General features: G+C 42.5%; 1 protein-coding gene across 3 annotated transcripts; it reads left to right on the forward strand.

Annotated features, from left to right (window-relative positions):
- Positions 1 to 577: 577 nt before the first annotated feature.
- On the forward strand, positions 578 to 239092 carry LOC124803325. 3 transcript variants are annotated; one of them, XM_047264520.1, is made up of 10 exons: positions 578 to 637; positions 117310 to 117355; positions 195813 to 195880; positions 202261 to 202393; positions 206402 to 206532; positions 207855 to 207964; positions 209929 to 210077; positions 221279 to 221480; positions 227786 to 227902; positions 238575 to 239092. In XM_047264520.1, the coding sequence occupies exons 3-10, from the start codon at positions 195821 to 195823 to the stop codon at positions 238690 to 238692; spliced, it is 1020 nt and encodes a 339-aa protein (XP_047120476.1). In that variant the 5' UTR covers positions 578 to 637; positions 117310 to 117355; positions 195813 to 195820; the 3' UTR covers positions 238693 to 239092. The 3 variants fall into 3 exon arrangements, with proteins under 3 accessions (XP_047120476.1, XP_047120482.1, XP_047120468.1); XM_047264526.1 differs by lacking the exon at positions 117310 to 117355 and having other exon boundaries at positions 619 to 637; XM_047264512.1 differs by lacking the exons at positions 578 to 637; positions 117310 to 117355 and adding an exon at positions 117361 to 117472.
- The last annotated feature ends 49266 nt before the right edge of the window (positions 239093 to 288358 follow it).

Consider the following 288358-nt stretch of genomic DNA (forward strand, 5'->3'; position numbering starts at 1 on the left):
TACATTTACAGTTTTTGATCAACTCGAGGACTATTGAAGACGTATGTATCTTTAAAGACATGCGTTTTTATTTTGAATAGAAAAGGGGAGCCGGCCGCGGTGGTCTAGCGGTTCTAGGCGCTCAGTCCGGAACCGCGCGACTGCTACGGTCGCAGGTTCGAATCCTGCCTCGGGCAGGGATGTGTGTGATGTCCTTAGGTTCGTTAGGTTTAAGTAGTTCTAAGTTCTAGGGGACTAATGACCACATGTGTTAAGTCCCATAGTGCTCAGAGCCATTTGAACCATTTGAAGAAAAGGGGAATCCCCTGTGAATAGTTAGTATTACCGTAGTGCTGTTTACGAACGTTGGAGATCTTAAGACGGTTGTAACAGCTTTTTCATTGACGACCACGATAATTGTGTACTCATGGCGAATCAGGTCCTGTCCCGACACAGCACTGGAGTCACCAGTGGGTTGTCCCGGGCGGGCGCGAACCACAGGTCGGTGGCGGGGGCAGGGTGTGGCCAGCGGCGTACGCCTGGCCAGCGCGTCTGGGCGCAGACATTAAGTGGCTGTTCCGGCCGCGGAGAGGAGCACCCGACACCGACAGCGACAGGTCCAGACGCCACTCAGTGACATCCGCCGGCTGAGCACCAGGTAAGGCAGCCACCACCCACCTCTCAGCGGTATGAGTATCCCTGCCTCACGCCTTCCATCAGTTTCGAATTACCTTGTCTCGGGTATGCAAACATAGTAAATTGATGAAAAACCTTTAAAATTCAATAATTATTTATACCAATTTTTTTGATACGACATGGAGTTCAATCCAGTGCATGTGCGTTCTGTCTAAAGCAACTACAGTTGCAAGGTTGGCTAATTTATATAACAGTGTCTAATTACTATTTTCTCTTCATGTGATTAATGTACAAGATATTACACATGTAACACATGTCTACTTTTCATGAGCATCATCGTAATGAAAATATACGTTCTGGATACAGCCCCTATCTGTGGATCAGTTATATCCGTGGTATCCTCTTATTCGAGGATCTAGTCGGACGAAGTACGAAAGAAAGCTACTACAGAGTTCGGAAGGCTGGATAAATGTATTAGGGGAGGGATAATTGGTGTGTGGATAGTGCAGATGCAAAAAAGTATTGCCAGTGAAAGACAAGTGTCTGGGATTGAGTGCCGGTCTTCAACATACGTTTAATATATCATGGACTTTTAAACACATTTCTTAGCGTATTTGTACGTATTATTACATAGTTTTCCATTATTACGAGTGTATTACGTAAAGTGAATCTGTAGCAAACAGGTGGGGCTGTAAGTTATTGTCACCGGAAATGGGTTGTGCCGTTCTTTGTTACATGGATGGATGAGTCTAATGGTCGCTCATTTAGGTAAATCATCATTCCGCTATCATTATGGCACGTCTACCATTATGAAATCTTCACATACAGACTGAATGAAAAGTGTTATTTTCTGCATGCAACCATACAAGATCAATACATTACAGCAGCCCACAATGTTAAACTTTATGGCATGCAAACACACCTGTGACATAATTAACGTTCTAGATCAACGCTGGCCTGTTGTTGCTTATCATCTCAAAAAGCGTTTTATAGACCGCGACATGTAAATACCATAACGACAGACCGTTTTTACAGTTAAAACTTTACTGCAGGGTAGACTTAGACTAAAACTGCATATTTTAAACTGTTAAATGATTTTGCGATAGTGGGTTTCGTTAATATGAAGTGCGATGGATATGAACAGTGCTTTCATATTTCTTATCACGACGTCTCCACACTTATCTTACACAGCGTGTCACAAAAAGGTGTAAAATTGTGCAAAATTCAAGAGCTGTAATTATTTTCTTCTGTCAGCGAGGTCTGATGTCAGCCACTACATTTATGGTTTTGATATATTTGGGAAAGTCGATACAGAAAGATGTATAAACTTATAATTAGTTGCAAAAAGTATTTTACTATAGTTTAAAAATGTTTAAAAAGTATTTTGCGACTGAAACTGCAATTGAGCGCTGTAAATTCTCCAAACACCTGTAATTTCTATTGTTTATATTACGTGCTCTCTCCCTCACTCTCTGCGTGCCTGTGGATAAGTGTGTGTCAGTCACATTCACTAAAATGCACTGGTTGCGGAAAACTATTCGTGTTGTGTCTGCATTCAAGAAAACTTTCTTCTAATTGTAACACATTGCTACTTCCGAGTAGAAAGTTGTGTTACAAACGCGTTTAGAATACCATTTGCATGACATACTGCCACTGTGTTGCAGAAAACGCTTGTCTCTCTGTTATTCTATTTGTGATTGGCAGCTAAATAACTTAAACATCATACAGAACCTTCTTAAGTCACTATGAAAGACCATAAGAACATCAGTGCAGGGTTACTAGCATTTTTACGATTAATACCGAAGAGCAACAGCTCTTGAGTTGGATGCATTCATTGCATAGCAGTACAACTAAAATATAAATTCTATTTTTATGAAGCTGGGCACTACTGATTGTTGGTTAACGTCTCTATGTTGGTGCGGAAGGTCTCCATAGTTCGACTGTGCGAACTTTCGCATTGTGGCGGTAACTTTCGCGTCGTAAGGTTGTTCCGAATGTATAACTTGTCAGTAGTCAATAACGGAATTTTAATCAAGATCGCTTGCAGGAGTGTGATCGAAATGCGTTTGATCATATTCGATACAATGTGTCTGGAAAGTAATCATTCAGAGGAACGACGAGGATCAACTCTTGTTTACTAGCTTAACAGAGTTAACAAACAGTGGCGTTGAAAGGCAATAGAGGTGCACAATAATCTGCAGCATTTGATCCGCCTCAGACTCACAGAACATGTAATTTTGGTAGTTGTGACATTTTTCAAAGCTCATTTTATCAGTAGGCACAGACAGTTTTAAGCATACTTTTATAGGTAACGCTGTCTATGACATGTTGAATGTTTCTAGAGGCACACAGTCGTCAGTTACGCTTCGTGGGTGCACTTAATGAGGCATTAATACGTTTTATGTAAACTACTCTAACTCCCATGTGTTTAAAAAATTCTACAATTTTTCTTGCGTTTTTGATTCACGAATTATTCTCTTAAAAAATAAGAAGGTGAACTTAAAAGTAGAATTTTAAGTTTATTTAGGGTTTGTTGAAGCATATTTCCAGACATAATTTCGTGGAAAAAGCAGTCACTAAGCGAACGAACCTACGAATCACATCTTAAGTAACTTCAGTAAAATCCATATGAAAGAATTCGACTCGGTTGCATGTGCTATATTCTTAATACTCTTTACAATTCGTTAACAACTGAGCAATCAAATAAATACGAAAGCAGGAGATACTAGGAATAATGGAGAACTACGTGAAAAACGTGGGTGATTGGTAAGTGAGACAGCTAGTTCGTATACTATTCAGAAACATGTACTGGGAGGAGGAAAAGCTAAAGAGAAAACATGTAGAGTCTGATAAATGAGCCAACTAAAATACGGAGGATGTTGGAACTGGTGGATGCGTAATGAAGAAAATATTACAAAAGTACAGGAAACAATGGAGGACGGCAGAAAACCAATAGAAAGAGAGACAAAGAGCGCTCAGACTACTTGCATGTCGCCACGGGGTATCCAAAAACTAATGATTTTAAAACATGTTCAAAAAACGTGTACTGAGACATGGCAGAAATCACTTTGAACCACCTAATCTGCGACACTAGACGTGCAACAAAATACCACATTAATGGGAAAAAAATAAAGTTATAAGTGACTACCACCGACAATTTTAACCTCTGTGCTGTAAAGTAACTATTTTTACCTCCTGAAGCAACAGATAAACTAAAATGAAAGAACGCCTGTATTTATCGAGAGGCATGTAGCTAGTGCAAGGTTAAAATTTCTCTGCTTCGCAAAAGGCAGATTGATCACAATTTGGGAATCTGTTGTTAATATATAGACATATATTACTCTGTAACGTAATCGAATTGTCATGTAGAGAGTATGAACAAACAGCAGAAAACATTGCCATCAGGATCATTCACTACTGTTAACAGCAAGTAGTCGTGTTGCCTTTATTACGTTCAAACGAGAAAACTGGAATCCCGTCCTGAACGTAAAGTTTTTGTTTCGCGACGACGTAATCACACCACATGTTAGTAAAGATTTAGATTCAGCTAACGCAACAGTTAATAAAGGGGACACTGAGTTCAATCTACAACATATTTATCTTGAAAATGACCGAAAGTTCCTATCCTCCAATATCAAGCGTATGAGAAAAGTAGTACAACATATTTTTCAACAGGAATTAGTTACGACAAATTTTGTTTCGGGATAAGTGCCACTTCTTTTTAAATCTAGCTTACGGAAAATATAAAATCGAATCTTCAGCGATGAACTGACCTTTTTAAACCGATTTCCAAAAGTTCTGTGAGCCGATTTGTTGGTGTGTAACATACTCGTAGACAGTAGCTACACTTTAGTACGATAGAGGATTTCCAGAATCAACATCAGGCCTTTAGCTACACTTTGTAGAAAGATTGGAAGTGTACATAGACCTGTAATGTGTTCACGACGAAAACAAAGTGCATTTTGAAAACTTAAAGAACAGGAGCCAATCAGTAACCTACCCTTAAAAGTGTGGCTGAAACATATATTTCGTTGCTATTTTCGTGTGGTGAACAGAGGTGCACGACGTCATGTGTTCCTGCACCTGAAGCTTGGCCTCGGTGCCGGCGAATCCCGCCACGATATGCTCGTAAAGTAATCGCACGTCGAGCATAGCAGACGGCGCGATGTGCGTGACCCTCGCACGCGGCCGGCGGTGAACCCTGGCGTGTAGCCGCGCACAGTGTTTTCGATGCTGCCGCTGCCGCTGCTGTTGCGGCAGGGTCGTTAGGAGGCGTCGGCCGACGGCCGATGGCCTGGCCTTGAGATCGCAACGGTCGTCATTAGCAGAGGAGGCACAGCCGCAGACGATTAACAAAACATTTAACGTATAACGAAACAGGTAGCCGAGAACCTGCTGGTTTTCCAATTAAATGTTTGTATATTCGATTCGAAACTGGAACTATATTTGAATGAATACCTGGACAAGCTAATGTACTTCCTACTTCTTACTGAAACTGGTTCGGCTGGAAAGCAAAGTAGGGAAAGAAGAGCAGCTCTTAACGTCGTGTCTACGACTAAACCCGAATTGTAGAAGGATTTGAAAGAAAATCTCCCGTGCCCTTACCAACGAACCATCGAGATATTTCCCGTAATCGATGTAAGGAAATGCAGATATTGAAGCAGAGAGCAGTGATAGAGGTACAAGTACTCACGAATTACTGACTTGCTCCATACTAACTTGTTACATCATTCATTTGACAACTGAATTTAATAATGTTCATAACTGAGATTGAATACGTATCTCATACTTCAGGAAGTGAGTATTCTGTCATGTACCATCGTAGCATTATCCGTAATATTCTCCGACTAATCAGCATCTCTACATCAGCCTTCGTAAGTCCGTTGTTCCAGTAGATGAGGCACCATATATTTCAGCATCTTGTTATTCATTTATGTAACAAAAGTAACGTTATCAGACATGCTATTTGAAACTTTCGTTATCAATTCCGTCTTGTAGGACAAATAGTAACGAACTGGTCACACTATGTTTATATCGATAACATTTTTATATCTTAAGCCGTCGAAGCTGTTTGGAGATTTCAAAAATACACACATCAAAAGAAGTTTTGCATCACCTTGGTTCCCAGAACTCCTGAAGATAGACGTTGACTGTTCAGAGATTTCGCTAAACCCGCCCACAGATATAAACAACCATGCTTGAGCAGCGCCTATTAGACGGAGGGGGTCCGACAGCCAATCAGTTACAGTCATTCCACCAGGAAGTAGGCACACAGCTCCTGTTGACTGTAGTTCAACCATACCTAGAAGGTCAATACCGTGGTTCGATCGCATCCACATTGTCACTTTGTGCCAGAAAGGGCTCTCATAAAGGGAAGAGCCCAGGCGTCTCGGAGTGAACCACAGCGATGTTGTTCGGACATGGAGGAGATATAGAGAGACAGGGACTGTCGATGACATGCCTCGCTCAGGCCGCCCAAGGTCTGCGACTGCAGTGGATGACCGCTACCGACTGATTATGGCTCAGAGGAACCCTGACAGCAACGTCACCATGTTGAATAATGCTTTTCGTGCAGCCACAGGACATCGTGTTAGACTCAAACTGTGCGCGGCAGGCTGCATGATGCGCAACATCACTCCTGACGTCCATCGAGGTCCATCTTTGCAACCATGACACCATGCAGCGCTGTGCAGATGGGCTCAATAACATGCCGAATGGACCGTTCAGGATTGGCATCACATTCTCTTAACCAATGAGTGTCGCATATGCTTTCAACCAGACAATCATCGGAGACATGTTTGGAGGCAGCCCGGCCAGGCTGAACGTCTTAGACACACTGTCCAGCGAGTGCAGCAAGGTGGAGGTTCTCTGTCCCTTGGGGGGGGGGGGGGGGGCATTATGTGCGGCCGGCGTATGCCGCTGGTGGTCATGGAAGTCGCCGTAACAGCTCTTCGATGCGTGAATGCCATCCTCCGACCAATAGTGCAACCATATTGGTAGTTACTTCGCTCGAATAGAGTGGCCAGCATGTTCTCCAGACGTGAACCCTGTCGAACATGCCTGAAATAGATTGAAAAGAGCTGTTTATGGACGACGTGACCCATCAACTGCTCTGAGGGATCTACGGCGAATCGATCGCCGTTGAGGAGTGGGACAATCTTGTCCAACAGTGCCTCGATAAACTTGTGGGCGGTATGCCACGACGAATACAGGCATGCATCTATGCAAGAGGACGCGCTACTGGGTATTAAAGATATCGGTGTGTACAGCAATATGGAGCACCACCTCTGCAAGTCTCGCTGTATGGTGGTACAACATGCAATGGGTGGTTTTCACGAGCAATAAAATGGCAAAAATGATATTTATGTTAACCTCTATTCAAATTTTCTGTACAGATTCCGGAACTCTCGCAACAGAGGTGATGCAAAACTTTGCTTGATGTGTGTATATAGATGGCGTGCATCAGGTCACTGTGGAGGAGGGGACGGAAGGAGAGCTTCCATTTTTAGATCTTTTCGTAGAGCGTAAACCAGATAGTAACTCGATCGACACCACGCTGACAGAAATATAGAAACATATGAGGCAGAAAACATTACCAAGTCTAATACGGTGTAGGAAAACTGTTGTCATTCAAAGCAGCTCCCAATCGTCTCGCAGTGGGTAAATACAGGTCCTGTGGTTTTCAACTGTAAATAGTACTGAGATATGGTGACTGTGGCTAGGGGTGGGGACGCTTCATCCTCGTGCTCACAAAATCTGTCCTGGACCATGCGAGCTGAGTGAATAAGGGCGCTTTGATCTTGGAACAGAGCATCACCTTACGTGTGAAGTGTCACCAGCATTCGGGAGGACAACTCTTCAAATCTGCTTCCAGCCATCCAGATCTACGTTTCTGTGATTTCCCTAAATCGCTCCAGGCAAATACCGGGATGACTCCTTTGAAAGGGCACAACCGATTTCCTTCCCCAACCTTCAAACTTTCCGCGCTTGTGCCGCGTCTACAACGACGCAATGTCGACGAAACCTTGAAGCCTAATCTTCCTTCCGGTCTACAGCGCCACCACTGGGGAACAGCCAAAATGGTCACATAATCCTTGACAGTAAAACGATCATCCAATGTAATAATAGGGCTCATGAAATACCGCTTTGTCGCTGTCAAAAATGGTTCAAATGGCTCTGAGCACTATGAGACTTAACTTCTGAGGTCATCAGTCCCCTAGAACTTAGAACTACTTAAACCTAACTAGCCTAAGGACGGCACACACATCCATGCTCGAGGCAGGATTCGAACCTGCGACCGTGGCGGTCCGTGGTTCCAGACTGTAGCGCCTAGAACCGCTCGGCCACTCTGGCCGGTTTTGTCGCTGTCCAAAACATCAGTGAACCCCAACCATGTTTCAGTATTCGGACGTAAACTCGACCGCAGGCTGGAAACAGAAACAAGATTCGTCGGACCAAATGAATTTCTGCCATTGCTCCGTAGTCGAGGTTTTATAGTTTCGGCACCAGGTTTTCCCGTTACAGGCATTTGCGTCACAGATGAGTGACTTCGCAATTCCAACTCACCCAGCAATTCCTTGCTTATGGAGACCCCTTAGTGTTGTTTTGGCGCTGACAGTATTCGCAAGTATTACAGTCAGATCTGCTATGACTTTTGCAGCTGTCTTCGTCTAATTTTTCGCCGCAGTTCTCTTCAGTGACAGTCTGTCATGACGACTCTGCCAACTCCTTCGCCCCGTTGTGACTTAGCGGATGTTTTTCCGCTTTCCCTGTTGCGGTATAAATCATTGACGCGGTGCCTCTAGACGTACCAAACACTTCGGCTACTTTGATTACGGAAGCACCCTTCATAAGGGCACCAACAATTTGTTCACGTTCTAACGCACTTATCTCTAACGTAATGCACTCACAATCACAAAACACACTGTTCTGACCACGACTGACATTGTCGCCGTATTAAGTACGTTGCACACGTGCTATTCGTCGTCAAATACAACAGCACAACTGACAAGCTTCGCTTGCGTCTTCATTTGGTGTTAAACATGCATTTATTTAGGTGTTTCCATATGTTTATCCAGCCCCTGTAGCTCAGAGCGCAGACCTTGCACCACCCTAATATTCCTTCCTTCCTTCGACACAGAAGCAACATTGTGAGTTAATCCGTGCAGCTTCAGAATGCTACGAAGCTCACCAATGGGGCATTAAAATATAATCATCTTACTGTTGAAACAATTTATGTTGCTGAACACCTCAGGAGTAAACATAAAATTATCATTGATGATTAAAAATGTCCCATTTATCATTACACAGCGGTTCTCTCATCCTAGGGGTACAGAAATCAGAATGTACAACAATAACTTTAAGCAGGAAAGTGACTGTAGTGTTAGCGTTGAATGGAAGCAGGCTCTCGACGTTGATAGCTTGCAGAAAAATTTGCCAGATTCTTTAATTTGTAACACGAGCCACTAGCATCGCAGAAATCAACACGATCCTTGGTGAGATGGCGTCATGATGCCACTGCCTTATCAATTACTTCCATGATAGTAGCAGTCACTATATTCAGTTGTTCGTTACGTGGAGGCCATCACCTAAAATACGAGACTTTTTTTTAACTTCAGGCAGCAAGAACGTATAAAAACTTTTACACACTAATGTTGATCCGAGAAACGTTGTTCTCAGTATACATTAAGATTCGTGAAAATCGCAATACTCACGGTCGGAGGATGTCTGGAACATGTAAGTGTTTCCGACTACAGGAGGGACGATGCGGACAGTCCCCTTTGTTGTATGAGTAAAAAGATCAATGCTATGTGAGGTTCATCATATGAAGAACCAATACTCCTCGTTGCTGACATTGGACACAACACCAGCATTTCACGCAGCTTAAAACGTAGTTGCCTGGTCTGACGAGTCTCGTTTCCAATTGTATCGAGCGGAGGGACGTGTACAGGTATGAGGACAACCTCACGAATCTATTAGCCCTACATGTCAGCAGGGGGCTACTCAGTCTGGTCGAGGCTCTATAGTGGTGTGGGGCGTGTGCCGTTGGAGTGATGTGGGACCCCTTCATACGTCTAGATACGACTCTGACAAGTAACACGAATGTAAGCGTCCTGTCTGATCACCTGAATCCATTAATGTCAATTTTGCTTCCGACGGACTTGTGCAATTCCAGCAATACAATGCGACACCCGACACGTCCAGTGTTGCTACAGAGTGGCTACAGTAACACGCTACTTCCGCCGGCTACTAAAATCCCCAGACATGAACATTATTGAGCATATTTGGGATGTCTTGCAACGTGTTATTCAGAAGAGATCTCCACCGTCTCGTACTCTAACGGATTAAGTGCAGCCCAGCAGGATCTATGGTGTCAGTTCCTCCAGCACTACTTCAGACATTAGTCGAGTTTATGCCACTTTGGTTTTGTGGCACTTCTGCGTCCTCGCGGGGGCCCTACACGATATTAGCCAGGTGTACCAGGTTTTTTTTTTGTTTTTTTTTTCTCTTCGGTGTAGTTAGCAGGACATGATCAGACTCAGCGATCACGCAGAGTTAGTGACATATATGACAATGTGACATATAGTTTAGTACACCTGCTAATACATGTTCTTTTATGTTTTATTTTATTCCAGTCACAAACATCTTTCTTAGTGTTGTCATCGGCTAGTTCTAAATTTAACCTGATTCGCATAGGGCATTGCGTGATATTTCTTCCGCCAAAACAGTGCTTGGAAGCAGCAACAAAAACATGCGTCCACATGTACCATTCTGGCCAATGTATTCGCTGTGGAATGTAAAAATTATCATAAAAAGGAAAACAAACTTACTTACCTATGCGCAGAAATTAGTTCTGTTGCAGGAACACCGTCTTTGGGTACAGGGCCCCTGAACACCGTCACGTTAATTGTTGCTACCTGTGGACGGCGACGTAATGAGGCTGTCCAAATAAGAGTACTTCTGTTTTAAAGAATCTGATATCATGATTAGTTTTGACGTGACGTCTTTCCTCAGTAGGGTGTCACTGATGGAGTCTCTTGAACTTCTAAGCAAAACGCTTGCTTCCAGAATCCTGGTGCTGTTCAAACATATCCTGAATTCAGTACTTGGCAGTTTAGATGATTTATGTTTGAGCACAACCGCACAAATTAGGTACGAGTAACACCAGCTACATTCTGTAAGTAAGGGAAGATTACGCAGCAGATTTCTCATTCAGATATCTCAAATGAATGTTGGTGCTTGTGAGGAGATAATAGTATGCCTTATGTAAGGAAGAGAAAAGTTTGTCAGCACATGTCTGAATTCGACAGCGGCAGGATCGCTGCCTGTCGAGAATTCAGTTCATCGGTTCACGGTATTCCTGCTCTGTTCAGGAACTCGCGACTGTCATGCGAGTATGGAAACGAGGACAGACATACTTCACGATATGCGGGATCTCAACGGTCGCACGGGAGTAGCACCAAAGAGGAGAGACATGTGCTTTTTTTTTGGGGGGGGGGGGGGGGTCACGCAATGCCCTACATCTACAGCAAACTTGAATCAGGAACTCGGCTCCCATAGTGAGATAGATATCTACACATTAAGTGTGATGAGTCTGAAGCACCACGGGTGCACTACAGCGATTTTTGCTGCGACGTCTCTTGATGCGGCAGCAAAGAAAGGCATAGCAACAATGGTGCGCCAAATGTGGTATCATGTAGGTCCTGCAAATGATTATCGGTTGTGCGAACAGAATAATGATGGATATATCCGTATGTGGAGGCTCAATAGAGAGCCTCGTCAGATTGCATTCGACAATGTCATAGAGGTCCAACACATTGCGCGGTGTGACACTGGGTAAACAACACGGTCTCCTCTACCTCACATAGCCAGTAATTTGATCAGCAAATGTCACAATTTTGACGTGTCAAGACTGATGGCTGTCATATTTTCGAGTTCTCTGTGATGTTATCTTTCAACAAAATAACGCAATACCACCGCATATTGCCTATACTATCTTGAACTACCTTCAGTGTTCGACTTTTACGCTGACCAGCAACTCCGTCAGACATGTCACCGATTGAAAACATCTTATGTTGAGTTGATGACTGATTGTCACACCACTACACGCCAGCTCCTACGACAGCTAAAATATGGGACAGAGTTGAAGTAGCATGGAATGACGTACCCCTGTCAGTTATCGAAGATCAGTTAGACTCGATATCGATAGAGCAATCGTTGCTGCGAAGACTGGCAGCTCTGTGTACTAAATTTCACTCCCTGTATATACCAGAAATATGTATAAATTTAATGAGATATTGTTCCTCCTCCACTGCATTCGCACAGTAGGTATAATTTCGTATTGACTATCCTTCTTTACGTTGCAGTTGTTACGACCAGCAGTGTATTTTGCCGCTAACACCTGGCTACTTGCCCGAGAACTCACTTCTTAACTACAACCGAGGCAATCATGATTATTTAAACCTGTGATCTGACGGGGTTTCTCTTATGGGGATTATTACGGAGGAAGTAGTGGTGGTATCTTACAAATGCTCTTTACGATAATACGTTTCTTTGTTTCGTCTAGAGCTTTCTGGTGCAGTCATGTATGGTTTCAGAATGGGCGAGTGGGTAGTTAACTGAAGAAACACAACTTAGTCTCTGCACAAATCTGTCAGCTGAGAACAATCATTGATTAGAAAGTTTATCCAATGTACTGAAATTATATAGCATCTCTTAAAAATATTTCAGAAGTGTACATAGTAACCCAGTGTGAGAGTTTCTGGAGGGATTTCTTACAAGAATGTTCCTAAATATAGAGGTAGCACCGCGTTTTTCGTTAACGTCACTGTAACTGTATTTCTGATATTTAAACAACCATTGGTTATTAATTTGGAACACTATGTTTCTCATCTGGATATCAATTTCTTTCACTACAGATGCAACTGAATTCTGTCCACAGTCATCTTTGTATAACGAACGGGATACTTTGTTTTTCGTAGTACTCTCAAACGGTATCGCGTAAATAAACCCAGCGGGAGGACAAGCAGTGTTAATGTAGAGAATGCTTTCAAGACCTTGACCTTCGTCCGATGGACCGAGCTGTTTTGCATGCAAAGTCGTAGGCTCTTTACTCACGGCTTATTTATTATTCGCTGGGTGGACGTCAGATAGACTATCGGCGCAGCGGTGCAGAACTGTGAAAGGAAACGTGACTGGGTGGTCGCCCGCCTTGCACGCTGCTGCGGCTAGCAGGTGTGTAACGCGTTTTGTAAAGCCTGTCTTCCGACAAAGCGTGGTTCTCGATCACGGGCAGGTATTTTGAGCCTCCGAATGTTACTGATATGGCAGATGGTGAGCTGATAATGTGACAGTATCACAAAGTCATGTAAGTAATGTCACACATTTATTTAAGCCGGATTAGATATTTCACATTAACACGGGTTGGGACAGTAAACATAGGATAGGAGTGCTACATACTTGTAGCAAAATTTACGGAGGAAGCAGAAAGGGATTAAATGCGTGTGCTTAATCCTTCAGTACGATGGAAATGGGAAGTTTTACACGATGAAAACCGTGACTGAATGCTTTCGAACTAATGTTCATGCTTTTACATTACTGTAGTATATGTCGACTAAAATTTCATCCTCATGCGAGTTGATTTTCAGTTTTTTCAATACAAAGCTACAATTTAAGACAAAAATGAGTGGATTGTGGTTATTGGATGTGTCAAAAGTTACTGTAACTTTTGAGGTGTAGGTTACATCACAGAATGTCTACAGCACGCAGACATACGGCTTATCTCTGTCTTTCGAACTTTGAAACAGGTCGAATCATTGGCACGAGGGACATCGGAGTATCACGCCGACAGATCGCAGAGGTATTTGGCTGTAGTGCAGTGACTACAGAGTGTGGTGGCGAAATGGACGCAAGACAACACCGTGGCAAGAAAAGTAGGCACGGATCCGTTCATGAGACCTTTTCATCTGCACTATGGAAGTTATTCTCTGATGTCTTAAGCCATGTCCTGCCATCCTGTTCATTCTTCTTGTCAGTGTTTCCCATACGTTCCTTTCCTCACCGATCCTATCGAGAACCTCCTCATTCCTTTTCTTACAAGTCGCCTAATTTTCAGCGTTTCTCTGTAGCACTACGTCTCAGAGACTTCAATTCTCTTTTGTTCCCAGTTTCCCACAGTCCATGTTTCACTAACATACAATGCTGTGCCACAAACATCCATTCTTAGAAATTTACTCCTAGAATTAAGACCTAAGTTTGATACTAGCAGCCTTCTGACCACCAGGAATGCCCCCTTTGTTAGTGCTAGTCTGCTCTTGGTACCCTCCTTGCTCTGTCTGGCCTTATTTGATCTACAGTCGTCGAAACCCCTTCTAAATTCTGGTTCTAGTACTGAATCCCCTATCTCTTCACTGTGGGCTCTTCTACCACTCGATTAGTAAAGTTTTCCCCTATCATAGAGGCCGTCAGTATACCTTTTCCATCTATATGATCTCTCCTCTGCATTTAACAGTGGAACTACCATTGCACTCTTATTATCACCGCCCTTAATTTTAATTCCACCGAAGAATGTTTTGATTTTTCTACATTCTGAGCCAGTCCATCCGACAATCATTCCGTTTTCCATTTCTTCATATTTTCCACACAGCCATTTTGGCTTGGCTTACCTTCACTTTCTGTTTATATCATTCCTACGTAACTTGTATCTCCATATTCCTGAATTTTCCTGAATATTCTTATACTTCCTTGTACACCACGGGAAAACCGTGGATTTTTTCGACTGGCGAGCGCAGAGTATCGCCTGGAAACGACGGGAACAGATTACTGGGAGCTCGGTTGAGATCTGAAACTGCTATGCGCCCCTTACCGGCTACACTACAGTACAGACAAGAGATACTTGTATGATGCAGAGACAGAATCACCTCAGATAGCCAGTGGTTTTGCATGGTGTTCAGCTGTGAATTTCACTTCGTTTGTGGCTGTCCCATAGACGTCAACGTCTCCGTAGACGACCTGGACACAGCCCACTTGAAGCAGCCATTCTCGAAACCCACACCGTCCCATTTCTTTAATCATCACAAGGGGAGCCACTTGATTGATTTGATGATTGGTGAAAAAATGGTGAATGCTCGGCAGTTTGTGGCAAAAATAGTAAACCCAGTTGCTACATTTCTCATGACCAGTTACCATATTGCATGTGTAACTGCATATGCAAGACCCACACTGCAGTTCACGTCACAGACGCCTTGATGCATGTACGAATCCTTGTCTGATCAGTCTCGCCTTCTAACTTTTCATCCATAGAGCGTGTCTGGGAAGCTACGGGGAGAGTTCACTTTCAATCAGGCACCAGGCAGCAATTTTGATCATGAACTGACCCAGCATGTCTTTCAGGCTTAGCAAGCAATACCTCGAAATGATATGTAGAAACAGTTTGCTTCGATTCCACAAAGTATACCACTGTCTATTTATCCCTATGTAGATCACATATATAGGTGTCACTTTGGATCAGAAGAGATTCCCTCTAGTTTCGGGTGGTTAGCTGACTTCCAAACTCGCTTGCGATATGATGGCAAAGGGCACCATCTGTAGCACCGTCGACTGAATCAAATGAAGCTCAGATGGTTCTGAGACCGGGCAGGTTGCCGACTCCTCGAACTGCGCCATAGGATGGCGGGTTTTTGAGTTCCGCTAAATAGGTAGGAGTGAAGTACACGCAGGAAGCGGCTACACGGCTAGCGGGGTATCTGTGAAGAGGACTGGACGGTTTCTGCGGTTAGAAGGTCTCGAGAAAGTGCAGGAAAACTGTCGTAGCTGTGTTGTAAAAGAAATAGACCTCCAAGCAGGAATAGTAAGTACTGAATCTCAAATCATTATAGTTATGGAAATCTGGCTAGAGCCGGAAGTAAGTTCAGCCTTAACATTTACAAAGGACCTAAAGGTGTTCATAAAGGACAAATTACATACTGTTGGTCACCCCCAACTGCTGTCAGAAGTAGTTTACCTTGTATTGAGATTGAAGTAGATAGTTAATTTGATTTAGTATAGCTGGGGGATTATACCTGACAACCGTTATAAATTAATAACTGGTTCGTTTTACCGACCCCCTGACTGATATAACACAGTTGCTGAATAGTTCAAAGATAACTTCAGTATAATTTCAAGTAGATACCCCACTCATACAATTACAGTTGGTGAAGACTTCACTCTACCCTCGATGTGTTGGCGAAAATACACTTTTAAAGTCAATGGTAGGCATAAAACGTTGCCCGATATCTTACTGAACGATTTCTCAGAAAATTATTTTGAAAAGCTAGTTAAGGAGCCCACTATAAGTACGAACGGTTGCGAAAATATACTTGACCTCTTATCAACAAATAATCACGACCAAATAAGCAGATTAGTGACCACAAAGTTGTTGTATCTAGACTGAATATCGTAACATCCAAACCCTCCAAAAACAAACGCAAAATGTATCAGTTTAAAAATGTAGATAAAAAATTCGCTTCACACCTTCCTAACAGTCGCCAGTCCTTCCAATCTGACTGTGAAAGTGTAGATGTGGGTTAGATTCAAAGAGATAGTATCAATGGCTATTGAGAGATTTATACTATATTAATAGGTCCGCTTGGTACACAAAACAGGTCAGAACACTATAGTAGACGCAACGAAAAAGGTATGCCAAATTTAAAAGAGCGCAAAATCCTCAAGATAGACGAAGTCTTACAGAAGCTCGAAATTTCGTGCTAACTTCAATGAGAGATGCTTTTGATAGTTTCCACAACGAAACACTGTCTCGAATTCTGTCAGAAAACCAAAAGAGATTCTGGTCGTATGGGAAATACACCAGTTGCAAGAGGCAATAAATACCTTCACTGCGCGATAAAAATGATGATGATGACAGTGCCAGTAAAGCAGAGTTACCAAACACGGTTTTCTGAAATTCCATCACAAAAGATGACGACGTAAATACTCTAGAATTAGAATCAAAAACAACTGCCAACAAGAGTAGCTTAGAAATAGATATCATCAGTGTATCGAAGCAGCTTAAAACATTTAAGGAGGCAAGGCTTTCGGTCCAGATTGTACACGAGTCAGATTATTTACAAAATATGCTAATACAGTAGCTCCATACTTAGCAATCAAATACAACCGCTCGCTCGTAGGAAGATTCGTACCCAAAGACTGGGGAAGAGCACAAGTCACACCAATTTCCAAAAGAGGAAATAGGAATAATCCGCTGAATTACAGACCCAATCACAATCGATTTGCAGCAGGATTTTTGGAACGGGTACTGTGCTCGAACATTATGAATCACCTCAAAGAAAACGATTTATCGACATCCAGCCAACACGGATTCAGAAAGTGAAACACAACTACCACTTTAATCCCATAAAGTGATGAGTTCTTTCGCCAAGGGACGTCAAACTGATTCCATATTTTTAGATTTCCAGAAAGGTTTTGACACCGTTCCCCACAAGCGACTTCTAATTAAATTGTATGGCTATCGAGTATCCTCTCAGTTATGTGATTGGATTCGTGATTCCCTATCAAAAAGGACACTGTCCACAATAACTGACGGAAAATCATCGGGTAAAACAGAAGTAAAATCTGGCTTTCCTCAAGAAATTTTATAGACCCTCTGTTGTTCCCGATCTACAGGGATGATTTTGGTGACAATCTGAGCAGTCCTCTAAGACTGTTTGCAAATACTGCTGCATTTACCATCGTGTAAAGTCAACAGATGATGAAAACGAGTTGCAAAATCATCTAGATAAGGTATCAGTGTGATGTGAAGAGTGGCAATTGACTCTAAATCATGAAAAGTGTAAAGTCATCCACATGGCAAGTAAAAAGGATCGGATAAATTTTAGTTACGCGACAAATCACGCAAGTCTGCAACGGATTACAATAACGAACAACTTAAATTGGAACGGTCACAGCGATAATGTTGTGGGAAACGAAACCCAAGATTCCAATTTATTGGCAGAACACTTACAAAATGTAACAGCTCTAGTGAAGAGATTGCTTACACTATGCTTGTCCGCTCTCTTCTCCGGGTATCGCTGTGCGGTGTGGGATCCAGTTCAGATAGGACTGACGGAGGACATCGAAAAAGTTCAAAGAAGGGCAGGTAGTTTTGCATTATAGGCAGAGTATATCGGATATGATACATGAATTTGGCTGGCAGTCATTAAAACAAACTCGTTTTTCGCTGAAACAAGACGTTCTCATGAAATTCTCATCACCAACTTTTTCCTCAGGGTGTGAAAATATTTTGTTGACACCCACCTACGTAGGGACAAATGGTCATCATTATGAAATAAGAGAAAGCAGCGCTCGCATGGAAAGATTTAAGTGTTCGTTTTTCTCTCGCGCTGTTCGAGATTAGGACGGTTGATATGTAACTTGAAGGTGGTTGGATGAACCCTCTGCCAGGGACTTAATTGTGAATTGCAGAGTAACCATGTAGATATAGATGTAGGTGTAGATGATGATGATGATGATGATCATAATAGTGATGGACATCAGAGCCGAATGCAATATCTTTCCGTGCACCTGGTACCCAAAGACCATACATAACAAAGTGTGAAACTCCCCTTCTTGGTTCGTTCCTTTTGGACGTGAGGGTTACAAAACGTGTGATCTTACAGCTGTTAAGGTAGTATGTCAAATACTGAAGGCCCTGTCAGTCACAATAGACGATTGCGTCTTTGTTGGCTATACAATGAGGTCACAAATGTCACTGGATACCTCCTAATAGCGTGTCGGACATCCTTTTGCCCGGCGTAGTGCAAAAACTCGACTTGGCGTGGAGTTAACAAGTTGTTGGGAATCCCCTGCAAAACTATTGAGCCATGTTGCCTCTATAGCCGTCCATAATTGTGAAAGTGTAAATGGTGCAGGATTTTGTGCACAAACTGACCTCTCCGTTATGTTCCGTAATCGAAGGGATTTGTGTCGGGTGGCCCAGTAACATGGCCCATTTTCATGGTAACATGAAGTCCATGAATGGTTGAAAATGGTCTGCAAGCAGTCGAAAATAACCATTTACAGTCAATGACCGGTTTAGTTGGACCAGAGCACGCAGTCCATTCTACGTAAACACAACCCATACCATTACGAAGCTACCACCAGTTTGCACAGTGCCTTTCCGACAACTTAATAGGTCAATGGCTTCGTGGCGTCTGCGGCATATCAGCTTTTACCAACTAAAATCGGGACTTGTATGATCAGGACGAGGTTTTTCAGCCGTCTAGGGTCAAACCGATATGGTCACGGAACCAGGACAGGCGCTGCAGGGGGTATCGTGCTGTTAGCAAACGCATTCGTGTCGGCCGTATGCTGTCATCGCCTATTAACGCCAAATTTATCCGTCCTGTCCTAACGGCTTCGTTCGCCGTACGTTCCACATTTCACGCCGTTTTGCTTGTCCGTTAGCACTGACAACTCGAAGCAAACTCCGCTGATATCGGTGGTTAACTAAAGGCCGTCGGTCAATGCGTTGATCGTGGCAAGAAGTAATGTCTGAAATTTCGTATTCTCGGCACACTCTTGAAACAGTGGCTCTCGCTATACGGATTCCCTACCGATTTTCAAAATGGAATGTCCTGTACGTCTAGTTTCAACAATGATTCTGCGTTCAAAGTATGTTAATTTCCGTCGCGTGGCTAAAATCACTTCGGAAACCTTTTCACATGAATCACTTGATTACAAATGACAGCTCCGCCTATACGCTTCCCTTTTGTACCTTGTGTACGCGATACTACCGTCTTCTGGTTGTGTGCCTATAGCTATCCCATGACTTTTTTCACCTCAGTGTAATGCCGTTATCAGTTCATTGGAAAATGGAAATTAAAATATTTTTGAGAGCACTATATCCTGACGGCTATTAACAGCGACTATTGTGGAGTTAGACATGCAGCATAACCTACGTATTACACAGAATCGTTGTTCCTTTTACACAATGCTAATGCACAAATTATCGTAACTACTAACCTGGTCTTTGTTTTGGTCAACAATTGAGCATTCAGACCTGTCACTACTATTTCTTGAAGATAGAATCTGCTGTTTGTGAATGTGGTCTCACCGTCAGACACCACACTTGCTAGGTGGTAGCCTTTAAATCGGCAGCGGTCCGTTAGTATACGTCGAACCCGCCTGTCGCCACTATCAGTGATTACAGACCGAGCGCCGCCACACGGCAGGTCTAGTCTAGTCGAGACTCACTAGCACTCGCCCCAGTTGTGCAGCCGACTTTGCTAGCAATGGTTCACTGACTACATACGCTTTCATTTGCAGAGACGATAGTTTAGCATAGCCTTCAGCTACGTCATTTGCTACGACCTAGCAAGGCGGCATATTCAGTAATTAGAATGAATTCTGAACAGACTATATTGTGAATCATGTACCGTCAAGAGCGACGTTCATCATTAATGGATTAAAGCTAAGTATCAAACTAGCTACGTCCGCTTTCTGAATTCTAATTCCTTGTCATGTTCCAGACCTCACGTCAGTATAGTCCTTTCCTCCTCACGCCAGCCTGCGTGAGCTAAAACGCGTGCATTTCGGCCTCCTCTAGTAACACGGCCAACACAACTGTGAATGTAGTAGCTTGTTCGTAATGCAGCATATTGGTCGATTTTTTTTATCAGGGTATGGACAGTAAGTTTCAGCCAGTCAGTGGTCCATTGGCACAGAGAAACGTTACGCTCTCATATCAAACGTAGCTCAAACTGATTTTGATATGCTTCAGTAGAGCGAGTTCTGGCTGTCCCTAGGCAGTTGCAACGTGCCAGGAGTGCAGTTCGGACCTGCCAGTCGGGGAGTTGGAACGCGGCACTAGTTCAGTCAGGTTGGAGCAGCAGTGAGGATCACATGTCCATGGCTCGCCTGACCTTGAGCCTAGGCAGTTGCAACATGCCAGGAGTGCAATTCGGACCTGCCAGTCGGGAGTTGGAACGCGGCACTAGTTCAGTCAGGTTGGAGCAGCAGTGAGGATCACATGTCCATGGCTCGCCTGACCTTGAGCCTAGGCAGTTGCAACATGCCAGGAGTGCAGTTCGGACCTGCCAGTCGGGGAGTTGGAATGCGGCACTAGTTCAGTCGGGTTGGAGCAGCAGTGAGGATCACATGTCCATGGCTCGCCCGACCTTGAGCCTAAGCAGTTGCAACGTGCCAGGAGTGCAGTTCGGACCTGCCAGTCGGGGAGTTGGAACGCGGCACTAGTTCAGTCGGGTTGAAGCAGCAGTGAGGATCACATGTCCATGGCTCGCCCGACCTTGAGCCCGGGACAGTCATCATGGATCGTCGGTCGGTCGTCCTACTGGACGACGTGAATTGGCTCGTCGATCGCTAATGGGTTGGCTGTGTGTGTGTGTGTGTGTGTGTGTGTGTGTGTGTGAATCGAGTCCCGATTTGTCTTCGTGATTGCACAGCCACTGCTTAGTGTCGTTCAAGTCTTCATGCAGTCTTTGTCAAACGGTGTTTGTAGTTGGTGTCATTTCACTTGTTTTAAATGTTGATGGCGTACTGGCAATGAGTCGGTCGGTAGGTGCGGACCAGGAAGGATATCTCTGTGTGGTGCAGTCGTCTGGGTCCGCTGGCGGTTCCCGCTCAGTGTCCGAGAGTGCGCGGAGCTATCCGATCACTACGAGCTTCGTCGCTCACCGACCCAGGACGCCAAAGTTGAGTGGTGTCTTACGTACCCAAGCCACATCCGTTCATGTGTCGTTCGTTTCGGTGGTTCGCAGTTGGGGAGCTTTTTCTGTGAACAACACTGAGAGTTTTTAGTGGTGAAATCGAGCCGCCGTGTGGTGGAATTAACTATATTGGTTCACTACAAGTCAAGTGCTCCAGCGGAATTTTCTGCCTTGTGGCCGTTAGTGTTACAGTTACCTGTCCTGGCCACTAATGTAATTTCAGGCAGTGTCCTTTCCTCACCTGTTGTCGCTGTCCAACATGTGTAGTTTTGACAGCTTAATACATATTTCATTGTGTATAATCACGTCCGTAACAGCTTTGTCTTTGAGTTTTTATGTACTGATTGGTGGCTAGAAAGTCGTTTGGTCGGTCCATCTGTGATTATCTCTTGGCTGCGTTACCGACAGATCAAGTGTAGTTGGGCCCACCACCTGTCTCACCTTCTCACCTAAGTGAACGTTAATGTTTCAGGGGCAGCCCCCCATCCCCCCCCCCCCTTCCTGGAGTGCCATTGTCTATACTGTCCTTTTCACGGGTGTTTAATGCTCTGGTGTAATCTGTTATAGACAATGCTTTAAAAGAAAAAAAATATGTTTTATGTAAATCAATTTATGTAAATCAATTGTGGTCATTCAGCTGTTTAAAACCTTATTCTTAAATTTAGTTATTGTCTTTGCTTTGCTTTTTCATTTAGTGTGCGTTCGGCCATAGAAAACTTAAAGGTTAAGGTATTTTTGAATTTTTGGAAAATCAACTTTGGGCTTCAGCCGTTTGTATTGCACCTTGTATATGTTTGTTCTATCCACTTTTGCCTTGAGGCTTTCTGCCTAGTTGTGATACACACACACACACACACACACATGTTTATATATATATATATATATATATATATATATATATATATATAATTATTTTAATTGCATGTCTTCTGTCACTTGAAATTTATGTTGTTGCTTTTTAAGATTTCTTGTTTGGAGGCCTTCAGCCGTGAGAGAATTGGGTTTTGAAACTTGTAGTTGCAAAGGTTCGGCTATGTGCCCCTTTGGTTTAAAGGTGTTATTAAATTACAATTTTAAGGTGAAACTGACGGACACCTTATTTGTCCCAGTACGCACTATTTTGAGGATCGTTACAGTATCGAAGTACATGCAGTAGTGACTACTCTTCCCTCAATATAGTTGTTTCTATTTCTCTGAGCCTACCAAATTATGAGTAACTGCTGGCTGCCAACTTTTATTATATCCTGATGTATTCTAGCGAAGCAAATAACTTATCTATTACCGGGTCTTTGTTGACTTTGTTAAGTAATTACAGTACTAATGCAAATCAGTAACTGTGTTACCACTGGCCTATCGAACGAATACAGCAGTTCTTGACTGATGTCAGGGTCAGCCCATGGCGATCACTGGGATGCGCTCCGTGTTTTCACTGCTTTCAGCTCTTGTCATCAAATTTGTTCACGACCATATGTCTGTTAAGTGACGCCAACAACTCAAAATGCAACCAAGGAAGTGAACCCGACTCGGTTCGAATCTGGGCTCCATATCAGCACCTGTTGGCTTGGTTCATCGCCCAGGATAACTGTCTATGTAGACAGTTTACAATACTGTTCCACACAAATTCGCGGATGTTTCTTCATTTATGTCTTAAAAATACAACACACAGTTAGCGGACAGTATCGAAATCATGCTATAAAGAAGATATAGTTACTGGGGTAGAAATGTAAATTGAATCGACCTTCTCGTTCAAGAAACTTCATTCACTAGAGGAGTTTGAGTCCGAAGATTGTTGCCGGTACATTAAAGTCGCAAAGAGGCTTTACCTCCGACCGTGAAGACCTATCATTGAACACTGAAGTTATGACACTGAGGAAAACTTGGATCATTGGTGTATTATTATAAGAAATCTGAATATATCCACGCGTCTGTCCGGCTTTGCATTTAAAAGTGACATATCTATGGACGCATGCTAGGTGTTCTGTGGATTGGAAGATGTATTGAACATAATCGTCGTAATAAGTTACATTATTTACTAGTTAATGAATGTAACGCAGGAACATTTCTCTTCACACTGGTGTCATCTGGGCCGTTGAAGAGATATTTCGAAACAAATAATCTTGAATCAGCGCTGGTGAACATTCCTGAAAAGTGGTACTTACTGGAATTAAGGAAAAGTCGGAAGGGAGGACCCACCAATATAACTTTCTTTACACACCTCCTTTTTATTTAATAATATATAACCACAATTTTTTTTTACCAGATGAACAAACCTTAAGATGAATAAGCTTTTGCAAAAGAAATCAAAACAGCAAACAATATGACAATGATTACAAGACTGCCGGACCCGCAGCCTGCCCGTTATCGGGTGAAACAGCGGTGTTTACTATCGCGCTGGACACAGTCTCTCTTGTTAAATGCCATTCTGCAACATATGAAAACTATATAAGCACTATTGATGACAAGAGTGATTCAGTTACTCAAAACAGATGACGCAACATTTAATTTGAAAACTGTATGTGGAAAGGTTCGTGGTTAAGATGCGCAGATTAGGAAACAATATGAGAATGATAAGGCTTACTTCAGAGCAGCCAACATCTTAATTTCAGTCGGCAACCGAAGTGCGACTGGATCCCAACCCGTCGCTTCTGACAATTTTGTTTTGGCTAAAGCCCTGGTCACAGTTGGCTGTTAATATTTTCTAGGTTCAACTGATTGTCAATTATTAAGGCCGCTCTGAAGGAACGTCTTAAAACATATCTTGTGAACACTTTTTACAAGAGAACTCACTCGGTGGAACCACAAGATCAAGCTAAAATACACAGCAACGCACAACTTAGTACAACAGGTTGTTGAGATTATATATGACTGAGAAATGCAATTACAATCAAAGAATTGAACCGGTTAAAGTCTAAATCTAAACACAAGGTCCCTGTTTTGTTTAACGGCAACCTGTGCCTTCGGACAGCTGTTCCGGCTGTATTTGCGAGCAGGAGCTGATTAATTAGAACATCAATGAACGGATACAAACCAAGAAGGATAGGAAATATAATAGCGGGAGAAATTTTCAAACTACAACTAGTTCTTAGTACAATACTACGGCCTATATTTACGACCAAAGAGCCGACCGAGTAAAACTCTGGGAGTCGGGTACAAACCATAAAATAATAAGGAAAGGCAATATAATAGCGGAACAAATTTTCAGACGACAACTATTGTCTTAGTACAGTACTACGGCGTACATTTGAGACCAAAGAGCCGACAGAGTAAAACTCTGAAGTTCAGGCTCAAACCAGAAAATAATGAGGGCAGGTAGACAGGTAGACAATGACACGAATCAACACGAGGATTACAGAATGTTACTCTCCTTTATCAGCAAGCAGCCCCATGGGTCCAAGGTGCGTTGTAGCGGTTACTGACAAGGGAACCTCCCCATCCCACCCCCCTCAGATTTAGTTATGAGTTGGCACAGTGGATAGGCCTTGAAAAACTGAACACAGATCAATCGAGAAAACAGGAAGAAGTTGTGTGGAACTATGAAAAAAATAAGCAAAATATACAAACTGAGTAGTCCATATGTAAGATAGGCAATATCAAGGATAGTGTGAGCTCAGGAGTGCCGTCGTTCCGTGGTTAGCGTGAGCAGCTGCGGAAGGAGAGGTCCGTGGTTCAAGTCTTCCCTCGAGTGAAAAGTTTACATCCTTTATTTTCGCAAAGTTATGATCTGTCCGTTCGTTCCTTGACGTCTCTGTTCACTATAATAAGTTTAGTGTCTGTGTTTTGCGACCGCACAGCAAAACCGTGCGATTAGTAGACGAAAGGACGTGCCTCTCCAATGGGAACCGAAAACATTTGATCGCAAGGTCATAGATCAAGCGATTCCTCCACAGGAAAACACGTCTGATATATTCTATACGACACTGGTCACGGTTTGTGCGTCACATGACAGGAGTATGTTGTCGACACACCTAACTTGTACGCTTGGCGAATGGGTAAAAAGATTCTTCTACCTTGCCCGATTTAGGTCTTCTTGTGGATGTGATAATCACACCCAAAAAAGTGATGAAAAAATAAGAGTTTGTCACATAAACTGCAACAAATGAATGCAACAGTTTCATAGTCGTACAGTTTTCCCTGTGCTCTGTCAAAACATATGTTTTTAACGTTTTCAAATTTTTCCGTGTGTAGACCGTCAAATCCTGCATATGTCCAAGCAAATCTGAACATGTCCTGGAATTTTGGAGAGCGAAGTTGATTATGTGTGAGTGCCAGAAATTTGATAACTGTCTGAAAATAAAAAAAAATTAAACTTTTCACTGAAGGGAGAACTTGAACCAACGACCTCTTCTTCCGCAGCTGCTCATGCTAACCACGGGACCACGGCGCTCCTGAGCTCACACTATCCTTGATGTTGCATATCTTGCACATGGACTACTCAGTTTGTATATTTTCCTTATTTTTTCATAGTTCCACATTACTTCTTCCTGTTTTCTCGATTAATCTGTGTTCAGTTTTTCAAAGCCTATCCACTGTGCCAACTTACAACTAAAACTGAGGGGGGTGCGATGGGGAGGTTCCCTTGTGAGTGGTGCCGATGAAAGCCACGTAGAAGAGGGCAGCCAGGCCACGAGCGGTCGACCGACACCAATGTTGCCAACCAACTGACGGGATGTCGGCCTGCTGCTTGTAGTCGACGCTGACCACGGTGAAGTACTCCGGTGTCTTTGTTCTGGGCAGGCCCTCCATGTATAGCTCGTGGCTCGGACCTTGTGACCATCTCTTGTCACGACGCTACAAAAATCCCCAAACTTCTCTCGGGCCAGCGAACCCCGTATGCATATCAGCAAGTGAAGACCTTCCAAGGACACAACCCACAGATACAAACTTTTCCCCATAGATATTGGCAATGGGGCCGCAAGAGAAATAGTCGATACTACCCTTGAGCCAGTGGCGCCAGACAGAAAAGTGTTACTAACTCAATGGCGCCACGGCTCAATTCGCTTAGTCAGAGAGTAGTTGCTTTTGTCGATGAGATGCTGGATTTTGAAGGAAGGTATTTCATATTCTCTTTTGTATGAGAATACAATGGCTGGGAAACAGCTGCCGAATGCGAGAGATATTAGATATTTGCCAACACTAGAGCCGACGGAAAGAAACTTACACGTTTTTCAGGCGTTCTATGCCAGCAGTTCCAGTATCTTTCTTATCAGAATGGGTTAACGCTGTCCAGCCTGTCATTAGCGCAGACTGGGTACTTTGCACTGTGCCATCAATACGGACATTGTGGCCAACTCTGATCTCTCCACCAGATGCCTCACATGTATTACACAACTACCAGTAACGACGTGCAGTCGACCGTGGGAAGCGCGGTCGGAAAAAAAAAAAAAGAGGAGAGAGGAGGAGACAGCCAGTCCGTAAAGCGGCGTTGTACTCGTATGTTTGGTTCTGGTTTTTGCGTGTGTCCCGCTGCTTGCCTTGCACGTCAGTCTCGGAACACGATTAACATACAACCTATCGGTCCTGCAATTTGCTGCGTCCTCACTGAATTGCGAAACGTAATGAGCATGATGAATATTTAACTGCAACGCGCTTGTTGAATATTCACTGTCACCTCGTTCTCATGCCTTCGTTGACCAGCGGCAACAAACGATGCGGAACGACAACTCGGCAGCGTGCGTGGAGGCAGTAGTTGGCTGCGTGTCTTATTCCGTCATATACGTGAGAGAACTTTTACATTTCGGTGTAAAAAAATTAGTACTTTTCGGCTACCGATGATTGAAAAAATTAAATACAAAAGTGTAATTTTTATCGTTAGAATATGTTAGCGAAGTTGTAAACGCTTTATAATCGTTCACCAGTTAGTTACGTTAGTCGGAAATTCCTAAGATATGCAATTTATAAGGAGAATTGCGCAGTCTTTCGCGAATGTAGATAGAATTTTTTTTCGTTTCTTTTGGGTCTGAGCATAGACGCCACTTTTCTTTTGGATCAGAGCATAGACGCCGCTACCACGTATCTACACTCCTGGAAATGGAAAAAAGAACACATTGACACCGGTGTGTCAGACCCACCATACTTGCTCCGGACACTGCGAGAGGGCTGTACAAGCAATGACCACACGCACGGCACAGCGGACACACCAGGAACCGCGGTGTTGGCCGTCGAATGGCGCTAGCTGCGCAGCATTTGTGCACCGCCGCCGTCAGTGTCAGCCAGTTTGCCGTGGCATACGGAGCTCCATCGCAGTCTTTAACACTGGTAGCATGCCGCGACAGCGTGGACGTGAACCGTATGTGCAGTTGACGGACTTTGAGCGAGGGCGTATAGTGGGCATGCGGGAGGCCGGGTGGACGTACCGCCGGATTGCTCAACACGTGGGGCGTGAGTCTCCACAGTACATCGATGTTGTCGCCAGTAGTCGGCGGAAGGTGCACGTGCCCGTCGACCTGGGACCGGACCGCAGCGACGCACGGATGCACGCCAAGACCGTAGGATCCTACGCAGTGCCGTAGGGGACCGCACCGCCACTTCCCAGCAAATTAGGGACACTGTTGCTCCTGGGGTATCGGCGAGGACCATTCGCAACCGTCTCCATGAAGCTGGGCTACGGTCCCGCACACCGTTAGGCCGTCTTCCGCTCACGCCCCAACATCGTGCAGCCCGCCTCCAGTGGTGTCGCGACAGGCGTGAATGGAGGGACGAATGGAGACGTGTCGTCTTCAGCGATGAGAGTCGCTTCTGCCTTGGTGCCAATGATGGTCGTATGCGTGTTTGGCGCCGTGCAGGTGAGCGCCACAATCAGGACTGCATACGACCGAGGCACACAGGGCCAACACCCGGCATCATGGTGTGGGGAGCGATCTCCTACACTGGCCGTACACCACTGGTGATCGTCGAGGGGACACTGAATAGTGCACGGTACATCCAAACCGTCATCGAACCCATCGTTCAACCATTCCTAGACCGGCAAGGGAACTTGCCGTTTCAACAGGACAATGCACGTCCGCATGTATCCCGTGCCACCCAACGTGCTCTAGCAGGTGTAAGTCAACTACCCTGGCCAGCAAGATCTCCGGATCTGTCCCCCATTGAGCATGTTTGGGACTGGATGAAGCGTCGTCTCACGTGGTCTGCACGTCCAGCACGAACGCTGGTCCAACTGAGGCGCCAGGTGGAAATGGCATGGCAAGCCGTTCCACAGGACTACATCCAGCATCTCTACGATCGTCTCCATGGGAGAATAGCAGCCTGCATTGCTGCGAAAGGTGGATATACACTGTACTAGTGCCGACATTGTGCATGCTCTGTTGCCTGTGTCTATGTGCCTGTGGTTCTGTCAGTGTGATCATGTGATGTATCTGACCCCAGGAATGTGTCAATAAAGTTTCCCCTTCCTGGGACAATGAATTCACGGTGTTATTATTTCAGTTTCCAGGAGTGTATTAGACTAAAATTCACGAGATATTGTATATTCATTTTAAGATGCAATTAGCTGAATATCCAAGGAGTCGCCCGTGTATGTATTCATTCCAGTGTTCTATTTCTCCATCTCCTCCTTCCCCCTCTCTTTATCCACCTACTCCATCTCCCCTCTCTGTCTGTCTCCTCTACCCCCTCTCTCCGTCAACTCCATCCATCTCCTCCTCCCTCTCCCCACTCCTCCGTATCCATCTTCTTCTAGGCAACTAAATCCGATCAGATCGAAGCAGCATGATTTCACCTTTGCAACCACTCAGCAACAAGAGAGATCAATGTTATCTTTGAAGGGAAACGTCTTAACCATAACAACTACCACAAATATCTAGGAGTTATATCGGACACGATGTTCTCTTACAAGGAGTACCTGACAAAGACTACAGGCAAAATGAGGACAAGAAACATCATCATCCATAAATTTTGCGAGACTATTTGGGGCTTCACAACAGATACATTCCGGACATCAGCAACTGTAATCTTCTACTCAGGGGCAGAATACTGCGCTCCAGTGTGGATTAAATGCCTGCACACAAACAGATGTGATATTAAAAACACTATGCGCATCATCAGCGGCACAGTCAAATCCATCTCTATCGTATGGCTGCCAACCCTGAGTCATATACCACCCCCAGAGATATGGTGGAAAAATGCTCTCCTCATAGAATACAACATGGTAACTAATAACTCTCAGCTGCCCGTGCATAACGATACAGCTAACCTGGAGCGCAGGAGACTTAAATCGAGAAGACCACCACTACTCACTACTAAAGAGATGACGAACTCCAACTTCGAAATCCACAATCTGTGGAAACAACGGTGGTGAGAACACTGCCCACCAAAATGTCAAAGCTTCATCATAAATCAGGAGCCGACCAGCTTCAGTCAGTCTTGCAAAGTGTGGACAGCTTCAAACCGCATACGCACTAGCCACGAAGGAAGTGCTGACGCCCTCTACAAAGGGGAAAGATACCAACTCTTAAGTCGGCTGCGGTGCTGAAAACCAAACAACCCAGCACATAGCAGAAGAATGCCCAGTTCGAGATTACAAGGGAACCTTCATCGATTTCCTAATTCCAACAGAGAACGCCATCGATTCAACGTCCGGATGCCAGTTTGTAATTAAATAGTATATAAAGTGTATAAGAATAGCAAAATATGCCATACGATAAATATAAAGAAATGTACCCTCACTTTGTCCATATCCTCCTCTCTTTACAAGTTAACTAAATTTACTGGAAATCGTTGCAGGAGTTTAGGATGAGCATCTTACTCGTGGCTTTGCCTGCGTACGCTCATTTAAAATATATTTCACACTTATTTTAATACATTTCGCGCGTATTTGTACACAGATATAATCATCATCTCTAGCGAATTTTTATGCAGTTCAAGGCTTCTGACATTTCTTCTGACCTACGAATCGCACAATATAATGATACAGGTATGTTGTTGTTGTTGTGGTCTTCAGTCCTGAGACTGGTTTGATGCAGCTCTCCATGCTACTCTATCCTGTGCAAGCTTCTTCATCTCCCAGTACTTACTGCAACCTACATCCTTCTGAATCTGCTTAGTGTATTGATCTCTTGGTCTCCCTCTACGATTTTTACCCTCCACGCTGCCCTCCAATGCTAAATTTGTTATCCCTTGATGCCTCAAAACATGTCCTACCAACTGATCCCTTCTTCTAGTCAAGTTGTGCCACAAACTTCTCTTCTCCCGAATCCTATTCAATACCTCCTCATTAGTTACGTGATCTACCCCCCCTATCTTCAGCATTCTTCTGTAGCACCACATTTCGAAAGCTTCTATTCTCTTCTTGTCCAAACTGGTTATCGTCCATGTTTCACTTCCATACATGGCTACACTCCATACAAATACTTTCAGAAACGACTTCCTGACAGTTAAATCTATACTCGATGTTAACAAATTTCTCTTCTTCAGAAACGATTTCCTTGCCATTGCCAGTCTACATTTTATATCCTCTCTACATCGACCATCATCAGTTATTTTACTCCCTAAATAGCAAAACTCCTTTACTACTTTAAGTGTCTCATTACCTAATCTAATCCCCTCAGCATCACCCGATTTAATTTGACTACATTCCATTATCCTCGTTTTGCTTTTGTTGATGTTCATCTTATATCATCCTTTCAAGACACTGTCCATTCCGTTCAACTGCTCTTCCAAGTCCTTTGCTGTCTCTGATAGAATTACAATGTCATCGGCGAACCTCAAAGTTTTTACTTCTTCTCCATGAATTTTAATACCCACTCCGAATTTTTCTTTTGTTTCCTTTACTGTTTGCTCAATATACAGATTGAATAACATCGGGGAGAGGCTACAACCCTGTCTCACTCCTTTCCCAACCACTGCTTCCCTTTCATGCCCCTCGACTCTTATAACTGCCATCTGGTTTCTGTACAAATTGTAAATAGCCTTTCGCTCCCTGTATTTTACCCCTGCCACCTTCAGAATTTGAAAGAGAGTATTCCAGTTAACGTTGTAAAAAGCTTTCTCTAAGTCTACAAATGCTAGAAACGTAGGTTTGCCTTTTCTTAATCTTTCTTCTAAGATAAGTCGTAAGGTTAGTATTGCCTCACGTGTTCCAACATTTCTACGGAATCCAAACTGATCTTCCCCGAGGTCTGCTTCTACTAGTTTTTCCATTCGTCTGTAAAGAATTCGCGTTAGTATTTTGTAGCTATGACTTATTAAACTGATAGTTCTGTAATTTTCACATCTGTCAACACCTGCTTTCTTTGGGATTGGAATTATTATATTCTTCTTGAAGTCTGTGGGTATTTCGCCTGTCTCATACATCTTGCTCACCAGATGGTAGAGTTTTGTCATGACTGGCTCTCCCAAGGCCATCAGTAGTTCTAATGGAATGTTGTCTACTCCCGGGGCCTTGTTTCGACTCAGGTCTTTCAGTGCTCTGTCAAATTCTTCACGCAGTATCTTATCTCCCATTTCATCTTCATCTACATCCTCTTCCATTTCCATAATATTGTCCTCAAGTACATCGCCCTTGTATAAACCCTCTATATACTCCTTCCACCTTTCTGCCTTCCCTTCTTTGCTTAGAACTGGGTTGCCATCTGAGCTCTTGATATTCATACAAGTGGTTCTCTTCTCTCCAAAGGTCTCTTTAATTTTCCTGTAGGCAGTATCTATCTTACCTCTAGTGAGACAAGCCTCTACATCCTTACATTTGTCCTCTAGCCATCCCTGCTTAGCCATTTTGCACTTCCTGTCGATCTCATTTTTGAGACGTTTGTATTCCTTTTTGCCTGTTTCATTTACTGCATTTTTATATTTTCTCCTTTCATCAATTAAATTCAATATTTCTTCTGTTACCCAAGGATTTCTATTAGCCCTCGTCTTTTTACCTACTTGATCCTCTGCTGCCTTCACTACTTCATCCCTCAGACCTACCCATTCTTCTTCTACTGTGTTTCTTTCCCCCATTCCTGTCAATTGTTCCCTTATGCTCTCCCTGAAACTCTCTACAACCTCTGGTTCTTTCAGTTTATCCAGGTCCCATCTCCTTAAATTCCCACCTTTTTGCAGTTTCTTCAGTTTCAATCTGCAGTTCATAACCAATATATTGTGGTCAGAAGCCACATCTGCCCCTGGAAATGTCTTACAGTTTAAAACCTGGTTCCTAAATCTCTGTCTTACCATTATATAATCTATCTGATACCTTTTACTATCTCCAGGATTCTTCCAGGTGTACAACCTTCTTTTATGATTCTTGAACCAAGTGTTAGCTATGACTAAGTTATGCTCTGTGCAAAATTCTACAAGGCGGCTTCCTCTTTCATTTCTTCTCCCCAATCCATATTCACCTACTATGTTTCCTTCTCTCCCTTTTCCTACTGACGAATTCCAGTCACCCATGACTATTAAATTTTCGTCTCCCTTCACTACCTGAATAATTTCTTTTATCTTGTCATACATTTCATCAATTTCTTCATCATCTGCAGAGCTAGTTGGCATATAAACTTGTACTACTGTAGTAGGCATGGGCTTTGATCTGTCTTGGCCACAATAATGCGTTCACTATGCTGTTTGTAGTAGCTAACTCGCACTCCTATTTTTTTATTCATTATTAAACCTACTCCTGCATTACCCCTATTTGATTTTGTATTTATAACCCTGTAATCACCTGACCAAAAGTCTTGTTCCTCCTGCCACCGAACTTCACTAATTCCCACTATATCTAACTTTAACCTACCCATTTCCCTTTTTAAATTTTCTAACCTACCTGCCCGATTAAGGGATCTGACATTCCACGCTCCGATCCGTAGAACGCCAGTTTTCTTTCTCCTGATAACGACGTCCTCTTGAGTAGTCCCCGCCCGGAGACCCGAATGGGGGACTATTTTACCTCCGAAATATTTTACCCAAGAGGACGCCATCATCATTTAATCATACAGTAAAGCTACATGTCCTCGGGAAAAATTACGGCTGTAGTTTCCCCTTGCTTTCAGCCGTTCACAGTACCAGCACAGCAAGGCCGTTTTGGTTAATGTTACAATGCCAGATCAGTCAATCATCCAGACTGTTGCCCCTGCAACTACTGAAAAGGCTGCTGCCCCTCTTCGGGAACCACATGTTTGTCTGACCTCTCAACAGATACCCCTCCGTTGTGGTTGCACCTACGGTACGGCCATCTGTATCGCTGAGGCACGCAAGCCTCCACACCAACGGCAAGGTCCATGGTTCATGGGGGGGGATACAGGTATATCCAGTGGTATATGCGGCTACTGTCTGCAAAATGTGTTGTAACTAGATATTCATCATTTGGATTTGCAGCTCCTTGTGTTGACCGTGTTTGCAGTTAAAATTGTAAGATGTGATGGCACAGTGATGCTGAAACATATTTGGGTACGGAGAGAAAACGGTGTTTTGCAAACTAGCGGTCCTCACATCCTACAATGTTGTGACTAGGATTAATTGTGAAGAAGCAATAAATTAAAACGTCTTGCTCAATGAGACAGTTTTTTATGTACGTCAGTATTTATGATGTCAGACTACTGAACTATTTGGTGTACAATGATATAATTTTGCTGGTACATTCAGGGGTATATGTAAATACTAACTCCAAAATACGCTTGTATGTCGCGAATGTTGTTGGCAGTAAAGAAGTAATATATTAAAACATCGGTCTTGATGCGCAGTCTTACGGCATGAACAGCAAAAATATTGTGAACGATAAACTTTTATCCTTTGATTATTTTGTGGGGGCTGTATACGGCAAAAAGTTTCATAAAGGTTTGAAGTCACTAAGTGCTCTCCAAGGCCCACTTATCAGAGCCATTACTTTTTAACTCTGTTTCATTGCACATAGTTTATCACAGCATATCTGAGTTCGAAGGAGAGGATCTGCATATGGAGAAGGTTCACCTCAAACGAATCAGAGGCACTCTTGATGTTTAGCCGTAGCCCAGTGGCGCCTTGCAGCTACTATTATACAGGCACGTTCGTTTGGTGAGGAGGTCTAACACTGGGGAAACCTCTGTCCACTTCATTCCGCCCGCAGACAGGAAGTTGCAATAGAAGCTAAACATTCACTTTCACCCACAAAATGGACAAGCTAGTTTGGCGTGACCGCTTACCGAAGAAAAACGAAGAACGCTTAGAGAAATGATCACTTCTTTATTTACAAAACACGATCATGACCAATGATCGCATTAAAATACTATTTATCTACGTGAACGTTCATCAAATCTCAAACACCACTGTGGAGACACGTGAGTGAAAGTAATTTTATATCACAGTTTAAAGACCTTGTAGTCAACAAATGTTTAGGAATAAAGATCAAGTTATGATTTTTGACATGACAAACTTACAAGGTGTGCATAAGGTCCAGCTATCATTTAAAAAACGTAAACTTATTGGAGACAGAGAATCGTCCTTTGCATTGAAACTTTTGGTAACTCTCAAAGATTGTTTTCCTTTGACCTTCGTTACAGATTGGACTTAGAGATCGACGGACCAGGTATGTGCAATGTGTCATTTGTTGTGCAAATCCAAATCTGTGATAACGGTACAGCGGAATTGTCGACGCCAGTATGCGAGGGCACCACCGCCAAAAACAAGCATAATGAGACGGTTCGAAAACTGTAAACGGAATGGCAGCGTCTAGGACCTTCACTGAAGTGACGTCCCCTTGAATCTCAAGCACGAGTTGACAGAGTGCAAGCTACATTTCAACACAGCTACCAGGAGTCAATTCATCGTACGTTACGCGAACTGCAGGAAGCAATGTCAATTATACATAACGTTCCACATAAGCGGTCATGCATTTTTAAGTAAGAAGCGCAAATGGTACAAGCATTGCAGCGAAACGTTCGTCCTCTGTGGTGTGGATTCGCGTATTCTATGCTGGCCTCCGTAGATTCTGACAATGACTACCTGAAAAAGTGTGTTTTCAGACTGAGCAATGTTCCACATTTATGGAGATGTTAATCGCCATAATATTAGGGTCTGCAGCTCCAAAAACCCATATAACACACATGAACAGGTCCGCGACAACTCGAAGCTTTATGTTTGGTACGGCCTAATGCACGGTAGTACGACAGGATTATAGGATTTTTCTTTGCAGAGGAAACCATAAAGGGAAATGTTCCATTGGAATGATCGAACAGTCCCCGATACTACAAGTTGAAGAGCTGCAGTCGTCCATCCCCTTCCAGACTGATGGTGCATCCCCACATTGGTGTTTGAACGTGTGGGGTATGCTGAATGACAGGTTTCCTGAGAGGCGGATGGCTCGTGACGGTCCCACCACATTGCCGTAAAGTTCCCCCCATGTCAAGCCATCAGACTTATTTTTGTGGCGTTATGTCGAGGGTCGCTTGTATTTCCACTGCTGCGTTGAGCTGCGAGACGATCAGACGAAGACGTGTACACCTGGCACAGAACCAGGAATATGAATGAACACCATCCCAACTCAGGGAGCTCCACTTCATTGACAGTTGGCCCCGAGCTTCATTCCTGTGCGACCATGGTTTTCAATTTAAGAGTAGTGATGATGATGAAGCCCCATACTCCGTGACAGAGCGTAGGAGAACGATGCGGGAGACCCGCACAACCGTACTAGGCAAAGTCCTAGTGGAGGTGGTTTGCCATTGCCTTCCGCCATGCTTAAGAGTAGTACCAGTCCTTGAGATCATTACAGACGACTCTATTCATATATACACTCCTGGAAATGGAAAAAAGAACACATTGACAGCGGTGTGTCAGACCCACCATACTTGCTCCGGACACTGCGAGAGGGCTGTACAAGCAATGATCACACGCACGGCACAGCGGACACACCAGGAACCGCGGTGTTGGCCGTCGAATGGCGCTAGCTGCGCAGCATTTGTGCACCGCCGCCGTCAGTGTCAGCCAGTTTGCCGTGGCATACGGAGCTCCATCGCAGTCTTTAACACTGGTAGCACGCCGCGACAGCGTGGACGTGAACCGTATGTGCAGTTGACGGACTTTGAGCGAGGGCGTATAGTGGGCATGCGGGAGGCCGGGTGGACGTACAGCCGAATTGCTCAACACGTGGGGCGCTAGGTCTCCACAGTACATCGATGTTGTCGCCAGTGGTCGGCGGAAGGTCCACGTGCCCGTCGACCTGAGACCGGACCGCAGCGACGCACGGATGCACGCCAAGACCGTAGGATCCTACGCAGTGCCGTAGGGGACCGCACCGCCACTTCCCAGCAAATTAGAGACACTGTTGCTCCTGGGGTATCGGCGAGGACCATTCGCAACCGTCTCCATGAAGCTGGGCTACGGTCCCGCACACCGTTAGGCCGTCTTCCGCTCACGCCCCAACATCGTGCAGCCCGCCTCCAGTGGTGTCGCGACAGGCGTGAATGGAGGGACGAATGGAGACGTGTCGTCTTCAGCGATGAGAGTCGCTTCTGCCTTGGTGCCAATGATGGTCGTATGCGTGTTTGGCGCCGTGCAGGTGAGCGCCACAATCAGGACTGCATACGACCGAGGCACACAGGGCCAACACCCGGCATCATGGTGTGGGGAGCGATCTCCTACACTGGCCCGTCATCGAACCCATCGTTCTACCATTCCTAGACCGGCAAGGGAACTTGCTGTTCCAACAGGACAATGCACGTCCGCATGTATCCCGTGCCACCCAACGTGCTCTAGAAGGTGTAAGTCAACTACCCTGGCCAGCAAGATCTCCGGATCTGTCCCCCATTGAGCATGTTTGGGACTGGATGAAGCGTCGTCTCACGCGGTCTGCACGTCCAGCACGAACGCTGGTCCAACTGAGGCGCCAGGTGGAAATGGCATGGCAAGCCGTTCCACAGGACTACATCCAGCATCTCTACGATCGTCTCCATGGGAGAATAGCAGCCTGCATTGCTGCGAAAGGTGGATATACACTGTACTAGTGCCGACATTGTGCATGCTCTGTTGCCTGTGTCTATGTGCCTGTGGTTCTGTCAGTTTGATCATGTGATGTATCTGACCCCAGGAATGTGTCAATAAAATTTCCCCTTCCTGGGACAATGAATTCACGGTGTTCTTATTTCAATTTCCAGGAGTGTATTTGTAGCCAACCTGATTTAATTCTCGACGTTTTGCTGTATCACTGCTAAAAATTTCGCGATAATTTTGACGACAAATTCATGATCGTTCTGCTCTCCTTTTTCCCTCCCATTCTCCATATACACTAGTTTACTCCATGTAGTGACCTTGCCGGCCGGAGTGGCCGAGCAGTTCTGGGCGCTAAAGCGTGGAACAGCGCGACCGCTACGGCCGCAGGTTCGAATCCTGCTTCGGGCATGGGTGTGTGTGTGATGTCCTAAGGTTAGTTAGGTTTAAGTCGTTCTAAGTTCTAGGGGCTTGATAACCTCAGAAGTACCGGTGAATGCAGCAATCTGGACCACCACCTGTGAAGGTCTCGCTGTATGGTGGTACAACAAGCAATGTGTGGTTTTCATGAGCAATAAAAAGGTCGGTAATGGTGTTTATGTTGATCTCTATTCAAATTTTCTGTACAGGTTCTCGAACAGCACAGAGGTGAAGCATTACTTTTTTTGATGTGTGTATTATTCAGCTATTTTATTCCTAGAACGGAATTAAAGAAAACTGCAATTTCTAGGAGAAAGTGACATGCATAATTCTAAAGTGGAAGGTGTACAGAGCAAGTAATTTACGGAAGATGGCGCTCACATAGTGAAAAAAAGAAAGCAATTGCCAGGGTATGTCAAAAACGTCGGAGGGTGTAATATTAACATCAGCTCAAATAGGACCGAATGATCAGTGGAATGGGCTTTTCATATTTTGAAAATAAGTGGATTGAAAGCCAACGACCTTGCACCTTTGAAAATACCGGCACCTGCCCGATAAGCGAAGTTTTGTGATTTTATGGGAGACCGTCAAATACGCAGGGTACCGTTGGCTCAGGGACATACAAGTCGTCAAGATGGTGTCCAATTGAAAGATTTACACCAAGACATTGGGTCATTAATATAATTAGTGGATTGAAGATTATCGTATGCAGTCACTTGCTTGTCCCAGAACAGTAATATAGGCAAAGTTGGGGGCTATCGACGCCTTGTCAGCTGGGTTGATGCAGAAGGACTGCGACGGTTTTAACCCTGTCTCTATAGGTGAATTATCGCCATCTGTGCAAGCTGATTGACAACATGTGTCCAATTGCTTCGTTTTACAATGCGCAAAAACCATAAACACCTCGAACATCAAAGGTCACATGACCTTAGGTACTGGGAACCTAAGTGAAAACACAATGTTTCTAGCGATATACACCACATCCTGTCCTGCAGTGATGGCCGCATGAATGTTGACGGTACCGTGCCGAGCGTAACTTGATAGGCACCACCGTTCAACGTTGAGTGGTGTAGTGGAAAAACGTATAAAGTAATACTTACAGGCCCAATTGGACGCATTTGTCAATGTTTTTGGAGACCAAAATACGAGGGGTATTCAGTAAGTAACGCAACACTTTTTTATGAAAGCAGGTGGTTTAATCAGGATTACAATAGACCTTATTATTCCCTGTATTTTGGTTACAATACCTTTTTCATCATAATCTCAGTTCAATGCGACGGCCTGCACCATCTTACTGAGAGGGCCTTTATGCGCGGGTGGTACCACTCTACTGGCCGACGTCGGAGCCAACGTTTTGCTGAGTCAATAACCTCTCCATTATCCACGTTCTGGTTCCTGCGGAGTGCATCCTTTATTGGGAGGAACATATCGAAATCGGAAGAAGTGAAATTTAGGCTGCAGAGTGGATGAGGAAGAACAGCTCAAACGGTTCAAATGGCTCTAATCACTATGGGACTTAAGATCTGAGGTCATCATTCCCATAGACTTAGAACTACGTAAACCAATTAACCTAAGGACAACACACACATCCATGCCCGAGGCAGGATTCGAACCTGCGACCGTAGCAGCCGCGCTGTTCCGGACTGAAGCGCCTAGAACCGCCCGACCGCATCGGCCGGCCAGGAAGAACAGCCCAACCAGGTTTTGTGAGCTCCTCTCGTGTATGCAGACTTGTGTGAGGCCTTGCGTTGTAATGCAGAAAGAGCACTTCGTTTCCGTGTTTGTGGCGACGAACACATAGCAGGTGTCACAGCGATGTGCGGCCTGACATCATACGGGAGATCCGACATGGTTGCGCGACTTTCCGATGATGACAGACGGCTCGCACAACGACTCGCCGTGCTTTTGTTCACTGCCAGGTCTCAGTAGACGTTCTGCAAGCGGCTACAGATGAGTGCGATGTTCTGATTTCCTGCCAAAAGAAACTCAATGACAGTTCTTTGTTTGGAACACACCTCCGTCAAATACGCCATTTTGAAGACTACGTGTATCAGCGAGACCAGTCAGAACTTCATGAATCTATAGGGACTGAAGTGAGAATACTCCAAGATGTCCCAAAATGAATTCCGGACTTTTTCAACCAAACTCAAGAAAACAAATGCGTTGCATTACTTACTAAACGCCCCTCGTAATGCCCCTACTTCAACATGCCATATTGAAACGTCCCCTTAGAAAAATTACACATGACTGTGCTTAAACTGACACACAATATTTTTAGCGCAACGCAATCTGACTTTCAAAAATCCCTACAAAAGAATGGCCCTGACTAACATTAACCTGTACCTTTCACAAATCACTTACCTCACAAAAATCTTCGTTACTCGAACTACAGCAATACAGCGAGCGCCACTACTGCCAGCTAAATAAAAGATTCAAACTACGGAAGGCACTAACTACTGATAGGAATAGTTAGCAAATGAAAGATTTTGATAGAGAACAAACAATGTATTTACCTTAATAGTCATCAAAGGTCATAATATATATAGGAGTTCATAACATCCATTCTTACAAATATCAAAACTCCGCCATTTTTCTCCCCACATCCACCACTGCTGGCGGCTCACCTCCAACTGCGCAACGCTACGCGCTGTTCACATCCAGCTGCCGCTGCACAACACTACAATGGCAGACAACAATGCAAACTAGCCACAGACTGCACACAGCACACCCAGTGATTTTCATACAGAGCGCTATGTAACGTTACCAATAAAATTTTCATACAGAGCGCTATGTAACGTTGCCAATAAGAAAACATAAACAGCCTACTTACATAGCCGCCATGCTCCCCACAAAAAATTTTACAAATTGTTTTGGGCAGTGGCCAATAATGATTTGATAAAATTTTTCATAATTAAAATAACAAAGAAATCAAAGGCACACATTTATTGATACAATGTTGGTCAAAAGCTAAAATTTTCTCACAGTCCATAAAGACAGTCCTGATCATTCATCTCAGTAACATTGCAGTGTTTTTCTCAAAGTCTGAGCAGTAAAAGAAAATGCACACGGAAGTAGTGGATTTCCATGCAGTCTTGAAGAAGTAGTGTTGTCCTTCCAATGGAAAGACAGTGCTGATTCTTGACATGCTGACAGATAATGGGCCACAACAGAGCAAACCCACAGCAGAGTCATTCGACGTTTTGAAGAATATTGGTAGGTAGGTCATCACAGAGTAGACCCACTGTAGTCCTGGTAGAGAATATGGTATTGGTGGGCCATCAAAGATGCAGACCCACTGTAGTCCTTGTAGAGATGGCTAGCAGCCATCCGTTGCGACTGTGCAGGTGCACAATCACCATCGAAGATTCTTGCGGAGAATATAGCAAGCCCATAAACCACCACTTGTGCACGCGCAGAAAAATTTTTTTGAAGTGTCCTTAGAACCAGCAATGCTGTTATCTAGTCCCTTGCTGAATTATTAACACACGTGCAAACACTATCAGTCCCTACTTCTCACATATTGTCCATATACTATGACCAACAGAAACGTGTGCAGTGAAACGTAACTTAATTTGAAGAAATGGTGTCTATACAATTAAAAATTTACAACATGAAAATACAATTACAAAGGTACAAAATACATCATTTAAGAACATAATAGTACAGATAACATTTGTAGTAATATGGGCTTTACAAAAGAATCGAAATAACATATACATCAGTGTTAATGGAATTATGACATAAGTACATACATAAAAGGTCTGAATAACTTTCGAAACATCAACTTCACACGTGAGCATTAAAACAAAACAGAATAAATACTGTCTAAACATCTTTACAAAGTAAATAACATATTATTAGAAAAATTCTACAACATAACTCTTATTAGCTAAACACATAAAGACAGGAAAAACAGAAATATACAGATTACACAAACACATAGGGGGATAACACAATGGAAAGGACAGGGTTCGTTTTCAGTGTAACATTTGGTACTGCAGTCCAACCCAAAACTTCATTCCATATCTTTCGTCTTATTTCAACATTTGTTTTCACCAAAACATCCTATCCAAGCATGCTTTCTGTATTTATATGTTCACATATTTCTTACCTCATTATTTATTTTCCATTATCTTACATCATTTATTTCCAAGAAAATCCTACCTAAACTTGTTGTCTCTAAACCCTACTTTTTTGTTCATCTCCTCTTTCAAAATACTTTTTTTTGGCCAAACCATATTCTTATAGCTTCTCAATGCATTTCTTCCAATTCATCACAACTCATTCTCTTATATAGTCTACCCCCTCTTAAGCTAACTCAAATCTACTGAGCTCAGATGCTAAACTAAGGGACGAGGCAATGCAGCAGCACAAAACAATTAATACAAATAGCAATGACAAAAAAATACAAATGGGCAAAGTAAGCAACAATATTACAACTAATATAAGGCAATCAGCAGCAAACAAGAAAAATAAATTGGTAGTAAACTGGCTTAGCAGAGTAACACAAAGTCAAATTCAGTTACACTATGCCTGGCGAACAGCTGCAGCAAGTGCTATAACTTATACCTAAACATGAGAAAGCTCAAGCAGAAAAAAATAGTACACTAAAGACAACAATGCAGATAAGGGAAATGTCTATTCACATCTTAATATCTATGAAATTAAAGTGGTGCACCACAACTTATTCTACAAAAATAAATTACCAAGTACTTGAAAAGAAAATTATGAATGCAGTTCCTGTGAAGGTAAATGTCTTTTTGTGCTCCCTCATTTTTTTTAAAAAAAATTATTGTTTACTCGATCTGTAGACAGAAAATATTTATATTAGTACATCTACAAAATTTTATTTTAACCAATGCTGCAGTGCAGCTAGAAACTAGATATTAAACGAAATGAGCAAATATATACATAATGCAAGCCATATGGCATTTCTCTCAGCTAGCAAGACAATAGATGTAAAAATGTTCCTCGTCATTTCATTAGGCAATTTCGTAAATATCATAAATTAAGAGCTCCACAGTGTAATCATATGTTATCAAGTTCGACCGTGTCGTTTTTCCGATGCTTTCTACAAAGGAACGTCAATAGTGAGGATCATGGCCTCCCTTTTTTTTTTCACCTGTGCCTCTGGAAGGCACACGCTAATGGCTTTTTTCAATGCGACTGTCGCCCAGCTGGGTGCCCACGACGCATTAGGTGCAGGTGGTCACTTAACTTCCTTACCGAAATATTTACGACACCAGTTTCCGCTACAGTGACTGTCTCATATGAAAATTTCACAGGTCGAAAATTTACGTTACAAATGTGTAGAAACAAAATCCTGTAAACAGTGTCCAAAAAATTTTCGTCGGCATTGTGGTACATTCAAGCATTTACACACATTTCATAATTCTTAAAGTACGATTCTTGGTTTCCAACATCCTGTTCCACAAATCTGAGTCCCTAACCACTACTCATTATTCCTTACCTCATTATACATATACATATTCATCGACACTTCTTCAATATTTCATCATGAGAAATACGTAGCATAATAAACATTCCTCAACAACATAATACACCTCGTCGTCATACTAATATCATAACACCTCAGTCAAATCTCAAAAACGTCGTAGCTTTCTGCAATAATTTCAAACCCTAAAAAATATTCTCTGCTCATTTCAATAGTGTCATCTACCTCAAACGCACTTTAAAAATCATGATCTCATACCAAATACATCATTCAAAGCTCTCGTAGTATCACAATGGTTCCGAAAAAATATGAACAGTTCACAAAGTACGGACAAAATACAATTTCGTAAGTGTGAAGTTACCCAACTGTGTAATTACGTAAACATCTGTCACTGACGTAGTAAAAAAAAATGTTTGTCTCTCTCAGTTAAATGATCAGATAGCTGTGTAATTCTGTCTTGGAGAAATATGGTACCGATGTGTAAAGTTGTATAAGCAAATACCATATTAGCTAGGGCTCCTTGTGCTTGCCAAACACATGGTACACAAAGTAAGCGTGTACCCCCCTGAGGATTAATGTAATTATACCCTCAGGTGTTACAGATTACAGCAATGGAATGAAATGTATCACGGAAAACCTTTGTATCATTGTACTTCAAATATCTTTAAAAATAAATGATTTAAGTACAAAATTAATCACTCAAATATGTGTCCTGTAGCGCTAAATGTGCGTCTTGCTGTAAGATAATCTCTGTGGAAGTGTCGTAGTTATCGTCCTCCGAAAGCTAAGTTCTGCAGAAGCCAATGTACTTACCTCATGATACACCAAATTTCAAGTAAACCAAAATGTTGCATTAAAATCTCATTAGCAGTACTGGTAAATGTTCTAAGTATGTGATCCTTATAGTCGTTACGTAATCGTGCAACTAACAAGCAAGAATGTACAAATAACAACATTGTGTCATCTGTTCACCATAACAATGCATTCATAATTTCTGTTGAAATAAGTTCTCTTGGTTCTTGACTGGATATTAAACTTCAAACATTGTTGCGTATTAACAGATTCTAAGTCTGACAAAGCCTACTAGCAATGTAAAGTGAAAAGTTATATGGCAAAGACAAAGTTAAAAAGCAGATTATCTTTCAATAAACGGTATTACATGTGAAGTGTGGTGTAAACCTTTACTCTTCCTAGTATGCAGCGTTTCAACTTCAACGCAATTATCATGTGGTATACGTCGGATTCTGTAAGGTCCATTGTAAACTAGAAAGAATTTGTGACTCAAGTGTTTCTTCTTATGTGACAATGAATGAGCTTTAATGAGAATTTTCTGACCAATATATAATTTCTTTGCATTTGCTTTACTGTGTAGTTTTCTCCTTTTGTCTGCTGCAGATTTTATATTTTTAATAGCCAAATCAATTATGTCTTTGTGTCGAAGTTTACGTGTATTCGGGAAAGGTACAAGCTCTCTGATTCTGTTCGGTGGTTCTTCATTCTTTAGTACATGAGTAGGTGGTAAAGCAGTGGAGTCATGAGGCATTTCATTCAGCACGTTTTGAAATAAGTGTAAATATCTGTCCCAATGCTGATGCTTTCTGTGACAATAAAGTCTGCAAAGCTTATTGATTTCTTTCATAATCTGTTCGGAGGGGTTACAATGTGGTGAGTACAATGAAATAAAAACAGGTTTGATTTTATGAATCCGAAGCATGCGTGACCAAACAGCAGATCTGAATTGCGGTCCGTTATCTGAAATGACTTTACTAACGTGTCCAACTTCATGTAAGAAATTTTTAACAAAGGCGTTGGATACAGACCGTCCAGTGGCTTTACGTAACGGTGTGAAAGAAACAAATTTTGAAGTAAGTTCAACAGCGACTAGAACGTACGAAAATCCATTAGATGTTCTGACAAGCGGTCCCAAGAGATCAACAGCAGCAAATTCTTTTAATTTAGAAGGAATGATAGGAAACAGCGGAGCACGATGGGAGATAGTAGATGGTTTCGCCTTTTGACAAAGTTTACAAATAGACAAGACTCTTCGAATTCTCTTTTCCATATTGTTAAAATAACAAGTCGTTCGAAGAATATGATAACATTTTCGTGGGCCAAAATGTGCATAGCTGAAATGAATGTACCAAATGAGCTTATTAACAAAATCGTCAGGAATGCAAAGTACCCATAGCTTGTCATCAACAGTGCAGCGTTTGAACAGTATGTTGTTTCTAACCAGATAATAATGCCGAATCTGTGTGTGTGTGTGTCTTTTCATGCCATTTGCTCTTGATGTCTTTCCAAATCGGATCTTTATCTTGTTCATGAGCAATGTCCTTTAAAGATGTGGTGATGAAGTTTTCAAAGGCGACTTTCTGAATGTAAAGAATACTGAAATTTTTCTCGAGGTTGCATTATGTGTTATTTTTCTCAAGCTCAGCCGGTGCGCGTGACAGTGCGTCCGCAACAATGTTCTCCTTGCCGGGAATGTAGACTATTGTGAAGTGGAATTCTTGCAGAAACAATGCCCAACGTTTTAACCTGTCATGATTTAATTTTGAAGACATAAGAAATTGTAATGCACGATGATCACTGTATACTTTTACGTGCTTACCAGAAAGAAAGAAACGGAATTTGTTAAATGCCCAAACGATAGCTAAAGCTTCTAATTCAGTAACGGAATAATTTTTTTCAGATTTTGTTAGCACTCGGCTAGCAAAAGCAATGGTTTTCTGAATGGTAGTGTCATTTTCTATGGCTTCTTGAAATAAATGGGCACCAAGACCGACTTTAGAAGAATCCATGCTAAGGCAGAAATCTTGTGACAGATCTGGATGAGCTAGTATTGGCGCGTTAAGTAGCGATTCCTTCAAAGAATTGAATTCCAACTGTGCTTGTTCGTCCCAGTTCCAAATAGTATTTTTTCCAGTGAGAGAACAAAGTTTTGGTGTAACTAGAATTTGCATATTCAGAAAACGACGGTAAAAATTTACGAGACCTAGAAAAGTGCGGACTTTTCTTTTTGTGGATGGAACTGGAATGGCTCTGATTGCTTCTAACTTTTCAGGATCCGGCTGAATGCCTTCAGAAGAAATAATATGTCCCAAAAACCTCACCTTTGACCTACCGAATTCAGACTTTTCCAAGTTAACTGTAATTCCAGATTCTGCAAAAATACGTAACAAACTGTTGAGGATGCGATTATGTTGTTCCCATGAAGCTTCTGCTATTAGAATATCGTCCACATATAAGGTGATGTGACGTGTTAAGAACTCAGGTAATATGGAATTTAGCCCGCGAATGAATGCTGCCGAAGAAATGTTCAAACCAAAAGGAAGTTTCCGAAACTGATAACAAACGCCGAAACAAAGGAAAGCTGTGTATTTTCTACATTCTGGATGAAGTTCGATCTGATAAAAGCTGGATCTGAGATCAATGGAAGACAACACTTTTATACCATTAAAATTTTGAAGAAGTTCTTCCAATGTTTGCGGCCTGTCTGTTTCAGGAATAATGATAGTATTGATTTGTCTCGAATCTAAGACAAGCCCGATCGATCCATTTTTCTTCTCAACAACATGTAATGGATTGTTGTATGAGCTTACTGCAGGCTCAATAATGCCCTCGTCAAGCATAGATTGTATTTCTGTTCTAACACGGTCCCTATAATGTGCTGGAATTACGTATGGCCTAACACAAAATTTAGTATGCTCACGAACACGAAATTGGTATTGAAATCCCTTGATTGTTCCTGTATTGTGAGTAAAAACTGTGGAATGTGCTTGTAAAATCTGAAAAAGATCCTGCCTATCAGTGTCATTACAATTCTCAATTGTTTGAATTTTATTCTGAATTAACTCATTAATTTCAAATGCGCCGTCGATACCATCCCTGTCAGTACTTGCAGAGTGATTGTTAGTGTCAAGTTCCGTCGAAAATTCCGAACTGTTGTCTAACAGAAGGTAAAGCCGATTAATTTCCTCGTCATGGTTTGAGAGCCAATCTTCAAATTTCAAAGCTACTGACTTACCTTCTTTTTCTAAACTTATTTCAGCATCGTGAAAGCTTAAGATTGCTTTGTATTCATTCAAAAAGTCTACTCCCAGTATAATTTCCGTCGACAATAATGCAACAATAAGAAAGTTCATAGAGAAGCTGTGGCTTTGGCAAAAGAATTCTAAATTGGTTTGTTGGCGTACATCTACACTTTTTCCAAAGATTGCACCTTGTAATTTAATCTTACGTAACGGAAGTGTGGGGCAATCGTTCGATATGTTGCATTTTCTAAAAGCTGTTTCACTAATTACTGAAATGGGACTGCCAGAGTCAAGTACTGCCGTAAATTTTACGTCATTTACAGTAATGTGAATCACAGGATATGCAATGTTGTTATTTTTTACGTCGTGTTCCTGGAGTAAGATGTCCCTAATGTCTTCCTTTTTACGTAGTTACTAGCTATGGCAGCTGCGTCGTCAGTTTCATAAGTACGTTTTGTGGCTGCCAGCGGTATGAGTCACTGCCTATTGTGTCTTTGTTGACGCGCGTCGTTATTGGGATTTGGAGACCTAACTTCTACAAACTCACCTTGTCGAGAGGGCTCTGCTCTGTTTGAATCCCGCCAGTTCTGATGAATTCAAGTCTGTCGTTACGATTATATCGTCTGTCGGCATGTCGGTAGATTCCATAGTTTCTTTCTTGTCGGTCACGTGGTGGAGAATTTCTCCCTGAATCGTAACTGCGCACTGGACCGTTGCATCTGAAGTTATTCTGTCTCCCTTGATAATAATTACTTTGGTTCCCATACTGCCTGCTTCTCTGATTGTCTCTGTGATAGTCATTACCACGGAGAGGTGATCTTTCCCTGTAATTATTACTACTCTGCTAACGGTTGTCATACGGGTGGTGTCTGTTTCGGTCACGATTTACGTTGAAAGAATAGCACTGTCGTATATTATTTCTGTCATCGCGGAATTGTGACGGATGTGATCTGTAATTGTTGTGCTCCTGTTTTCGCGTTCCCCGATTGTCAGTGTCAATTTCCACTTCTTGTAACAGTCCCTGAAAAGCTTCAATGTCTTCTTTGCAACGTCCTGCTAAAATAATATGTCGTAAATGTTCAGGCAGTTTGATTAAGCAAATGCGGATGAGTTCTGAGGGGCTGTATGGGTTTGACAGGTACTGATTCTTGTGCAACATGTCTTCAAAATATTTCACAAGACTGGAAAATTCAGATTGTCCGAAATGTTTCATCATTATGATGCTATGTTTTACTCGGTCTTGTGTAGCTTGAGACCAATATGCTGAGAGGAAGGCATGATAAAAATCTCCTTCACTGTGACAATCGTGAATGACCGATCGCATTCTTACAGCTGGTTCATTCTCCAAGTAGCCACACATAAATTCTAACCTGTGCTCCAATGACCAGTTGGGAGGAAAACAATGAGAAAATTGATGGAGCCACGCTTGTGGATGAATGTCGTTGGCAGAATTCTTAAACGTTTTGAATTTACGTGTAGTAATGAACAGCTTATAGTCAAAATCATCGTGTCGGTGAGTAGCATATCGGTCATTGTTATGTTGTGTCGGCGTTTCCATCTCAAAATTCGGTGCACCTTGCCAATTTCCGAAATGCCCTGTGTTATTATTTTGTGGCTTTTCTGTATTTCTAAGTTCCTCTTCCCGTGTTGGAGCGTGAGTGTCCTCTGAAATACGAAATTTTTGTATTCCTTGTGCCAACTGATCTTGTACTTCCCAGATTTCTCTTTTGTATTGCGTATTAATTTGATTCTGATTTTGTTTGAATTTCTTAATTTGTTCATACTCTTCTGTGTCAGTGATGGCTACAGGTTTTGTGTCATTCAGATCATCATCTACCTTTGCAGATAAGTTAGTGAAATGATACGAAAGTTCGGCTAGTTTCTCCGATAGTGTACTTATTTCCTCAGTGTGTTTTTCTGAACCAAGTTTCAGAGTGTCCATTTGTGTTGAAATCGTATCTACTCTGTCCTTTAAGTTTTCTTGAGTTTTTGCAAGTTGCGTAACCGAATTGGTAGATGCAACTGAGTCAATTTTAGCTTGCAAGGTGTCGTGATTTTCATGAACAATAGTTTGCAGTTCTTTTATGGCTGCTTCATGATTCTGTAATGCATTTTCATGACGCGAAAAAATAGGTTGGAAATGCTCACAAATTTGTGTTTTTACGTCATTACAGACTTTTTGACATTTCGATTCGACGTTATGTAACTCAGTAGTTAAATCTTCACATGTTTGTTCAAGCGTGGTGTCTAACTCTTGAAGATTTTGTTCCATTGTGTCTAACTTTTTAAGATTTTGTTCCACTGTGTCTAACTTGTGAAGATTTTATTCCATTGTGTCTAACTGTTGCTGTGTTTGTCTCTGGTGTTGTTCCATTGTGTCTAACTTTTGAAGCCTTTGTCCCATTTGTCTCTGATTTTGTTCCATTTGTTGCATTAATTGCAATAATAATGTATTAGTGTCTGGAATCTGTTTCTCTAAGCTTTTTGGCAGTGCATTTTCACCGGCAACATTCACATTTTGACAAGCAGAAAATGTGTCTTGACTCATTTGAGAAAACGGTGAGGACCCAAAACCTAAGTCTACAGTATTTGCAATATTGTGTTCTGTCATTTCGGATTCCTGAGGCGAGCTGTTGCCGACCGATCGATCGATAATGCTTCCTTGTTCACTACCTGTTACACTGTCTACACCATTATCTGCCGCCCACTCCATTTCCCTATGCACAATTACCAAATTACTACTTCAAATGTCTGTTAATTCACTACACAGTGGTGCTGATAAGCTACGCTCGTTGTCACTATTATTTCTCAGTTTACTTTGAAACCTAGTGTTACGTTTTTCACACACCATTATTGTCACAATATTTCACACGATAACACAGAAAAGCACAATTTGAAGAGCAAAAATAAGAGAACACATTAACATAGCACTGAAAATAATATGTAGTTAATTGCAAGCGCAGCTGCGAAATACTAGGTGCAAATCTACACTCCTGGAAATGGAAAAAAGAACACATTGACAGCGGTGTGTCAGACCCACCATACTTGCTCCGGACACTGCGAGAGGGCTGTACAAGCAATGATCACACGCACGGCACAGCGGACACACCAGGACCCGCGGTGTTGGCCGTCGAATGGCACTAGCTGCGCAGCATTTGTGCACCGCCGCCGTCAGTGTCAGCCGGTTTGCCGTGGCATACGGAACTCCATCGCAGTCTTTAACACTGGTAGCATGCCGCGACAGCGTGGACGTGAACCGTATGTGCAGTTGACGGACTTTGAGCGAGGGCGTATAGTGGGCATGCGGGACGCCGGGTGGACGTACCGCCGAATTGCTCAACACGTGGGGCGTGAGGTCTCCACATTACATCAATGTTGTCGCCAGTAGTCGGCGGAAGGTGCACGTGCCCGTCGACCTGGGACCGGACCGCAGCGATGCACGAATGCACGCCAAGACCGTAGGATCCTACGCAGTGCCGTAGGGGACCGCACCGCCACTTCCCAGCAAATTAGGGACACTGTTGCTCCTGGGGTATCGGCGAGGACCATTCGCAACCGTCTCCATGAAGCTGGGCTACGGTCCCGCACACCGTAAGGCCGTCTTCCGCTCACGCCCCAACATCGTGCAGCCCGCCTCCAGTGGTGTCGCGACAGGCGTGAATGGAGGGACGAATGGAGACGTGTCGTCTTCAGCGATGAGAGTCGCTTCTGCCTTGGTGCCAATGATGGTCGTATGCGTGTTTGGCGCCGTGCAGGTGAGCGCCACAATCAGGACTGCATACGACCGAGGCACACAGGGCCAACACCCGGCATCATGGTGTGGGGAGCGATCTCCTACACTGGCCGTACACCACTGGTGATCGTCGAGGGGACACTGAATAGTGCACGGTACATCCAAACCGTCATCGAACCCGTCGTTCTACCATTCCTAGACTGGCAAGGGAACTTGCTGATCCAACATGACAATGCACGTCCGCATGTATCCCATGCCACCCAACGTGCTCTAGAAGGTGTAAGTCAACTACCCTGGCCAGCAAGATCTCCGGATCTGTCCCCCATTGAGCATGTTTGGGACTGGATGAAGCGTCGTCTCACGCGGTCTGCACGTCCAGCACGAACGCTGGTCCAACTGAGGCGCCAGGTGGAAATGGCATGGCAAGCCGTTCCACAGGACTACATCCAGCATCTCTATGATCGTCTCCATGGGAGAATAGCAGCCTGCATTGCTGCGAAAGGTGGATATACACTGTACTTGTGCCGACATTGTGCATGCTCTGTTGCCTGTGTCTATGTGCCTGTGGTTCTGTCAGTGTGATCATGTGATGTATCTGACCCCAGGAATGTGTCAATAAAGTTTCCCCTTCCTGGGACAATGAATTCATGGTGTTCTTATTTCAATTTCCAGGAGTGTATATGCATGCCACAACTGTGTACAACAATGAAAAACTACAACTACAAAGGAAATTCTCTCTATAATTACGCTCTAGCAATAAACAAAAGCTACACTATTTGCACAAACTACAAGAAGAAATCTGAAGATTCCAGTGAGGTATCCTGGCAGGGTCGCCATATGAAACGTCCCCTTAAAAAAATTATACATGACTGTGCTTAAACTGACACACAATATTTTTAGCGCAACGCAATCTGACTTTCAAAAATCCCTACAAAAGAATGGCCCTGACTAACATTAACCTATACCTTTCACAAATCACTTACCTCACAAAAATCTTCATTACTCGAACTACAGCAATACAGCAAGCGCCACTACTGCCAGCTAAATAAAAGATTCAAACTACGGAAGGCACTAACTTCTGATAGGCATAGTTAGCAAATGAAAGATTTTGATAGAGAACAAACAATGTATTTACCTTAATAGTCATCAAAGGTCATAATATATATAGGAGTTCATAACATCCATTCTTACAAATATCAAAACTCCGCCATTTCTCTTCCCACATCCACCACTGCTGGCGGCTCACCTCCAACTGCGCAACGCTATGCGCTGTTCACATCCAGCTGCCGCTGCCCAACACTACAATGGCAGACAACAATGCAAACTAGCCACAGACTGCACACAGCACACCCAGTGATTTTCATACAGAGCGCTATGTAACGTTGCCAATAAGAAAACATAAACAGCCTACTTACAATATTTTAGTAGGGGGTTGGCAGTCATGTGAAGGAAATGTATGTTGCGGAGGACGACAGTTACCACTGCTTGACTGGCCTCCAAATTAGTTGACATTTCATCGATTGAACATGACAGGAATATAGTTGATGATTAGTCCGCAACTTGTAAGTCATGATTCTACAGAAATCGCTTTAGATGTATTTGCATCCATGACAGACCAAGTGGAGAAAGATTTGCATTTCTCCGGGGACATACTAAGGCCTTGTCACACCATACAGGGTGTCCACGAAGTCCCATTTCGATCATCTTTTCGAAACATCGCGACCTGGAAACTAGTTAAGATAGAGAAAAGCAGTTGTTGTTAAAAGTTAGCAGCTTTCACACTTTCTTTATTTTATGCCACAATTTAAATGTGTGTTCCACTCGTTATTTGTACGATATCAAGGAGATATTAGATTTCTGGTCATGTATGACTCTACCTGCTCCATTGATTCGTGATCGAAGAGTATCGATATCATTGAGTGGTGTTGCGCATACACGATCCTCGACATAACGCCACAAAAAGAAGTCTGATGCCGCGATATCGAGAGAATGCGGTGGCCACGGGGTGGGGCCTCGCAGGAAATCTGTCATTCAGCATATCCCGCACTTACAAACTTCAATGTAGGAATGCACCATTATTCTGGGAGACGGTAGATGATAGCAGCTCTTCAATCTGTTATAGCAGATATTGTTCGATCGTGTCCACGTAAACATTTCCCGATATGGTTTCCTGTGCGGAGAAAAAAGTCCTATCATCCTGTCATCCTATCGGGCATTAGACCATACCAAACTTAAAGCTTCGGTTCATCAAGGATTTGTTCATGTATGTTGTCTGGGTTTTCGGTGTCGCAATTTCTAATCTAACGGTGATTTATGTCTCCATAAATACGGAACGTTGCTCAGTCTGAGAACTGACATTGTCACACACTACGCAGGCCAGCAGGGAACATGGAATCTATACCGCAGAGGACGATCGTTTAGCTGCAATGCTTACACCATTCGCGCTTATTACGCCAGAAGGCGTGACCGCTTATGTAGAACTTGATGGACAGTTGACCTTGCTTCGTGCAATTTGTGTGATGCAAGAAGAATTGACTTCTGGAAGCTGCGGTGAAATGTAGATTGCACTCTGTCAACAAATGCTTGAGATAGAAGGGGCGTCCATTTCGTGGAGGGTCTTAGGCACTGCCAGTCAGTCTACAGCTTTTGAAGAACCTCTTTATGCTTGTTTTTGGTGGTGGTGCTCTCCCATATTGAGAGCTACTAAAAGCTTCGCGTCAAAACACATTTCTCTGTCTCTAATAAAGATACGACTGCGGAGTTCAAACCAGATATTTTACACTGCACCATTGGTAGTTATTGGGGATAGCATGTCCGCCAGTTGCTTGTCCAGATTCCGTGAAAAAGTCTCTCACCAGAGCAGCACTCAGCCCATACTGGTGTTTTAGCGGCCATCGTCTTCAGGAGGGTGCACCAAATGGTTTGGGGCGGACCAGCCCCAGAGCTTATCGTTTGGCATACCAGAACAGCACTCGCCCCGTACTAGTGTGCGAGCGGTGGGCATCCTCGGGAGAGCGCACCATATGGTTTGGAGTGGACCGGCCCCTGACCTTCTGGCACGGCATAGAGATGTCCAGGTCAGCGCTACGTCAGGACCCTGGGTCCCACCAGATAATAACAGAAACCATTTGGCTGCAATTGCTTCACAGAGGCTAAGGAAATAAACCAGCGATATACCACATGCAATGCTAATACACAAATTAATGGGAAATATTTTAATAGAGAGAAGTTGTAACCTCTGTAATTATCATGTCTGTTTCATATGAATATTAGATTCCGCATTTTGTGAGGAAGAGAAGAGGAAAAAAATCTGGTTACCACGTGACTGAGTAGCTAGTATACATAATTAAAAGGTAACCGTTGGGCTGGTTCCAGCCTGACGCATTTCGTAACGAACATTCCATTCAAAGTCAATCTGCCAGCATTTGCCCCAAGCGATGTACGTAAATAACAGAAAATCTAAATCTAGGTTGCCATACAGGGACCGGAACCACCATCCTCTCGAATGCTAGCCGAGTGTCATAACACTGAGTCACTTCGTTCAGTCCGTTAAACAATGTACAGAGTTGACAACAATTATAGATCTCAATTCAATAAACGTAACCAACAGCCGTATACTTTAGTTATTTTATTTTATTTCGAAAGCAACCAGTTTCGGCAATTCATTATGCCGTCTTCAGGCCCCATAAGGTTTTTTCCGAGTCAACGAGCTTATTGTATAGCGCGATAAAACTGGATACCGTGAATCCCAATCTTTGTTCAACTGATTCATACGAAAGGGTGACACCAACGATACTTTTCGTATGAATCAGTTGCACAACGATTGGGATTCACGGTATCCAGTTTTATGGCGCTATACAATAAGCTCGTTGATTCGAAAAAAGCGTATGGGGCCTGCAGATGGCAAAATGAATTGCCGAAACTGGTTGCGTTCGAAAAAAAGAAAAACCTCAAGTATACGGCTGTTGGTAAAGTTTATTGAATTGAGAAGTACGTACTAGCCGATGTCCCCCGGCCAAAATGGCCCGACAGAGACAATTATAAATTTAAGTAAGGTAATAAGAAAAATAAAATTATCGAGCCAAGTCCGAAGGAAATGAGAGCTGAATGATATTTTAAAAAAGTATTCTACGCCAGTTATTTTCAAGTCAGAGACGGAATCTTATTTGAGCACACAGATCATCGAGTGGAGTTCAATGGTTCAAATGGCTCTGAGCACTATGGGACTTCACTACTGAGGTCATCAGTCCCCTAGAACTTAGAACTACTTAAACTTAACTAACCTAAGGGCATCACACACAGCCATGCCCGAGGCAGGATTCGAACCTGCGACCGTAGCGGTCGCGCGGTTCCAGACTGCAGCGCCTAGAAACGGTCGGCCACCCTGGCCGGCATCGAGTGAAGTAATTATTCACTCAAGCTGTATTTGCCACTGCTGAGATCATTCTTGTACATTATCAATATAGATTCAGAAAGACGCATTCACAGGCTTTTTCCTTAGCCTGTGACAGTTGAAAGCTTTCACGTGGTAAGTCATCGAAAAATGAATGTATCGTTTTGATATTTCAATCTGTAATTGTAGTATAAAGAATTATATAGTAAAAGCTCAATTTTTTTTTAATTGCATCCCATCACTCCCTTTGCTGGATAAGGATTTTCATTTATCACAATTCCACAATTCAGTATTTAACGTTCATGGAGTGAATGGAAATAGCAAAACATCTTTCTGAGTCACTGCATTTTCAATGTAATCATTTAATTCCATCTATATGAATCGGAAGTAGGAAGTTAGAAACTCTCACAATCATTTTTGCAGTATAATGCTGTACTGACGTCAACGTGAAAAACGCAATATGGGAGATTAGAATAATTTAATGCAAACAGGTTCGTAGCACGATTGCCAGAAATGTCATCCTGTGTGTTGTTTTTGATGATATATGTAGATCGCTGCAAGCAATACGACACTCGCGGCTGGGAAAGAGTTTAAAGGCATATGTCGAATGTCACGTATCAAAGCTATTATTCTCCACAGTAATAGAAGCAAAGATGTAATAGGTAACACTACAGGTACAACACTTTCGCAGATTGCAAATAGGATTGTACCACGGGTATACGACTTGATAGTAACACATGAAACTTAATGCCAGACGAGGACTCGAAGCCGGATTTCGTGTTTTACGCGAGCAATCGCCGTAACCGCTTCGGCCACCCGAGCACCATCCCAAACTTCCATACGTCCTAGGGTCTACATCCCATAGTGCTCGCATACAAATTGTATGATTCCCGCGTGGGGAGAGACTTTATTTTCCTTGTCACATTCCCTTGCTTTGGCATGAAATACAGTAGGGCAGCTTGTGTATTTTACAGTGTCTGTGTAGTTCGATGTAATGTCCGTTGCCTTTCGGAAGGAACATTGCATCGAACTACATAGTCACTGTAAATTACACACGTTGCCCTACTGACTTTAGTAAGACTACTTCACAAAAGTAGATACTAAGCAAGGAATTCAGTACTAAGATACTTATTCCTTTCCTTAATGAACGGTCAAAATAACAAATAACTGCAGCGAAAAGCCATATTACTTTCTTAAATACAGAAACTGATTCCCTGCCTCCCCCCCCCTCCCCCTCCTACCAACAGACTGTTACAGACTCGAGGTGTTACATCATTTGTAACAACCTCAATGTCAGGAAAACGTTAAATACAAAAAATAAAAATAAAGGTATGATTTTCACACTATCAGAAATTAAGCTATTAATACTGCAGGTGAAAAAATTTACTGATTAATATCAACCTCTTCATAATCCAAAACAAACTGAAACTGAAATACTTCCACTCTGGAAAATTTTTAGTCGATATTCATAGGACGTGGAATTTAAGAAACATGTCAACTGAAATGTAGCACCCCATTTCTGTGTGAGTTTGCGACGTGAATTCAAAGCCAGTTGGCGGCCTTAGGGATTACGAGAATAAACAGGTACCGAATTCTGGTTGTTAAATAGGGTGCGTGAAGGCGGTTAGGCAAGTAAACCAGCCGACATGTGTTTTCTATGTTCACACCGTCATTCTCACTAAATATGGGAGCTATTATGTGGAGCATACGGGGTAGAAGTCTCCAATGGAGTGCTACAGCTCTGCTGAATTACGCTGATTACAGTATCATTACCTGTGAGGACGGGAGCCTATAAACCAAGCTTCTCATTTCGTTGCACGCACAAGTTCTCATTAGGAGGATAACTGCTGAGGCCTTAATTGTATTCCACTTACTAACAACCTCGTACCTTGTATGTGTGGTCACTCACCACTCCATATAACCTATTTGAGAACTTCGAGAGTAGACTGGTGTTGCCCTCTGCGCAGTCGCTCCTCTCTTATGATGAGTGAATATTATTGAGAAATGATGACTTATCCACTGAATAACGGAAATATAGGTTGTTATTTATTATTGTCTTCTAATCAATTGATTAGTTATACGCTGAACTGTAGACCAACTCTCCCTCATGATCGAAGTCTTCGTCCACGAACTTTGTTATTCAAGCGTTCTTGAATGGGGCAGTTGACACAGATGAGATACTGAGTTTATACCTTTGATTTAGTGCTGTGTGACGAGACCAGAAGCTTCATGGATCTGTTTCTTACGTGACTGGCACCAAACACAGAGGGGTCCAGAAAAATGTACACTTTTTGTTAGTTAATTAATACCTTTGGAACAAAATGACGTATTGTTGCAATTATGCGCGGTATCGTAGTCCGTTGTTTTGTCAACAGAACTTGTCGCGCGTTTTCCATCAGATGACAGTGCAGCGATGAATGAAGGAAGATTGTCATTTGAGCAACGCAAGGCCGTACGGTACAGGAAGCACGAAAACTTGATGGAGATCTAACGGCAATGGCGTAATGTGTACGAAAGTCAGCCACCATCACATACAACAATTTGTCGTATTCGGGATAAATTTGAAGCCTACGGTATTGTTCAGGATGTGCATAAGGAAAAGTTTGGCCGATAAAAAACATCAGCATGTCCAGCTTACGATGAATTACGAAGGCTACAAATTGGGAAGTGTACATTCCAAGATCGCTGCACACTTTGAACGAGAACGAACCGGATCGAAGGATGGAGTACCGCGAGTAGTTTGATGCCTTGCTTTGTGAGGATGAACGGTTTGCAGGGGTGGTTGTCTGGTCTGACGAGGCGCAGATGAGACTAAATGGCACTGTAATCCGCTACAACTGCGTGTACAGGGCTCCTGAAGATCCTTACCTTCACATGGACAAACAAGTTAATCTAGCGGGTGTTAATGTGTGGTACGGTCTGTCATCGGGCGGTTTGATAGGCCCGTTCTTCTTTGAAGGTACCGTAGCTGGCGAGGTGTATTATCCCCATATGTTGCAAACATCGATTTTACCTGCCATCAGAAAGGTTTTTGGAAATGAAAGCTATAACCTACAACAAAATGGCGATCCGCCTCGTTATCACAGGGAGGTGAGAACCAACTTCGATGAAAATCTGCCTGGACGTAGGATAGGCCCAGGAGGAGCTGTTGAGCACCCATCATGATCTCCAGAACTTACATCTCTTCACGTCTATCTATGGGGCGGGGGGGGGGGGGGGGGCGGGCTTGAAATACGAAGTTTATCAATAGAAGGCCGCTACACTTAACGAGCTATGAGAAAGCATCGAGGCATCCTGGACGGCTATCAGACCGGCAACACTGACAGCTGTAGTTCAGTCAACATTTTAGCGGCATTTACTTTGTTTGGCTGCAAGTGGGGTCACACAATATAACTTTCACGCGTGCAAGAATTGTAACTGTATGTCATTATCTTTCATTAATATTGACTATCAAAGAGCGTCTACATCTTTCTGGATCCGCCTGCGTCGGCCGCTGTGGCCGAGCGGTACTAGGTACTTCAGTCCGGAACCGCGCTGCTGCTGTGGTCGCAGGTTCGGATCCTGCCTCGGGCATGGATGTGTGTGATGTCCTTAGGTTAGTTAGGTTTAAGTAGTTCTAAGTCTAAGGGGCCGATGACCTCAGATGTTAAGTCCCATAGTGCTTAGAGCCATTTTTTTTATCCCTCTGCATTTCATTGTCACCTGACCACCTTATCACAGTGTCACATGCAGGAATGCGTAATGTGTAGGACAGCTTCAGTGACTTTCACCGATTCGAACCGCCGCTGCCATTAAGGTGTGTGTCTTAATTAACGCTGTTGACGACTTCAAAGCCCTGAGCAGCAGGCAGAGGTAGCGGGCAGAGTGATGTTGCAACAACGACGCAACCACGTGCCGACCTTGCTTACTAGAAGCGAGTAACGGTGGCAGCGAGTCACCACTGCTGCCCCTCCAGAGAGAGCTTCGCTGTTACGGTAACTGTCCTATGAATGGTCGGCCTCGCTCAAGGGCACCAGCAAGGCCGCTCACTTGAGAGGCAGATGTCTGCCTGTCACAGGGTCGATAGCAAACCTCTGTGGGAAGTTGGGAGTTCAAACAGGGCGTACAATCAAATTCTACAGAGTGGCCGAGCGAACTCTGTATAGCAATGACGGCAGCTTTGTAGAATACTGTGCATGGAGGCGCGAATGTTTAACCATTTATATATACGGAACAAATAAAAACTTTACCGCCAATTATAAGCTCTAAACCCCAACATTCTTGAACGTTTTGGGAGACGAAATGCAACGTGTAACACAACTCAACTAGTTCCAAAATTTAACATTTTTCTTTCAAGTGCACGTTTCATTTTAACATTTTATAAATTGTCTGCAGTCTATTCAGACGTCGTCCATTTTCCACTTGGAGACCAAATGCTAATGAACATTAGTTTCAACATTTTGTGAGTAAAGTCAGCGTACAATAAACAAGTTTTCCAACAAACACCTCAATATGACACCATAGTCTGTGTATATATATATATATATATATATATATATATATATATATGTGTGTGTGTGTGTGTGTGTGTGTGTGTGTGTGTGTGTGTGTCAGCTGATGGTTGGAGCGCTGACACATTATCTGCGTATCTAGTAATGCTGGCTACTGATGGATTATGTATGGAGATCATATCAGCCTGTACCGCATAAAAAAGAGCCTGAAGATGACGCAATGAAGCGTTGAAACTGGTAGCGACAAAATAAAATAAAATCAAAAGGACGGCTGTAGGTGTTTTTATTTGTCACGATAGTAAACGGCCGTCGTCCCAGAGACCTCCTGCTAAAAGGATGGACATACAGAAGCTGGCTGCCTATGTAGTGTAGTGTAGTGTTATGTTTGCACTGTATGTAATGAGACAAGGAAGAGGGTGAAAGCTACTATCGACGTGTAGCCTACTCCTCTCGAATAGTACCAAGCGACCGCAGATTTCGAAGTCCCCATCCGACGGAGCCCGGGGACTGGGTGTTTGTGTCGTTCTCATCATTTCATCATCCTCATTTGTGTCAGTGGCTAGAGTGGACTGTGAAAAAATGACTGTGTAACAATTGGGACTTTGTACGGGCGCTGCTCACCGCGCAGTTGAGCACCCCACAAACCAAACATCATCATCATCAACATCATCACCATCCGACAGACGGATTACCATCAGCAATGTCACATTGCCCTCGCTTCATGAGACACTGCGCAGAGGTCTGGAATTTAATAAAGGGCATTGGCTGAAAGCTGGTGACCAGAACTTTCGGCCACAACCCCTCCTCCCCTTGCCGGACAACTACTGGCAGTTAAAATGTCTTCCACGTCCACTACCAAGTCCACTTCCACGTCCACGACTGGTTTGCTTCCGAGTCGAGTGCCAACGACCTCGGCTGCGGCGGCTGATCATGTGTGCACTAATACCTAGTCCTCTTAATGTCTCGTTGGGCATACCCTGGTGTTGCCGCACACTGCTTCGGTACTTTGTTACTCCCAAGTCCACTTCCGTCATGGGATATCTTCTTCCAAAATTTCGTTGTAGAGGAAAACCAATGGCATATCATTCAGCAACATATATGCTGACAAGAATAACACACAGAAGAATGTAAAAGAAAACTGAGGATATGTTAGAAGACCACCAGTTTGGCTATAGGAAAAGTAAAGGCACCACAGAGGGAATTATGACGTTGCGGTTGATAATGGAAGCAAGACTAAAGAAAAATCAAAACATGCTCGTAGGATTTGTGGACTTGAAAAAAGCGTTCGACAATGTAAAATGGTGCCGTTCTGTGAAAAATAGGGGTAAGCTATAGGGAGAGACTGATAATATACAATACGTACAAGAGCAAAAAGGGAATAATAAGAGTAGACGACCAAGAACGAAATGCTCGGATTAAAAAGGGTGTGAGACAGGGACGTAAAGTTTCGCCCCTACTGTTCAATCTGTACATCGAAGAAACAATGCTGGAAATAAAAGAGTGGTTCAGGAGTGGAATTAAAATTCGAGGTGAAGGGATATCAGTGATGCGCTTCGCTGATGACATCGTTATCCTGAGTGAAAATGAAGAAGAATTACATGATCTGCTGAATGGATGGAAGAGTGTAATGAGTACTGAGAGTAAATTGAAGAAAGACGAAAGTAATCAGTAGTAGTAGAAATGAGAACAGCGAGAAACTTAACATCAGGATTGATGGTCACGAAGTAGATGAAGTTAAGGAATTCTCCTACGTAACCAGCAAATAACCGACGACGGACGGAGCAAGGAGGACATCAAAAGCAGAGTAGCACTGGCAAAGAGGTCATTCCTGGCCAGGAGAAGTCTAGTCGTATAAAACACAGGCCTCAGTTAGAGCACAGTATTGTATGGTAGTGAAAAACGGACTGTGGGAAAACCGGAACAGAAGAGAATCGAAGCATTTGAGATGTGCTGCTACAGTCAAATGTTCAAAATTAAGTCGAGTGGTAGAGTAAGGAATGAGGAGGTTGTACGCAGAATCGGAGAGAAAAAGAATGTGTGAAAAACACTGACAAGGAGAAGGGACACGATGAAGGACACCTGTTAAGACATGAGCGAACGACTTCCATGGTACTACAGGAGATGTAGAGGGCAAAAACTGTATAGGAAGACAGAGATGGGAATACATCCAGCAAATAGTTGAGGATGTAGGTTGCAAGTGCTACTCTGAGATGAAGAGGTTGTCACAAGAGAGGAATTCATAAAAAAAAGCAAATGTCTCATTTTTGCTTCGTTAAGCGCAACTAGTAGAATGACTGGACTTAATCAGAAGATTTACAATTTATTTGTTTTACACACAGTGATTAACGATTATGCTTACAAATCTATTTCCTCATAACATCTTCCTGTGGTCGATATTTCCTTGCCTCTCAATTGTTACAGAGTGTGGAAGGTTGACGAATCATTGCGTACGTCCACAATTTCCTAAAGTCCCCACAATATTTAAGGTTTTTTCAATTTTTTTTGCAGTTTTTGCTATTTTAGTGTCCGTCAACACTCCCTCTGCGTAGAAAGGGCCTACAATTTTCTTAGAAATGTCGTACCTTCCGTTTCTGTTAATTACAAATCCAGTTGCAGTATCAAGATTTCCAGCGCATTTAATGCTTAAGGTTTAATTAAAGTATTACAGAGTTTTGCGTGCTCATGCTAAGATACTGATTCTTCGTCCTAGGATGCTGATTTTCGGCACATGAGTTCCAGGGTATTACACGTATTCCGTAGTCATTAGGTTCGTCATTTAAAAACGAGGGTTGCATTGTTTACTTTCAGACACAGTAATTTTGCTAAAGTAGCAAATTTTTTTAAGAAATTAGTTAGTGGTTGAAAAGGGATACTCCACTGTATTATGTTTTTAGAAATGAATTGTGAAGTCCGGCTCTGTGAACAATTCCATAAAGTTTCTCAACAAAGTAGGCTGCTATTTGTCTGCTTTTTAAAAATATTTGTAAGTCATATGAAACGTCGAAACAAATCACCCTTGATTTATGTCCATCTGCTGTTTGGTTATTTATCCATCCTTAAAATCGTAAGACAGCAGATGTAAGTCGTTCTTCGAAGTTAACCACCACCAGAAATATACCTTTGATTTTTGTCAATATTTGTTACACATTCAGTTTCTAGTGAATAGTAACTAATAACACAAAAAACGCTGTGATTTAAATGAGTTATTATGATAACACTTCAACCGTGTGTTACTGAAGTTTTATCTTTATTTTTACGTCAGAATCTTAACCCATTTGATTTGTGGAACTTCCGCTTATGTGAAACCTATGTACAGTAGATCGCGTTTTGAATGGACAGCACTTGTCTTAGGTGATCGGTGAACCAGAAATTGTTTGGAATCGGGCTGTACTTTAAACAAGTGATTCTCTTCGCTGAAACCGTAAAACCACACGGATTTTGTGTTTGATTACGTTGGATTCAGCGATGCATTACTGACAATAATCCACCTTACGAATGTGTCATTTACCTGCTGATTTTGCCACATTATTGAAGTACTGAATTTAGCAACCAAATTCAGTATGGCAAAGTTCAAATGGTTGAAATGACTCTAAGCACTATGGGACTTAATATCTGAGGTCATCAATCCCCTAGCCTTAGAACTGCTTAAACATAACTAACCTCAGGACATCACACACATCCACACCAGAGGCAGGACTCGAACCTGCGACCGTAGCAGCAGCGCGGTTCAAGACTGATGCGCCTAGAACCGTTCGGTCACAGCGGTAGATTATGGGAAAGTCCTCAGTCAAATTTATATGTATATTCTTCCACATCAAGGAAAAACAAAGCACCGAAATTACGCAAGTTTACGTATTCCACTAGCCAACACGCGAAGCGAACAAACGAGGACGTAACGAATTTTTATCGACGTGTAACTGTGTACAAAACTAATTTGATCTTCAGTCTCGAAAAAGTTATTGCTCTTTATATTGGTCGTATATAAGAAAACAGTGCATCCACTTGAGATCAGAGACGCAGATAAATCAGAAAGTAACAGCTGGTTACCAGGAACCGGACGAGTGAATCACTCCTATTATTAAACGGATCACCCGCCACAACGGAGCTCCTCGAATGCTGACGGCGCCTTTGTGTGATTATGACGTCTTTTATGGGACAATAAAGTATATCACCGCGCTGGCGGCTGCCGCTTCATTTGAATAAGGAGCGCGCGCCGGCCGGCCGTGGAGAATGGCTACGGCGGCGACGTCTGGTCGCCTCCGGCTGTCCGGGGCCAGAGAGAGGCCACGGACTCTCGACCAGCGTCAGAATCAACATTCGGCCACAGTTCGGAAGATTGCGGTCGGCACACAATGATCTCGTAGTTGGCGGGACAAATTCTAACAAATTTCCTTCTTCTAGATATCTACAAATAAGTGTACAAGACAATCCAGGACCACTGCGTTGTTTCTTTAGTTAAAAAAACCGATAGCAGTTACACTGGTTTTTAGTTAGAAATGTTTTTGTTGTAAAACATCTCCATTCTTTGTCAACACGTTAAAGTCCTACGCAGACACTGTGTGCGAGAGAAACGGGGGCAATGTTAGTTTTTTTTAATACCTTCCTTAACTTGTTTTAACCAGACTTCATTATTTTTGACACATCAGAAAACATTAAGGGCGATGAATAGACGTCCTGCTTCCGACTTACTTATAGCGCCAGCGTGCCGCCGGGTGAGGCTGCTCTGTTCGATGACGGACATCACGCATACCCGCCACCAGAGGACGTTCAAATCACGTGACCTCACTGCACGCAGCTCTGATTGGTCGGCACATCCTTTCAAACAGCCCCAGTTCAGAGCTCGACTCCCGATCCAGTGCATCTACAGACCGATGAACATACAAAAATGTCAGCATGTAACACTATTTGTTACAGTCAAGAACATTATTGTAATTTGTATATAACTCACGCCACACAGGAAGCTACATCATTCAAAGTCATACATAACTCAATTATTCATTGTACATCGTGTAAGTAAACTTATTAATGTGTTATCTTTTTTTAGACATCTGCTTGTATTTGAAGGTAGGTACCACCAAAATTTCAACTCAGTAGTAAAAAAAAAAAAAAAATCGCAGGGGGATGAAAATGTGTTTCATATCTTGGCATGCAGGGTTCAGTGGGTAAATGTAATCAGCTAAACAAAATTTTTGTATCAGTTTTGAGTTTTTGAGTTTTGAAGAAATCATTACTCATACGTGAAATTGTTATCACATATGTATTCACAACAATAAGTTTGAGCCATAAACGCTGAAAACTGACTGAGGAGTAGCATTTTTCACTGTGGCCATTTTGATTTTTTTTCAAAACAATTGAAGAAGAGTCAGTTTTCTCTCACAAGAGAAATGTGTACAATGCAGAAATTTAATTGAAACATGAATTTGATATGAACATGTCTGTATAGGTGCATGACCTGTTCGCACAACCGTAATCGTGTATGGTTATGTGCGTAATCTATATTGACATTGGAAATCGACGTAAATAAATAAATGTAACTATAATTTATATTTTTTGCAGTTTCGAGACCTGTGGATTTACGCTCGCGGCGGAGTGATTTGTGAACCAGAAAGTAAATATTTATAAAGGTTTCTGGTTCAGAATGGGTGGCGACGGGGTGTGATGTTCTTAGAGCGAGCAGGTGATCAACGTTCGAACACCGTTTAGTTAGTTTATCTAATTTTATTCCTACCACGGTACATACATACATTCACTCTAGTGGTACTCCCCTTAACCTACCACCTCCAACGCGACGCGGATACCCTCGACTGAGAGAGCATGACACCTGGTGGCCATAAATTTCACCGATACCGCCCCTTAATGGCCACCTTTTCGACAGATACATTTATACTCTATTTCAACAACCTCTTGAACGCTAAAAGGTGTCAGTATGATTTACACTTACAATATTCTAAGTGCACCTTCCTCCACAGTTTTTTTCTCCATTGCTAACCAGCGTAAAGGCTGCACTGTGTGCAACTCACGATATGTTGGAATAGTATCGCATTGCCATATCAACCTACTTTGCAGGGGATCCATGTGCATATGGGCACAGCTGGGGAAGGGGGAGGAGGGTGAAATGAATAGGGGAGGGGATGAGCAGAGGGAGACGAGAGGATGGAAAACGAGATAAGGGAGTGGAAGGGGACACAGAGAGGGGGGAAGGAGGTGATGGACAGATGGGGAAGAAGAGACGAATAGGGAGAGGATGGAGGTGTAGATGGACAGAGAGCAGAGTCAGCACCGACAGAAACAAGGAACCAGAGAAGTTGCGATGGCTGGTATCAGGAATCCAAAATAATCTGTATATAACACTTTTCAAATTAACAGAACACTTTATTTCTAAAAAGAAGATGTAGATACAAAGAGAGGAAAAATATGGAAATTTTTGGTAAATTCCTATGGGACCAAACTGTTGAAGACATCCGTACCTACGCTTACACACTACTTAATGTAACTTAAACCGACTTATGTTAAGGAGAACACACACACACACCCAAGCCCGAGGGGGGAACCGCGCGAACCGTGGCAAGGTGCCCCTGACCATGCGGATACCCTGTGCGGCACAAAGAGAGGGAGGAGACGTGTATAGTATATGCGCCAAATATATTGCAACCGAGAATATACACTGAAGTGCCAGACTGACTGGTACAGGCAAGCTTATTCAAATACAGAGATATGTAAACAGGCAGAATACGGCGCTGCGGCCGGCAAATCCTATGTAAAACAACAAGTGTCTGGCGCAGTTGTAAGATCGGTCACTGCTTCTACAATAGCAGGGGATCGAGATGTAAGTGAGATTGAACGTAGTATTATAGTCGGCGCACGAGTGATGGGACACAACATCTTCGAGCAGCGATGAAGTGTTGATTTTCCCATACAATCATTTCATGAGCGTACTTTGAATATCAGGAATCCGGTAAAACATCAAATCTTCGACATCAGTGGGGCGAAAAAAGATCCTGCAAGGACATGACCAACGACGACTGAAGAGAATTTTTCAACGTGACAGAAGTGCAACACTTCCGCAAATTACTGAAAATTTCAAATGGTTCAAATGACTCTGAGCACTAAGAGACTTTACTTCTAAGGTCATCAGTCCCCTAGAACTTAGAACTACTTAAACGTAACTAACCTAAGGACATCACCACATCCATGCCCGAGGCAGGATTCGAACCTGCGACCGTAGCGGTCGTGCGGTTCCAGACTGTAGCGGCTAGAACCGCTCGGCCGCACCGGCCGGCTGAAAATTTCAATGCGGGGCCATCAGCAAGTTTCAGCTTGCGAACAATTCAATGGAACATCGTCGATATGGGCTTTCAGAGCCGAAGGCTCATACGTGTATCCTTGATCACTGCATGATACAAAGCTTTACGCCTCGCCTCGCCTCAGCCCGTCAACATCGACATTATACTGTTCATGACTAGAAACATGTTTCCTGGTCGGACAAGTCTCGTTTCAGATGGTATCGAACGGATAGATGTGAATGGGTATGGAGACTACATCATGAATCCATGGACCATGCATGTCAACAGCCTGTTCAGGCTGGTGGAGGCTCTGTAATGGTGTGGGGCGTCTGCAGTTGGACTGATATGGGCCCCTGATACGTCTAGATACGTCTCTGACAGAATGACACATACGTAAGTGTTGTGTACATAGTTCCGCGTAGTCAGCGCGTACACAACTTTCCCAATAGAGCGCGCCCCGCTAAGAACAACAGCGCAGGCGCAGCGCTTGTCCGTCTCCGCACTACGAGATGGCGCTGTCTTAGAGACGGACGATATTTTGCTTCCGCCGATCCGCGTATTAATATGTAACGCAGCCAATGAGATTGTTGCTAACGTAGAACCTTTTCTCCTCGCGGATCACATCGCGCAGTCATACATGAACGCGCGAGGTATTATAACGAGTGTACAGACCTCCGATTAGTCAGTCTCCATTAGTCTGTAGTCAAGTTTCAGTCTGCGTCTAATAAGATTATCATATTCCTGTACATAGCCATGAAGATAAATGAATAGACACTTTATCAAGTATCAGAGATACATGAGAATAAGATTAACGTACCAAGACCAAAGGAACTTCAGATTGTCAATTGTAAACAGCATCCAGAATCAAGTTACGTAATGTTTACTCTTTTTATTGTTTTAATAAATGTGTGTGAAAATTAATCAAGTTCTGTTTAAAGTTGGTCACCGTCAATCTGCTACTCTAAGCGTGCAAGTGGCATTTCTATCGTCTGACCTAATGGCAGAAGAATGGCTTGGTTCAAATGGCTCTGAGCACTATGGGACTTAACATCAACGGTCATCAGTCCCCTAGAACTTAGAACTACTTAAACCTAACTAACCTAAGGACATCACACAACACCCAGTCATCACGAGGCAGAGAAAATCCCTGACCCCGCCGGGAATCGAACTCGGGAATCCGGGCGCGGGAAGCGAGAACGCTACCGCACGACCACGAGCTGCGGACTAACGGCAGAAGATAAACACGCCACGATAAGACCACGTGACATATTGCTGACACTCACCTACTTCATTAGAGTGACAAGTCAAATAATCTTATGGTGTGTGTACCGAAGGTCTTACAGTAAGCACACCACAGTAAGCATCGTGTCTGATCCCCTGCATCCATTCATGTCAACTGTGCGTTCCGATGGACTATGGCAATTCCAAAAGGGCAACACGACACCTCACACGTCCATAATTGCTACAGAGTGGCTCTAGGAACACTCTTCTGAGTTTAAACACTTCCGCTAGCCTCATAATTTCCCAGATACGAACATTATTGAGCATATCTGGGATGCCTAGCAGCGTGCTGTTCACATCTCCAGCCTCTCGTACTGTCACGGATTTACAGACAGCCGTGCTGGATTCATGGTGTCAATTTCCTCCAGCACTACTTCAGACATTAGTTGAGTCCATGCCACGTCGTGTTACGGCATTTTTGCTTGCTCGTGGGGGCCCTACACGATACTGGCAGGTGTACCAGTTTCTTTGGCTCTTCAATGTATGTATGCATATATGAATGTCCTGGACCTCCTTCCAAAACCATGGACTGATTTCAACCACATTTAGCACACAAATAGCAAACTTCATCTGTATCAGCACTGTGATGTTTATAACTGGTACCTCCAATAGAAAAAGAAATTGCAGTAAAAACGTCATTTCAGCCCTTGCCATCTAGACTGCCCTGCCAGACAATTATGTTGGATGAGAGTAGTATCTGCCAGCCATATTGATCTACTTTTCAGGACAGTCTACACTTTGGGGACAACAAATATTTTCCCAGTCCCTGACATATAGACTGCTCTGCATGACAGGCTTGTTGTGTTGGAGTGGTACAGGCCTGCTTTACTGAATCGATTTGGAGGCTTGAGAAAACGATTTTCACACCAAATACGTGTAGACTGCGCCACACAAACTGTGTGCTGTGGATGTAGTATCATCCTACATGATCGGCCTTTTTTACATGAGCTACATGCGTGGATGAGTATAGCTGATCAATGAGATTTGGGGAGGGGGAGGAGACAGACAGAGATGGTAGGATGAGATGGAAAGAGAAAGGTGGAGGAGGAGATGCGTAGAGGGAAAGGGGAAGAGGAGATGCGTAGAGGGAAAGGGAAGGAGGGATAGAGGCAGTTTGAAGAGGGATGAAATGGATAGAAAGAATTAGTGCGGCAGAGATGTACATAGAGCCAGGTGACAAGAATGTAGACAGAGAGGGGGGCCAGAGTAAATGTATAGAGAGAGGGGGTGAACGAAGGTCAGAGAGAGAAAGAAGTGGCATGTTGTGATGTATGTTGTGTGGGTACAATCGGAAAACCTTGCAGAGGCGAGACATGCACATGGATACAGCTGAGCAGAGAGAAGGAGGTGAGAGAGAAGATGAATAGTGAGCGAGACAGACAGATGAGGTCGACAGAAAGAATGTGAAGGATGATAAGATGGACAGAGAGAGGGACTCGGGGGGACATGAAGGAGACAGGAGCGATGTGTAAGACAGGTAGTTGGCACATGGAAAAGGGAGTTCGAGGATGCCAACACAGAGAGGTGGAGCAGGACAAGGATACAGGGAGGGTATGAAGACACGGACACAGTAAGAAGGGGAGAAGATGTGGTTGGAGAGAGGGGCAGAGAAGATCTGATCATGAATTCAATCAAGACATGAGGCTGTATCATGAAATGAAAGCCTGAAGCAGTTCACAGTCAGTGAAACATTCATTGTACACTCTAAGACAAAAGAATGGCGCAACATGAAGGAATTATCCGAATGGGAGGGGAATCTGTAGATGTGACGCACATAACAGACAAACAAAGCGTTACAATTTCAGAAAAATTGAACGACTTATTCAAGAGAAAGTGCTTCACAAATTGACCAAGTCAGTGTCACGTCGGTCCAACTTTGACCCTTATTCAAGCAGTTATTTCGTTTGCCATTGATTGCTAGTCGTTTGATGTCCTCTTCAGGGATTCCGTGCCAAATTCTTTCCGAATGGTGCATTAGATCGTCAAAAATCCTGGGTTGATTGAAGGGTCTTGCCCATAATGCTTCAAACGTTCTCAGGTGACGAGAGATGCAGTGAACTCGCTGGCCAACGTCGAGTTTGGCAAGCATGAAGACAAGCCGTGTGTCGACGGGCGTTATCTTGCTGTAAAGTAAACCAATGATGGCTTTCCATGAAGGGTAACAAAACAGAGCGTAGTATATCGTTGATGTACCGCTTTGCTGTAAGGATGCCGAGGATTACAACTAAAAGGATCCTTCTCTGAAAAAAAAATGGCACCCCAGACCCCCTCCTGGTTGGTGGGCCATATAGTGGGTAACAGGTAGGGTTTCATCTCACTGCTGTCCGGGTTGTCTCCAGACAACTCTTCACAGGTTATCAGGGCCCAGTTCGAAGAGGGATTCTACTACCGAGATTCTGCTACCGAGATTCCAAGTCGACGACATATCCAAAGAAGCCCCACACAGCAATGGGATACCAAACTGTCAGTCGCACCTGAAAACCTGGTGTTAGTGTCCCTGTTGATCCATCACGCTCAGGGGACATCTGCTGGTCAAGTAAATGTCAATTAAATTCGCCAACAGCCATGTGATTCATGTATTATTTTATTTTATTTTTACTACCAGTTTCGGCATTCCACTAGGCCGTCTTAAGACTTCAGATGCATCTGTCAAAAATAAACGATATTGTATTATAGTGTAGTACATTCCTGGATGTCATGAATTCAAAACAGTATTCCAAGTGCTTCATTCGAACACTTGATTGCAACTGTACGACATAATCGTTTATTTCGGAAAGATGTATATGGGATCTGCAGATAGAATAGTGGAATGCCGAAACAGTTAGTCAAAGTAAAATAAAATAACGTCTCAATTACACAGCTATTGGCGAATTTCGTAGATAATTAACAGATTTGATGGTTTGGGGTGCCATTTCTTTTCTTAGCTAGACCCCTTTTGCTAGTCATCCACGGCACCCTTACACTACAGCGGTATGGCGTTAATATTCTATGCCATGTTTTGTTGCCCTGCATAGAAGCCATTCTGGGCTAACACTTCAGCTGATAACATCCGCCTTCACATTGGGAGACTTTCTACTGATTGTCTTCGTTGTTCTCAAACCCTACCTTCAGCAGCAAGTTCGCCTCATCTTTCCCCAACTAAAGAGGGTCTGGAGCATTACAGGCAGAGCCCTTCAACCAACTAGGGATTTTGGTGATCTAACGCGCCAGTTGCACAGAATTTGGGATTATATCTGTCAGTAGGTCATCCAACAACTGTCTCACTCAATGGCAAGCTGAATAACTGCTTGCATAAGGGCCAGAGGTGGATAAAAACATTATTGATGTGCTCAGTCTGTGAATATTTTCCTCTTGAATAGATCATCCAATTTTTCTGAAATTCTAATGTCTTTACATGTACATCACATGTACCGATTTCCGTCCATTCGGATAATTCCTTCGTGGTGTGTCTTCTTGTTCTGTCTCAGTGTGTACAGTTCCGCTGGGCGGAAAGCGAAACATAGGGGCATTTCTGCGGTAGAAAGATAGCTGGGTAAAAAGAGGACGCTGATGCTGTCTCGCCAGTGTAACGCAATCTGTTCAGCAAGAAGGTCGTGACCTCTTGTCGTTGTTAATCAAAAATGGCTCTGAGCACTATGGGACTTAACATCTGAGGTCATCAGTCCCCTAGAACTTAGAACTACTTAAACCTAACTAACCTAAGCACATCACACACATCCATGCCCGAGGCAGGATTCGAACCTGCGACCGTAGCGGTCGCGCGGTTCCAGACTGAAGAGCCTAGAACCGCTCGGCCACATCGGCCGGCGTTGTTAATCTTTGGCGGCCCAGAAGACTATGGAGCTCGGCCCACACCTGGGATGAAGAGCTGTATGTTGCCAAGGAGAAGATGAAGTGCTCCCAGATGCATTCCCTTTTACTACGCTTAATTAGATAGTTAGCCTTAGTGCAGAAACGTTTAGGAGGGCGGATTGTGAGAGGTGGCGCTTGAGACCTTGAAGAGGCATATGACAATCCAGAATAGCTATTGCAGTGTGTTTTGTCTACCATGGGACTGTACAGCAGTGGGGCAGGCCTGTAGAAAGAGAGATAGCGGGCCAGCTGCTTGATTGGTAACTTCAGAGATAACAACTCTGTCAAAGCAGTCTGAAAGACAGAGCGTAAATGTGACAGCATTGTTGTAGGTGTCAGTTGGCTCTTGAAAGAGTCCATCGTGATAATTGGTCCATCTGGTGGTGAGAGGGAAGCAGCAAGATTTCAAGGAAATGGTAACTGTTACAAAGATCATCATGATCTTTATGGAGCGACGATGTAGAGAAGCCTCGATATTTGGGGAAAAGATCATAAGGTTGTTACAGGAAAAGATGCCACGAGTGACATTGAAGTGAGTAGGAGAATTATCACTGAGGAGACATTGAACGAGATCAGAAACCAATTGGTCATTTAGAAGACTCCAGCAACATGTAGAGTTTCCCCCTCCCCCCCCCCCCCTCCGCAGCTGGTGGTGCACCTTGAAATCTCCAAGTAAGAGAAAAGAGAGGTAAGGAAGAAAGGAAGAGCTGCTGGATTAAGGTGGCCATCTGAAGAGAAGTAAATCTCCTGCCTGCAGGATGATCGCTGGGGTAGCTTGCATTCACACCACAATCGCTTCCAGTGTGAATGGAGGGGAATCCACTCTCTGGTGGCATCTGTGTGAACCAAAGTCGTAGACCTCTCCAACTGCCCTCCTAAGACCAATACGATTCTGACATACTCCGCGGCAAGGACGAAACGTTGTAGATTGAGCGGCAGTGAAGTGACTTCCGAGGAGGGGAATACAGACTGTGCGGAATATGAGGAAATTGGTTGTAGGTCCGGCAGGTGACAGTAGTATCCATTACAGTTTCACTGGATCGTCATGTCGAGTGTCTTGGTTGTACATGAAGTGGCCAGGAAGACCATTCATGTCCTGGGGCCACTGTGTCACGTGTGCAGGCATTACAACATCAACAGACAGTGGCTGAGAACCCGATGGTGTGTGTGCCTATGGGGGAGAGGGCGGGAGGGGCGAGATCTGGCGCTTTCTAGGACATCAGAGTATCCTTCTCCCGATTCTTCTTCTCCTTCTTTTTCGTTTCTTTCACAGATTTTGGAGCTGAGATTCTTGTGAGGGGTAATTCGCCTTGGGACCCACAAACCGCTGCTCTTTAAGCCATTGGCTAATATTGGGACTTTAAAATGGTTCAAATGGCTCTGAGCACTATGGGACTTAACATCCCTGGACATCAGTCCCCTAGAACCTAACTAACCTAAGGGCATCACACACATCCATCCCCGAGGCAGGATTCGAACCTGCGACCGCAGCGGTCGCGCGGTTCCAGACTGAAGCGCCTACAACCGCTCAGCCACACCGGGCGGCAGTCTTGGGCCTTTGATCTGCGGATTTCGAGGGAGAGGGATCCCGAGCATGAGGCCTGTGACCGGTAGAAGCCAGAGGACGAACCTGCGCCTCTGATCATGTGTGGGAAGTGGTTCGCAAAGATGTTGCCAAGGGAACCATGAGAGTGGAAGGCAGCGATAGATTTGTTTGGAAAATATGTCATATTGACTTTTGCCTAAATGGCCATCTTTCCAACAGAAAGCAGGCATTAACGAACTTTTCTTGCCTCAGAATACCACAGATGGTCAAGTGATTCTGTTTTTTTCTAAAATACTGGGAAAGCTAGTGAGTGTGGAAGATGATGTACAGTACAACTGACACACAAAGACGGTTGCTCACAAGGACGACTGTGAAGTGACGCTTCGCAGTTACCGAATTTTGGATCTGCTTTGCACTGGGATGACATATGAGGAAAGCTTAAACATTGGGAATATCTCTTGGGAAACGGACCACGAGGTTCCATGTCACACTCGTGCACCGAAACTGTAACCTTTTCTAGGAGAACAGTCCCTTCAAAAGGCAAGATCTAAGCACCTGTTGGTTATCCCCAAACCTCTCTGTATGTGTCGGACAAAGTATACAGCTCGCCATTCGATATCACTTCATTGCTCCTCGACTGTCTGGAACATAATGTCTCTGTGAAAGACACCTCCTTGCTACATTTTCAAAGTTTTGTGCGAGGTAATAGTCATTGGTATGTCACCCAGTCGTTCGTATGCCTGAAGAGCTTGAGATGCAACAGAGAAGGCTGTAATAGGATACATTGCGCATTTTCCCAAACATATAATTTCTCCATATTTGACCTCCGTGTGCTCCACGTGCTCCACAAAAAACGAAATGGTTACGTCACTGTAAAAGCATCTACAGGTTGGGTTGGGTTGGGTTGTTTGGGGAAGGAGACTAGACAGCGAGGTCATCGGTCTCATCGGATTAGGGAAGGACAGGGAAGGAATTCTGCCGTGCCCTTCCACAGGAACCATCCCGGCATTTGCCTGGAGCGATTTAGGGAAATCACGGAAAACCTAAATCAGGATGGCCGGACGCGGGATTGAACCGTCGTTCTCCGGAATGCGAGTCCAGAAAAGCATCTACGTCTGTCCCACTGCACACCAGGTATTTAGTGCATTGTTTCCCTCCCAGTCGTCTAGCTTCCTCCTCTCGCCATAAGCCTGCACTGAAATATGTAGACCTACCTGCTGAGACGCCCGAAGCACAATGGCCGTTGTGTTGTTTCAATTTGATACGTCATGTTGGAAACGTCCGCCTCCATGCAACCTACGCCAACAAAGGGCTCCTACCGTGGGTTCCATCCAGCCACAGCAAAGGTCGATTGGGATGATGCTCCAGGAAGGCAGGCATCTACCCCTTGGCATGCATGTGGAGCTAGTAGATCAGGCATCAGGAGTGTGAATCCTTTGTGGTCAAGGGGCTCTACAAAGGGTACAGAAGACTCCCTATAAAGGATTGGCTTTTAACTGCGTGAGTCTACGCAGTTATTGTGCCCAGAGACTCGTCGACACCGTAAGCAGTAGGCGCTATTTAAGGCGTTCTTACCCAGTTGGTCCACGCAGAAAAAAAAAGAAAAAGTTGTGAACGGTGGTCGAGCGCATAAGGTAACTAAAACTACTTCCGCCGAAAACTGATGTGTGGGAAATGAATGAAGATGTCGACGAAAGCAGAACCTATGGAAATAGCCGTGTCACCATCAAAGTCTGCCACTGCTACTTAGGTACAGAAGTAAGAACAGTCGGAGATCGGAGACTGCGGCAAAACAAAGGAAGTAGCTTCGGACGACGCCTCGCACATACGAAAGAGTCGTGGGCCTCCTGAGATGTGTAGCTTTAACGAACTTCTGCGTCTCGGGGACGAAACTCCTGCCAGTAGCATACAGATGACTGAAAGTGTTCGAGAGAGAAAACCTGTTTTCACGATTTGGTATGGAATGTATACTGGACAACAGAAATAATAATTCTGAATACAAAACCACCTAGGTCGCTTAGTAAAATATCGTAATTCATTACACTGTTCCGGCTACTTTCATTATTAACTGTCTGCAGTTCGGATTAGAGTAAGTGAAAGAGCGACACCCGTTTACTATGCAACATCAAGCTGTAGAAATTTAAAAAGGCGGTTAGAACTTACATCACTGTATAATTTTTTGAACCAAGTTTTTACTTGTTCCCCCGATTAGGCATAGGGTTTTAGTACCAACACTGAACATTGTTTAACAAGTTCTAAAATTTTTGGTGATTGGACTTCGTGAAGTAATTTTACTTTTCAATTTTTAATCTTTTCGCTCTTTATGCTCCTTTAACTTATATGCCTACATCTGAATATGACAACAGCCAGAATGGCATAATAAATAAAAATATTTTACTCAGCGATTTATATGGTTTTATTCATAAAATATTCACAGCGATGGCGTATTCATACAGGAAATTTATTTCCTTCGTTAAGAAATAAACTTTGCAAGGAATGAATATCGAAATCGACCCTCTAAATTCATCCTACGCGCATTTGTCATTTGTTCCACTATGTAATATCTGTGTCGGAAGTAGAACACGGTTTTCCGTTGAGAATTTTGATGTTTGCGACGCTGTTCACTTACACAGTGTAATGACTAACGGAAGAAAACATTGTCTATTTACCCTCAGTCATTGCGAAAGCAGTCACTGAAAATCGTATACATAAAATCGTTTGTGTTGAAGTGTACAATGTTATGTTACCTATGACAAAATGACGAAGTAGCTCTGCCTATAATCCTGAGATAGAGGAACCATTAAAATATAAATTGAAAGTAAATATTTTAAGATGAAAAACCCAGTTTACAGGAAATAAATCTAACATAACCTTTTCGTGTCTCTGTTCTCAGGAATGAAAGATCGATGAGTATCTCTCTCTGATTTATGCCATTAGTATTACAGAAGAACAATGAACGTCGGATTACAGCTGTGAGACACATCTTATACTGTTCTTCGAGCGTTCAGTGGCCGTTCATCTCTCCAGTTCCCCCATTATCACTCAATTAGAGGTAATCTGTTTGTGTCGAACGAAACCATTCGCTCCGAACTATGTCGTAAATCATCAACGTGATACACGGAATTTCGTAGTAAGCGCCGTAGATCACGGGCTGGTGGTCCTGCAGGGTCACACTGGTAGTTGTAGGGCAAGGAAACAGAAGGATTTGTCTTCGCGAGGACGCCAAGAAAACAAGCTGTGTCAAATGTATTTTTCAGCGCCGAATTTATTGGACCAGTCAGGAGACGATAAGAACATCAACGTTGCCAAAAGAGCGACCGACCTCCGCTTTACACGACAACAACTGCCACCTGTTTTAACATAATGTATCTTACAGACACCAGAACGAAGCTGCTTCACTAGTTTGCCACTTGTTGTACTCAAAATAGCTCGCATTGGGCTTCATATTTAGAGGAAGACGGAAATGGTTGAGGGATGGAACATGGAAAATTAGAAACTAAGCATCATGGAACACTAATCTCTCGCGAAATAACTGTGCGTGGCACAGAATATCGCAGAAAAGACTGAAAGACATTGTGAACTAAAATTATCTCATGCCGAACAAGCATATTAATCTTAGCCATTTAACTTGCTGAAGTTCGAAATAGTTGTAGAAAAGGGTTTTCTTGGTTTGTCATCAAGCTCGTTATCGACAATCATCAAATAATAATGTATCGTGAAAAAGGATTCTTGGTTCATTAGCATTCACAACATACGTAGTGCAGTGACTCACAACAGGGAAAAAGTAATTCTGAAGAAAGTATGTAAATCGACGGTAGTGTAATAAAGAAGCAGCTATCAGAAAATTGATAGTTTCCCCTAACAGTGCAAACGCTAGTACTCAATTTTGGTTCTACTCGTTCTCTTACAGCTTTTAGGAGCTCTTAATAATTTTGTGCCTGTACAGAGAATATAGATGTTGAAACGCCCACTAAATCACGCAGGGTTAACAGGTAATTAGGGTTGTGGATGGGGCCAAGGGAGTTGCGGTCGGATTCATTTCACAAATGTAATTTATTAACATTTAGTTCACAAATACACTTTTGAAAAAAATTTGCTTCGCGGCTTAAGGCCTCCAAACAGATGCTTTAGAATAAGTTCAATTTTGAAAAGACATAACACACAGTTAAGTTTACGATTAAGATAAATCGTATACACATAGGAGATGAGAACGCGGGGCTGCTGAAGGCCGCCGGACTAAATCTTCAAAATTCTAAATATACTATGGTGATTACTGACGGCAGAGGGCCACAATGTTTTAAGATACTAACAGGGCTGATGGCCCGCAAGGTACACAGAAAGATATAAACAAACGCAATAAGATGGCTGAAGGCCGCCACGTTAAATTCTGAAAAATAAGGAAATATATATATATATATATATATATATATATATATATATATATATATATATATATATAGCAATAATCCGTAAAACAATACGTTAAGCTTACAAGTTTCCTTTCGCAACACCAACGGTGGAAGGCCCACAATAACTTGTAAAATCTTTCAGAGGAAATTACAATACCCTTTCAAGAGCAGAAGGCAATAAGGTTTGGAGTTGAAGGGAACTCTGAGAATATGTTTCCAATGCTGAAGGACCTCAATCAATTTTGCCCAATTGAAAATATAAAATACAGTTTTTTTTTTTTTTTTTTTTTTTTTTTTGTCATCAGTCTGCTGACTGGTTTGATGCGGCCCTCCACGAATTCCTTTCCTGTGCTAACCTCTTCATCTCAGAGTAGCAATTGCAACCTACGTCCTCAATTATTTGCTTGACGTATTCCAATCTCTGTCTTCCTCTACAGTTTTTGCCCTCTACAGCTCCCTCTAGTACCATGGAAGTCATTCCCTCATGTCTTAGCAGATGTCCTATCATCCTGTCCCTTCTCCTTATCAGTGTTTTCCACATATTCCTTTCCTCTCCGATTCTGCGTAGAACCTCCTCATTCCTTACCTTATCAGTCCACCTAATTTTCAACATTCGTCTATAGCACCACATCTCAAATGATTCGATTCTCTTCTGTTCCAGACGTACATCCTCAGACATTTCTTCCTCAAATTAAGGCTGGTATTTGATATTAGTAGACTTCTCTTGGCCAGAAATGCCTTTTTTGCCATAGCGAGTCTGCTTTTGATGTCCTCCTTGCTCCGCCCGTCATTGGTTATTTTACTGCCTAGGTAGCAGAATTCCTTAACTTCATTGACTTCGTGACCATCAATCCTGATGTTAAGTTTCTCGCTGTTCTCATTTCTACTACTTCTCATTACCTTCGTCTTTCTCCGATTTACTCTCAAACCGTACTGTGTACTCATTAGACTGTTCATTCCGTTCAGACAATTTAATTCTTCTTCACTTTCACTCAGGATAGCAATGTCATCAGAGAATCGTATCATTGATATCCTTTCACCTTGTATTTTAATTCCACTCCTGAACCTTTCTTTTATTTCCATCATTGCTTCCTCGATGTACAGATTGAAGAGTAGGGGCGAAAGGCTACAGCCTTGTCTTACACCCTTCTTAATACGAGCATTTCGTTCTTGATAGTCCACTCTTATTATTCTCTCTTGGTTGTTGTACATATTGTATATGACCCGTCTCTCCCTATAGCTTACCCCTACTTTTTTCAGAATCTCGAACAGCTTGCACCATTTTATATAGTCGAACGCTTTTTCCAGAACGACAAATCCTATGAAAGTGTCTTGATTTTTCTTTAGCCTTGCTTCCATTATTAGCCGTAACGTCAGAATTGCCTCTCTCGTCCCTTTACTTTTCCTAAAGCCAAAGTGATCGTCACCTAGCGCATTCACAATTTTCTTTTCCGTTCTTCTGTATATTATTCTTGTAAGCAGCTTCCATTCATGAGCTGTTAAGCTGATTCTGCGATAATTCTCGCACGTGTCAGCTCTTGCCGTCTTCGGAATTGTGTGGATGATGCTTTTCCGAAAGTCGGATGGTATATCGCCAGACTCATATATTCTACACACCAACGTGAATAGTCGTTTTGTTGCCACTTCCCCCAATGATTTTAGAAATTCTGATGGAATGTTATCTATCCCTTCTGCCTTATTTGACCGTAAGTCCTCCAAAGCTCTTTTAAATTCCGATTCTAATACTGGATCCCCTATCTCTTCTAAATCGACTCCTGTTTCTTCTTCTATCACATCAGACAAATCTTCACCCTCATAGAGGCTCTCAATGTATTCTTTCCACCTATCTGCTCTCTCCTCTGCATTTAACAGTGGAATTCCCGTTGCACTCTTATTGTTACCACTGTTGCTTTTAATGTCACCAAAGGTTGTTTTGACTTTCCTGTATGCTGAATCTGTCCTTCCGACAATCATATCTTTTTCGATGTCTTCACATTTTTCCTGCAGCCATATCGTTTTAGCTTCCCTGCACTTCCTATTTATTTCATTCCTCAGCGACTTGTATTTCTGTATTCCTCATTTTCCCGGAACATGTTTGTACTTCCTCCTTTCATCAATCAACTGAAGAATTTCTTCTGTTACCCACGGTTTCTTCGCAGCTACCTTCTTTGTACCTATGTTTTCCTTCTTAACCTCTGTGATGGCCCTTTTTAGAGATGTCCATTCCTCTTCAACTGTACTGCCTACTGCGCTATTCCTTATTGCTGTATCTATAGCGTTAGAGAACTTCAAACGTATCTCGTCATTCCTTAGTACTTCCGTATCCCACTTCTTTGCGTATTCATTGTTCCTGACTAATGTCTTGAACTTCAGCCTACTCTTCATCACTACTATATTGTGATCTGAGTCTATATCTGCTGCTGGGCACGCCTTACAATCCAGTATCTGATTTCGGAATCTCTGTCCGACCAAGATGCAATCTAATTGAAATCTTCCCGCATCTCCCGGCCTTTTCCAATTATACTCCCTCCTCTTGTGATTCTTGAAAAGGGTATTCGCTATTACTAGCTGAAACCTGTTACAGAACTCAATTAGTCTTTCTCCTCTTTCATTCCTTGTCCCAAGGCCATATTCTCCTGTAACCCTTTCTTCTACTACTTCCCCTAACAACTGCATTCCACTCGCCCATGACTATTAGATTTTCGTCCCCCTTTACATACTGCATTACTCTTTCAATATCCTCATAAACTTTCTCTATCTGTTCATCTTCAGCTTGCGACGTCGGCATGTATACCTGAACTATCGTGGTCGGTGTTGGTCTGCTGTCGATTCTGATTAGAACAACCTGGTCACTGATCTGTTCACAGTAACACACCCTCTGCCCTACCTTCCTACTCATAACGAATCCTACACCTGTTATACCATTTTCTGCTGCTGTTGATATTACCCGATACTCATCTGACCAGAAATTCTTGTCTTCCTTCCACTTCACTTCACTGACCCCTACTATATCTAGATTGAGCCTTTGCATTTCCCTTTTCAGATTTTCTAGTTTCTATACCACGTTCAAGCTTCTGACATTCCACGCCCCGAGTCGTAGAACGTTATCCTTTCGGTGATTATTCAATCTTTTTCTCATGGTAACCTGCCCCTTGGCAGTCCCCTCCCGGAGATCCGAATGGGGGACTATTCCGGAGAGAGAGGTCATCATGACACTTCTTCAATTACAGGCCACATGTGCTGTGGATACACGTTACGTGTCTTTAATGCAGTGGTTTCCATTGCCTTTTGCATCCTCATGTCGTTGATCATTGCTGTTTCTTCCGTCTTTAGGGGCAATTTCCCACCCCTAGGACAAGAGAGTGCCCTGAGCCTCTATCCGCTCCTCCACCCTCTTTGGCAAGGCCGTTGGCAGAATGAGGCTGACTTCTTATGCCGGAAGTCTTCGGCCGCCAATGCCGATTATTTATCAAAATTTAGGAAGTGGCGGGGATCGAACCCGGGACCGAAGACGTTTTGATTATGAATCAAAGCCGCTACCCCTAGACCACGGGTACAACATAAAAAAAAGACAGTAAAGCCCCAAAAAACCTTTTAAAATAAATTACAACAACATTAACACTGCCGAAGAATAATTAAGGTAACAGCACTCAGGAGCCTCCAGGGGATTGGTCTGCCCTCCTTCACTTAGGCGAGACAGGCGGTGAGCCCAACTACCCTCGATTCGTCCGAACCCAACCAAGGGACAGTCACAGACTGACCGACCAACCGCTTGCTTGCCACGACGGAGAACACGAGAATTCAAGGCCCCAAAAAAGTTACAAGTATCACTATCCACAAACAAACGCGTATGTGAACTTAGCTGCCAAAACTACACACCATGTTGGGCAGCAACAACCGCTGAGGAAAAGACACTACCTAAAAATTACGTTAGTGGCCAGGGCAGGTAACCAGAACACTAACGGCCACAAGGCAGAAAATTCCGCTGGTGCACTTAACTACGGATAAATTAATTTGATCACTTCCATCTGACGGCAGCTATCTCGAACACTTCACTCGTTGTTGCTCACAGGAGAACCTCCACAACAGCAAAGCCGGAACCAACAACGTAGTGCTCACAACCGCTTAACCTTCACGTCCTGGGTCGGCGAGCGACGATGCTCGTACCGATCGGACATCTCCAGAGAGACTCCAACACTGCACAGAGACCGCCAACGGCCCAGTCGACTACGCCGCACGTAGATGTCCTCGGACCAACCGACGGACCAACCTACCAACAATCCACAAAAGGTCAGGCCTGGTTTAAGTGATGCGTGGTGGCAACGGTAGAGTGGGCGATGTCCACGCAGGGCTCACAGTTGCTGCAAGCCGGCGACTGGCTGGTCCGGGCTGCGCTCCAGACGCGTTGCAACTCCCTGGCAGGGCCCAACTGACGACCCGAAATACCACCACGAACCCTCCTCCTAGCACGTTCCGACTCCCTCCTCGACAGATGACAACAGGGAATTCATAGCAGCCAAGCAAAGATCCTATCGGAGGGATATATCGATACGCGCTACTAGCGCCGATGACGGTCAGGCAAAACAGCAACTCAGTAACGCCAGGAATTTAAATCAACGTGGTGACATGGAAATACGTTAAAACAGAGTGTAAAATACCAAATGGTGGGATGGCGAGCCGTGCACGGCTCAGGTATCTTGTTTCACTTTTCTATCTCTGGAAATACTGAAAGGAAAAAATTCGCAACACCAAAAAATAATTAATGCAGAGTAATTAAATTTCGGGAATACATTTGTCTAGGTAACATATTTAAGTGATTAACGTCTCAAGATCACAGGTTTATTTACGTAAGAGATAAGCAACTGCAAAAGTGAAATGCTGGCACACATAACCAGGGTAACCGCCAAATGTTGAATGCATGCATGCAAATGACAATGCACTGTGTTGCACAGGTGCCGGATGTCAGGTTGTGGGATGGAGTTCCTTGCCTGTTACAATCGGTTGTTCGATAGAGGGACGAAATGCGGGTTGTGGATGACGCTGGAGTAGTCCTTTGATGATGGCCCATAGCGCTCGACTGGAGACAGGTCTGGTTACCGAGCAGCTCAAAGCAGCATTTCGACATTCTGTAGAGCATGTTGGGTTACAATAGCGGTACGTGGGCGAGCGTTACCGGTATCCTGTTGGAGAAAACCCTCTGGAATGCTGTTCATGAATGGCAGCGCAACAGGTCGAATCATTAGACTGGCAAGGGAACCTCCCCATCACAACCCCCTCAGATTTAGTTATAAGTTGGCACAGCGGATAGGGCTTGAAAAACTGAACACAGATCAATCGAGAAAACAGGAAGAAGTTGTGTGGAACTATGGAAAAATAAGCAAAATATACAAACTGAGTAGTCCATCTGCAAGATAAGCAACATCAAGGACAGTGTAAGTTGAAAAGTGCCGTGGTCCCGTGGTTAGCGAGAGCAGTTGCGGAACAAGAGGTCCTTGGTTCAAGTCTTCCCTGGAGCGAAAGATTTATTTTCTTTGTTTTCGCAAAGTTGTGATCTGTCCGTTCGTTCACTGACGTCTCTGTTCACTGTAATAAGTTTAGTGCCTGTGTTTTGCGACCGCACCGCAAAACCGTGCGATTAGTAGACGAAAGGACGTGCCTCTCCAATGGGAACCGAAAACAGTTGATCGCAAGGCCATAGTCAACCGATTCCTCCAGAGGAAAACACGTCTGATATATTCTATACTTCACTGGTGACGGCATGTGCGTCACATGACAGGAATATGCTGTCGACCCACCTAACTTGTACACTTGGCGAATGGGTAAAAATATTCTTCTGCCTTGCCCTGGTTAGGTTTCCTTGTGGATGTGATAATCACTCCCAAAAAAGTGATGAAAACATAAGAGTTTGTGACATAAATTGAAAATAAAAAATTAAATTTTTCAATCGAGGGAAGGCTTGAACCAAAGAATTTTCGCTCCGCAGTTGCTCACGCTAACCACGGGACCACGGCACTGCGAAGTACAAACTGTCCTTGATGTTACCTATCTTCAACATGGACTACTCAGTTTGTTTATTTTGCTTATTTTTTCATAGTTCCACACAATTTCTTCCTGTTTTCTCGATTGATCTGTGTTCAGTTTTTTAAGGCCTATCCACTGCGCCAACTTATAACTATATGGGGAGGTTCCCTTGTGAGATACAAATTTACAATCAGGGTGCGTGGCATAACCGCGAGAGGGCTCTTGCTATCATACGAAATCATACCCCAGCAGGCGGACAAGTTGGTTGTAGACTGTCAACTGGCCGACCTCCCTTAAATCGCCACACGGCCATTACTGGCACTGAGGCAGGCCCAGCTTTTATCAGAAACTACAATAAACGTCCGACCAGCCCTCCCGTGAGCTCTCATTTGACACCACTGCAATCACAAATGGCAGTGATTTGGGGTCAGTGCAATGCACGCTGCAGAGCGTCTGACTTGGAGCTGTCCTCGAAGTAACCGATTTGGGTCACTATGGTGCTAAATGTTGCGTAGAGTGCTGTACGATGGGCCAGAGCCATACGCCGAACGTGATGGTCTTCCCCCTCGGTAATGCGAAATGGCCGTCCGTATATTTCCTTGACGACCGCTGCGAGCAATCGTGTACAGTGGCTATATTTCTGCCAACTCTTTCTGCAGTATCACTAAAGGAACATCAAGCATCTCGTAGCCCTATTATACGACCGTGTTCAGACTCAGTGAGTTGTTGATAAAGGCGTCTTTGTCGCCTTAAAGGCATTCTTGGCTAACATCACCTCACACAGTCTAATCTCGAAGGTGACTAACGCTCACGAACGTTACAACGCGTGTGTTAAAGGAAATCTGATTCGCAACTTCATAGTGACGCTAGTAGCGCTACTCTTGCGCGACTGGCACGAAATCTGAATAGACAACATCTTTGAGATGTACAAACACGCCTATAAACTTTCACTTAAGTCGTATAACTCCTTCTTGGTGTTACGATTTTTTTAGTATGTAACACCATAATGGCGGTATGCAACAAGCCTAAAGCAGCTTGGTGTGAAGCCATCGACATTCTGTATACAACGAAAGAATAGGCAGTGGCTTTCTCATTCAGAAATATCGTTTTAATGCAGGAAAGTGTCAGAATTCGACAGTGGCAGGATCGAGGCCTGTCTACATTGTGCTTTATCCTTCTCCAATACAGTACAACAACTGCCATCGCTGGGTCCTGGACGGTCATAGTCACTGCCATGCGAGGGTCTCGGCTGCCTTAGACGACTAGCGCCCGAGACGTGCCTGGAGTCAAGAAATGGGCTTGTTTGCAGTAAAGTGAGTGTAAACAGAGACAGTGCAATGACGCCTGGAGCACAATGAACTGTTAGTAGTGTGATCATAGTTTAGGCTTCACTTGACACGGTAACAGAGAGATGCGCGCTAATTATGGTCAGCACTGGACAAGGGAGTGTCACCGCGTTTATTTGGACAGTCACGGGACTACTTGCAGCCTCACGGTGAACGTGTCCATGTAAAAGAACGTCGGTAGAGTGCATTTGACACTCTCATATGGGTACATGACCTACGATAATGGTAATGGATGCTTTTCGGTATACGACACAATCGCTTCTGGTTGCCTGCGCTCTACTGGTGAACTTCGAGACAGAAGTGTTTGACTGCTGCTTCGGCCCACACGTTCTGAGATCTATCGCCCACCGAGAACGTCCGGTGACGGTCGACTGAAAGAATGGCATGACACCTCTCGCCAGCCATTTCGACTGGCTGGCATTCAGGGTCAGTTACACTAGGTACTAGCCCTATTAGAACAGTCGTTGCTGCTGCTGCCTGCAGCAGCTCTGGGTAGTACATTTCGAACCCAATGTACCCGTAGGTTGCGTATTGTTACTGTTGCTAACATTCTGTCCATAAAATTTGGGCGGCCGGTGTGACCGAGCCGTTCTAGGCGCTTCAGTCTGGAACCTCGCAACTGCTACGGTCGCAGGTTCGAATACTGCCTCGGGCATGGATGTGTGTGATGTCCTTAAGTTAGTTAGGTTTAAGTAGTTCTAAGTTCTAGGGGACTGATGACCTCAGATGTTAAGTCCCATAGTGCTCAGAGCCATTTGAACCATTTTTTCCATACAATTTTCGTATTTAATGGTCATAAATAGGCCCACACGCTTAGAAAGTATCTATGCATCTTGAGAGAAGGCTCCACGTTCTTCATTATTCACGGGATGTCGAGACGTAACCGTTAATGCGACAAAGTAATTCTTACGGAAAATATCGACAACTTTTTAATAACCAAGCACAAAACTAATACTGTCCTGTTTGTCCTTATCTCTTCAGTTCCTATTCTACCCGTTCTTGTTTCATTTACATATAGCAGTGCCGCGATTTAGCATATACTTAATGTAATTACAGTGACTGCTGGACGAGCAGATTTCATCGAGCCCATATCTATGCGAAACAGTTTTTCGACACATAGCTGGAAACGAATGAGGTGCAAGTGCTGTCGTTTTGGGAAGGAGTGTGGAAGTGGTGCTACCCTAGTAGGGGCGGTCGCGCGCGCGCACCTCACTATCGGCTTAGATATTTCGCGCTCAGAGATGTGCCGCGGCCGCCCGTGCAGGGCTGAGGGCCGGCGGCCGCACGCGGCGGACCGGTTTGCAGGCACCAAGGACGGCGGCGGCGGCGACCGCTGGCCACCGCTCCTCCCGCCACACACTCGCCATTCCACACGCACCTCCCATACCTCACTCTGCTCCAGCACCTCATATCGCCAACAGCCACCATTTTGTAGCGCCCACCGAGGAAATGAAAACACTGTTGGAAAGGAGTACCCTTGAATTTTCGTCTGGAACTATAAAAAAGTGTTTTGCTGGAGAACTGCTACAATTTTGTGTTATTCTTCCTTTCTTAAAAGTTGGTAGAGCATTACTGAACAACTATCATTCAGTCATTGTGTCCATTTCTTAACCCGATTCTCCTGGCTGTTGCACATACTATTTTGCAGCAGTTTAATTACATTTTTCAACATGTTTGCTCTTTGTTAGAAGCTTTCGGAGGTCCCCTGTCGTCAGTTCTTTCATAATTTTTTGTTCGTAGTGATATGAGTGTTTCTCGAAAGCGGCGCAATTTTCAGCTCTCGTTTACTATTTTCTCAATAACTGATACGTTTGCAACATTCAATTGTGTCCTGAAAGAGCGCCTACATTGCTAAGGCAACAACAGCTGGTGATGACCAAATTCGTTACTTAGTACATAGTTCAAATGTTTCATTTATTCCTCAAAATTTTATAATGTTCTTTCTATCGTCAGTGTTGGAAATAATGTGCCTTAGTAAAGGTTTGAGCTCCGAAACAAAAACCGTCTACCACTACCCACTCGTCATCAAAATAAAATGATCTGCGTGATATCCTTTATTCTATTAGTAATTTGGTCACTGATTACAATGGGAACACCGTCACACTGAAACAAAATCTTAGTGAATTGATTATATTTGTTAAATGTGGGAGAACTTATGAGAGGTAGGACTCATAAATACTGCAATTACCAAACATTAGTTCAAATTCGAAACCAGCATGGAATCTTATTGCAGTGTGACTCTTACAAAGCAAAAGCGCGGAAAGTTAACACGAAATATTGAAGTTAATTGTGTGATACTTCCATCAACATCGTTAGGAAGATTGAAAGAAAAACAAAACCAGAGTTCTTCCTCTGCACAACTTCCATTTTAAAATTAACAAGAGAAAATATGCCAATGAACTCCGCATCCAAGATGCACAAGGAACAAGTTAAATGCGAACTGGACAGAGCATCGACTACGAAATATGAAACTAGCACATCATGTTATTAGCAAAAGGGACTCTTACACCGTCAAACTGCACACCCAGCTTGGGACAACAGCAAGTAAGTGAATGATAAGAAGCCAAAATTCTCTGTACTCAGCTCAAACTCTCTTTGGAGGGGCGGCAGCAGGCTTGTAGCCAAAGTGGTGAACGAGGAGGTGCCCTGAAACATCAAAATAGGGAGGAACGCTCCAAAAGTTTCCATGACGTGGCAAACAATTACCCAAAACGATTTATTAAGTTGGTGCCTAATTTAAAGCAGATACAGTCTCTAGAAGGGAAGGCAAAATACAGGATTCGATGAATAGAAATACTGTTGAAATGGCGAATGAAAAGGCAGGATACTTGTTGACTTCCAAGCTGAATAGATACCTGTTACATCTGAAGTGGGTACTTGGGGGCTAAGACAGCCTTACAGCTGCAAATAAAGGACTAACTCCTGGAAACTGCAACTTCAGACTACAGTGAGCAGCCCCTGAGAACCAGCCCAGAATGCCACCCGACTTGAAGAGAGCTTGTTGGCTGCAACTCCACAGTAAACACGAGATGTACCAGAAACCGATTGCTTATTTGAGAACCTTTCAGCCGCCATCCAGTGACTTGAACTGCCCACTTTAATTTAAGAAATAGATGTAATTGAACACCGTATCATGAAACCATCTGTGAGTACCAGACATCTTACGTCACCTAGTCCCTCCAAAAACATTAATGTTAATCAAATTTCTCTTCTTCTTTGGCACATATGTTCATCATCTGGTTTTGGCATTTCCGAAAAATCATATATGTAAGAGAAAATGGAACCAGTCTTCCTACTGTCAAGTAATGCTGGCAAGACGTATTATGGCTAATTTGATTCTTACAATAATGTAAAAGAAAGGAAATTTTTATGTATGATGTCTTGTGCTAATGTAAATACCAGAAACAAAGGAATCCTAAGGTTCACGAAATATTTTTTCAATTATTTCTTGAAGCCTTCAGCTACCATTTTCTTTATTTCCTATATGATTGTACAATTTCGGCCTTAGGGCATTTTCAAGTATTTCACGGATGATTTTTTGGTAACAGATTTATGCCATATACGTCGTTGCTCCTATGACATCATGTCATGCTCATAAATCAGTTCGAGGTGTTCACGCTATTTTAAGAGCACAATGCATTTATGAGCATGACATGATGTCATAGGAGCAACGACGTATATAGCATAAATCTGTTACCAAAAAATTATCCGTAAAATACTTGAAAATGCCCTAAGGCCGAAATTTTACAATCGTACAGGAAATAAAGAAAATGACAGCTGAAGGCTTCAAGAAATCATTCAAAAAATTAATCGCAACTGCGGACCCTATAGCATTGAAAATTACAGTTCATGGAAAAATTCAGTCCCACATAAAGCTGACAGTAAAAATAAGTTATTTTTGCCTTGTTTGACAGTCGAAGCATCATATCCCAGGAATGTTAACAAATGACTTTAAAAGCAACAAATTTATCTGCGTGATTGCATGCCTGCTATGTTGTTATATTTTAAGTTATGTAAGTTATGTTGATGAGTTATGCACAAATCACTGGGAAAGTATATTTCCCTGTTTGCCTATATTAACATCGTTATCTCAAACACAAAAACATCTGAATGATATTAAAAGTATGTGGGAAAATACCTATATCCAAACAAAACACCGAAAAGTTCAGAAGGACATCTCATTTTGTATTATCACGAAACAGCGGAGAGAATGTCATGGGTATGGTACGCCAGTTGGGGTAGTAATCATCAAAACGAATTAAGTGTGAAGTTAAAAATATGTGCTTCAAATTGAGCTACACTTAAAATTGGCCAATTGCACGGATAATTCGCAGAATATAGCCTACTTCGACAATGTTTTAATTTTCAAAACATGTTGAAGTAGTGGACCCTCACAAAAAACGAAATTATGAAACAAAGGTGTTTTTCGCTGTGGCAGGATCTATTTACGAAATTTCAATTACCAACTTTCTTCTCCGAATGCATTTATTTATTTATTTATTTTTTTTTGCACCCATCCACCTACCGAGAAATGATCATTGTAATAATGTACGAGAAATCAGGGCTTGCGTGGAAAGATGTAAATGTTCGTTTTTCCCGTGCACTATTCTAGAGTGGAACGGTAGAGAAATAGCTTTAAGTGTGCAAACATCTTCGCCTTTAACCAATACGTGAATTTTAGACACAAGTTTCATCGTTTGCCATTAATCGGCGTGTCATCACGTTCAGTAAACAGAAAAGAAGGAAGGTCCTATTATTATGTTGCAATTAAGTTCTGCAAAATCTGCTCGCACAGATTTTCAGAACTGAATAGTTCTAAGTTCTAGGGCACTGATGAACTCAGATGATAAGTCCCATAGTGCTAAGAGCCAATTGAACAATTTGAGTTTGGGACATTCGCATGAATCACAGCACCTTCGAATTAGAAGCCGAGTGAAATGGTGCGATATTCAGATGCTGGACACCACTGAAAAAAATCTACAAGCTCCAGTGACATTAACTGCTGACTTACAGGAGAGACTAATGTCTGGGGAACGTCTTTGATAGCAAAAATGACAACATTTGCAGTCGACAGCGTGGAGGAAAATTTTTCAACATACAGGATATTTGACAGTGCGCTGCTCCCTCGGCATCCTCCAAAAATGCACGAATTCGACGTGGCGTCCAAGACAGTGTTTCATCCCTAGTGCCATATTCGATGCACTGTAATTTTTATTTATTTATTTATTTGTTTATTTATTTATATTTTTGCATAAGCAGTTGTGAGAGGCTGTGTTTTCGTACTACACAAGAGACGCTACAGATCTAGATAGCACGAGAGTAAAATAGATCAGCTTCACCTAGGAGTGACCAGTAAAATGCAAATAAGTTTATAGAACTGGTCGATCAGTCAGGCATTTCTGGAAGTTCTACCACTGTGAAGAATGGGACTGCCGATTTCCTTATGCCTAAATTCTATCGACCGTTTTCTTCTATGGCAATGCTAATATATATACTCTAAGCCATAACAGCAGAAAAATCAGTCTGTCACCATAGGTGTCTGTTTATTGTACATCATCACAGGGCGTCATCATCAAATCTACCAGAGTGTACATGACTGTGTTATGCATCTGTAGCAGACCTGCTGTGAGTGTCAAAACGAACGGAAAAGAGGAAGAATACCGTCTGTGTGTTTACAAATCTACGTAATTGTGTGGTTGTTACTATTCACAGTCTTATTGCTAAAGAGAAGATGGAAAAATTGTTCGATGAGCGCTGAGCTAGCTGTCTTCCTCACTTTCAGAGGTCAATGCATCAAATGGTTGAGCAAAGAACCGAATCACGCTCATCGTACATTCCAAGGTGGTTTCATGACTAGAAAATATACTTAAGTCAATTTGTATGTTGTGCTATCTTACTCACTGTGTGTGAACACTGGAGTGTTGTCACGCCAGGTAGATAGATGTAAACTTGTTCCGTATAGGAATATGGAATTAGTGATGTCATTTGAAGAATTATCGTCACCACTGCCATCTGCCAGGTATGCACTCTGGAGTAGTCCATAAGAATATTATCAATGCGAAAGTAACAATGTGTCCTATGTTTTCACAACTAAACTTCTGAACCGATTTCAGTGAAATTTGGTATGCTGATAGCTTGAATCTTAAGAAACAATGTATTATATATTATAGAGTGTTTATACAATATATTTATTGATTTGAAGACCTTAAATTGAATTAGGGAATATATTTGGTCTTTGAAAAAGCTATTTTGACCTTTGCACTTTAACATATCTGAGAAAATGGTTTATTGGTTGATGTCTACCACACGATGCAATTTAATGTGTTGAATACTTTGACTGTACAATCCATACTTGCACTCTATGCTATTAGATACGAAAGTAACTCTAAATGTCTAAACCGCTGGACCTCTTTCGATGAAATGTGGTATAGAGATAGCTTGAACCTAAGAAAGCACACAGGCTACTGTAGAAAGTAGAAAAAAGAAATGACTGCTAACAGGGTAAAGTGAGGAATGCAATATATTTTTTGTACGTCAGTAGAGATAAACTGTGCTAAAATTACTAAACTGGATGCATAATTTGCAGCTGTATAATCAATGTGTAGCTACTTCAGTACTACAACGCACAGATGCGGTCTCCTTGTCAAGCTCCTAAGAACGTACTGCTCGGCAGTGACGCTTCGTGTGCCAGGAGATCGCGCTTTGAATCATTAGGGAGAGGAGGGGAGTACAGTATAGATGAGCTATGCTTACCCGAAGAGACGGAGGCTCTTGAGGCAAGCTAACGTAGCTACACGTACATAGCTGACTTATTCACCATCACTTAGAACTACTAATATGTGAGCTCAGTCACTGGTAACTGTTAGTTCTTAATAAATGTACAGATTCCGTCACTTGTGAGATAGATTATACAACATGCTTTTTACAATTGTGTGACTTACTCTTAGAAAATTTTAGACTGCTTTATGAGCCAGTTCCTCATTAGCAACACTAAACTTTTGCAGCGCATGAAGAGAAATGGAATAATTTCGAGGACTAATGTCTGGCAAATATACTGGATTACAATTTTTGTTCGCTGAATTATTGGTTCTGCACTCCCAGGTCGAAACAAATAGTTAACTATAAGTTTTTGCTGTCTCCAATCCAGCTGTCTTTTCCACAGGAGGGAATATACACTTCAGCCAAACTTCCTTTCAGTATTAAGATCCACCATCTTTCCATATCACTGTCTAATGATCCCTACCTGATAGCCTCTAATCGCAGATTAAGAATCGTTTGTTCCTAGTGCGATTGGAACAGAACGATACTCGCAGAATGCAATTTATGAGCTGGAAGATAAGGCCTGCTCTCACTCCTTAGTAAATAGTCACATTTCCATCGAAACCTTACGTTATGGGTTTCGCTCCCAGCTGACACGATATTCATAATATCTATTGGGTAAAGGGAAAGAACTCAGTCGTCAGCGACATACATGAGAAAACAATATCGGAAATCCCGCACACGTTTTTCGCACACGTTGTTGTTGTTGTTGTAGTCTTCAGTCCAGAGACTGGTTTGATGCAGCTCTCCATCCTACTCTATCCTGTGCAAGCTTCTTCATCTCCTAGTACTTACCACAACCCACATCCTTCTCAATCTGCTTAATGTATTCATCTCTTGGTCTCTCTGTACGAGTTTTACCTTCCACACTGCCCTCCAATACTAAGTTGGTGAGCCCTTGATGCCACAGAACATGTCCTACGAACCGATCCCTCCTTCTAGTCAAGTTTTTCCACAAATTTCTCTTCTCCACAATTCTATTCAATACGTCCTTATTAGTTATGTGATCTACCCACCTAATCTTCAACATTTTTTTAGCATCGCATTTCGAAAGCTTCTATTCTCTTCTTGTCCAAACTATTTATCGTCCATGTTTCACTTCCACATAAGGCTACACTCCATACAAATACTTTCAGAAACGACTTCCTGACACTTAACTCTATACTCCATGTTAACAAATTTTTCTTCTTCAGAAACGCTTTCCTTGCCATTGCCAGTCTACTTTTTATATCCTCTCTACTTCGACCATCATCAGTTATTTTGCTCCCCAAATAGCAAAACTCATTTACTACTTTAAGTGTCTTACTTCGTAATCTAATTCCCTCAGCATCACCCGACTTAATTCGACTACACTCCATTATAGTCGTTTTGCTTTTGTTGATGTTCATCTTATATTCTCCTTTCAAGACACTGTCCATTCCGTTCGACTACTCTTCCAGGTCCTTTGCTGTCTCTGATAGAATTAGAATGTTATCGACCAACCTCATAGTTTTTATTTCTTCTCCATGGATTTTAATTCCTACTCCGAATTTTTCGTTTTTGTTTCCTTTACTGCTTGCTCAATATACAGATTGAATAACATCGGGGATAGGCTACAACACTGTCTCACTCTCTGCCCAACCATTACTTCCCTTTCATGCACAGGCAAAGGACAGGTAATTTAGATCTCGTGGCGTTTCAGTAAAACACATGCTGACGACGCTGAATATCAAGCAGGAGACACTGGTTCATAATACTCCGAAACCTGTCGTTATTTCGGATCGTAGCACCCTTTCAAACAGTGTTGGCGGGAGGAGGGAGGCGACACCAGCGTCCGCGGGCAGGCAGCAGCGAGCGGAAGCCGCGCCCCGCCGTGTCCCTCCGCCGCGTCCCGTTACGCGCCGTCTGAGCAGCGCACGACACGCCACGCCACGCAATGCGTGAGGCGAGGCCGCGGCTGCCCGACCTTGGTGCGTGTCGCGGCCCCCGATCCCGCCATATGTGGACGCGACAGGCGCCGCTGGCCGCGCCTCCGGATCCTATGTAAAGAGACTGGCCTGGATATGTAAAAACGTCGCTCCTTGCAGTCTACCGTCACTGCTGAAAATACGCCTCTTGACAAGAAAAGTGAAGCCCATAAGGAGAGGAGTAAACGAAATGATACTTCAGGGGTTGAGACGGTATCTGATGTTATTTCAGATAGAGTCAAATTTACAAAGAACTTGTTGTGCTCACTTACCAATACAGAGGGGTCCAAAAAAATGTATCCATTGTTTAAAAGTCCATAACTAGCAAACTAATTGACGGAGTTGTCTCATCTTTCGTAGTGTAACAGTTTGTAGTTCTGGCAATCGCCGTACAAGCGTTGTATTGCGTTGTTTTGTTCTGTCAGATGACAGTCGCCAGATAGTCAATGTTTTGTTCTTAGTTGCACCTACTTACTCGAGTAAACATGGCTGGCGCAAGGCTTACATTCGATGAAAGGAATTCAGTTTTGAAGTGGTATTTTTTAAGTACGAAAACATTAATGAGGTTCAACGGCAATGGCGAAATGAATATCAAACAGAGCAACCGACACGTTTAACGATTCGTCGCATTCGAGACAAATTTGAAGCCGAAAGCTGTGTTAAAGATGTACACAAACAACGATCTGGATGATCTGTAACAGTAACAAGTCCAGCTAACTCCCGTCGTGTGTTACAACAATTTACTCGCTCACCACAGAAGTCTGTGAGACAGTGTGCCCGTGAAATTGGAGTGAGTCGCTCAAGTGTTCGGCGAATTTTGAAGACAGCGAATTGCAAGTGCTACATCCCACGACTGCTACACGCAATGAACGAGGACGACTCAGATCGTAGAATGGAGTACTGCGAGTGGTTTACTAACGTGGTGCGCAACGGCGAAGAGTTTACAGAGATGATTGTGTCGTCTGATGAGGCACAGTTCAAACTCAATGGTACAGTAAATCGCCACAATTTCATCTATTGGGCCGCCGAAATCCGAACGTCCATGTAGACAAAGCCATGAATTTGCCAGGAGTAAATGTGTGGTGTGGGTTGTCTTACCGGGGCTTGATTCGGCTATTCTTCTTTGACGGCACAGTTACCAGTGAGGTGTATCTTCAGAAGCTTCAGACATCCATTTTACTTGCCACCCGTTTCCTTTCAACAAGATAGTGCCCCAGCCCACTACCAAAATCGTGTTCGGGCGTACCTCGACGAAAATCTACCAGGAAAATGGATAGGCCGTAGATGTCCTGTGGAGTACCCACCACGTTCCCCAGACCTAACTCCTCTGGAATTTTACCTGTGGGGAACACTAAAGGACGTCGTTTATGGACAAAAGCTACGCACATTGGATGAACTACGAGAATCCATCGTACATTCAAGTGCAAATATCCAACTGAACACGTTGCAGTCAGTAGTTCGTGCTGCAGTTCGGCGGCATCGTTTGTGTGGATCTTAATGGTGACCATTTCGAACACCTACAGTGATATCCTTAAGTTGGACTTTAAGCTACACTTTCATAAAACTAAGACAACTCCGTCAATTAGTTTGCAAGTTATCGACTTTTAAACAGTGGATGCATTTTTTGGACCCCCCCCCCCCCTGTATGACGCTACACACAAATGGTTCAAATAGCTCTGAGCACTATGAGACTTAACATCTGAGGTCACCAGTTCCCTAGACTTAGAACTATTTAAACCTAACTAACCTAAGGACAGCACACACATCCATGCCCGAGGCATGATGTGAACCTGCGACCGTAGCGGCAGCGCGGTTCCGGACTGAAGCGCCTAGAACCGCTCGGCACGCTACACACACTTTGGTCGAGATGGGTGTACTGCTTTGCTCGGAAAGAGTGTTATAAAGGCATTGTATCGTCTCCTGAGACATGCTGGCCCGAAACTGCATACTGGAACTGGGACTGAACTGAACTGACGCCCACACCTGTTCTGCAGGGGACAGACCTGAGGAACTTCCTAGCATGAATATCCAAACATCACGCATAGAAATGTGTGTCATGTATGGACAATGGCATTACGACGCTGTTGCATGAGACGAAACTAATGAGGGCGGAGGATAGCCGTGAAGTACAGTTGTGCCGTCAGACTTCCCTGAGTCACACCAGCCCTGACTTCAAGTCATACCCGATGGTATACCACACCGTCACAATGGGAGTAACGTTGCTGTGCCTTTCCAGAGATTTGGAAGAACGAGACCTCTCCACAGCTCGCCACCACTCTCACGGTCGATGGTGATCTGGCGTGGAGCAGAACTGCGATTAATCTCTCAACACAGTGCGACGCCACTCACAGCACCGCTGCACGTTCTGCTGTTTGTGTAGTGGTGTTAGAGGCGGCCTACGCATGGGACAGGGCTATATTGTAGTTACTATAGATACAACGGAAATAACCTAATCCATCAGATTACATCCAACAACGACAGATCCGAAACAGTCTTAACTGCCAGAGGAGGAAAATATTTTATAATCACATCGGTGACTCATCAGAGTCCATGCTATCAAATTAGCCAACGTCCCACGCTCTTATACAACAATGCCGAATGTGACATGCCAGTCTTCTGATTGAGCAATCAGCAGACTGGCAAGTCACTGGTATCGAGCTCTTGAGGAGCAAGCGTCCAACCGTGGCATGGAACATATTCGTCCATCTCAGGCAAGGTGCAGACAACTTCCTGTTCATACCCCATTTGCTTTGCTCAGCAGTGCAGCCGGCCGCGGTGCTCTAGCGGTTCTAGGCGCGCAGTCCGGAACCGCGCGACTGCTACGGTCGCAGGTTCGAATCCTGCCTCGGGCATGGATGTGTGTGATGTCCTTAGGTTAGTTAGGTTTAAGTAGTTCTAAGTTCTAGGGGACTGATGACCACAGATGTTAAGTCCCATGGTGCTCACAGCCATTTGAACCATCAGCAGTGGAGCCAGGAAATTCAAGAAGAATGCTTCCATGCCCATCATGGTACAAATTAAACAGAAACTTCTCATCAAGGCACAATTTCCAATTTTACATTCTTCCTAAAATCATTAGGCTAGGGCTTAGATTACGCAACAACGTCAAAAGATGCAGTGAGATCGCACTGAATCACACTTGATACGATTTGTAAACTGAAAAACACATTTAACTCCACTGGCTTCCATAACGCAAGCGCAATGCTGTAATCGTCATAGAAAGTGCAACAGTTCATAACAATACATGACGGTGACGTCAAAAAAAAGTACACAGTTTTTCAGTGTGATTGTAAATGTATAATGACACCATTCCACACTCAGACGAGTGCACACGGGTTTACTTCTAGAGGAATCCAATTTCCGGCCGCTAAAAGCCCCATGCACATCGGTAAAACAAATATATATAAAAATTTTGATACATACAGGGAGGGGGGGACGAGGAGTGAGAGGAAGCTACTCTTTCTCGTGTCATCGAAGCGTCTACATCCGTGGGTCACACTGTACACCTAATAGTCGTTGGCCGGGGTGGCCGAGCAGTTCTAGGCGCTACAGTCTGGAACCGCGCGACCGCTACGGTCGCAGGTTCGAATCCTGCCTCGGGCACGGATGTGTGTGATGTCCTTAGGTTAGTTAGGTTTAAGTAGTTCTAAGTTCTAGGGGACTGATGACCTTAGAAGTTGAGTCCCATAGTGCTCAGAGCCATTTGAACCTTTATTTTTTAACCTAATAGTCATTTTCTTTCCTGTTTCACTCGCAAGTAAAGTAAGAGAAAAACCATTGTCAACATAATCTCTAATTTCTCATCTTTTACCTTCGTGGTCCTTACGCGAAATGTATGTTGGCGGCAGTAGAACCGATCCGCAGTCAGCTTCGAATGCCGATTCTCTAAATTTTCTCTGTAGTGTTCCTCGAATAGAAAGTCGACTTCCCTCCAAGGATTCCCATTTGAGTTCCCAATGCATTTCCGTAATACATGCGTGTTGTTCGAACCTACTGGTAAAAAATCTAGCAGATCGCCTCTGAATTGATTCGATGTCGTCCTCAATCCGTCCTGGTGTGGGTCCCAAATACTCGAGCAGTACTCGAGAAGCGGTCGCTCTAGCTACATGTGGGTGTTTTACAAATGAATCGCACATTCCCAGAATTGTCTGTTAAACCGAAATCCAACCTTCCCTGCCGCAGTCCGCACATGCTCGTTCCATTTGGTATCGCTTTGTAACACCACGCCCAGATATTTAAACGACATGACTGTGTCAAGCATGACACAGCTGACGATGTACTCGAACATTACAGGTTTTTTTTTCCACTCACCTGCATTAACTTACGTTATTCTACACTTAGAGCAAGTTGTCATTCATCACATTAACTAGAAATTTGGCCTAAGTCATCTTGTATCCTCCTACAGCCACTCAACTTCGACACCAGAGCATCACTAGCAAACAAGTCCAGATTTCTGCTAACTCTGTTCGCCAAATATTTTATATACAAAGAGAATAATAGTAGTCCTGTCACACTTCTATGGGGCATCACTAACACTACTCTTAGCTCTGACGAACACTCACCGTCGAGGACAACGTACTGGGTTCTTTTACTCACGAAGTCTTCGACCCAATCACACGTCTGGCAACCTATTCCTCAAGCCTATTCCATTTGCTAAGAGTTTACAGTGGCGCACCGTCTTAAATGCTTTTCAGAAATACAGAAATATGGAATCTTCCTGTTACCCTTCATCTATGGTACTCAGAATATCATGTGAGAAAAAAGAAAGTCGAGTTTCGCACGTGAGATTCTCTCTAAAACTATACTGGTTCGTCAACAGAAACTTTTCGGTTACAACGAAGTTTATTATATTCGAAATCAAAATGTGTTCAAGAAATCTGCAGCAAACCGATGTTAGGGGGATACTGGTCTGTAACTTTGTTGGTCCGTTCCCTTATCCTTCTTTCCTCCAGTCGCTTCGGGGTCTGCGCTGGCCGAGAGCTTCGCGATAAATGAAAGATAAGTAAGGAGCCAGTGCCATAGAGAACTCTTTGTAAAACGGAATTGGGATTCCATCCGGGACTGGCGCCTTGCATGTGTTCAACTCTTTCAGTTGTTTCTCTAAGTCACTGGTGCTATGTCGTTCATACGGGAAACTTAAAAGTTCGGACTCATCAGAGCAGTTGAGCGCATCGCCGCAGTTGACTTTATCAGCAGGAGTGGTGGTCGACTTGCAACGTAAACGGCGAGGAAACGAGGTCGGATGTCGCGGAGGGTGGCGGACCCTACCTCACCTCAGCTCACCTCGCGCTTGACACAGAGCGCCGCGTCCAAGGCCAGGAGAAGGCCGCGCTCTTGACAGCCGCCAGCGACCGGTTCTGCAGACGGACATCCCGCTAGCCTCCACCTGAGCCGCCGCCGCCACCACCGCCGCGGGCGACGTGCGTACTCTGCTGCCAGCACTTACTACGTCTGGACATCGCAGACTAGTACACTACTGGCCATTAAAATTGCTACACCAAGACGAAATGCAGATGATAAACGGGTATTCATTGGACAAATATATTATACTATAACTGTCATGTGATTACATTTTCACGCAATTTGGGTGCATAGATCCTGAGAAATCAGTACCCAGAACAACCACCTCTGGCCGTAATAACGGCCTTGATACGTCTGGGCATTGAGTCAAACAGAGCTTGTATGGCGTGTACAGGTACAGCTGCCCACGCAGCTTCAACACGAATACCACAGTTCATCAAGAGTAGTGGCTGACGTATTGTGACGAGCCAGTTGCTCGGCCACCACTGACCAGACGTTTTCAGTTGGTGAGAGATACGGAGAATGTGCTGGCCAGGGCAGCAGTCGAACATTTTCTGTATCCAGAAAGCCCCGTACAGGACCTGTAAGATGCGGTCGTGCATTATCCTGCTGAAATGTAGGGTTTCGCAGGGATCGAATGAAGGGTAGAGCCACGGGTCGTAACACATCTGAAATGTAACATCCACTGTTCAAAGTGCCGTCAATGCGAACAAGAAGTGACTGAGACATGTAACCAATGGCACCCCATATCATCACGCCGGGTGACGCGCCAGTATGGCGATGACGAATACACGCTTCCAATGTGCGTTCACCGCGATGTCGCCAAACACGGATGCGACCATCATGATGCTGTAAACAGAACCTGGATTCATCCGAAAAAATGACGTTTTGCCATTCGTGCACCCAGGTTCGTCGTTGAGTACACCATCGCAGGCGCTCCTGTCTGTTATACAGCGTCTAGGGTAACCTTGGCCATGCTCTCCGAGCTGATAGTCCATGCTGCTGCAAACGTCATCGAAGTGTTCGTGCAGATGGTTGTTGCCTTGCAAACGTCCCCATCTGTTGACTCATGGATCGAGACGTGGCTGTACGATCCGTTACAGCCATGCAGATAAGATGCCTGTCATCTCAACTGCTAGTGATTCGAGGCCGTTGGGATCCAGCACGGCGTTCCGTATTACCCTCCTGAACCCACCGATTCCATATTCTGCTAACTGTCGTTGGATGTCGACCAACGCTAGCAGCAATGTCTCGATACGATAAACCGCAACCGATTTAGGCTACAATCCGACCTTTATCAAAGTCGAAAATGTGATAGAAGGCATTTCTTCTCCTTACACGAGGCATCACAACAACATTTCACTAGGCGAGGCATCACAACAACATTTCACCAGGCAACGTCGGTCAACTGCTGTTTGTGTATGAGAGATCGGTTGGAATCTTTCCTCATGTAAGCACGTTGTAGGTGTCGCCAACGGCGCCAACCTTGTGTGAATGCTCTGAAAAGCTAATCATTTACATATCACAGCATCGTCTTCCTGTCGGTTAAATTTCGTGTCTGTAGCACATCATCTTCGTGGTGTAGCAATTTTAATGGCCAGTAGTGTACCTCCCATGACTGTAATCCCACAGTTTAGTATGGCCTCAAAACATTAACATATACCCAAAGAAGTAACAAGTAAAGGCCTATGAAGAACAAGAGGCGTTCAATAAGTAATGCAACAATTTTTTGTCTCGGCTAGTTTCGGTTGAAAAAATGCGTAATTTGGGAGGTGCGTTCCAAGCAGAGGCTGTCACTGAGTTTGTTTCGGCGGAAAACCATACCATCGCAGATATTTACAGGTGCTTGCAGAACGTCTACGGAGACCTCGCAGTGAACAAAAACACTGCGAGTCATTGGGCGAAACGTCTGTCATTATCGGAACAAGGTAGCGCAAACCTGTCCGATTTTTCGCGTGCCGGCCGGCCATCTACAGCTGTGCGACATTCTCATTCGACGGATCACAACCAAACACCTCACTTCACATCTGGACGTCTCTGCTGGTAGTGGTGACACACTCGTCCACTAGTTGGGGTACTCAGATATGTATGTCTGCTGGGTTCCTGACCGCTTAACAAAAGACCATAACGAGCAACGTAAGTCCATCTGAGAGGAGTTGTTTGCGCTTTACGAGGCCGATCGTGACAATATTTTTGGGATAACGTTAGGGGCGATGAAACCTGTGTTCATCACTTCGATTCAGGAACAAAATGGCCATTCATGGAATGGCGCCACACTACCTCTCCTCTGAATAAAAAGTTCCTAGCTGCACCCTCAGCCGTAAAGTCATGGCGATGGTGTTTTGGGACTATGAAGAGATTTCGTGTGATGCATTCCCTCAAGAACTCTGAAATATCATCAGGAAATTGAAGGAACGACTACAGCCCATATTCTGCAACAAAAATGCCAACGAACTTCTTCTTCTCCGTGACAACGCGAGGCCTCACACGTCTGCATATCCGAGAAGAGGTCACAAATCTTCATTGGAATGTTCTTCCTCATACCCTTTTCAGCCCGGATCTCGCACCTTCCGACTTCCATCTGTTTGGTCGAACAAAGGATGCACTTTTCTGGAAACAGTACGTGGATGACAGGGAAGTTACTTACGTAGCAAGACGTTGACTCCGACGTCGACCAGTAGCATGGCACTGTGAGGGCATGTAGGCCTCTCACTAAGGTGGCGTGAGACCGTCGCACTGTACGGAGATTATGTTGAAAAACAGACTTTCGTAGCCAAAGACGGGAGAATAATTAGGTGTATTGGTATCCTGAAGAAATCAACCTCAAAGAAAACATGTGTGTTCATTACTTACTGAACGTCCTTCGTACTACAGTGTTCCAGAAGGCTTGAACGTACTGCGTGTCAGACATTTGAATGGTCTTACGCCGGTAACTTCGGTGAGAAGTTACAAATCATCAACAGTCTGAACTAAACAGCAACTTGGTAATTAACAAGATGCAGAAAGCGTATATTTTAACGTTCAGTTTCACATGGTACTTACTAAAAAATTCGCCTTGGAAGAAAAAACGGGGTCAATCAAAATTAGCAGCTGCTGCCTTGCAATTCGACTACTGGGTTACCAAAGGCTATAGAAAGAACTTCTTGAACTAAAACTACCTCGTCCTCTAGGTGCAATTTGCCGACTCTCCACTCGTAGAAAATATTCACTTTTTAAAAAGCCTGTAAGATTACTAAAGCGACGAAGGTAGTGGAAAATGGAAAATTATACGCAAAAGCACCATTCTAATTGATGTATGTAACATCACTGTCTGGCAAAATAAAATAGATAAAGTTAGAGAAGTAGAGGGAACTAAAATCCGAGATATTTTTGTTCTTCCAGAAACAAAAAAAAGGAAAAAAAACAAGGGCCATCGCATTAAGCTCAACAGACCATATACACATTTTTATTGTAGAGTATCGAAATATCAAAGAGATTAGTGTTCAATATCGATAAATGTGAAAAACATCTCCAGAAGAATAGTTGTGAACTGAGAACGCATTAATGAAAATTTGATCGGTATTAATGAACCATTGCATCAAACAGTTGAACTACATAACGAATTAAATACAATTGTAGGGAATATCGAAAACCAAGAGAGATCAGCAATTCCAGGACATTTTAGCAGTAGAATAGGAAGTAAAAAGGGATATAATATAATGGAATAATTTGCAGCAAAAATCGTGGTTGATAGCTGTAGAAGTCTCATTAATATTAGAAAGCAATGTCCACTGAAAATTCTGAGCGCTTTTATCAAGACGAAGAAAGGCATAATATTTACAGATACACTATGTGATAAAAGTATCTGGACACCTGGCTGAAAATTACTTACAAGTTCTGGCGCCCTCCGTCAGTAATGCTGAAATTTTATATGGTGTTGGCACACCATTAACCTTGATGACAGCTTCCACTCTCGCAGGTATACGTTCAGTCAGGTGCTGGAGGTTTCTTGGGGAATGGCGGCTCATTCTTCACGGAGTGCTGCACTGAGAAGAGGTACCGATTTCGGTCCGTGAGGCCTGGCACGGAGTCGGCGTTCCAAAACATCCCAAAGGTGTTCTATAGGATTCAGGTCAGGACTCTGTGCAGGCCAGTCCATTACAGGGATGTTACTGTCAAGTAACCACTCCGCTACAGGCCGTGCATTATGAAGAAGTGCTTGATCGTGTTAAAAGACGCAATCGGCGGCCCAGAGTTGCTCTTCAACAGTGGGAAGCAAGAAGGTGCTTAAAACATCAATGTAGGCCTGTGTTGTGATAGTTCCACGCTAAACAACAAAGGATACAAGCCCCTTCCATGAAAAACACAACCACACCATAACACCACCGCCTCCGAATTTTACTATTGGCACTAAACACTCTGGCAGATGACGATCACCGACATTCGCCATATCCACACCATGCCATCGGATCGCCACATTGTGTACCGTGATTCGTCACTCCAAACAACGTTTTTCCACTGCTCAATCGTCCAATGTTTAAGCTCCTTACTCCAAGCGAGGCATCGTTTGGCATTTACCATAGTGATGTGTGGCTTGTGAGCAGCCGCTTGACAATGAAATCTAAGTTTTCTCACCTCCCACCTAATTCTCATAGTACCTGCAGTGGATGCTGATGCAGTTTGGAATTCCTCTATGATGGTCTGGATAGATGCCTGCCTATTACACATTACGACCGTCTTCAACTGTCGGTTGTCTCTGTCAGTCAACAGACGAGGTCGGCCTGTACACTTTTGTGCTGTACGTTTCCCTTCACGTTTCCACTGCACTATCACATCGGAAACAGTGGACCCAGGGATGTTACGAAGTGTGAACATCTTGTGTACAGACGTATGACTTAAGTGACACCCAACCACCTGACCACGTTCGAAGTCCGTGAGTTCCTCTGCTCTCTCACGATGTCTAATGACTACTGAGGTCGCTGATATGGTGTTGGCAGTAGGTGGCCGCATAATGCACCTAATATGAAAAACGCGTGTTTTTGGGGGTATCAGGATATTTTTGATCACATAGTGTACATTCGCTTTTCGGCGCTACGGAGCAAACGGGCCATTGAAGACGGTAAATCCAGAGCCGACCAAAACACTGTTACATCATATGTAGCTATACATCTGTCGATATGCACGTAGCAGACCGACCGATAGGCCAGTAAATTAACAACTTCGATACAGCAGAAAGGCAGGGCAACTGGTTAATCAGCAGGCCGGTTACTAACCTGCAAGCAATGGGTTTTGTTTTGATGTTGGTGAAGCGCAGCTTCCATGTTTTGGTGAAGCACAGCTTCCGAACAGGTAAACGCCGAACCAGTATAAATGGCCATCATTTATAACCAAAGGGCTTTCAGTCTGGTAGCACCACCAACATGGGTAGGTCTACAGCAGGTGATGGGATGACACACTTCTGCCAGGAGTCGACACAAGACTTGACTCCCAGGAACGACGGGCCTACTGATGGTACTAAGTCCACCACCATGGACTTAGATGGTGGTCATCCTCGAGGATCGCTCCAGCCACGGACAGCTTTCTGTCCTGTAGGGTAGCCATTCGAGTCCAGGGCGCCAGAGCTGCTTAACACAAGTGGCTGTGTGGTCTGACTGTCGCTATACACCTCCGCTCGCAAGCACTTCTTGCTACAAGAATGAGGATGGGAGTCCATGCATGGCGGCGCTTCCTGTCCTGAAATGTAGAGCCGCGGTCACACGGTTCACAATCTGCCGCAAATTCTGCGTGTCAGCAATCCAGCCCAGCTACTGACGCCAAGCAGGTCACAGATTGTCCAGTTGCGTACGTACCTCTGCACTCACTGTCGGCGGCACACTCCCAGTAGAGATCTGCTACCGCAGAGTGTTGCTACGAGAGATGGACTTCGGTTTCTTATAAATAGTACGGCTAATAATGATGTTACCTTTAGAAGTCACTAATAATCGTCCTGACGACAGCCCTTCCTGTCAACAGAAATCCGCCACCGAAGAGGCTATCCACCCTGGTCCTCTACACTGCATAATGTTATAACTGAACGGATCATCAAGATAAGAATACAGAACATAAGGTCCTATAGATGTATAACAGTGACAACTATGTAGTAAATCCAATTTTTCCCTTTCAGACACTGAACAAAACCAGTTTGAAATCACCAAACACATATCACACTCCCAAATAGACTTAAGAATGTAAATTCTGTATTTTATCTAAAAAACAAGATAAATTTGTGGATTGAACATTTGGTTCTACCAAAACCAGAATACATAATAAATAAATTACATGAACTGTACAAAGAAACATCAGGAGAAAAATAAGAATCATTATTTACTGCTGACATGATATAATTGAAAACGAGGTAAAATTAAATATTTAAAAAGGATTAATGCCACAAAAGTGCTTAATGCACAAAAAGTTAAAATCAGGAGAAAGTTACAGAAGCAGTCAACAAAAGTATGGAACAATTATGTAAAAACAGAATCTTTTATTGTGGGGGGGGGGGGGGGAGGGAGGAGAATTACAGAAGCATATGGAACAACGAAGAATATTAGAAGTAATTTTAATGTGACAAAGTTTATTAAATGTCTCACTCTTTTCTTTGGAGAAAAATATTCCAGAAATCTATAAACAAAATACTTGGAAAATGAACAACACAATGTATTGGACAAATAAATGGCTGGACAGATTATGATATCCATCTGGAGGCAGAAATAGTTACATAGGCTGTAAAGCCTTTAAAGAATGGAAGAGATATAGGCATTGAAAGTATTACTGCAGTGTAATTAAAATTTAATGCTGATGAAATTAGCTGTAACAGTAAGGTGTTTAAAAGACGCTTAAATTAAGAGACCAAGCTAATTGATTGGAAAGTAGTATCCATTTTAAAAATGAATAAAAACCAAATAAAGATGATTGGAAAATTGTAGGCATATAACAGATAAAGTAAGTTGACTTTTGAGAAGTGTTGTAAGACAAGCATTATAGTCAATGAAGACTGAAGAACTAGCTGGCTTTAGATTTGGTTGCTCTACAGTAGATCACATTCTTTTCCTACAAGAAATATTCGGGTACAAAATACTTGATATCTGCAGGTCCGAAGGAAACCTATTTTTGTGTTGCTTTATCCATTATGCAGAAAGATCCAAAATCGGAGAAAATTAATACAAATATAATCAAGAAAATTCGAACACCGTCAAAAGTACAAAATAATTATCAACTGTATTTCAGGTCACAAAAAGATTATGTCGGGGTTATGCACTTCACCTGCATCGTATAAAATATGTACATAAACCTAAAACATTGGAAGAAAAAATGTGGAATGCCATAAATGATAGTGGAGTATACTCAAGACAATTTGCAGACAACCAGCTGCTGATGATATTGAGTAAATGATCAGAAAATTGATATAAGAATATAAAAACCAAAGTCTAAATATAAAAATTAATAAGACAATATTAATCGTAAATGATGGAATAAATGAATATTTAGTACTGGAAGAACAGACGGGAATGCTGCAGTTACTATCTTACACAGATTCCTAAGAATGAAAATTACAAATGACGGGAACAAAAGAAAGAATTTACATGAAGAATAACTTCATGAAAACTTAATATTTCATGATTAAATGGAGTTATCTGGCAAAAACACATAAATACAGTTATCTGCCATAAACATATAAGAACTGATACAAAACAACGGGTTTGCTGTTCCATGAATATCAGATGTTCACTGTGCGGCTGGTCCCGGCGGAGGTTCGAATCCTCCCCCGGGCATGGGTGTATGTGTTAGGATAATTTAGGTTAAGTAGTGTGTAAGCTTAGGGACTGATGACCTTAGCAGTTAAGTCCCATAAGATTTCACACACATTCATCAGATGTTCATGCAAGGAAATGGTGAATAAATTCAGTATCGCTATCTGCAAAGACATACAGCAATGACATGAAGGGAAATGTAGACGAGGCGAAAGGATACAAAAACAATTTCCAAAGTATATAATGAACTGTGTATCAAGTAGAAGAGCAAATGGGTAACAGACTAATATTTGGACTCAGGGGAGGTAAGAATATTCCTCACGAGTTATGGAAAGATTGCAAAGGGTAGAGAAAAAGTATTAGAGACACACTATGTTATCGTAAGAGCTGCTAACCGTGGAAACTTTGTTAAACCATAAATAATTAACTGATTTCGAGAAGTAAAGGAAAACATTAATCAGTAATGTCACGTGGAGATTCTGAACCCATTCGTTCCGAATACAAGACCAGTATTTCAACCATTGCACCCCAAGTCCAGTATCACGTATACTGTTATTATTGCTGCCAATGCAAGTCACAGTGACTGCTGCAATAATAATTTAAGTACTTAACGACATTTAACCATAAATCTTTCACTTATTTGTCTGTAGAAAGTAAGTTGTCAAAAAATTAAAATTTGCTTGAGTATAAATAATGTAAAAACGGTATTTTGATACGTAATTTACTTTACGTTATCGTATTGTCCATTTCTGTCAGCGCTGGAGACTGCACTAATGCGAGACCATTAGTGGCCATTGCAGTGTTTAGAAACAATTACTAACTAAATCGTGGCAGTACGTTACCAACTCGATAAGGTTATTGATGGATTAATTTCCTAAAGCAACATGCTGAAATATTTAATGAACTTACCTGTCATACGAAAATTAAATCCTTTCAATCGGTAATTAAGAGCTTTTGAGGGAAGAAACCTGTCGAAGCTATATACGAATTTCTTTACTCAGTGTTACGCAAATAACTGCTTTGTGAAGAGACCGTTAAAATGTTAATTACTCCTCATAGCAAAATGTTGACCTGTATCATCCACTAGCTGGTCGTGTGAATTATCTAAAACAGTAGTGCCTACAGGAATTACTAACAGAACATTCCAGCACCAGCACAAATCAAACCGGGATACATCGTAAGAAACAAATACCCACAGGAGGATGCTGCTGTAACAAACCTGACCTATGACGTAAGAAATGTTGCGCTGAGAGTTCAGTGATTTACGATATCGTTGACCATTACGTCGATCTATAGAGCCTATTGGATCCTGCGACGTATTGTGCAGTAACTGTCCTAATTACTGATCGATTTTTATTACATTTCGGGGAATGAGTGATGGTGTCTCTGCATTTAGACTACAATATCCAGCATGGCTGAAGCCCAAGGCGTATACACGCACTGGGCAATGATCAGCGACAATGAAGGCCCTCAGGGAGACAAGAGACACAACTTGCAGTTCTAATGTGATGCACTGTACTTTTTGCTTAGTTATTTAAATTCGAGATTTTTCGATTATATGCCTGTCCTTTATGAGATTTATGAATAACGTTTATTCCTTCTAATATTGTCCATCTTAATGACCGGTCAATTGTTATAAATATTTTAGCAAGCGACCACTAATATTAGTAACATAATTATCATGAATGCGTTACGGGAGTCAAGCTCACATTATCTGGCTATCTAGGTCGTGCATGCACTTCAAAACGCCCACTTACTGAAGCGTTCCTTTCGTAAAGAGGCAAACATCGCTCACAACAGCTACCTCTCCGTGCGCTGCTAGTTCGTAAACATGTCTACGGCTTTGGCAGATAGCACTGAGCCATCAGCCGTTCCGTAACATTCCAAAGATATTACAAAGGACGTGTAGAGACAGCATACCAACGGTTATCTCTTCGAAATCATAAGGAATTCTTTGGTGGAAGGGCGGAAACGTGGATAAGCGGAAAAGAGACTCTGGTGTTGCTATTTTTAAAGTAAGACGAGAACTTCATGATCAGTTAACTTTTATATGTTTTGATATTGCATGTTTAAGTACTATTTACTTAGGTATCGAAATGATGGGGGTTGATTCCCGAAACGATTATGTTCCTAATGTCAGTGGTTGTATGCTAAAATATTTATAACGAACATTTATTCATCTGTTCTATAGAACGTCTAGTTGTTGATACTGTTGCACCACAACTCTGTCGGGTGTGCTGAACTGCTTTTGAGACTCTCACCAGAACAAAGTCATGCAGAGGAAAGCGAGTGTCGGCCTGATGCCCCGACATCGTTTCACAGGAAGTTGAGTTCGGGACGGAAGAGTGCTTATTCGGGAAACTGACGAACCGGAAGAAGTTAGCCAGCGTCACTGAAGTGCAGGAGACGACAAAACAAAATAGCCGAATAAATGATATCATCACCACCCAGTGGCGATACCCGGATGCTACAGCTTGAGTCTCTTCTGGGGTGCGGGTGCTGCTATTGGAGAAGTACTGGCGAGCAGACACTTTCAATTAAATACACTACCGCCTCCCCGAATCAGACCCTCATCCTCAGATGCTCGCCACTGTTCTACGTACACGACTGTACTGGGGTGTATATGTGTTGCTGAACCCAGTCTCTCTGTCCGCTGCTAACTTTGAGCTTCAGTTCACTGCAGTGTCAGATGAAGCATCCGATAACCTACCAAGGACTGAGTTTGGGAGAGCATGCAGATGACCTGGCGCCTTCGCGTGTTGGTTTATATGCCGTATGACTATCTTTTGCCGGCGACTACCTCCCTGGTGTGTCACATGGGCGAATCTGGTCTGCGGGCTGCCTAATCTGCATGTTAGTGCCTGGGATATCTCTTTGTTATTGGACACTGATTCCTGAGGGCCCCTCATTGTCGGTGATTATTGCCCAGGGTGGACATATGGCTTCGACTTCATGCTGGATTTTACGGTTTAAACATCCAGGCGCCTTGCCACGGTTCGCGCGGCTGCCCCCGTCGGAGGTTCGAGTCCTCCCTTGGTCATGGGTGTGCCTGTTGTTCTTAGCATAAGTTAGATTAAGTAGTGTGTAAGCCTAGGGCCGGTGGAGGTTCAAGTCCTCCCTTGGGCATGGGTGTGTGTGTTTGTCCTTTGGATAATTTAGGTTATGTAGTGTGTAAGCTTAGGGACTGACGACCTTAGGAGTTAGGTCCCATAAGATTTCACACACATTTGATTTTTTAAGCCTAGGGACCGATGACCTCAGCAGTTTGGTTCCATATAACCTACCACAAATTTCCAATTTTCCACCCACTATCCCGGTGTGGTGTGCGGCGGACACGAATTAGTGAGGCTGCCAGAAGGCTCTCCAGGCACATTTCGGCGACAGTTTCACTGAAACCAACGCCATGGTTGCTAACGCGAGCCGTCCTCTGCGACAGAAATTTCTGACATCAGCATCCGGCGAACCTGCAGCCACTGGCCTCCTTGAGGGGCCATAGCCTCCCGTCTGCTGCAATCCCGTTCCCGTGTTACAATGAGTGAAGGGCTATTGTAAACGGGGCTGTTTCACTAAAGTCTCACCGAACGGTTCCAGCCACCACCATCTGCCACGTCCAGGCGAGGAAACACCACCTTCTCCTGAACTGCGACTGTCAAATACCACCGCCGCCCGGGGACATCTCCCGACCTCAACGTAACTTTATCCACGAAGGGAGTTACGTACATAAACTTGTCAAATCCTTCGCTTCACAGTGCCAGAGGCAAACAGAATTCCAATTTTCGTGATAGTCAACATTACATCGATTGGTGATAATTAGACAAAGCGAATATGACTGGACGAGAAAGGGAAACTGTCGGTATCATGTGTGTAATTGATGTACTGACAGATTTCATGTATTGATTTCGTAGCTGTTGTGTCTGAGACGGAACAGCAGAAAATTCCTCCTCTCCTTAAATTGGGAAGGAGAATTTCTGAAGATTATATCCTTGCTCGCTGAACAAGTACTCTGCAAGCTGCCAAAATTCTAAAAGAAGTGTGTCTTGTTTGGACAGAGTTAAATCCTTATGCTTCGTGCACGGATATGAATTTTCCAAGCATGTTCCACGCCTCATTTTGGAGTTAAGGTTTTTCTTAACTTTGTATGTATGTTTCGGTAGCGTAATATGAAAGGAATTTGTTAAGCTCAACGTAACAAAGAATAATCTTAGCTCCACTATGAGTTAGACACGACTCTTTAGTTTGTAAATTTCGTCAATCGAAAACAGTGCAGTTAATGGTATCGTATTGATGGCACATTTAAAAATTTTCAGCAGAAAAGCTCGAAGGAAGAGATTGTAAGCTTCGTGTGAAGTCACCTACCACTAAGAAAATAGTCTGTTAGTTGTACTACTTCATTAATAATCAATTTTACTATATTATTTATAAAAATGCTCTGTACTTACTTGTTTCGAATCTGAAAGCTGTTTACAAAAGAATTAAAACTACACTTTACTTACTGAAGCACTTGTATCAAAAATTGCTTCCCCCCAATTTTTTGTTTGTTTTTGTGGGGTTGAGGGAGGGGGAGGGGGACGTGACAACGCTCCACAGCGGGTGCCAAACTACTCAGCTAAGCCACTGTGGACAGCGGCACTTCTTCGAGGTAACGGAGGTCGGCGTCTCGATATTTTCCTGAGTGGCGACACCTTTGTACGATTTCATTAATGTAAGGGGTTCTGAGGATAATGCCATGGAAAGCATTTCCATACTGAATAGTGCTGTCTATACTGAAAATTTTGACTGTCAAATATTCACAGCATTATCACAAGGCCGGAGTATAATTTTGGATTTTGTCGGGGCTGCCCTTACTTTCCCTGACCTGCCGTTCAATGATGTAGCAGCTCAGTAAACGATGTTATCGAAAACTTCTTAATACAACTGGTAAATGTATGTGATGTTATCGTTTTAGTAACTGAAGGCAAACCAAACAAGAAAATTTTTTTGTCTTACTTCACCTCGTAGCTTTTCTTTTTATTATTCAAGGCACTGTGGACAGAGCATTCATTGCTTCTTGGACCTTTTGGATTAGTAATGAAAGATAACTTAAACCTAACACCCAACACGAGAACAAGGCGGAGTCTTCCGTTTTCACAGAGCGTGAGTCGGATAGTGGTGCATCCAACCAGCGTCAAGTGTAAGGTCCACTGTTCGGTAATAGCACATCAGTGGACAAACGACGACAGGAAGTTAGAACACAAAACAATGGCAGCGCCTTGGCAAAGATGAAGTGTGCAGTGTTCCTTGCTGGGCGAGGACCAACCTCGTGCCAACCTCGTGGCCTGTCATTAGGGAGGCCGCGAGTATAATCAGAGGTGGCGCACGACGGCTTCGCGAGGACCGCAGACGGCAGAGTTGTTATTTCGGCAGCCTGTGTCACATTACCAGCTGCTTACAAGGCACACCCACCATGTAATGAACTACCATTATATTCCACTGAGTGCTCCTTCCACATAATGCATGGGTTATAAAACAATTAAGCCGTAGGAGGAAATTAAACTGCAGGTGCGTTCTTTTCATGAGTTGTATACTTATCGATTCAAAACACAGAACTAGAGAAAAGCGAATCTTTAAAGATCAGTACCAATTTTCCTTCCCCAGTATTAAGTGTCTTTAATTCACGTACAGTTATATGTGTACTTATTTTCTTTATAGCTGAAATGCGTATTTGTAAACTTTGGTAAACATTGTTTAGCTATTAATAACGTTAGAAGCCACGAAGAAAGTCTGATGGATGCTTCAGTTTTATCGTCCCACCGCAACACACAAATGAGAAAGCTATGACGAGTGGTTGAAAGGACAATATCGAAGATCCAAATGGTCCAAATGGCTCTGAGCACTATGGGACTTAACATCTGTGGTCATCAGTCTCCTAGAACTTAGAACTACTTAAACCTAACTAACCTAAGGACATCACACACATCCATGCCCGAGGCAGGATGCGAACCTGCGACCGTAGCAGTCCCCGGGTTCCGGACTGAGCGCCTAGAACCGCTATACCACCGCGGCCGGCACAATATCGAAGAGCCAAACATCGAAACAGTGAAAGAGTAAATGAATTCTCTGTCTAGGAGGCAAGATTATGGAAGATCATCGAAACAAAGCTACTAGTAAAGACGAAGAAGTACTTTAAAATGTACGGGGTGTTTCAAAAATGACAGGTATATTTGAAACGGCAATAAAAACTAAACGAGCAGCGATAGAAATACACCGTTTGTTGCAATATGCTTGGGACAACAGTACATTTTCAGGCGGACAAACTTTCGAAATTACAGTAGTTACAATTTTCAACAACAGATGGCGCTGCAAGTGATGTGAAAGATATGGAAGACAACGCAGTCTGTGGGTGCGCCATTCTGTACGTCGTCTTTCTGCTGTAAGCGTGTGCTGTTCACAACGTGCAAGTGTGCTGTAGACAACATGGTTTATTCCTTAGAACAGAGGATTTTTCTGGTGTTGGAATTCCACCGCCTAGAACACAGTGTTGTTGCAACAAGACGAAGTTTTCAACGGAGGTTTAATGTAACCGAAGGACCGAAAACCGATACAATAAAGGATCTGTTTGAAAAATTTCAACGGACTGGGAACGTGACGGATGAACGTGCTGGAAAGGTAGGGCGACCGCGTACAGCAACCACAGAGGGCAACGCGCAGCTAGTGCAGCAGGTGATCCAACAGCGGCCTCGGGTTTCCGTTCGCCGTGTTGCAGCTGCGGTCCAAATGACGCCAACGTCCACGTATCGTCTCATGCGCCAGAGTTTACACCTCTATCCACACAAAATTCAAACGCGGCAACCCCTCAGCGCCGCTACCATTGCTGCACGAGAGACATTCGCTAACGATATAGTGCACAGGATTGATGACGGCGGTATGCATGTGGGCAGCATTTGGTTTACGGACGAAGCTTATTTTTACCTGGACGGCTTCGTCAATAAACAGAACTGGCGCATATGGGGAACTGAAAAGCCCCATGTTGCAGTCCCATCGTCCCTGCATTCTCAAAAAGTACTGGTCTGGGCCGCCATTTCTTCCAAAGGAATCATTGGCCCATTTTTCAGATCCGAAACGATTACTGCATCACGCTATCTGGACATTCTTCGTGAATTTGTGGCGGTGCATACTGCCTTAGACGACACTGCGAACACCTCGTGGTTTATGCAAGATGGTGCCCGGCCACATCGCACGGCCGACGTCTTTAATTTCCTGAATGAATATTTCAATGACCGTATGATTGCTTTGGGCTATCCGAAACATACAGGAGGTGGCGTGGATTGGCCTCCCTATTCGTCAGACATGAACCCCTGTGACTTCTTTCTGTGGGGACACTTGAAAGACCAGGTGTACCGCCAGAATCCAGAAACAATTGAACAGCTGAAGCAGTACATCTCATCTGCATGTGAAGCCATTCCGCCAGACACGTTGTCAAAGGTTTCGGGTAATTTCATTCAGAGACTACGCCATATTATTGCTACGCATGGTGGATATGTGGAAAATATCGTACTATAGAGTTTCCCAGACCGCAGCGCCATCTGTTGTTGAAAATTGTAACTACTGTAATTTCGAAAGTTTGTCTGCCTGAAAATGTACTGTTGTCCCAAGCATATTGCAACAAACGGTGTATTTCTATCGCTGCTCGTTTAGTTTTTATTGCCGTTTCAAATATACCGGTCATTTTTGAAACACCCTGTAGGTATAAAATGAGAAATAAATTCCAAAAACGTAGCACTGAACATGAAACAAAAGGATAACAAGAAACAGAAAGCAAGTGAAAGATGCAAAGAAAGAGAAATTACTCAAAAATGATCGAAGAAACAAATCTACAGAAAATCCTTGCCAGGATCTGCTAGGTGGACATTTACATATCATGAGCTTTTGACTTGGAGCACTATGTGACTTAACTTCTGAGGTCATCAGTCCCCTAGAACCTAGAACTACTTAAACCTAACTAACCTAAGGACATCACACACATCCATGCCCGAGGCAGGATTCGAACCTGCGACCGTAGCGGTCGCGCGGTTCCAGACTGAAGCGTCTAGAACCGCTCGGCCACTCCGGCCGGCTCATGAACTTTTGCATTGGTAGGACTTGGAGAAGGGAAAGTTATAAGTACAGACAAATACTCCAACATAATGTAAAATATAATGATATTTGGTGCAATATATACGATTAGGTTAAAAGCTCGAGCTAGAAGTCGGAAGACCACGTATATTGTTTATTTATACGACACTTTAGTAAAGTATTCCGTTACGACCATAACATCGGTTTGCTGCGGAATTCTTGAACACATTATGAGTTCAAATATAATAAATTTTCTTGAGACTGAATAGAAAGCAACGGTCGTGCGAAATTCAGCTTGCTCTTTTCTCACATGATATACTGCGAACACTGGATGAAGGGCGATAAACCGATTCCGCATTTCTACATTTCCGAAATATATTTTACTTAGTGTCCCACTGCAGTCTGTTATCGAAGATACGAGCATATGTAATAGGTTTCCAGACATTTGAGTGCCTCGAACGATTCTTAAGTAACAGAACCCAATAAAATACGCGCAAACTAAGTTGACACTCGATGCAGTGGCTGGTGGGAGCGACCGTACAGACATTTCCCATTTACAGTCTGTCCCAACAGCCACCAAGCCACGTGTCAACTTAGTTTGCGCGTATAGTATATTGTCCTAGATGGCGGGTGTTCATCAGAGGCAAGAGTGTCGTCACGAGTGCCCCAGTGAAGGGCGACAGGGCCGCCCTTGTTCTCTGTGCACATAAATTACCCTAACGGACAGCGTGAGCAGCAATTTACTGCTGTTTGCTGATGATGCTGTGATGTACGGGAAAGTATCGTAGTATACTGACTGTAGGAAGATACAAGATAACTTACACAAGATTTCTAGCTGGTGTGAAACTGTGAGTTAATGTGGATAGGCATGAGCTACAAACCCTCAGTGTTCAGACACAGCATTAGTAGTGTCCTGCTTGACACAGTCACGTCGTTGATTTATATCTGGATGTATCGTTGCACAGCAAGATGGACTGGAACGAGGATGTTAGGTTTGTCGTAACGAAGGCGAACAGCCGACTTCGGTTTATTGGGAAAACTTTGGGAAAGTGTGGCTCATCTATAGAAGAGACGTTGTATAGAACGCTAGTGCGACCCTTTCTTGAGCAGTGCTTAAATGTTTGGGATCCACACCTGCTCGGATTAAAGAAAGACATCGAACCAGTTCATAGCCGTGCTGCTAGGTTTGTTCCCCGTATGTTAGATACGCACTCAAACATTACGGAGACGTTTCGTGAACTCAAATGGGAGTCACTGGAGACATGATAGCTCTCTTTCCGGAAGGCACAACTGCGGAAACTTAGAGACCCGACATTTGAAATTGACTGTAGAACGATTCTGCTGCTGCCAACGTAAATTTTGCGTAAGGATCTCTAATATAAAGTAAGAGAAACAAGGAATCGTACTGAAGCACAAAGACAGTCGTTCTTCCCTCGCTCTGTTTGCGAGTGGAACAGGAAAGGAAAAGATTAGCAGTCTTACGTTGTATCCCCTTACGGTGGCTTGCGAAGTGTGTATGTAGATGCAGATAAATTTCAATTGAGATGTTATCTTCTGTCCTGTTTCCTAGTTTTGTAACAATTGACTGCTGAATCACTGAAACAGCTAGTCAACTTGCCGAAGTATATAACATATTCACCAAACTTTCTATACTATTCGGAGCTATGGTAGTTATAATTACTTCGAAACGACTTTCTTCGCTTCACCGTTTCCCCGTATTACACCAAAATTATCTCGACTACTTTATCACACGTGCAGAATGGTCAGCTGCACCAGTGCCTTTTGTTTTACTAAATGTAGCTACTCTACAAATATTTCCAATCCATGACCCAGCACACAGAACCTCACCCTGTTCCTGACGACACCCATCTAAGTTGACCTATAAAGAAGTGTTTCCCGTAAATGATATTTTAACCTTATCATCTCGTCTTTGTTACAGGCTGTTCCCTGATGAGTCGTTGCCAACATCCTAATTACCCTACTTAGTAAGTATTAGTTTCTATTATCAAAAACCCGCGCAGGATAGCCGCGCGATCTAAGGCACCTTGCCACGGTCTGCACGGCTCCTCCCGCCGGCTGTTCGAGTCCACACTCGGGCATGGGTATGTGTGTCGTCCAGAGCGTAAATTAGTTTAAATTAGATTAAGTAGTGTGTAAGCCTAGGGACGGATGACGTCATCAGTTTGGTCCCATAGGAACTTACCACCACCATCACTAATATCAAAAACAAACTTTTTCTGAGCCGCTTACCAATCAAATTTAGGCTTGTTAAATTTCGGACTACAGAGAAACTACACAGGAAAGTTAATGCCGCTCAGTGCCATTAATGTATTAAACAGGCTGAGAAGAAATCGACCACGTTCTCTTAATTTTTGCAATATATGATACAAATGAGAGAGAAGTGAGGTGTTACACCTAACTCCTAACTGTTTGAATATGAAGACAGGACGTGGCTTCAGTGCTTACATTTTCTACTCATATTCTATCTCTCAATAACGTTATTGTTTATGTTTATTTTGTAATCTAAACCTCCAGAAGATATATCAATCTATAGGTCAAACTAACTACCCGTCCTGACTTTGCACAGTTATAATTGGCCAAATGATTTGACTAGCGTATCAAATTTTGTCTGGGAGCACAAATAAAATTCAGAGAACAACGTTAAATAAGTGAATACTATGATTTCTTATAACTTACGCTATGCAAGCAGCACTCTCCTGTAAAAATGTCTGAAGGCACGACTGTTGTGTGTTCCATATATAACTGTCGTTTGGAGTGACATCTCAAGGCAATAATGGAAGCACATAGTGATGTAAGTAATATTTGTACAACCATTGTAAATATTGTATGCGAATCATAGCTGAATCAAGAAAGGAAAGCAGAAAGCTGAGAGCTGAGTCATTTTCTGCGCTGCTGCAAAACTTTCTGTATACATCGGTGTCCAAAATTAAAGCAACAAAAGGAAATTATGCAAGGTTGTGTTTATTTTGTAACAAAACAGTGTAAATAGACGATAGTAAAATAGAAACAACGTAAATAATGCAGAAAGTAACCAACTGCAACATGCATAACGGCAGACAAAAATATTCTTCGTTTTTTTCCAACTTAATAGATTTGGACACACATTCTGACAACTGGTTAATGTGCACAGCATGGAGTGCGACCACCTCTGGCACCAATACAGGCCTGACGACCACGGGACATGCTGTGAATGATATCATCAATCTCATGTTGAGGCAATAACACCAGTTCCTCCTGCAGAGCTGCACACAAGTCTTGGAAATTGGTTGGCGGATACTGAAGGTGCAATTCGTCTCCCTAGTGAATCCCAGACATGATCTATGGGATTCAAATCGGGTGAGCGAGCAGGCCACGCCATGCGTGCAATATCTTCCATTTCCAAAAACAAATCCACTACACGTGCTCTATGAGGTCGAGCATTATCATCCATCAGTGCGATATCTGGGCCCGCAGCATCTCGTAACAACCGCGATGAGATTCCAAGATCTCCTCACGGTAACTGAAAGCATTCAAATCCCGCTGATTCACACGTACAATTTAATGAGGAGGTGTTCGTATGGTCAACATAATCCCTCCTCGATATCAGTCTCTTTCCACAATGTTTGGGTTCCGAAATCGAGTTCCATGTGACCTCCAGATGCGAATCCGTCGAAAATCACTTTCCAGACAAAATCGGGAATCATCTGTTAAAAGGACATTGGCCCACCGTTCGACCGGCCAGGTGGCATGTTGGTGGCTCTACCCTAGACGTTCCCTTCTGTAAAAGAAACGCCAGAATGAGCAGACAGTGGGTCTTCAACAATAAAAGACACTCTGCTGAAGCCTTCTGTACACCTTTTACCTTGATACAACACTTTCAGGGGATGCTGCGAGGTCAGATGCCAATTGCAGTGCCGGAATCAGGCGGTACAGTCGTATTCTTACAGCCAAATAACGGTCCACTCTTTCTGATGTCGCACATATTCGGCCATATCCTGGTCTCCGTGATACAGTTTCGGTCTCTATAAACTGTCGCCAAATGCAAGAAACAACAGAACGATTCACACTAACCCATCGGGCCACTCAGTTTGCGACTCTCCAACTTCCGTTCTTCCTATAGCACTCTACAGCACAGAGTGTGTAGGCGTCATCTCTGTACCATACTGCAGCGTCTGTGACTGTGTACACAGCGATTGTGGATGTGAGACTGCCTTGGAAACACTATCCCGCTTGATAGGTGCCCTGACGTCATTCCTGGCGTGGTTCTCCGTTGATGGGAGTGCCATTTTCCGTGCAGAACACGGTCGTAACGACATCTGTTGACAGTTTGTATGATTATATCGTGAATTAGATACAAGACGAGGAAATAGTAGTTTGTTGCTTTAATTTGGACACTAGTGTATAAATGAAGTAAAGCTACATCCCATGCTACATTTTACTCTATGCATAAATAATTGAAACTCACAGGTGTTGGACGCCGTTTATCCGCTCTAGAGTTTATCTGAAACGTTTGCAACCAGTTCAAGCAGTGAGGAGAATAAGGCCCTAAAGTACATTAACGTCGATTCGAGGATGTCTTCATGCTTCTGACATTTGTTGATCTTATGATAAGTCAGCTTTATCTGTGCTATCTCAGGAAATTGCGACTTATTCGTATCCTTGTGTCAAAGTATAAGGAAGGGAGTTTTGAAAACACTGTGTTTATGGAATTTCTTTAACTTGAAGTGCTCTTCTATCACCAAAATGATAAAAAATCTTCTAACGTTGAAACTTTGTTTCTAAAGATGCGTTGTTGTTATTGTTGTGGTCTTCAGTCCAAAGATTGATTCGATGCAGCTTTCCATGCTGCTCTATCCTGTGCAGGCGTCGCCATCTTCGAGTAAGTAACTATTGCAATCTACATCCTTCTGAATCTGCTTAGTGTCTCCCTCTATAATTTTTACCCTCCACGATTCCCTCCAATACTGAATTAGTGATCCCTTGATATCTCAGAACGTGTTCTATCAAGCGATCCCTTCTTCTAGTCAAGTTGTGGCTACGAATTCCCCCTTTCCCCAATTCTATTCGGTACCTCCTCATCAGTTACGCCATCTATCCATCTAATCTTCAGTATTCTTCTGCAGCACCACACTTAAAAAAGCTTCTATTCTCTTCTTGTCTAAACTGTTTATCGTCCATATTTCACTCACATAAACAGCTACACTCCAAAAAATACTTTCAGTAAAAACTTCCTGACACTTAAATCTATACTCTACGTTAGCAAATTTATCTTCTTCAGAAACGCTTTCCTTGCCACCGCCAATCCATATTTTATACCCTCTCTACTTCTACCACCATCAGCTACTTGGCTGCCCAAATAGGAAAACTTGTATACTACTTTGTCTTATTTCCTAATCAAATTCCCTCAGTGTCACCTGATTTGATTCTATTACATTCCATTATCCTCGTTTTGCTTTTGTTGTGTTCATCTTATATCCTTCTGTCAAGACACTACCATTCCAGTCAACTGCTCTTCCAAGTCGTCTGCTGTCTCTGAGAGAATTACAATGTCATCGGCAACCTCAAAATTTTTGTTTCTTCTCCATGGATTTTAATTCCTACTCCAGATTTTTCTGTTGTTTTTTCTACTGCTTGCTCAGTATACAAATTAAATAACATCGGCGATAGGCTGCAACCCTGTCTCACTCCCTTCCCCCACTGCTTCCCTTTCGTGCCTCTCGCCTCTTATAACAGACTTCTGGTTTCTGTACAAATTGTAAGTAGCTTTTCGCTCCCTTTATTTTACCCCTGCCACCTTCAGAATTTGAAAGAGACTATTCGAGTGAACATCGTTAAAAGCTTTCTCTAAGATACCCCCCTTTGTGGTTGCACCTAAGGTGCGGCTGGCTCTGTATCACTGAGGCACGCAAGCCTCCTCACCAGCGGCAATGTACATTGTTCATGGGAAGGGGCGATGTGTAAAATTTGCAAGCAGGCCAGTACAACTGTTCCATTTCACCTGGGGTGTAAACTCCAGTCTAGAGCACCTCCTCTATATACATTGCGGTTTGCTAGTTCTTGTTGATAACTGTTAGTTTTTTGGCGTCCACTACTAGACCATCTCACCACATGCGAATTTGGTCATGGTTTTTGCTGCGTCAACTCATTGCTCCTTTCGCGAGTTATGGCCGCTCTTCACTAGGTGTCAATGGCATTGTTTACATATCGTAACTTTAATTCATCATAAGCCAGACAATTTGTACGAAATATTTATAAATTACATAAAAAACCTTCCTCGTGAATCAGTGTATGTATTAGTGGGAACTGGATCAGAATTTCTACAGCGGGTGCCGAAATTAGCCCACACACACAGATGGGAACGAGGAGACTTCTTGGATTTATGTACAGAGAGATGGAGAAGATTATAAGAGAATACAGAAATATTACAGCTAAAAATCATATTTTTTAACTCAATAGTTTACCGTCTACCATTAAAATTAATTTCTGGTTATGTTGTTCTCAAACTGTCATCAGGGACTTGTTTGTATTGATTTATTTTACTGTATGTCGAATCCGAAAGCATGAATTATATTCTCTAATTATATTTAAAAATGCCTCGATTCATTACAGAGTTTTCTGGGGTTTCTCTGGCTCGTCTAGTACCGGATGTGAGCTTTTGCGACCAGAACAACCCCTACCAGCCATTTTTCTCTTCCATTTTAATGTGTTGTGGGGTCTACGTTTTCGATACATCCCCTAATGTGACTAATTTATGATTAACATAATAAATTGATAGTCTATAATCAAATGCAGCCTCACCAAAAGCCTCCCAAGTTCCGCATGTAAAGATACGTCTCTCCGATTTCGTACTGCCTTTAAACGACTCCAGTGTTGTGAATCTTCAAGCGTGTTACAAGCTGTAAGCGAAACGTACGCTCAGCGCCTAAAATGTGACGGGCCTGTGACTGTTCTAACGCCTCTGTAGCTCTGAAGGCCTCATGAATTTCTGCATCCAAGTTCCTAGGACATGAGATTTCTCGGAGGTTTGTTGGATTCGAATAACTTTCGCAGTTAGAGCTATGCCCTAAATCAGACTTACATTTGCGACGCTTATAGTAATTGTTTTAAATATGGTTCACGGGATTACTGTCCGATTTTATTGTTGTATCCCCACCAAAGTTCTCCAGCTAAGCTAGGTGATGTAGGAACACAATATCATACACCACGAGCACAATAATATTGGATTTGCACTGTCATGGATTGATGTAGAGGTACAAAGAGTCGCCTACCATCGCTCCAGCGTCATGTGCATACCACTCCCGTGTACTTTATTTAAAAATGTTTATAATACCTGAAAAGATTCGACTTTCTAACGTAGCCCATGGTCTCCCTCAAGGCTCAAGCTATTTCTATTCAAGCTATCTCTATACCAAATACCATCGAAATCGGTTCAGCGGCAGAGTTGTGGAAACGTGACAGAGCGAGTTCCTTTCGCAATTAATAATAATGGTATTAATATGGAAGTATGGATTAAGCACTTTAGAATCGAAGAAGCATTGTACTGATTACGTTGAATCATATCAACCAATAAAAACTTTTTCACAAGTATGGTAACGTTCAGAAGTCAAAGAGTAAATAGTTTTTGTATAGAGTAATTACTGTTCCATATATCGCGTTATATTCTGCAAATAAATAAATATGTCGTACTATACTCTTCCTAAAACAGCCTACGTTCTTCCTCAGTGTTCAGACTATCTCCGTACCCAATTTCATGAAAATCGATTCAGAGGATTAGTCGTGAAAGGGTAACAGACAGAGCTACATTCGCATTTATAATAGTAGCATGGATCAAAGCTAATTCTTCAATTACGGAGTTTCATGGTGGTTAAAATTCTGTGTATTTTTAAACCTAGTTATGTAACTAGTAGAAGCTCAAGCCATACAGCGTCAGTCGAGCGTCATCTTGTGACTTGAAACGGATTGTCTCTTTACCATGGAACACGTGATAATTGGATATGAACTGATATTTCTTTATGTCTTAACATTGTTCCATGTCTCGAAAATGGAAATATGTGTTAATTGCCAACTGCTTACACTCCAAAACGTTTTTAGCTTCTAACTCATTTTTGATAATTCTTTTCCTTAAACTGATGTCACTTACTGAGTACTGATATGTACTAGAGTAATAATGTAAGGCATAACTACTGAATACACTATTAACACGATTTTGTTGATACCAACACTCCTAATTTGAATAGAATATTTGTTCCCAAATACATGATAATGTTGTATCTTGGAACAGCTTTTCACGTTTGGGAAAACATTGCTATATTGGAGTGATTTCCTTAATTACAGAAAAAGTTTGCAGCACACATAAAGTGAATGCTATAATTTCAGAACAGAACTAGAAAATATATTAACCCATTGGCTTACTGATACTTTTCTACATAGTCGACCCTATATTTACTATTTAAATTTACGGAAATCTGAATATTTTGTCTTGCATACTTTTCTCAAAATTATATATTTCTTTCAGAGGACAAGTATATCCTTAATATTTATTAAATTGACTAGGATCAACAGTAAATATAGCGATTTATCACTTTCAAATGATACATAACCTACCATGTTATGTATTAAGAGAGAAGAATAAACACTAAGAAGAACCTATAGCTGCTCTACCAGTCTCACAGCCGGTAGTGTAATAACCGAAGCGAAACCTGCGGCCGACTGTGAGCCGGCTGTATAAGCCAGTGGGTCACAAACTTCTATTACAGTTCTGGCTAAAGGCGAAAGTCTGAAAAATTGTTCCAAGATGTAACATTCTCCCATAACCATGAAAAACTATAGAACGTTAGTTCTAACGTGAAAATAAAGCACTCTCGGACCGGTTCTTGGTCCATGTGACGTATTTTCTTCTTATAACCAAGACGACTTTATGGAGTGACTCTTTCCGATTTCCTTCATACATACAGGATATGAAGGTCAGTGCTCCGGTATCATTGTCCTAAATATGTACATGCAAAAATCGCCTTTGAATTTAGAAGATATCCGAGCGCTGTTAAGTACACAACATTTGTACTTAATTAACAAATGCGTCGGTAGCTCAGCACCTATCATGATCAGAATGTAATCATAAAGCCGCTGGTATCTGACTTCTCTATTACGTTTTTGAATTCCATATCTATTAAGAAATCGAAATGCTAATTAACAAATAGTAAATTATAATTGTTTATAAAAATAATTTTTAATTACTGATTGTATGAAAATGTAACTATTCATAATAAAGTAGAATTTGGAACAAAATCACGAAACATCAAATATGAAACCAAACATATATTTTGTTTCTAGAGAGTCAACAGTATTATTGCTGCATATATTTTTTGTTTGTTTGAGAAAAAGGCACTTCGTATATCTGAATCAAATTTTACTTCATTTTCATACAACCAGGAATTGAAAATGAAAGATGTAGTTTCTGTTAAAAATTATATTTCTGTACTTGTTTACATTTTCATTTCTTAATGAATGTGGAATTCAAGAAATAAAAAAAAAAGTATGCTAGTTTAGAGATTAGAACTAGCGACATCAAGGTAACATTTTGATTACACTTTGTTCTTTTTACTATGTGCTGAGCTACCGAGGTATTCATTAATTGAATAGAAATGTATTTTGCTTAACGGCGTTCGGAAGACTATCAAAGACGATTTCTTCGAGTTTCAAATTCTGTAAGTATGAACATCATAGGAGAAGGCACGTCAGTTCGTTGTGGTCCTGCCTTTGTAAGTGTGAGCAACGTGTACCGAAACTTTGGCCGTAACATTTCTAGGAAATGAGCTGCCGGTGGTTAACATTAATGTGCATTACTGTAACACCGACAGTACATATTTGATTACTTTATTACAATTAGCTTGTTTTCTTACAGAAAATGATTTGTGAGAAGTGTAATTTGAATCATGACAGCTGTTGATCAAACCTGTAGCTGGTTTGTTATTTGTATGCGTACCCAAAATTAGGAGTTTGTATTCCTGAGGGCATGTAAGTGCATGAATGCTTAGAAACACCGGACTCAGCAGCAGTTCTAAATAGTAGAAGTTGTGTTACAAAAAATAACCACTCCGAGTAACTCGTTTCAAGGGTCAAGACTTTCTTTCATTACAAAAGTTTATCTCAAAGTACGGGAACCGTTGTTTCCATGACTGGATACATATGTACTCTTCAATTTTGTCGCACGATGACCTACCTGCAGCGAAAATAACTGTCAGTTAAACTAAGTGTGGTAAGTCGTCCCCGTCATCTACGTATCGTGTACACTTTGTTCTGCGTTTGTATTTTAACTGTTTCTGTACCGTATTTCCTGAGGCGGAGATTGGAGACCAGTACAGAATTTGCCTAAAAAGACGTGGAAACCCACCTCAAAACCAAAGTAAGGCTGCCCAGTGTACCAGACCAATGGCTGTTATTCCTCCACCACCGTTTATATTTGAGTTCGGCTCACCTTCATGTCTCGCAAGCTAGTTCGCTGCAAGTAAAGCTATACAAGTAGGTTTTATAGTTGTTGATTGGGGTTATTAATTGAAAGTTTTGTATGTCAGACAGAGTTTTCCCAAACCTGCAACATAAATAATTGGATGATTTGTTTGAAAAGGACACGACTAGTTCCTTACCTGATTCCTATGAGCTCGTCTTCGAGGGGTTAGAGTGTGAACTCCTTTGCTTTCCTATATTATTTCCGAGCCGTTTGATCAACGAGTTTGACCTGACATTTTACGTAACCTTCACGTATTGCAATATTTTGTGTAGCTGAAAACTACGTGCTTGCCCTGTGTTTCATAATCCACGTTAAATTAAAAATATTCCCCTTGTTGACTTGGTTTGACATAAATATTCAGCCACTTACAGCAAGTAATCATATCAAGCATCCTATTGTTTGTACTTCTCCTTTGCTTTACCTCCGGTTACGAAAACTTCCTTTTTGAGTGAAAAGTAAAGAAAGACAAATCGCGTAACGATTGTCAAATATATATTGACAACTACCCGTATATAACAGCTGCAGTTCAACAAACCGGCTCTTTCTCTCTCAAAGCTTCTGTGGTTTCGTAAGTACCGTTAACTTCATTTCCCTATTTTTTTGCCTCACTCGTTCTTAATATACGAACAGGCCTTGCATTCCAAGAGTATTTAGTGCTACTGCCAACAAAGTTCCATAAAAGTTCGAATGGTCCACGCCTAAAGGTCAGCAAGGATCCAGTGGATGCAAGAGCATTCTGTATTACCTTCGGATGTGGTTACGTTGCAAAGAAACCACTGAAGCATTTCAACATTTCCGATTAACTTACGGCTTTAGTATGTCACTCCGTTTTTGAATACGCCATTTAAAATACGGCGGAAATAGGTAACACATAATGCGTAACATGCTTCTCTTTACTAAACTCGTTTCACAACAAATAAATATAATGCAGGTCATAATTCACTACACACATTCAAATTTTGCACATTCTATACACCTGTAAAAATACTTATTAGGTTAATTTTAGTATGTCCTTTTAATACGGCACGACAATAAAACTCTCATGAATTTTAATGCTTGCCAATTTCCATCTGCTTGTGTTTTCTTGAATAAATGATGACTAATTTAGGGCTACCGTCATCCTTTATCTACCGAAAGTACAATTATATACAGTGTGTTACAAAAAGTTACGGCCAAACTTTCAGAAAACATTCCTCACACACAAATAAAGAAAAGATGTTATGTGGGCATGTGTCCGGAAACGCTTAATTTCCATGTTAGAGCTCATTTTAGTTTCGTCAGTATGTACTGTACTTCCTCGATTCACCGCCAGTTGGCCCAATTGAAGGAAGGTAATGTTGACTTCGGTGCTTGTGTTGACATGTGACTCATTGCTCTACAGTACTAGCATCATGCACATCAGTACGTAGTATCAACAGGTTAGTGTTCATCACGAACGTGGTTTTGCAGTCAGTGCAATGTTTACAAATGCGGAGTTGGCAGATGCCCATTTGACGTATGGATTAGCACGGGGCAATAGCCGTGGCGCGGTAAGTTTGTATCGAGACAGATTTCCAGAACGAAGGTGTCCCCACAGGAAGGCGTTCGAAGCAATTGATCGGCGTCTTAGGGAGCACGGAACATTCCAGCCTATGACTCGCGACTGGGGAAGACCTAGAACGACGAGGACACCTGCAATGGATGAGGCAATTCTTCGTGCAGTTGACGATAACCCTAATGTCAGCGTCAGAGAAGTTGCTGCTGTACAAGGTAACGCTGACCACGTCACTGTATGGAGAGTGCTACGGGTTCTCACGGGTACACTTCTGCGAATGGTTCATCCAACAATGTGTCAATCCTCATTTCAGTGCAAATGTTCTCTTTACGGATGAGGCTTCATTCCAACGTGATCAAATTGTAAATTTTCACAATCAACATGTGTGGGCTGACGAGAATCCGTACGCAATTGTGCAATCACGTCGTCAACACAAATTTTCTGTGAACGTTTGGGCAGGCATTGTTGGTGATGTCTTGATTGGGCCTCATGTTCTTCCACCTACGCTCAGTGGAGCACGTTATCATGATTTCATACGGGATACTCTACCTGTGCTGCTAGAACGTGTGCCTTTACAAGTACGACACAACATGTGGTTCATGCACGATGGAGCTCCTGCATATTTCAGTCGAAGTGTTCGTACGCTTCTCAACAACAGATTCGGTGACCGACGGATTGGTAGAGGCGGACCACTTCCATGGCCTCCACGCTCTTCTGACCTCAACCCTCTTGACTTTCATTTATGGGGGCATTCGAAAGCTCTTGTCTACGCAACCCCGGTACCAAATGTAGTGACTCTTCGTGCTCGTATTGTGGACGGCTGTGATACAATACGCCATTCTCCAGGGCTGCATCAGCGCAGCGGGGATTCCATGCGTACGGAGGGTGGATGCATGTATCCTCGCTAACGGAGGACATTTTGAACATTTCCTGTAACAAAGTGTTTGAAGTCACGCTGGTACGTTCTGTTGCTGTGTGTTTCCATTCCATGATTAATGTAATTTGAAGAGAAGTAGTAAAATGAGCTCTAACATAGAATGTAAGCGTTTCCGGACACATGTCCACATAACATATTTTCTTTCTTTGTGTGTGAGGAATGTTTCCTGAAAGTTTGGCCGTACCTTTTTGCAGCACCCTGTATAATGGGAATACAGTGTTATGAAGAATCTTGATGATACGAATTATGAGAAACAGAGAGATCTATATAGATTAAATTGCAGTTGTTTAAAGGAAAATGCCTTTTTTGCATACTGCACATCGAAATTTTTATTTTTATTGATGCACCCAGACGCGTTTCGCCTTTTTTACAAGCCATCTTCAGTGGGTGCCTTGAAATTTGTCCATTTTTACACATAGGTTACTGTTGCACGTCTAGGTTATAGATTTAAAAACAGTTCCTTAACGTTTGTTTATGAAATGGAAAGGTACTTACAGGTAACTTCTAATTCATTGCATTTAAGCAAACCGCTTTTTCTCATCTGGCAACTAGGTGGACATCTTACAGTTCACTTTCAGTTCACTGTTAACCTTATACATCACTGTAACTGCCTTCTTTTTAATACAGTTTTATTTGTTTTTCTAAGTGTTACCAACATTCTCAGTTTTCTGCTTTCAACTGTTTTATGAATGTATGTGTGTGTGTGTGTGTGTGTGTGTGTGTGTGTATTAGAGATTGAGAGGTTTTTTTAATAAAAGGATTGGAATACGGAAGGTAATGACACACATGAACCCTTAGAGTACTACTAAAACCAAATGAGAAAAATGTTAGAAAGAAATTAAGATATTACAGCGGTTTCTTCAAAGGGGGAAAGGAGAATTGTAGTCAATTGTAATAGTTAATTACTTGTCACAGTTTCTTGTAATAATAAATCTCTTGCTGAAATCCTTGGCGTAACCAAGTACTATTTCAGCTAGGAAAAGAATGACAATGAATTCTGCACACACTTTATGAAGTTGACGAGGTAATCAACTTGTATTCCTCTATTTATGGAAACTACTGGAAACTGAAATAAAAACGGCTGTGGTTGGATATCATCACCAGGTTGAGTCACTAAGAAATGTAGAACAACTGGGAGTTATTACAGACAGGCAAGCAAAAGCCATATTTAGAGGACTAAAAATCATACAAGAAGAAGATCTGAACCAAAATGATTCCCTTGAGCGGACTTTTACAGTGATGCCTTACAGTTTCATTCCAAGCTTGAATATAGCAGTACATCATATGTTCCACATGCCTCACAAGCCATCCTGCTTACCTTACTAGTATATATATCACTGCTGCGAGACTGTATGTGGCGGAGAGAGCTTCAGCCACAGCTTAGCAGTGAATTCTAGTGACACCATCGGTATTATTTTCGAAATTAAGCTTTCATAGTTAGGTACTTGCTTTCTATGAGAGATGCGAATGGGATAAGAGCCTCTACTAGGACAGGATTGCCATTATTAACGAAAATACGATTTTTATAACATTCCGCTCTCGATAAACAGCTCAGATAAGTTTGGCTAAAATTTTAGGACGAGCGACAAGTATCCTAAAAATCTACTACTGCACGAACGACTTCCTTAGTATCAACTGATGTATCTGTAACAATGTTACAGTACGTAGGAGCTGTACAATTTCTGGCCTCTGTATATTTTCATCGCCGTAATGCATTCTGTGAAAGTCAGTACTGTAAACTTTTTAAATTTTTTTCTGAGCTTTATTTTTTTAACGTTTTTGGCACAAAATACTCTAAGATTTATCTTACACTCTTTACGATGTATACATTTACACAGACCCAAAAAAAAACAAAAAAACGATACAAACCGCGAGGCACTGTAGAGGGTCCCGTGGGGAACAAATTGGCGGTACGTCATCCAGCAACGCCACAGGACGTCTAAGCTACTGCAGGTAACACCTGACGCTAGGCAGTTATCATTAAGTCGTTACGCTGACAGACCGCATGCGGAACTATTCGTAATGTGCCTGACAGCGTTTGTTAGTTGGATGGTGTCGGAGACACCACACAAGTTATCACAAAACTCTAGACTATACAGATATCCACTGCCAAATATGTGACCTTCAGCAGGCGTTCGGTCTTATAATTTCGACCCCCTTCGCGGCTTTGAACGACGTTCCCAGGCGTGCGTACCTATTCTTAATTTGTTCCTTGACACACCCTCTACAATCCCTCGATGTCTGTCGATGCCATTTATTAGATTATGTACAGTCGTGCTCAAAAGTATCCGAACAACCTGAATTGCATTAATGCCTGATTCGCATGCAACCCACATATCGCAGCTGTCAAGTAGGTCCTCTAATCGCTTCTCGGTACAGTCGTTTGACTATTGAAAATGGTTCCAACATTCACCACTAGAAAACACTGCCCTGTATCACAATAACTCAAGATGTAAAGTAATACCAAGGTACTACAAATACCAGGGAATCCCTTCTCACAGATAAGACTGCCCTTAAGGCTTGTAAGCTCACATTTAATACAATAAATGGCATACCTGAAATGTTACCACTCTTATTATTACGTCAGATAGGTAATGCACGTATTAAGTTAGTCGAATTCACGATTTCCTCTTCAAAGTAACATACCGTACTTATTGTTTAACACAAAATGACATTAAAAATTTAAGTTATTCACGAGCAGCTAGTTGAGCATATGTATGAACTTCAAATGACACGGCGAACCGGCTCGTTCTGCATATGGATTCAAACCCAGGACATGCAGACTAAGCAAAGACTTCGTGACTGACGGAAACTAACAGTCATTCGTGACTAGGCATACAGAGAGTGATATACTTCGATTTTAGACAATATCAGTTAGCAAATATCAACTTCAAATTACATAACGTAAACATTTTTAACGGACGCGAATTCCTACCCAGCAGCTATTGTCCTTGATAATGAACTACGAGAGATGTTAAATATTGCTGCTTCACAAGTAACGTACTTGAAATGCCGTGAGGTACAGCTTTGTATTGGACAGGGATTCGAACCTAGAACCTAATCGGATTGCTATCGAAGCACAATAAACTGTGACATATCGGATTTTCTCGGTAGTAGCTAAATCTTTTCACTGAAATGACGAGACGAAACATTAATTTTTTCCTTTTCAGGATTCCAACCTGGCACCTATCGGTGTTATATTCTAGAGAAAACGAACGTTAAATATGGGTTTGTTACACCAGCAGAGACATGTGAGCATGTTTGAACTAGAAATAATATGATCAAGAGTTCAGTGCTGACTGGGAGTCAAACCCCACACATATCGTTTTTGGCTGCACACAAAGAGACGTCAGCTACCGAATTTTTCTCCACCAGCAGCTCGGAATAACATCCTTGAACTTTCAGTGATCTCGCAAATACACTCCTGGAAATTGAAATAAGAACACCGTGAATTCATTGTCCCAGGAAGGGGAAACTTTATTGACACATTCCTGGGGTCAGATACATCACATGATCACACTGACAGAACCACAGGCACATAGACACAGGCAACAGAGCATGCACAATGTCGGCACTAGTACAGTGTATATCCACCTTTCGCAGCAATGCAGGGTGCTATTCTCCCATGGAGACGATCGTAGAGATGCTGGATGTAGTCCTGTGGAACGGCTTGCCATGCCATTTCCACCTGGCGCCTCAGTTGGACCAGCGTTCGTGCTGGACGTACAGACCGCGTGAGACGACGCTTCATCCAGTCCCAAACATGCTCAATGAGGGACAGATCCGGAGATCTTGCTGGCCAGGGTAGTTGACTTACACCTTCTAGAGCACGTTGGGTGGCACGGGATACATGCGGACGTGCATTGTCCTGTTGGAACAGCAAGTTCCCTTGCCGGTCTAGGAATGGTAGAACGATGGGTTCGATGACGGTTTGGATGTACCGTGCACTATTCAGTGTCCCCTCGACGATCACCAGTGGTGTACGGCCAGTGTAGGAGATCGCTCCCCACACCATGATGCCGGGTGTTGGCCCTGTGTGCCTCGGTCGTATGCAGTCCTGATTGTGGCGCTCACCTGCACGGCGCCAAACACGCATACGACCATCATTGGCACCAAGGCAGAAGCGACTCTCATCGCTGAAGACGACACGTCTCCATTCGTCCCTCCATTCACGCCTGTCGCGACACCACTGGAGACGGGCTGCACGATGTTGGGGCGTGAGCGGAAGACGGCCTAACGGTGCGCGGGACCGTAGCCCAGCTTCATGGAGATGGTTGCGAATGGTCCTCGCCGATACCCCAGGAGCAACAGTGTCCCTAATTTGCTGGGAAGTGGCGGTGCGGACCCCTACGGCACTGCGTAGGATCCTACGGTCTTGGCGTGCATCCGTGCGTCGCTGCGGTCCGGTCCCAGGTCGACGGGCACGTGCACCTTCCGCCGACCACTGGCGACAACATCGATGTACTGTGGAGACCTCACGCCCCACGTGTTGAGCAATTCGGCGGTACGTCCACCCGGCCTCCCGCATGCCCACTATACGCCCTCGCTCAAAGTCCGTCAACTGCACATACGGTTCACGTCCACGCTGTCGCGGCATGCTACCAGTGTTAAAGACTGCGATGGAGCTCCGTATGCCACGGCAAACTGGCTGACACTGACGGCGGCGGTGCACAAATGCTGCGCAGCTAGCGCCATTCGACGGCCAACACCGCGGTTCCTGGTGTGTCCGCTGTGCCGTGCGTGTGATCATTGCTTGTACAGCCCTCTCGCAGTGTCCGGAGCAAGTATGGTGGGTCTGACACACCGGTGTCAATGTGTTCTTTTTTCCATTTCCAGGAGTGTAGTTCTGTGCCTCACTGGGCATCAAAAACGTCAGATAGCGTTAGTGTTGACAGCGAATGAAAATACATTAAAAATCTAAATTATTATCCACCAGCAGATAGGTGTTCTCATGCTAGAGCTTGATATTACAAAATGAAAAGTTTAGTGCCGGGCCAGGATTCGAATCCATTCACGCGCAGTATGTGGAGATGTTGCGGAATCTGCAGTTTTGAACAAACAACAAATTGTAGTCGAGCTGTATTGTCTCGAAGGAATCGAATTACCAGTTAAGGGCTGTCGGAGTTGCATTCCCAGTTCAGAACCAATTTTATCGATATACAGGAGCTCAAATGAAAGATGGAATACGTGTCCTGTCACCCTACATAGCGTTTGTTTCGTCTCTATAAATATATAACTAGTAAAAGAAAGATTCCTGCTGACAGAGTTTCTACGTGACGCGACTCCAGACTTTATTGTGGTTCAACCTAACGTCTACTTGCTAGAGAAGGAACATCATGTTTAACGTGAATTTCAGATCACAATGCCATTATACCTTCTTCACTTGGCGTAGCCAGAAGAGAGTAGAATTTGTCTCTACCTGTAAAAAATCATCAGCAGAAGTTGGAATCGAACCGAGACCGTAAGTATATGAACTGATCATCAATCCAGTAGACCACCAAATCCTCTTCTCTGTGACTCATCTTTCTATCATAACAACGTTGCGCCAAACTGCATGAGAATTCTGACACACAGGCTCCGCGTAGTGGTTTGCAGCAGGTTCAGTACATTCATTTACTTGGTCGCCCGAATCGCCATGAACTAGCTGCCTCGGCTACCCACTGCATACATTCGACCCTATTTTGTAATCACCGAAATAAAAATCACGTAACTGCCACCTACACAGAACTGCCAACAGTGAAGGATGCAGAAATTTAAATAGGAAGTGTTCCTCTCCATTTGAGCTACTCTGTTGTGCCATCTGTTTGTTGAAAACGTCGTGCAGTGCAAAAGAAAAGCTGTAACCATCTGTCTTTCAGAAGTTATCAGTCTAATGGAACTTTGAACATAATTCCCTTCACTTCTCACCCCAAAATATTCTCATGTGGAAAAAGGGCTAACTTCTGTGACATTTTGTTCTTTTCAGGTTTAATAGACGGCGAGGCAGTAGATCCATCTCGAAACTTTTGTTTTATGTATGGGGAGGGCGCATCGTGCCAAAATATGTCAGAAATGTATTTTCTACACTAACTGTCGTGTAGTAGTGGCACTTTATTCTTCATCAAACCTTGTTTGACAGCTTTAATTCAGAACAAGTTTTTTACATGCACGTAATCAATAAACCGCATGTGCATTGTCAAACTGTTATAGATAACATCAGAGAATTCGCATATACCGTTGATGATTAATTTCTCTCTCATGTTTACTATTGTTGTAACTTCACTAAAAGAAACCTTACGAAAATTATGCACTGTATTATAAGAAATGAAATAAAACTGCCCACGATAACCTTAGGACGAAACTCTGTTTCAATAAAACTGAGAATCTGTACACAAGCGTGCCTCTATCGGCACGAATTAGCAAAATACTATTCACTTGGATTTCGACTGGGTCTGTGTTTGATTGGTATGGCGTGTCGTACTCAAGTGGTATCCAAATGTGGCGCTTAATAGATAAAGTTATGTATCCCTAGAAACCCAAAATTTGGTTGTTAGCAGCGGAAAGTAGCGTTACGTGTTGGGCAGCGTTGTAAGTTTTTCACCATTGCACTATGAGCCGAAAGTATTTTCTTGCGATTTCCTTATCGGTGTTTGATCTGACTGCTTGTATCTCTTTCACATAAGGGATAAAAACGTTACAGTCAGCAAGACTGGAACAGCAAACCATAACACACGCTTTTTCACAGGTCAGCGCGTTACCACAGAGCTAGGGAATATGCATGTGTCTTCACATCCTTTTACGATTCCAATAAAAAGCTAGAACTCGTTAACCGCTATTTAAAGGACGAGATTAGTTGCGATTTTCACGTGCAACGACTTTCCTGGGCTGAAAACCGTAAATTTACGATCTTTTGTTACACGTCAAACGATAATAACTCTGATTATTCAATGGAAATGACAGGAAAAATCAAGCGAACTTTGAGGCTTAATTCCGTGCACACCAGGAAGTAACTCTTCGATCACAGAGTTGCTAAACATTCCTTGCCTTGATGCCAAATCTCAGTTACATTACCAGCAGGAAGACCACGAACCGATGTGATCCTACAGCGGGCTGGGAAGTAACCGTAGCTGGATTCTCAAAGACGTGGCTGCTACGGCCTGGAAAATGTAGTCCGCCTGATTCACATTTCTGTAACTAGTTTTAGGGACTGGAGCGTAGTTACTAATAATACTCAGAACTGATTGAAAATTAAGCTTCATAAATCAGTAACTCTCATAGTTGTTTTCATATTTCGTAAGTGTACTCAAAACTAAGAAACTCATTGATGGACGTTTTCGTGCCTCGCCGATAGTCGAGCACAACAAACAAATAAAATCACAAAAAGAATGTGTGTGTGTGTGTGTGTGAGGGAGAGAGAAAGAGAGAGAGAGAGAGAGAGAGAGAGAGAGAGAGAGACATAAAAATAAAAAAGAAAGAGAGAGAGAGAGAGAGAGAGTAAAATATTGTTGTAAAGAAATTCAATCATGGTATGTAAAGAAATCTTTCATTGAAATGACACTTTCCACATCATTACGAAATGTCGTATTCATAATCTATGGAACAAGTACTAATCTAATCAAATCTAATCATATCATATTACTGAATAGCCACGAAGAGGCATGAACAACCGAAATTTTCGCCAATATCAGTAAAGAAATCTGAACTTGAAAATAAAAGACGACAGTTTTTGTAATAAACTGGAACTCCTATCAAGACCCTTTGGTCCCTGTTAACTGACCACGAAAGATGTCTGATATACCTCCATTCACAAGTAACAAAGTGTGCATGCATTTAAAGATGAAGCGCATGATGTGAATCTCTGTGACGGAGATACGAACCCAACACATAATCGGATTGTTAACTATGTAAAATCGAATGTTACGTATCGGTTTCTCTTACCATCTGCTACGTGTTTCAGTCTAAGATAAGGATACAAATTTTTGTGCCTGAGCGACAATCGTACTTCACACATACCGCCTTTCTTTATCGTCCACGAATACAGCTTAAGTATCAATTGCTTACTCACCAACAGTAAGACGTGTGTGTGTGTATGACCAGAAATAACGACACCTATTGCGATTGTTGGCAACACATGAACAGCCATTAAAAATTCACGTTAATTTTCACCACCAGGCCGGTGTTCACACGATAGGGCTTGAAATGATGTTATGAATATTTTTGCACTGGATCAGGATTCGGACCCACATACTCACCTTTCGAGAAGACCTAGAGAAGACTGCAGTCTTGGGAAAAGGAACGAAATGATTGAACTATACTGTCCCGAGATAGTCAGATCCTCGAAAGAATCACAGTCCAGCACCAAATTTTTCAGCGTCTCTAGTTCAATCAAGTACAAATAAAATAAGAGCCCTGTTCCTTTAAATGGCTATCGGTTCATCAAATAAAATAAAATTTTCTAATGTAAGTAAGTTTACTGGCGACAGTAGTTTTGTTTACCGTGACTTCTGCCTACGTCATTTCCCTACATAAACCGGCTCTGTCCAGTTGGTAATGAAGGAACGTGATGTTTAATGCGGATTCTGGATTATAACGTTATTCTTTTGAGGTTACCAGAGGTAAAGGAAATCTGTTTGTGCCTCTCAAAAGTAAATGTCTGATCCCACGCGTTGCACCTGTGATAGTTCGTTCCACCAGACCATTGTGGTTACATTTGCCAGCCCCAGGAGTGAGCTGTAAAGGATGATGTGCTTAGCATACAAAATTAGTCACTGTGGAAAAAATACGAGTCTATTTAATGGTTAAGTAGAAGCAAGATTCTGATGCGGAGATTATGCTACTCTCATGTCAGCAGGATCTAAAGACTCTTCTAGTTATCATAGCCTCGATGTGAAGCAATTTTGAAATTTTCACTAATTCAGCAAATTTCATAGTTCGAGAAAGTGCACTGTGAAGTGTGAAGTTACCAGATAATTCAGTTATTACCGTCATAGAGTGACATTATACTGTGTGCACTATCCGAAAATTACCTCGAGCAATTAAGCAGAGAACCGACTCGTGGAGACAACATCTTGGACCTACTGATCTCAAACAGACCCGAACTTTTCGACTTTGTAAGTGCAGAACAGGAAATCAGTGATCATAAGGCCGTTGCAGCATCCCTGAATATGGAAGTTAATAGGAATATAAAAAAAGGGAGGACGGTTTATCTGTTTAGCAAGAGTAATAGAAGGCAGATTTCAGACTACCTAACAGATCAAAAGGAAAATTTCTGTTCCGACACTGACAATGTTGAGTGTTTATGGAAAAAGTTCAAGGCAATCGTAAAATGCGTTTTAGACAGGTACGTGCCGAGTAAAACTGTGAGTGACGGGAAAAACCCACCGTGGTTCAACAACAAAGTTAGAAAACTACTGCGAAAGCAAAGAGAGCTTCACTCCAAGTTTAAACGCAGCCAAAACCTCTCAGACAAACAGAAGCTAAACGATGTCAAAGTTAGCGTAAGGAGGGCTATGCGTGAAGCGTTCAGCGAATTAGAAAGTAAAATTCTATGTAGCGGCTTGACAGAAAATCCTAGAAAGTTCTGGTCTTACATTAAATCAGTTAGGGGCTCGAAACAGCATATCCAGACACTCCAGGATGATGATGGCATTGAAACAGAGGATGATACGAGTAAAGCTGAAATACTAAACACCTTTTTCCAAAGCTGTTTCACAGAGGAAGACCGCACTGCAGTTCCTTATCTAAATCCTCGCACAAACGAAAAAATGGCTGACATCGAAATAAGTGTCCAAGGAATAGGAAAGCAACTGGAATCACTCAACAGAGGAAAGTCCACTGGACCTGACGGGATACCAGTTCCAGTCTACACAGAGTACGCGAAAGAACTTGCCCCCTTCTAACAGCCGTGTACCGCAAGTCTCTAGAAGAACGGAAGGTTCCAAATGATTGGAAAAGAGCACAGGTAGTTCTAGACTTCAAGAAGGGTCGTCGAGCAGAAGCGAAAACTATAGACCTATATCTCTGACGTCGATCTGTTGTAGAATTTTAGAACATGTTTTTTGCTCGAGTATCATGTCGTTTTTGGAAACGCAGAATCTACCCTGTAGGAATCAACATGGATTCCGGAAACAGCGATCGTGTGAGACCCAACTCGCTTTATTTGTTCATGAGACCCAGAAAATATTAGATAAAGGCTCTCAGGTAAATAATATTTTCCTTGCCTTCCGGAAGGCGTTCGATACAGTTCCGCACTGTCGCCTGATAAACAAAGTAAGAGCCTATGGAATATCAGACCAACTGTGTGGCTGGATTGAAGAGTTTTTAGCAAACAGAACACAGCATGTTGTTACCAATGGAGAGACGTCTACAGGCGTTAAAGTAACCTCTGGCGTGCCACAGGGGAGTGTTATGGGACCATTGCTTTTCACAATATATATAAATGACCCAGTAGATAGTGTCTGAAGTTCCATGCGGCTTTTCGCGGATGATGCTGTAGTATACAGAGAAGTTGCAGCATTAGAAAATTGTAGCGAAATGCAGTAAGATATGCAGCGGATAGGCACTTGTTGCAGGGAGTGGCAACTGACCCTTAACATAGACAAATGTAATGTATTGCGAATACATAGAAAGAAGGATCCTTTATTGTATGATTATATGATAGCGGAACAAACACTGGTAGCAGTTACTTCTGTAAAATTTCTGGGAGTATGCGTGCGGAACGATTTGAAGTGGCATGATCATATAAAATTAATTGTTGGTAAGGCGAGTACCAGGTTGAGATTCATTGGGAGAGTCCTTAGAAAACGTAGTCCATCAACAAAGGAGGTGGCTTACAAAACACTCGTTCGACCTATACTTGAGTATTGCTCATCAGTGTGGGATCCGTACCAGATCGGGTTGACGGAGGAGGTAGAGAAGATCCAAAGAAGAGCGGCGAGTTTCGTCACAGGGTTATTTGGTAAGCGTGATAGCGTTACGGAGATGTTTAGCAAACTCTGCAAGACTCTGCAAGAGAGGCGCCCTGCATCGGGGTGTAGCTTGCTGTCCAGGTTCCGAGAGGGTGCGTTTCTGGATGAGGTATCGAATATGTTGCTTCCCCCTACTTATACCTCCCAAGGGGATCACTAATGTAAAATTAGAGAGATTCGAGCGCGCACGGAGACATTCAGACAGTCGTTCTTCCCGCGAACCATACGCGACTGGAACAAAAAAGGGAGGTAATGACATTGGCACGTAAACTGCCCTCCGCCACACACCGTTGGGTGGCTTGCAGAGTATAAATGTAGATGTAGATGTAGATAATTACTATCATTTTCTTCATACCGCTGCTGGAACACATGTGCTTGAAGATGATTTAATGCCTTTTTATCATTGTAGAATTAGTTGCCCAAGAAAAGGTTCTTTCCCTGTCTACAGAATCCTTTTCATGTTAATATCAAACATCAGCAAAACTCGTAGATTACGTTAAAACTAAAGTAATTGATGAAGACGTCACTTGATAACAAAAATGTGCTGACTTTCTTCATTTACTTGCGCCTATAAATGGCTGGCGAATACTGACAAACCAAAAGCCAACTGATCTTACTGCCTTCGATATACGTCGCTATCAGTTCTTCCAAATGATTTGGTCGACGTGACTTGCTTCAAGTTGTGAATGTAATGTAGCGAAGACTGTTTGCCAGTGCTCTTTCTCACCGAAAAATATGCAATTCACTCATTGGGCTCCATTAGTACACTGTAACAGTAATTTCTGTGTGTATGCAATGCATACGGATTGTAGAATTTAGTGGTGCTCTCTCTTCTCTTCTGTATGCAATATGCCTGACATAACGGGCCCTTTATCATTACAGGCGCTGTACAGTGCTACAGCATACTGACAACAGTATGATGCTGCATGCTGACAACCTCACTGTTCGTTTTAACTGATGTTGAAATCATTTAAATAAAACAACATGACCTTCCAGTGGGAGACATTTCGTCCCCCTCTTCCTTCTGTGAAATTTGTCAGTAAGCTTTTTGCCTTACAACCAGCGAAATGCGGCAGAGTACAGCCAGTAAACGATTCACAAACCACGATTTAGTGCTGTTAAGACGATTTCTTTAAACATTGACGTAGCTGAAGGAATTTAGTTTCTTCGTAAATCGTCTTATGCAGCAACGTTCACAGATATCTAAAACAGGAAAAGTTTTTTATCCAGGTACAAAGGTTATTAATCAAACTTCCCACATTTTGTGTCAGGTTGATCTTTTCTTCTGATGGCATTGCGTAAGTATTTAGTGGAAAAGGTATCACAGGTAGTGTTCCTGTAGCTGTGGCAGTCATTGGTTGAAAACGAGTTTAACACCAATGGGTTTTTTTTTGTCATCAGTCTACTGGCTGGTTTGATGCGGCCCACCACGAATTCCTTACCTGTGCTAACCTCTTCATCTCAGAGTAGCACTTGCAACCTACGTCCTCAATTATTTGCTTGACGTATTCTAATCTCTGTCTTCCTCTACAGTTTTTGCCCTCTACAGCTCCCTCTAGTACCATGGAAGTCATTCCCTCATGTCTTAGCAGATGTCCAATCATCCTGTCCCTTCTCCTTATCAGTGTCTTGCACTTATTCCTTTTCTCTCCGATTCTCCGTAGAACCTCCTCATTCCTTACCTTATCAGTCCACCTAATTTTCAACATTCGTCTATGGCACCACATCTCAAATGCTTCGATTCTCTTCTGTTCCGGTTTTCCCACAGTCCATGTTTCACTACCATACAATGCTGATCTCCAGACGTACATCCTCAGAAATTTCTTCCTCAAATTAGGGCCGGAATTTGATATTAGTAGACTTCTCTTGGCCAGAAATGCCTTTTTTGCCATAGCGAGGCTGCTTTTGATGTCCTCCTTGCTCCGTCCGTCATTGGTTATTTTACTGCCTAGGTAGCAGAATTCCTTAACTTCATTGACTTCGTGACCATCAATCCTGATGTTAAGTTTCTCGCTGTTCTCATTTCTACTACATCTCATTACCTTCGTCTTTCTCGGATTTACTCTCAAACCATACTGTGTACTCATTAGACTGTCCATTCCGTTCAGCAGATCATTTAATCCTTCTTCACTTTCACTCAGGATAGCAATGTCATCAGCGAATCGTATCACTGATATCCTTTCACCTTGTTTTTTAATTCCACTCCTGAACCTTTCTTTTATTTCCATCATTGCTTCCTCGATGTACAGATTGAAGATTAGGGGCGAAAGGCTACAGCCTTGTCTTACACCCTTCTTAATTCGAGCACGTCGTTCTTGATCGTCCACTCTTATTATTCCCTCTTGGTTGTTGTACATATTGTATATGACCCGTCTCTCCCTATAGCTTACCCTTACTTTTTTCAGAATCTCGAACAGCTTGCACCATTTTATATTGTCGAACGCTTTTTCCAGGTCGACAAATCCTATGAAAGTGTCTTGATTTTTCTTTAGCCTTGCTTCCATTATTAGTGGTGACGTCAGAATTGCCTCTCTCGTTCCTTTACTTTTCCTAAAGCCAAACTGATCGTCACCTAGCGCATTCTCAATTTTCTTTTCCATTCTTCTGTGTATTATTCATGTAAGCAGCTTCGATGCATGAGCTGTTAAGCTGATTGTGCGATAATTCACGCACTTGTCAGCTCTTACCGTCTTCGGAATTGTGTGGATGTTGCTTTTCCGAAAGTCAGATGGTATATCGCCAGAATCATATATTTTACACACCAACGTGAATAGTAGTTGTGTTGCCACTTCCCCCAATGTTATCTATCCCTTCTGCCTTATTTGACCGTAAGTCCTCCAAAGCTCTTTTAAATTCCGATTCTAATGTTGGATCCCCTATCTCTTCTAAATCGACTCCTGTTTCTTCTTCTATCACATCAGACAGATCTTCACTCTCATAGAGGCTTTCAATGTATTCTTTCCACCTGTCTGCTCTCTCCTCTGCATTTAACAGTGGAATTCACGTTGCACTCTTAATGTTACCACCGTTGCTTTTAATGTCACCAAAGGTTGTTTTGACTTTCCTGTATGCTGAGTCTGTCCTTCCGACAATCATACCTTTTTCGATGTCTTCACATTTTTCCTGCAGCCATTTCGTCTTAGCTTCCCTGCACTTCCTATTTATTTCATTCCTCAGCGACTTGTATTTCTGTATTCCTGATTTTCCCGGAACATGTTTGTACTTCCTCCTTTCTTCAATCAACTGAAGTATCTCTTCTGGTTCAAATGGCTCTGAGCACTATGGGACTTAACGTCTGTGGTCATCAGTCCCCTAGAACTTAGAACTACGTAAACCTAACTAACCTAAGGACATCACACACATCCACGCCCGAGGCAGGATTCAAACGTGCGACCGTAGTAGTCGCGCGGTTCCGGACTGAGCGCCTGAACCGCTAGACCACCGCGGCCGGCTATCTCTTCTGTTATCCATGGTTTCTTCGCAGCTACCTTCTTTGTACCTGTGTTTTCCTTCCCAACTTTTGTGATGGCCCTTTTTAGAGATGTCCATTCCTCTTCAACTGTACTGCCTACTGCGCTATTCCTTATTGCTGTATCTATAGCGTTAGAGAATTTCAAACGTATCTCGTCATTCCTTAGTACTTCCGTATCCCACTTCTTTCCTTATTGATTCTTCCTGACTAATGTCTTGAACTTCAGCCTACTCTTCATCACTACTATATTGTGATCGGAGTCTATATCTGCTCCTGGGTACGCCTTACAATCCAGTATCTGATTTCGGAATCTCTGTATGACCATGATGTAATCTAATTGAAATTTTCCCGTATCTCCCGGCCTTTTCCAAGTATACCTCCTCCTCTTGTGATTCTTGAACAGGGTATTCGCTATTACTAGCTGAAACTTGTTACAGAACTCAATTAGTCTTTCTCCTCTTTCATTCCTTGTCCCAAGGCCATATTCTCCAGTAACCTTTTCTTCTACTCCTTCCCCTACAACTGCATTCCAGTCGCCCATGACTATTAGATTTTCGTCCCCCTTTACATACTGCATTACCCTTTCAATATCCTCATACACTTTCTCTATCTGTTCATCTTCAGCTTGCGACGTCAGCATGTATACCTGAACTATCGTTGTCGGTGTTGGTCTGCTGTCGCTTCTGATTAGAACAACCCGGTCACTGAACTGTTCACAGTAACACACCCTCTGCCCTACCTTCCTATTCATAACGAATCCTACACCTGTTATACCATTTTCTGCTGCTGTTGATATTACCCGATACTCATCTGACCAGAAATCCTTGTCTTCCTTCCACTTCACTTCACTGACCCCTACTATATCTAGATTGAGCCTTTGCATTTCCCTTTTCAGATTTTCTAGTTTCCCTACCACGTTCAAGCTTCTGACATTCCACGCCCCGACTCGTAGAACGTTATCCTTTCGTTGATTATTCATCCTTTTTCTCATGGTAACCTCCCCCTTGGCAGTCCCCTCCCGGAGATCCGAATGGGGGACTCATCCGGAATATTTTGCCAATGGAGAGATCATCATGACACTTCTTCAACTACGGGCCACATGTCCTGTGGATACACGTTACGTGTCTTTAATGCAATGGTTTCCATTGCCTTCTGCATCCTCATGCCGTTGATCATTGCTGATACTTCCGCCTTTAGGGCAATTTCCCACACCTAGGACAAGAGAGTGCCCTGAACCTCTATCCGCTCCACCGCCCTTTTTGACAAGGCCGTTGGCAGAATGAGGATGACTTCTTATGCCGGAAGTCTTCGGCCGCCAATACTGATTATTTATCAAAATTTAGAGAGTGACGGGGATCGAACCCAGCACCGAAGACGTTTTCATTATGAATCAAAGACACTAACCCTAGACCACGGGTACACGAATGGATACAGTACTGCTAAATATTCAGAATTATTGTCATCCTAAATCTGAGTTCATCCACAAACTGAGGCGTATTTGTAACATTGATGTTAGACTTTGTATCCTTGTCTTCCTTGAGTGGGCATTGGAAGACATTTACGTACACGTATACAATACTATGAATACTTCGAATTAGATAGTTAACGTTACTCTCATAAACTAATTTTGTTTTGTTAATTCCTCTGGGTCTTCAGCGTGCAATATGAATTGTAGATACAGTCTTAGACAAAAAAATTGACCGCCGAGTCGTTCTCGTAAAGTGGACAATACAGTCGTGCTCCCCGAAGAATTCTGTGTCCAGCAATATGCTCGATCTGGCAACATTGTAGACTGTGACACTTCTACCATTCACTCCCTAGCAGCGCGCGGGAAAAACGAACACCTAAACCTTTCTGTTCGATCTCTGATTTCTCTTATTTTATTTTGATCATCATTCCTACCTATGTAGGTTGGGCTCTTCGAGGTTAATCAGCAGTATGATATGATTAGATTAGTACTTGTTCCATAGATTATGAATACGACATTTCGTAATGATGTGGAAAGTGTCATTTTAATGAAAGATTTCTTTACATACCATGATTGAATTTCTTTACAACAATATTTTACTCTCTCTCTCTCTCTTTCTTTTTTATTTTTAGTCTCTCTCTCTCTCTCTCTCTCTCTCTTTCTCTCTCCCTCACACACACACACACACACACACACACACATTCTTTTTGTAATTTTATTTGTTTGTTGTGCTCGACTATCGGCGAGGCACGAAAACGTCCGTCAATGAGTTTCTTAGTTTTGAGTACACTTACGAAATATGAAAACAACTATGAGAGTTACTAATTGATGAAGCTTAATTTTCAGTCAGTTCTGAGTATTATTTGTAACTACGCTCCAGTCCCTAAAACTAGTTACGGAAATGTGAATCTCGCGGACTACGTTCTCCAGGCCGTAGCAGCCGCGTCTTTGAGAATCCAGCTATGGTCACTTCCCAGCCAGCTGTAGGATCACATCGGTTCGTGGTCTTCCTGCTGGTAATGTAACTGAGATTTGGCAACAAGGCAAGGAATGTTTAGCAACTCTGTGATCGAAGAGTTACTTCCTGGTGTGCACGGAATAAAGCCTCAAAGTTCGCTTGATTTTTCGTGTCATTTACATTGAATAATCTGAGTTATTATCGCTTGAGGTGTAACAAAAGATTGTAAATTTACGGTTTTCAGCCCAGGAAAGTCGTTGCACGTGAAAATCGCAACTAATCTCGTCCTTCAAATAGCGGTTTACGAGTTCTACATTTTATTGGCCTCGTAAAGGGATGTGAAGACACATGTATCTTCCCTAGCTCTGTGGTAACATGCTGACCTGTGAAAAAGCGTGTGTTATGGTTTGCTGTTCCAGTCTTGCTGACTGTAACGTTTTTATCCCTTCTGTGAAAGAGATGCAAGCAGTCAGATCAAACATCGATAAGGAAATCGCAAGAAAATACTTGGATACCACTTGAGTATGACACGGCATACCAATCAAACACAGACCCAATCGAAATCCTAGTGAACAGTATTTTACTAATTCGTGCCGATAGCGGCACGCTTGTGTACCGATTCTCAGTTGTATTGAAACAGAGTTTCGTCCTAAGGTTATCGTGGGCAGTTTTATTTCATTTCTTATAATACAGTGCATAATTTTCGTAAGGTTTCTTTTAGTGTAGTTACAACGATAGTTAACATGAGAGAGAAATTAATCATCAATGGTATATGCGAATTCTCTGATGTTATCTATAACAGTTTGACAATGCACATGCGGTTTATTGATTACGTGCATGTAAAAACTTGTTCTGAATTAAAGCTGTCAAACAATGTTTGATGAAGAATAAAGTGCCACTACCACACGACAGTTAGTGTAGAAAATACATTTCTGACATATTTTGGCACGATGCGCTCTACGCATACATAAAACAAAAGTTTCGAGATGCATCTACTGCCTGGCCGTCTATTAAACCTGAAAAGAACAAAATGTCGCAGAAGTTAGCCCTTTTTCCACATGAGAGTATTTTGGAGTGAGAAGTGAAGGGAATTATGTTCAAAGTTCCATTAGACTGATAACTTCTGAGAGACAGACGGTTACAGCTTTTCTTTTGCACTGCACGACGTTTTCAACAAACAGATGGCACAACAGAGTAGCTCAAATGGAAAGGAACACTTCCTATTTAAATTTCTGCATCCTACACTGTTTTCAGTTCTGTATCAAACATAGGTCTTAATTTGAGGAAGAAATTTCTGAGAATGTACGTTTGGAGCAGAGCATTGTATGGTAGTGAAACATGGACTGTGGGAAAATCGGAACAGAAGAGAATCGAAGCATTTGAGATATGGTGCTACTGGCGAACGTTGAAAATTAGGTGGACTGATAAGGGGAGGTATGAGGAGGTTCTGCGCAGAATCGCACAGGATAGGAATATGTGGGAAACACTGACAAGGAGAAGGGGCAAGATGATAAGATCATCTGTTAAGACATCAGGGAATAACTTCCATGGGACTAGCGGGAGCTGTAGAGAGCTAAAACTGTAGAAGAAGACAGAGACTGGTATATGTCCAGCAAATAATTGAGGACGTAGGTTGCAAGTGTTACTCTGAGATGAAGAGGTTGGCACAGGAGAGGAATTCGTGGGAGGTCGCATCAAACCACTCAGAAAAAAAAAGTGCTCGTGGCCGTCCGGAGCCCGGCCATCCTGCGACCATACATTCCCGTGACTACCGCTGCTAGCAATCATGTACAATGGCTAAGTCTTTCTGCAATATCGCAGAAGGAACATCCAGCTTCTCGTACCTTGTTATACGACTTCGTTCAAACCCACTGAGGGGCGGACAATGGCGTCTTTATCGAAGAAGGAAGGAATATGTGGAAGACACTGAGAAGGAGAAGGGGCTGTACGCAGCTGTAGAAGACAAAAACTGTAGAGGAAGACAGAGATTGGAATACATTCAACAAATAAATGAGGACGTAGGTTACAAGTGCTACTCTGAACTGAAGAGTTTGGCACAGGATAGGAATTCGTATCAGGCCGCGTCAAACCAGTCAGAAGACCCATGACCTAAAAACAGAATCTCGGACAGAAGTCTGCTGTTTTCGGAGTGAAATTCCTAACGGATGACGCAAAATGTTGGTGGAGATCGAGATTAGAGAACACGTTTCTTCAATTGCTTAGAGGTTCCAAATCGGAACCAGTAATAATATACGCCAGCACTGCTAAAAGCAACATTCTGGGAAAGATCTGAATCACTGTGTCTTAATAGGTATTATAAGGAGCATACACGTGAAATATACTACCGATTGTTGTAACATTAGAACCAGGGCGGCGAGGCAACAATATCGCTACGGGTTTCCTCGGAAACAGCAGCTCAACAGAGCCGCGGTGGCTATATAAGGAGGCTCCCTGCGCATGAAATTCAGTCCAGTTCAGCAGTAGGTGAGGCAACACGGGGTGACGGCAGCTGCGAGTTTTCACCTGAGTGTAGCCAAGTCTGTGACTTGACAGCCTTTTCGGCGCTACGCGTCTACAGGTCTTGGCGTCTGCGACTCTTCACATCTGCGAGTTACACGCCTGCACGATACGCGCGCTAGCGACTGTACGCCTCTGTGGTTCACCATATCTGTGCGGTACTACTCTTCTGTGACACCTACATGTGTGTGAAAGTACGTCTGGGACTCTTCACCATTTGTGCTACAGGACTGTGACTCGGACGAATTTGGGACTCCACATCTAGGACTGCTGCGTTTTTGTACGCTGTTCGTCTGTGAACGAAGCCGTCGACGACACCACGCTGCGCGTCTGAGAATCTTTCCAGCAGTACGCGGTCTGCGAGTCTGTGCTGTGCCTCCGCAAGTCCACGCATCTGCTACTCTTAAGTAGTTACGCGTCCGTGAATCTACGCCATGCATCTACACTAAACGTCCACGAGCCTACACTGTGTGTCCTCGAGCTTACGCGATGCTTCGGTCAGGAGAAGAACACTGCAAGGGCAATGGCAAACGCCTTAAGCCGCGATGCCAGTCCTGTTGCTACAACGTGTAATTCCCAGAAGACCTTGCGCTGGACCTTCTAGGCCATGCGTTGCCTTGCTGGACCGTTCGTCGGTCTTTCGCAGGAGGGTCTTTACGGTTAGTGCTTCAGACTGTCGGGGCTGACCGTTGGCGAGTGAGCACGAAGTGTAGTCTCGTGTACGTGTAGCGTAGGCTGCTTAGCGTAGATTCTTGGCCGTGCAATGTAGAGTCGCTGACTTAGACTCTTGGATGCCTAGTATAGACTCGCAGAGCGCGGACTCATTGCGAAGATTCTCAGATGCGCAGCTTAGCGTCCCCAACAACTCGATTCGCAGATGTAACAGTACAGACACGTGGGAGGGTCGGGTATGTAGTCCTAAATACATGAGTCACAACCCTGCTTGCAAAAATTGTGTGTCCCAGATGTACTGCCCCATACATGTAGGAATCACAGAAGAGTAGTTCCAGACGTGCTGAACCACAGAAGCGTATAGCTGCCAATGTGTAGTCGAGCAGGCGTGTGATTCGCAGATGTAAAAGCCGCAGACGTGAGTCGCAGAGGCATATTCGTCGACAGGTCTGTGGTGTCACGAACTTATCTGCACTCACGTGACAATTCTTGCTGTGTAAGGCTGCCGTCGCTCCGTGCTGCCCTCTCCTGCTGGAACGAACCGGACTGATTTCCATGGACAGTGCGACACTACGCTGCGGGCCGGTGATGGTCTGCTACGTGTCGGCCACTCTACGCAGAGAGGGACTCTACCGACTCTTCGCGCCTGTGTCACGCATGACGCCTCTACATGACAGATGCTTAGCGTCGCCGCTCCATCCAGTGCGTCCAGCTGACTACAGACCCTCAGTTCCGACCAGGGTTTTCGGGAGGTTTTCCTTGGTTGTAAGGCAAATGCCGGAACTGCTTACCCCTCCCATCGATACAAAGATAAATCATGTACAGAAGAAATTGCAAAATAAATGCTAGAACCTTACTTTGCCTTGTTTTTTACTGAATTTTGACATGACAGTCCCATTACTGCGCCTGTGATTACGGTGAATGGCTATCCGACTGCACTGCATGAAGCTGCGGTACACGAAGAGAGATCTGTCGACGCCACAATATCGAAAGACACACACATACAAATCGCACGAGAGCGAGAGAGAGAAATGTAGCAAAATTACTATGGCTTAGATTTCTTTTATGTAATCATAAAATTGATTGCCACTTACTATCTACTTTCTTAACGATATGTAATCATAAAATTGATTGCCACTTACTATCTACTTTCTTAGTGATAAGTTTCGTAATACTCCACTGTTCAGAGCGTATAGAAGCTTCAAGTGTAACCTATCGATAACAATCTCTGACAGTCCGGCTTTTACTGCTGACGAGATGCCGCACCAGAAAAAACTTTGCGTTGTGTCTTAATGAACAGACGACAGCAAGCGTTTTCCTGACGGTACGTGCACATTCCCACTGGAGCTAAGCAAACGTGTGTCTCCATTGTGAACATAGTAAACTGTGTTCCTGGTGGAGCCGGTAAGCCTTATTCAGTCTTCGTAAACCAATTAATTTGGATGCTTCGAAAAATCGGAATCTGTCCATTTAGCTTAGTGTTCACCGTAACAGAGATCGCTAACGCATGCTTCTGTGATGGCGCTCGACTCGAGCCAAGCTGTTACGTTAGAATATCTTCACAGCTAATATTTGGCCGGCGGGGACGAGAGGTGGCGGCGTAAAGTTCCCAAATCATCAGTCTTTGCGCCAGTGTCCTGGATTAAATTCCAAAACTCTCCGCAGTGTCTGATGAAGTGAGGGTATGTGGCACTGTTGTGATCAGTCCGTCGTAGGGGACATACAGAGTCGGAGGCCCCCTTCATGCTCTTTGGGAGGAGGAGGCTACGTGACGGCGTGGAGTTTGACCCTCTCTCCCTTCCCTTCGTCGTTAACAACACAAACCCAATACCGCACTGTGTAAGCACCTATCACAATCATCAACGCTGCAGAGATGCACACTTGGCAGTTCATAACAGGTCAGAGGAAGGCATTGTCAAACCACCACCATAGAAGCTTGTCCGGGACGGCGATGCTACATCTACTCCCCTACATTCATTGTTTCAGTACAATACTCTATGTTATGTATTATGTATGCATCTTACATTTACTTATAACAGCTAAAAGAAAAAAAACACACTTACGGCGACATGTGTAACATAGTCAGAGGCCAGCTACAGTTTGCAGTACCAAGACGACAAAATGAGCTCACTATCGTGAGCCACTGCTGTTCAGTTGCAGAATCCGTTGCTCTTATAGAGTAAAAAATTTGCACTATCTTGAATCGAAGAGGAGCGTAGTATTATTGACCGTTGCATTTCAACTAAGCCGCGTACCGAACCTGGAAGTTTATCGACCAGTTCAGAAGAATATTATGCTGGTTCGCGATCATCACGATATAAAACTAATACGAAAGCTTGTTCAACAGTCTACATATCCACCCACGTCGACATACCACAATTCGTCTTGCGGTACGTGGTGGAGGGTACTTTTTGCACCACTGCCACTGCCTCTCCCCTCCCCTTTCTTCTGTTCCATTGACAAAACGTACGTGAAAGAAATGATCGTCGGTAAAGCTCCGTACTGCAGCGCGGTATGGGATCTGTATCAGTTAAGAAGTTTGAATGGTTTTGACAAGGGCGAGTTTGGAATAGTTTTGAACATATCGAAGTGCGTGTTCGGTAGGGCAGAAATTACATTCTTGGGATACTTTATTTCCTCTGAGAGCTCACACTCGCTGCCAGAAAAGATAGAGGCTATCCCCAGCATAGCTGGAATTGCGCAGGTTCTTAGGGGTCCTCAACTTTTATCGTTGCCAATTGCCCCATGCAGCAGGGATCTAAAAAGTCTTAAGGGCGAAGCGAAGCATCTACATCTACATCATATTCCGCAAGCCACCTAATGGTCTGTGGCGGAGGGTACTTTTTGTACCACTAACTGAGCCCTCCAACCCTGTTCCACTCGCGAATAGCGTGTGGGAAGAATGACAGTCGGTAAGCCTCAGTATTGGCTCTAATTTCTCGAATTTTCTCCTTTTGCGAGTCGTATGTAGGGGAAAGTAATATGTTGTCTGACTTTTCCCGGAAAGTGCTCTCTCGAAATTTCAATAGTAAGTCCCTCTGTGAAATACAACGCCTCTCTTGTAACGTCTGCCAATGGAGTTCGTTAAGCATCTCCGCAATGTTCTCGTGACGACTAAACGATCCTGTGACGAAACCTGCCGCTCTTCGTTGGATCTTCTCTATCTCTTCTATCAGTCCTATAAGACAGGTAACACAGATACGTGAACAATACTCAAGACTGTGTCGAACAAGCGCCTTATAAGCCACTTCTTTCGTGGATGAGTTACATTTCCTTAAGATTCTTCCTATGAATCTGAGTATGGCATCTGCTTGTCCCACTATTTGTTTTATGTGGTCATAGTTGAGGCGGTACTACTAGCACTTCCTGCTTTGGACGCTCCTCTCGCGCTTGTTGTTGACGCGAGCCACTGTCGTTGACGCGAGCCAATCAGTAAACGGCGCCCTACTACAATAATATGTAAACGATGCTTGGCAGCCTCTCGCCCTTGAAGCTGATGCCAAGGCAGCAACAATACAGGCGTTTGGTAGAGAATTGTTAGCCCTCCACGCCTCTGTAAAATACAGGGTATACCACTGAAACCTCCTTGATACCAGAGACTCAGGAAAAAAATCACAGTAGATACGACAATGAAAAATGTACCACATTCTAGAGCATCGCAAAGAATTTATTTATTTATCATCAATACACCTCTACATGTAAACCATCTGTAGCACAAAGAATATCGAGTCTATATTCAATTTCTTGCCAAGTTCTTTGTAACATTATTTCCTCTGTTACTGTTGCAATCCCATGAGTCATACGATGTCGCAAAGTAGGAATATCGTCAACTTTGGTCGCGTACAGTCGGTTCTTCACGAACGTGGTGGCCAGGCAATGAGTCCACCGCATCAGATCCAACGACTGGGAAATTTCCTATTCAGGAACTTGCGAAAAGCTATTGACCAATGTGGTGGAGCTCCATCTTGTTGAAAAATAATGTTGTGTTGGAAGTCTTGTATCTGAGGGCACACAAACTGCTCCAACATGTAGAGATACACCGACCAATTCAATCTTTGTTCCGCAAAAAAGAACGGCCCAAAACTCCTGTCATGCATTAGCCCACACCACACATTTAGTTTAGGGCTATCACGAACATGTTCAGTGCCAATGTGGGGATTTTGCGAACCCCAAATCCGAACATTATGCCTATTAACCCTTCCTGATAGATGAAAGGTTGCCTCATTTGGGAATAAACATCTTTCCAGGAAGCTGGCATCCTTATCAATACGCTGCAGAATATCCGCAGCAAATTGTTGTCGGCGTGGTTTGTCGTTCAGCGTCAAATGTTGCAGAGTTTGCACTTTGTAAGCACACATACGAAGACGCTTGAGAACTACACGATACAGTGTTGATCGAGCTACAGTCGTGCTCAAAACTACCCGAATGACCTGAATTGCATTTCGCCTGATTCGCATACAACCCTCATAACGCAGCTATCTAGCAGGTTCTCTAATCGCTCCTCGGTACAGTGGTTTGACTATTGAAAATGGTTCCAACAAATCACCACTAGAAAACACTGCTCTGCATCGCAATAACCCAAGATGTAAAGTAGTAACACGATACTACAAATATTATGGAACACCTTATCACAGATAATACTATCCTTAAGGCTTGTAAGCTCACATTTATTACAATAAATGGCTAGTTGAGAATATGTATGAACTTCAAATGACACGACGAACCGCACGTTCTGCATATGGACTCAAACCCAGGTCATGCAGACTAAGCAAAGATTTCGTGACTGACGAAAACTAACAGTCATTCCTGACTAGGCATACAGAGAGCGATATATCTCGATTTTAGACAGTGTCAGTTAGGAAATATCAACTTTAAATTACGTAACGTAAACATTGTTAATGGACGCGAATTCCTACCCAGCAACACCAGCAACAACATCTCAACATGCTTGAACTAGAAATAATATGACGAAGAGTTCAGTGCTGACTGGTAATCGAACCCCACACATATCGTTGTTGACTACACACAAAGAGACGACAGCTACCGAATTTTTCTCCACCAGCAGCACGGAATAACATCCTTGAACTTAGAGTGGTCTCGCAAATAGTTCTGTGTCTCACTGGGAGTCAAAAACGTCAGATACCGTAAGTGTTGACAACGAATGAAAATACACTAAAAATTAAAATTATCATCCACCAGCAGTTAGGTGTTTCACGCCAGAGCTTGATAATACATAATGAAAACTTTAGTGCCGGGCCAGGATTCGAACCCATTCAGACGCAATATATGGAGATGTTGAGGAATCTGCAGTTTTAAACAAACAACAAATTGTAGTCGAGCTGTATTGTCACGAAGGGATCAAATTCCTCGTTAAGGGCGGTCTGAGTTGCATCCTCAGTTCACAACCAATTTTATCGACATACAGAAGCTCAAATAAAAGATGGAATAAGTGTCCTGTGACCCTATAAAGCGTTTGTCACTAGAAATAAATAGCTAGTATAAGAAAGGTTACTGGTGATAGACTTTCTACATGTCGCCACTCCTGACTTTATTGTGGTTCAACCTAATGTCTACTTGGTAGAGAAGGAATATCATGTTTAATGTGAATTTCAGACCACAATGCCATTATACCTTCTTCACTTGGCGTAGCCAGAAGAGAATAGAATCTGTCTCTTCCCATCAAAAATCATCGGCAGAAATTCGAATCGAACCCAGACCATGAGTATACGAACCTCTCAGCTACCCAACAGTCCACCAGACATGCATGTCTGTGGCCAATTTTACTATTGTAACGCCGTTGCGTCACACTGGATGAAAATTCTGACACACAGGCTCCCTGTGGTGGTTTGCAGCATGTTCAGTACATTCATTAACTTTCTTGACTGAATCGCCATGAACTAGCTGCCTCGGCTACCCAGTGCATACATTCGACTCTATTTTTTAATCATCGAAATAAAATCACGTAACTGCCGCCTACACAGAACTGCCAACAGTGTAGGATACAGAAATTTAAATAGGGAGTGTTCCTTTCCATTTGAGCTACTCTGTTGTGCTATCTGTTTGTTGAAAACGCCGTGCAGTGCAAAAGAAAAGCTGTAACTCTCTGTCTCTCAGTAGTTATCAGTCTAATGGAACTTTGAACGTAATTCCCTTCACTTCTCAACTCAAAATAGTCGCATGTAGAAAAAGGGCTAAATACTGCAACCAATGGTTCCCACAGCCACATCAACACTGCTTGTGATACCTCTTAGACAAAATACTTACGCAGTGCTATCAGACGAAAAGATCAACCTGACACAAACTGTGGGAAGTTTGTTTTACAACCTTCGTACCTGGATAAAGAGCTTTTCCTATTTGAGATATCTGGGGACGTAGCTACATAGGACGATTTAAGAAGAAACTAAATTCCTTCAGCTACGACAATGTTTAAAGAAATCGTCTTAACGGCACTAAATCGTGGTTTGTGAATCGTTTACCAACCGTTCTCTGCCGCATTTCGCTGGTTGGAAGGCAAAACGCTTACTGACAAATTTCACAGAAGGAAAAGGGGGACGAAATGTCTCCCACTGGAAGGTCATGTTGTTTTATTTAAATGATTACAACATCAGCTAAAACGAACAGTGAGCTTGTCAGTAAAAGCACATTACTGTCGTGCTTGGGTAGCTCAGCTGGTAGAGCACTTGCCCACGAAAGGCAAAGGTCCCGAGTTCGAATCTCGGTCCGGCACACAGTTTTAATCTGCCAGGAAGTTTCATATCAGCGCACACTCCGCTGCAGAATGAAAATCTCATTCTGAAAACATTCCCCAGGCTGTGGCTAAGCCATGTCTCCGCAATATCCTTTCTTTCAGGAGTGCTAGTTCTGCAGGATTCGCAGGAGAGCTTCTGTAAAGTTTGGAAGGTAGGAGACCAGATACTGGCAGAAGTAAAGCTATGAGAAGGGGGCGTGAGTCGTGCTAGGGTAGCGCAGCTCACTTGCCCGCGAAAGGCAAAGGTCCCGATTTCGAGTGTCGGTCCGGCACATAGTTTTAATCTGTCAGGAAGTTTCATATTACTGTTGTCAGTCAGTATAATGTAGCACTACCCAGGGCCTGTGATGATAAAAGGCCCGTTATGTCAGGCATATTGTATATAGAAGTGGAAGAGAGAGCACCACTAAATTTTACAATCCGTATGCATTGCATACACACAGAAATTACTGTTACACTGTACTAATGGAGCCCAATGGGTTACTTGCGTATTTTCCGGTAAGAAAAAGCACCGGCAAACAGTCTTCGCTACATTAAGTTACTTAAACTGGTGTCACTCTGATCTAGAATTTATGGTCAGCGACTAAGCGTAAGATCAATGGGTCGGATGCGGGTTTTACAACTGTGAAATACTTTCCCACATTACAGAAGCGAATATTAAATTTGAACTGATATTGTGACGATTTTGAACTTCGGTAGCTTAGAATGAAAGTCTTTCTGTGTACTGCAAAGGAAAATAATTGATTTTCTAAAACATTCTCTGTCATACACAATTTGAAACAGGTCACGTCGACCAAATCATATGGAAGAACTAACAGCGACGTATATCGGAAGACAGTAACATCCCTTGGCTTTTGGTTTGGCAGTATTTGACAGCCATTTCTAGGCGCAAGTAAATGAAGAAAGACAGTGCGTTTGTGTTATCAAGTGGCGTCTTTAGCAATTACTTCAGTTTTTACGTAATTTAGTGTAATTGCTGATATTTGATATTAACATGAAAAGTTTAGCCGGCCGAAGAGGCCCAGCGGTTTTAGGCGCTTCAGACTGGAACCACGCGACCGATACGGTCGCAGGTTAGAATCCTGCCTCGGGCATGGGTGTGTGTGACGTCCTTAGGTTAGTTAGGTTTAAGTTGGTCGAAGTTCTAGTTGACTGATGACTTCAGAAGTTAAGTCCCACAGTGCTCAGAGCCATGAATAGAATCCCGTAGACAGGAAAAGAACTTGCTCCTGGCAACTACTGCTATAATGACCAAAAGGCATTAAATGACGTTCAAGCACACGTGTTCCAGCAGCGGTATGAAGAAAATGATAGTAATTATGACGGTAATATTCGAATTATCTGGTAACTTCGCACTTCACAGTGGATTTTCTCGAACTAAGAAATTTGCTGAATTAGTGAAAATTTCAAAATGGCTTCACATCGAGGATATAATACCTAAAAGAGTCTTTACATCCTGCTGACACGAGAATAGCATAATCTCTGCGTCAGAAGATTGCTTCTACTTAACCATTTAATAGACTCGCATGTTTTCCACCTTGACTAATTTTGTAAGCTAAGCGTATCATGCGTTACAGCACACTCCTGGGGCTGGGAAATGTGGCCACAATGGTCTGGTGGAACGAACTATCTCAGGTGCAATGCGTTGGTTCAGGCATTTACTTTTAAGAGGCACAAACAGATTTACTTTACGTTATAATTCATAATCCACATTAAACATCACGTTCCTTCATTACCAATTGGGCAGAGCCAGTTTACGTTGGGCAATGACATAGGCGGAAGAAATGGTAAACAGTAATACTGTCGCCAGTAAACTTACTTACGTTAGAAAATTTTATTTTATTTGATGAACCGGTAGTCATTCAAAGGAACAGGGCTCTTATATTATTTGTGCTTGATTGAACTGCAGACGTAGAAAAATTTGGTGCTGGACTGTGATTTGAATTCGTATCTCCTCTCTCGAGGATCTGAATCTCTCGGAACAGTATAGTTCAATTATTTCGTTCCTTTCCCAAAACCTTCAGTCTCCTCTAGATCTACTCCAAAGGTAAGTATGTGGGTCACAGAACTTCTCATCATGCGCTCCATTTTTAAATGCATGCACACTTTGTTACTTCTGAATGGAGATATATCAGACATCTTTCGTGGTTAGTTAACAGGGACGTAAGGGTCTTGATAGGAGTCCCGGTTTATTACAAAAACTGTGGTCTTTTATTTGGTTACCGATATTGGCGAATATTTCGGTAATTCATGACTCTTCATGGCTAGTCAGCAATATGATCAGATTTGATTTGATTGGATTAATATTTGTTCCATGGATCATGATTACGAAATATCGTAATAATGTGGAACATGTCATTTTAATGAAAGACGTCCATGAATGAATATCTTAGTTTTGAGTACACTTGCGAAAGAAATATATAAACAACTATGAGAGTTACTGATTTATGATCCTTAGTTTACAGTCAGTTCTGATTATTATTAGTAACTACGCTCCAGTCCCTAAACATAGTTACACAAATGCAAATCAGACGCATTCCAGTCCGTGCCAGCTGCGTCTTTGAGATGCCAGCTATGGTCACTTCCCAGCCCTCTGTAGGAACACATCGGTTCTTCTTTTCCTGCTGGTACTGTAACTGAGATTTGGCAACAAGGCAAGGTATGTTTGGCAACTCTGTGATCGACGAGTTACTTCCTGGTGTGCACGGAATTAAGTCATTTCCATTGAATAATCTGAGTTATTATCGCTTGAGGTGTAACAAAAGTCCGTACATTTACGGTTTTTAGCTCAGGAAAGTCCTTGCACGTGGAAATCGCAACTAATCTTGTCCTTTAAATAGCGGTTTACGAGTTCTAGTCACTATTGGCCTCGTAACAGGAATTCCAAATGTATACCTCTTCGATAGCTCTGTGGAAACACGCTGCTTCCTAAAAAATGGTCTGTCTTGGGTCGCGGTTCCAATCTCGCTGACTGTGACGTTTTTATCCCTTCTGTGAAAGAGCTACAAGCAGTCAGATCAAACATCGATAATAAAACGCAAGAAAATATTTTCGGCTCATAGCACAATGGCGAAAAACTTACAATGCTGCACAACAGATAACACCTCTTTCCGTTGCTGACAAGCAAATTTTGGGTTTCTAGGGATACATAACTTTATTCATGAAATGCTACATTTGCATACCTCTTGAGTATGACACAGCATACCAATTAAACACAGACCCGATAGAAATCAAAATAGCCGGCCGGAGTGGCCATGCGGTTCTAGGCGCTACAGTCTGGAGCCGCGTGACCGCTACGGTCGCAGGTTCGAATCCTGCCTCGGGCATGGATGTGGTGATGTCCATAGGTTAGTTAGGTTTAATTAGTTCTAAGTTCTAGGGGACTGATGACCACAACAGTTAAGTCCCATAGTGCTCAGAGCCATTTGAAATCAAAATGAGTAGTATTTTACTAATTCGGTTCGATAGAGGCACGCTTGTGTACAGATACTCAGCTTTATTAAAACAGACTTTCGTCGTACGGTTATTGTGGGTAGTTTTATTTTATTTCTTATAATACAGTGCACAATTTTCGTAGGGTTTTCTATTAGTGTTGTTTAAACAATAGTAAATATGAGAGAGAAATTAATCGTCAACGATATATGCGAATTCTCTGACGTTAGGTATAACAGTCTGACAATGCACATGCAGTTTATTGATTACGTGCATGTAGAAAACTTGTTCTGAATTAAAGCTGTCAAACAAGGTTTGAAGAAGAATAAAATGCCACTACGATACGACAGATAATGTAGAAAATACTTATCTGACAATGTAGAAAATACTTATCTGACGTATTTCCACATGCCAATATTCTGAGTTGACAAGTGAAGGGAATTATGTTCAAAGTTCCATTAGTCTGATAACTTCAGCAGACAGCAGAATTGCGTTTTAAAAAATGTAGCAATGAATGTATTTGAACTCGCGACGTTTTGTCTACAGTGTATTATACTTACTGCTACACTACTAGCTGAAGCGTAGCTGCACCTGCTCAAGAAGTGAACAACAAATCCTACAGAACTTCCACATTCCACAGTGTTGTGAGATAATGGATATGGGCGGATGTAGACTTGTGAGAGATAGACAGTTACAGCTTTTCTTTTGCACTGCACGACGCTTTCAACAAAGAGATAGCGCAACAGAGTTGCTCAAATGGAAAGGAACACTTTCTATTTAATTTTCTGCATCCTACAGTTCAAATGGTTCAAATGGCTCTGAGCACTATGGGACTCAACTGCTGAGGTCATTAGGCCCCTAGAGCTTAGAACTAGTTAAACCTAACTAACCTAAGGACATCACAAACATCCATGCCCGAGGCAGGATTCGATCCTGCGACCGTATCGGTCTTGCGGTTCCAGCATGCAGCGCCTTTAACCGCACGGCCACAACGGCCGGCGCATCCTACAGTGTTGGCAGTTAAGTGCCAGTTACGTGATTTAGTTTCGGTGAGTAAAAAATAGAGTCGAATGTATACACTGGGTAGCGGAGGCAGCTAGTTCATGGCGATTCGGTCAAGCAAGTTAATGAATGTACTGAACATGCTGCAAACCACCACAGGGAGCCTGTGTGTCAGAATTGTCATCCAGTGTGGCGCAACGGCGTTACAATAGTAAAATTGGCCACAGACATGCATGTCTGGTGGACTTTTGAGTTGCTGAGAGGTTCGTATACTCATGGTCTGGGTTAGATTCGAACTTCTGCCGATGATTTTTGATAGGGAGAGACAGATTCTATTCTCTTCTGGCTACGCCAAGTGAAGAAGGTATAATGGCATTGTGGTCTGAAATTCACATTAAACATGATATTCCTTCTCTACCAAGTAGACATTAGGTTGAACCACAATAAAGTCAGGAGTGGCGACATGTAGAAAGTCTATCACCAGTAACCTTTCTTATACTAGCTATTTATTTCTAGTGACAAACGCTTTATAGGGTCACAGGACATTTATTCCATCTTTTATTTCAGCTTCTGTATGTCGATAAAATTGGTTGCGAACTGAGGATGCAACTCAGACCGCCCTTAACGAGGAATTTGATCCCTTCGTGACAATACAGCTCGACTACAATTTGTTGTTTGTTTAAAACTGCAGATTCCTCACCATCTCCACATATTGCGTCTGAATGGGTTCGAATCCTGGCCCGGCACTAAAGTTTTCATTATATATTATCAAGCTCTGGCATGAAACACCTATCTGCTGGTGGATGATAATTTTGATTTTTAGTGTATTTTCATTCGTTGTCAACACTTACGGTATCTGACGTTTTTGACTCCCAGTGAGACACAGAACTATTTTCGATATAAAAAAAAAATGGTTCAAGTGGCTCTGAGCACTATGGGACTCAACTGCTGAGGTCATTAGTCCCCTAGAACTTAGAACTAGTTAAACCTAACTAACCTAAGGACATCACAAACATCCATGCCCGAGGCAGGATTCGAACCTGCGACCGTAGCGGTCTTGCGGTTCCAGACTGCAGCGCCTTTAACCACACGGCCACTTCGGCCGGCTTTTCGATATCACTGTAAGTTCAAGGATGTTATTCCGTGCTGCTGGTGGAGAAAAGTTCGGTAGCTGTCGTCTCTTTGTGTGTAGTCAATAACGATAGGTGTGGGGTTCGATTACCAGTCACCACTGGACTCTTCGTCATATTATTTCTAGTTCAAGCATGTTGACATGTTGTTGCTGGTGTATAAAACCCATATTTAACGTTCGTTTTCTCTAGAATATGACAGCGATAGGTGCCGCGTTGGAGTCCTCGGCTCGAAATAATTAATGTTTCGTCTCGTCATTTCAGTTAAAACATCTTGCTATTGCCGAGAAAATCCGATATGTCACAGTTGATTGTGCTTCGATAACAATCCGAATATGTTCTGGGTTCGAATCCCTGTCCAACACAAAGCTTTACCTCACGGCATTTCAAGTAAGTTACTTCTGAAGAAGCAATATTTAACATCTCTCGTAGTTCATTAACGAGAACAATAGATGCTGGGTAGGAATTCGCGTCCGTTATAAATGTTTACGTTATGTAATTTGAAGTTGATATTTGCTAACTGACACTGTCTAAAATCGAAGTATATCACTCTCTGTATCCCTAGTCAGGAATGACTGTTAGTTTCCGTCAGTCACGAAGTCTTTGTTTAGTCTGCATGTCCTGGGTTTGAATCCATATGCAGAACTAGACGGTTCGCCGTGTCATTTGAAGTTCATACATATGCTCAACTAGCTGCTCGTGAATAACTTAAATTTTTAATGTCATTATGTGTTAAACAATAAGTACGGTATGTTACTTTGAAGAGGAAATCATGAATTCGACTAACTTAATACGTGCATTACCTATCTGACGTAATAATAAGAGTGGTAACATTTCAGGTACGTCAATTATTGTAATAAATGTGAGCTTACAAGCCTTAAGGGCAGTATTATCTGTGAGAAGGGGTTCCCTGGTGTTTGTAGTATCTTGGTATTACTTTACATCTTGAGTTATTGCGACACAGGGCAGTGTTTTCTAGTGGTGAATGTTGGAACCATTTTCAATAGTCAAACGACTGTACCGAGAAGCGATTAGAGGACCTACTTGACAGCTGCGTTATGTGGGTTGCATGCGAATCAGACAAAATGCAATTCAGGTCGGTCGGATACTTTTGAGTACGACTGTACATGCTTGATAATATTTTGCATTACTGTGTAAATTGAAATATGAAATTGTGATTCACATCTTCGAAAACCCTCTCACCGCTAACACCTGTGGAAAGAACTTTTGCAAATCAGCTGTTTTGAAGCATACACTACGTATAGATTTTGTGATACGTTCAGTAGCCTCCAGAGTCTCTTCACTGCAGGTCCGCGGAATTAATATTTCACCCAACCCTGATCTGCGAATTTTGGGAAACAGAAGGAAGGTTCTCGTAGATCAATACTTCGTGTCCGACTATGGATAGTTTCGGTTGGAAAGAAACTTCACGGAGAGGCCAAAGATGGTTTCGAGTTCCAAGTTGTCGGGGACATTCCTTGCGCACATCCTCTGCTGCAGAAAATCTCTGTCCGTAAAGATGTATTCAAAAGCAACGATCAACAGTAGAAACTAATCTAAAGATGTGTTGACAAATAAAAGTGTGGTGACACACAAAAATAGTCAAGAGATTCCATTCCTCAGAAAGCAATATCCCTTTGAGCAGCTTAATTGTGATAAGATAGTAAGCTATTGAAAACGAAGTGCTCATAAAAATAAAACAAGGGACCTTTAGACGGATGAGGTCACTGTCTGTGAGAAGCTCCTATTTTAGGATAAGGATTTATTAAACATGTGTCTATACTTTCTGTGGACAGATTCTAGTAATACAGCCATAGGAGAAACTGGAATGGCGAAGGGAATAACAAAAACTAAAATATTCGACATTTATTTGAAAAGAAAACCTTTTTCCCTTGCTAATATGACAGTAATGTCATCAGTAAACAAGATTTGTTGTATCATAAATAGTCACATTTTCTCTGCTCTTTATTGTTAGAATTTTGTGAATTTCACATCAGTGTGTGCTTCTACGTTCATGTGCAGTATTTTTAACCGGTAATGTCGCGAGACTGAACTCCTCGTTACAAATAACGTCGAGTGAGTCAGGCACGATACAAGTTTCGGGATGACCCCCGCAATACGACCGCACAGCGGCCAGTTCCAAGCTGCTCAAGCGGTGACCGCTGAGGGGATGGTCTGCAGACTACAGACACACACACACACACACACACACACACACACACACACACAGTGAGCTTAATGGCGGCATTCCACGCGTGCCCTGCGGTCGTCATTACACGCAAAGCGCCGAGCAATCTGGCCAGCGCGTATGTGCACTGCTGCGCAACGGTATCTCTGACTCGCTTTCAAAGCAGTCGCGAAAGTACCTCACAACTGAAGTCGTGTGATGGAACTTGCGTCGACAATATATTTCACTTGTCTCTATAGTGGTTGATGCTTTTAATGTATACTGCTCACATTAAATACGCTCAATCATTTGATATCCTAACATTACTAGTGTGTAACATTTGTTCGATTGTAATTACTCTTCTGAAGGTTTCAGGTTTCTTTGCCAGTGATTTCGTTAAAACTGTTTTCAAAGGGTGATAAGTAACGAATAGATTGTCGTACAAAAGTATTATCACATCTTTTTCCTCAAACGCTTCGTACCGGAATTTCGCACCGGTTCCCTTTCGAGTAAGTACATCGGCTTGCACAAGTGCATTAGGTCTCTCTAGATCCAAGGCTGTGAACTAATGAAACCCCGTATTTTGAAGACATCCTCGCACATGGAAACAACTGAAACGCAACAGTTACGATTTTCTACAGCTTTCATGTTTTGTTATTTATTGATGGCTTCATATCACTAAGGCTTACGTTCAGATTATTTAAGCACAAGTCTTTGTAGTTCAGAGCTAAAAGACTCGATTGTCATCTAAAAAAAAAAAAGACAACTCTGCCCTTGAACTCCGCATTTTTAATTGTATGACAGATGTCGTTCGATAAGGAGTGGAAATGTATACGCACAAAGTATAGGCGTAAGTTGCAAGTCCATTTCGAATTTCTCTTCAAAATACCGAAGAATATATTATCCTGAATATGACGTTATTTGATCTACGTATTTACCTAACTGAATTACTATCTTGTATCTGGTACCTTGTCTCTTAATAATACGCACGGCAAGAAACTTAGGTAACTCACGAGATTTTTTTGTTGTTTCAGTAAAGAATCTTATCCAAACGAACATTAACACAAAGGCGGTCGCGCTGTAAGAGCTACGGCCATTCCCTATTAAATCAAAGAAGCTATACGACGCTGAATGTATGAAAACTTACATGTTTAGCCCACCTGTGGTTTTTAGATTATAGAGGCGCCCTTATTCTGACGACAGTACCGAACAAGAACAAAAACACAATTGAAAAGGACTCGAGTGCGGATACAGGTTGAATAATATACGTCTTCAGCAAGAGGAAAGAAGGAAGGAACGCAAAGAACTGCACTGCCTAAGAAAGAATAAAGAGATGAAAGCAGACTGGCGAGTGAGAGAAACGTTTCATCATTAAATATTTATTTGTGTCACTAACAGCTCTGTAACCGACAGAAATCCATTTTTATAAAACGCGAACAATCCTAACAATGAGAAACGACAGAATGTGAAGTATTTGCAATGAGTTGCTATATTTTCATCGAAGATAAACCGTATTCTCGAGAAACACCGTCGTAAGATGATCTTCCGGCCTCCTACGAAGATTTCAGCCGTACTCGGTATTGTGAAAGATGATTTATTGCATCGTAAAGCGATTGTGTAGCACATTCCTTGTGAAAATTATGATATGCCACATACAGGTCAGGTAACATGCGCCGTCATACAACAAGAGACATGCGTGGGACACCAAATACACACACTTACTATAGTCAGATAAGTTAGCTGCGGTAGAACATAGTATAATACGGGTCATACAATGAAATGCGGTGACGAAGATTTTAATATCGACCTCTTCCTTTTGGGATACTATATTCAAGGAAGCCTTAGAAGTTAAATTAATCAATAACTTAATAAAAGAGATAATGGTTTTAATTTGGGTAAGGCATGGAATCCGGCTCTTGATGTAATTAAATTTCAGAGAAGTCGTCATGGTGTTACCGCCGCCGAACATACATCGATAAGCAAACTGAATATCTGAACACTTTCACCACAGGTGTCACGTGTGTAAATGCATCTCTTCGCCGCCGACCAGCATCTGTCACCCGCATGCACAGTACCGCCGCGGTGGACCATTTAAAGCCGCGCTTGCACACTGTCGCCAGTGTCTCCCACCCTGCTGCCTCTCCGAAGCCGGCCGGTGTGGCCGAGCGGTTCTAGGCCCTACAGTCTGAAACTGCGCGACCGCTACGGTCGCAGGTTCGAATCCTGCCTCGGGCATGGATGTGTGTGATGTCCTTAGCTTAGTTAGGTTTAAGTAGTTCTAAGCTCTAGATGACTGATGACCTCAGAAGTTAAGTCCCATAGTGCTCAGAGCCATTTGAACCTCTCCGAAGTCCGTCCATGTCCACCGCCGAGCCGACTGGGGTACCTACCGGGAATTCATTGCCACATAGGTCGAAAGCCATCCAGTTACCTTTCACTATCCCGATGACATCAGTCATGCCTCGTCCTGCCTCCAGAAGACCATCACTGACGCCGTGGAGGCCCACGTTCCTACCACACATATCCTCCCTCACCGCCCTATTCTTTTGCCACAGGCAGTCCTTCTCCGCGAATCCTGCATGCTCTGCCGCTCCTTCCCACGCATCCATAACCGGGGTACACTCTTCCGCCACCGGCAATTACAACGACACGTCCGCAACCTCTTAGCAGCAAAGAAACGCCAGGACTGGAGCCAGACACGTACACGAGTCAACTACGCCCTCCCTGTCAACTCCTGCAAGTAATGGTCTGCCTTACTGCTAGCCATTCCGCCCTGCATTACCCCTTCCTCCACGACGACCGCCCCTTCCCTGACAACCTCATTAAGTCTAACCATTTTGCTTCGCACCTCTCCAAGGTCTTCTCCATTCCCAACGATTCTCACTTTCATTACTTCCTCTTCCTCACAGTACTTGAACACTCCAGTGGCACCATACCTCCACTTGCGCCGTTTCCAGTACTTAAATCAGTTACCCCCTCAAATTAATCACCCTCATTACAGCACACGACATCGAACTCATACTCCACTCCAAATGCAACACTGCCCCTGGTCACATGTTGTCATCTACCGCAAGGTAGAAAAATCCCCCTCCACCTTCCTCTCCGTCCTTGCTACCTTGAACAACCTCTCCAACAGCTTTTACCTGGACTTGTGGAAGACTTCCTGTGTCCTTGTAACCTCCCACTCACTTATCGCCCTTAATGACAGTGAAAAATTAAACCGCGTGTACCTAATGGAAATTTGGGAAAAGCAATCGTCACCGAAGTTAATCTGTCGGTAAAGAGGGAGGAAAGGGTTACATCTAAATGAAAGGAAAAATGCAAATGAAACTGGTGGAAATTAATTTTGAAAAGGGGTAAAGTTAATAAAGAAAGTAAATGTGCGGCCGTTACGTTAACAATTAACTAGCGGTAATTAGATATTTGAGATTTGGGGGAAATTACGGTCGCCAGCCCTATGGACAATTACTATAGTAACTGAAAAAGAAAGGTTATTACACATATAATTATCACTAGAAGCGTGGCAACTGAAGGTTGACACGTGTAGTGTGAAAACTGAAAGTTTGTCAGAAGTAATAAATTTCGCTACACTCTGACTTAATTTAGCAAAAGAATTAATAAAACCGGAAAATTGAAGGTTAATTTAGTGACTGAAATTAATAGTGAGCTTTGTTTCTGAAGCACATCGAAATTCAGTAAAATACGGTTAGTCTTGGGCTACCTCAACAATCATTTCAAAAGCTACTTGAATCTACGCAATTTAGAAATAAGAGATTTAACTTTGAACTTGAATTAAATGATTCTGGGCAATTAACAATAGTAACATTTAGTACGTACCAGGCTGAGCTGCAGTCACAGGTAAGCTAAAATATGCTAACAAAACTCGCACTCTTAATTTGTGCTTGTGTAATCTACATATTGTAGCCAGCTATGAATACCTTAACTGAACTTTGAAATTAAAGCAGTGAAATGGAATGATATTACTTTAATGCTGGCGTCTGAATTTCAACGACACTCGGGTTCATTTCGGAAAAGGAAGGGACCCTACTTGGTAATGCAGTTGGGACAATGAGCAACAAAGGTTCATGCTAAGTTGCTGTAATTTTGTGATGCAACAATTTTAAAAAAGCTGAGGTCTGCCATACAGTTCTAAAACTTCACATACTTCCAGTCTTCCTTGTTGGTTGATTGAAGGTTTGAAGCCGTCGATCGAGGAGGTGGCGACAGTCACTCATTGTCGGCCGTCGCTGTTGCAGAAGCTGGATGTTGGCGGGCCTTCTTCTCGACACGGTCACCAGGCGAAACGGGCTCTTGATGTGCGCCATTTAATGCTTCCCGTCTGCGACACCGTGTCAGAAACTATCATAGCAAGTCGAGCGCAATTACATGCTGCCAAACCCCGAAAGCGCGGCAACTCGCGGGACCGTCACACAACACACCTGCTCCACCGCCATACCCCAGCCAGACTCCTCTGCTCTGCCCGCGCTACACGCGGCAGAGTTAACACTACGAAAGATCCTAAACACTTTGGTTCTCCACACGACCTATCGATGTATTCGTTCGACAGCATAGTTTTCCCTAGGCAAGACCCAGCGTAAATTTACAAATAGTATTTACAAAACAAACCAATTATACATCGACATAAATGCATGTATATACAAATAGTAAAACAATTACAATATATAAAGACACAGAAATGTCATATCTTCAGGTAACCAAATAAGGAAAAATCTATAGTACAATAGATGGATATAGAAGGATATGCATTTCCGGCGTTACACGTGCCCCACATTGTCTGAGGATGTTTGTGTAACGTAAACTGACTCAGAACATGTCCCAAAAAGGAAAAGAAACAGCGGATATGCATATGCTCAAAACATCAAGAAAATTTAGCATTAGGCTAATTAACCATAAATCAATTTTTAGACCATAATAATTGAGTGGAGACACTCCTAACCATATTCCACTCTGTCATCTTACACAAAAGAAACCAGGTTGACAATATATTAAAATTCATAGAAAACATAGAAAATGGTTTAGCTATTCTAAACTCAGCCAAATTCTTAACACTATCAAGAAGTGGAATACTATTTACAAAATTAACCAGAGTACATGGTCATAAAAAACATCTATATCAAAATACGCAAATTAATTACATAGAATACACATTTTATATAACATTTTTATAATTGATATTCTCGTCATGAGAGTCCACTTAACGCTAAACAAGAAAATAATATACAGCAGATCGACAAAAACATAAATATTGACAGCAGAATGCTTTCACATCAGCTGTCCGGGAAGAAAAACAACTCCGTCTTCCGTACACGCAAGTACAAAGAATGCTGACAGCGGCACAAGAGCCGACAGCGGCACAAGAGCCGACAGCGGCTCCGCCTCGCCAGTATTGTTGCGCCCGCCTGTGCGGCACGCTTGATCTCACTCGCCCTTGCAACGGCATTTCCAGAACGTCCGTTTCACTGAATTCTTTCGGAAAAACTCACTCCCGAGTAATCTCAAGAAGTCCATTAACTCTATCACAGTGGATACCTCGACACTGTCCATCATCAACCGCATGTACTAGCCTGAAACTTAAAACAGCGTCTAAGTACATCGGCAACGACTAATAAATCACACATTCATGAAATCGTACAGCTAGTTACAAAATCATATTTACATTCCTTAATCTACTGTGACTCAGCTGAAAACTCAAACCAGCAGCTTGGATTTTTAAATTGATCAATAATCAGTAACTCTTAAATCATTTAATCAACATTAATTACATATTAATTGCAACTTCTTTAATGACCTCTTGGCAATCTAGCAAATCGTTAAATAGTACTCTCTATATTTACATACTGTACAAACTACCCATTCTGTGGTATTAATCAATCCTAGGTTGGTACAATTTCAAGTCTACAATGTTCCGTATACCTAATAGTTTTCCAGAGCTTGGATACTCTAAGCAATAAGCATTTGTGTGAGGTATACCAATGACTTTATATGGTCCATTATAAACAAACTTAAACTTAGAGATTTCATTGTCTGTCTCGCTCGATTTCTCATGAGCTTTTACGAGTACTAAGTCTCCGATTGCAAACTTAGCAAAACGCGCTTTAGCGTCATGACGACGTATGCGGGTATCGGCTTTTAGCTTCATTATTTCTCGCAAACTATCTTTTTTCACACCAATACTAATGTCAATGGCATCCGGCCAGTTAACAATGCGTATAGGCTGGTATTGCCCATGCACACCGTCTCCTGCCTCGTCAAAACTAACTACTATTGTTTTATCTTGTGACGTACATCTCCAAGTTTTGCTTTCGCAATTAATCACTGCACGGTACTTTAATAGCCAATCCAACCCGATATTTACTTCCGTAGTTAAGTCTGGCACGACGACAAACTCTTGTTCAAATCGTGATCCACATATCTCGAAGTGGACAAAAATCTGTTTTGTGACCGGTTTACTGGCCTTCCCAGTAGCACCGATAATTTTCACTCCTGTTACTGGCATAACTACGATGCCAGGTCTGTCTTTCAGTAACTGAAATATTTTTCCAGATACAGCACTCAATTCTGCACCGGTGTCAATCAACACATTTAGTTGTAGGCCGTGCATATTAACAGACACTACTATCTGTCTACACTTGTCCTCGACTGTTTCTTTATTTTCCCACAGTAAATCCTCGTCTATATCCAGGTCATTCCAGAAAAAACCATCTGGCTTTGATCCTAAATCCGGCTTATCTGGCGGCTTTTCCAGCCTCTGTTCACATACAGTTTTAATTTCAACACGTTTGTCCTGATTTAGCTTCGCCTTCAATACCAAAACCTTTTCCTGTAACTCGTCAACTAGTGAGTGTTGCCTTGCTATCAATTCATTAATTGTCACCTTCGTTGATTCCTCTTTGGCCAGATTGATCTCATCCGCCAATCTACCTGGAGGAATGTGCCCAGTAGTATCTGCAATTACATCCTCTGGATCTGCACAACCCACACTGCTATCGTCCGACCGTATAACGTCAGCTCTAACCTTTTACACGCCGTAATCTGCGTGCCTTTCTACCAATCGTGTCCGGCTATCACGAAAATTCTCATAATCTTTCTCCTTAATACTTTCGCAATTTTTAAACTGGAGTTTTGCGTCGGATGGGTCGGCTACTTCTACCACTATGTCTTTCGGTAAGGACTGCTGGTTAGGGCCAGAACTTTCCGTTACTACTTCAAAACTCCTGCGGGACGAAACACGACGAATCTTGCTCGTGTTCCCCATTAACATCAACTATTTCTGGTAAAGCCTGCCGGTTGGGGCCAGAACTTTCTATCACTTCACAAACACTACCTTCCTGCGGGACGAGACGTGGGAAATCCTGCCCGCGCTCCCCATAAACACTTCTCCCGTACAGGCCCCTATAATCTCTTAGTTCGTCGTGTAAGCGACCGAACTGCCTTAACCAGACCTCATCCCTCTCTGCATCCCCTCGCTCGATGACGACGTGTTATCCGACATCTGATCTTCTCTCAACACTTGCGAATCATTCTTAAACTCAATCTCCAGTTCCGCTGTGGGTGTTACAGCTGCCACTTTATAATCGATTTCCGGAACACTGCTTAAATTGTTCTCACTGACAGTGAATGTATTTTCTGCTGTTCGTGTCTACAGCTGATCTACTACTTGTGGGCGCACTCCTTTCTCCTAACACTGGCACTCTCTCCCGCCGTTGATTATTCCATACGGAATTTTCATAACGACGACACCTCGGTTTTCTACTGTTATTGGGCCGCCAAAATTTCTCCACTCCCGGTCGGCCCCTCATCGGCGCGGCTAATGGTTTCCATGTCTCGTCCCAGCAGATACGCTCCCCGGATGCTGCTGAGGCGGCTGGTCACACCCTCTGGCGTTATTAATATTCTGCGAAGTCCGTATCACGCTAGTATGATACTGGTTTCCGTCATTCCAGTTATTATTTGCATCGTACCGATTGTCATTACGGCCCGAACCACTATTGTTATTGCTGCCAAGATTGCGGTATGCATTATTCCCATACTTATCATTGTTGTGGTTGCTGTGGTACCCGTTGTTGTCACCACGGCCTCTACCACTGTCGCGATTATTGCGCCAATTGTCCTCGTCCTCAACTCTTTCCAGGAAATCATTGATTGTCCTGTAATTGCTTCCTACGTAGCGTTTTGTATCATCTGGAAGCTTCTTGTAGAGTTCCCAGAGTATTTCGGATTCCGTGCGGCGATCACGCAAATATTCCAACTTGCGGATCCAGCCCTCACAAAACTCCTTCATTGAGCCGCGCGAACTCGCATCGAAAGGCCTCGATACGACAAATTCGCGCCAGACACTTTGTTATTTTTGCTCTGACCAGTATTCAGCCAGAAACAAATTTTTAAACTCGTCAAAAGTCAGGTTCGTGATGTCGAGGTTTAAGCCCCAACGCTTGGCATCACCAGCCAACACGTCAATAACCGCATTAATTTTCGCTCATTAGTCCATGATCTGGGTAAAACTCTTTCACAATTTTTAATGAAATCCGTCGCGTGTATATCGCCATTTTTCAAGGGGTCGAACCGCTCCTCTTCCGTCAACAATTCCGAACTATGTGCACAGGTTGGCACATAGCTCTGTTTTTCGTCAAGTTTCTTTTCTAATTCCGAAACTCTCGTAATTACTTGCCAAGTGGTTGTCGCAAGCGTTTCCACTTCCCTCTTTTTCTCTTCGCAGGAATCAGCCTGCATCCCTCACTTTGGTATCTACTTCGGACACTAAAGCCTTTAAGGTTTCCACCTTCTTTTGATCCTCTTTTTTCACTAATTGAATTTGTTCCGTCACCTTATTCTCGATGATCGAAGCAACTGCTTCTCCTACACTTTTCTCGATTCTGCTAATTTCGGAATTAAAACGAGTATTTATGCTCGCAATTTCCGCCTAAACGCCTATCTTTTCCTGTTTAAGATTACCGATTTCGGTATTAATCACAACAATATCTTCTTTGATTTTATCAACTTTTGTGTTGACAACTCCAACATCGTTGTTAACAACATTAATAGCTTTGATCTGATTGTCTAGCTTCCGTTCAATTTTTTCAGACTGAGCTTCTTGCTTGGCAGACTCAGCTTCTTACTTGGCAGCCTGAGCTTTAATTTCTGCCGATTGACTCTGGATTTCGTTAACCAAAACATTCAATAAATAAGTTAAATTCCCGGAAACTACCGGTTTTACTTCCGTAGCGGCTTCCTCTTTAACTGTCCCCCCGTATTCGTCATCAAGGGTTTCAGATTTGATTTTCACTTCCGATTCCGAAACATTTTCTAAAGTTTGGAATTCCATTTCTGCTCTTTGTTGCTTTTCGGCGGTCGCGTCTTTCATGCTAGCCGCCTGCCCCTGAACAATGGGTACCGCGGTGCGCGTTTCCCACTGTTCGACCGATTGTTCCGTATTCAAGTCTACCAAATTTTGGTAATTGTTGCCGTCACTCATTTTAATAATTTTCTGTATAAATGACAAATTTCAAATATAATCAGGATTACTCCCACTACTTATTCTCGCTGACGTAACGGCCTATTCGTAACCAGTACTTTGTTACGAGATTTGCACAATGCAAAACTCGTGTCCAGAAGAACCTCAGATCTGAGGATTGTCCTGTCACGGTCGCCACGTGTAACCTCGCCCTCACTTATCGCCCTTAATGACAGTGAAAAATTAAACCGCGTGTACTTAATGGAAATTTGGGGAAAGCAATCGTCACCGAAGTTAATCTGTCGGTAAAGAGGGAGGAAAGGGTTACATCTAAATGAAAGGAAAAATGCAAATGAAACTGGTGGAAATTAATTTTGAAAAGGGGTAAAGTTAATAAAGAAAGTAAATGTGCGGCCGTTACGTTAACAATTAACTAGCGGTAATTAGATATTTGAGATTTGGGGGAAATTACGGTCGCCAGCCCTATGGACAATTACCATAGTAACTGAAAAAGAAAGGTTATTACACATATAATTATCACTAGAAGCGTGGCAACTGAAGGTTGACACGTGTAGTGTGAAAACTGAAAGTTTGTCAGAAGTAATAAATTTCGCTACACTCTGACTTAATTTAGCAAAAGAATTAATAAAACCGGAAAATTGAAGGTTAATTTAGTGACTGAAATTAATAGTGAGCTTTGTTTCTGAAGCACATCGAAATTCAGTAAAATACGGTTAGTCTTGGGCTACCTCAACAATCATTTCAAAAGCTACTTGAATCTACGCAATTTAGAAATAAGAGATTTAACTTTGAACTTGAATTAAATGAGTCTGGGCAATTAACAATAGTAACATTTAGTACGTACCAGGCTGAGCTGCAGTCACAGGTAAGCTAAAATATGCTAACAAAACTCACACTCTTAATTTGTGCTTGTGTAATCTACATATTGTAGCCAGCTATGAATACTTTAACTGAACTTTGAAATTAAAGCAGTGAAATGGAACGATATTACTTTAATGCTGGCGACTGAATTTCAACGACACTCGGGTTCATTTCGGAAAAGGAAGGGACCCTACTTGGTAATGCAATTGGGACAATGAGCAACAAAGGTTCATGCTAAGTTGCTTTAATTTTGTGATGCAACAATTTAAAAAAAGCTGAGGTCTGCCATACAGTTCTCAAACTTCACGTGCTTCCAGTCTTCCTTGTTGGTTGATTGAAGGTTTGAAGCCGTCGATCGAGGAGGTGGCGACAGTCACTCATTGTCGGCCGTCGCTGTTGCAGAAGCTGGATGTTGGCGGGCCTTCTTCTCGACACGGTCACCAGGCGAAACGGGCTCTCGATGTGCGTCGGCTAATGCTTCCCGTCTGCGACACTGTGTCAGAAACTATCATAGCAAGTCGAGCGCAATTACGTGCTGCCAAACCCCGAAAGCGCGGCAACTCGCGGGACCGTCACACAACACACCTGCTCCACCGCCATACCCCAGCCAGACTCCTCTGCTCTGTCCGCGCTACACGCGGCAGAGTTAACACTACCAAAGACCCTAAACACTTTGGTTCTCCACACGACCTATCGATGTATTCGTTCGACAGCATAGTTTTCCCTAGGCAAGACCCAGAGTAAAGTTACAAATAGTATTTACAAAACAAACCAATTATACATCGACATAAATGCATGTATATACAAATAGTAAAACAATTACAATATATAAAGACACAGAAATGTCATATCTTCAGGTAACCAAATAAGGAAAAATCTATAGTACAATAGATGGAAATAGAAGGATATGCATTTCCGGCGTTACATCCTGCTGTTCCCTATACCCAACATACCCCCTCTGACACATCTTCCTATCGTTCAATCTGCCTTACTCCATGTTCAGTAATGTCTTAGAGTCCATCATCTCGCAACGTATCCATCACCATCTTAACCAGCACCACCTTCTTCTCCTTCCCCTTACCCCGTGTGGCTTCTGGCCCTCCTTCTCAGCTGACGACCAGCTCTTTAACCTTACCTCCAACTTAATGTAATGCCACTATCTTTGTTTCCTTCGACCTCCAGAACACCTATGATCACGTCTGGCATCCCAGGCTCCTCTTTAAACTCCAGACCTACGCCCTTCCCATCAATTTCATCCATATATTTGCTTCCTTCCTCTCTCATCTCCTCCCACACATTCCATCCCACCATGGGTGTGCCCGAAGGCTCTGTCCTTTCCCCTCTCCTCTATCTGCTGTATACTGTAGAGATGCCCAAACCTCCCCTGCCAGCTCCTCCAATTTGCAGATGACACCGCCTTCCTCGCCCACTATTTTACTCTTAAATAGTCCCAACGTAACCCTCAAACCCACCTCAATCAGTTCATTGCCTGTTGCAACAGTGACTCCTTCGTATTATCCCTTCAAAGACCCAGGCTATCATCATAGGCTGCGATTTTTACCTTACCAATTGTGGTTGTCCTATCCACCTGACACCTACCATGAGAAACCCACCCTCAGCCTTGACTGTCACCTCACTGGACTCTCCAGCATCCAACACAAAACCCACAATGCAATCTGCCTCCTGAAACTCCTGTCCAGCTGGACATAGATACTGCACCCTTCCTCCATCCTTCACACCTACAAATCCTTGAGTCGTCTCATCCCTTGATACGCCAGCATTGCCTGGGTTTCCAGCCCACACAGAATGTACAAAGTCCTCCAAATCCTTGAATGCTATGCACTCTGCCTTGCTTTCTGTATCTGTCTCCCATCCCCCATATGGATCTTCTATGACCTCATCCCCTTCCTATATTATCTCCTTTTCCTTAAACACTTCTGCATTCTTTACATCAACCACAGACTAAAACCCATTTCCCCTGGTGACTCCTATCCTCTCTATCCCTATCGCATTACCAAGCCTTTACTATTGTGTCTTGCCCTCTCTCCATTTTCATGCTCTCCACTCTCTTTACCTACATAACTTCCAGTGCCTACCCCTCTAAGATGATGAGCTTTGCCCTGATACCTATCCCCCCTACCAACTCTAACCGAACCATCTTCCCTTCATCAGGAGTCCCTCTCCCCTCCTTTGCCCTTCCCTGAGTGAGTCTGTCCTCCCTTCTATTCACCCTCCCTCTCTGTGCACCTGCTCAGCATCTTTGCACTCACTCCTGACTTGTCTTCACTCTCCCTCTCCCTCTCCCTCTCCCTCTCCCTCTCCCTCTCCCTCTCCCTCTCCCTCTCCCTCTCCCTCTCCCTCTCCCTCTCTCTCTCTCTCTCTCTCTCCCTCTCCCTCTCCCTCTCCCTCTCCCCCTCCATCTCCCTCTCCCTCTCCCTCTCTCACCCCCCCCATCTCCTGCCACTTGGTGCACCCCTCCAACACCCTTCCTTTTTCTCCTGCCCTTTCCAGCCCCCCTCCCCCACTGCCCCCTCCTGTCCTCTCTTTTCCCTCTTCTCAGGCCTCCCCTCCCTTGGAAGGTCCCTCCCAGCAGTTTTTACTCTTCATTGTGCATACTCCATCTCATGTAGTGGTTTTAAAGTGTCGTTGTTTTCGTGTGTTTTAATGATGTGGCCGACTTTTAATCATGTGTATGACTTCAGTGTATTTTACTTGGTAAGTAAATCGCCAAGTGGCGAATTTTTTATTTTTATGTGGACTTTTTTAACTTTCCCACAATGAATGGTGTCTGTGTAAGTGTATATTTTACCACCATTGCCTCCCCTTATTGTGTTTTTGCGTCCCCCTTTTCACCTCCTTTGATATGTATCGTCTCGTCTTTTTATTAACTTATATTACTCGGCTTAAGAGCGGCGGACTGTGCCGCTGCCAGCTATCCCCTGCCCATATGGGGCAGGAGAATGAAGTCACAATTAAGAAAAGAAAAACTTGTCAGTCTTGCGACTCACTCTGAGGAGGGCCGAATGGTACGCAGCTGAGATATCAGGGGAAGAAGTAGTATTTGCGCGGCAGCATGCCCGAAATTTAATGGCCTTTTCATTAAACCACGAGAAATTAAAAATGCACACCATGACCAACATCATCTCTACAGATCAGTGAAGTCATAATTCTGCATGAAAGAATACAAGAAATGTGTTATTTCACATTGCGTTATCGGCCGCCATCTGGTCGGCCGCACTTTAAAATTCGTGCATAGACAGTCGCGCTGCCGCGTTTTCCACAGCCGCTACAACGACACGAGGGCGCTGCCACGAACGCCTGTACAGCTACAAATGAGATGCAAGCATCCCTTCTCCGGAGTTCCTACGGCGTGTTTACTTTAAGTTCAAACGTCGATGCACAGGCCCCATTTTGTGTGTTTGCTATTTCATAAGATTTACAGAATTTCAAAGCGGTCAAGGACTGTCATCTACAGAATAGCTATTTTATTGAAGACGGGCTGAACTGTAAACCGATGTATATATTTCGACATTCAAATCTACTGATAACAACTGGCGCTGCAAGTACAGCGAATAGAGTTATGTATTACTTTTATTATTTGATATTAGTCAGTTCAGCTGAAGAGGAATGGACATCCCTAAAAAGGGTAATCACCGAAGCTGGAGAGAAAAACGAAGGTACAAGGAAAGTAATTGCGAAAAAACCGTGGGTAACAGAAGACATACTTTGGGCTATTCAGGAATAGGAAAAAAATAAATAGAAAGTGAAGGGAAGCAAAGGCGAAATGGCTGCGGAAAAAATGTGAAGAAATGGAAAAAGAAATGATTGTCAGAAAAACTGACTCAGCATACAGAAAGGTCAAATCAGCTCTCGGTGAAATTAAAAGCAAGGGTGGTAACAATAAGAGTGTAATGGTAACTTCACTGTTAAATGCAAAGGAGAAAGCAGATAGGTGGAAAGAGTACACTGAAGGCATTTATGAGGGGGAAATTCTGAGGAAAATACTGGTAAGATAAAGGGAGAGAGTAGTAATATACAACGTGCACAAGAGTCAAGAGTGCAAGAAAGAATAATAAGAGTGGAAGAAACCCAAGAACGAAGTACTCGGAATTTTAGAAAAAAGAAAAAAAAGACCCTACTGCTCAACTATATGTCGAAAAAGCAATGGTGGAAATAAAAAAAAGGGCGAAGGGTAGAATTAAAATTCAAGATGAAAGGATGTCAGTGGTTGGTTGGTTGACTTAAAAGAGGAGAGAAGGAACCAAACTGCTAGGCTGGCTCTGGGCACTATGGGACTCAACATCTGAGGTCATCAGTCCCCTAGAACTTAGAACTACTTAAACCTAACTAACCTAAGGACATCACACACATCCATGCCCGAGGCAGGATTCGAACCTGCGACCGCAGCGGTCGCGCGGTTCCAGACTGTAGCGCCAAACTGCTAGGTCATCGGTCCCTTGATGCCAGTGATACGATTCGCTGATGACATTGCTATCCTCAGTGAAACTGAAGAAGAATTACAGGATCCACTGAATGGAGTGTATGGTTTATTGAGTACAGAATATGGGTTGAGTGTAAATCAAAGAAAGACGGAAGCAATGAGAAGCAGCAGAAATTAGAGCAAGTAACTTAACGTCAGTATTGGGGGCCACGAAGTAGATGAAGCTAAGGGCTACTGCTATCTAGGCAACAAAATAATCAATGACGGATGGAGCAAAAAGGATATCAAAAGCAGACTAGCACCGACAAAAAGGGCATTCCTGGCCAAGGCAAATACACTAGTATCAAACAAAGGCCTTAATTTGATGAAGAAATTTTTGAGAATGTGCGTTTAGAGCATAGCATTTTTATGGTAGTGAAACTTGGATTGCGGGGAAAGCGAAACAGAAGAGAATCGAAGCATTTGATATTTGGTGCTGCAGACGAATGTTTAAAATTAGGTTGACTATGAGGTAAGGAGACGAACGGAATATATGGGAAACAGTGGCAAGAAAAAGGGACAGGATGATAGGAGAAAGACATCAGTGAATAACTTCCATGGTACTAGAGGGAGCTGTAGAGGGTAAAACTGTTGAGGAAGACAGAGACTGGAATACATCCAGCAAATAATTGAGGACGTAGTTTGCAGGTGGTGGGTACTCCGAAATGAAGAGGTTGGCACAGGAGAGGAATACGTGGCGTTCAGCATCGCCTCTGTTCCTCGCTTCTGTGTCCACTAAAGAACCTCAAAGGAAGTTACAACATTCATAAACACACGCCACCCTGCACGTAGACACTGCTATGTCCGAGAAGATGCCTGAGGCTAGCAACGGTCAATCTGATAAACGAGAATCGACAGTGGGTTTATTATAAGCTTTTGAAACTAAGTCAAAGAAAATTCAGCTTTAACTGATACCACAGACGACCACAGAGAACTTTCAAAACTGTTATTTCATCATAATTTCCCTTGTTTATATAAAAAAATGCTAGACATATATGTGGTGCGTAAGAATGTAATGGAAACTATCTAATATTCCGCTTTAGTGGTAAGTAAACATACTACCTGAGTACATTAGTCCGCAGCTCGTGGTCGTGCGGTAGCGTTCTCGCTTCCCACGCCTGGGTTCCCGGGTTCGATTCCCGGCGGGGTCAGGGATTTTCTCTGCCTCGTGATGACTGGGTGTTGTGTGATTTCCTTAGGTTAGTTAGGTTTAAGTAGTTCTAAGTTCTAGGGGACTGATGACACCGATGTTAAGTCCCATAGTGCTCAGAGCCATTTGAACTATTTTTGAGCACATTACACCTGAAAAGGGAAATTTTGCGTACTTGACACACATTGCCGGTAAATATCTTTCTATATAGCTAATGTACTTACATACGCTGAAAAATACTATAAGGCAATGTACAAATAAGGATTACTTTCGCCTGTAGACGTGGCGGCTTGAAACTGTAGAGATACTTTTGTTGTTTAAACAACTGCTGTTTGAAAATCAACCAGCACAGTAAGAGAAAACTTTATCACGAAGTACCCATGTAGTTCACGTAAAGAATAAAGCTACGGTATCGGAATAAAGGTGAGGCCCCCCATTATCTCAGTAATTACCGCGTCTCTTGAGCGATGCCACGCATTAGGTACCCACAGCCTGTCACTGACAGATCTGAGATTGTGACAAAGGCACCTCCTCATTACGCAGCCAATCAACGTAACTGTACCGTGATGGGTAGTTTCAAACATGTAGGTAGCTTCAAACATAAAAAAGAACGACAATTTTTACTCCTTTGTATATACCTTCACAGAAGATAAAGAGAGGTGGGAGGAATACCATCCAAATAAATAATTAATGAAATATTCTCTCTCCGTCTCATTCGTTTGAGTAAGGCTGAATAAATAGATTAGAATTACAAACAATACCCTAACATTATTCTAAAAATGTGCGACATAGGGAGGCATTCCGTAGTTTTTCCTTTGCACCGAAAGGAAAAAAGTGGTAAAACGTTGAACCTATGCGTACGTTTATATGAGCCTTGGCTTCAGACATATTCTTCAGGTATGTACGATTTGTCGTTTTCCTTTAAAAAACTCTACAACGAAGAAGGAACAGTGTGTGCTTCTCTTTTACAGCGTATGAGGAATAAACTTTAGTAAACCTAGTGCAAACAGTATCTGCTAGCGCGGGATGAGAATACGTTTCAGGGGTATTACTGTGGAATATTTGAGCGCCGATTATATCATTTTTCGCGTTTTCTTCATTCCGATGAGTAACACTGATCTGCTTTATCAGAGCTTGCTGCTAAAAGACTGCAACAGTGGTATGATGCGTTCTGACACGATCTGTTGGCTTGAAACTGAGCCATTTATAAAATACTCTCAGAATGACTTTTCCTGCATAGGAATTTAGCATTGCCCTCCTTAGTACAGGCGGATTTGTATCGTCCAATTCCTTTCCTCATCCTTTCGTGTGTGGATGGGCTTTTTTTCAATAGGACTCAACACAAGAAACACTGTCATCTTTATACAGTCATGCAAAATCTTCTTTAATGATCCTGGATTGGAGATTATTTCACATAACATCAAAAATTTTATCAGGGACGGTTGCTATTTAAAGGTTTCATAGTAATGATAATCACTGGTATTTGATTTCTCGCATTGGTATTCCATGTTTATCAACATCATTGACCGATGCTTTGTCATCCACCGCAACGTCACTTTTGATGGATAGTTTCAAAACTAAAATAGTCAATACTTTTATGTACCTCTACACTTAGGGATAGCCGAAAGAGACTATAGAAAGAAATAAGTCAACGTGAACAAAGCCTATGAATTTTGCTAAATTTGACACTTATCTAGCAAACATAGCATTCATCTTGTCAAAATTTTAAAAATTTAGTAGCTTAAAAAATTTCATGTACAGTATTTATATAGTGCTCTAGTCAAGTGATTGGTAATACATTTCACAATCGTGTTCATATATTCTATAATTGTCGTTATGAGAAGTTACTCGAGCGTCGGGTTGTCATTTGCGCAACGACCATCACACACACACACACACGCACAGATACACACACACACACACACACACACACACACACACACACACACACACACACACCCACACATACACACACAAATATGCACAAACACACACACAGAATGATTGTGAATTTCTAAAAATTCTCTGTTTTCGGCAAGATTCACCGTCGTCAGTGTTCGACTACATCTATACAGTATCACAATTGTAAGAATTTAACGCCTGCATAAATGAATTACGCTTTTTGTTTTTTAAACTGTAATATCACAACATGTACGCTGTTCTGTAAAACTAATCCAAGAATGAATCAAACGACTGTTAATACCATTAATTAAAACAAGACATTCAAACACTATTTTTTGATGAACCAGCGCCAATCAACATAACTTAAAAAGCTCTATTTAGTTGAATGTAAATTGCTCATGGTTAGGGCACTTTTACTGGATACTGAAGAATAAAAGACGTAAACGAAACATCTTACTATGATGAGACGAATGCCATCAGTGCCTAGAATGATTCTTGCCGCCGGCCAAAGAGGAATAGGACGACGCCAGCTAATGCGTCTTCGCCGGGAGTTGTCCAGGAGCATAACTCATGGAGATGGAGCTGTCATTCTTAATTCACACTCTCAAATTACGCTGCCGATGCTGGCAAGTTTAGTGCCGCTATTAGCGGGACAGGTTCAGTTTCCTTTAAAGGAAACTCGACAGGTGACTAACGAAGGCAAGTTCTTCTGCAAACACCGACTTCGAATTCACTTCCAAGAGAATTCTTAGAGATGTGTCACCTTTTCCATTTAAAACAGTCGTTTAAAAGTTGCAGAATCAAATCATACAGCCAGTTTACATTTTTTCCCGAAAAAACGAGTATAAATACTTCCTTTAATGATCAGTGTAATGGTTCGTAAACAAAATATATATATACATATATACATAACATTTACTTAGACATTTAATATTAAAATATGTTTCCATCTGTTTTGGGAAAACGACCTCATTGGTATAATAAAAGAGACGTGGTACAGTTTGAGAGCTATCTGTAGGGTCGACAGCTGGTTTTCGCCCGTATTCTTTACGTCTCTCTCCGGAAAGTAATTCACCAACGCAAGTATCGCATGTATCACAAACATAACTAGTAATTTTGCGCCTGTCACAGCTTTCCATCACCACATGTACCACTTAGATTTTCCACTTAGATCTTGCCACTGTAGATTTTGACTGTGCAAATCCATCCATGCTGATCAATGGAAATAATAAATTTTTGTGAAAATGTTGTATTTGTCTTACATACGTGGTGTCCTTTTTCCGGACATGTACGAAAAAACAGAAACCACACACACACGTAGTCACACACACAGACACACACACACACACACACACTAATATATATAAGGTGAGGACGTTTAATGACCTCTTCACTGCGGATCACACCAGGCTCGAACTCTTACGGGAATTGGCGGAATGCCGTGAGTAATAAGGACATAGGGCAAGGGGCACTAAATTAGTACTGTATGGATAAGTTGAGAATTTGAGTCTGACAGGAGACCTGTCAGGGCAGTACGTGCAGTTGCGATTACCACTGTGTCCGGAGGCGCAATGATCAGCGTATCTGCCTAGTAAGCAGGAGGCTCACGTTCGAATCGTGGTTGGACATAAATTTTCAATTTTCCCCATTGATTTAAATCAAAGCCCAGTAGCAGCCAGTGGCTGCAATTCCTGTGTGTCTTAACACAGGAAGAAGTATCTGACGGAAAAAAATTGTCTATAAAATATTCTGGTCAAATGAGTTATACTTCATATTTTCAAAATACACCTGAAGACATTTCTTGTAGTCGTTGAGAATCGTATGTTTTTGGCAAAGTTCAAACAAAAAAATCGAAAAATCATTCTTTTACAGTTTTACATTATTTATCGAACACACACAACTATTTTAGGTAGTTGTTTTCACGAACGTGTTAGTTAACCCTTTCAGACCCGAAATTTTTCTGGTGGAAGAAACATTTTTCTTTATGTGGTAGTGGTCTTAGGTGATTTTTTAATGATTTTAGGAGCAAGATTTATACAAAAATATGTACCCGTTTCCAAAACGTACTTTGTTCACTTGGCTTCACTTTAAGGACTAAAACAACTAATTATGAAATATTCTCTATTGTAATAAATAGTAAAATGATCATTCAATAATTTCCACGTAAAATAACAATAACAATATTCAATTATACACTGGAATATAGCGAACCATGTATTCTGGTGGTCACAAGTTGCTGCGCACTGCTACATTGACTTGCTGATATTTTTATAGTGATGCCCAACGGTTGGCAGCATTTGCGCGTGATGAAAAGGTTGAACATTTACAAGTGTGTAGCTCAGGTTCTCTTAGGGAAGAAATACTTTTGTTGTAGCTAACAGACTGAAAAAGTTAATGTACACAATTGTAGCCAGAGGGTCTGAAAGGGTTAAACTACTTCACCTGATGTATCAAAAATGTTTCAAATGGCTCTGAGCACTATGGGACTTAACATCTGAGGTCATCAGTCCCCTAGAACTTAGAACTACTTAAACCTAACTAACCTAAGGACATTACACACATCCATGCCCGAGGCAGGATTTGAATCTGCGACTGTAACGGTCGCGCAGTTCCATACTGTAGCGCCTAGAACTGCTCGGCCACCCCGGTCGGCTCTGATGTATCGTTCACCTTTGAGTTCTACAATCAGGCATAATAGCAACCAGATGGATCAGTGATCACAATTGGTATTCACTTATGAATTCTAGGAACACCATTTCGTTTTCGTGTTATTTCGATGTTCCTCTGTTGCTTCCGAAACGGAAGAACAATGTACATCGAGTATTTATCAGCAAAAGTTTCCGGAAACAAATTGTGTTCTATGAGAATGGGTCTCAAGATTCCGAATTTTGGCGCTAAGATAAGCCGGACACGGTTTCAGTCACTGTACGTAATCAATGAATTTGTCACGTTTCCGACAGTCGAACACTGTTTTACGGTGAATGTTGAGATCATTTACCGCTTTCTCCACAGGTGTGAACGTTAAATGGTCTTTTATTCTTGCATAATCAGTTACAAGCAATCGACCATCAAACATCATACATCTGAAATTTGAAGAAAACTAGATACAAAAAAATAGCTTCTAATATATTCTAAGATCCAGCGAGAGAATCACCTTCAAGATGGTTTAAATAAACGAAAGAAATATCTAACTGATTAATGACAAGGGCATTCTTCCCGTTAATTCGCCGAGCGAGGTGGCGCAGTGGTTAGCACACTGGACTTACATTCGGGAGTATGACGGTTAAATCCCGCTTCCGACCATCCTGATATAGGTTTTCCGTGATTTTCCTAAATAGCTTCAGGCAAATGCCCAGATGGTCCTTTTGAAAGGGCACTGCCGACTTGCTTCCCCGTTCTTCCTTAATCCTATGAGACCAATGACCTCGCTGTTTGGTCTCTTCCCCCAGAACACCCCAACCCAACGCTTCCAGTTAATTCCCAGGTCGAGACGAATTGGTAAACATGTATGGTTGTGTTTTCCATCACGTACATTCAAGGCAAACTATAAATTAAGTCAGTAAAACATTCCGAGAATCTTGTGTTTGTCTGGAAAACCCAGTAGAGAACTGAGCTACACACATTTCATAGTCTTTGATTCTCCACCTGTATTTTAAAACGACACACCTGTGTTCAGACTGTGAGCGACCGATGTTAGTGATACAATCACTAAAATTTGATCTTGCTATACTATTCATAAGTTACTAAGTTTCAAATACTGCGCCGAGCTAAATATGTGTTTTCGGGTTATAACTGCTAAACGCTGAAGAAAGATCCTATTGGTTGACGTTGCTCACACTTTTTCGTTGATCCCGTCTGAAAAGACAGCATAATTGAAAAGCAGTCCTCAATTTTTCCCTGAAATACTGAGGTACAACGTCAGGAGATATAAAATGTCTCTGTTCAGGAAACGACAGACTGTTCGTTCTTATCTGCTTTATAATTTATCTTGAAGTGTAATAGGCTGTATTCATCTGTCAGGTTGAGATATTCAGCTCGATGACCCATTTGGTGCTGTTTCAATAGTGTAAGCCATGTGACCCTGCCGATTATCATCCTCTACTTCCCCTCACGTGACAAACGTGATACTACATTCTATGCGTATACATCACAGTTAGCCACATTAATCTAATTACTATACACATTACGAAGGAAAGGTGACAATGGTTGCAAAAGAAAATAGTCTGATCTTTTAGGAGGACGAAGATATTTTCAGATTTTCCTGATCAACAGTAATGAACGGCTGTTTTAATGAAAGCTGACATTTTCTTGAACTTGGGCCTAATGTACGAAAAGAGCTTGCCGATATATAGAATTATTTATGATCAATAATGGAATCTGTGTTCAAAGAGACCTCTCGACAGCAAAAAAGAATGAAATTCTTATGGTGTAGCGGTATATGAATTAAATGAGCCAACGCTGAGCTGATATTCGACTGCTGTACATTCCGAAAGAGAATCAAGTTCTCTGTCAGGTAAGGAAATCTCTTCGTTCAGCAGCATATACTGTTCTAGGGTAGTCTGTAGTAGCTCAGTGGCAACGATATGCACTGTTAAAAACTTTTCTTACGTCTTGACCACACTTTTCTTTTTCCGACAACACCTTGCGCGTGTCGACTTTCCATCATTTTCAAAGGCTACAAAATCAACACAAAACTGATATCAGAAGATATGAAAATATGATGCATTTTATCATTGATAAGAGACATAGTACAGCGACTAGATAATGACTTCCTATCTTAACAGTGTTATGCCAGTCATGTAAAATTCTTCATCAGATACATTGTATCACGTCAACATTCTCAATCACAAGACAAGTGCAAACTGCTACCAAGGAAAATTTTGGAAGCCACGTGGACTAAACCGCCAGATGGCGCTGGGTGAGTGGCACATGCTGCAATTGAATTTTGTTTACAATCACTGTTTTCATCGTTACATCGGATAAAACAATTTCATCAGCAGCTATTGCAATCGCTTTACAATGTTTTACGTAATGGTGCTACATTACATGACAATGTGTAATAGATTTGTACTTTATTTTATTTATTTATTTATTTATTTTTTGAGTGGTCGAAACTAATACATTGGAAGAACTTACAGATTGGCGCTGGGGCCAACATCTGTTAACAAACAAATCTTTTAGTTTTTTGACAACTTACAGCACATAAATTACTGTCATCAGTGAAAGATCACAAATATTTAATAGAAGTTAACATGATAGAGATCACTAGGGTGTCGGAAGAGAATTGGTTAAAGTTGGCGCACTTAAAATAACGTACTAAGATCCTCTGTATTTATATGACCGTAAAACTGTTTTCTGCGAATAACAAACATTGTAGAGCGCCATGACGTAATCAGAGAAGGGGTAAGGGGGTTGAAGGGGTACATAATATTGCTACTGACATATTAAAAATCCTGTAAAACTGTTTGTAATACTGTATCTACCAGTGCTTATAAAATGACAACTTTAAATAAAATAATGCGAAAGCGTTGTGAAACAGCTATAGCAGGACTGTTGTCAACAGATTTCAAACTGTGCCAAGAAGCGTGAAGCGCTGAGCAACGACTCGTCCTATGACCAATCCGCGCGAGTGACACTAAGTGTGTAGTAAATAATTAGCCTTTTACTCATCTTGTGCACAAAACAAAACAAAAAACATCTTTATTGTTCCTGAAAATACATCTGTTTGTAAGATTTCGTTCGAGCTATTGTTTCCCTATTTTCCCGTTATGATTATTTCACGAGATGTATATGTAGATGGAAGTAATACGGTGCTCTACTCTTCTTGAAACCTACACTGCTGGAACTGTAACAGCACCCCTCTCCTTGATGCAGAACCTCTCCTCTCCACTGGAGCCTCATGAGCATCTCCATAACGCTCTTGGGCTTATTACAGTAACCCGTGAGAAACAAGTCGCTATTCGACTCTTCTGTGTTTCTTCTATTAATTCAGTCGGGTAATGATGACAGTCAGTTGAGTAATACCAAATAATCGGTCGGACGAGTGTTGTGTACGTCACTTTAGTAATTTTGTGAATGAATTACATTTCCTTGAGTTTCTCGCTAAGAACCTCAACTTCGCATCTGTTTTTCCTGCAGTTCCTCTTATGTGGTCATTCTTCTTCAAGCCGCTCCGTATGGTTACTCCGAGACATTTTAAGGTTGTTACTGTTGCTAGTGATTTATCGCAAAGGGTAAGGTACGAACGAAAGCTTGACGTATTGTCAAAAGGGAAAACCAGCGACGACCGAATCATTATAAAGTCTCTTGCAGCAGTCTATTTTCACATTTATGTTCACAAAGAGCTCTATGATTGTTCCTTGCAGAGGAAGTTTAGACCAAACGTTGGGAGAGCGATCACCCTCTCAGTTTCATTCTTTCAAATCTTTACGACATAAGAAGCAGAATATTACTACAGTCCCATGTTGATACTGAAATCTATGAAAGTAATTTTGACATAACAAAAACTATAAATTGTTCAGTAAATGAAACGATGCAATTGATACGAGCGAAAACGGAACAACGACGTATTAAACGTTTGTGGAGATATTTGAGATTAACGGCTTAACTGTGTTGTTAACAGTGACGGTCCTATCGGATTTCCTTGTGGTAAGCTGGATGCCACTTCCGTTTCTCACTGTCTCTTCGTTAAGAACAACCTGCTTTACTCACTTAAGAAGCCATCAATCCAACGGCGTGTCTGTCGCGATATTCAGTAATCACGCATCTTATTCATAGCCTACCGTTCATAAATGCATCTATAGCTTCCTGGGACTCCAGAATAACGGCAGCAGCCTGTTCTTCACTATCTACGGTCTTCTGTATCTCGCGAAAGAACCGGAAAATCTGGGCTTCTCACGACAGGCGACTGCAGAATCCTTTTGATTGATACAAAAAGTAAAGACTAGGCACCTTTCGTAAGTCAATGAGATATTTATGTCTGTAGCTCCGCGCCTTTTCCTATGACTCTTTCTACACAGTAGAACGACCTGTCAACTTTTCTACTCACCGGCGATTGCTCCCGAAAGAACGATTCGGAATAATCTACGAATGGTTTACTTATTAAACACGTAAAATTCTGCCTTGAAGCCACAAATATGTGCATTAAAGAATGCCATTGATTTCACAAAACTGTAAGTACTGATAATAGCAAAAATGTGAAGTGGTATTGACATTCACATGGGAGACGCACTGGCGTTACTTAATAACGCTCGGACCTGGCGCCTACTGCAGGGTCGGCAGAGCCGTCTAATAATTTTGGCAGCTGACTGCTGTGGCCCGTCGCCCTTGGCATTTCTCTCTGGAGCCGGACATGATGTAGACAATTTGTTCCCAGGAAAGCTCTTGCTACTTGTTTCTCTTGCCATTTTGAATCTGCGTTTTCTTTTAATTGTCAGACTCTCTTTCTACTGTACAAATGGGTCAAAACTTGTAAAACGTGGTCGGTAATGCAATTTTTTCGTTAATCACACACCACAGTTTAACAGTGATGCGTATCCTAGTGGCTTACGTCACGAACAGCCTTATCTAAAGTATTTCCGTACTATTTCTCTGATTCTGTTTATGACAGGCACAAAAAATGTGAGCTCAGTTGTCTTAAATAGCAGTTACACTCAGGTGACCAGTACTGTGAAAGAAATGCAATGAAGAATACGCGGTTCCGCATAGAGGTGTTATGCTGCAGCTGCCGAGGTATTTCTGAAGGGATGGACGAGATCTTACAAATAAGGTTTCAGTTACTGTAGAAACATCGTATACGTCACGTATATTGAGCACGAGGCCCACGTGCAGTTTTCACAAATTGCAAGTCCAGTGCTCAAGTCCAGGCCTAATCTCCAGTGAATAGAAAGCGAGACTCCAGCCAATACAGTAGACTGTGACAAGTTCGTTGGCATGGCAGTAGTCGTAGTAGGTGAAGTGGTCGCATCGAAGCATAAGAACATAAAGTGACCAAGCACACGTATGTACTAAGGCTTCTCTAGATGCAGCAGGCTCTCCTACTAACGCCTCATTGCAGAGTCAGAGACATTTTAGCCAATACCGGGTGAGATGGCAGTGGGGCACAAGGTGTCCCAATTGGGGGTGTTTCTGAGGGTATTTCCTGTTCAGACGTTTTACTTACACCCAAAAAACAAACATATTCTGAAAGCCTTGGTCAGAACCGGAGTATGGGAGCTATTTCTAATTTAATCCTGGGATAATATGGCTCAGGCAACAAAATTGAAGCTTAGTGTATGTAAAAGTGTATTCGTTTATTTGTATACAGAGTACAGTAGATGACTTGCTCGATACATGCAGTGTATCCGTACTGGCTGGAAGCTAGCGCTTCATTGCACTGGGGTTCTGATGCTACGCTGATGACACTATGGACCATACTGCTCGTAGTACAGGGGTGCGTCCGCCACAAACAGCACAGTTCTCGACGCAAGGCAGCCGAGCAGAGCGCCGCTTGTGAACCAGCCTGGCACCTTGTCATCGTAGTCGCTGACGGATATCGCACTTGGTGCTTCAGTTTTTAATTTCTATAATAGAAAAATAACATCTTGCCGTCCTACGTAATCAGGTTTGTAACGCGAGTGGAGTCTGTACGTAGTGTCGCAAGCTCCGTTAACAGCCTACCATGGAGGTTATTTTTAATCTAAATTTTCTTTGTGTATTTTATTTTTCTGCCTTTTATTGCGGATAAGATATGTAAGGAAAGTGGTACTGAGAATGTAATAGGAACCGTGGAGTACGGTGTTATTGATCAGTTTCGAAGTTCAAATTCCCGTACTTTCTAAAATACAGATCCACCGAAAACGAAGAGAAGATAAAAATATTGGTTTTACTGCACAGAGGATACAATGAATTTGATTTTTTTAATGAATAATATCTCGAAGAAAACTATAAATGTAAATGATCAGTGTTAAACAGTGAATGGGGCTACTTGGACAAAATCGAACGAAAGTAGCTCTTTTGAGCGACATTTTTTATACAGAATGAAATAAGTTGGCTAAGTTCAAGAAATTGTTATATTTTTAAGAGTTTGCGTGTGACAATGATCAAGGCAATGAAAAACCCTTTTTGCAAAAATCACTTCTCTGTCTTACACACTATTAAAAATTTTAGAGATATTAAACAAAAATCAAAACATCAATCCCAGTTACCTCGAGATCTGAAATGTTTATTGTTAAAACATAACTAGGAACTAATATAACATATCATCTTCAGCTTACACTTAAGCGCCAGAGAAACTGGTGTAAGCATGCGTATTCAAACACAGAGATATGTAAACAGGCAGAATACGACACTGCGGTCGGCAATGTCTCTGTAACACAAGTGTCTGGCACAGTTGTTAGATCGTTTACTGCTGTCAAAATGGCAGGTTATCAAGATTTAAGTGAGTTTGAACGTGGTTTTAAAGTCGGCGCATGAGCTTTGGGACACAGAATCGCCGTGGTAGCGAAGAGGGGGGGGGGGGGGGGGAGGGGGCTTTCCAGTACGGCCATTTCACGAGTATACCGTGAATATCAGGAATCCGGTAAAATATCAAATCTCCGACATCGCTGCGGCCGGAAAAAGATCCTACAAGAACAGGGTCAACGACGATTGAAGAGAATCGTTTAACGTGACAGATGTGCAACCCTCCCGCAAATTACTGCAGATTTCAACGCTGGGCCATCAAAAAGTGTCAGCGTGCGGACAGTTCAACGAAACATCATCGATATGGGCTTTCGGAGCCGAAGGCTCACTCGTGTACCCTCGATGGCTGCACGACAACAGCTTTACGCTTTGCCTGGGTCCTTCAATACCGACATTGGATTGTTGACGACTGGAAACATGTTGCCTGGTCGGACGAATCTCGTTTGAAGTTGTGTGGAGCGAATGGACGTGTATGGGTATGGAGGCGACTTCATCAATTCAAGGATCCTGCATGTCAGAAGAGGACTGTTCAGGCTGGTGGAGGCTTTCTAAAGGTGTGCTTGTAGTGGTGGGGGGCGGGGGGTGCAGTTGGTACGACTCTGACAGTTGACACGTGCATAAGCATCTTATCTGATCACCTGCATACATTGATGTCGATTGTGCATTCCGACGGACTTGGGCAATTCCAGCAGGACAATGTGACACAACACACGTTCAGAATTGCCACATAGTGGCTCCAGGAACACTCTTCTGAGCTTAAACACTTTCCCTAGCCACCAAACTCCCCAGACATAAACATTATTGAGCATATCTGGGATGCTTTGCAACGAGCTGTTCAGAAGAGATCTCCACCGCCTCGTACTCTTACGGATTTGTGGACAGCCCTGCAGGATTCATGGTGTCAATTCCCTCCAGCACTACTTCAGACATTAGTCGAGTCCATGCCTCGTCATGTTGCTGGCCCTACACGGTATTAGTTAGATGTACTAGTTTCTTTGACTCTTCAGAGTCCAACTCTTGAATATTAATACTTCAGTAGTCAGTTGCAATAATGACTGTGTGGACGATGCGGCCTATTCTACACCTTATTTTAGATCTATATGACGATGGTATGCTGATTATATTTATATGTTTTGAAGAAGCCATTATGGTCTTATCACTTCAGGACATGGTGTAAAAAAGATCTGAGGATGGTCATTACGGACTGAAACCGGTCATCGTCTAAAGAATTCATATTGTGATCAAAGACTGGAATAAAAAGCATTTGACAGTATTGGATCACTGTTTGTACAAGCGATCATGTCGCAGTTTGTGAAAACAATCTTCGATGAAATTAAAAGTAGGGGCTGTAATATTAAGAGTGTAATGGGAGTCCAACTGTTAAATGCAGAGGAAAGAGCGGATAGGCGGAAATAGTACACTGAAGACCATTGTGAGGGGGAAGAATTGTCTCATAACGTGATAGAAGACGAAACAGGAGTCGATATAGATGAGATAGGGGATCCACTATTAGAATGAAAATTTAAAAGAGCTTTGGAGGGCTCAAGCTCGAATAAGGCGGAAGGGATTGATAGCATTCCACTGGAATTTCTAACATCATTAGGGAAGTGGGAACGAAACAACTATTCATGTTGGTGAGTAGAATGTATGAGACTGGGAGATAGGATCAGGCTTTCGGAGAAACGTCATCCACACAATGCTGAAGATAGCAAGAGCCGATAAGTGCGTGAATAATCGCACAGTCAGCTTAACAGCTCAGAATAATACACAGAAGAACGGAAAAGAAAACTGAGAATCTGCTGGATGACGATCAATTTGGCTTTAGGAAAGGTAAAGGTACAAGAGAGGCGGCAGTTCTGACGTTGCGGTTGATAACAGAAGCAAGACTGAAAGAAAAGGCTTGTGCACAAGATTTGTTGATCCGGGAAAAGCGTTCGACAATGTAAATTGGTGCAAGATGTTTCAAATCCTGAGAAAAATAGGGTTAAGCGAGTAATTTATAGTGTGTACAGGAAGCAAGAGGGAAAATAAGAGTGGGGGGACCAAGAATGAAGTGCTAAGATTAAAAAGGGCATCAGACGAGGATATCATCCTTCATCCCTACTGTTCAATCTATACATCCGAGAAGCAACAACGGAAATAAAAATAAAATTCAAGTGCAGGATTAAAATTCAGTGTGAAAAGATATCAATGATAAGATTTGCTGATGACATTGCTATCCTCAGTGAAAGGGGAAAGGAACTGTAGGAGCTGTTGAACAGTGTAATGGGTACAGAATATGGAGTGAGAATAAATCGTAGGACTTTGAAAGTAATGGGAAGTAGCAGAAATAAAAACAGCAACGAACTTAACATCAGGTTTGGTTATCACGAAGTAGATAATGTTAAGGAATTCTGCTATCTAGGCAGCAAAATGACCCATGGCGAATGGAGCAAAGAGGACATCAAAAGCAGACTAGCACTGGAAAAAAGGGCATTCTTGGCCAAGTCTACTAGTATCAAACATAGGCCTTAATTTGAGGAAGAAATTTCTGAGAATGTGCGTTTGGTGAACAGCATTGGTACGGCAGTGAAACATGGGCTGTGGGAAAATCGGAACAGAAGAGAATCTAAGCATTTGAGCTGCGGTGCTACACAAAAATGTTGAAAATAAGGTGAAGTGATAACGTAAGGAATGAGTAGGTACTCGCAGAATCGGCGAGGAAAGTAATATATAGAAAACACTGACAAGGAGAAGGGTCATGATGATAGGACTGATGGGACATCCTAAAACATCAGGGCATTAACTGCCATGACACTAGAGGGAGCTTCAGGGGGGTAGAAACTTGAGAGAGAGAGATGGAGATTGGAACACATCCAACAAATAATTGATGAGTAGATTGCTAGTGCTACTCTGAGATGAAAAGTTTGGAACAGAAGAGGAATTCGTATCGATGCATGTCAAACCAATGAGAAGACTGATGACAATAAATAAATAAATCAAGAATAAAAAACAAAAATAAAACATAGAAAGAGTAGCTTGGCTGTCCAGTAGCCCAAAAATGGCCAGTGGAAATTCAATGTTCAGCCACTACAGATTTAATGGACCCCTAGAAGGGGGGTGTGTCGCTGGCGTTCGCTGCATCGTTCTTCCACAGTGCTTACTGATTGTGCTATTTCATTTACACCACACTGACGTGGTACTGCCAAAAATCCGATCGTCACGAAAGTAGATCATCTTTTGAATATCCCAGAGGAGTTGTCATTTTAACCAGCGTACGGAAGATCATATCCCTTTCATGCACCTTATTATCTTAAGAATTTTGGAAGGAACGTTTAACACATGAGCTGTATGTGATATTTTCTCTCCGACTTTTCTTGGAGGGGATAATCTGTATATAAAGTTACGCAGACGTCAAAATAAAGCTGTGATCAAAATCTTATGTATAACAGCGTAAGTATCTGAGTATGATATCATCTCAGTGGGGTCTCTGTTAATTGGCGTCGTACCAGCGCTCAAGTACCCATCTCGCGTGGCGAGAGTGACTTGTGTTGCAGCATCACGTGTCCGGTTATGCTTAATTGCTTAATATAGGGATGAGGTAACGAGCAGAACATATTTCGTTATTTGAAACTGATTTCGTTACTAAGAATTCAATAATGCAGCCATGGTGCATGTTACGTGAGCGTTTTGGTAGTAGAACTTCAAAAGACGCTTCGTTGATCAACTTCCACTTCTCACTTGTATAAGATCTTATTTGGATTAAGGAGATAAATAAATTACAGTTTCCAGTGGTAGCTACCGAAATAAAAATGAAAACTAGTGCTGTGTACACTCTACAACCAAATATTTTACGTTGTTATTTTAAAGTTTTGAGAGACAATGAATAAATGTTCAGAAGCAAAAAAAATTGGGAAAAAGGAAGAAATTTTGCGAGTAGAACGAAGTAAGAAAGTTTCACATCCCCGTGGCGTTGAGATCAATAGAGATGGTGTACTCGCTCTGTCGAACATGACAGAGGGAGGGAGTTATCTGTGGTATTCTTAAAACATGCAAAGACCACCCGAATACCGGTTAAAATTATTTGACTTAGCATGAAATATCTAAGTCATGATAGCCGGATGGCAATCTGGAGGTTACTTTGGCTAGATTCGAAGGAAGAAAGGCTGGAAGGCAGGTGAAAGTTTAACGCCCAGCAACAACGATGACCAAGTCGTCAGAGACGGAAACAAGATCGGATTGGGGAAGAATAGGAAAAAAACGGCAGTGCACTTTTCAAAGTAGAAATCGACTTAAGCGATTCGCGTAAACAAAGGAAAACGAAAATTTCGTGATCCGCTATCCTCTCGAATATAATACCACTTTTATTCGGTGTGTTTATTAATCTATATGCAGATCTGGAAAGTGTAATGTACAGTACTACGTATTAATAGTACCTAAGGAATAGTCAGAGAGTGGGTAGTTAAGACCAGAGATTATCGACATATAGGCGTGCACATTCATCACTTCGCAGTGTTTGCTAGAGACATAAAATTGTGCTAACTATCATTCAAGATATGTTGAAGCTGAAGTAGTAGTGATATGCACTTCTCTTATATTTCATTGTGACTCGTTCTCATCACCTCAGTATTCAATATTGATACAGAGTTTGCTTGCTCTTATCAGCTACTGTTATTGTAATAACTGGCACAGTTACAGCTAAATGATGAAATTTACTGTATCGAAAAGAAAGATATAGTGCGTGTGTGTGTGTGTGTGTGTGTGTGTGTGTGTGTGTGTGTGTGTGTGTGTATGTATGTGTGTGTGTGTGTGTGTGCAGGTTTGTAGATACCGACACAGCTAGGGCACCAAGAGACCTTCACAAGTTAAGAGGTGGCTGGTATTCATTTATCTCATTTGCATCTTATGAAAACTGACCCGTCTTGTGGAGCAGGACGGCGGTATCGGTTTCATAGAGGAGCCGCAGAGGAGATTCTGGCAGACGAGGAGGTGTAGATAGCATTCCAGAGTGAGCGACGCGCTGACCACTGTCGGCATGTCCACATCACTCAAGCTGGAACGACTTTTCGCTTAACGACGCTGGTGACATTTCTATGGAGCGTTAAAGTCGCCTGCTTAATGCTTCCACGTCGGGAGCCACTAAACGCCCACATTACATGTTTCTAAACTACCATATGCCTGAATATTTTTGGTGAAATCATTTTTAAGTCTCGCATCACGAGATTTGTTTTATTAATCACTCAGAAGATAATATCGTAAGTTTAGCGGGAGGATCACATTTCTTTCCCTGGTCTTACATAAACTTTCTGCGCATTTACATTTTATTTCATTTTGTCTAAGTTGTCGTTCGTGGAATTCTGTACTACAAACAATACAATATTGCAATTCCTACATGAGGTTGGTATCCTATTGGCAATGACATCATACAAGGTAGAGGCCGCTCACATTTCACTCATCCTAAGAGAGAAACAATTATTTGATTTCTTGTTTGAAAAACTGCTCGACAGTCACCTGGACTAAACTAAAGACAAATGTAAATCGGTGGTTGGTATCTGGATTAGAACCACAGCGTTCTGTGTCGTCTGTATGTTGGCGTTTCATGCTAAGAAAATTCTGTAATTTTCTTCCTGTTTTCTTTCTTTTCAGGAAGCAAGATGATTCCAGGGAACGAATTACTGCAAAGGGCTCTGCTAATATGGGCACTGCTGTTGCAGGTAAGTAAAGACGCAAAGTTGAGTCGCTAAAATGTTCTTCGCATTACATGAAATTAAAGATAACATAGTTCAACTATGCACAATACGTTCAGTGAAATGAAAAGGATTGCAAGAAATGGCAAAGACGATCGGGGTGAAGGAAAAGAAGAGAGAAGAGGTGAGGGAATGTAGTTGGATGTACAGTTGGCCACATAGAAATCTAGGAAGCGGCCGCTAAAGAACTAAAATTAACTAAAGATCACATAAAACTATACACATTGCAACAATATAGATGAACTAAGCAGTTACTTGCTCGGAAAGGCTCTAGTACTGTAGAAATTACACACGTATCTGGAAAATCATAGATATCAGAGGAAGATGATAAACGAAAGTTTTACTATCATTTGTTGTGGGACAGGCAAATAAATGTTTGGGAACTCTGGGTTCGCAGGACAGAGCGGATCAGGATTGTTGTTGTGGAAAGCGTCCAAGATCAGTTACTGTTAGTTGTAGAAACACACAAACTTTATTTGTTAAAAACAATCAGACATGCGCTTGGAAGCACTCAGAAACAATACGGCTGAAAGCCCGAATACAAGTTATTAAATTTATCTTAAGGAATACACACAGCTGAAGACCTTAGTTAAAGAACTGCTGCATAAATAATCGGCTGAAGGCCACATCTTAACATATTTCACATAAAGTTCGGCTCAAGGCCATATACTGAACATAGAATCACTCGAGGCTTAGGGCCTGAATAACAAATTCTCAAGGTTTTGAACAAAGGATTTTTCAAATTTTAATTTTACAACAGCTGAAGGCTTTATGTTAAAATATTTCACGTAGAAGTTCGGCTGAAGGCCGCATACTGAACATTAAAAGAAACTAAATTAATACACTGCTGAAGGCTGAACAATGGTGCTCAGAAGTGCTCCAAGGGTCGGCCTGCGGAAGTAACCCTAATATAAGTTTAGGTGAGACAGGCAGCCAAGCGTAATACTAAATAAACGGACGGCAACCCGACCCAGGGATGGCTGAAGGACCGGCCAACAACCTAATCAATTCCCTTCCGCCGACCAACGGCACGACAACCGAACATGTCAGCGAGGGCGAAGATACCATCAGGACTACGTCTTCAAATATGGGCATCTAAATACAGCCAAGGCACAATAACCACTGAAAAATATGAAAAAAGACAAGACTGTTAAACTACACGCCGTGCCGGACAGCATAAACACGGCGAGGAAACACACACACGCTATTTTCTGCCGCAACCGACCGACTGGCAATTGCAGTACGCAGACAGCGTAGATCTGCTCAGTGGAAATCAAAGAAACTACACACAGTTCCACAAACACTTGCACCAAGAACTGCGACAATCCTAAAACCAATCACTGTGAAACAACGAGGAGAAACCACAAGTCGACACACAGAGTTTCCATAAGAGTTTGGCGACCAAATACACGGCCAGCCGGGGTGGCCGAGCGGTTCTAGGCGCTACAGTCAGGAACCGCGCGACCGCTACGGTCGCTGGTTCGAATCCTGCCTCGGGCATGGATGTGTGTGACCTCCTTAGGTTAGTTAGGTTTAAGTAGTTCTATGTTACAGGGGACTGATGACCTCAGAATTTAAGTCCCAAAGTACTCAGAGCCATTTGAACCAAATACACGTCGTCCGATGAGAAAACCGACAGAACGACCAAACAAGGTCGTCTTTATTCAAATTATGTTTGTCGGCAACGGTCGGGCGAGTCTTGGGTGTCCGGAACTGTCTGCAGCTCCAAGCCGACTCAACTCTATGTCCGCTCGGAACTCGGAGACCCGGCGATCCGGGCACACTGGCTCTGACCCAACCATGCAGAGGTAACTTTTGTGCATTGGCCACGACATCTCTGCACAAGGAAGGAACCGTCCCACGTCCGGCAAGATGACCAACTGGCGCGGCCCAGAAAGGGTCAAAAGACCAAATACACGTCGCCCAATGAGACGACCAACCGAACGACCAACCAGCGGTCGTTCCCGCTCCAATCTCCTTCCGTTGGACAGTTCAAGTGTATCGCCAGTGGTCGGCGAATACTGGCTGTGCGCGCCTCACTGGCGCTCCGTCCCGACTGACTGACTGACTGACGACCCGGAAATAATAGCGGTCGCTCTAGACATGGTACTACAGTGCACTTATCGATAAGCGCTGCTGCTGCCACTCACGGGGAAGCAAACCAGCAACTTTGTGAAGCCATTAAATCGAATACGAAAACTAGGCGGCAGTACCGTAAAAGAAGATGACAAACAATATACGGCATGAACACGAGCCGCGCAGGGCTAAGTTTGTTTGAAATGTTTGATAAAGAAACGATCTTATTAGCATACTGCCCACAGACGAGATATGTTGCGAACATAGGTATCAAGCAAATGCTGAGCACATCAATAAATCTAACTGCACAAACTGAGATGTAACTAGAAACTTCCCTTGACGAATACCAATTGAAACGCTGTCTCAAATTGTTGGTTTGGAGAGAACTGACTCAAATGCTTGTAACACTTCATAACGTCAGTTTCATCAAAAACATGAGTTCTATGTAAGTGCACTCGTAAGCTTCCCTACAAATAGGTCCTTTTAAAGAACTATAGAAAACTGCCACTCATTCAAAATATTTCCACTATTATTCGAAGCAGGTAGTTGTGGTTCATTGCAGAAAATTCATAGCGTCCGATGGATAGTTGTATAGCAAAAACATCAGAGTTAAATTTTTGCATCAACTCTGTTCATTTATGTTATCAATCTTTCGTTATCGAAAGAAGCAAGTAAGGAAGATCAGAGTCCGCAGCTCGTGGTCGTGCGGTAGCGTTCTCACTTCCCACGCCCGGGTTTCCGGGTTCGGTTCCCGGCGCGGTCAGGGATTTTCTCTGCCTCGTGATGACTGGGTGTTGTGTGACGTCCTTAGCTTAGTTAGGTTTAAGTAGTTCTAAGTTCTAGGAGACTGATGACCATAGATGTTAAGTCCCATTGTGCTCAGAGCCTTTGAACCATTTTTTTTTGAAGATCAGAGTTGAGACGAGATCATTAGAGGTCATTAGAGATGGAGCACAAGCCCGAAGTAGGGAAAGTTGCAGAACGAAAAGACTGTGCTTTGTTATAGGAACCACCGAGATGTTTGCTTTAAGCGGTTTATGGAAATCATGGAAAACCTAAATCTGTATGATCGGATGGCGGTTTGAACCACCATCCTTCCAAATACGAGTCAAATGTTTTTTCACTTCATCACCTTGCTCGGTGTTTGCCGAAGTCCTGTCATGAACAAGAACACTCAAGAATGTGGAATGGTTCGAGATATATTTTAAGAAAGAGGAACAGCTCTCGTAAACTAACACTATACACAGCATTCAAAATTAATTACTGCAATCTGAAACCTATACATGGGTTTTTGTGTTTTCATTGTGCAAATTATATATCTTCTAAAACCGGTCTTTATTAACACATACTAGATACACGGTATTCGCGATACCTGTCGTAGCTGCCTCACACTGTATACACCGTATTTAACTACCATGAGTAGTCTTTACTTGTCCATTCCTACTTAACTACACCATCTACTAATTGCGTTGCATCTTTATTCTGAACAATTAAATACACTGCATTCTCCCAAAGTTAAGACAGTCCTATTTTTTAAAAACCTCAGTAAATGATAATATGGAAAATATGATTGTATTAAAGTACGTCTATAAGGACTGGTTCTACTACAATTTAAAACAGAAAATACGAAGCACCACGAAGGAATTATCAATTGGGTCGGAAATCGGGAGATTCGATGTACATGTACAGACAAACAATACATTATAGTTTCAGAAAATTTGGATGAATTATTCAAGAGAAAGAGCTAAACCAGTTGAGCTAATTAGTAACGCGTTGATCCACCTCTAGCCCTGATGCAAGCAGTTGTACGGCTTGGCTTTGATTAATAGAGCTGTTGAATGTCCTCCTGAGGGATACCGTGGTAAATTCCGTCCAATTGGCGCTTTAGATCGTCAAAATCCCGAGCTGGTTGGGGCGTCCTACGAAGTAGCGCTCCAAACGTTGTCAATTGGGGAGAGATCCGGCGAACGTGGTGGCAGAAGTAGGTTTGACAAACACGAAGACAAACTGCAGAAACTCTCGCCGTGTGTGGACGGACATTATCTTACTGCAGTGTGAACCAAGGGTGGCTTGCCATGAAGGGCAACAAAAAGGGTCGCAGAATATCGCCGACATAGCGCTGTGATATATGGATGCCGCAGATGATAGCAAATGGGGTCTGTTATGAAATGAAATGGCACTTGAAACTATCACCCCTTGTTATCAGGCCGTATGGCGGGTGACAGTGGGGCTGGGATCCCAACTGCTCTCTGGGACATCTCCAAATACGTCTTCGCTGGCCTTCGGGGCTAAGTTCGGCTTGGGACTCATCACTGAAGACAATTCTACTCCAGTCAATGAGATTCCTGGCCGAAGACATGCCTGGGGATGCCCTGGACAGCGATGAGTTACCAACCTGTCGCCTGCCATACGGCCTGAGAGCCAAGAGTGATGGTCTGGGGTACCATTCACTTCGTAGCAGGAGCCTTTGGTTGTCATCTGCTGTATACTTAAAGCGCAGCCGTACCGGTACGTCGACGATAGCCTACGGCCCATTTTGTTGCCTCTCATGTCAAGCCATCCTGAGTGCACATTTCAGCAAGATAATTCCCGACTGCACACAGCAAGAGTTCACTCCAAGTGAGAAGATTTGAAGCATTGTAGGCAGAGCCCTCCACCCAGCTCGAGATTTTGAAAATCCAACGCACCAATTGGGCAGAATCTGGCATGATATTCTCACGAGAACATCAAACAACTTTATCTATCAGTGCTAAGCCGAGTAACTACTTGCATAAGAACTGGAGTTCGACCAGTGTGTTATTAACGTGATCAATTTGTGAAGCTCTTGCTATTCAATAAATCATTCGGTTTTTCTGAAACTGTATTCAATTCATTATCTGTACATGTGCATCACATCTACCGGTTTCCGTCCCACTCGAATAAATCATTCGCGGTGCGTCGTTTTTTTTATCTTAGGTAACTATATAAGTGTTTATTTTTAATTCTGCGTACCTAATGAAACGTTGTTTCTGTACTGGAAAAATGCAAGACGTAAAACTGAATCTGATGTGATATCGCAAAAGGGTGTTTCACCAATCTGAAGGATTGTTATAGCCTGTAATGTTTTATTACTGAATCAGACATTTTCTTCATACGAGAGGAAATAGTGGCCTCAGTATTGCCATTTCATTAAATTCTTCTGTTTAGGGTTCCGTTCCTCAGTCGGTGATACGGAACCTCTATAGGACCACTTTGTTGTCCGCCTGTCTTGGCTTGGTTCAAATGGCTCTGAGCTCCCTGCGACTTAACTTCTGAGGTCATCATTCGCCTAGAACTTAGAACTAATTAAACCTAACTAACCTAAGGATATCATACACATCCATGCCCGAGGCAAGATTCGAACCTCCTACCGGAGCGGTCGCTCGGCTCCAGACTGTAGCGCCTAGAACCACAAGACCACTCCGGCCGGCTTCCGCCTGTCTATCCGTGTGTTCAGACACATTTTTCTCATGAACGGGCAGACATATCAAGCTGCAATATGTGACACATACTGAGGTCTATAGTCTCAAGGCGGTGTGGAAACTTTAAGCTTCTGCGTCAATGCAAGCAAAAGATAAAGCCATTTATGTCGCCTATATATATGGTTGCAAACTCACTCATCAAAACCTATAGCGTACTTCCTGTTAACCTAGAATCACAAAATGCGACAAGAAGTAAGGTTTCACAGTACATGTAACGAAAAAATTCGAAAATTGTTAATTTTAATTATGTCACATAAAATAAGATTTGTTTGCCGTTTGTTGGCCGTCTGTCTATCGTCTTTTAGTACCCCTTTTTCTCAGGAACGGTTTGAAGTATCAAGTTGAACATTACGTCAAATACCAAGGTCAATGGTCCCTTAGCGGTGTAAAATATGTAAGGTTCTAACTCAGTGTTATCAAAAGATACGGCCATTTGCGACATATATTTTGCTATTCGCAAATCGAACTGTCTATAGACATAATTAAGTTTGTACACAATCCTCAGATCGCGAGTCCTACTTGCAATTGTCCAGTTTTTCTAATATTACGTTACTGACACAGTCACGGATTTTAAATAAATCTATAACTTAACGAATGGTAACATTTTTCTACTATTTAAGTTTTAGTATTTTATCATTTTCTGGAGAAAGTTAATTTCGTCCTTGTATTCAGATGACTGAAATAATGATAATTGCACAACAACGACAGACAACACAACCAAATGTCATAGTAGACAGCGGTTAATATCAGTTGAAACGCATTGTTTTCTAGATGGTCGGACAGCCTGGAGTGGAGGCGCACGCCCGCCTCATGGACCCGCCCGCCAGAAACTCCATGTGGAGGTTCGGCTACTTGACGCCCGTCAACTACAACGACAACGAGCTCTACTGCGGCGGCGCCAATGGTGAGCCTCGCGCCTCGAGCCGCCACTCTGCACACGAGATCACTGCGTCTGCTAAATCCCCTTTGGAGAAGTTGCAATATATATTCTAATTAAACCTGTTTCAGTCTACAAAATTATTTGTCTTGAGTGTATTATTTAGACTGTACAGATGTGTTATTGATGTTCTGCTGCGCACATTTCCACGTACACTGCGTTTTTAATCATGTCAGGGGTAATAAATCTGAAAGACTATTCACCAAATGGAGTTGAACATAGAATAGGAGTAGTGAGTTGAACTTAATCTCATTTCTAGACATCCTTTACCTTAGACCTCGAGGAGCATACAACTAGGCAGCATGTACGATCCTCCACGGACAGCAAATGGAACATCCTTATCACACACGTTAAAGAGCTGTCCCAATCAAAGTAACAATTATTTTGTGTGGTTTAGGATACTTAAACTGAATGTTTATGTAAGGGAACAATTTACTGTCCAAATGTCACTTCCATTTTCTAGACAGATTGCACTGATATTCCAATATATCTGATTTTTTTATCATTTTAAAATTTATTATGGTTTGCTGCGTTGGAGTCGGTCTCAATTTACTCGTATTATTTGTGTACTCTTGCAGCCAGTGATTGTTTTCATTTGTCCCACAATATTCACTTTCCACTGCTGTCTCCATCACGAAATTATCTAATCGAAGATTTCTTTTTTCAGTTGTTTTGAAATCAATAGTTTTTTTTATCCGTTTAATTTTTCATATCGTTTTACAGAACAACTATCTACCGCAAACAGTTGCAATAATATTTGGAATCTTGGAACCTTGAATAACACTCCACACGTCTTTCACTTTAGTCCTGCATAATTCATAGTATTGATGATCAGACCACTGTTGTCCTAGTTTCGGGTACTTTGGACTATTTTAGTCAGTGTCAATTTTAATTTTAACGGGAATACTGTAATACGAAATTTTTACAACTATATTTCTTACCCTTTTCCGTGTTACATATTTCATGGAGGGGAGCAGTTTTAGCCCCTCACTTCATAATTGCACATATTATACACTGATGTTTTATGTTTTAATTACACGTACACTAACGGTCAAATATTTTCGATAACCGACGGTAAAACTGTGTACTTTATTTCAATGTATAAACCCAACTACAAATAAATAGACCAAGAATATAAATATTTTCTCTACCACTAAGTACAATACAATACACCTTAGATTTTAGCCTCTTGAAAGTATCCACCCTACACAAACTCTTGACATTCTGGAGATAAGATTTTGTAGTGTTTTTGCAGATATTGCAGTCCAACACATCTGGAATTATTCTGTTGATCTTCAGCATTAGATGACCTTAGTTTTCTCACCTCTCCGTAAAGTTTGTCACATAATAGTTCATTGGGATTTAAGTTAGGTGACTGAATGGTCATATCATATTCTTGAGCCATCCACATTTATCTTTTTTACTGATACACTCGCCGCACAACTTAGAAACATTTTTGGGATCATTGTCCCGCTACAGAGCAAACATACAACCAATAAGTCTCTTACCAGATGGAACAGCTTTGTTGAGCAGTATCCTGTGCTTTCCTTCCTTCTTTAATTTCCATTAATTCTCACTAGATCACCGACTTTATCACTGGAGAAACATCTCCACACCATCACTGCCCTCCACCATGCATCACTTTTGCCATCAAAAACTGACTCCACTAAGTCGACAAACAAACATTCGACGATTGATTCTAAATATTTCAAACTTAAATTTATCAGTAACACTTCGGAGGCCTGCCGGGTTAGCCGTGCGGTCTCAGGCACTGCGTTCCGGGTGGGAAGGGGTGGCGGTCCCCGGCGCGAATCCACCCGGCGGATCAGTGTAGAGGTCCGGTGTGCCGGGCAGTCTGTGGATGGTTTTTAAGGCGGTTTTTCATCTGCCTCTGAGAATGCGGGCTGGTTCCCCTTATTCCGCCTCGGTTACACTATGTCTGCGATTGCTGCGCAAACCCTTTCTCCTCGTACGCGTACACCATAATTACTCTACCACACAAACATTGTGGTTACACTCGTTTGGTGTGAGACGTTCCCGGGGGTGGGTGGGGGGGAGGGGGGGGGAGTGGGGGCAGAACCGCACAATAACCCTGTGTTCGGTATATGGCGGCAATGGGGTGAGTGGACTGCTGTAGCCTGTTGTGGGATTGTGAACCACTGAGGGCTACAGCGGGGACGAAGCCTACCCGTCGTTTCTAGGTCCCCGGTTCCGCACAATACAATGCAATACGACACTTCGGACGTATGTTGCACACTTTTTATGTTGCTGTGTCCATTTCTATCATTCCACCTTATTTTGTTTGCGCAATAAAGGATTTTCGGTCGCTATGCACCCTTTTAAACCTTGTTCACGAAGTTGGCGTTATGCTCTTACTTCTTCGCGAATTTCAGGTGTTGATGTTTACTCTGTACACATGAGGACTGATGTTGCCTGTATGATATTATTCGGTGTCTTTCAGATCGTTAAACACTTGCATTAGCACCAGTTAGCTTGAAACTCTGCAATTTATACACGACTGTAGATTGGGCTACGCCACCCTTTGTTGCTACTGTCCCGCTAGAATATGCTTTGAAATGCTGAAATGCTGGTACATCAGTAACCGGTGTAGTGGCCAGAATGCTGAATGCTAACATACAAACTTGCATGCATTGCGTTTTACAAATGCCGGATGCCTGTTTGTGGGACGGAGTTCCATGCCTGTTGCATTTGGTCGCTCAGTACAGGAACGGTTACTGCTGCTTGGGTATGACGCTGGAGTTGTCGTTCAATGATGTCCCTTATGTGTTCGATTGAAGACGGATCTGGTGATCAAGCAGGCCAAGGCAACATTCGACCCTCTGTAGAGTATGCTGGGTTACAACAGCGAAATATGGACGAGCGTCATCGTGTTGGAAAACACTCCCTGGGATGCTGTTCATGAGTGGCAGCAGAACAGGTCGAATCATCAAACTGACGTACAAAGTTGCAGTCGGGATGCATGGGATAACCACGAGAGGGCTCCTGCTATTACACAAAATCACATCCCAGACCATACATAAAGCACTGTGTTAGTCCAGCGGGTCTAGCACGCCTACAGCCTGGTGGCAGCCCCTCAACTTGTATCCTTCTAAGCAACACACGACCACCACTGGCAACGAGGCAGTACCAGCGTTCATCAGAAAACACAACAGACCTCCACACTGCCCCCATAGGAGCTTTCGTTTGACACCACTGATGTCGCAAATGGCGGTGGTTTGGGATGAGTAGAATGCACACTACTGGGCATATGGCTCGGAGCTGTCCTTGAAGTAACTGACTTCATCTTATCACTGTGGTGCCAACTGCCGCTCAGACTGCTGCTGCTAATACAGTAGGACGGGCGAGAACCTTACGCCAAATACGACGGTCGTCTCTCTCGGTAGAGCCACGCGGCCGTCCAGAGCCCAATCTTTTTGCGAGCGTACATTGTTCTGACCACCTCTGCGAGCAATCATGTACAGTGGCTACATATTTACCATATCTTTCTGTAGCATCACAGAAGGAACAACCAGCTTCTCGTAGCCCTATTACACGATCTCGTTCAAAGTCAGTGAGATGCAGACAATGGGTCTTCGCCACATTAAAGCCATTGTTGAGTAACATCAACTAACAGGTAACTAATGCTCACGACTGTAACAGCGCGTATTTAAAGCAAATCTGATCTGCATTCTCATAGTGGCGCTACTAGCGCCACTCTTATGCGACTGGGGTGAAATATGAATAGACATCATCTTTCAGACATACAAAGACGATTAGCAACTTTCGTTTATGTCGCACAGTTTCTTCATAGTGTAGCGGTTTTTTTTCTCGTCATTGTATCTGCGCAACTGAAAATATTTCAGACATTGGTCAGCAGATGCTTGTACCACGTGTCACGACTAAGTCTGTTATTCGCCAGCGCGCTGTATGCCCCTTGAGGTATTGTGGCATATAACATGGCGGTGTTCTGCTCAGTGCAGTGGCAGCAGTACAACGGCAGCTGCGGCATCTGCGGCGACAGCTTCGGGGAGCCCAAGCCGCGTCCTCACGAGGCTGGCGGTCTCTACGGTCAGGGCGTCATCAGCAGGCATTTCGTCACCGGACAGGTACGTCGCCACTCTACCTGCTCACTTAAGATAATGTTTAATCAGCTGATGAAAATGTGATTTGTAACAGGATGAAGCTGACTATCATTGTACTGGCATTTATGCTGGAAACGTTCCAGTTCTCTACCGAGGAGTCGAGGGTTGTTGGCCTTCACAATTATTCTAACAGTTCCTTTATCCTACTTAACATATGTTTCCCTCTACATCATCATGTGCTCCCTGAAGTACTGACCGAGCGAGGTGGCGCAGTGGTTAGACACTGGACTCGCATTCGGGAGGACGACGGTTCAATCCCGCGTCCGGCCATCCTGATTTAGGTTTTCCGTGATTTCCCTAAATCACTCCAGGCAAATGCCGGGATGGTTCCTCTGAAAGGGCACGGCCGACTTCCTTCCCCATCCTTCCCTAATCCGATGAGACCGATGACCTCGCTGTCTGGTCTCCTTCCCCAAACAACCCAACCCCAACCCTGAAGTATTGAATCAAGCAGGAGACTGATCATTCCTTCAAAATATCTGATTTATCTCTCCTTTCGCCTTTCTGCAGTCCTAAAATACCCCCACTTAAACTTAGTGGTGTCTTGCGACACTATACTGTACACTGCCTGTTCCCAAGTGTTCCTGCGTCATGCAAACTGTTCTCTGCGGGCTCTAATCCAACGGACAGCGAGTGGTGTACAGGCCTTCCACTTTACCCGTCTTGCTTCCACTTTTAATGCTGTAACGTTCTGCCGAATTACAGTTTCACTTTATTGAGTGGAGTTCTCATTTTGTCGTAAGATGTCCCATAAATGTTGCTATTCGATGGCAAAGTTATCGTCGTTTGACAGCCTTCGTGCTTTTGAAGGTCGTATCCCTGTAATGGATGATGTTAATTAATTGCAAGGCTGATTAGGTTAGCAATACATACTATGGTCGATCGAATCGTCCGACTTCCGTTTCACAAAGGCATTTGACAATTGTATCCGTCCATCCTTCTGTAGGTCAGTGGTGAACCTGAGATTTTCATATCAAATTCTGAGAACTGCATCCCCCATCTATCCGTAGTTTCAAGATGTAGCTGTAACTGGAATGGATAAGCGAGGGAGTAGTCGACATAGATAAAAGGAAGAACAGTTCTCTTGACGATTCTCCACGATAGGGAAGGTATGATGATGATCATGGGCTCGAGAAACAGTCACTGAACCCGAAAAAAAAAAAATCACGCATCATCTGCGCTGGCAATGCACACCGTGCTTTGTAAGAAAAAATTTTTCCTCTTGTTATATAAGCACACTTTTGCTTCGAGTACGCTATATCATAGATAAGTACGTTTCCTTCCAGGAGATCCAGGTTGAAGTCGACCTGACGGCGAACCACTACGGCTACTTCGAGATGTACATCTGCCCCAACAACAACCCAAAGAAGGAAGTGGATGAAGATTGTCTCACCAGGTCAGCAACTTCAATACTGGAAACAGTATGGCTTTTTTGTCTAGGCGTTGCAGCAGATGCTCTACACTGGGTTTTTCTTTCAGAAGAAAAGTAGAACTACGTAATAATGTATAGATATCAAATTTCAACGCTTCATACAATGGCTGATAAGAGCTCATAATTTTAGATTTACACCTATTCACTTCAAGCAGTATTTACTGTATGCTCAATTGCAGAAGAAGAACGTGAAAGATCTGATTTGAAATGCTCTCAGTGCACGATAAATATTACGGTCACCATCGAACCTAAAATTCAGCATGGTTCCTCAAACAAGGCTGCAGATGCCATGGCGCTAAATTCTACCTTTCTTTCCTTTTTCCACCTATAGCTGTGATGTCAACTTCACGCATATCCAGCACTAGATGACAATAGACTTCAACGCCACGACATTCAACAGGAAACAGCTAGCACGTATTTCGAAGCCAAGCTGATTTTCATCATTATCGTTCTCATGTTTTATGCTTCTAAATGTTATGGATGCACCCCTATTCGCAAGGAACCACGTTATCCTCGCAGTCCTTCTGTTCGTATTGCCATGCTGTATCAGTTCTAATGGACTCAGGTTGTACTAGTGTTTTACATCTCTGATGCCACGAATAACTAGTTCTTCTTCTCCCTATGATCGGAAAATGAATCACAAACTGTTTATCGGGGGAATATGAATTCCGCTGATTCTATTATTCTTGAGCTGGCTGATGAGAGAGGGCATTTTCGCTTCTGTAGAGTAGTAGCCTGTTACAACAGCTTATATAATTTTAATAATGGTTCTCGTTTCATCTCGTTATTAACAAGGCTGTTGTCAAGCATGATAAAGATTGTTTGGCCTTTTTGCGAACTTCTGACAAATTAATTTACACGAGGGTGTACAGGTCTGGTACATTTCCATCAACACCTATTCACTGACACCAGCTGCTGAGCAACATCACTCCACCTCACAAAAGAAGACAGGAAGCTCGTTCTTATCGTTATGCGAAAAATTTGGAAGACCCAGTAGGGTCTCCATATCCAGAAAGATTGTATAATCCGCCAACTAGCCCGATGACCAACCTTAATCCTGATAACCAAAGCTTTCAATCCTGTGGCTGCATGTAAAGTGAGGTCGTCATTTTAACCCCAGCAAAGTTTCTTGCTACTTGAAAACCTAATTACCGACTTTCAATCTGCCTTACACCAGCTGGCACAGAAGATGTGAGACAACAAAAACTGCTTCTACTGGTTCTCACATTAGTTACAAGAGCAGTGCACATTATTACTCTTATTCTAAACGCGAAAACATCAAATTGTGTGGGATTTCAACCAATATTTAACACTATGGAATGTTACGGGAAATGTCTTTTACATTATATGCAATGAATGCATTAATACCAAATATATTTCACATGTATTCCGTATAAGAATCCAAATTAACGAGCTCGTATATAATCCTAAAAATTTGCGATCACTATATAATGTTCCTAGGTGTACATACTTTTGGCGACTATGAATAAATGTTATTTGCACACAATAACAAGAGCAGACAGTGTTTGTGACAAGGGGCCATTACTCCTCAGTCCATGCCATCCCTGTATTTCTTCAGAATCAGGACTCTCCTGCAACCAGTTTGCCACGCTGCATTCTAGTGGCCTGTTTTTTCATCAGACACTGGCTGGCAACTCCAGCACTTGCACGCTAAAGCCAAGTGAAGAGTGAATGAACAACCTCGTCATACACGAAACACAGTCGTCTGATCAGAGAATGCTCTCACCATAATCCTTGCGACACTGTTTATGTAAGTGGACACAGGTTGACATGATATTTATGGTTTTTTTACACATTATAAAAAAGTAAAATCATTAATCGAATGCACTGAATGTAATAAAAGGCAGAAACATTCACTGCAGTGCACGGGTGTACTAGAATAAGTAGCTGATGCTGGATGTTGACAGGAACCCGCTGCTGGTGGTCGACAGTGAGAACGAGACTCGCTTCCACATCCCGGACGGCACCGAGAAGAGCGCGACGCTGCGGTACAAGGTGCGGCTGCCGCCCTTCCTCACCTGCACGCAGTGCGTCATACAGTGGAAGTACATCACGGGTAGGTGTCATAAGGGCTATCCTACCTACCTCGTACACTATCAAACTACACCAACAGCGTAGATCCCTTAAGAAGGTTGGATGATGGTTTTCCGGAGAGGAACACAAGAAACAGAAAAATTCATTTACCTGGTAACGGAGCTGATGGATGAGAATCGAGCAGTCAAGTGCCATTTCTAGAAAGCTGAACTCAGGTTGTACTTACGTTAACTAAAACCATATGCACGCATTTGGCTTGGAACGAGAACACTAAATCATATTGTTAGCTGTCGTAGTCTAATGAGAAGCTCGGTAGAAATAAGGTGTCACGTTTTCTGTGATAAATAACATTAAGCTTTTAGAACTCTACGGACATAACGGTTGTCATGCACAACGACATTACTTTTCTTTCCGCCAAGTTATTTTCTCAAAATAACTATTCTCTTCAGTTCACTTATAACTTCCTTGATGACTAGTAATTTCAGTAGAGGGATACAGTATCCATTCATGTCATAAAAATGGATGTATGAATGTGCTTGCATATGTTCCACACCTCCTTCAACATCCTGGGACCGATTTGGCTCTGAGCACTAAGGGACTTAACATCTGTAACATCTGAGGTCATCAGTCCCCTAGAACTAGTTAAACCTAACTAACCTAAGGACATCACACACATTCATGCCCGAGGCAGGATTCGAACCTGCGACCGTAGCGGTCGCGCGGTTCCAGACTGCAGCGCCTAGAACCGCTCGGCCATGGGACCGATTTCAACCAAACTTGCTACACTTATCCCTTACCGTCAGGCAACAATCGCTGTGGTGGTAAGAACCATCCACATAACATGGTTGAGGAGATATGACGTCATAAACAATGACATGCGCATGCACGACGTTTAAATTTGTTACTTCTGTGCTACTAATTCTATTCGCAATAAATTTCGCAGACTTTATCCACAGATTCCGCTAAATGCACCTACAAAACTTTATCATGTTACCACACACAGTTCAGGAGGTATGATGTCATAAACACTGAGATTCCTGAAAAACTGCCGCATCAAGGGTATTTTATTGTTTTACTGTTTACTGCTAAGATGTTGTTACAGTCGAGCTACCTTAAGGAAATCCCTGACACTTCACAGCGCTTTCGACAAGTTTCAAATGCGAAGCACAAAAGGCTATAGGCGAAAACAATAGCCGTCTATAGAGCTATGAAGAGGCGTTGCCACAGACACGTTTACAAAGCTGTGTTGTAGACAGGCGAAGCACCTGCACCAAGACTACAGAAACTATTCTGTAATTTCAAAGGTGTTTCGACGAATACATGGAAATAATTTTTTTTTATATTACATGCAAAACACACTCAAATTTTTGTTTTCATTTCTAATAAGAAATTGGCGAAATGAATACCTGGGTAGTGTAGGATTTGTCAGCTAGTTTTCTATAATACTTCGCAGCAACATTATAACCAGTTTCATTGCAGTTCGTTTTGCTGCGTCATCTTTGTCCATCAAAATCAATACTAGCTCGTATTGCAACATATCAGTCCTGACAGTACCACGGAGCACATCTTCTTGGCTTTTGTAGATCACAGAATAGGTGTCCGGTATTAGGACCATGGGGGCATTTTTGAAGCTTTTAGACGATACATCGATCTTTCTGCAATCCTCCTAAATGGATTGTGGGTGGGGTCTGCTACGCTGGCGAAAGAGCTAGTGACTTTCCCCTAACGGAAGGGTTTTCCAGTTCCTGTTGGAAATAAACTTTCGAAACGTCCTAGCAGAAAGCGCGGCCTTGCTGAGGGTTGCTATTGGTAGGAGCAGGAAATGGCGAACAAAAACGCCCGCATTCTACTCCTGAGCTTCATTGGTTGTAAGGCCTGACTTTTCAAACAGTTATGTGAAACGGCTGAAGGGTCGCGAAGTCAACGAGTTGGATGGTGATCCTCGGAGCTGTGGATGGGGAGCCGTGAGTCATATCGGGGGCAGATAGTGCTTCAACAATGTTGATGTATCAGTTTGTGGCTTGGCGATCCATAGTGATCAACAATGTTGTTATACCAGTACGTGATCGTTTAAAAGAATTCTTAAAGTGCGTTCTCGTTCCCTGGCATGAACCTTGCTTAAGTTGTAAACTGAGCTGACTGTTTTCCAGGTGATGTTGCAGCTTAGTAACGGTACACAGGCTAAAAAGAAAGATCCTATACCGCAGTACAGCAGAACGCTGAGCTGTTACCTGGGTGGAGCTGGTGCTTAATGAAGAAGGTGGACTTAGTGACGTCTAATGGTTCACAATAAAGACTGTCTGTCCTCACGGAAACTTGAAGTGCAGTGTTGTTGTATGTGTGTCCTTTCTTACTGAGTTTGAACTGTTATCGGCAGGAATTTCGAGAAAGCAGTTACAGGCGGTTTAGTTACTGTATGTGATGTACTTTTCCATTTAGTGTTTCGATCTGAAAGCATTTGTGAAAGTATTTGGACTGTTACAGGGGTTTAATCAGTGCTACATGATAAGTGACAATTTTAACCCTTTCTACTCTGTCATTGCAAGAGTGGCAACACTTATCTAGTCTGATTTAAGAGTGTAACAATGTAACACTAAACTTTTCCGATTAAACCTACTGAGCAATGTGCCGCGTAATTTGTCTCACGCGCTTCACGTGTCAGATGTGTAAATTCTGGCCGAGGCTGCCGGCATCACTTCAGGGCAACGCCACCGAAATCATAGAGTGTGAGTGAATGAAACTGAGTGAGGGAAGTGGTGAGAGAAGATTTATGCAGAAGTTCTGTAGTTCAACAACATGCACTGATGACCTCAAACGTCATCACTATCCACTGTGAGCCTGAATGTCGAACGAAGCCGCCGCGGGCGTGTGACGCGTTAAGGAAAGTATATAAACGAAGCAGAGGCGAATGCGGATTCATCTAGCGACGTTACTGGCCGCTGCTGTGGATATCTGCTGGCGTGAGTGTAGGGCAAGGCGTCTGAGAACTAACTCTGGGAAACGGGCGAAGGTGCTCCTGACGTGTGCATCAATGGAAAGTTGTTGAAGAACTTGAAACCACGACTAGGTGTTGAATGTTCATGCCTCATCACTGAATGTAAAGACTTGTCCACAGTGTAAAGCAGGATACGTGGCGTTTGGTGGCACATCTGACGACAAGGTACAATTCTGGTACCGGCACAAGTGTTTCGGAACACACCGTTCAGTGCACATTATTCAAAAAGTTTCCGTATCAGACGGCACCTATGACTTCCTATGGTGAACCGGTGACATCGTTAATTACGATTTCAGTGGCACGGAATCATTGGCATTCGACCATGTATCAGTGGAGACCTGGTGCCTGACCGGATGAGTCACGATTCTTGTTATACCGAATACACCATAATCTATGCGAACGGCTGCTCGAAACATATACTGCGTCAAGGATTCGGGGCGGTGTGCTAGGTAGTACATCTAAGGGGTCTCTGGTGGTAATCGAAGACAAAAATGGTTCAAATGGCTCTGAAGAATATGGGACTCAACATCTGAGGTCATCAGTCACCTAGACTTAGAACTACTTAAACCTAAGTAACCTAAGGACAGCACACACATTCATGCCTAAGGCAGGATTCGATTCGAACCTGCGACTGAGGCGCGGTTCTGGACTGAGGCGCCTAGAACCGCTCGGCCACAGCGGCCGGCTCTAATCGAAGACACCAAGACAGCTGTGCACTACGTGAACGATATTGCGAACCGCCTTCATCTATTCATGATTGGTCTCTCTCCCGAAGGCGATGGCGTCTTCGAGCAGGATAACTGTACCGGTCAGTGGTTTGAAGTACTCGACTGTGAACTCACAATCGTGTCTTGGCCACCAAATGCGAGTGATTAGAACCCGATGGAGCAGTCCGGGAAGCTATCGGACGTAAGCTCGACTCCCACAGACCACCAGTCCATAATTACGGGAACTGTGTGACCCGTGCTCAGACATCTGGTGTTACATATCTCTGGAAACCTGCCAATTACTTTTCGAACACCTTTGATCTAACAAAGTGTGTCTATGTCAAAAAAAAAAAAAATTCCTCAAACTAATCGTTATTAGTATTTTTTTTTCAATTCCACCTTAAATAAATGTAATGTCTTTACACTTTTTTATATCTATACGAAATGCACTGAAGATCGTTTTAGGCTAATGTAGTACACTTTAGAGTCTTGCTATGTATTTCTCTTTGAAAACCTTCCCTATTTGTAATTTCATAATCGTGCTTTAACTGTTTAGTGGTGAAATGTCTGTGTGATTTCGGATAACATACACATACAAATATGGAATAATCCGGGAAGAGTCATAACTTTAATTCTTTTAAACATTCCTGCATGATTCAGTTACCTCTCCCCTTTGGTCAAATGTCTTAGCGGAGTGAAAATAAGACACCGTAGAAATTACACAGTGCATATTTTTCCGAGTTTCTATACCCAAACGAAGAATAGGAATTGGACAAATGGGGTATCAAATTGACCAGCTTGAGGGTTAGTTTTGAAAAGGAAAGAAATGATTTAATTGCCTTGAAGTAATCAGGGAACTTAAGAAATTAATTGATTACTGGTCGATACATAAATATATTTTAATAGCTGCGCCCCGCGGCGTTACCAGTGGTTGAAAAGCTATTTATTTATTTATTTTTGGTCATCAGTCTACTGACTGGTTTGATGCTGCCCGCCACGAATTCCTTTCCTGTGCTAACCTCTTCATCTCAGAGTAGCACTTGCAACCTACGTCCTCAATTATTTGCTTGACGTATTCCAATCTCTGTCTTCCTCTACAGTTTTTGCCCTCTACAGCTCCCTCTAGTACCATTGAAGTCATTCCCTCATGTCTTAGCAGATGTCCTATCATCCTGTTCCTTCTCCTTATCAGTGTTTTCCACATATTCCTTTCCTCTCCGATTCTGCATAGAGCCTCCTCATTCCTTACCTTATCAGTCTACCTAATTTTCAACATTCGTCTATAGCACCACATCTCAAACGCTTCGATTCTCTTCTGTTCCGGTTTTCCCACAGTCCATGTTTCACTACCATACAATGCTGTACTCCAGACGTACATCCTCAGAAATTTCTCCCTCAAATTAAGGCCGGTATTTGAAATTAGTAGACTTCTCTTGGCCAGAAATGCCTTTTTTGCCATAGCGAGTCTGCTTTTGATGTCCTCCTTGCTCCGTCCGTCATTGGTTATTTTACTGCCTAGGTAGCAGAATTCCTTAACTTCATTGACTTCGTGACCATCAATCCTGATGTTAAGTATCTCGTTGTTCTCATTTCTACTACTTCTCATTACCTTCGTCTTTCTCCGATTTACTCTCAAACCATACAGTGTACTCATTAGACTGTTCATTCCGTTCAGCAGATCATTTAATTCTTCTTCACTCTCACTCAGGATAGCAATGTCATCAGCTAATCGTATCATTGATATCCTTTCATCTTGTATTTTAATTCCACTCCTGAACCTTTCATTTCCATCACTGCTTCCTCGATGTACAGATTGAAGAGTAGGGGCGAAAGGCTACAGCCTTGTCTTGCACCCTTCTTAATACGAGCACTTCGTTCTTGATCGTCCACTCTTATTATTCCCTCTTCTTTTTTCAGAATCTCGAACAGCTTGCACCATTTTATATTGTCGAACGCTTTTTCCAGGTCGACAAATCCTATGAAAGTGTCTTGATTTTTCTTTAGCCTTGCTTCCATTACTAGCCGTAACGTCAGAATTGCCTCTCTCGTCCCTTTACTTTTCCTAAAGCCAAACTGATTGTCACCTAGCGCATTCTCAATTTTCTTTTCCAATCTTCTGTATATTATTATTGTAAGCAGCTTCGTTGCATGAGCTGTTAAGCTGATTGTGCGATAATTCTCGCACTTGTCAGCTCTTGCCGTCTTCGGAATTGTGTGGATGATGCTTTTCCGAAAGTCAGATGGTATATCGCCAGACTCATATATTCTACACACCAATGTGAATAGTCGTTTTGTTGCCACTTCCCCCAATGATTTTAGAAATTCTGATGGAATGTTATCATCCCTTCTACCTTATTTGACCGTAAGTCCTCCAAAGCTCTTTTAAATTCCGATTCTAATACTGGATCCTCTATCTCTTCTAAATCGACTCCTGTTTCTTCTTCTATCACATCAGACAAATCTTCCCCCTCATAGAGGCTTTCAATGTATTCTTTCCACCTATCTGCTCTCTCCTCTGCATTTAACAGTGGAATTCCCGTTGCACTATCAATGTTACCACCGTTGCTTTTAATGTTACCAAAGGTTGTTTTGACTTTCCTGTATGCTGAGTCTGTTCTTCCGACAATCATATCTTTTTCGATGTCTTCACATTTTTCCTGCAGCCATTTCGTCTTAGCTTCCCTGCACTTCCTATTTATTTCATTCCTCAGCGACTTGTATTTCTGTATTCCTGATTTTCCCGGAGCATGTTTGTACTTCCTCCTTTCATCAATCAACTGAAGTATTTCTTGTTACCCACGGTTTCTTCGCAGCTACCTTCTTTGTACCTATGTTTTTCTTCCCAACTTCTGTGATGGCCCTTTTTAGAGATGTCCACTCCGCATCAACTGTACTGTCTACTGCGCTATTCCTTATTGCTGTATCTATAGCGTTAGAGAACTTCAAACGTATCTCGTCATGCCTTAGTACTTCCGTATCCCACTTCTTTGCGTATTGATTCTTCCTGACTAATGTCTTTAACTTCAGCCTACTCTTCATCACTACTATATTGTGATCTGAGTCTATATCTGCTCCTGGGCACGCCTTACAATCCAGTATCTGATTTCGGAATCTCTGTCTGACCATGATGTAATGTAACTGAAATCTTCCCGTATCTCCCGGCATTTTCCAATTATACCTCCTCCTCTTGTGATTCTTGAACAGGGTATTCGCTATTACTAGCTGAAACTTGTTACAGAACTCAATTAGTCTTTCTCCTTGTCCCAAGGCCATATTCTCCTGTAACCTTTTCTTCTACTCCTTCCCCTAAAACTGCATTCCAGTCGCCCATGACTATTAGATTTTCGTCCCCCTTTCCAAACTGCATTACTCTTTCAATATCCTCATACACTTTCTCTATCTGTTCATTTTCAGCTTGCGACGTCGGCATGTATACCTGAACTATCGTTGTCGGTGTTGGTCTGCTGTCGATTCTGATTAGAACAACCCAGTCACTGAACTGTTCACAGTAACACACCCTCTGCCCTACCTTCCTATTCATAATGAACCCTACACCTGTTATACCATTTTCTGCTGCCGTTGATATTACCTGATACTCATCTGACCAGAAATCCTTGTCTTCCTTCCACTTCACTTCACTGACCCCTACTATATCTAGGTTGAGCCTTTGCATTTCCCTTTTCAAATTTTCTAGTTTCCCTACCACGTTCAAGCTTCTGACATTCCACGCCCCGACTCGTAGAACGTTATCCTTTCGTTGATTATTCAATCTTTTTCTCATGGTAACCTCCCCCTTGGCAGTCCCCTCCCGGAGATCCGAATGGGGGATTATTCCGGAATCTTTTGCCAATGGAGAGATCATCATGACACTTCTTCAATTACAGGCCACATGTCCTGTGGATACACGTTACGTGTCTTTAATGCAGTGGTTTCCATTGCCTTCTGCATCCTCATGTCGTTGATCATTGCTGATTCTTCCGCCTTTAGGGGCAATTTCCCACCCCTAGGACAAGAGAGTGCCGTGAACCTCTATCCGCTCCTCCGCCCTCTTTGACAAGGCCGTTGGCAGAATGAGGCTGACTTCTTATGCCGGAAGTCTTCGGTCGCCAATGCTGATTATTTATCAAAATTTAGGCAGTGGCGGGGATCGAACCCGGGACCGAAGACGTTTTGATTATGAATCAAAATGCCCAGGTATATGTTTATTCCAACCTCCTATTAGTCCATCTCCTTCTTCCCTCTCTCTGTGCCATCTCCTCCTTCCCTCCCTCTCTGACCATCCCCTCCACCCCAGCTCTGCCACCCCCTCTCTCTGTCCTTCTTCTCCTCTCCCCTCTCGCTGTTCATCTACTCCTCCTCCGTTTCGCTGTTGACTTCCTCCTCCCCCTCTCGCTTTTCATTCCTTCTCCTCTCTCTCCGTTCATCTCCTTCTGCCAATCTCTCAGTCCATCTGCTCCTCTCCTCTGTCTGTGCCTGTCTCATCCTTCCCGCTCTGTCTGTTCGTCTCCTCCTCCTCCCTCCAAGTTATCATCCCTATCCCAATAGAAGCCTGGCGGCTCTTACTCCCACAGTATTTCTTTCCAGATCGTAACTAATATCGCTACCAAGTTTCTTTCAAATTGTTCCAGGGGCTTAGGATGTGTTTTTTACCCGTGGCTTTCTCACAGTATCCACATGTCAAACATATCTCACACGTATTTAACACATTTCACACATATCTGTACAAATGTACAAATCTCTAGCCAATTTCGCTGTGCAGTTTCGCGCAGCTCAATGTTTTTGGCGTGGTATCTCCCGAAGTACACTATGTGATCAAAAGTATCTGGACAGCTGACTGAAAATTACATACAAGTTCGTAGCGTCCTCCATCGGTAATGCTGGAATTCAATATGCTCTCGGCCCACAATTAGCCTTGATGACAGCTTCCACTCTACCAGGCAGGAGCTGGAATGTTTCTTGGAAAATGGCAGCCCATTCTTCACGGAGTGCTGCACTGAGGAGAGGTATCGATGACGGTCGGTGAGGCCCGCCATGAAGTCGGCGCTCCAAAACACACCAAAGGCGCTCTATAGGGTTCAGGTCAGGACTCGGTGCAGGCGAGTCCATTGCAGGGATGGTACTGTCGTGTAACCACTCCGCCACAGGCCGTGCATTATGAACAGGTGGTCGATCGTGTTGGAAGACTCAAGCAGCGTCCCGAAATGCTCTTCAACAGTGGGAAGCAAGAAATTACTTAAAACATCAGTGTATGCCTGTGCTGCGATAGTGCCACGGAAAACAAGAGGTGCAAGCTCCCCTCCATGAAAAACACGTCCACAAGATAATACCACCGCCGCCAAATTTCACTGTTGCCGCTACACACGCTGGCAGATGACGTTCACCGGGCATTCGCCATACCGACACCAATCGATCTGATCGCCACATTGTGTACCGTGATTCTTCACTCCACACAACGTTTTTCCACTGTTCGATCGCCCAATGTTTACGCTCCTTACACCAAGCAAGGCGTCGTTTGGCCTTTACCGGCGTGATGTGTGGCTTGTGAGAAGCCGCTCGACCATGAAATCAAAGTTTTCTCACCTGCCGCCTAACTGTCATAGTACTTGCAGTGGATCCTGATGCAGTTTGTAATTCCTGTGTGATGGTCTGGATAGATGTCTGTCTATTAGACATTACGACCCTCTTCAACTGTCGGCGGTCTCTGTGAGTCAACAGACGAGCTCGGCCTGTACACTTTTGAGCTGTACGTGTCCCTTCACGTTGCCACTTCACTATCACATCGGAAACAGTGGACCTAAGGATGTTTAAGAGTATGGAAATCTCGCGTAAAGACGTATGACAGATGTGACACTCAGTCACCTGACCACGTTCGAGCCGGCTGGGGTGGCCGAGCGGTTCTACGCGCTACAGTCTGCAACCGCGCGGCCGCTACGGTCGCAGGTTCGAATCCTACCTTGGGCATGGATGTGTGTGATGTCCTTAGGTTAGTCAGGTTCAAGTAGTTCTAAGTTCTAGGGGACTGATAACTTTAGAAGTTAAGTCCCATAGTGCTCAGAGCCATTTGAACCACGTTCGAAGTCCGTGAGTTCCGCGGAGCGCCCCACTCTGTTCTCTCACGCTGTCTAATGACTACTGCGTTCGCTGATATGGAGTACCTGGCAGTAGGTGGCAGCACAATGCACCTAATATGAAAAACGTATGTTTTTGGGAGGGAGTGTCTGGATACTTTTGATCACATAGCGTATGTGTCGTACAAGCTATAATTTCGCAGGTACATACAGTAGTATACCCGAATCGTGTCTGCAAAATATCTCGCGAATAGAATCAGTAGTAAGAAAGTAATAAATTAAAACTTCATGCTTCATGCGACACTTTTACTGCATGAACAACGAAAAGGTAGTAAGCTATAAACCTTTTTTCCTCAATTTGTGGTGGTTGTCAACGAGAAAAAGTTTCGTGATGGTTTTATATTATATGTAAAGCTTGTTGCAAGTTACTACGTGCTTTTATTCTCAAGTACTCGATGACCAAAGTGTGGGTATTCGCGCGTCGTTGGCTTCTACTCGTTTTCACCTCCACGCGCACCCGTTTGATAGGTAGGTATATGTAAGGGAGCCTTCGAGTTAATTTATGCAAATTCGTCCAGCTGTTTCGCTGCGAAGAAGTAACACACACACACACACACACACACACACACACACACACACACACACACAAACTAACTTTCGCATTTATAATGTACATGGTGTTTCCGTAAGAGCATGCAAAAATTTAACAGAGCATGTAAAAATTTAACAGGACATAGAGGATGCTAACAGATCCTGCGTCATTACTTCCTGGTAACCAGGCTCGTCCTTGTTTCCTTGCAGCAAATAAAGAACGTTCATGAAAGAAAACAGCACAGTACGTGTAAACTTGTACGCATGTCAGTTGTAAATAAGCCAGAAAACAGTAACGCTAGACAAACCGGTAGCCACGTTTACTTCCATACCACCTTAAACCAGCTCCTCCGACCTCAGGTTCCCTATCTCACATTGTTCAGTGGACCATTCTCTGCGTCCTGCTACATTTTTGCACGCTCTTACGGAAACTTTCTGTACACCCGATTTCATGCCTACTGAACAAAACTTGAAAATAAAAAAAGGATATGAAAATAGTCTAATGTTTTTTTTAATAATTACCCCAGTTATAAATAAAATAGACTAGAGAAACAGTTGACGTGCGATGGAATGGTGCTCGAAATCATGTACAGTATAACTCTAACGCAGCAGACAAATATCCACTAGTACTCTTCAAAATTTTAAGTAAAACATTAAATTTTAAATTCTAAGTCGGCACCTCATTTTCTGCCTATAATTTCAGGCATTCAATGTTACGTTAAATGTTTCTCTAATCCATTTTTTCCTACTTTTAGACAAATCGTTTCAAAAAGTGAGTAACCTTTTTTTCGAAATTTTTATTTAATTTACGTTTGAGACTGGAACATGTCTCTGGGACTGACGTGCAAACCCCACCTTGCAGCTAACAACTGGGGCGTGTGCGCCGACGGCAGGGAGGACATCGGCTGCGGGCCGCCCGAGACGTTCGTCAACTGCGCCGACGTGTCGGTGGTGACGGCCGTCGGCGGCCTGCCGCCAGCCTTCGTCAGCGCGCAGGACAACCCCAACCTGCTCTACTACCGCGACCTGCGCACGCCCAGCGCCATCTCGCCTCTCGTCCTCAGGTTTGTACCTGGAGTGCGCAGCCTCCAGCCTCTATTCCGTTCTATGTCTCAGGGTTAATTTCTGATCCTTACATACGGCAGTCGTCGGACACTTGTGTAAAGTAACACGAGAGGTAATCTTTAGCTGCTGTTTCTTAATTGAATGCCGAGATTTAGTATTTTCTGGACGTAATGCAGTTGATTATTTAACATCGATCGTAATTCTCTAGAAGAAAATAAGAAAGGAAACACTGCGGTGACTCTGGTGAATGAAGACGAAGTAACGATGCAGCTACGGCCTATCTGAAGAACCATCTAACAAGGGAACCTCCCCATCGCACCCCCCTCAGATTTAGTTATAAGTTGGCACAGTGGATAGGCCTTGAAAAACTGAACGCAGATCAATCGAGAAAACAGGAAGAAGTTGTGTGGAAGTATGAAAAAAATAAGCAAAACATACAAACTGAGTAGTGCATGCGAAAGATAGGCAACATCAAGGATAGCGTAAGCTCACGAGCGCCGTGGTCCCTTGGTTAGCGTGAGCAGATGCGAAGCGAGAGATCCTTGGTTCAAGTCTTCCCTCGAGTGAAAAGTTTACTATTTTTATTTCCGCAACGTTATGATCTGTCCGTTCATTGACGTCTTTGTTCACTGTAGTAAGTTTAGTGTCTGTATTTTGCGACCGCACCACAAAACTGTGCGATTAGTAGACGAAAGGACGTGCCTCTCCAATGGGAACCGAAAACATTTGATCGCAAGGCCATAAGTCAACCGATTCCTCCACAGGTGAACACGTCTGATATATTCTATACGACACTAGTGGGGGCATGTGCGTCACATGACAGGAATATGTTGTCGACCCACCTAACTTGTACACTTCGCGAATGGGTAAAAAGATTCTTCTACCTTGCCTGATTTAGGTTTTCTTGTGGATGTGATAATCACCCCCAAAAAAGTTATGAAACATAACAGTTTGCCAGATGATAATTGTCTGAAAAAAATTAAACATTTTATTCGGGGGAAGACTTAAACAGGGACCTCTAGCTCCGCAGCTGCTCACGCTAACCACGGGACCACGGCGTTTCTCACCTCGCACTGTCCTTGAGGTTGTCTATCTTGTTATGGACTACTCAGTTTGTATATTTTGCTTATTTTTTTCATAGGTCCACACAACTTATTCCTGTTTTCTCGATTGATCTGTGTTCAGTTTTTCAAGGTCTATCCACTGTGCCAACTTATAACTAAATCTGAGGGGGGTGCGATGGGGAGGTTCCCTTGTAAGTATTACGGAATCTATGGAAAACATAATCCGGATTCCCATGTGGGGATGTAATTTAGCTCTCCCCAGAATGCAAATTCTGACTCAAACAGTATGCTTAATTCCGAATGTGAGTAAAATGAATGGAGAGCATCAGATGAACGGAAGCATATCTGTCCAGTAACGTTACTACTAAACCACGTTAGACAAGTAAATGGTCTGTAGCGGATGTACTTGTACAGCGTTACTCCGCAAGCCACTTGACAGTGTGAGGCGGAGGTTATTACTGGTACCAATATCACATCCCCAGTTCGCTGTTCCATTCGCGAATGGTGCGTGCAAAGAATGATTGTCCATAAGCCTTTGTATTAACTGTAATGTCTCGAATTTTCTCGTTGTGGTTACTTCGTGAGACTTATATGAGAGGAATCATTATGTTGTCCAGTTCTTTTGAACTCAGAATTTCACTAGTAAACCTTTCGTGATGCACCACGCCTCTCTTATAAAGTCTGCGACTGGTGCTCGTTGAACATATCTGTAACATTCTCGCCCTGACTAAACGATCCCGTGAGGAAATGCGCCGCTATTCGTTGAACCTTCTATACCTCTTCTAGCAGTCCTACGCGGTAAGAGCCCCATACTGATGATCAATATTCAGGTATCGGTCGAACAAGCGACTTGTAAATCGATTCTTTAGTGGATGAATTACATTTCATTAACATTCTTCCTGTGAAACTCAGTTTTCAATCTGCTTTCACTACTATCAGTTTTACGTGATCGTTCTACTTAAGGCTTAAGGTCGCTCCGGATAGTAACTCCTAGATATTTCACGCTAGATACTATATCCTGTAATCTGTAATCAATAGTGTAGTTGTTCACTATGGAATTTCTTTTCCTATGTATGCGTAGTATATTTCATTTACTTACGTTCACGTCAACTGACAGTCTCTGCAACATTGGACAATGTTGTGTAGGTTCTTCCGCAAATCTTTACTATCTTCTAGCGTTGCTACCTTCTTATAGGCAACCGTGTCGCCTCCGAACAGCCTTAAAGAGCTTCGGACGCATTCTTCTAGATCGTCATATACATTCTAAACAGTAACGGTCCTATCCCACTTTCGTGGAATACTCTGGTAATTACCTACACGTATGTCGATTTTGATCCGTTAAGAGCGTGGTAATTCTTTGAGGTCAAAAAAAAAAAAAAAAAAAATAAATAAAATAAAATAAAAAATAAAAAAAATAAAAAAAATATAGGTGTCTGTGCAAGTTCTTCTAAAGCCAGAAAAGACCGACTGGTGTGCGCCACCAAACAACGGAACACCGATGGCGATAAGACGAGAGAGAGCAACCAGGAAACGAATAAGTGAAGACTGCATGAATGAGTAAAGAAGTCCAATGAGTAATCCAAACAGAGAAAACCAGAAACGTAGTGAAGCAGGGATTAAGATCTACTAGTTCGTTATAGTAACGGGACAATAGAGAGGCCAGTACACGGATTGTCTCTGTCACGAGATGGTCGTACTTACACGGCCGTCGCGGTGGCCAGTAGGTGACGCCGAAACAGGATACACTAGCGCTGCAGCTGCCGAATGCCGATGTCCAACTCTCAGCGTCGCCGCGCCGGGATCTTCAATATCAAAGTATCTGCTGCCGCAAGTCGTTAACTCTTTCCTTTTATTAACCTTAAGCACTACGCGATTCGCGAAGTAAAAAAAAAACTGTGGACATACTATAAACTCTACAACTTAGCTGACTCAAGTCCGCTCGTTCTTAGACATTTATTCTGAGAATCCAGTCAAACTATTTACTTGCGGTTATCGCAGTCCACTTGCAACCATCTTCATAATTCGTAAGTGCATTGTCTGTTTTGTAAGAAATGAGTCTCTACCACGTATCTTCCCTATAATTTATGAATATATTTCTTATATAATCACGAATATGTTAAGGAGAGAGCCACTGAACAGATGAGAGAACTAGCAAACAAAAATAAATCGACAATAGCTCTAATATATCAACATACTCCAATAAATCACGGTTTTTCAGTACATTTTCGCATGTGTGATTCAAAATTGTAGTAAATTGCTTGAAATTTTTCAGGATAAAGCATTTTTAAAGGACCTCACTAATGGTCACAGGCTTTGCAGACCATCAATAACGTCACTCATACTTTGTTTTAATTTCAGTAGTAACTTTAAAGTTAATATTCCTTTCACAAGGGTTTAATTTTTTTGTGCACTGTTGGTATCAGTTCTCAACTCAACTCTAACATTTTGCTTGTGCACATTGTAATGGTGCCTCACAGGCCTACTTTGGAATCAATTTTAAGCAGTTGCGTAGTTGTTAAGACGTATAGTGCCCAATTAAATATCTTCACTGTGATGGCCAAAGAGAAGTAATGCAGACTTCAAAGAATAAAACGCCGTACGAGTGATACCAGTAAATAGTACACAAGAGTTTGACCTCCTTTTTAAGAATTGGTGGAGCATGAAAAATTGACAAATAATACACCAGGGTGAGATCTCAAAAATCTAAACATTATGAGCAGACCAGGAAGGTGGTATACAGACGTATTTGGAAAAGTCAGACTTCGAACCACGGCCGAGCCATCCGAGTTTAGCTTTCCCAAGGTTACCTCAGATTACTGAAGGTGTTACAAAGTGAACGGAAAGAAACTCGCTCTGTGGTATGCAGTATCTAAGGTAAGAATGTTATTGCGACAGGAGGCTTACCGATGATAGATCACGTAAGCTACCAGAAAGTCAAACAAGCTGATGAAAGAGGCGACCACTTGGTTCCACTTCTTAAACGAATGCCGTAAATAATTAATTGACTGAGGACAGCAGAATAGGTTGTACGATCGGTGCAAAGGAGTTGTTTATGATCTTCGTCCCTCCAAGCGTAAGTTATTATTCCCCTTTTTCTCAGGTTGTTCAAATGGTTCAAATGGCTCTGAGCACTATGGGACTCAACTGCTGTGGTCATAAGTCCCCTAGAACTTAGAACTACTTAAACCTAACTAACCTAAGGACATCACACACATCCATGCCCGAGGCAGGATTCGAACCTGCGACCGTAGCGGTCGCACGGTTCCGGACTGCGCGCCTAGAACCGCGAGACCACCGCGGCCGGCTCTCAGGTTGTTAAAGTCAGACAAAATACAGCACAGTTTTGATAACTGAGTATGATTTTTTTTCCTTTTTAAGCTCAGATCTACAACGAAGCGACTTCCGTTTAGACTGAACTAAGGTTGACTATGAAAGTGCAAGTGATTAGGTACAGCTATCTTTCAGAGAAGGAAGAGAGCCAGGTCATCTGGAATTAGAACATAGAGAGTAAGGTGAAACATGCTTCCCCTCCGACTGGCGTCGTCTGGTTGATTGATTCGTAGCATATCACAAAGAAGTTCAGAAATTCGTATAAGCCTACAATAAAGAAAAGGATTAAAGATTATTCCGGGAGCATACTGAAATCTGCCAAGATTCTTGAAGTCAGTAACAGATTATAGGAAACTTGTGATCACATCCATCTAAAACATGTTACTGTGCGGCGCCATCCCATTTGCAGTGGAGTGTGAGAAAGTGTTGGTAAAATATTTAAATAATGGGACGTCAAAGAAACTCCTTGTTATCCAGAGGCCTGTAAGTTGCGCTTATCTATTTCCTACCAAAAGAGCACACCCGTATTCGTTCCACATGCTTGTCCAGTCCGAGCATATGCTACTATGGACAGTATACATTTCTCCGAGAGGGCCGTATTTTCAAAGATTCTAATTGACAACAGTTTCTGCCTGTCGTTTTGTATCTAACTAGGTAAGTTGTAACGAAACTGGCTCGAATTTATTCGCGTCTTTGACGTGAAACATCTAGAAGAACATAATTTTCTCTAAACGTCAGAGTTAACAGACCATCACCTATTCATGGGTTACATGCTTCTATGCAGAACTTATCAGCAGTAGAGCAACACTCAGTAAAAATTACTTATTTTTAACTCCCATATTACTAGTTATACAATTAATCTAAGTGTATGAACGAGGATCGAAAGATTAGTCGAAGAATGTGAAATAAATTACTTCTGAAGTACGCATGGTAGTGTTACAGAACGAAATAAAGTATGAAGTGAGGAGGCGCTACAGTGGATGAAGAAAAACAGATAATTACAGAACGCTTACTGGCAGGAAAAATAATGTGTATACTAAAACAAGAAAGAATATCTGATCAAGCAACACACGGCCCAATATGGAGTATATATAGTAAGGTAGGGCAGAGACCAGAATGTGTGACACAGATTATAGAAATAGCAGCAAAACTTCACGGAAACAAAAATGATGAGATTCGACAAGACTGAAAGAGAAACATAAAAAAAATTATCAAACAGAGAGGACATCAAAGAGAAAATAAAGATTGTTATCAACCAATTCATATCTTCCTCCCGAAAGGGCTCTTGGATTGAGAAAGGAAAAGTAAACAGCCTGTACTATTATCAACAAACGTGAGCGTCCCATTTACATTTTGTATCTGTTATTCGGATTCTGAATAGAATAAGATTACAGTAAAGAAATTATCTTTTACTTAGTCCCCCTTAAACATCCCAACAACCACCACCACCTTATCTTTGAAAATCTCATTAAGAAGATAACTTGTTTTTAAGAACTAGCAGGTTTAAATAAAACCAACTTACTTTGTGACTGCGTCATCTTAGGTCATGAAGCTACATGACGAAATCACAAATTCCGAAAAATCTTACAGAAACTTATGTTGGTGGCAGAAACTTTCGCACAAGAACAAATTAGTCTGTTTCCTTCAGCACTACATACGATGTCATGTGTGCAAGGTACAAATAATTTCTAGGATGAGAGTGAGTGAGGGAGAGAGAGAAATAGAGAGAGAGAGGGATGGAGGGAGGGAGGGAGAGAGAGATATCAATGTTGAGATCTCAAAAAACGTGTAGATAAGAGCAAAAATATGCATTTTATATGCTAAAAATTGCAAATTCTCTTCGTGTAAATAGCCTGCTCAGGCTGTCTAAGTTTGGCACTCTATCTCATCAAATATCTTATGTTTTTCAGGGCGCAGGTGTGTCAGCCGACACCGCTCTACCGCTCGTCGCCTGGCATGGGCGAGTGGTGCCAGACCAACTGCCTGCGGTACCCACCTAACTGTCCTCCGGACCTCTGCCACTGTCCGTGAGTACTCGGCTAAGTCTGCAGTCTACAAGGATCACATACGTACTTCACTACGGCCTAACCTTACTACATCGAAACGAAAGTACCCCAAAATGCTATCTACGTGTCCTCCTCCGTAGGACAATTCTCAATACGGTGGCTGCCAGTCAGGGGATTTGGGTTCGATTCCCGTTACTAGAAGGGATTTTTTCCTTTGTGGGAGGACTATTACGGGGTGGCCGCAGCCTCTTGAGACCAACTGAGGAGCTACTCGACCTATTAGCAACGATTCAAAAGTCAAGAAACCCGACAGCGACGGAGAGAGTGGTGTGCTGACCCCGTGCCCCTCCAATCGCACCCGATGAGGCCACTGACAAAGGATGACATGACGATCGGCCGGTCCCGATGGCCAGAACAAGGAACTTTACCTGTTCACGTACAGCTTCTGAAAATGTTCAATTATCCTAATAGTGCGTTGCCTATTTCGTATTGCTATGCACTTAATAATCAGGTTGTTATAGCAGTTTCAGTAGACTTGATATCGGCAGTGCCAATACCATACCAACTTAATTTTTATTTCTCCAGCTCATTCACTAAGCTACAAGTGTTTGGTACAATAAACACGGTACCATATTAACATGATAGTATGGCAATGAATTAGTTCAAGTGAAGAACTCATTACGAGCCAAACAGAAAAGCAGTTTAATGTGTCATGACACGTTGTTGTTGTTGTTGTGTTCTTCAGTCCGAAGACTAGTTTGATGCAGCTCTTCGTGCTACTCTATCGTGTGCAAGCCTCTTCATCTCTGAGTAATTACTGCACCCTACATCGTTCTGAATCTGCTTACTGTATTCATCTACGATTTTTACGCCCCGCACGTCCCTCCAGTACCAAAGCGGTGATCTCTTGATGTCTCAGAGTTTATACTACCACCGATCCTTTCTTTTGGTCAAGCTGTCCCACAAATTTCTTGTCTTGTGCTTTCTTGTCAGCTTAGTGCAATTTTGGGCTATCTACTACTACTGAACAATATTTGTCTGAGATTTGCATTATTAGGAAAAAAAACTGACTTTGCTTGTTGACACAGCTGCGTATCTGGTCCTCTGATTATTAAACAACACGTGAGTATGAGCTGGGAAAATTTGTAAAATATTTAAATTCAAGCAAATGACTGATAAAAAATTATGCTCTAAGAAACCTTATTATTGAAAACATTTCTGTAAACCAATACATAAAAAATTTAAAATTACAAGTCTGACTTAATTAGTGTTGACAAATCACAAAAAGATTGAAACATCTCAGACAACAAATGGAAGTACGCGCATGGCGATGAAGAATAATAAAGTTTACCTTACACTACATGGTAATGAACTGCTATTGCTCTTACATAGCTAGCAACTGTACTGTAGCGGTGAGCTACTATGACTTATCCGGAACAGCGAGCTATTGCGACTGCCCCATAACAACGAACTATTGCGACTGCTCTGTAGGAGCGCGCGATTATTACTGCTGCCGACATTGCTCTGACCTGCGATTCTATTCCAGCAAAGATATTTTATTTCGCAGACAGCGCGTGAGCAATACATCGAAATTACATTTGCTCCAGTAGGGTAGTGAACGGTAAACCACTTACATAATAAACCCCTTACAGAGTGTCCTGGATATGATACGCGAATTGCGGTGGCAGTCATTAAAACAAAGGCGTTATTCGTTGTGGCAGGAACTTCTCATGAACTTCCAATCACCAGGTTTCTCGTCAGCGTGTAAAACTATTTTGTTAGCACCCATATACATAGAAGGAATGTCACGGAAAGAGTTAAGTGTTCGTCTTTGTAGCGTGCTCTTCGAGAGTGGAACTGTAGAGAAATAGATTGCTGGTGATTCGATGAACCCTCTGCCAGGCACGTAATTGCGAATTTCAGGGTAACCATGTAGATACACACACATCGAAAAAAGTTTTGCATCACCTCGGTTCCGAGAGTTCCGGAACCTGTACAGAAAATTGGAATAGAGATAAACATAAACATTATTTCTGCCCTTTTTATTGCTCATGTAAGCCACACATTGCATGTTGTACCACGATACAGCAAGACCTTCAGAGATGGTGTTCAAGACTGCTATACACACCGGTACATCCAATACCCAGTAGCACGTCCTCTTGCATTGATGCATGCCTGTATTCGTCGTGGCATACTATTCACAAGTTCATCGAGGCAGTGTCTCACACCTCAACGGCGATTCGGCGTAGATCCCTCAGAGTGTTTGGGGGCTCACTTCGTTCATAAACAGCCCTTCTCAATTTATCCCAGGCATCTTCGATAGGATTCATGCTGGCCACTCTAGTCGAGCAAGGTTTGTTATCCTGAAGAAAGTCATTCACAAGATGTGCACAATGGGGGCGCGAATTGTCCATGAAGACGAATGCCTTGCCAATATGCTGCCGATATGGTTGCACTATCGGTCGGAGGATGGCATTCACGTATCGTACAGCCGTTACGGCGCCCTCTGTGATCACCAGCGGCGTACTCGGTCCCAAATAATGCCACCCCAAAACAGCAGGGAACCTTCACCTTTCTGCACTCGCTGGACAGCGTGTCTAAGGCGCTCAGCCTGACCGGGTTGCCTCCAAACACGTTTCCGACGATTGTCTGTTTGAAAGCATATGCGACACTCATAGGCGAAGAGAACGTGATGACAATCCTGAGCGGTCCATTCGGCATGTTGTTGGCGGCATCTGTACCTCGCCATGGACGTCGGGAGTGAAGTTGTGCATCATGCAGCCTACTTCGCACAGTTTGAGTCGTAATACGACGTCCTGTGGCTGCACGAAAAGCTTTAATCAACATGGTGGCGTTGCTGTCAGGTTTTCTCCGAGCCATAATCCATAGGTAGTGGTCATCCACTGCAATAGTAGCCCTTGGGTGGCCTGAGCGAGGCATGTCATCGACAGTTCCTGTCTCTCTGTATCTCCTCTATGTCCAAACAAGATCGCTTTGGTTCACTCCGTGATGCCTGGACACTTCCCTTGTTGAGAATCCTTCCTGGCACAAAGTAACAATGCGGACGCGATCGAACCGCGGTATTGACCGTCTAGGCATGGTTGAACTACAGACAACACGAGTTATGTACCTCCTTCCTGGTGGAATGACTGGAATTGATCGGCTGTCGGACTCCCTCGGTCTAATAGGCACTGCTCATGCATGATTGTTTTCATGCTTGGGCGAGTTTGGTGACATCGCTGAATAGTCAAAGGGACTGTGTCTGTGATGCAATATCCACAGTGAACGTCTTCAGGAGTTCTGGGAATGGGGTGATGCAAAACTTTATTTGATGTGTGTAGGTGCCCTGGATAATATCTTAACTAAACTACTTAGTGTGTGTCTGTATCATAATGATTACTGCGTTGCATGTCGTCTACATAAGTCAAGAAGTAACTTTTTTACCATGTTTAACTTCCTCATCCGACGTAGGTATCACCATCAACAAACTAATGATGTCATTTGCTATGGCAATCCGAAGAGGTTTCGTATTTAATAATGCTGTTCAATTTGTATGTACTAATCGTTACCCACTACCTCATCATCTATCCCTTTCAGGCCGATTCAAGCAATGAACGTTTCTTCCCTTGCACAGACGCCAGGTAGCTATTCCGAGTTAAGCACCCCGGCATTTTAGACACTCTGACAAGGAAGCGTGTTAACTTCCTAACAGATTTTAAAAATAATAAATCGCTTCATGATTGACATTACATGTGATACCACGTTTGTTCTATATCTTTCATTACGAGATCATCTCTCTTTTACTGTAGAGTCTTACTTTGATCATAGGGATTTGTAACATCTTCATGCATAGGTGGGTATCTTTATAAAATTGCCCGACTATTTTTCCCAGTTCCTGTTTTCTAAATTTCAGAATCATAAGAAAACAGTGCACATGTAATCCAGCTGACTCTCATAAATTACAACTACTTATAAGAAAACCTTATGGAAAACAAAATGATCTTCTTTCAAAGAACGCATTACAGTACCCAAGGCATGCATATCAGCACCATAAAGTAATTATTTTATGTTCTGAGTCTGATTTTCCTACATACACTATTAGTCGTGTGTCCCTTAACTATCCACCCAAGAAACAGCCTGATTATTTTTAGAGAAGCATAAGTTAATAACCGAGAATTTCGAAACAAAATTTCGAATGTATGATTTCGGTAGTAAATATTTCCGTAACAGTAATGTAATAATTTTTTTCCGTAGCAGAAGCTGAAGCCGTCCACATGCTGAATTATTCTGAATTTGAAGCATTACCGACAAGAAACTCTAGTTGAGTAGCTACGTATCATGATTATGATATCTTCAAGATTATTGTTTTCGTCAACAGTGATAGAAGGAATCACTGATTGAAGAGAGGAAAAGCAGTAAAATGGAATACAAGTGGCAATTACAGGGTATATTCAACCAAGGCCTAACTGGAAATCCGTAGCCATTCAAGCACAAATTGTGGCAGTGATTTGTGTGCCACAGGAAATGACGTCAACACAGATTAAGACTTGTTTTAAATAACAGTACGTCAAAAGAAATATGGCCTGTTGCTTACCCTAATGGGAGACTCTAAATCTCTCACTGGTAATTTTCTTATTTTCATGCATCTAACATGACACTAATTCCTTCGTCTCGTACCCGCCAAGTTCAGCTACACTGAGGGAAATGGAAAAGAATCCGTCCCGGATTTATCAGACTTTGTGGAGGTGTTCATCACATAACTCGTAAAAAGTTGTTACACTTTCAGTTCATTTGGAGCGGATGTCCACCATCAGTATCAGCATGAGAGGTGACTCCACGGGCACGAATTCGCAGTGCCATGGGAATGAACAGCCTCTGCATGTCATCTTGAGGAACTTTTTACTTTGCCTGAAACACTTGTTGTGTAAGTATTATCAAAACTGCTTATTGGAGGCTAGTACGAAAGTACACGTCTTGCAGTCGCATCGCAGACCTGCTGTACGGGTGGCGTTTGTGGTGTGAACAGTCGCGTAAGTTTTCAACAATCTCCTGGACTATCCCTTTTGTACCATGGTCATTAAGGATGTGAGAACAAGGTTTACTGTTCTGGCCACATGCTGTCTATCGTTCAGTCCCACTTCAACAAATACCAAATCAGCCCTATTATCGTATCGAATAGTTCCCCATACCATGATTCCAGATGCTGGAGCGGTATAGGTCTCTAGCATATCTGCTTCCTATGACCTTTCACCTGTTCGTCACGTCGATCTTACCGCGACAGGAAGACATGCAGAAAGAAGCGAAATTCATCGCTGAACAGCAAAGAATGCCATTTAATTTTTCTGTTGATTGTATCTCGACACCATGCAAGTATCTGTAGTGCGTGGCGTGTCGTCGTTAAACTAATCATGGCAACTCGAGAACTCAACCCAGCTTTCACTGTTCTGTTTCCCATGGTTCACGATGACACTGCCTGTAACTTCTGCCCATATTTCAAATGCTGTCATCCGCCTTTGGAATGACCCGTACCAACTCTTCTTGCCACGCTGTTGTCATAAATCCATTCCGTTCTGCAGTCATTGTCTGTGTGATCTGTCGGTATGATGCTACTAGTGATCCGACTTTTCTCAAAGACTTTGTACAGTTCCTCTGGATGTGTTCTGTTGCAAACTCTAGTTGGAAACTTCTAGTAACGTCAGAACCACCCAACATCCACATGATGTACTCACTACAATCTTCATCTGTAATAATGGCTTCTGCCTGTACTCGCAGAAGACAGGGATTTGTAATCAACATACCATACATGCATGAAACTACTGGAATATTTGCTCTATACCGTTTGGTCAAGGCATTACTGGTGTAGCACTTCCCATTTTTGTTAGTGTACACATTTGTTTTTTTCTGATTTGTGACAATCGCATGTTTTAGCTCTCTCGCTCTGGAACCAACACACACACACACACACACACACACACACACACACACACACACACACACACTGTTGTTTGCGGTAACTACCACTTTCTGTAAGCTTTCTACAGTTAAATTATCTGATAAAAATGAGCTTCTCCTCATAGAAAACTGATAATGTGCTAAGGATCATACATGAATACCGTGGAGTAGGAATATCTATGGAGTGAACATTCAGAACGAAGTACTTTGTTGCCAACATACCTCGACGCAAAAGTGACATGGTCATATTTTGCCTGAACGCGCCTTACAAATTCTGCATCTCATGACATAGCTAGTACAGACAGATTCCGCGAAAAAGTATCTTGTATTTTGTACATATGTTGAATAGGCATCTTAATAATTAACATTCGTTAGTTTCAATGAACTTGACTTAAAGCTTTTAAAAGATAAATCCAGTAATTATCTGGGTATAGGAAAAGAATGAATAGCCACCACTATTTTTTTAGGTTTTTTGGTGCACATGATCCTACTGCCGAGTTTCTGTTTCAGTTACTTGTGCTACAGTGGCATCGTGAAAGTGTACAGGAAAACCATTGAATTTGAAACTATGACATGCAAATTAGTGATCTATCAAACACTGAAACATTTTTAGCAACGAAATTATTTAGTTTTTCCTTTCTGGTGCCATATTTTTAAACTTCGTTCATACTCCTGATATAGAAACTAAATTACGATGGGCGTTCAGTAAGTAACACGACATATTTTTTTTTCCTGTAAGCAGGTTGGTTTTACAGCACGTTGGTTTTATTCAGGATTCTGATTGTAGGCCACAAAACCCTATATTTCAACATTATCTCCGTTCAGTGCGATGACCTCATGCCGCCTTAATAGGAGGGCTCGTATGCCTGCATGGTATCACCCTATTGGTCGACGTCTTGCTACATCAATAACCTCCACGTCATCCACTACTGCATCCCACGAAGTGCACCCTTCATTGAGCCAAAGAGATGTAAGTCGGAAGGTGTGAGATCCGACCTGTAAGGAGCATGAGGAAGAAGAGTCCAGTGAAGTTTTATAAGCTCCTCTCGGGTGCGCTGACTTGGATGGGGCCTTGCATTGTCATGGACAAGGAGAATGAGAGTGTCCGCACGTTCCAACACTGCAGAAATCACAGCTGTGTGCAGCAGACTGGCACGCGGGAGGTCGGACAGGTTTGCGCGACCCTGTTGCGATGATGGCAGATGCCTTGCCCAACGATTCACCGTGCTATCGTTCACTGCCCGGTCTCCGCAGATATTCTACATCCACCTACGAATATTTGCGATGCTCTGATTTCCAGCCAAAAGAGACTCAATTACAGCTCTCTGCTTGGAGCACAACTCCGTTACAGACGCCATATTCAAGGCTACTTACAGCGCCGCCCCCTTTCGGAATTTCATGAAACTGTAGGGGTTAGAGTGGGAATATGCCACTTTAATGAAATTAAAAAAATAAAATAAACAGTTACCTTTTTTAAAATTTGTTTTTTGTTATTTTATCTTTCTTTCAGTCTGTACGAACTTTGTTGTAGAACGTGTGGTAATAAAAATTCATTTAGACAGAATTAAGTACATTTAAAATTACGTGAACTTAGTCAACCCTCTCATGCTGATAAATTCATATTAACTGATTAAGAATATTTAGTTGAGAATTATATCTTTTACATAACTCGGCCTTGGCACACATTTTCTAAATGCAGTGGTTTTTTTTAAATAATTAACTGAATTCTTTGCCGGCGTTAGCTATGGAACACAAGACTGTCTCTATTAGCAGAAAATGGTTAAATATTGCCAAGCCGACGTTTAATTATCATTGATAAAACACACTTCACTATACATTTAAGTTATTTGAAAGAACCAACAAATTTTTAAATTTCAACGTTAACTATCCGCCTATGAGTGTACAAATGTGAAACTAGTAATAAATTCCGTCAGTCTCAGGATCGCTGTAAAAGAAAAACATTTTCTTAATTCACTGCTAATTTTTATCTGCTCCCGATTTACGGGTTTGGTTAATTTTTCTTAGCGGAACAATTTTTTAAATGTGCCTCCGCTGCAAATCGTTCGGTTGCGGCACAGCCCAGCAACACCAGCGATAATTGCTAAAAACGCTGAAAATTCTTTAAAGAAATATTATAGATGACATGGGCAAGCTAATTTACATTAGTAATACACACTTTTGATAAATTATAATGTATTTAGACCACAACAATAATTCAACTTACATTAGTTTGTAATTTCTCCTCTAATGGCGGCTAAATCTAGATACAGACAAATGAAGTCTATCCATTCATAAAATGCTACGTCACAGGTTCCTCTCTCTCTCTCAGCTCTCGAGGAAGAAGACAAAGAATGCACACTATGTATTCCTATTTATATCACTATCAACCGTTAATGTCTCTTTGCAATCTGCGGCTGTATTTTACATTTTTGTTATCGCAGATATTGACACATTTCGTAATTACATTATGAGTATAGAAATATTACAATCATAAATACATCGAGAATATTACTACAGAAAATATTACAATAATGACGAATGTCCTTTACAGAAAATTAAATAATATGTTTTGTTAAATAATTACAGTATATACAAATTGCTTCATAGCGCCGTATATAGTACAATTAAATTTTGGTTTATTAATAGTGTGTGTGCGGCCAGGGAACGTTACACCACGATGTCCCACAACAAACTATGCACTTTTTCAACCAAAACTGACTGACTCATTGAGTGTCTCTCGTATTAATCGTACATATTCTCGACGGCATAGATTCTAGTACTGTAGTGTCCTACTGTGGCTACTCCGAAATCAGTACAGTGATTTGAAGATCTATATAATCTAGAGTTGAAAATTATTCCGAATGTACATACGTTCAACAGATTGACTGCCAGCATACTTCCATACTACCGAATTTATCCATCACTTACAAATATATGGCCATGCAGTCATACAAATTAGGACTAGGACATGAACTCTTTACTACCCTACAGTACACTATTTTCAGCATATAAAGCTGTTCTTTTTGGTATGATACTGGAGTTAGACCTTTGTGATAATTAATCTGTGAAAAGCGACTTTAAATTCTTTGACGAGTATACACAACTGGCCATTAAAATTGCTACACCACGAAGATGACGTGCTACAGACGCGAAATTTAACCGACAGGAAGAAGATGCTGTGATATGCAAATGATCAGCTTTTCAGAGCATTCACACAAGGTTGGCGGCGGTGGCGACACCTAAAACGTGCTGACATCAGGAAAGTTTCCAACAGATTTCTCATATATAAACAGCAGTTGACCGGCGTTGTCTAGTGAAACGTTGCTGCGATGCCTCGTGTAAGGAGAAATGCGTACCATCACGTTTCCGACTTTGATAAAGGTCGGATTGTAGCCTATCGCGAATGCGGTTTATCGTATCGCGACATTGCTGCTCGAGTTGGTCGAGATCCAATGACTGTTAGCAGAATATGGAATCGATGGGTTCAGGAGGATAATGCGGAACGCCGTGCTGGTTCCCAACGGCCTCGTATCACTAGCACTCGAGATGACAGGCATCTTATCCGCATGGCTGTAACGGATCGTGCAGCCACGTCTCGATCCCTGAGTCAACAGCTGGGGACGTTTGCAAGACAACAACCATCTGCACGAACAGTTCGACGACGTTTGCAGCAGCATTAACTAACAGCTCGGAGACCATGGCTGCGGTTACCCTTGACGCTGCATCACAGAGAGGAGCGCCTGCGATGGTTTACTTAACGCCGAACCTGGGTGCACGAAAGGCAAAACGTCATTTTTTCGGATGAATCCAGGTTCTGTTTACAGCATCATGATGGTCGCATCCGTGTTTGGCGACATCGCGGTGGACGCACATTGGAAGTGTGTATTCGTCATCGCCATACTGGCGTATCACCAGGCGTGATGGTACGGGGTGCCATTGGCTACACGTCTCGGTCACCTCGTGTTCGCATTGAAGGCACTTTGAACAGTGGAAGCTACATTTCAGATGTGTTACAACCCGTGGCTCTACCCTTCATTCGATCCCGGCGAAACCCTACATTTCAGCAGGATAATGCACGACCGCATGTTGCAGATCTGTACGGGCCTTTCTGGATACAAAAAATGTTCAACTGCTGCCCTGGCCAGCACATTCTCCAGATCTCTCACCAGTTGAAAACGTCTAGTCAATGGTAGCCGAGCAACTGGCTCGTCACAGTACGCCAGTCACTACTCTTGATGAACTGTGGTATCTTGTTGAAGCTGCATGGGCAGCTGCACCTGTGCACGCCATCCAAGCTCCGTTTGACTCCATGCCCAGGCGTATCAAGGCCGTTATTACGGCCAGAGGTGGTTGTTCAGGGTACTGATTTCCCAGGATCCATGCACCCAAATTGCGTGAAAATGTAATCACATGTCAGTTCTAGTTCAATATATTTATTCAATGAATACCCATTTAACATCTGCATTTCTTATTGGTGTAGAAATTTTAATGGCCAGTAGTGTATATTTGCATCCTTAGCAGCAACAGTTAATAACCACTGCTGTTAATAATAAGCAGATGCATAAATACAGGACAAATAAGTGAAATATGCATTAAAGTTTCAGTCTTAGAGCAAAATGTAAACAAAAGCGTTGTACGTAAGTCATGTGAAAATTTCAGTTCGATGAACATTACTGGTTGTGCCACTGTTGTGCGTCTGGTGCCCTCTCGGTGGTTAAAGCTATTCTGTATGCTGTTGCAGACGCACCTGCGAAGCTATCGGCGACCTGGCGGGCCGCAGGGGCGCAGACGAGTACTGCATGGACCGCTGCATCGTCTATCCGCCCCGGTGCCCCTTGGATCGCTGCTCGTGCTACTGATGCCAAGGCGCTGGCCTACGATTCTCAACCACTACCACCACAACAGCAACGGCTACTGCCCTAGCAGACACACTACCCAGTGTTTCACTGTGTTCTGTTAACTGCATCAGATTCCAGGCCATACACCGCCTTGATGAAAAACAGTTGTACTCTCCTGTACAGCGCACGCAAACTAGTGACAATTCCGGCCTGTATACAATACTCGTCTTATCGACTTGAATGTCAACGAGATGCACATGTTCTGACATGATAACTACTATGTTTCTGACTACAGCATTATCTTTCAGTCTACAAACAGCTACAGTATCAGTTTGTTCTAATGTTCGTGACAAACGTTCATACGAGAAACCCAGATGTGATACTATTCAAATGAAATAAACTCGAGAAAATTCTCTCCGTATGTTGACTATTTTCAGTAATTCCCTACAGTCTTCAGTTGAAGCACAAGATTCAAAGATCTCTTCTTTTCACTTTTACGAATACTATTGTCCGCATTATCCAGAAGCGGAATCAGTAACGCCTTCTAGTCGTAGTAGGTATCGAAAAGAAAATACATTCATGATAGTCTGTAATCGTCTTTTATTTAATAACGAATGTTTTGCAGCTTCTTGTGCGTAATAAGATGATTTTGTTTACGTCTTCCGCTTTAATATTTGTATGGAGAAGACACATTTCCTCTATCATAGTGGCAGTGTTTTGTTTTTGTTCCTATAATTCTTTGAGCTTAATTTCCAAAAAATGTCTTCTTCACTCAAAATCAACATTTGTACAGTTCCTCATCTTCGACATCTGGCCAGCAAAAGGCATTTATTTGAGAAGTGCCAGCGTAAACGCCAAAACTTGTTTATTAAATCAGCTGTCAATCAAATTTCTCCCAACACTTCAGACATAGCGTTTGTTTGACAGACACGTCAAACAGAGCACCACACTGCTAAATAAGCTGCTACACATGCGAAGTTTGACAAATTGTTTGATCATCTACGGGAGCAACTGAATGTTTCATCCACAAGAAAGTGACGTGAGACGTCGTGCGCACAGACTTATTGTTAAGCGGTCCCTAAATGGTCAATAATATTCACAGCAATATGGCGTAATATTGTTGACAGTCTTCCAAGAGTGCACAGTTACTTTATCAATTATATTGTCAATAATGTCGTGCATTTGATATATTATTGCAAATTATTCTCCCGATATAAATTGGTGTCCCCATACATAAGTACTTGCTCTTTGCCACCCCCCCCCCCCCCCCCGCGAGTATAAACGTCTACGGGCGCCCATATCCTATTATCCTATCATCAAAAAACAAAATAATACGTGAGACGGAGTTCCACAAAGTCTGCGCTTTTGTATTACGCTAGGATCCCGATTTACTGACAATTCTTTCGAAGACTTGGAATTTAAAAGTGCAGTTTTACCTTGCAGTATTTGAGATATAGCTAATGAAACGTGTCATGCAATAACACGTACACTAATGAATTATATTTCGGTAAGTATGTATACACAGTATGTATTAATTAATTTTTTTAATATTTTCTGAAATACAAATCATACCATTAATCATTCTTAATAATTCTGCTTTTGTACTCACCTGCTCTAACATCCCACAATACCGACAGTAACTCATACATTTCGATACACTTTAATAAAAATGCTCTTTCGTCTCATTTTTCACACAAAAACAAACCTAACACGATATTTCCGAGCCGCAGAATGTATTTCAAAAGTTTTTGATATTCTCAAATCTGATCCCTACACGTTTAATATTATTGCGCATCTGGAAATATTGTACAATATAATTGACCGTCTAGGGAGCATTTTAATGAAGTTATTTATCTCAAGTTTAGACATTTAGTTGTCACCTGACAAACGGCTAAGGTGCTGAAACCTTTTCGTAATTAAATAAATAATAGCTAAGTACATCAGGAAAGTCTATTACTCTCATGTTCTGCAAATACGACTAAGAATTTAGCTAACTTTAAGAAGCTAGATTTCAATTTCCAGTTCTTGCCTTTGAAAACCCCAGAAAAAAAGTAACACATAACAGTAACGTTATCGAATTTGCAACAAATTATCTTCTAATACTCTGCCGTATTTCATACTAACATGAATGCAGTATAAGCAGCAACGGACAGATGGAAAAGTAATCATCGACAAGAAATTAGCCTTACACTTACCAATAGGCCTTTATAAGTGAATGTAAGCAGTGAAAGCTTGCATATGTTTTCCCACACGATGCGGAATTTTTGCTCTTCATCCACATGGCGTATTTAGATGACGACTCGTTGAGTTCCAAATTTAGATAATATACAAGTTTTTTTTTTTAAATTTAGATTACTTGACACCACTCACTCTCATTTCTATGAACAGAGGTACATCTACATCTACATCTACGTGATTACTCTGCTATTCACAATAAAGTGCCTGGCAGAGGGTTCAATGAACCACCTTCATACTGTCTCTCTACCGTTCCACTCTCGAACATATAAAACATTGAAACTACCGCTGTAGCACATCGTTAAATCTTTAGATTGATACAACCACCTTTAAACAGACAGTCACACAAACATTGGCAACTTGATACTCGTGTATTACCACAGAAGGTGACAACATTAATTTATTAAAACCTTTGAGCTACAGGTTTTAGTTTTAATTTTTATTAGAAAATAATACCGATGGCTACTCTATATATGTAATGTGTGGCAGTCATTTATTGACGTATTCAGCTTTACGCTGTAAGGAAACACACACACACACACACACACACACACACACACATATATATATATATATATATATATATATATATATATATATATATATATACTCCTGGAAATTGAAATAAGAACACCGTGAATTCATTGTCCCAGGAAGGGGAAACTTTATTGACACATTCCTGGGGTCAGATACATCATATGATCACACTGACAGAACCACAGGCACATAGACACAGGCAACAGAGCATGCACAATGTCGGCACTAGTACAGTGTATATCCACCTTTCGCAGCAATGCAGGCTGCTATTCTCCCATGGAGACGATCGTAGAGATGCTGGATGTAGTCCTGTGGAACGGCTTGCCATGCCATTTCCACCTGGCGCCTCAGTTGGACCAGCGTTCGTGCTGGACGTGCAGACCGCGTGAGACGACGATTCATCCAGTCCCAAACATGCTCAATGGGGGACAGATTCGGAGATCTTGCTGGCCAGGGTAGTTGACTTACACCTTCTAGAGCACGTTGGGTGGCACGGGATACATGCGGACGTGCATTGTCCTGTTGGAACAGCAAGTTCCCTTGTCGGTCTAGGAATGGTAGAACGATGGGTTCGATGGCGGTTTGGATGTACCGTGCACTATTCAGTGTCCCCTCGACGATCACCAGTGGTGTACGGCCAGTGTAGGAGATCGCTCCCCACACCATGATGCCGGGTGTTGGCCCTGTGTGCCTCGGTCGTATGCAGTCCTGATTGTGGCGCTCACCTGCACGGCACCAGACACGCATACGACCATCATTGGCACCAAGGCAGAAGCGACTCTCATCGCTGAAGACGACACGTCTCCATTCGTCCCTCCATTCACGCCTGTCGCGACACCACTGGAGGCGGGCTGCACGATGTTGGGGCGTGAGCGGAAGACGGCCTAACGGTGTGCGAGACCGTAGCCCAGCTTCATGGAGACGGTTGCGAATGGTCCTCGCCGATACCCCAGGAGCAACAGTGTCCCTAATTTGCTGGGAAGTGGCGGTGCGGTCCCCTACGGCACTGCGTAGGATCCTACGGTCTTGGCGTGCATCCGTGAGTCGCTGCGGTCCGGTCCCAGGTCGACGGGCACGTGCACCTTCCGCCGACCACTGGCGACAACATCGATGTACTGTGGAGACCTCACGCCCCACGTGTTGAGCAATTCGGCGGTACGTCCACCCGGCCTCCCGCATGCCCACTATACGCCCTCGCTCAAAGTCCGTCAACTGCACATACGGTTCACGTCCACGCTGTCGCGGCATGCTACCAGTGTTAAAGACTGCGATGGAGCTCCGTATGCCACGGCAAACTGGCTGACACTGACGGCGGCGGTGCACAAATGCTGCGCAGCTAGCGCCATTCGACGGCCAACACCGCGGTTCCTGGTGTGTCCGCTGTGCCGTGCGTGTGATCATTGCTTGTACAGCCCTCTCGCAGTGTCCGGAGCAAGTATGGTGGGTCTGACACACCGGTGTCAATGTGTTCTTTTTTCCATTTCCAGGAGTGTATATATATAGTATCTGCCGTATAACTACAGGAAAACTAAAACAAACATCAGTAGCTGCGACGTACTTGTGTTACAGTCTCGTCGCTGCCTCTCACTTTTTCTTCTACTAGACATTTTCTTTGTGAATGTTACGCCATGTTTCCATTCCAATTTGAAATCACACTAGTAACGTTTTTTGTTACCAGCTGGTTACACCGGTAGCACTCAAGCAGATTACCATACAAGAAGTCTATCCGTTCCACAGTGCGGCCTTTCTTTACTGTATTGCACAATCTCATTGTCGTTGCCACGTATAACCGCACAGTGCAAGCTATGGTTACTATAATTACTATTATTTCTGAGATAATACATCACAGTACGAAAGCCTTGAACGCCTTTAGAATGAGATGGTCAGTGAATTTTCCACTCAATTTTAAGGACCGCTTGTATTCAGTCTGATCGAGTCACATAGGTCTAATGAGAAGTCTGACGCAAGCCATACCAAAAAATTTTGTAAATGGCGTACTGACATATTGCCATACAATGTAGTCAATTTGCTACTAGAAATGAAGTAGATTGTAGAGGGATAATGGAAGGGCGAGAAATGAACCTACAACTATGAAATACGACTTTCTAAAGAGGATAAACTTTGACTTATAGAATCTGTATGTATTGATCCATTCGGATTGTAATTTACGTGTCTTATGTTTCGTAGAGTACATGAAAATTACTCTTAAATACTTCAAACTGTTTATGACCAGTGTATGTAATGCACGAGCGTCATTCTAACAAAAGAGACATTTCGAAAATACTTGTGTTATTGCATATAATGTAGGAGAAATCAGATAGTTAATAGAAACCAGTCTCAGAAAAGTGTCTAGATAGATTACATTTCTGGTGTTCCAACTTCTTTCCTTTCTGCCGACTTCATACAAAGCGACGAAGTTATCAGCACAAACTCGTTTTGCGTCTGGGATCAATAAATGCATTCTCGTTCACACTGTGTTTATGTCACTCGTACAGCAGACAAAACAAAGAGAGACGGGTGCGCCCCAAGCTCAGAAAAACAGGCCCAATACTGTCAGAAAGTCGGACGTAAACGGAAATCACTGCAGTAAGAAGAACGAAGTGTAGTACATTTGTACTAAGACTATACGAAGGTATACATAAGATATCCCCCCCATGAACCATGGACCTTGCCGTTGGGGGGAGGCTTGCGTGCCTCAGCGATACAGATGGCCGTACCGTAGGTGCAACCACAACGGAGAGGTATCTGTTGAGAGGCCAGACAAACGTGTGGTTCCTGAAGAGGGACAGCAGCCTTTTCAGTAGTTGCAAGGCCAACAGTCTGGATGATTGACTGATCTGGCCTTGTAACAATAACCAAAACGGCCTTGCTGTGCTGGTACTCCGAACGGCTGAAAGCAAGGGGAAACTACAGCCGTAATTTTTCCCGAGGGCATGCAGCTTTACTGTATGATTACATGATGATGGCGTCCTCTTGGGTAAAATATTCCGGAGGTAAAATAGTCCCCCATTCGGATCTCCGGGCGGGGACTACTCAAGAGGATGTCGTCATCAGGAGAAAGAAAATTGGCGTTCTACGGATCGGAGCGTGGAATGTCAGATCCCTTAATCGGGCAGGTGTTAGAAAATTTAAAAAGGGAAAGGGATAGGTTGAAGTTAGATATAGTGGGAATTAGTGAAGTTCGGTGGCAGGAGGAACAAGACTTCTGGTCAGGTGACTACAGGGTTATAAACACAAAATCAAATAGGGGTAATGCAGGAGTAGGTTTAATAATGAATAGGAAAATAGGAATGCGGATAAGCTACTACAAACAGCATAGTGAACGCATTATTGTGGCCGAGATAGATACGAAGCCCACACCTACTACAGTAGTACAAGTTTATATGCCAACTAGCTCTGCAGATGAAGAAGAAATTGAAGAAATGTATGATGAAATAAAAGAAATTATTCAGATTGTGAAGAGAGACGAAAATTTAATAGTCATGGGTGACTGGAATTCGAGTGTAGGAAAAGGGAGAGAAGGAAACATAGTAGGTGAATATGGATTGGGGGACAGAAATGAAAGAGGAAGCCGCCTGGTAGAATTTTGCACAGAGCACAACATAATCATAACTAACACTTGGTTTAAGAATCATGAAAGAAGGTTGTATACATGGAAGAACCCTGGAGATACTAAAAGGTATCAGATAGATTATATAATGGTAAGACAGAGATTCAGGAACCAGGTTTTAAATTGTAAGACATTTCCAGGGGCAGATGTGGACTCTGACCACAATATATTGGTTATGACCTGTAGATTAAAACTGAAGAAAGTGCAAAAAGGTGGGAATTTAAGGAGATGGGACCTGGATAAACTAAAAGAACAAAGAACCAGAGGTTGTACAGAGATTCAGGGAGAGCATAAGGGAGCAATTGACAGGAATGGGGGAAATAAATACAGTAGAAGAAGAATGGGTAGCTTTGAGGGATGAAGTAGTGAAGGCAGCAGAGGATCAAGTAGGTAAAAAGACGAGGGCTAGTAGAAATCCTTGGGTAACAGAAGAAATATTGAATTTAATTGATGAAAGGAGAAAATATAAAAATGCAGTAAGTGAAACAGGCAAAAAGGAATACAAACGTCTCAAAAATGAGATCGACAGGAAGTGCAAAATGGCTAAGCAGGGATGGCTAGAGGACAAATGTAAGGATGTAGAGGCCTATCTCACTAGGGGTAAGATAGATACCGCCTACAGGAAAATTAAAGAGACCTTTGGAGATAAGAGAACGACTTGTATGAATATCAAGAGCTCAGATGGAAACCCAGTTCTAAGCAAAGAAGGGAAAGCAGAAAGGTGGAAGGAGTATATAGAGGGTCTATACAAGGGCGATGTACTTGAGGACAATATTATGGAAATGGAAGAGGATGTAGATGAAGATGAAATGGGAGATACGATACTGCGTGAAGAGTTTGACAGAGCACTGAAAGACCTGAGTCGAAACAAGGCCCCCGGAGTAGACAATATTCCATTGGAACTACTGACGGCCGTGGGAGAGCCAGTCCTGACAAAACTCTACCATCTGGTGAGCAAGATGTATGAAACAGGCGAAATACCCTCAGACTTCAAGAAGAATATAATAATTCCAATCCCAAAGAAAGCAGGTGTTGACAGATGTGAAAATTACCGAACTATCAGCTTAATAAGTCACAGCTGCAAAATACTAACACGAATTCTTTACAGACGAATGGAAAAACTAGTAGAAGCCAACCTCGGGGAAGATCAGTTTGGATTCCGTAGAAACACTGGAACACGTGAGGCAATACTGACGTTACGACTTATCTTAGAAGAAAGATTAAGGAAAGGCAAACCTACGTTTCTAGCACTTGTAGACTTAGAGAAAGCTTTTGACAATGTTGACTGGAATACTCTCTTTCAAATTCTAAAGGTGGCAGGGGTAAAATACAGGGAGCGAAAGGCTATTTACAATTTGTACAGAAACCAGATGGCAGTTATAAGAGTCGAGGGACATGAAAGGGAAGCAGTGGTTGGGAAGGGAGTAAGACAGGGTTGTAGCCTGTCCCCGATGTTGTTCAATCTGTATATTGAGCAAGCAGTAAAGGAAACAAAATAAAAATTCGGAGTAGGTATTAAAATTCATGGAGAAGAAATAAAAACTTTGAGGTTCGCCGATGACATTGTAATTCTGTCAGAGACAGCAAAGGACTTGGAAGAGCAGTTGTATGGAATGGACAGTGTCTTGAAAGGAGGATATAAGATGAACATCAACAAAAGCAAAACAAGGATAATGGAATCTAGTCTAATTAAGTCGGGTGATGCTGAGGGAATTAGATTAGGAAATGAAGCACTTAAAGTAGTAAAGGAGTTTTGCTATTTGGGGAGCAAAATAACTGATGATGGTCGAAGTAGAGAGGATATAAAATGTAGGCTGGCAATGGCAAGGAAAGCGTTTCTGAAGAAGAGAAATTTGTTAACATCCAGTATTGATTTAAGTGTCAGGAAGTCATTTCTGAAAGTATTTGTATGGAGTGTAGCCATGTATGGAAGTGAAACATGGACGATAAATAGTTTGGACAAGAAGAGAATAGAAGCTTTCGAAATGTGGTGCTACAGAAGAATGCTGAAAATTAGATGGGTAGATCACATAACTAATGAGAAAGTATTGAATAGGATTGGGGAGAAGAGAAGTTTGTGGCACAACTTGACCAGAAGAAGGGATCGGTTGGTAGGACATGTTCTGAGGCATCAAGGGATCACCAATTTAGTATTGGAGGGCAGCGTGGAGGGTAAAAATCGTAGGGGGAGACCAAGAGATGAATACACTAAGCAGATTCAGAAGGATGTAGGTTGCAGTAGGTACTGGGAGATGAAAAAGCTTGCACAGGATAGAGTAGCATGGAGAGCTGCATCAAACCAGTCTCAGGACTGAAGACCACAACAACAACACACATAAGATGTACTTACAGAAATCATTATCGACCTATCAAAATCCGTAACTGAAAACTGTGGGTAAATTTGAAGTAATTCACAATTTCAAACAGAAATAACAATGCATGTCGTAAATAATGTTGAGCACTGGCACTATTGGTGCGTGCATCTTACCGCACAGGAGGTCATTTTGAAACAGCTGTGTGGTTCCTAGAAGGAATAAATGAATGCGTTCAACTTACTGGAGACATCGGGGGCAACAGAGACAGACAGCGTTTGCGTAGAGACAACAAGCCAGTGAATAGTCTACTGAAAATAATATACCACAGCTCGACACGGTTAATGTGTGTGACGCCACTGATTTCTCCTTATTAGGATATCGTGATCTTCAGAACATAGTCCTATCATAAAATACACTTGCTCAGTGCACGAGTGAATTTTGCCTCACAAAATAGTTTCTTCTTCCTGTTCTTGTACGAATAATCTCACGTGACGACCATAGACGCCCGTCCTACCTCTCTCAGAAAATAGAGTCCGATGTTTGAAAAATAAAGGATATTGTCCAAAATTTTTCTTTGCGCCTGCACATTGTTCTGTTTCGGTGATGTGTGCGGACGAAAACGCATCTATCCAACTCCCGATAACAGTACACGTTGACAATCATGCATAGCTCTCAATAAATGTTAGGAAAAACTACCTTTGGTCGTGGGATCGTTTAACATAAGTTGTAATCTATTGGAATGAAACTATAAAGCAAAGACAAGTATGAAACTCCCTAGCAGATTAAACCTGTGTGCCGGGCCGAGACTCGAACTCGGAATCCTTGCTTTTTGTGGGCAAGTACGGCTGAGCTACCCAGCCAAGACTCACGACCCGTCATCACAGCCTTACTTCCGCCAGGACCTCGTCTTCTACCTTCCAAATTTCACAGAAGTTCTCCTGTGACACTTGCAAGGCTAGCACTCCTAGAAGAAAGGATTACTTGTCTTAAAGAGAAGCAAATGGGAAGTTAGGAGCAATGTCAAATCAGCGTAGCCGTAAGTACGTACGTCTCTCATTTTACTGTGAACTATCTTCGTCGAAAATATATACATTTTCAGTTCTGTAAAATTCACAGAAAGAAACACACTAATGTTTCTCGGCGGCATCGGCAGGAAGCAACGATCGGTCACTGCATCAAGAAGGGACCTTACTATTCCTACGTAGATCCCATTTCTGTGGTGTCTAAAGAAGGACAAGCATTTATGACATATTTTTATCATACTATAGTAATAAAGCGACTTCACGAGAAATGTAAAGAAATGCTGAACTAGATGTATCCTTTGAAATCAGAGTGGATGCATCCAAACAGGAGCTATTATCAATAGATACTAAAATGTGAGTGAATTCTTAAGCAACATACTCAAACACCGAGAGACTCTGGCAGTAGAAGACATATTTATTTACTAATTAGGCATTTCCGAATGCTATTTCAGTAAATCCATTATTGCTTGCACGAGAAACGAGTGATGATTTTGTAAATTAGATACCATGATTGGATTCAGTCACATCAGTAGTCTTTCACATGATACAGCTACAGAAAGAAAAGAAAGACGGAGCCGTAAGGTTTAAATTCGTAGAAACCAAGTTGAAGTAGCCAATGATACAGAGTTGACAAGTTTTAGCGAGTTTCTAGGGTCAAAGAAAGAGAAAATTCGCTGGCAGAGATGGATGATAATCGCACTAGTTCAAAAACCACACTTTGTATTTAGTACGATGGTAAAGCCAAATATGTTGGAAATGCAGGTAATGTTACATATTTGCAACCAATGCTACTTGTTTGAAAAACGTAGGCCTATATGGAGACCTAGTTAAATGAGCTTAATAATTCATTATTTTCCTTCCAGGGTTACCAACGAATTCCCACACGATTAGGAACTCGTGTTCATATTCTGTTTCACGCAATTCTCAGACACGTGAACAGATGGGCTGCCGCTCCGTCCGTATGATGAATGCAAACCAAAGAAATGGGTGTGTCACTGCATCCCTACCAACAGTAGTTTTAAATCTCTCTCTAGTTACAAGCCAGTTTGCTAATACTTATGATTAGTTTTTGATTATTATTAGTGTCTACAGAGAAACAGACAACCTAACATTCCGTTCTTTATTAGGATGAAGAAATGGAAAAAAAGAAACTCTATATGGATCAGGGATGTGTAATTTTTACATATTCTTTTATGTCATGAGAGGTCATTTTTAAAACAGCGTTTCAGTTTCTAATGGCAAATTAGGATAAAAAAATATTATAAAGCAGGGGCAAAGTGTAGGTATCGCAATGAAGTTTTAAATGACACCAAGGAAGCTCGTTGTGAGAATTCGCAAACTGTTTCGAGCTAGAACCACCACAACAATATCAGACAGTAAGCACCTTGATTGCACTTGAAGACTTAAATTTGACCAGAGTCGAAAAAAGAATATTCAAGATTCCAGGAAATCTCTGACATAAGCTCTCCAAAGATTTCAACGCTTGCGTAGTAAACAAACAGGTACTTCAAAATTTTGAAAACAGAATGAAAAGAACAATCTACGATGCGCGGACACCTGAACACGTACTGACCACAAAAATGTATGCAACAGATCTTCCTGATCGTGCTATCGATTATATTCAATGGGCCGATATTTGCTGTTGTATCTTCCGAAGAATTATCATCTACATTTTGCTGGTTCGTATTTCCAAAAAGGACAAACGAGCACTAATTGCTTTTACTCTCTCGTAAGTATTCATGTAGCAAATATCAATTTCAAACTATTTTTCAAATTCGTATATATTGCAGTTTCCGCTGTCAAGACAACCAGAGACGCTCTCGGCTATTACTACACAGTCAAGCGTGCAGTAGCGTTAAGTATTTCTCTGATTCACATATCGAAACTGTCAAAATATTTCACTTGTTACTATCCTCTGTGCCCGCGGTGGCTCGGATGGATAGAGCGTCTGCCATGTAAGTAGGAGGTCCCGTGTTCGAGTCCCGGTCGGGGCACACATTTTCAACATGTCCCCAATGAAGTTCATCAACGCCTGTTTGCAGCTAGGGTGTCCATTTAATTATCATTTCATTTCTAGCAAAGCTGCATGGTCATCCACGGTAACTGTTCATTCGGGAACAGATACTACCGTCATATATGGATAGATAATATTCCATCAGAATTTCTAAAATCATTGGGGGAAGTGGCAACAAAACGACTATTCACGTTCGTGTGTAGAATATATGAGTCTAGCGATATACCATCTGACTTTCGGAAAAGCATCATCCACACAATTCCGAAGACGGCAAGAGCTGACAAGTGCGAGAATTATCGCACAATCAGCTTAACAGCTCATGCATCGAAGCTGCTTACAAGAATAATACACAGAAGAATGGAAAAGAAAATTGAGAATGCGCTAGGTGACGATCAGTTTGGCTTTAGGAAAAGTAAAGGGACGAGAGAGGCAATTCTGACGTTACGGCTAATAATGGAAGCAAGGCTAAAGAAAAATCAAGACACTTTCATAGGATTTGTCGACCTGGAAAAAGCGTTCGACAACATAAAATGGTGCAAGCTGTTCGAGATTCTGAAAAAAGAAGAGGGAATAATAAGAGTGGACGATCAAGAACGAAGTGCTCGTATTAAGAAGGGTGCAAGACAAGGCTGTAGCCTTTCGCCCCTACTCTTCAATCTGTACATCGAGGAAGCAATGATGGAAATAAAAGAAAGGTTCAGGAGTAGAATTAAAATACAAGATGAAAGGATATCAATGATACGATTAGCTGATGACATTGCTATCCTGAGTGAAAGTGAAGAAGAATTAAATGATCTGCTGAACAGAATGAATAGTCTAATGAGTACACAGTATGGTTTGAGAGTAAATCGGAGAAAGACGAAGTTAATGAGAAGTAGTAGAAATGAGAACAGCGAGAAACTTAACATCAGGATTGATGGTCACGAAGTCAATGAAGTTAAGGAATTCTGCTACCTAGGCAGTAAAATAACCAATGACGGACGGAGCAAGGAGGACATCAAAAGCAGACTCGCTATGGCAAAAAAGGCATTTCTGGCCAAGAGAAGTCTACTAATATCAAATACCGGCCTTAATTTGAGGAAGAAATTTCTGAGGATGTACGTCTGGAGTACAGCATTGTATGGCAGTGAAACATGGACTGTGGGGAAACCGGAACAGAAGAGAATTGAAGCATTTGAGATGTGGTACTATAGACGAATGTTGAAAATTAGGTGGACTGATAAGGTAAGGAATGAGGAGGTTCTACGCAGAATCGGAGAGGAAAGGAATATGTGGAAAACACTGATACGGAGAAGGGACAGGATGATAGGTCATCTGCTAAGACATGAGGGAATGACTTCCATGGTACTAGAGGGAGCTGTAGAAGGGCAAAAACTGTAGAGGAAGACAGAGATTGGAATACGTCAAGCAAATAATTGAGGACGTAGGTTGCAAGTGCTACTCTGAGATGAAGAGGTTAGCACAGGAAAGGAATTCGTGGCGGGCAGCATCAAACCAGTCAGTAGACCGATGACCAAAAAAAAAAAAAGTCTCAAATCAAATTTTCCGGGGATATTTAAGTTAATATCAAATAGATACGACTTCAGATGCTTAAAAAATTCCTGATATTATCAATTTTGTTAAAGTTAATACCCAGGTCATTTCTTGTACTGTTCTTAGAGCCCCCTCTAGCAACAGCTACTGGAAGAGCGTTCGTCGTATAGCTATCGCTGTCGTATTCATTTCTCGGGTTCAACAAACCGGATGTGATTTTGTCCGCTCCATAATTCCGTATCCATTAACATTTCTTGTTTTGAGGTGCTGTAAGATGCTTCTCCCATCCATCACGAGGTCTTTCTTTTGGTCTCCTCGTACGTACATTTAGATCAGTTAATAATCGAAAATTCCTACAGGGAGCCATTCTTTTCAAATAACCATACTATTCTAATCTTTTGCTTCAAGGGTCGCAGGTGGGATTCCCTTCAGTCATAGCTGTTGTCAGATGCCTTAGATTCTTACTTCATACGTTTATTTTTAATGAACACTGAAGAACTGATTTTTTTTAATACCCTTAATTGGTACACACAAACCGTTAGCCCCTCTAACCACACATCATTATAGGCACGAGACGTCTTTTGTACGGTTTTTTCTTGGAGACCAGAGGTATTGTTTTATCAATGTACCTGGAATACTCCGTGGTACAATTTGGAAGCTGCTGGTGTTATTGTCACAATGTGCACGTAATCTGACACCAGACAAGAAAAAGCGCTTATTACTAACAGTGAGCCAAGTAATTAGAATAGAAATAAACAGACTGTTATTGAAAGATAGATGAAAGGTCTATACATGTGATTGGTGAGGATTACGAATAAGTCAGTTACTAAAAGAAAAGGTACTGGACGAATGTGAGGGCGAAAGCAAAGCTAATAAAGAAGCGAATGCACAGTGGTCTAGGCCTCCGCCTCAGCGTAATTACCAGTATCAGGTTCTCAGCCTCTTTTTTTGTGTGGCTTCCTTCGGCGGCTGCCCAGCTTGTATGAATAAACTCGAATGATAACCACTGTATTGGTTTCTCGTCGAATGGGTGATGTAACTTTCATTAAATGCATAATCCATCCTTTACGAAATATGCCTGGTATTTCATCGGCATATCAAGACAGGTTGTACAGAGTTTCAAGTACAGCATAAGGGAACAATTGACAGGAAAGGGAGAAAGAAATACAGTAGAAGAAGAATGGGTAACTTTGAGGGATGAAGTAGTGAAGGCAGCAGAGGATCAAGTAGGTAAAAAGACGAGGGCTAGCAGAAATCTTTGGGTAACAGAAATCTTTGGGTAACAGAAGAAATATTGATTTTAAATGACGAACGGAGAAAACACAAAAATGCAGTAAATGAAACAGGCAGAAAGGAATACAAACGTCTCAAAAATGAGATCGACATGAAGTGCAAAATTGCTAAGTATGGATGGCTAGAGGACAAATGTAAGGATGTAGAGGCTTATCTCACTAGGGTAAGATAGAAACTGCTTACAGGAAAATTAAAGAGACCTTTGGAGAAAAGAGAACCACTTGTATTAATATCAAGAGCTCAGATGGAAACCCAGTTCTAAGCAAAGAAGGAAAATCAGAAAGGTGGAAGGAGTATATAGAGGGTCTACACAAGGGCGATGTACTTGAGGATAATATTATAGAAATGGAAGAGGATGTAGATGAAGATGAAATGGGAGATATGATATTGCGTGAAGAGTTTGACAGAGCACTGAAAGACCTGAGTCAAAACAAGGCCCCGGGAGTAGACAACATTCCATTAGAACTACTGACAGCCTTGGGAGAGCCAGTCCTGACGAAGCTGTACCATCTGGTTAGCAAGATGTATGAGGCAGGCGTAATACCCTCAGACTTCAAGAAGAACATAATAATTCCAATCCCAAAGTAATCAGGTGTTGACAGATGTGAAAATTACGGAACTATCAGTTTAATAAGTCACAGTTGCAAAATACTAACACGAATTCTTTACAGACGAATGGAAAAACTGATAGAAGCCGACCTAGGGGAAGATCAGTTTGGATTCCGTAGAAATGTTGGAACAAGTGAGGCAATACTGACCCTACCACGTATCTTAGAAGATACACTCCTGGAAATTGAAATAAGAACACCGTGAATTCATTGTCCCAGGAAGGAGAAACTTTATTGACACATTCCTGGGGTCAGATACATCACATGATCACACTGACAGAACCACAGGCACATAGACACAGGAAACAGAGCATGCACAATGTCGGCACTAGTACAGTGTATATCCACCTTTCGCAGCAATGCAGGCTGCTATTCTCCCATGGAGACGATCGTAGAGATGCTGGATGTAGTCCTGTGGAACGGCTTGCCATGCCATTTCCATCTGGCGCCTCAGTTGGACCAGCGTTCGTGCTCGACGTGCAGACCGCGTGAGACGACGCTTCATCCAGTCCCAAACATGCTCAATGGGGGACAGATCCGGAGATCTTGCTGGCCAGGGTAGTTGACTTACACCTTCTAGAGCACGTTGGGTGGCACGGGATACATGCGGACGTGCATTGTCCTGTTGGAACAGCAAGTTCCCTTGCCGGTCTAGGAATGGTAGAACGATGGGTTCGATGACGGTTTGGATGTACCGTGCACTATTCAGTGTCCCCTCGACGATCACCAGTGGTGTACGGCCAGTGTAGGAGATCGCTCCCCACACCATGATGCCGGGTGTTGGCCCTGTGTGCCTCGGTCGTATGCAGTCCTGATTGTGGCGCTCACCTGCACGGCGCCAAACACGCATACGACCATCATTGGCACCAAGGCAGAAGCGACTCTCATCGCTGAGGACGACACGTCTCCATTCGTCCCTCCATTCACGCCCGTCGCGACACCACTGGAGGCGGGCTGCACGATGTTGGGGCGTGAGCGGAAGACGGCCTAACGGTGTGCGGGACCGTAGCCCAGCTTCATGGAGACGGTTGCGAATGGTCCTCGCCGATACCCCAGGAGCAACAGTGTCCCTAATTTGCTGGGAAGTGGCGGTGCGGTCCCCTGCGGCACTGCGTAGGATCCTACGGTCTTGGCGTGCATCCGTGCGTCGCTGCGGTCCGGTCCCAGGTCGACGGGCACGTGCACCTTCCGCCGACCTCTGGCGACAACATCGATGTACTGTGGAGACCTCACGCCCCACGTGTTGAGCAATTCGGCGGTACGTCCACCTGGCCTCCCGCATGCCCACTATACGCCCTCGCTCAAAGTCCGTCAACTGCACATACGGTTCACGTCCACGCTGTCGCGGCATGCTACCAGTGTTAAAGACTGCGATGGAGCTCCGTATGCCACGGCAAACTGGCTGACACTGACGGCGGCGGTGCACAAATGCTGCGCAGCTAGCGCCATTCGACGGCCAACACCGCGGTTCCTGGTGTGTCCGCTGTGCCGTGCGTGTGATCATTGCTTGTACAGCCCTCTCGCAGTGTCCGGAGCAAGTATGGTGGGTCTGACACACCGGTGTCAATGTGTTCTTTTTTCCACTTCCAGGAGTGTAGATTAAGGAAAGGCAAACCTACGTTTCTAGCATTTGTAGACTTAGAGAAAGCTTTTAACAATGTTGTATGGAATACTCTCTTTCAAATTCTAAAGGTGTCAGGGGTATAATACAGGGAGTGAAAAGCTATTTACAATGTATACAGAAACCAGATGGCAGTTGTAAGAGTCGAGGGACATGAAAGGGAAGCAGTGGTTGGGAAGGGAGTGAGACAGGGTTGTAGCCTCTTCCCGATGTTGTTCAGTCTGTATATTGAGCAAGCAGTAAAGGAAACAAAAGAAAAATTCGGAGTGGGTATTAAAATCCACGGAGAAGAAATAAAAACTTTGAGGTTCGCCGATGACATTGTAATTTTCTCAGACACAGCAAAGGACTTGGATGAGCAGTAGAACGGAATGGATAATAATGATAATGAGCGTATGGCATTGGTGGCCGGGAGACCCCTCGCGGAACTTTTCGACCGCGGCTCCACAAGTTCTTTAACGCCACTACGGCTACTTCTGAGGTATTGAGGATGAAATGGTGTTGAAAGACACACAACACCCAGTCATCTGAGGCAGAGAAAATCCCTGACCTCGCCGGGAATCGAACCCAGGACCCTGTGTGCGGGAAGCGAGAACGCTATCGCAAGACCACGAGCCGCGGACAACGGAACGTGCAGTGTCTTGAAAGGAGAATATAAGATGAACATCAACAAAAGCAAAACGAGGATAATGGAATGTAGTCGAATGAAATCGGGTGATGCTGAGGGAATTAGGTCAGGAAATGAAACACTTAAAGTAGTAAAGGAGTTTTGCTACTTGGGGAGCAAAATAGCGGATGATGGTCGAAGTAGAGAGGATATAATATGTAGACTGTCAATGGCAAGGAAAGCATTTCTGAAGAAAAGAAATTTGTTAACATCGAGTATAGATTTAAGTGTCAGGAAGTCGTTTCTGAAAGTATTTGTATGGAGTGTAGCCATGTATGGAAGTGAAACATGGACGATAAATAGTTTGGACAAGAGGAGAATAGAAGCTTTCGAAATGTGGTGCTACAGAAGAATGCTGAAGATTAGATGGGTAGATCACATAACTAATGAGGAGGTGTTGAATAGAATTGGGGAGAAGAGGGATCGGTTGGTAGGACATGTTCTGAGGCATCAAAGATCACCAATTCAGTATTGGAGGGCAGCGTGGAGGGTAAAAGTCGTAGAGGGAGACCAAGAGATGAATACTCTCAGCAGATTCAGAAGGATGTAGGCTGCAGTAGGTACTGGGAGATGAAGAAGCTTGCACAGGATAGAGTAGCATGGAGAGCTGCATCAAACCAGTCTCAGGACTGAAGACCAGAACAACAACATCAAGACAGTTTTTGTTGCATACTAATTATTAAAATGATGTAGTCGACACGTTGGAGTTAATCATTCACCAATTTATTTCTACAAAGAATACACCACATCTCATCCAGGACCAACACAATAATTTCCTAAATCTGCGCTAAAACTAACGTAATACCGACTGACCACGGCTACCGGAGTTAGTCCTTACGCAACATGCAACAGTCGCAAGATCTCTCTACGTATCGTTTAGCTGTACATAAGTAATCTTACAATTCAAACTTACGTGTTTTCATAATAGTAGTAACAAATTTTAGTTTGGCAAATCATTACAACATCTCTGATATAATTAGTGTTTCGAAGTAATTTGGTTTTTGCAATGGAATTTCATGAACTATCCAGTGATATAAACACAGTGTTTTTGTTAATTACTTCACAATTACGCCACGACTTTTGCTCCTAACATTATTTCAGTGTTTTTTCATTGAGTTCTATCGTTATTCCTATTTGCATCTTGTATGTTTTTCTGTGTAGTAAGCTATTTTGAGCAAAATGTGTAATGTAGGTTCTGCCCATCACCATACCAATATGCCAGCTCTTACCACATCTGTCCATACTGTACACTCGTTCTGGAAACGTGAAGCAATCGTATTTGTTGAAGATTTCTTTCGTTTTTGCGAAATGGTGAGCAACTACGAATTTGTATAATTTTTCAGCCCGGGATGGTTTAAGTCTTTGAGCTCTCTGTCATGCAACCTCAATCAGTGTTCCTCTTCAAAAAACTGTCGAACCACTTAGGATCAGCGGTCCCTTTAAAACGGTTTGCGATGCAGTTTTCTTGACGGAAACGAAAAACATTGAGTTTAAGGATCTTATCAGTCAATGGATAGCCTGCAAAACGCAAACTGAAAATTCCGCAGCATAGCTGTTCTCCTTGTTCAGGTATCAAGGTGAGTTTTCCACCCAGCTTCTGCTTTCGTTCACGGGCTTTCTTTCTCCAAATAACAGGGTAAAGTAGGCTACTTTTACGTATGCTGTTGCCCTCTCGGATGAGAACTTCTCACTCTTTGCACTGCTCATTGCCTTGAACAAGGCTTCTTCAAACCCTAAGCTCCTTCTCTTTAAGCTTTCAAATACTTTTTATCTGGAAAGAAGGTTTTAGGTGAGAACTTTTGCCAGGAGAAAAAGATAAGTTGAATTGAACTTGCACTAGCCTTATTGCACTTCATATGGCCACCTTGTGGCCAAGTCAGGAGTAGGTCAGCTTTTACGAATATTGTTTGATTATAAAGAACTCGTAAAAGACGCACCATCAAGCACAACACCAATCAAATGAGCATTAAAAACTGAATAGAAAACGATGGTTTCCTTGGATAAAATCTTTAAAAGCCTCAATGAAACAAAGGAGATTTACTGAAGAAAAGCAAGAAGACATTACATGAGAAAAAGGAATGAGTAAAGCATGAAATTGACGCCATATTGCTCAAAGGGAGGATGGTAAGCTCTCTCACTGGATATTGTTGCCATCTACAGAATTTTTTGCTTAGCTAACTCACAACAGGGGGGTGGCCACATCAGGAACATGGCCACATACAGGGTGAGTCACCTAACGTTACCGCTGGATATATTTCGTAAACCACATCAAATACTGACGAACCGATTCCACAGACCGAACGTGAGGAGAGGGGCTAGTGTAATTGTTTAATACAAACCATACAAAAATGCACGGAAGTATGTTTTTTAAATACAAACCTACGTTTTTTTAAATGGAACCACGTTAGTTTTGTTAGCACATCTGAACATATAAACAAATACGTAATCAGTGCCGTTTGTTGCATTGTAAAATGTTAATTACATCCGGAGATATTGTAACCTAAAGTTGACGCTTGAAACCTCCGACGTTCAGTTGCGTGTTGTAACGAACACGGGCCACGGTCGGCGAGCAGCATCTGCTGGGACGTGTTTACGATGACAACCGTGTTTACGAGTGTGGCTGTAGTGCACTGTTGTGGTTTGGTCTAGCTGTCGCAGTGTCCGCATGTAGCGCTTGCTGCTATTGTTATTCTGCATTCGTCGCCGCACGCAGACCAACTGTAGTACACCGTGTTACCAGACGTCTGTGATAGTGTAATGTTGTAGGAACTGTGAGCATGGTGTATTCGAACTCTGAAAAGGCGGAGATGATACTCATCTATGGCGAGTGTCGAAGAAATGCAGCTGAAGCCTGCAGGGCGTATGGAGAACGGTACCCGGACAGAGAGCATCCAACGTGCCGCACATTGCAAAACATCTACCGCCAACTGTATGAAACAGGTATGGTTGTAGCATGCAAACGGGTCCGTAACAGGCCCGTCACAGGAGAAGGGGGTGCAGTTGGTTCAAATGGTTCAAATGGCTCTGAGTACTATGGGACTTAACATCTGCGGTCATCAGTCCCCTAGAACTTAGAACTACTTAAACCTAACTAACCTAAGGACATCACACACATCCATGCCCGAGGCAGGATTCGAACCTGCGACCGTAGCAGTCGCGCGGTTCCGCGCAGTTGGTGTGTTAGCTGCTGTTGCCATGAACCCACACATGAGTACACGGGACATTGCGAGAGCCGGTGGACTGAGTCAAAGTAGTGTCGTGCGCATACTGCATCGTCACCGCTTTCACCCGTTTCATGTGTCGCTACATCAGCAATTACATGGTGATGACTTTAATCATCGAGTGCAATTCTGTCAATGGGCATTAACAGAGAATGCGTTGCAGTTCTACCTGTTTACCGATGAAGCGGGTTTGACAAACCACGGGGCAGTGAATCTACGGAACAGTGGACAATCCTCGCTGGCTCAGACAGGTAGAGCGACAGCGACCGTGGACTGTAAATGTATGGTGCGCAATCATGATGGTGCACCTGCACATTCCGCAATTAACACTAGGCTGACCCTTGACAGGATGTTCGACGGGCGTTTCATAGGACGGGGAGGACGCATAAATTGGCCAGCCCGTTCTCCTGATCTTACACCTCTAGACTTCTTTCTGTGGGGTACGTTAAAGGAGAATGTGTACCGTGATGTGCCAGCAACCCCAGAGGATATGAAACAACGTATTGTGGCAGCCTGCGGCGACATTACACCAGATGTACTGCGGCGTGTACGACATTCATTACGCCAGAGATTGCAGTTGTGTTCAGCAAATGATGGCCACCACATTGAACATCTATTGGCCTGACATGTCGGGACACACTCTATTCCACTCCGTAATTGAAAACGGAAACCACGTGTGTACGTGTACCTCACCCCTCATGGTAATGTACATGTGCGTCAGTTAAAAAGACCAATAAAAAGGTGTTAGCATGTGGACGTAATGTGCTGTTCCAGTCTCTTCTGTACCTAAGGTCCATTACCGTTCCCTTTGGATCCCCACGTAATTCGGTGCTCTCCGATACACACGATCGAACAGCAGAGGAGTGGTACTCAAGCGTCAACTTTAGGTTACAATATCTCCGGATGTAATTAACATTTTACAATGCAACAAACGGCACTGATTACGTATTTGTTTATATGTTAAGATGTGCTAACAAAACTAACGGGGTTCCATTTAAAAAAACTTAGGTTTGTGTTAAAAAACATACTTCCGTGCATTTTTGTATGGTTTGCATTAACCAATTACACTAGCCCCTCTCCTCACGTTCGGTCTGTGGAGTCGATTCGTCAGTATTTGATGTGGTTTACGAAATATATCCAGCGCTAATGTTAGGTGACTCACCCTGTATATACTGGAGAGCCAAAGAAACTGGTACACTCGCCTAATATCGTGTAGGGCCCTGAGAGCATGCAGAAGTGCCGCAACATGACGTGACATGGACTCGACTAATGTCTGAAGCACTGCTGGAGGGAACTGACACCATGAATCCTGCAGGGCTGTCCATAAATCCGTAAGAGTACGAGAGGGTGGAGATCTATTTTGAACAGTACGTTGCATGGCATCCCAGATACGCTCAATAATGTTCATGATTGGGAGTTTGGTGGCCAGTTGCAGTGTTTAAACTCAGAAGAGTACTCCTGGAGCCACTCCATAGCAATTCTGGATATGTGGGATGTCGCATTGTTCTGCTGGAATTGCCCAAGTCCGTCGGAATGCACAATGGACATGAATGCATGCAAGTGATCAGACAGGACGCTTACGTACGTGTCACCTGTCAGAGTCGCATCTAGACGTATCAGGAGTCCCATAATTCTCCAACTGCACAAGCCCTACACCACTACAGAGCCTCCCTCAGCTTGAACAGTCCACTGCTGACATGCAGGGTCCTTGGATTCATGAGGTTGTCTCCATACCCATACACGTCCATCCGCCCGATAGAATTTGAAACGAGACTCGTCCAACCAGGCAGCATGAATCCAGCCATCAACAGTCCACTGTTGGTGTTGACGGGTCCAGGTGAGGCATAAAGCTGTGTGTCATGGAGTCATCGAGGGTACACTAGTGGGCCTTTGGCTCCAGAGGCCCATGATCAATGATGTTTCGTTGAATAGATCACATGCCGACTCTTGATGACGGCGCAGCATTGAAATCTGTAGCAATTTGCGGAAGGCTTGCACTTCTATCACGTTTCTCTTCAGTCGTTGTTTGTCCCGTTCTTGCTGGATCTTTTTCAGGGCAGTGATGGAGATTTGATGTTTTGCCGGATTCCTGATGTTCACGGTACACTGGTGAAATGGTCGTATGAGAAAATACCCACTTCTTCGATACCTCGGAGATGCTGTGTCCCATCGGTCGTGCACCGACTGTAACACCACGTTCAACCTCACTTAAATCTTGATAACCTGCCATTGCAACAGCAGTAACCGATCTAACAACTCAGCCAGACAATTTTTGCCTAATGTAGGCTTTGCCGACCGCAGCGCCGTATCCTGACTTTTTACGTCTCTCTCTACTTGAATACGCATGCCTATAACAGTTTCTTTGGTGCTTCAGTGAATATATAGAAAACAGCCAGGCAGTGTTCTAATTTCATACTTTTTACCGTTATGACGATATATTCATTCATTGAAATACGTAAAAGCACTTCATACTTCACTGTATTTGTTTATATATCCGTACAAAGCTTTTTCAAAAGTATTACAGTTTTAAACATGGCTGTTTCTCAGCAAGCGTATAGGCTACACCATTGTAGCGTTCAAACTTAGGAATTATACAGCCATCCGGTTGCAAATAACTGTTAGGTACACTGATCTAGGTTTTGACACCTTCTAAGGGTGTCTTCATGAGAATGAGATTTTGAGAAACTGTAAAATTACATTACGAGAAAGCATTGCTCAGAATTGAGAGCAGCTATGCTCAGGTCAAAAATAAATAAAACATGTTCCATCTCTAAATTATGACCACTGGTTTCTCGCAATGTAATTTTACAGTTTCTAAAAATTTCATTCTGCTGAAGACACTCGTAATAGGTTTCGAAACCTGGATCAGTGTACCTAACAGTTATTTACAACCAGTTGGCTGCATAGTTCCTGTGTTTGTTAAAGGGATTAAGCACATCTGAAGATGACGATAATGCCGAAATCGGTAATTTGATTAATTTAAATATATCTGAATGTTTGTGACTAAATAAATTTTTATACAAACATTCAGAGGTCGCCCATACTTCCATTTGAGAATGTGACAATTTTTTAAAAGCAGAGGAGGATATAAGAACATAAAAGGATGAAATCTGGCCTTTGCCTCAGCGAGTGCGGATTGGTCCCACTTGAAGGGGCCCTGACTCACGTAGTTCCCAGCTAACAGGTACCTAGGTCTACAATTTATTATCTACAGAGTATAAAAAATAAACGCAAAAAGGAATTGTCAAACGTGTGCATTGATATCCAACTCGAGTAGTGTGCACTTGGAACACAGAGAACTTCGCAAACTAGTTACTGCAACAGGTTGTCGCAAACATTGCTCCACTGCAAAATAAGAAGCAGCGGTCTCGATGTTTTCAAAAAATTACAATGACTGTGGTTGAAGAGTGAGGCTGATGTTTTGTATTCACCGAGAGCGTTAGATGAAAGCAAACCCGGCGGCCTCGCAGGTAGCTAGAGCATAGGTAGCAGTTTCTTTCCCTCTTCTTAACAGGAATTCCTCTTCCCCCAAATTTTGGCGAAGGCTTAGCATTGCAGGCTCTTTGCTCCAAACTTTCAAATTACCATTACTAGGTTCTCTTCTTCTTTGGTTGTACTTTCTTGTGTAGGTCTGAAATACACATACAAAATATTAAATTAGTACCGAGTGAGTCAGTGGCAGCTGACGTTTTTAACTTGAGTAGCAGTGGGTGAGTCAGCGTAGCGGAGGATCATGCTTGTGTTCATTATTTTCCCTGCAGCAGCAGTTTAGGTACAATGGAGAGGTGGACCGAGCAACACAGCAACAGTGTGTGCTTGTCATAGAGACGCTCTTTTACAAGTGCAGAATATGTGACCAACACTCAGATGGAGTTCCATCTCCCATTCAGTGTTCCAGTTATCGTGCAATTCCAACCCACAATGCTATTCTGCTATGGGTTGACAAATTCCGTGAGACCAGTTCTGCATTGAACAACAGTGCACAGGCTGTCACATCACCTGAACACGTTGGCATTGGGCGTCATGCAATTCAACCAAGACGGCACACTCAATCTATTGGGTTATCAAATTTGTGTCTGAGATTTTACATTGTCTAAACTTTCATCACTACAAAACTGCGAATGGTCAAGAGTTGAAGCGTCAAGGTTTTGTGAGGAGACTTTTTGCTGAAGTAACGAGAGGGATGTCAGAGGGAGAACCTGGGTCTGTGATTTCAATGTTAGATGTCCTAAACGGCGGTGTTAATAAACAAAACTATCATTATTGGTCCCCAGACAACCCTCAACAACTGCACCAGCGCCCATTGTGTTGTGGTTCAGTAACAGTGTGTTCTGGATTAGGCAAATATGGAGTCGTAAGTAATTATTTCTTCGAAGAAATGGGACTGACTTAGCCGCTCGAGCGCGCCTATATATTTTTACTAGTCTCTGTTGCTGGAAAATCAAACTTTCGCAACTTCCGGCAGTGTTATTCTTATGGAGATTAGAGCGCTGATAAGGAAGTTGACTTAAAAATCAAGTGAAAATCAAACGCTTTTCTGCAGCAACAAGGGACCTAGATTTACTAGGACCTTGTTGCAGAATAATCATCTTTAGGATTCTAGGGTGAAATTATATGCTCAGTATTTATTATTAAATAAGTTATTAAAGAATACTACACATTGATCTTGCCAAAAGCCGAGAAGCTCTTTATTTCACCATGCTGCATGAATTTCTCATCGTCGAGTTTTGTTGCCATGACATAAATGGTCGACATGTTTCTTTTCAACAATACGGTGTGACAGTTCACAATTCGAATGTGTGTATTGCTGAAATAAGGAAGTTCTTTCCAGGAAAGTGATATCCAATATATGAAATTTTGACTGACTGCCACGCTCTCCTGATCTTAGTCCATGTGATTTTTTTCTTGTGGGGCTTCTTCAAGATGGAAGTGTACATGAATAACCTATGTAGTAAACCTCAAGTAGAGGATGCTACTGAGTTAGAGATTTGTACTTTACCCTGTAACATGTAGGAGAGAGTGATGAGAAATTTCGATCAGAGATTTGAGAAGTGCATCGAAAAAGAAGGCCAATGCTTAAACGGCGTTATCCTTCACAAATGGTCAATTTCTGTTAAAATTAACATACAAGATTTAAACCACTATTCATTGTGTATCTTTTGAAATAAAAGAAGTTGCTACATCTTCAAACGCCATTGTGTACCATAAATTCAAAAGCCATTGGATAATGCTGACTCACCCTGTATATTTTATTCCATCAGCAGCTGCGGCACCATGTTGCTTTCTGGCGCTGCACCCTACTAGTGCCTAAGTTACAGATACGTCGATTATATGATGTCCTAAATTTCTTACTGAAGTCACTAGCCGATCGCCTAAACCTTTCCCACAGCTGACATATTATGGCTGCCTGATGGAATTCCAATGTTGGACAATCCCTAGATAGGTGCAAAGTGAATCTGAGAGTTTGATTTTGCACTCTCCGTAGGCAGTCGCATTTCCCCACACAACAGCTGCTTACTCCAAACTGGACACGATAACATCTTGTACAGAACAACTGCAGGGTCCTGTAAGAATTTGAACGTCAGGTTTAGCAGAGGGTAGAGCTGGTGGTGCAGACGTCCCACTAAAAAGCTCTGTATAGAACAAGTATATTCATCCTTTCCCTTCCACTTGGTGAGTCTGCATTCCACAATTGGCTGAACGCACATCATGTGATATTTCCAGCCACATTGGCCTCCTGTTAAGTGTGTGTAACATTGCACATATTATGCATTTTCAGAAGTTTCAAATGAAATTGCGCACCAGCCATTTGCTTTTGGCTGCACGTTCCGAACCAGTAAAATAGAGAAACTTCATAGGATTCTTGCTGAAGGGTGATGGCAAAGAAGAAGAATTTTGATGTATTAATGCAAATCATCATAGGATTTAAGTTTCACCACTGAATATACACTCCTGGAAATGGAAAAAAGAACACATTGACACCGGTGTGTCAGACCCACCATACTTAGCCGGCCGAAGTGGCCGTGCGGTTAAAGGCGCTGCAGTCTGGAACCGCAAGACCGCTACGGTCGCAGGTTCGAATCCTGCCTCGGGCATGGATGTTTGTGATGTCCTTAGGTTTAACTAGTTCTAAGTTCTAGGGGACTAATGACCTCAGAAGTTGAGTCCCATAGTGCTCAGAACCATTTGAACCAGCCACCATACTTGCTCCGGACACTGCGAGAGGGCTGTACAAGCAATGATCACACGCACGGCACAGCAGACACACCAGGAACCGCGGTGTTGGCCGTCGAATGGCGCTAGCAGCGCGGCATTTGTGCACCGCCGCCGTCAGTGTCAGCCAGTTTGCCGTGGCATACGGAGCTCCATCGCAGTCTTTAACACTGGTAGCATGCCGCGACAGCGTGGACGTGAACCGTATGTGCAGTTGACGGACTTTGAACGAGGGCGTATAGTGGGCATGCGGGAGGCCGGGTGGACGTACCGCCGAATTGCTCAACACGTGGGGCGTGAGGTCTCCACAGTACATCGATGTTGTCGCCAGAGGTCGGCGGAAGGTGCACGTGCCCGTCGACCTGGGACTGGACCGCAGCGACGCACGGATGCACGCCAAGACCGTAGGATCCTACGCAGTGCCGTAGGGGACCGCACCGCCACTTCCCAGCAAATTAGGGACACTGTTGCTCCTGGGGTATCGGCGAGGACCATTCGCAACCGTCTCCATGAAGCTGGGCTACGGTCCCGCACACCGTTAGGCCGTCTTCCGCTCACGCCCCAACATCGTGCAGCCCGCCTCCAGTGGTGTCGCGACAGGCGTGAATGGAGGGACGAATGGAGACGTGTCGTCCTCAGCGATGAGAGTCGCTTCTCCCTTGGTGCCAATGATGGTCGTATGCGTGTTTGGCGCCGTGCAGGTGAGCGCCACAATCTGGACTGCATACGACCGAGGCACACAGGGCCAACACCCGGCATCATGGTGTGGGGAGCGATCTCCTACACTGGCCGTACACCACTGGTGATCGTTGAGGGGACACTGAATAGTGCACGGTACATCCAAACCGTCATCGAACCCATCGTTCTACCATTCCTAGACCGGCAAGGGAACTTGCTATTCCAACAGGACAATGCACGTCCGCATGTATCCCGTGCCACCCAACGTGCTCTAGAAGGTGTGGCCAGCAAGATCTCCGGATCTGTCCCCCATTGAGCATGTTTGGGACTGGATGAAGCGTCGTCTCACGCGGTCTGCACGTCGAGCACGAACGCTGGTCCAACTGAGGCGCCAGGTGGAAATGGCATGGCAAGCCGTTCCACAGGACTACATCCAGCATCTCTATGATCGTCTCCATGGGAGAACAGCAGCCTGCATTGCTGCGAAAGGTGGATATACACTGTACTAGTGCCGACATTGTGCATGCTCTGTTGCCTGTGTCTATGTGCCTGTGGTTCTGTCAGTGTGATCATGTGATGTATCTGACCCCAGGAATGTGTCAATAAAGTTTCCCCTTCCTGGGACAATGAATTCACGGTGTTCTTATTTCAATTTCCAGGAGTGTATTAAGTAACAAAGACCTGTATTGTTTTAGCTCGGACATTTTTGTGATCAAGGTTGTTGCATAATAATTTGAGATTAAACATTTGGTGTATGAATGCTTTTTAAGAAATCTGCAGATTGTTCCATTTAATTTCATGGAAAATGTCGACTTCTTGAAGACAATGGCCTACATTCCTCTTTCATTTGCTTGCATTTGGTTTCTTGTTAGAGCAAAAAAAGAAACAAAGAAAAAGAAATTTCTGAAGGCATGCAAATATAATGTGAACGAAACAGGACATATTTTCCAGTTCTGGTAAGTTACAGCTGTTTCTGCTTCATGCCAAGCAGTTTCACATGCAAAAAGGTACCATGTGTGTGTTAAACAACGTTTTCTGTCTATTTTTGCATTAAGTTCAGAACACAGATACTGTTATCTGTACATATTTACATATCAGTTATACTGTAGTAGAGTTAGGATTTGTGGGCTGTTAACTTCAATGCAAGAATATTATGAATACTTCATGTTTAAGCAGAGATGAGGTGCAGGCACTACTTTTGGCATCCCCAGATGATGTTGAACATATATTGATTAGACAACAAAGCCTAAGTCTTCAAAAATGTTCTGTGTCATTACTCTTGTAATAATTCCACAATACAGTAACTCAGAAATTGATTTATTAGCTTAACAATGGCTGCTGCACTCAGCCATTATCTCCCCCCCCCCCCCTTTCCCTCCTAGAACTGTCTCATACAATACCTTGCTTTAGTAAAAATTCCTTGTCAACTACGATGCGATTGACAAAGAATTTCAAAGAATTTCAGTTTTCTGCCAATCTCATGTTTATGAGTCCCACTGATATGTAAAGCTTTGGCTTTGAAAGTAGTCGATCATCCAGCAACAGAAATGGATGATTTACCCAATAATATAGGAAGCTGACAACTGACAATTAGCAACACTGAAATCATTTTCTCTGGATAATCCTTTCAATTCTAAGGATGAATATATTTTTACAACTGATAAAAGGTGTAGTACATTAGAAAAAAATGTGTACTTTACTTAATTTCTGTTTGGCTAATAACATGAGTAATGGCATTCATTTTAATTAAATTTAAGCTACTGTGCTGTTTGGTAATCTGTAAATAGTTATTATGCAGTCATTAACACAAACACTCCATCTGCACATAGCCCTGAATCCATGTTGTACCACATAATTGCAATATGTACTATAAGTAATTATGATTTATGAAATTTGTATCTAACCCACTGACTAACAATATGTAGAAAAAGTAACAAATTAAGAAAGAAAACAACTGTCAGTATTGTGATGTCATGTAAGGCATAAGACAGATGAAGTCAATTGCTTGAGTAGCTACTAGAGAAGAAATACCATATCAACTATCTCAGTTGATGCAACTAATCAAATACGTGTGTACTGTGATGTATTAAACACATTGTGGGTGACTAGCAGCAATCTTGATACATTTGCAATGCTGATGTGGTAACATTCATGATTTTATTAAGCTGATATTGGGTGTGTTGATAAGAGTTAAATGACTATGAAACTAATCATGTTTGAATATGTGTCCATTAATATCACACCTGTGAAGAGTGTGGAGGGCATATAAAACAAGATTATTCATTCAGGAGATTCACAGCAAATAATAGCATGTGAGACAATGAAGAACAAACATCATGAATAACCCAGTATGTATGCCTCCCAGTGTGACTGATTACTAGAAAACGTGGAAAAAAGGATTGTATATGAAAATTTTCTGTCCTAATAAAATAATACACAGTCATTTAAGATAGCAGAAAACTAGACTGGGGAAATACAGGGAGAAAATCAGTCTTTTCTTTTCAAGACAGCCTTCCTGTTATTTTTACTTTGAGTACAGAACCACAGGTACAGTAATCTAGATTATCTGACAGCTGAACATCTTGTGATCAACAGGTTTTCTTGGTGTGAGTTATTTATAGTGTGCCTCCAGGTGCTCGTCCAAGTTGCTTCCATTTTATGCACAATATTTTGATGATGACCAGAGACTTCATCTTCAGGTATTGTGAGTGTCATGTGTACTCACTGTCTGGGCTCCAGCCAGCATCAAAGGACTGAGTGGGCACTGGGAAGGCATTGAGAATTGAACTTGCCTATAAATAGTGGCATGAGACCAACAATAGTTCATGGTCTGGTTGGAGTCCAGGCATCTAGTACATTTAACAGCAAAACCCGCAGCATCTGAAGAAGGTGGCTGAGTCACAGAAATATTGAGCAGAATATGGAAAAAATCAACTTGGCAAAACACCGAGAAGCATGCTATTAATTGAAATTCCTGATGACTGCACTTTATAATTAGACTTTGAATAAGTTAATCTTTATTAGAATGGCTATGAATTTTTGTCCAGCTTACAGCTCATAGTTCCAGGTTCATCTTCACCTTTCTTATGAGGTTAAATGCTGAAATACATTGTATTAAAAAAATTGTTTCACATTTTGAAAGGCGGCTAGTACAGACCAACATAAGAAAAAGTCTTATAAACATGGACTACTAACACATACCTTAAGAAATATGAGCACTTGCTCATATTGGATACTGTGGAACACATCTCTTCTACAGCAAGCTTTTTGCCATTACAAATGATCTACAAAATGCAGTTAACAATGGTGTCAAATTATTTTGTTGCTGGGAAATAGCAGAACTTCTAATGTGATTTGCTTGCTGTTAAATACAACCTGCACTTGTGAGCGATCACTAAAGGAGCTGCTTAATATTGTGTCCAGTCACAGTAAAAAATACTTCCATCTGAAGTCTTAAAGAAACATGCACTCTCTGAAAAACTCCAGGTTGCTGCTGTATGCACTGGTAGGCATTGATGGTGCATTCCTTCAGTATTTATATAATTATATCATTAATGGTCTTGGATATATGAACAATTTTAAGTGTCTCCATAAGCAAAAATGCAAGGGATTAAGACTGGGGGAACAAGCTGGCTTTTGTACTGGACCACCCTGACTAATCCATTGCTCATTAAGTGTCTGTGTGACATGTTCTCAGATATTTCCAACAAAATGGGCTGATGCCCAATCACACATGAACCACATCTCCAATCATTGTTTAAGTGATTCCCTCTCTAGCAGAACAGGCAAACTGTTTGATAGGAATTGACAATACCTTCCACCAGTCAACCTGTTTGGTAGTTTGTAAGGTCACATCAGCTGAACACATTGTCAAGTCAGGTAAATAATACAATCCTGTCACTGTAGTTGTTGTGAACAGCTTCCACTGCACTTAATATAAAGAAATTCCTAAGAAGACAAGACTTTGCATATTAGTGACTGGGATGTAACTGAAAAAGAAATAGAGAAATTATGCAGGAAACTTGAGAGAAAGCAAGTTGTGAATTCTTGCATCTGTTACATTTTCTACTCCCATGAGTAACTAATATTTTTCACTTTTTCTTTGTATTTTCAAGGCACTTGTACTCTTAACATGTATATGAAGCACCATTATTTTATTTTGGCACAGTTCAATTTAAATATACAGTTCAATTATATGTATTTATCTCCCTGCTTCCAGTGATGGAATTAGTTTCACCAAAAGCTTAATTCATTAAAAGTTATAGCTAATTTAAGCTAACTGAAACTCTGACTATAGCAAATAGTGGAGAAGCTTGTTGCACTAATAGACATAATATGAAGTACTGTTCCAGTTCATTCAAAAGTAGTCACTTTACTCCTTCTGAGAACATACTTTAATTTATCTGAAACTAATTATCTATTGAAATGACATTAAAATTATGGACACTCATAATTTCAGTTGCCTAGTTTGCCTCAATACTTACAAGAATCTGAACTTACATAATGTACTTTTGTTGCTGTATTTTTATCTCAATCAGGTGATATCTCTCCCTAATTAATTAAGTTTGTGACATTTGCCCAATTTATTTCTTCATTTATAGTCCTGCTGTCAATGTACTGCATTGTTATACTGACTGAAAAATTGGGGGTGGAAGTTCAACACTGGCTATTGTAAATGATGTAGCCGACAGTTGTACCATTGCGTTTCCAAGTTCTTCACTCTCACTGTTCGCAACCTACCAGTATTACACAATTATATGGCCAGTTCACTATTGGTAAATGTCGATAAGCCTCATTAATAGGTTGCAGGCAACATCAGCATATTGCTACCATAGTTTTCTGTTGAACGTCTGTGAGCAGTAAAAACCTAACTACACAGTTCACAGTTCTTGCATAATAATGTAATATGTGTAACGCAGTTTTACAAATAAATGAAACAGACATTGTCATTAATTGTTCTAACATATGACCTATTTGTGTTACATTCATTCCACTCTTATGTTGATACATTGTTGTTAATCTAACCATCACATGTTTCACATCTGAACATCGGCGATTGACTGACTGTTTCGGTATCAAAAGTTGGTCCTTTATATACACTCACAATAACAGTCACTCAAACTGTACAAGGTTTGATGTGTAAGTTACAGAAATTACAATTAAAACATAACTCATTCAATTAACTGAATACATCAAAAAATTCCTTCTTTTCAACAATTCCTTTACCACAAAGGTTATGCCAAATTATTTGTTTAATTAATGAAATTAACATATATAGTTATACAAACAATACTTTTGACAGGCATGGTAATTATTTTGGATTTAATTAAGGGCTGACTTTACTAATATATTTTCAAATAGAAAAAACACCCCATCTTCAGGCCACAAGTGGCCCATCGAGACCATCTGACCATCATGTCATACTCAGCTGAGGATGCGGATAGGAGGAGCATGCGGTCAGCACACCACTCTGTCAGTTGTTGTGATGGTTACCTTTGACTGGAGCCACTACTATTCAGTTGATTAGCTGCTCAGTTTGCATCACGAGGCTGAGCACACTCCAAAAAATGGCAACGGTGCATGGCGGCCCAGATGGTGACCCATCCAAGTGCCAACCAAGCCTGACAGTGCTTAACTTCAGTGAACTGACAGGAGCCAGTGTAGCCACTGTGGCAAAGCCATTGCACATTTTCAAATAGAGCCAAACACATACTTTAAGAATCCTAGTAGTTCTCCTTCCATATTTTATAATTAGTTCAGAATTTATATTTGTTTGTTAGTCAACAATAGAATCACAAAACAGTTACTCATTTCACCCTATAAAGATCTGTAGCAAAAGATATTAATTAGGAATGGTCAAAATAAATTATAGGATATTAATTACAAACACAAAACTAAATACAAAATTAGACCTGGTGCTATATTCCTTAAGACCGAGGGCCAAACCTTCTCTGTTATGGAAATGTAGCTTATACTCATGCATGTTAATGGTAATCAGGCAAAAACAAAAATAAAAGGAATTTAAGGAGATAGATGGCAAAACAAGAGAGGAAGTAAAGAGATCCCAGCTTGCTTAATCACAATTTGCTAATAAATTTTTTGAATAATTTGCAATCATAAATGATTAGTTTCAATATCGATGCCATACTGGTACTTATTAAGTAGGGGATTTCATACAATGGAAGCATGGTTAAGTTCCATCTACTTTTATAATATACTAACTTTCAACATTTTTCATAAAACAGGTAGCAGTAAAGTCTTGTAGTCCATGAAAAATAGCAAAATCTTGCCTATCTGATTTTCAAAACATTAAGCAGTTTTAGAAAATAATTCATATTTTTACCCCTGTCTTTATATAGCCACCCTTTGCCCAAAAGCATCAGTCTGTGACCAATGTGCTATCATGAAATAACCATCAGTTTTACGCGAAAGTCCCAGGCGCACTACTGAACAAATAACACTTAGGCATCAAAAAGTCTGTGCCCTGATATTGTAAAGGTAACAGTGATGTATGTAGAGTCTACAACTGCATAATATCCTGGCACTGTAAAATCTTGTGTGCAATAGTAAACATATAACCCCAAAGAGCCAATGTTCCATAAGCACTAATCATTGGACATTGTAATTAATTTTAGTGATTTGCTGTCATTTACATCATGTGCACTGTGATTTCACAATTCTGTTCTCCTGCAAATTATGCTGCAGTGAAATTTAACAAATATTGTGTCACATCTTAATGCCTGTAATATTTCTCTTCTGAACATATTTCAGAAGGAAGAGGAGCATGTCAATTTACCTGTTTGATTGTAATCTGTAAAACTGGAACTGACTACCAACAAAATTGTAGTACTAATACAGTGGGAGACACCACTTACAATTTATGTACTTTGTGGTCTGTATAATTTTTCACTGTCCTTTACAGAATCAGTTTGCAGCACATTATTTCAGACCTTCAAGATATGAGACTTTGAGACATGTGAAACCAAGTTGTTCAAAAGGTAAGGGAAATGTTGCAAAGCACTGTAAAGTCCTGCATTGAAACATCCAATACTGAGGCAACAAGAAGCTGTAAGTTGAAAAGCTCAACAGTGAACCATAACTAGGTGCATTATGCATTAGTGGGCATTGGCTAAATGGAGGAGAACTTTTAAATCTAATCCAGTTTATTATATCCACAGATCAAAACAGAAAAGTAAAGATAACGCTATTTCCAGCATGCCTACAAAATATGTTGAAATTACTGGTATAATGAATGAAGATCTAAGAATTTTCTGTGCATACAAGTCTCCAAGAGGTAGTATTGCAACATTTCTGAAGCAAGTGACAAAACTGTTACTGAATTTTAAAACAAAATCTATTGTAACATAGGAGACCTCAAAATAGACATACAGTAGACAAAGAACCAAAAATACAACAAGAATAAAAAGAAGCATAGCTTCAGTATAATATGAAAATATCAACAAATGCACTCCTGCTCATAGCCTTCCAGCTGATTTTAGTAACTGTTCAAAAGCTAAAATGTACTAGTCAATGTTTATGCCTCATCAGCATCAGAGTCAGTACAGATTACGGCTGAACAGTTTGGGAGTTAGCAGCAAACAGTTTCATGTTTTAATTTTTCGAAGAATAATAGTACACAATTTCAGACAAATGAAAATGTCTTGCTGTACCAGAGATAAACATTAACCATGATATACTAAATGAAAAAAAACACACACAAAAAATTTCCAAGTATTCAAGTAGACAATAAAGAAGAATTATGTCAACATATAGATCAAAATATTTCATGCCATATTAACCTACACATAATGGTGTTATCACCTTATTTTAATTCCTTAACTCTCCGCTGTGTTAGGGAATTGTCCTCTGGGGCTATGCTACTGAAGTAAATAAGGTATTCAGAAGTATAGTAGTAAACAGCAATAGGACTGTTTGAAGTAGCATACATTTGTGGCTCTGAAATGATCTCAAAATTCTTCTAAACACATATATTACTCAACAGATTTCGTAGATAATGGTGGAAAAGCCATCAGATAAACTGAATCAAATAACTGAAAGTCCAGGATCGAATAACAACACACACACACACACACACACACACACACACACAGACATGACAGAGAGAGAGAGAGAGAGAGTGATTCCAGAAGAAGGCCTTTTGGACAAAAGCTTCACTGTTTAATTGACTTTTCATTGCACCTGTCTGTGACACACTGCCTCTTCTACATGGTGAGCATTAATCAAACAGAATGTCATTTGTACAACCACAACACTAGGAACAAAAAGACACCTGTAATCAGACTAAAGCAGTGAACTTAGAACTCTCAGTAGGTTCAAAAGGAAATTAATATTTTACCATGTTAGACACAAGTAATATTATGCCATAATAGGCAGTTTTTCTGTGAGCTATCACAATCCAGAGTAAGAACATACCCAGTGAGGGGCATAGGATGGTACTCTCTCTCACAGGAAAAAAAAAAAAAATTGTTGCTAAGCAAACATGCATATTGCCCCACCAAAGAAACAGATGTAGTAATTCAGTGTCATTTTGAAGAAAGCCAGAATATGTATACCCAGAGCCATTTCTCATGAAATTTCAAAACTATTTTTATTCTCTGTGCAAGTGGAGCCAGTGGAAAATAATTCATGTGAATCCAGTGGAGGAGAAGATGAGAAGTAACCTGAAGAATAGAAATAAAAAATGAGGTAGCATACTGTCTTGCACACAAATACACACATCAAAAAAAGTTTAGCATCATCTCACTTTTGAGAGTTCAGGAACCTGTACAGAAAATTGGAATAGAGATCAACATAAACATCAATTCCACCCTTTATATTGCTCATAAAAATCACACATTGCATGTTGTACCACCATACAGTGAAACCTTCGGGGGTGGTGGTCCAGATTGCTGTACATATCTAATAACCAGTAGGACATCCTCTCACTTTGATGCATGCCTGTATTCGTCATCGCATACTATCCACAAGTTCATCAAAGCACTGTTGGTCCAGATTGTCCCACTCCTCAATGGCGATTTGGCATAGATTCCTTAGAGTGGTTGGTAGGTCATGTTGTCCATAAACAGCCCTTACCAATCTATGCCAGGAAAGTTCGAAAGGGTTCATGTCTGGAGAACATGTTGGTCACTCTAGTCAAGTGATGTCATTATCCTGAAGGAAGTCATTCACAAGATGTGCATGATGGGGGCATGAAGTGTAGTCCATGAAGATGAATGCCTCACCAATATGCTGCCGATATGGTTGCACTATTGGTCAGAGGATGGCATTCATGTATCATACAGCAATTACAGTGCCTTCCATGACCACCAGTGGCATATGTCAGCCCCACATAATGCCACCCTAAAACAACAGGGAACCTCCACCTTGCTGCACTTGCTGCACAGTGTGTCTAAGACATTCAGCCTGACCGGGTTGCCTCTAAACACATCTCCGACGACTGTCTGTTTGAAGGTATTTGCGACACCCATTGGCGAAGAGAACCCTGACAGCAATCCTGTGTGGTCCATTCAGCATGTTGTCACACCCATCTATACCATGCTGCATGATGTCATGGTTGCAAAGATGTACCTCACCTTAGATATCAGGAGTGAAGTTGCTCATCATGCAGCCTATTACGCACAGTTTGACTCGTAACAAAACATCCTGTGGCTGCACGAAAAGCATTGTTCAACATGGTGGCATTGCTGTCAGGGTTCCCCTGAGCCATAATCCATAGATAGTGACTGTCCACTGCAGTAGTAGCTCTTGGGCAGCCTGAGCGAGGCATGTCCTCAGCAGTTCCTGTCTCTCCTCCATGTTCAAACAACATCGCTTTGGTTCACTCTGAGATGCTTGGACACATCCCTCATCAAGAGCCCTTCCTGGCACAAAGTAACAATGTGGATGTGATGAAACTGTGGTATTGATCATCTAGGCATGGTTGAACTACAGACAACACAAGCCGTTTACCTCCTTCCTGGTGGAACAACTGCAACTGATAGGCTGTCGGACCCTCTCTGTCTAACAGGCGCTTTTCATGCATGGTTGTTTACATCTTTGGGCAGGTTTAGTGACATCTCTAAACAGTCAAATGGACTGTGTCTGTGATACAATACCCACAGTCAACATCTGTCTTCAGGAGTTCTGGGAACCGGGGTGATGCAATTTTTTTTTTTGATTTGTCTATGTTAAAATAATCAACTTATTGCAACAAAGTAAAATAGACTGATACCTCTGTGTCCCGACAATTCAGTCATATTGCAGCTGCTTAGTTTTACAGATTTTGGTGGCTAATAGTTACAGTATTTGAAAGTATGGTTACTGAAGTGGAAAATTTAGCCGTGTCATACAGATGACACTACTGGACTGATTATTAACAACAATATGAATTAGGATGGACCAGTAATTCTCCACCCCTGATTCTTTTAAGAATCAAACTCCCACTTACAAAACAGCTTGAAATGTCTGATTACTTCCCAAATGATTTAATGTGTTAAATATTTGATATTAATCATGTAAAATCTTTATGACTGTAGACACAAAAGCCCTAATGATATTATGTTTATTAGTTTCAGTTTGTTAACCCATCAGCTAATGAGTTTAATAATGAGATAGAAGAAAGAATGGGAGAAATGTTTGAAAGAGAAGCAAGAATGGGCAGTGCAACAGTGAAGAGAGAAGGAAGAATGAGACTCACTACAGGTAAAGAAGAGGAAAAATGGGATGCACAATGACTAAAGGAGAAGGAAAATCTTAAATGTAGTCTTCAGTCAGTATTTCTAAGAAGGAAGAGCACACAACCAAATGTGAAGAATTAGGAACAAACAATCAGAAAAGAATTTCCAAATCGAAAGCAGAACTGCAAAACCAGTCTGAAACAGTCACGTCTATGGGGGTGGAAATCCAAGTCAGTGTGAATTTATGTCAGAAAGAAAATGTGAAAGTAGGACACGACATACTCTAGGGTGACAAAAGTCATGTGATGGCAATATGCAAATACACAGATGGTAGTAGTATCTTGTGAACAAGATGTAAAAGGTCAGTGCATTGATGGAGCAGTCACTTATACTCAGATGATTCATGTTAAAAGATTTCTGATGTGATTATGGGCACATTACAGGAGTTAACAGAATCTGAACATGAAATGGTAGTTGGAGCTAGACACTTGGGACATTTCATTTAGAAATGCAATGGGGAATGCAATATTCTGAGATCCACAGTGTCAAGAAAGTGCCAAGAATACCAAATGTCAGACTTTACCCCTCACCATGGACAACACAGTGGCTGACAGCATTCAATTAATAATAGAGAGTAGTGGTGCTGGCATCGAGTTGTCAATGCTAACAGGCAAGCCACACTGCATGAAATAACCACAGATATCAATGTTGGATGTATTCATTAGGGCAGTGCTGCAAAATTTGGTGTTAATGGACTACAACAGGACACAACTGATATGGGTTCCTTTGCAGAGGGCCTCACCTGCGGTACCTCTCCTGGGATTGTGACCATATCAGTTGGACCATAGATCACTGTGGAACCAGGGTCTCATCAGATGAGTCCTGATTTCAGTTGGTAAGAGCTGCAGGCAGGGTTCAAGTGTGGCACAGATCTGATGAAGCCATGGAGACAATTTGACAACAAGAGACTATGCAAGCTGGTGGTGGCTCCTTAATGGTGTCGGCTGTGTTTCACATTGAAAGGACTGAGTCCTCTGGTCCAAACGAACCGATCGTTGCAAGAAAGTTAGCTACATGGAGACCACTTGCAGCCATTCATGAATTTCATGTTCCCAAACAACAGTGTGCCATGTCACTGGGCCACACTTTCCTCAATTAGTTTGAAGAACTTTCTGGACAATTTGAGTAAATGATTTGGCACCCAGATTGCCCAACATTAACCCCATTAGACATTTATGGGATGTAATTGAGAGGTCAGTTCATGCATAAAATCCTGCACTGACAACACTTTCACAATTATGGTCAGCTATAGATGCAGCATGGCTCAATATTCCAGCAGAGCACTTTCAACAACTTGTTGAAATCATGCCACATTGAGCTGCTCCACTACACCAGGCAAATTGAGGTCCAGCACAATATTGGGAAGTGTCACATGACTGTTACCACCTCAGAGTTCAAGTGATTCATAATGGTACCATCAAAATCAAGAAACAAGTGAGAAGTGTGATAGACTCATTAACAAAGTGGAAACAGAAGGTATGAGATCACTACAAATAATAAGAGGATTGAAAAAGCCTTACAGGAATGCATTATAAAGAAATTACAGCCAGAGGTGTGTGGTGTAGGCAAGGGAACCATACTTGTTGGGTGTTATGACTCTCAGTTAAGTGGTATCGACAAATCTGATCTCAAAGGCTTAACCCAAACACTTGCATCTCTGGAAAATTTCAAAGGTAGCTGGCTCACTGGTTATACAGAAAATGGATAGATCACTTTTGTATCAAAGAAGGTAAAGTGAGATACAGCCAGGTTCCATAAATGCTTATGAATGACAGTGGAAGGTTATACACAGATTATTACCCAGTGTTCATGGAAGAGTAGTAGAGCGATGAAAAACATATTGTAATAAAGCAGATTTTAGAAAGGGGACCAAATTACTGGATAGAGAACATGCACTTAAAGAAGGTAATGTGATGTAAGAAAGAAAGAAAGATGTATCATGTTTTATATCATTAAAATACATGGGAGAAAGAAGAAAAGAACAAACTGGGACAGCCACAATACAGTGATGTTTGATAAAAAAAAATTAATTAATTAAATAAAATAAAAAAAAAACACTTTATGGTCCTAAGTGTATTTATTAACGTTCAAACAGGTACTTGCAATGAATAAGGATTAGGACTGCAGCACTGCTAGGTTGAAAAAAACTGCATGTAAAGCCAAGATGTGCCACAACAGACATCAATTGTGCCCAAGTGTGAGGCAAGTCTGTTCACTCCCCATACTAGCAGTGGGCTGCCTAACACTATCAAGCATGACTGTGCATGGGCAGTGTGTCGCAAATGATTTATGGTAGTGTGTTGATTCCATTCTGCTCCCACTGAATCAGCTGAAAATGTTGATCGACAAATGCCGTGCACCAATAGCACAAGCACCAATGCACACTTGCCCTGGTCCAACGCCGGCCGAAGTGGCCATGCGGTTCTAGGCGCTGCAGTCTGGAACATACCGTGCACCAATAACACAAGCACCAATGCACACTTGCCCTGGTCCAACGCCGGCTGAAGTGGCCGTGGTTCTAGGCACTGCAGTCTGGAACCGCGAGACCGCTACGGTTGCAGGTTCGAATCCTGCCTCGGGCATGGATGTGTGTGATGTCCTTAGGTTAGTTAGGTTTAATAGTTCTAAGTTCTAGGGGACTAATGACCTCAGAAGTTGAGTCCCATAGTGCTCAGAGCCATTTGAACCATGTGAACCTGGTCCAACAGATAACAAGACAGCTGCAGGTAAACCTACAACACAGTAAAAAGGCAAGTGTCACTCTGGGTCACCTTCTGGGAAGACAGGAGGTGGACATGGCCCTAACCCAGGAACTCTGTCTATATAAAGGGGGATGTTTCAGGCATCAGAGGAACTGGAGGTAAGTTGACTCCAGAACAATATGAGAGAAGGAAAGTTGCTACTCACCATATAGCAGAGATGCTGAGACGCGATAGGCATAATAAAAAGATTCACACAATCATGGCTTTCGGCCATGAAGGCCTTTGTCAGTGGTTGACACATACAAACATGCACACACACACCCTCACGTAAGTGCAACTTGCACACATATCTGCAGTCTCAGAGAGCTGAAACTACACTGTGATCAGCAGCACCAGTGCATGATGGAAGTGGTGACTGGGTGGGGGTGAGGAGGTGGCTGGGGCGGGGAGGGGGACAGTGAAGTGTTGCAGTTTAGATGGAGGGTAGGAGAGAAGATGTGGAGGGCGGAGGGGGTAAGTAGCAGAAAGGAGAGAAATAAAAATAAAAATAAAAGAAATTAAAAGACTGGGTGTGGCGGTGAAATGACGGCTGTGTAGTGCTGGAATGGGAACAGGGAGGGGGCGGGATGGGTGCGGACAGTGACTGAAGAAGGGTGAGGCTAGGAGGGTTATGGGAACATAGGATGTATTGCAGGGAAAGTTACCACCTGCGCAATTCAGAAAAGCTGGTGTTGGTGGGAAGGATCCATATGGCACAGGCTGTGAAGCAGTTCCAAAGTCCCACAGTCCGGCCACAGAGGAGCATTCCCCTCGTAACTCAGTACCATCTGGGACTGGAGCAACTGAGTTACATTCCCTGCCAGGGTTTCAACTACCTCTTGTTGTGCCCTGAAATGAGAAATGTCCTACCCACTATCCTTCCCACCCCTCTATGTAGGCATGACAACCAACAAGCTGTCTGTCCGCAAGAACGGCCACCAACAAATTGTGGCCAAGAAACAAGTGGACCACCCTGTAGCTGATCCAAACATGATACCCCAAGTCTCAATGACTGCTTCACAGCCTGTGCCATATGGATCCTTCCCACTAACATCAGCTTTTCTGAATTGCGCAGGTGGTAACTTTCCCTGCAATACATCCTACGTTCCCGTAACCCTCCTGGCCTCAACCTTCTTTAGCCACAGTCTGCACCCATCCCGCCCCCTCCCTGTTCCCATTCCAGCACTACACAGCTGTCATTTCACCGCCACACCCAGTCTTTTAATTTCTTTTATTTTTATTTCTCTCCTTTCTGGTACTTACCCCCTCCCCCCTCCACATCTTCTCTCCTATCCTCCGTCTAAACTGCAACACTTCACTGTCCGCCACTCCCACCATACTATCCCACCCCAGCCTCCCCCTTACCCCCACCCAGTTGCCACTCCCATCATGCACTGGTGCTGCTGATCGCATTATAGTTTCAGCTCTCTGAGACTGCACATGTGTGTGCAAGTTGCACTTGCGTGAGTGTGTGTGTGTGTGTGTGTGTGTGTGTGTGTGTGTGTGTGTGTGTGTGTGCGCGCGCGCGTGCGTGTGTGTGTGTATGTGTGTCTACTGCTGACAAAGGCCTTAATGGCCAAAAGCTATGATTGTGTGAATCTTTTTATTGTGTCTATCGCAACTCAGCATCTCCACTGTATGGTGAGTAGCAACTTTCCTTCTCTCGTATTGTTACATTCCATCCTGGATTTCCATTGTTTGACTCCAGAACATATATTTATACTAAGACTGGAATTTTGTTCATGCCAATGGCAGAATTCTGTTCCAGGGATTTAGTGACTATCAGGATGAAACAACTTAAGGAAAGAAGCACAAGGAATATTGTATTAGCCTCAGCCTACATTACTCATGAGTACTCCTTTTTCTCAGGAAGTGAGGTGACTGGTAGTTAGCTACTCACGGCTGGCTGGTTGTGATCCCAATGTCAAAAATCTGGTGTGGGGAAGCAGTGACACCAACCGAGCACCTGTTAGGATTTATACTGGAAAATAATCTGGAAATCTTTAATGGGGTGGGGAATCTAACTTCACAAACAGAACAAGGGAAGAAGTAATTGACATAACTTTCAGTACCACTTAATGGGTACTTATGTCAAAGAATGACATGTGGTAATGCAGTCATCCTTATCTGACCACATGTGTATTAGGTGTGAGGTTGAAATGGATTTTAAACAGATGATGGCCTACAGGAGTCCTAGGAGAACAGACTGGGAATAACACAAGAAATGCCTCAACTCACACTTATATGAAGCCAGAACTCTGATAATGAACCCAATAGATTTTAAGGAAATGGCAGATTCAGTGATTCTACTATTTTGAGCTACTATTTAGAAAACCGCGCAGTCACCAAGAAGAGCACAAACAGAAATGTATCTTGATGGAGCAACAATGTTTAAGTGCAAAGGAAGCAGATAAAAAAGACTGTTCAACCTTGCAAGGAAGATAGGACAATGGGTGAAGTATTTGGAGACCCTTGTCAAATACAACCTTGCAATCAAGCATGTGAAGGTATTTTATGAGGAAGTGGACATTACTGCTACTTGAGCCTGACTTCATAAAATCGTCACTAGAACACCAACTAATCCAGAAGGTAGTCTAAGGAAAGAGGATGGCAAGTATACAAGTGAGATGCTGGATGTGCTGCTCAAGACTCACTTCTCTCAATGCACTCTGGCAGATAACATAAACCAGGAGTCAGTTTCTGAGAGATACTGATTTACAGGCAGTCAAAGGGAGAAAAGGAAATCAGACAGAGAAACTGTTGATTTAAAAAATATCCTGTGGGCAGTGGGAAGATTTCAACCATTCAAGTCACGAAGCCCAGAAGTAATCTTTCCAGTTCATTCCAACGACAGGGAGAATCGATCACAGCAAGGTCAAGGATATGACAGTGATCAACTAATGTTCCTCCATATGTAAACCAACAAGCGTAACAATCAGACAAATCGTGTGAAACAGCACTTCAACAACTTGTTGTTAAGGTGGAAAAAGCACTACACTTAGTACTACACTTAGCACTACACTTCGCATCTTCCTCACTATTAAGAGGGTTTTAGTAACACACCTTCAAATACAGAATCTCACACCGTATATTGGGTATGGTAGATGTAGAAATAGTCAGGGAAATGCCAGCTGACCATACAATAACTTCCTCCTGCTTCAAATAACCTTTCATTGTAAGAACAGGAAGTAGGGAGCTCTGGAAGAATGAACCACACTGTGCAGGAGACACTGGAGCCAGGGTGTACAGAATACAGTGAAGAGAAGAGAGAGCAGTCTCTTTAGGTGGCTGGTCACAGCACTCCAGGCAGAAATATCTGCTGTCAGGGTGTGTCTGCATGAGAATTTGTGTAGGTGCTACAAGGATCATAGAACCTACATTTATTCAGACAGCCAAGCAGCTCTGAATTTTCTATTAGCCCCTGCAGTGAGATCAAAGATTGTTGCTGAAAGCCATGAAGCCCTTGGAAGACTAGAGGAAAGCAATGGCATAAATCTGTTGGAGGTTCCTGGTCATTCTGTAATTAGTTGCAAACCGATAGACTGGCAAAGACAGTATCTGGATTAGGAGGATATTGGATTGTGATCTGAAAACAAAAACACAGCAAGCTTATGACACCAAGGTCATGTTTCAAGAGAAGTTTTGTAATCCTGAACTTGAACAATCAAGATTTTAAACTCATTATAGGACTCACAACTGGCTGTGGGAACTGCACCACATCTAATCTTCCAATGCAAAACTCTGGAGGGAAAAAGCCACAGAATATTTCATTCATAGAGCCTGAAGAAATTGTGCCCAATAAGGAACTAGCAAAGGTCTCCTGCTGCATACTTCTTAAGGGTACCCATTGGCTTTACTAGAATTGCAGGGAGTGAAATAGGACAATAAACTTCAATTTCAAGAATGCGATCAACATTGTCTTTGATTTCAAGTGTTGTCCTTTTTTTTTTTCGAGGGTGGTGATCCAGCTCTCTTCCATTCAGTACTTTCACACTACATTTGAGGGCCATACTGGTAGCACCAACTTTGGTTCCCAGCAATAATATTTGATAGAAATGTGGGATCACATATGACTATCCAGTAATTCAGCAGAAATTCTTCATCTTTTCTCTCTCTGTTCATCTGTTGGTGTATGAGGGATGAGTTTTACATTAAGTATCTGTTGCTCTAAATCTTCTCTTAAAATCTTGTGACACACTTCACAATTCAAATTAAGTTCTTCTGACATCGCACATACAGTTACATGATGGTCTTCTTGCAATAACTGCCTTAAACAGTCCATGTTTGCATCAGTATGTGCTGTAGATATGCGACTAGCTTTGGGATCATCTCACACTGAATCTCTGCCTTCAGAAAACCTTTTATGCTACTTGAAAACATGGCTTCTTGAAAGTATCTCACCTGCATATGCTTGCTTAATCATTGTCCATGTTTCACTAGGAGTTTTCCCAAGTTTAATGCAGAAATTAATGTTCACTCTTTGTTCACAATCATCACCCATTTTCTCACCATAACTAATGCTCCAAGGACCTGAACAGTTTGTTGTTAAGCACAGCACTGCCGCCTTGTGAGTTTACACAGAAACATGGCCAAGATTATTTCAAGGACACACTCATACCATGTAACTTAAAAGCAACCTTTTTGGTATTGCAGACTCAGAAATAAGGAAAAGCTGTCCGGGAAATATTTTGAAAAGGGAGTATATTGACTGTATTTGTTCACTGTATACATTGTCAGCAAATTTTTATTATGTGATGAACCTACCAAAGACAAAACCTATTTTATCAAGTATGATCAACAGCTGATAAAGATTCTCGATTTCTAGGTCCAATGTTATTCTCCACCACTGAGGCAGAATAGAGAGATGTAATAGGAAATCACTTCGAAGTAGTCATGATCAACAGCTGATAAGGATTCTTGATTTCAAGGTCCAATGTTATTCTCCACCACTGAGGCAGAATAGAGACATGTAATAGGAAATCACTTCGAAGTAGTCATCTTTTCTTTTTCCCTTCATCTGTGCTACTATCTGTTATGTCACTTCTTTAAACTTTGCATTCTGTATGAAATATATACATCTGTAGTTTTAGTTGGTTGTCTTTTGTTTGAAAAATAAACGCCTCTCATTTGAGTAGTAAATAAAGTGGCAGTATGTAAGATAGCAAGTGCTTCTTCAATTTTTTAAAAGAAAATGTTCTTGTGAAAGGTAAACTACCAATCTTGTTTTTATATTGTGTGAATTTTGAATAATTGTTTAATGCCATTTGCAGAAAAATGAATAAGAAAATGTATTTTTGCTTTAGTATTGACACTACAGCACATTACAGTGGGCTACAGGTTATGCATTAAAGAGAAGCAAACACATTATTGTGTAGGTGTTTACTATTATTCAAGCCTAATATTTGCTGTTTCTTTTGGAAAAGTGAGAGAGCAATAGAAAATATGCTAGCCAATACCATCACCACTGTTTATTGGTTGCATAGAAGAGGGATGGGTGATTCAGCAAGAATTTCAACTTACAGAAATGAAATAATCAGTAGTATTAATTTCAGTTTTCAAGTGTAAGTCCTAATCAATGAATGATATTTATTTTCAGCCATAATGGCTAGGTTTGTAAATGAATGCTTTGTTAATGAATGCTATGTTCTATATTTCAAGTATTATTTTCTGTATTGCAGCAATAGTCCCTCAGGTATGACCTAAGATTATTTTTAAGTGAATTTTCTGCTATTTTATGTATATGTATGCCCATCAATACATAATTTAACTGTTCCATGTGGAACATTTTTCTGATACAATGCTGTTCTGGATTGTGTTTTTAACTTACTGACATTTTTATTTTGTCATAATTCCCCTAGAATTTTTAAAAGCACTTATTTAAAAACAAGGGAGACATAACTTGAAATACAGAAAATAGACAGAGTCTTATAACTGAATGTAAAAAAAGTCTACATAATTTTAAGCTTTGAACTGCAGTCACACTTTCTTAAGCACAAAGCATAAGATAGTGAATAGCATAGCATATACATTGGTCATATTTGGATGTTAATGTCCTAAGTGCAGGTGAAATTACCCAGTAATAATAATAATAATGAGCATATGGCATTGGTGGCCAGGAGACCCCTCGCGGGGCGGTTCGGCCACTGCTCCACAAGTTCTTTAACGCCACTACGGCGACTTGCGATTGAATGAGGATGAAATGATGATGAAAGACACACAACACACAGTCATCTTGAGGCAGAGAAAATCCCTGGTCCCACCAGAAATCAAACCCGGGACCCCATGCGCAGGAAGCAAGAATGCTACTGCAGGACCACAAGCCACGGACAATTACCCAATGCAATAGCTGTACTTCTAACCTAATGCTTTCCCCATCTCAACTGTAATTCGACTTAGAAGAAGTTAACATCTGTAAAGTCCACTTAAATGAAATACACTATACCATGAAAAAAAGACATAAAGATACTGCTTATTCATTTCCTCATTCATATATGTATCTTAATCATAGTAAGAATGAGAAGTTTCTATAAAGAATGTAAGACAAGGAACATATCATAAAAGTCACTTAACTTTGCAACAGGTAGTTCCAACTCCAGTTGCAAAAGGAGGGGGTAGGACTGATGAAAGGAGCTTCATCAGTATAAGCACAAATATAAAGACAAAGGTTTCCAGTCGCGACTGTGATGCATACTTATTTGAACGGTCAATATGACTCTAATGGTATTGAAACTGTGATGTGGAAGGAAATGGGATGGTTTCAAATTATTTCTTAAGTACAGAAACTATGGAGTGTACAGAGAAAAGATATGACACTATTACAAGTAACTCAGGAGCGAGGATCCATCTAGGGTACTAGTGAGGCAGACCAGATTAGGATCTACATCTACATCTATACTCTGCAAACCACAATGGAGCCCATGGTAGGTGGTATGTTACATTATACCAGTTATTAGGGTTTCTTTCCATTCCATTCACATATGGAGTGTGAGAAGGATGATTGTTTAAATGCTGTAGTTAATATGATCTTATACTCACAATCCTTATAGGAACAATATGTAGGCAGTTTTAGTATATTCCTGCAGTCATTATTTAAAGCTGGTTTTTAAAACTTTGTATGCAGGCTTTCCTGGTATAGTTTGCATCTATCTTCAAGTGTCAGCCAGGTCAGTTTCTTCAGCATCTCTGTGACACTCTCACATGGATCAAACAAACCTGTGCCCACATAGTCCTGTTTTGAATGGGTCCCACATATTTGAGAAATGTTATACGAGGGTTGTCCAGAAAGAAAGTTCCAATCAGACGTGAAATGGGCACCACAGTGTAAACCCAATGCAGCTTTGCACAGATGTTTTGGGTTGTGTCTCTAGTAAGACTGTCAATCACATCAAGACGCTCTTTTTCAGTTGTGAGCACACTGTGAGCGAGTAAAGGTGCTTAGAACAATGATGTCTCCCACCAAGTAGGAGGGCCCACTGAGAGGCTTTGCCTTAATGAGTGCAGCCCACCTAACACAACTGCCACGCACTTCCTTCTTCGTGGCAATTCTCAGCTGCACTCTGCAGGGGTAGTGAATATGCTCCTGCAGCCTTTTTGCTGGGAAGTGTTCGATCACCCACAACACAGCCCTAATCGGCTCATCCAGAGTAAACACATCTGTTCACATGAAATGCTGGATATGAAGACAACACTTGGGCATGAGCTACGCATTATAGACCAGTGTAGAGAATATCGGAAAGTACAGGCATTTGCCTTCTATGATGATGGTGTTAGAAATTTGCTACAACACTCTGACAAATGTCTAAGTCAGAGCGGTGACTATATAGAGAGGTATCTGGAAAGTGTAGCTAACTCTAGCAAATAAAATGTTTCTGATTTTCACTGTGGTTTCCATTTAGCGATCAATCATAACTTGCTCTCTGGACAACCCTCATATAATTGGTTGCACATGTGATTTTCAAGTAAACTCCTTAGTAGACTGATTGCATTTCCCTGGTATTCTACCAATAAACTGAAGTTTACCTCCTGCCTTACCCACAACTGAGCCTTGGGATCATGCCATTTCACATCCCTGCCAAGTGTTACACACAGTGTTTGTATGATTTGATTAATTCCATCTGTGAATCATCGATATAACAGTCATAGAATGTTATGTATCTTCTCTTCTTCTTCTTTTTTTTTTTTTTTTTTTTTTTTTTTTTTTGAAGTATACAGTTTTACGTTTCTGAACATTTAAAGCAAGTTGTCAATCTTTGTGCCACTTTGAAATCATATCAATGTCTGACTGAATATTTATGCTGCTTCTTCCAGACAGCATTCATTATAACTGCATCATCTGTTAAACTTAATCAATTCTCCTGGTTTACCTATGCAAGGCAACATTTGAAAATGGAGTCAGCTTTCATTTTGCTATCCTTGATTTCAGTTCATGTCTCTTGTGTGTGTGACTGGATACTAAATTTGGTGCCACCAATAGCCTTTGGGTTTTATGGAAGATCATTTGACAGTGTTCTGCTATGGTACTCACTGACGGTCTCACATATTGTTCGATTGACAGCCAAACATGTTTAATTCAGCATCCCTCAATCTATAGCTATATCTATACATTGTTTTACACTTATTGTACAGTAGTCTCTGTTCCTTCAG

The sequence above is a fragment of the Schistocerca piceifrons genome, chromosome 1 (assembly GCF_021461385.2).
Source record: "Schistocerca piceifrons isolate TAMUIC-IGC-003096 chromosome 1, iqSchPice1.1, whole genome shotgun sequence".
In the NCBI taxonomy this organism is placed as follows: Eukaryota; Metazoa; Arthropoda; class Insecta; order Orthoptera; family Acrididae; genus Schistocerca; species Schistocerca piceifrons.

Excerpts from the sequence above, each read along its gene's own strand:
- LOC124803325 (XM_047264512.1), top strand. Across the intron at positions 207,965-209,928 it reads GATGAAGATTGTCTCACCAG|GAACCCGCTGCTGGTGGTCG; the intron begins GTCAGCAACTTC and ends GGATGTTGACAG. Across the intron at positions 210,078-221,278 it reads ACAGTGGAAGTACATCACGG|CTAACAACTGGGGCGTGTGC; the intron begins GTAGGTGTCATA and ends CCCACCTTGCAG.